The sequence below is a fragment of the Pan paniscus genome, chromosome X, assembly GCF_029289425.2.
Source record: "Pan paniscus chromosome X, NHGRI_mPanPan1-v2.0_pri, whole genome shotgun sequence".
Taxonomy (NCBI): domain Eukaryota; kingdom Metazoa; phylum Chordata; class Mammalia; order Primates; family Hominidae; genus Pan; species Pan paniscus.
In genome coordinates, this window is record NC_073272.2 from 48,454,088 (window position 1) to 48,688,701 (window position 234,614).

Sequence of the window (234,614 nt, forward strand, 5' to 3'; positions counted from 1 at the left end):
GTGAAAAATGTCATTGGTATTTTCATAGGGATTGCACTGAATCTGTAGATAGTTTTGGGTAGTACAATTATTTTCACAATATTAATTCTTTCAATCCATGAATATGGGATGTTTTTCCACGTTTTGGTGTTCTCTTCAATTTCTTTCATCAGTGTTTTGTAGTTTTCATTGTATAGCTCTTTCTCTGCCTTGGTTAAATTTATTCCTAGGTATTATTTTTTGTAGCTATGGTAAATGGGATTGCTTTCTTAGTTCTTTTTCAAATAGTTCATTATTGGTGTATAAAAATGCTACTGATTTTTGTATGTTGATTTCATATCCTGTAACTTTACTGAATTTGTTCCTTTTTTTTTTTTAAGACAGGGTCTTGCTCTGTCACCCAGGCTGGAATGCAATGGTGCCATCTTCTTGGCTCACTGCAACCTCTGCATCCTGGGCTCAAATGATCCTCCTTCTTCAGCCTCCCAAGTGGCTGGGACTACAGGCATGTGCCACCATGTCTGGCTAACTTCTGCATTTTTTTGTAGAGACAGGGTTTTGCCATGTTGCCCAGGCTGGTCTTGAACTCCTGGACTCAAGTGATCCAGGCACCTCAGCCTCCCAAAGTGCTGGGATTACAGGCATGAGCCACTGCACCTGACCTTGAATTTGTTTAAGAATCAGTTCCAAGCTTTTTTTTTTGGTGGAGTCTTTAGGTTTTTCTGTATATAAGATCATGTCATCTGCAAAGAGGGACAATCTGACTTTCCTTTTTCCAATTTGAATTCCCCTTATTTCTTTCTCTTGCCAAACTTTTTAAGAGTTTGACTAAATTTGTGCCTTTGGTCATCTGAATGCTTGATTGTGTAGTTGTCTCTGCTTATTACTAACAAGTCAGTACACGTTACATTAGGAATTTTGTTTCATGTACATCTGGCTCCATTAGCTAATTTTTTATGCTACTCCTTATGGAGCAGGGCTACCCCATAGGCAGTGTGCCCAGAGTAGTATTAATAGCTAATTTTTTATTGGCTTTTATGAGCTTGCACCTATTGATTTCTCTGTTCCCATTGAGGTTTTTAATAAGTTGTGGCAGATTGGCAGCACTGCTAGGAGAATATGGTCTTCTTAGTTCTTTGTCTGTATAATGTGCTGTCATGTAGACATTTTGAAGCCAATCGGTATATGAAAACAGGTAGCCTTTGTGAATTTAGATCCTGACTCTTCAAGAGATAATATTCTGAATACCTCTGGACAGGTAATTTTATAATATGGTTAATGAAATATAAACTTGAGAGCCCTTTGCTTTTATGGGTCCTGTACACACCCCAGGAAAGGCCCTGGAAATTTTACATTAATAATCAGTGTTATTTTTCTTCAGAGGACCCAATCCACATTGTATAGATGTTAGAACCTACAAATCCTGAAATTTTCCCTGTCTCAGAGTGAATTATTATTTATTAGGTGCCATTCTGAGCATTGTGATAATTAGGGAATATATGAAAGAAGTGATAAAGGCCGGGCACAGTGGCTCATGCCTGTAATCCCAGCACTTTTGGAGGCTGAGGTGGGCAGATCACCTGAGGTCAGGAGTTCGAGACCAGCCTGACCAACATGGAGAAACCCCGTCTCTACTAAAAATACAAAATTAGCCGGGCATGGTGGCCCATGCCTGTAACCCAGCTACTCGGGAGGCTGAGGCAGGAGAATCGCTTGACCTGGGAGATGGAGGTTGCGGTGAGCTGAGATCACGCCATTGCCACTGTGCTCCAGCCTGGGCAAGAAGAGTGAAACTCTATCAAAAAAAAAAAAAGAAAGAAGGAAAGAAAGAAAGAAAGAAGGAAAGAAAGGAAGAAAGAAAGAGAGAGAGAGAGAAAGAAAGAAAGAAAGAAAGAAAGAAAGAAAGAAAGAAAGAAAGAAGAAAGAAGGAAGGAAGGAAGGAAGGAAAGAAAGAAAGAAAGAAAGAAAGAAAGAAAGAAAGAAAGAAAGAAAGAAAGAAAGAGATAAAGAGATGTCTTCCTCCCCAATTCACTTTCTTATCCTGAATGTAGGAAATCTAAGAACGTACTGTGCAGCTGGATGTATGTGGTGGGGGAGGTGAGGAAGTGGGAATTATACCAAGCCTAGCAGAGCATCTCTGAAGGAAGATTTTATCTAGAATTACCCCTAACTTTTGTTCACTTTGTTCAAAACCAGGGGAGAGGAAGAGTGGAAAGTAGGAAAGAGATCCTACTCTAATAAGTCCAGGGACTGTTGGGACTGCTTAGGTATTGGCCATCTATATGATATTAACCATTTTCTTCTGTAAGATTTAGGAAATGTTATTCTTTTACTGATACTTTTTTCTTGTGGCATCAGTTATCTTGCCCAAATCTTTTTTTCACTACCTTGAAATTATTTTTAAACTATATAAATGTTGATGAGTAGCAATTATGTGAGTTGGGATCTTCTAAATGTCAGACTGAGATTCTGGTAAACATTAAGAAGAGAAAACTAGGCTGGGCACGGTGGCTCACGCCTGTAATCCCAGCACTTTGGGAGGCCGAGGCGGATGGATCACCTGAGGTCAGAAGTTCGAGACTAGCCTGGCCAACATGGCAAAACCCCGTCTCTACTAAAAATACAAAAATTAGCCAGGCATGTTGGTGGGTGCCCATAATCCCAGTTACTCGGGAGGCTGAGGCAAGAGAATGGCTTGAACTCGGGAAGCGGAGGTTGCAGTAAGCTGAGATCGCACCACTGCACTCCAGTCTGGGTGACAGAGCCAGGCTCTGTCTAAAAGAAGAAGAAGGAGAAGAAGAAGGAGGAGAAGAAGAAGAAGAAGAGGAAGAGGAAGAGGAAGAAACTATATCTCTTATTTAGCTTGGATGAAATGGGAAGTAGTCCTAATAAAATCCCAAGGATGAAAACAGATTTTCTAACATACTCTAATTAACTCTGTAGTTTTAGTTTGCTCAGAGTTTATCCCTTTCCTGAAAAGTATTAAAATGAATGTTTAGAACATGGGAAAACTGGCCTGGGCACAGTGGCTCACACCTGTAATCCCAGCACTTTGGGAGGCCAAGGCAGGCGGATCACTTGAGATCAGGAGTTCGAGACCAGCCTGGCCAACATGGTGAAACCCCGTCTCTACTAAAACTACAAAAGAAAATTAGCCGGGCGTCGTGGTGGGTGCCTGTAATCCTAGACATTTGGGAGGCTGAGGCGGGAGAATCACTTGAACCCAGGAGGCAGAGGTTGCAGTGAGCCGAGATTGCACCACTGTACTCCAGCCTGGGCGAAAGAGTGAGACCCTGTCTCAGGAAAAAAAAGAAAAGAGAAAGAGACAGGGAGGGAGGGAAAGAAAGAAAGAAATGAAAGAAGGAAGGAAGGAAGGAAGGAAGGAAGGAAGGAAGGAAGGAAGGAAGGAAAATGGGAATTCTGCTAGGACAAAAAAAAAAGATTTTTGTAAGTCCAGAAACTATCTTTTTTTTTTTCTGAGATGGAGTCTCATTCTGTTGCCCAGGCTGAAGTGCTGTGATGCGATCTTCACCCACTGCAACCTCCACCTCCCGGGTTCAAGTGATTCTCCTGCTTCAGCCTCCCGAGTAGCTGGGACTACAGGCGCGTACCACCACGCCTAGCTAATTTTTCTATTTTTAGGAGAGAAGAGGTTTCACCATGTTGGCCAGGATGGTCTCGATCTCCTGACCGCGTGAACCGCCTGCCTCGGCCTCCCAAAGTGCTGGGATTGCAGGCGTGAGCCACTGCACCCAGCCGAAACTATCTTTTAAAAATAGTCTTTTAAAAATAGGCTGGGCGCGGTGGCTCATGCCTGTTATCCCAGCACTTTGGGAGGCCGAGGCGGGTAGATCTTGCTTGTGCTCAGGAGTTCGAGACCAACCCGCGCAACACGGTGAAAAACTGTGTCTACTAAAAAAACAAAAATTAGCCAGGCGTGGTGAAGCACGCCTGTAATACCAGCTACTCGGGAGACTGAGGCATGAGAATTGCTTGAACCCGGGAGTCAGAGGCTGCAGTGAACTGAGATCATTCCACTGCACTCCAGCCTGGGTGACACAGTGAGACTCTGTCTAAAAAAAAAAAAAAAAAAAAGCCAGGTGCGGTGGCTCACGCCTGTAATCTCAGCACTTTGGGAGGCCGAAGCGAGCGGATCATAAGGTCAAGAGATCAAGACCATCCTGGCCAACATGGTGAAACCCCATCTCTACTAAAAATACAAAAATTAGCTGGGCGTGATGGTGGGTGCCTGTAGTCTCAGCTACTAGGGAGGCTGAGACAGGAGAATCACTTGAACCCGGGAGGCAGAGGTTGCAGTGAGGCAAGATCGTGCCATTGCACTCCAGCCTGGCAACAGAGTGAGACTCCGTCTCAAAAAAAAAAAAAGAAAAAGAAAAAAAGTCCCCATTGGAACTGCTTTGTTGTAAAAAGTTACTAGTTACTAAAATTTATAATTTTCTGCTGCTGAGACCATTTACTTCTGAGAAGCCTTTCTTGACTCTTCTATCCTCCCCACCCCTGTCTGAGTTAGAAGTCTGTTTCCTCTGTTTTTCCTCTTTTGTACTAACTTCCAACTCTCTGTTATATCTTTACTATAACATTGTACTGTGATCATTTATTTTCTGGACTATCTTTTCCACTAAACTGACAGTTTGATGCTTTTTCATTTCATTACCTAGCACAGTGCCTAGCACACTGGGATATTCATGAACTTTTTAAATAAGAATGAATGATAGTGTTGTCAGACAGCCCAGTATGATATCACAGTCTATGAGTTCACATGTACATGGGAGGATAGAGTCACTGGTTAGCAATAGAAAGAAGAAGGAAAAAACACACAGAATTCAATAAATGTTATAGTCACGTACTCAGAAAGCTGACTAGGAAGTCAGATCATTGACAGACAAATATTTTTTACTTTGCCTAAATTAAGACTTTTACCAACAACAGTGAATAAGATACCTCATGGTAAGAAAAAAATATATAGTCTTTATAAATTGATTATACACAATTTTCAATGCTTTTAAAAATAATTGGAACTGGTCAATAAGATATTGAAAGAAAATTGATAAGAATTATTTAAAAGTTAAGTGTGAGAGGATCGCTTGAGACCAGGAGTTTGAGACCAGCCTGGGCAACACAGTGAGACACTGTCTCTAGAAAAAAAAATTAAAAATAATTAGCCCCCATCTCTAAAAAATTTAACAAATAATTAGCTGGGCACAGTGTTGCACACATGTAGTTTCAGTTACTTGGGAGGTTGAGGTAGGAAGATCGCTTGAGTCCAGGAGTTAGAAGTTGCAGTGATCTCAAGACCCCGTCTCCAAAAAAAAAAGAAAGAAAAAAATAAAGAGGGAGAAGAAATGTTGACTCAAAAACTTATGAAAAGGAGCCGAGCATGGTGGGTCATGCCTGTAATCCCAGCACTTTGGGAGGCTGAGACAGGATTGCTGAGCCCAGGAGTTTGAGACCACCCTGGGCAACATAGTGAGCCCCCTGTCTCCACAAAAAATTTGAAAAATTAGCCATGTGTGGCCAGGCACTGTGGCTCATGCCTGTAATCCCAGCACTTTGTGAGGCCAAGGTGGGTGGATTGCTTGAGTCCAGGAGTTTGAGACCAGCCTGGGCAACATGGTGAAACCCGGTCTCTACAAAAAGTACAAAAATTAGCCTGGCGTGGTGGCACATACCTGTAGTCCCAGCTACTTGGGAGGCTGAGGTTGGAGGATCATTTGAGCCGAGGAGACAGAGGTTGCAGTGAGCCAAGATTGTGCACTCCAGTCTGGGCGATGAAGTGAGGCCCTGTCTCAAAAAAGAAAAAAAAAAATTAACCAGGTGTAGTGGTGGGCACTTATGGTCCTAGCTACTCAGGAGGCTGAGATGGGAGGATCGCTTAAGCCCAGAAGGTCGAGGCTGCAGTAAGCCATGAATGCACACTGCACTTTAGCCTGGGTGACAGAATGAGACCCTGTTAAACAAAAAAAAACACTTATGAAAGGGGGAAAAATTATCTGCCTATATATTTTTTTAAACCTTCCAATCCTCTTCATCAGTATATGAATTGAACAGATTTGTCTCCTGCCATGGAGACTAGCCACAGAGATGACACCTCAAAGATCTGCACCTTCAAGTATTCATGTCTCTTGTTTCATCTCCTCCCTTAGTGAGTCAGGGCCAGCTCTGGGTGACCAATAGAACCCAGTGAAGTGATGTTGCATGGCTTCCGAGGCTACACCATAAGAAGCCTTGCAGCTTCCACGCTGGTCTCATGGAACACTCACTCTTGGAGCCCTGAGCATGATGTATGGAGTTCAAATACCCTAAAGCCACCTTGCAGGAGAGACTGGGTGGAGAGGCTCTGAGATTTCGTGTAGAATGATTCTTGGCCAGCACCCCAGCCATTTGAGTCATCCCAGCTGAGGCTCCAGATGTACTGTGGAACAGAATTGAGTTGTCCCCACCAAGGTTCATGAGTAAAAGAAATATTAAGTAATTATTGCTTTAAGCGATTACGTTTCAGGTGGTTTGTTACTCAGCAATAGATGACTGAAACACTCCTCTTTCACTTGATGTGAAGTATTTCCTTAGGTGAGTGCAGAGTGAGCAAGGATGTGTCAGGTCAACTCAAACATAGGGAATTTTCCAGCCATTGTTGCTGGGGTAATTGACTTATTCATGCTGTAGAGATACACTGCTTCAGGACTGTCTTTTTGTTGTTGTTGTTTTTGAGATGGGATCTCACTCTGTTGCCCAGGCTGGAGTGCAGTGGTGCGATCTTGGCTCACTACAGCCTCTGCCTCCCGGGTTCAAGCAATTCTCCCACCTCAGCCTTCTGAGTAGCCGGGATTACAGGGGTGCGCCACCACGCCTGGCTAATTTTTGCATTTTTAGTATGTTTAGTATTTTCACCATGTTGACCAAGCTGGTCTCGAACTCCTGACCTCAAGTGATCCACCTGCCTCGGCCTCCCAAAGTGCTGGGATTACAGGCGTGAGCCACCGTGCCCAGCCAGGACTGTCTTCTGAGAAGTAACTATATCACTTCTGTGGTCAAGACTCAGGGGACCCAGAGCCATCTCTGGAGCTTGTGGCCAGGTGTAAACCCACAACTCAACATTTTAATATAGATGAATAGATACATTAAGCTGAACATGAAGGGCAGCCTTCTATAGAAAAGAAATCACTAGAATATAAATAGCAGGAGGAGCACAAGCAGAACAAGCAACCAACTTCTGCCTGAACTCTGCAGAGTTAGCGTTCCCTTTTCAGGACCTGCTTCCCACCCATATCTATAACACCCATGTTTGGAATTCGCCCCTGCAGCTGCAGCAATGGGACCAGGGGTGCATACCAACCTAGAGCCAATCTGTTATTGACTGGCCAGCGATGTATATGATTATCTCCCTTGAGAGTCTGAGACGGTAGCATGCCCTTGGACAGAAAGGCCATGAGGAATCAGGGTGGGATAGCTGTTGTCAACCGTGTAAATGCTGATGAATAAGTAGAGAGCTGGTTTGCAAAAATAAGTAGTGATGAGAATTCATGGGGACAGGTGAAAAACAGATGGGGCAGAAAAGAAAGAAAGAATAAGAGAGAAAGAAAAAGGATGAGACAGCACTAGTATTAGCTCTGTTCATTAGCTTTCTAGTTCCCAGTTCTTAACATTTGATTTAATTTTCTTTTTGTAATTTTGTTTTTGGTCAAGAGTGATGGTAGGATGGGAATGAACAGAAAAGGGACTTTATCTTCACTTTTAAGGGTCCCTGAAAAGATCACTCTTGGATATAGGTTTTATTGTAGATTTGAGCTTTTCTCATTAATGAATACTTCAAAACAGTGAGAGTTTCAGAGGTTGTTTCTCTAGAATTAGTTTTGTTATATTGTTTGTTCATTAAGAGGAATAGCATCACTGTGGGACAGAGCTCCCATAGGCATCAGAAGGCCGAGGCAGATACTTATTTCAGATGAATTAGAGAGGAACAAACTTAAGGCAGGAGGAGGCACTGGGAAACACAGGATGTGGATTTTTCCAGTCCCTGCTCAGCCACTCTCATCGTGACCACAGATTCATCCCTTCACCTCTCTGGATCTCTGCCTCCTCTGCTACACTAAGTAGTGGTCATAGTTATATATTTATATCTGGTCACAGATGTTTTATAATCATAGACCATAGATTATAAATATAATAATAGATTATAAAATATCGAATGAGGGTCTTATCCAAAAACATCTTCACATAAAACTTTCATCTCACTCTGAAGGAGAAAAAGTGTGCACTGGGTAAAGACTCTATTGCCTAAGATCTGGAACTTAAATTTGCAGTAATTTCTAATACTTAAGCACATGTACTTTTCTTCCCGATTGTGCAATAAAGGACGGGAAGTAAAAAGGGGAACATTCTTTATGTTCAAATTAAGTCGGCCGGGCACTGTAGCTCGCGCCTGTAATCCCAACATTTTGGGAGGCCGAGGTGGGTGGATCACCTGAGGTCAGGAGATCGAGACCAGCCTGGCCAACATGGTGAAACCCCGTCTCTACTAAAAATACAAAAATTAGCCAGGTGTGGTTTTGTGCGCCTGTAGCCTCAGCTACTCGGGAGGCTGAGGCAGGAGAATTGCTTGAACTTGGGAGGTGGAGGTTGCAGTGAGCAGAGATCATGTCATTGCACTCCAGCCTGGGTGATAAAGCGAGACTCTGTCTCAAAAAAAAAAAAAAAAAAGTCAGAGGCTCATTTAGGATACAAACTAGATGTGAATAAGTATGGGAAATTTAAAAGATAACCAAATTTGAACCTGAAGTGATCAGCATTTGATATCCTACTGAGATGTCAAAATACTGTTTCTCAGAGAAACTGACTTACCTTTCTTTTCTATTACATAGGCAATGCATGTGTATTGCAGCAAAATTCGACCCAAGTATAACAAATGTTAATATTTAGTGTATATATCTTTAAATATATTCTGACGAACCCTATGCCATTCGCTTAGAACAGATCTGATCGTTCATATGCAATGCTTATGTCCTCAACGAGGCTATAAACTCCATGAGGAGAACCCCTTTACCATAAATCCACATGCCTCCCACCCCCACAGTTTGGTCACTTTCTTTGGGAAGGGATGGGGGAAGTTTATAAATGCTTCCTTCACTAGCACCCATGCATGCATTCATTCATTTGACAAACGTTGTATTGAGCACCTAGTATGGACTTGGGCCAGGTGTAGGAGATTCAAAGGTACATCCCTCCCCCCTCCCCTCAGCTTTCCTCCCCACTGCCTTTTTTTTTTTTTTTTTTTTTTTTGAGACGGAGTCTCGCTCTGTCGCCCAGGCTGGAGTGGAGTAGCGCCATCTCGGCTCACTGCAACCTCTGCCTTCTGGGTTCAAGCTATTCTCCTGCCTCAGCCTCCCGAGTAGGTGGGACTACAGGCGCCCGCCACCATGCCCGGTTAATTTTTGTATTTTTAGTAGAGATGAGGTTTCACCATATTGGCCAGGCTGGTCTCGAACTCCTGACCTTGTGATCCGCCTGCCTTGGCTTCCCAAAGTGCTGGGATTACAGGCGTGAGCCACCGGGCCCGCCCCCCCGGCCCTGGTTTTTTTTTTTTTTTTTTAGACAGAGTCTCCCTCTGTCGCCCAGGCTGGAGTGCAGCGGCGCCATCTTGGCTCACTGCAACCTCCACCTCCTGGGTTCAAGCAATTCTCCTGCCTCAGCCTCCCGAGTAGCTGGGACTACAGGCACACGCCACTACGCCCGGCTAATTTTTGTATTTTTAGTAGAGACGGGGTTTCACCAGACGGGGTTTCACTGTGTTGAGCAGGATGGTCTCGATCTCCTGACCTCATGATCCTACTGCCTCGGCCTCCCAAAGTGCTGGGGTGACAGCCGTGAGCCACCGCGCCCGGCCCTGCATGCCCTTTATGACATACCTTTTAGGCCAGGCGCGGTGGCTCATGCCTGTCATCCCAGCACTTTGGGAGGCCGAGGCGGGCAGATCACCTGAGGTCAGGAGATCGAGACCAGCCTGCCCAACATGGTGAAACCCCGTCTCTACTAAAAATACAAAAATTAGCCGGGCGTGGTGGCAGGCGCCTGTAGTCCCAGCTACTCTGGAGGCTGAGGCAGGATAATCACTTGAACCCGGGAGGCGGAGGTTGCAGTGAGCCGAGATGGCACTGCTGCACTCCAGCCTGGGCGACAAGAGCAAAAACTCCATCAAAAAAAAAAAAAAAGATATACCTTTTTGATTTCAAGAAAGTCACAGTTCGAATAGGGAAACAATACACAATTAACTATTTTACTAAGTACTTGTGCAATTTTAGAGCCATATGTGAAAGTCTTAAGAAAACACAGAAGCAGCCTGGGGTGCAGTGGGTCCTGCCTGTAATCCCAGCACTTTGAGAGGCTGAGGCAGGACGATCGCTTGGGCCCAGGAGTTCAAGACCAGCCTGGGCGACATAGCAAGACCCCATTTCTACAAAAGTAAAAAAAAAAAAAAAATAGGTGGGCATGGTGGTGCTTGCTTGTAGTTCCAGCTACTCAGGAAGGAGGCTGAGGCAGGAGGATCGCTTGAGCCCAAGAAGTCAAGGTTGCAAGGTTGCAAGGTTGCAGTGAGTTATGATTGTGCCACTGCAGCCTGAGTGACATAGCGAGACCCTGTGAAAGAAAAAGAAAGAAAGAAAGAAAGAGCACAGAAGAGGATTGGGAGGTTATGGGGTACAATTCTTGAGGGGGTGACCCTGGCCAGGCGATGAGAGGGCGGTAGGAAGGGTGATGAGGGGAGAAGAGGATTTAGAAATACAAATTTCAGGGTCTTCTTGTGTCAGCGGGAATTTCTGTCCCTCACAACTTTCATCATAAGATAAATCTAATGTTCAACTAGAGATCTCTCCCGCGCCTTGAACTTGCAAATTTATGAATCAGGGGCAAAAAAGCCCGGATACCGAGCCTGGCCTCCCACCAGCTAGAGAGCCCACCAAGTTCCAGGAGGGGCGGGGCCGAGGGCGGTCCGTGCCACAGCTGTGGGCGGGGTTGTCCGTGCTTGCGCCAGAGCCGGCCCGCCCCGCCGCCTGGGGCTGTCGCAGGAGCCAGGCGTGGATTGGTATGTGGGTATGTCGGCCTCTCTTCATAGGCCGCGCAGGATTGCTCGAGAGGCTTTGATTGGCTCAACAGGCGCTGAGCGTTCATTGGCTGCGCTGGGTCGTCAGGGCGACGAAAAAGGGGAATGGGTGCTGGGCCTGGCGGGCAAACTAAGGCTGCGGACTGTTGGGCGGTTCCGCGGGGCGTTGTCCGGAGAGCTGCGAGGCCGGGGTTCCCAGGGTTCACGCCACACTCTAGGAAGTGCCTGAGCTAGTGAGCTGGCCAACGAGCTCCGCGGGCTGGGACCATGGGCTGCTTCTTCTCCAAGAGACGGAAGGCTGACAAGGAGTCGCGGCCCGAGAACGAGGAGGAGCGGCCAAAGCAGTACAGCTGGGATCAGCGCGAGAAGGTAATGAAAGTCGTGTAGCCGCCGTCTCAGCCTCCCTGAGCCGCTCCGCCAGGTCCCTTACGGCCCGGGACCGCTGAGGGGGCCGACCCAACTGCTGCCGCACTCTCTTGAACGCGGATAGCTGAAGTCGGGGTGCACGACTTTTTTGGGGAGCGGGGACGTGAAGTACAGCGCTAGAGAGGCCGCCCAGAGGGCTGTGGAGCTCCGGAAGGAGCCTTAGGAGTTTGTTGTCGTGGTAGACAGACTCCCCCGGGAGCTTTCTCTGACTCCGAACCCTGCCTTGCTCTGACTTCCTGTTGGAGATGATCGATTCGAGAGAGGGAAAGAGCCGAGAACGCCCTGAATCTCAAATCACCTCGTTTCACCCACCGGCAGCGTCAAGCGGGGTTTTGTCCAGTCGTCGAGTTACGTATATGGGACCGATTCTCATCTCTTCCGGGGCTTAATGTTCTGTGGCTGTTTTCTCTTTTGTCTGCCCTCCCCGGCAAATCTCTTTGGTGCCTCATGATATATTTCACTGCTGAATTTTCTCAATTACCAAGTGGACTGTTTAATGTACAGCTTTACTCCCCCTCCTCTTCCAGTTATCCGAAAGAAATAATGAATATCGCATCAGTCTTGGAATGTGTATTAAGACTGTAAGGTGAAAATAAGCGGCATAAACCAGGCAGTATTTTACTGCTGGTTTAAATGAATGAAAACGCCCTTATTTTTATTTTTGTATATAGCCAGAAACGAAAAAACTTTGAAAACCTCCATTAGTCTTACACAAAACACACTCGGTCATACATTTCATAATAGTTCCTCTTTCTACATAGTTCTCCATTTGTGTTACTAAACTACTTTGATGGACTTATCAATTATTTCTCCCAAACAAAATGAGAGATTTTTCAAATGGGTATTATGAACAGTTAACTCCTTGCTTAAGGCAACATATCTTTACCCAAGATTACTTTATAATAAATGTATTAACGTTTTGGAATCACAGACCTTTCTGCATGATTTCCAATCCCCAGCAGAATGTATTCAGGTAAGCTCTGGTCTCTAAGAGTCAGAGTTAAGAAATTGAAAGCTTTTTGCAGCTTTTCTCAGCCCCGTCTTTCTGCCCCTACTTCTCATACACACCCTTCTTGGGTCACATGGTACCTTTATTCTCTGTTAGTCATACTCGATAGTAGCATTTTATAATGTAGGGGAAGAAAGTACTATGCTTTCTATTTCACAAGAAGATTGCACCTGCAATTTAAAGTTATCTGATGGGCGGTTTTTAAAAGATATCGTTTTCCTCAGCCCTTGGCTTTCTAACAATGTTCTTTTAGCTTGAATTGTCTGCCTTAGAGAAAGTTGCGTATTTCATTTTTATTTTAGTTTTTTCTTTTGAACTCAGGCTAAATCTAAACTAAATAAAATGCCTTTTTTATTTATAGTAGTCTTGGCTGCCTATGACTCATCGTTTCACAATAAATTGTTTTACAGTTAATGTTTATTAACATAATATTCAGGTTAGTTAGTATTTCTCATGTTAATCCTTCTTTTAGATAAGTGTGTGTGTCCTGTGATTTTTTTTCTTCTTTTGCCCATTGGCTAAGTAAATGCATTGAGAAATATAACATTGGACACCAACATCTAAGCTTTTTCCCCACAAATGAGTGTGTAATAAACTTTCAATTGTAGAAACTGTTTTGAGCTTACAGAGAACCTTTTTTTTTTGAGAACACTACTAAGTTCTGTAGTTGTAGAGATGTAAGAGATGTTATTGGATATATAAAATAAGCTCATGCTTCTGAGTGTGTGTATAATAAAAGTTAAAATCTTGATCAACTCAGCCAATCAAAATGAGAATTTCTAACCAAATGAGCATTCTGAAAAAAACCCCAGTTTTAAAATCTTTTGGACTGTTGAAGAGAATTACCAGCTTACATTTTGAGACAATGCAGATACCACATTTCCCAACATAGCTTTTTCTTTTTAGTTTTTTTTTCTTTTGGAATTACTAGGAATTCTTTCTAAGTTGCCTCATTTTGATAGCTTGTTAAATTTTATACATTTAAAATATTTTTTTCTAGGACCAGGCATGGTGACTCATGCCTGTAATCCCAGGACTTTGGGAGGCCAAGGATGGTGGCTCTCTTGAGCCCAGGAGTTCCAGACCAGCCTGGGCAATATGGCGAAACCTCATTCCTACTAAAAATACAAAAATTAGTGGGGCATGGTAGTGCACACCTGTAGTCCCAGCTACTCAGTAGGCTGAGGTGGGAGGATCACCTGAGCCTGGGACTTAGAGGCTGCAGTGAGCCATGATCAGGCCACTGCCCTCCAGCTTGGGCAACAGAGTGAGACCCTGTTTCCAAAAAAAAAATAAATAAATAAAATATTTTTTCCTAGTTCCTTGCCTCCCGTGAGGTTAATTTGGGCTAGTGTGCAAATGTTCTGTATTAATCCAATGATACGTTTACTGAGCATGGCTTTGCTTGCTCCTAGAAGATTTCAGTTGTACCTTAAAAGGAACAGATTGCAAATACAGCCCAGAGAACATAAATGAGATATGATGCATGCATATTAATAGAAATGATTTATATTAAAAGTTTAGGCTTCTGGAATGTAGTTATGGATTATAGCATATACAGTTTTAAAGTTATATCAGACAATTACCATTCAACTTGTAAGACTTTTACATGTAAAAACAAAATGGGTTGCCTGAAAAATTTCCTTGCAACTTAGAAAAGGGTGTTTACATTTTTCCTTAGGTTGTGTAATCAGAGTATCTTTTTTTGATGTTTTCTTTTTGAGATGGAGTCTGGCTCTGTCATCGCCCAGGCTGGAATGCAGTGGCGCGACCTTGGCTCACTGCAACCTCTGCCTCCTGGGTTCAAGCGATTCTCCAGCCTCAGCCTCCTGAGTAGCTGGAATTACAGGTGTGCACCAACACGCCTGGCTAATTTTTGTATATTTTTAGTAGAGACAGGGTTTCACCTTGTTGGCCAGGCTAGTCTTGAACTCCTGACCTCAGGTGATCCACCTGCCTCAGCCTCCCAAAGTGCTGGGATTACAGGCGTGAGCCACCGCTCCCAGCCCAGAGTATCTTTATTGAAGGGCACCCCTTGGGTTTTGGGGTTTGAGTTGTGTAATTGGGTCAGTCTTAGGGGACTGAAGCTGGGAGAAATTGTCTCATTTAGAAGGAATGTCTGGGGACTAAGCATTGTCATAGCAACTGACATACTGTAGTCAACAGTGTAAGAAGCTCATTTTCTATTGCTACTGACTTTGAAAAAGAAAAAAGATTACAATTCTTACACTGATGTGATGAGAAATATTTTTGGATTGTAAGACTTGTGTTTAAATTATTTCAAAAGAAATGTTTTTATCCTTATCTGTATGCTGCCACCCATAGGTAGGCAAATTATTCAGTATGTATGTACTCAAACACCAAGTAAGTCTCAAAATTATAAGACTTATCCCTGCCCTAAAAGAGTTTACTGGCTTTCTGGAGTTAAAACAGGAAACATTTAAGTACATATGAGGTGAGGAAGAGTGATACAGAAAAGTAGTTTTCATCTTCCAGTATTCATGCCCATACTTTTCCTCCTAGATAATAGAAATGAGGATTAACTCTAAACAATTATGGCTTAAGTGTGAAAATTGTGATTTGAGTAAGGACAACACATGTGTCTGTTATATTTGTCTCATATTCAATAGAAATAATACTAAACAAAAATCTTATACCAGAAATTCGAGTATCTATTGTGTAACTTTGGGTAAAGCAGCCAATTTGTGCACTTCAGGTTCCTCAGCTATATAGTAGGACAATGCTAAAGATTTCTCTACTGTTTAGTAAGGTAAAGGCCTGTCCTGAAGAAGAGGTTTAGACAGTAATGGTCACCTCTGAGGAAAGAACTTAAACCAGAGGTTGGGCATGACAGAACTGGTTTTAACATAAGGCAGATCATAATTCCCAGGATTGGTCATCAGTGGAAGGGGTGGCTTCGTTGAGGACCTGATCTCCATGTTAGTCAAAATTGTCAGACAGTTAGGGTGGTAATCTGCTAGAAAGAAGTGTCTGCACTAAGTAGGAGGAGGCTAGATACTGTTTTTAGCCTTCTTTTAAGTATGAGAAGTATTCTAGTTACCCATTGCTGTGTACCAAACCACCCTAAAACTTAATGGTTTAAAATAATGGCAGATATTTTGTTCATAACTCTTTAATTTGCATAAAGTTAAGCAGGGTTGACTCTGCTCAATGTGGCATCAACCGTGACAGCTTTCAAGATGGCTTGACCACATAGCTGGCTGGCAAGTTGATGCTGGCTTTGGGCTGGGAGCTCAGCTGGGGCCTCTCCATGTATTCCTGGCTTCCTTACAGTGTGATGGCAGGGTTCCAAGGGCAAGCATCCTAAGAGAGACTGGCAGAAGCTGCATGGTTTTTTTCTAACTAGCTTATTAAGTGAATTCTTAAGTCACTTAATTAGACTTAATTTGGATGTGGCAGGAGTAATGCTGAGGCAGTCACAAATGCCCACCCAGTTCCAAGAGGAGGTGACCTCTTAATGGGAGGAGTGTCAAAGAATTTGCCAGTAGGTTTTAAATCCTCTATATAAAGTTGTTTAAAGGATATAACTAGTTCTTTGTTTATTAATTTTAAAAATAGCTTTTTAGAGATATAATTCATATGCCATACAATTCACCCATTTAAAGTATATAATTCATTCTATCTAACTGTATATATATTTTTGAGATGGAGTCTCACTCTGTTGCCCAGGCTGGAATGCAGTGGTATGATCTCTGCTCACTGCTCCGCCTCCTGGATTCAAGCGATTCTCTCGCCTCAGCCTCCCAAGTAGCTGGGATTATAGGCGCGTGCCACCACACCCAGCTAGTTTTTGTATTTTTTAGTAGAGATGAGGTTTCACCATGTTGGCCAGGCTGGTCTCGAAACTCCTGGCCGCAGGCAATCTGCCTGCCTCGACCTCTCAAAGTGCTGGGATTACAGGCATGAGCCACAGTGCCTAGCCGTCTAACTGTGTTTTTGTACTCATTAACCAACCACTCTTCATCCTCTCCTCCCCACTACCCACCACAGCCAACTATTGTTGATAATAATTTATTGTATATTTCAAAATAGCTAGAAGAGAAAATGTGGAATGTTCCCAACACAAAGACATGATAAGTGTTTGAGGTAATGGATATCCCAGTTACCCATATTTGATCATTACATTGTTGTATGCTTGTATGAAAATATCACATGTACCCCATAAATGCATACTACTATTATTATATATCCATAAAAATTTAAAATAAATTTAGTTTAAAAATAAAGTATATAATTCAGTATTTTTTAATAAGTTCACAGGCTTATCACCATGGTCTAATTTTAGAACATTTTCATCCCTGGAAAAAGAAACCCTGTACCCATTAGTAGTCATTCCCCATTCTCATCTCCCCGAGCCCCTGGAAACCACAAACTTATTTTCTGTCTCTATAAGTGTTCCTATTTTGGACACTTCACTTCATTGGAGCCACAATATTTAGGCTTTTGTGACTGGCATCTTTCACTTAGCATGTTTTTGAAGTTTGTCCATATCGTAACATGTATCAAGACTTTATTCTATTGTATGGATATACCACATTTTATTTATCTATTCATCAGCTGATGGACATTTGGGTTGTTTCTACTTTTTGTCTATTATGGATAATGGTGCTATGAACATTTGTATACAAGTTTTTGTCTGGACATGTTTTCATTTCTGTTGTGTACACATCTAGGTTTGGAATTGCTGGGTCATATGGTAACTCTATGTTTAACTTTTTTTTTTTTTTTTTTTTTGAGACGTAGTCTCACTCTGTCGCCCAGGCTGGAGTGCAGTGGTGTGATCTCAGCTCACTGCAAGCTCCGCCTCCCGGGTTCACGCCATTCTCCTGTCTCGGCCTCCCCAGCAGCTGAGATTACAGGCGCCCGCCGCCACGCCCGGCTAATTTTTTGTATTTTTAGTAGAGACGGGGTTTTACCATGTTAGCCAGGATGGTCTCGATCTCCTGACTGCGTGATCTGCCCACCTTGGCCTCCCAAAGTGCTGGGATTACAGGCATGAGCCACCGCGACTGGCCTATGTTTAACTTTTTGAGGAACTGCTAAACAGTTTTTTAGAGTGCCTGCACCATTTATATTTCCACCAGCAATGTGTGAGTGTTGTTTCTTCACCCATATAAAATTTTGATAAAGGTGAAAAGCATAGAGAGTGAAAAGTATATGGGGCTGGAATTTTAATTTGTATTCTGCACCTAACTACACCTCACTGGTAAACTAATTTAGCTTTTAGCCCTCAGTTTCCTAAGATCCCTTCCAGTTCTTGAATTCTTTGAGCAGCTCATGAGGGGAGGTAAGCTTTGCTAGAAACATTCAGGCAAATCTGGATGAACAAAGGGAATGTGATAGGATGTAAAAATAGATTCAGATTAGATTAGATGATATGGGGAATCTTTTCAATCCTAAAATTTCATAATTCTATTTTGTTGTTATATATTTCACAAAATGGTAAGCTAATATAAATGTAGTACTTCAGTTTCTCGAATCATCAATAGTATATAAGCTCAAGATACTGGTCTTGAGCTTATACTATATAAGCTCAAGATACAGGGTAATTTTTGTATTTTTAATAGAGACAGGGTTTTGCCATATTGGCCAGGCTGGTCTCGAACTCCTGGTCTCATCTGATCCTCCCACCTCGGCCTCCCAAAGTGCTGGGATTAAAAGCAAGAGCCACTGCACCCAGCCTCAGAAATTTTTATAGAAGTTTTAAGAATGAAGCATCAAAAAAGAAAAGGTATCAGAAAGCTGAAATAGCAAGGTCGTGGTGAAGATCATTAGATACATAGGATATGAGTTGAATTTTTCATAGCCCCTTTTATTAAAACAATCATTTAAAAAATATATTTTTGACCCTGGTACTCTACAAAGCTTAGTACATTTTTTTTATTAAAAAAAATTTTTTTATTATTCTTTAAGTTGTAGGGTACATATGCACAACGTGCAGGTTTGTTACATATGTATGCATGTGCCATGTTGGTGTGCTGTACCCATTAACTCGTCATTTACATTAGGTATATCTCCTAATGCTATCCCTCCCCCCTCCCCACAACAGGCCACGGTGTGTGATGTTCCCCTTCCTGTGCCCATGTGTTCTCATTGTTCAATTCCCACCTATGAGTGAGAACATGCGGTGTTTGGTTTTTTGTCCTTGCTATAGTTTGCTGAGAATGATGGTTTCCAGCTTCATCCATGTCCCTACAGAGGACATGAACTCATTCTTTTTTATGGCTGCATAGTATTCCATGGTGTTTATGTGCCACATTTTCTTAATCCAGTCTATCATTGATGGACATTTGGGTTGGTTCCAAGTCTTTCCTATTGTGAATAGTGCCGCAATAAACATACATGTGCATGTGTCTTTATAGCAGCATGATTTATAATCCTTTGGGTATATACCCATTAATGGGATGGCTGGGTCAAATGGTATTTCTAGTTCTAGATCCTTGAGGAATCGCCACACTGTCTTCCACAATGGTTGAACTAGTTTACAGTCTCACCAACAGTGTAAAAGTGTTCCTATTTCTCCACCTCCTCTCCAGCACCTGTTGTTTCCTGACTTTTTAATGATTGCCATTCCAACTGGTGTGAGATGGTTATCTCACTGTGGTTTTGATTTGCATTTCTCTGATGGCCAGGGATGATGAATATTTTTTCATGTGTCTGTTGGCTGCATAAATGTCTTCTTTTGAGAAGTGTCTGTTCATAAAAGCTTAGTACATTTTTTACTTGTATAAATTCCAAGTAGTCTAAAAGCCTACTGACAATATTGATAGTAGCAACGATGATGTAGGTGTCACTTGGGTTAAGTCACAGGAAAACTCAAACCATAGTGTCACAGAGGCTACCCTTTAGCTTTGCATGCGCAGAACACAATTTAATAGCAAAGATAGTGGATCTGTCTTCTGGGAGGTGTGTATATTGACTAAGATCATAAGTTTTATATTATTATTGAGAGAAACTATTTGTCCTGTTCATTTTCTTATTATGTTTCAAAGTCATTGAGATTAAGAATTTATATTTCAGCACTATTAGTTCTATAATTATGTGGCACTAATGTTTTCATTTGTGAAATAACCTCTCAGCTAATAGCTATCTAGCCCTGAAGCTGACTTAACAATGTTTAAACTTTAAGTATTTGTTTTAATTGAAGTGTAATTTATATACAGTAAAATTTACCCTTGTTAAGTGTACAGTTCTATGAGTTTTGACAAATAAATACAGTTGTGGAGCTATCACCAATCAAGATATAAAATGGTTCCATCGCCCCCAAAAGTTCTTCCTTTGTATAGTCAGTTTGCTCCTTTGTAGTCAGCCCCACTCCCAGCTCCTGATAAGTTTTCTATCCGTATAGTTTTGTCTTTTTGAGAATGTCATATACATGGAATCATACAATACGTAACCTTTTGAGTCTGGCTTCTTTCACTTAACCATAATGCATTTAAGATTTATCCATGTTGTTGCATGTATCAAGAGTTTTTTTTTTTTTTGAGATGGGGTCTCACTGTGTCACCCAGGCTGGAATGCAGTGGCACAATCTCGGCGCACTGCAGCCTCAGCCTCCAGGGCTCAAGTGATCTCCCATCTCAGCCTCTCAAGTAGTGGAGACAACAGGCAAGTGCCACCATACTCAGCTAATTTTTTGTATCTTTTTGGTAGAGATGGGGTTTCAACACGTTGCCCAGGCTGGTCTTGCACTCCTGAGCTCAGGTGATCCGCCCACCTTGGCCTCCCAAAGTGCTGGAATTACAGGCATGAACCACCACACCCAGCCGGGAGTTCCTTTTTAATTGCTGAGTGGTATTCCGTTGTATGGATATATCACAGTTTGTTTATCCATTCATCAGTTAAAGGACATTTGGGTTGTTTCCAATTTTGGTAATTATGAATAAAGCTACCATAAATATTTGTGTACAGGTTTTTGAGTGAACATAAGTTTTCATTTCACTTGGGTAAATACCCATGAGTGGGATTGCTGATCATATGGAAATTGTTTATTAAACTTTACAAAAAACTGCCAGGTCAGTGGCTCACACCTGTAATCACAGCACTTTGGGAGGTGAAGGCAGAAGGATTGCTTGAGGCCAGGAGTTCAAGACCCGCTTGGGCAACATAGTGAGACCCCACCTCTACAAAATGGATAAACATAGCCAGGCAGAGTGGCATATGCCTGTAGTCCCAGCTACTTGGGAGGCTGAGACAGGAGGATTGCTTGAGCCCAGGAGTTTGAAGCTGCAGTGAGCTCTGATTGCACCACTGCACTCCAGTGTGGGCAACAGAGCAAGACCCTGTCTCTATAAAAAAAAAAATTAATTAAAAATTTAAAAAAGAAACTGCCAAACTATTTTTCAAAGTGGCTATGCCATTTTGCCTACCAGCAGTATATGAGAGATACAGTTGCTCTGCATCCTCACATCACTTGCTTGGTATTGTCAGGTTAATTTGTTTTTAAGAGACAGGGTCTGCTCAGTCTCCCAGGTTGGAGTACAGTGGCATGATCATGGCTCACTGCAGCCTGGACTGCCTGGGCTCCAGCAATCTTCCCACTTCAGCCTCCCAAGTAGCTAGGACTACACTACATGTGTCTGCCACCACACTCGGCTAATATTTTTATTTTTTGTAGAGACAAGGTCTCGCTATGTTGCTCAGGCTGGTCTGAAACTCCTGGCTTCAAGCGATCGTCCCACCTTGGCCTCCCGAAGTGCTGGCATTACAGCTGTGAGCTACTGCACCTCGCCTAGCTTTAAAAAAAAATGTTTAGCCATTCTAATAGGTGTGTAGTGATGTTTCATTGTAGTTTAACTTGCATTTCCCAAATGACTTGTATTTACCTAAATGTTGAGCATTTTTCATGTACTTATTTGCCATCCATATATCTTTGGTAAAATGTTTATTCAAATCATTTGCCCATTTTTTTATTGGGTTATTTGTTTTCTTATTATTGAGTTTTTCAGAGCTCTTTATATGTCCTGGATACAAGTCCCCTGTTATATGTATGTTTTGCAAATACTTTTTTCCCAGTTAATAACTTGCCTTCTCTTAAGAGTGTCTTTTGAAGAGCAAACATTTTCAATTTGAGTAAAAGTCCAATTTCCACTCACTTTTTCTTTTGTGGATTGTGTTTTTGGTTTCACATCTAGGAATTTTTTTTCTTTTTCTGAGACGGAGTCTTGCTGTGTCGCCAGGTTGGAGTTCAGTGGCGCGATCTCGGTTCACTGCACTATATATATATGTATGTATGTATGTATATACACATACACCATATATATGTGTGTATATATATACATACATATACAAAACAATTGCTTACTAGATGCACAAATCAATGGAATAGAGAGTTCATAAACAGGCATATCTCTCTTTACATATATATATCTATATTGATCACACTATATATATGTATGTGTGTGTATATATACACACATATATGTGTATATGTGTATATATACACACATATATGTGTATATGTGTATATATACACACATATATGTGTATATGTGTATATATGTGTGTGTATATATGTGTATATGTGTGTGTATATATACACGCATATATATGTGTATATACACATATATGGACTCATATATGTGTATATACATATATATATATATATATATGGACTCACAGTGTGTCCTTGGACAAGTTATGTAGTCTCTCTGTGCCTCAATTTTCTCAAGTATAAAACAGAGATAATTATAGTACACAACCCTTATGGGGTTTTTATGGATTGAGTGAATGGTTATAGAGCACTTAGTATGGTGCCTGGTACATATATAGTGCTTCTTATACTCCTGAATCTTTTTACTTCTATTCAGACTGGATTTTCATTGGAATTAACAAATCCCATTATTTTATCTCACATTATCATTATGGAAATTTAACTGTGGAGATGAATTTTAATGAAAAATTTGTATTGCCGCTTAGTAAGATAATAAGATGTTCATTTTTGTTTTCTGTTAGGAAAATAATGCTTAACTTGGTTTGATAGCTGTAGGACATTAAATTGATATCAGATGAATTACAACTCTTGAAATTTTTCTTTGATTTTTTTTTTTTTTTGAGACAGAATTTGGCTCTTGTCTTCCACGCTGCAGTGCAGTGGTGCGATCTCGGCTCACTGCAACTCTGCCTCCTGGGTTCAAGCGATTCTCCTGCTTCAGCCTCCCAAGTAGCTGGGATTACAGGCGCCCACCACCATGCCCAGCTAAGTTTTGTATTTTTAGTAGAGACGGGGTTTCACCATGTTGGCCAGGCTGGTCTGGAACTCCTGACCTCAGGTGATCCACCCGCCTCGGCCTCCCAATGTGCTGGGATTACAGGCGTGAGCCACCACGCCTGGCCACTTTCCTTGATTTTTTAAAGTATATCCATTACCTTTTAAGGATTGTAGTAAGAAATAGTCTAGGCCAGACACGGTGGCGCATGCCTGTAATTCCAGCTCTTTGGGAGGCTGAGGTGGGTGGATCGCTTGAGTCCAGGAGTTCGAGACCAGCCTGGACAACATGGCGAAACCCCATCTCTACAGAAAATACGAAAATTAGTTGTGCATGGTGATGTGCACTTGTAGTCCCAGCTACTCAGGAGACTGAGGCGGGGAGGATTGCTTGAACGGTGGAGGTCGAGGCTGCAGTGAGCTGTGAGTGTGCCACTGCACTCCAACCTGGGCAACAGAGTGAGACCCTGTGTCAGAAAAAAAATAATACAGTCTAAACTAAACTCACTTCATAAGTGGCTCTTAGGAAAAAATAATTTAAAACATGACCTTTCCATGTTTGTGATTCTAGACACTTTATTTCAGAACTAGTAACCTGCAAAATTATGAAGGATTTCAGTTTCAGTTGTTTATTATTACTTTTTTTTTTTTTAAAGTGTCAGGGTCTTGCTTTGTCACCCAGGCTGGAGTGCAGTGGCATGATCATGGCTCACTGCAGCCTTGAACTCCCAGGCACAAGCAGTCCTCCTGCCTCAGCCTTCTGAGTAGCTAGGACTACAGGCGCACACCACCATGCCCAGCTAAGGGTTTTTGTTTTTTTTTAACCCCCTTCCACCAGCTCACTTCAAATAATCTGCTAAGTTTTAAAAAACTTTTTTAGAGCTAGGGGAGTGTCACTGTGTCACCCAGGCCAGTCTCAAACTCCTAGTCTCACTAGGCCACTGGCCCACTCTCAAGTAGCTGGGATTACAGATGTGAGCCACTGTGTCTAGCTCCTAATGCTTTTTGTTTTGAAAAACTTTCAGGAATTGTTGAGAAAGTACAGCAACATAAATCTTAAATTTCTCCTTGGAAGGCCGTGCTGACAATCCAACTAATTTTATACTACAGAACTATTTAGCTATAAAATCTTTAGCTATCAGATTAATTTCTCCCTATGAGCTAGGAAAACTGGAGCGTCCAGAGAAAATACTTAGGGTAGTAAATTACATTTAACTCCTCAGCATTGGCAGCTGTTATGGACTGAATGTTTGTCAAATTCATATGTTGAAGCCCTACCCCCCTACACATGGCTGTATTTGGAGATGGGACCTCTAAGGAAGTAATTAAGGTTAAGTGAGGTCATAAAGGTAGAGTGCTGATCTGATAGGATTAGTGAGTGTCCTTATAAGAAGATTCAGTTAGCTTGCACTTGCTCCCTCCCTCTCCTTCACACAGAGGACAGGTCTGGTGATGACATAGCAAGAGGTTGGCTTTTGCAGTCTGAGCAGACTAAAACAGACTGCCATAACAAAATACCACAGACTGGTGGCTTAAATAACAGAAGTTTATTTCTCACAGCTCTAGAGCCTGGGAAGTCCAAGATCAAGGTGCCAGCAGATTCAGTGTCTGGTGAGGGCTCTCTTCCTGGCTTACAGACAGCTGCCTTCTTGCTGTGTCCTCACATGGCCTTTCCTCTGTGATTCATCCTTCTGCCTTACCTCCTACAGCCATTGAATTACCAGTCTGCTGATTCTGTTTCCTCAGTATTTCTCAAATTCATCCCATCTTCTTCTTCCCTACTAATTACAGCTCTGGTTCCAGCCCTTTCTGTATGACTACAATAGTCTCTCCGATCAATCCATGTTGCATGTGTCCTTATCTCATCAGAGTAATTATCCTGACATGTAAATTTTGCTTATTTAAATCTTTCTGTGGTTCCCTCTTGTCTGTGGATAACTTCTAAGCTTTATATAATATGGTTTCTGCCTACCTCTGTAGCTTCATCTACTAGCATTCTGATAGCATGTGTAACACCAAACTACTTTCAGTTTTCCTCCTACTCCCTGAAGAATTTTACTTTGTTCCGTCTGTTACTTTTGCCTGGCATGGGAAGGGAGAGTCCTTTATTCCTACCCCTTTTACCTAACGAGCTCTAGTTTATCCATTCTCATGTTTTGCAGAACTTCCACCCCACTTCTCTTCCCCGCCCCAGATGTCCCTTCTCTGTCCCCTCCAAAATATTCTCAGCATCTCTCATTACATGGTCAAGTTGTTTTTAGTTTAGATGAATGTTTACTTTTATGGAAAGAGCTGGTCCTATTCATTTTAGTGCCTAAAACAATGTTTGGCTCATACTGGGTATTCAAATATTGGTAGAGTGACTGAACATCCAGAAAGTTAAGGTGATTTTTTCAAGATCAGGTTGCTTATAGGGGACAAAATTGGGACTGGAAAATGAGTACTTCTTTCATTGCCTCATACTGCAGACCAGTGTTCCTCCTAGTACAGCATGTAAAACTGGCTAAGTACAATATCTATTGTGCAATTACTAAGTCAATTTAAGCTCATTTGCTAATCATTAAGATGATTAAATTTTGCTTTGTAAATCAAATTTTTACATATTGTATATATGGGAGCCTATGGTGCATGAATGGTTTTGCATGAAGTTTATATAGTCACAAACAGTTAAAACAGTTGAAGTAGATAAGAAAGTCACATGGAAGAGACAAAAATAGGCTTTTAGTGACCATATTTTGATAGGTCAGTTAAAATAAAAAAAATTAATGTGACATTTTCCAGGCATACTGTTTAAAAGATTATGTGGGCCAGGCTCGGTGGCTCACACCTGTAATCCCAGCACTTTGGGAGGCCAAGGCAGGTGGATCATCCAAGGTCAGGAGTTTAAGACCAGCCCGGCTAACATGGTGAAACCCCATCTCTACTAAAAATACAACATTAGCTGGGCATGGTTGCGCACGCCTGTAATCCCAGCTACTCAGGAGGCTGAGGCAGGAGAATCACTTGAACCCGGGAGGTGGAGGTTGCAGTGAGCCAAGATTGTGCCATTGCACTCCAGCCTGGGTGACAAGAGTGAAACTCCATCTCAAAAAAAAAAAAAAGAAAAAGGCCGGGCACGGTGGCTCACGCCTGTAATCCCAGCACTTTGGGAGGCCGAGGCAGGTGGATCACAAAGCCAGGAGATCGAGACCATCCTGGCTAACATGGTGAAACCCCATCTGTACTAAAAATACAAAAACAGGGGCCAGGCGCGGTGGCTCACACCTGTAATCCCAGCATTTTGGGAGGCTGAGGCGGGCAGATCACGAGGTCAGGAGATCAAGACCATCCTGGGTAACACAGTGAAACCCCATCTCTACTAAAAAATACAAAAAATTAGCCAGGCATGGTGGCGGGTGCCTGTAGTCCCAGCTACTCGGGAGGCTGAGACAGGAGAGAGCCGAGTTCATGCCACTCCACTCCAGCCTGGGCAACAGGGCGAGACTCCGTCTCAGAAAAAAAAAAAAATACAAAAACAAAATTAGCCGGGTGTGGTGGCAGGCACCTGTGGTCCCAGCTACTCGGGAGGCTGAGGCGGAGAATGGCCTGAACCCAGGAGGTGGAGCTTGCAGTGAGCTGAGATTGCGCCACTGCATTCCAGCCTGGGCGACAGAGCGAGACTCCGTCTCGAAAGAAAGAGAGAGAGAGAGAGAGAGAGAGAGAAAGGAGGGAGGGAAGGAAGGGAAGGAAGAGAGGAAGGGAAGGAGGGAGGGAGGAAGGAAGGAAGGAAGTAGTGAAGGAAGAAAGGAGCGAAAGAAGGAGTGAAGGAAGGAGCGAGCTATAGTTTGGAAGATCTAAGAATAGAAATGGCCAAATTTGAAAAATTGCATTGTAGCTTAATAAATGCTTGAATCAAATTTGCTTGCATTTACATATTGTGATTCTTGTGCCTTCAGGTTCTTCTGTTTTCTGTAGCATATTGCAGAAATCAGTTGGGGTTTAGAAACTGAGACCATACATTGATTTGAAAAAGGATAGAGAAATATATTTCAGTCTGGGTACATTCCCAATTTCAGAATTTTATTTTATTATTATTATTATTTTTGGGACAGAGTCTCACTGTGTCCCCCAGGCTGGAGTGCAGTGGTGCGATCTCGGCTCACTGCAACCTCCACCTCCGAGGCTCAAGCTATTCTTATGCCTCAGCCTCCTGAGTAGCTGGGATTACAGACATGCACCACCACGCCTGGGTAATTTTTGTATTTTTAATAGAGACGGGGTTTCGCCATGTTGGCCAGGCTGGTCTCGAACTCCTGGTCTCATCTGATCCTCCCACCTCGGCCTCCCAAAGTGCTGGGATTAAAAGCAAGAGCCACTGCACCCAGCCTCAGATTTTTTTAGAAAGTAGAAGTTTTAAAAATGAAGCATCAAAAAAGAAAAAGTATCAGAAAGCTGAAATAGCAAGGTCATGGTTAAGATCATTAGATACATAGGATATGAGTTGAATTTTTCATAGCGCTTTTATTAAAACAATCATTTAAAAATATATTTTTGACCCTGGTACTCTACAAAGCTTAGTACATTTTTTACTTTTATAAATTCCAAATAGGCTAAAAGCCTACTGACAATATTGACAGTAGCAATGATGATGTAGGTGTCACTTGGGTTAAGTCATGGGAAAACTCAAACCATAGTGTCACAGAGGCTACCCTTTAGCTTTGCATGCCCAGAACACAATTTAATAGCAAAGAGAGGGGATCTGTCTTCTGGGAGGTGTGTATGTTGACTAAGATCATAGGTTTTATATTATTATTGAGAGAAACAATTTGTCCTGTTCATTTTGTTACTGTGTTTCAAAGTCATTGAGATTAAGAATTTATATTTCAGCACTAAGAACTGTGCCTGGCAGCCAATAGTCCTTTAGTTGATACTTGTTGAATAATGTTAATAATACTCAAGGTCTGTGTTTTGTTCCTGCAGGTTGATCCAAAAGACTACATGTTCAGTGGACTGAAGGATGAAACAGTAGGTCGCTTACCTGGGACGGTAGCAGGACAACAGTTTCTCATTCAAGACTGTGAGAACTGTAACATCTATATTTTTGATCACTCTGCTACAGTTACCATTGATGACTGTACTAACTGCATAATTTTTCTGGGACCCGTGAAAGGCAGCGTGTTTTTCCGGAATTGCAGAGATTGCAAGTGCACATTAGCCTGCCAACAATTTCGTGTGCGAGATTGTAGAAAGCTGGAAGTCTTTTTGTGTTGTGCCACTCAACCCATCATTGAGTCTTCCTCAAATATCAAATTTGGATGTTTTCAATGGTACTATCCTGAATTAGCTTTCCAGTTCAAAGATGCAGGGCTAAGTATCTTCAACAATACATGGAGTAACATTCATGACTTTACACCTGTGTCAGGAGAACTCAACTGGAGCCTTCTTCCAGAAGATGCTGTGGTTCAGGACTATGTTCCTATACCTACTACTGAAGAGCTCAAAGCTGTTCGTGTTTCCACAGAAGCCAATAGAAGCATTGTTCCAATATCCCGGGGTCAGAGACAGAAGAGCAGCGATGAATCATGCTTAGTGGTATTATTTGCTGGTGATTACACTATTGCAAATGCCAGAAAACTAATTGATGAGGTAAGGAGAAAGAGAAGAGAAATAGTCATACACCTAGATTTAAAAATGTACCACTCTGGAGTACTTCCATTCTTTTCAAATTGGCTATTGGAAATACAGGCAACCCTCAAGTTATAGTCCTTTGCCACCACCCCCTCTCCCAACAGACTCATCTGTAAGTAGATTGCTTGGGCCTCAAAATACTTTCTCAAAGAAACTTTTAAAAAATATAATTCAATTCAGTAAGCATTAAGCATTTGTTTGTAAGTAGATTGCTTGGGCCTCAAAATACTTTCCCAAAGAAACTTTAAAAAAATATAATTCAAATCAGTAAGCATTAAGCACCTATTATGTGCTAGTTACTGTTATCATATTTCACTGATGATAGGATGCCTATTTGTTTTCCATGATTTTGCTTATCTGGAATGCATCTTATAATTGATAGCAACTCAGAAATGATGAACTACAGTGTATGCTGGAGATGAAGATACATAGACAAAATTCTCTGCCCTTAAAGAGTTTCCATTATACTAGATGATTTCCAGAGAAGCTCACAAAAGTAGTACTGCTTAGTAAAGCATGACATTTTATAATTATTTAGTGGGGAAATTTCTTTAGAGTTCTAATTGGTTAGGGGGTAAGAAAATGCAATTTTTTTTTTTTTTTTTTTTTTGTGACGGGGTCTTGCTCTGTCACCCAGCTGGAGTGCAGTGGTGCGATCTCGGCTCACCGCAACTTCTGCCTCCTGGGTTCAAGCAATTCTCCTGCCTCAGCCTCCCAAGTAGCTGGAACTACAGGTGGGCGCCACCACACCCAGCTAATTTTTTTTGTATTGTTAGTAGAGACGGGGTTTCACCACGTTGGCCAGGATGGTCTCGATCTTTTGACCTCATGATCCACCTGCCTAAGCCTCCCAAAGTGCTGGGATTACAGGCATGAGCCACCGCACCCAGCCAAAAGTACATTTAGGAATACAACTTTTGGACCCTGTTGTGACTGTGAGAGCAACCTCCACATTACGTTCCTTATTTTCCTTTATTGCCATAGAAGGGAGCTTGATGCAGAAGAGTGAGATGGAAGCTAGGTTGGCAAAGCTCATAGGCTCATGAACAGTGGGTCTTGGTGAGCTCATGAATAGAGAAGGCTTTTTGGGGTAGCAGCTTCTGCTTGAAAAATAATTGGAGATACAGAGGTTAGGGGCTCCAGAAGCAGCAGTTCCTTAGTTGGTGGGTGCTCCAGTGGGAAGGCAGCAGTAGGATGTATTGATTATCCATTAATCAGGTTCCTTCAGGAGGAATCTGTTTGAATTTAAAAACCAAACTTAAAGACATAGAGAAGTGAATGGAAAACTCATCAAGTCTCTTTTTATTTTTTTGAGACGGAGTCTCACTTTGTCTCCCAGGCTGGAGTGCAGTGGCGTGATCTCAGCTCACTGCAACCTCTGCCTCCCGGGTTTAAGCGATTCTCCTGCCTCAGCCTCCCGAGTAGCTGGGATTACAGATGCCTGCCACCATGCCCGCTAATTTTTGTATTTTTAGTAGAGACAGGGTTTTGCCATGTTGGTTAGGCTGGTCTCGAACTCCTGACCTCAAGCAGTCCACCCGCCTCGGCCTCCCAAAGTGCTGGGATTATAGGCGAGAGCCACCACGCTCGGCCGGAAAACTCATCAAGTCTCTTTTTGAATGGATTTTTTTTTTTTAAAGTTGGAACATATCAAAAGGAATGATTTTAGGAAAATACTAAAAATGAATACCTCTCAATAGCTATATATTCCACAATGTAGAAAACCCATGTAGAAATGTCTGAAATCCACAAAGTATATCTGAGGTATAGTTTTTAAACCAACAGAAGCCAAAGTTTAATTTTAAGACTTTTATATTTTCTTTTTTGCTTATGCCTATGTGATAAAAACATTCCATGAATCTGGTAAGATACAGAAAAATGTGCTTCTGGCTTTTGAGCTATCTGATCACATGTTAATCCAACATCTGAGAGGTAAATGCTTTCATTATGCAGTATGGTGATTTAAAAAAAACTACAAACAATTTTCAAAATATGTAATTATTTAGGTTAAACTCCTTTTTTGTAGGTAATGAGGAGTGGACATAAAGAATATTTAGCATGTTTAAAGAAAAAGCCATCAAAACAGTGTTTCTTCATGAATCATCAAATGTTCTTAACCTTTTAACCTTTGGTATCTGGTATGTGAAATGGCAGTGTTGTGTGCCCTTGAAAAGAATATGACCAGGAAGAATGATATTCTTTAGATATCCTCTGGAATACAATATAAACAATCCCACAGCAATAATAATAACTAACACTTACATAGTGTTTACTATATGCCAGGCACTATTGTAAGGAATTTAAATGAATTAACTCAATACTCAAAACAACTCTATGAAATAGGTGCTATTATTCCCCATTTTACAGATATGAAAAATAGACCATAAAGAGGGTAAGTACCTTGCAAAAGGTCATTCAGCTGGAAAAAGCAGAGCCATGATTCCAATCCAGGCAGTCTGGCTGTGTAGGCCACACCTTAACCCTTAAACATGATGCTGTTATGCTCCCTCAGTGGTAAAGGAAAGTTGCTGAATGCCTGGTGGAGCAGGAATGTGACTGAAAGCATGTGGACTCTAGGGCCTTCCAGTCTAGGGACTATTTGGCTATAGTTATCCTATCTTATTCTGAAAGTACAGAATTAAGGAATGAAGAGAACAAACAAAAATAAAAAATAAAATACCAAGTACATGTGAAGAGGGTATCAAAACATGCTGAAAGACAAAAGACTTATATATTATATTGAGAGATTACATTTTTTAAAAAATGAGATGAGTTCGCAGGGAAATATGTATAGAAGCTAGTGAATCTTGAGATGAAAAAAATAAAACTTGAGTCTTTCTCATGTCATAACACAAATGTCTTAGGACAGCTTAGACTGAAACTATGATTGCTAACTCTATATTTGTTAAACCCCAGGAGGATTACAGAATTTTGTTTCACATTGTTTTAATGCATTAAATAATGATTTTTTTTTTTTTTTGCAATAGGAAGTATACAATTTGAGAGAGGTTAGGAAGTCCAAAAAGGCTGGGTAAAGCAAAAAGACATTCCATAGGGAGCCAAGAGAAGTTACTAGACTTTGGTTTTCTCACCTAAAAATCAGATTCCAGCCAGGCGCAGTGGCTCATGCCTGTAATCCCAGCACTTTGGGAGGCCGAGGCGGGTGGATCACGAGGTCAGGAGTTCAAGACCAGCCTGGCCAAGATGGTGAAACCCCGTCTGTACTAAAAATACAAAAATTAGCCAGGCGTGGTGGTGGGTGCTTGTAATCCCAGCTACTCGGGAGGCTGTGGCAGGGAATTGCCTGAACCCACGAGACGGAGGTTGCAGTGAGCTGAGATCCCACCACTGCACTCCAGCCTGGGCGAGAGGGCAAGACTCCGTCTCAAAAACAAACAAACAATAAAAATTGTTTTTCTTTCCTCGACTTCTCTTACCTACATCACAGATATGTACAGGATAAAATAGAGTAAAATAGTTTGAATTGTTTGGGAGTATTTCATCATCTGAAATTGAAGTTGGGTAGTTACCACTATTTTCAAGTCTTTAAAAGTAGAATTTTCATGAAAAGGAGTCTCTCCAAATATCTGCAGTGAAATATTAAAATATAGTTTATTATTTAGGTAACATTATTTTGAAGTAATCATCATAATCTCATCAGTTTGTGTTTATAAAATCAGAGATGATAAGCACTCTAGAAAATAAGAGAGATAGAATTGTTTCTGATATTTTTATTTTACAGTCATCTGGCAGTGATGTCCATGTAATTCTCTACAATTTTTAAATGTATGTTTCTTTTTTCGGAGGCAGCATTGAATGAGGGTTCTGAAATAGGATTTGAGTTTAATAAAATTCGATGGAATGGTATGGAATAATGTAGCCATAGGATGAAATACTATCAGCCATTAAAACTGACTTTATGTAGAAAATGTCACAATTAAGTAAGTGAAAATTTGTAGAATATTAGGTAAGTAACTGATTTTTTTAAGTAGGTAAGTCTGGAAAGTTATAGATACTTAAATGTTAACAGGCATGCTTATTCTTAGGCAGTTGATTAACAGCAGGGTTTTCTTTTTTTGTAGTTCTATGGATTTAACAGTGAGCATATATTATTTCTGTAATGGGAGAAAAAGAAAACTGGGAGGGTATACCTGTATGGCAGTAGCATCTTTTAGTTGCAGCACCCTGGTTGATATTTCTTCATTTCTATTTTTTATTTTTCAAATGTTCTGTGTTGAGAATATATGTTACTTTTAATTATTAAAAACCTAACAAGCTTTGCTAAAAATTAAGTGGTTGGAATATGACTACATTTTTTTTTTTTAAAGACAAGGTTTTGCTCTATTGTCCAGGCTGGAGTGCAGTGGTGAGATCATAGCTCAGTGTAGCCTCTAACTCCTGGGCTTAAGGGATCCTCCCACCTCAGCCTCCTGAGTAGCTAGGACTACAGGCACACACCACCACACCTGGCTAATTAAAAATTTTTTTTTATAAAGATGGGGTCTTGCTGTGTTGCCCAGGCTGGTCTCAAACTCCTGGTCTCAAGCAGTCCTCCCACCTTGGCCTCTCAGAGTGCTTGGGATGCATGTGTGAGCCATGATGCTGGGCTGACTGCATTTTTAAAAACTACTTTCATAATTACTTTAAAAATTAATATGCCCTCATTGTGGAGAATTATAGAAATAAGAAAGAGTAAAATAAGTTTAAAATCGATGCATAATTGTACCATACCTTGAATAATCTTTTTAGGAATCATTTTTAAATTTATTTAGTCTGTAATTAGATTAACTAGGTTTGAATCACAGCTCTGTCACTTAATTGTTAAATGTCCTTGGGCAAGTTCCTTAATCACTGTGCGCCTTAGTTTTCATATCTGTACAATGAGGGTAATGATACCTACTTCGTGAGAGGGTTAAATATATATATGTAAAGTACATAAAACTGCCTGCCACATGGTAAGTGCTCCATAAGTGTGATCTACCATTATTGTGCTATACTATATAAATTTGTATCATGCCTTTTAAAATTAACATTATTGGCCAGGTACAGTGGCTCATGCTTATAATTCCAGCATCTTGGGTGGCTGAGGCAGGAGGATGGCTTGAGCCCAGGAGTTCAAGATCAGCCTGGCAACATGGCGAGAACCTGTTTCTACAAAAAAAATTTTAAAAATTAGCCAGCATGGTGGCACGGGCTTGTAGTCCCAGCTAGCTGCCTGGGAGGCTGAGGTGGGAGAATCGTTTGAACCCAGGCGTTTGAGGCTGCAGTGAGCTATGATTGCACCACTACATTCCAGCCAGGGCAACAGAGTGACACCCTATCTCAAAAAAAAAAAGAAAAAGAAAAATAAACAAATAAAAGTAAAATTAACGTTATTACATAAGCTTTTCCTCATTTTATTATAACATCTTTGTTGTATTTAATGAACTGTGATAAATGTAATGAACTGTGGCATTTCATCATGTGACTGTACTATAATTTACTTAACCATTCTCTTCTTATTGGACATTTGCAGTATCACCAAACTAAAACTTCCATCTGGTTGTAGAAAAATTTTAATCATGTTTTAAACTTGAGAGATAATTCACATTTATTTGACCCTTAACCTTAACTGCAGTACTAAACCAGAACCACCCATCTGTAAGAAAGAATCTCATATAGTGAGAACTTATTATAGCAAACACCCTGAATTAGACTTATAATTAAAACAAAAATCAGTGTGCTGTTGTTGCATTTTATACAGAGAAATACTAGAATAGGAAATCATTGTTTTAGTCTCAGAAGTTCATTTTAAAATCTCAATGAAATTTTATTTTCACAGATGGTTGGTAAAGGCTTTTTCCTAGTTCAGACAAAGGAAGTGTCCATGAAAGCTGAGGATGCTCAAAGGGTTTTTCGGGAAAAAGCACCTGACTTCCTTCTTCTTCTGAACAAAGGTACCTTCTGGATGATTGGTATACTTTTGTGGATATTTTCTTTACATGCTGATTTGATTTACTTTTGCCTTTAACATTTGTTTTACATTGCCTTCTCTTTCTCATTTGTTCTTTGTTTTTTTTCTATTATTGTTCAGAAATGTCAAAATTTCACATCACTCAAGGAGCCCTAGATAACTAACTAGAAATTAGGCATTCTTTTTTTTCCCTATCCTCTGTTCTTAGTACTGAAAGTCACATTTTATTATGTATCTTATTATCATTTTAATTATTGTATTATTGTTGTACCTTTATAGTGTAGTGATAAATATTTCATGCTCCCTGCTCAGAGTTGCAAAGCACTTGATGAAGATTCTTTCTACCTTCAGTGTGCTTTAATCATACTGGAAAAGAAATAAGAAATATAAAGTGGTATACCATTTTATGTATTTAATATGATTGATTAACTTCCATGTATAATTAGAATTGTTTTCCCTAGTGGGTAAATGCCACCAATAAATTTCAGATACTGGATATAGGTCTTCAAAGAGAGGAACTTGAGTATGTGTGCCCACTTGAAGGGTTACTGTCTGCCTACCTGTATTTGAAGGTGTATTGATTCTAGAGGACAGAGTACTCTTTATCTGTTCAGAGTGGGGCCATTGTTTGCTCAAGGCTCATCAGGCTTTCCTTGACTGGCCTGAGCAAATATGTATAGTAATACGCAGTGTTGATTGGGTATTCCCTAGAGAGAGGGCACATCTGCATTTTATGTGCTCTTCATGTATAAAAATATTATAATAAACTGCAAAAATCTGTATGCAAATGTTAGAGGAATGTTAGGATAATAAGTAATGCTGGGTGTAACTCAGCTGGTAAGTATTAATGCAGTATTTGATAATACTTTTGTGGTTACTGTAGTGGTAGCAAGGACTTGCTGTGACCCACTGCATGAATCTACCCCAGAATATATGTAGGAAATTCTGACCTGGCCCCTTTGATGCAACCATTTTGACATGGGAACATTTGGAAGCTTGAAAATGAATGTTTAACTTCTTAGCAGCTTTTGGAAATTGAATCAGGTAATAAGTGTGTTGGACATCCTAAAGTGTGAGAGTTAGGAATAAAGTGAGCATATCGGTAGAGCTAAATTAATGATTTATGTACTTGTGTGATGTTAGTGAAGTCGTATTGTAGAATTGCTCCAACCCAAATATAATATCTGCATTTAAGTAACAGAACATTCCACATGGAAGAAGTAAAATGTTCTATTGCTGCAAAAAGTAGAACTAAAACCAATAAGCAGATGTTGCAGGAATTTCAGCAAATAAATATTATATAAACAAGTCTTAAAAACCAGAGATGCCTATAGGAAGTATTCAAAGACTGATGAGTTCATATCAAAAGATCTTAGGAGCCAGCTTGAAGGAGTTTCCATGGGCCAAATTTGGGACAATTTAACAATTAAAAGGAATACTGGGACTGGATGTAGTGCCGAACCCCTGTAATCCCAGCATTTTGGGAGGGTGAAGTGGAAGGATTGCTTAAGGCCAGGAGTTTGAAACCCATCTGGGCAACGTTGCAAGACCTTGTCACTACAAAAAATACAAAAATTAGCTAGGGGTGATGCATACCTGTAGTCCCAGCTACTCAGGAGCTGAGGTGGGAAGGTTGCTTGAGCCCAGGAGCTTGAGGCTGCAGTGAGTTATGCTCATGCCACTGCACTGCAGCCTGGGCAACAGAGCAAGACCTTGTCTCAAAAAAAGAGAAGAATGAAGGTAATGATTTAACAACAGAAATCTATGCATCCATATTGTTAAACAAAAAGGGGAGAGAAGAAAAGAATGTTCATCTGCTGTTTATAGAATATTGTGAGCTAAAAAATGCAGAAGGAATGCTGGACTTTGGAAATCACCATTTCCAACCCCAATGTAATAATTATTTCAGACAAAGATTATCAGTGGGTGCTAAAACTATTGGGGTAAAAGTTGCTAAGAAGTAGGATATTTGGCTGGGCGTAGTGGCTCATGCCTGTAATCCCAACACTTTGGGAGGCTGAGGCGGGTGGATCACGAGGTCAGGAGTTCAAGACCAGCCTGGCCAACATGGTGAAACCCTGTCTCTACTAAAAATACAAAAATTAGCCGGGTGTGATGGCGGATGCCTGTAATCACAGCTACTAGGGAGGCTGAGGCAGATAATTGCTTGAACCTGGGAGGCGGAGGTTGCAGTGAGCCGAGATCGCTGCTGCACTCCAGCCTGGGCAAAAGAGCAAGACTCTGTCTCAAAAAAAAATGGCCGGGTGTGGTGGCTCACGCCTGTAATCCCAACACTTTGGGAGGCCAAGGCGGGCAGATCACAAGGTCAGGAGATCAAGACCATCCTGGCTAACACGGTGAAACCCCGTCTCTACTAAAAATAAAAAAAAATTAGCCGGGCGTGGTGGCGGGCGCCTGTAGTCCCAGCTACTCGGGAGGCTGAGGCAGGAGAATGGCGTGAACCCGGGAGGTGGAGCTTGCAGTGAGCCAAGATCGCGCCACTGCACTCCAGCCTGGGCGACAGAGCAAGACTCTGTCTCAAAAAAACAAACAAACAAACAAAAAAACCCAACAGGATATTTATACATCCTAATTCAAAGGGGAAGTGTACCTTTACAGCAGAGATTTGGTGATCACCATGTTAACCCAGTGATCAAACAGCATCATTGATGGACAGCCTAACGTGTTATTTGTGATGTGATGCATTGAAAAATACACAACATCATATGTAGAGTGTTCTTGCCAAAGTAACCTGAATCTAATTAAGCCAAGACTTAACTTCTAGTTTGTAGTGTAGGAAGAAAAGAAATATGTTAAATGACACCATAAGGAAATAAGACAAATCCAAAATAGAAGACATTCTACAAGACAACTGGCTAGGTCTCTTCAGACAGTATAATGGAAAACAAAAAATATGGGGGAATTATTCTGGATTAAGAGACTAAAGAGATATAACAACTAAATGCAATGAGTGAACCTTGATTGGATCTTAGGTTGGGTTGGAGTGAGCTGTAAAAAGCATTTTTGGGACAAGTGGGGAAGTTTGAAGATGAGATAGAATTATCATTGATCCTTTGGTATAATAATGGTGGTGTGGTTATGCAGGAGATACATGCTGAAGTGTTCTTATGTCTGCTACTTTCAAATGACTCAGCAAAACAAAGCATATATGTGCAGATAGATGGTGTTTATTTTGTAATAAAGCAAATGGGGACAAATGTTAACTTTTGGTGGGTGTAGGTGAAGGGCAAATGCATATTTATGCTATTCTTTCAATTCTTCTATAATGTATAGAAATTTTCAAAATAAAAAGTTGGGGAAAACTTTTAAGCTGCTCAGCAGTGCGCTGATTCCTGTGGAATAGTGAGTAGGCTGGCAGTGGAGATATTCTAGCAGGAGTTGGATGGACTGGGCCCTTATCTAAAAGTGGCCATCAGTCCTATTCTAAGGCAGGGTTTCTCAACTGTGGCACTACAGACATTTTAGGCCAGGTAATTCTTTGTTATGAGAGGCTGTCCTATACCTTACAAGATGTTTGGCAGCATCTCTGGCCTCTACCTATTAGATGCCAATAAAACACCACCCCAGTTGTGGCAACGAAAAATGTTTCCAGATGTCCCCAGGGGTGTGGGAGGGAGGCAGAATTGCTCCCAGTTGAGAATCACTGTACTGAACTAAGGGTGGTCTTATTTATTTATTTCTTTTGAGAATTCACATGTATCTTAAATAGTTTGCACCTCAGAGTCTCTCAATTTTCCTCTTCAGTTGCAATAGTCACATTTATTTTTAATATTTAATAAAGCTATTTGACTGCTTAATAAGAGAATTCATTGTTTTCCATCATGAGGATCTCCAAATCTGACTAATCCTCAGAACCATCCAGGGTGCTTTTAAAAATGTAAATTTTCAGCCAGGCACGGTGGCTCACACCTGTAATTCCAGCACTTTGGGAGGCTGAGGCAGGCGGATCACTTGAGCCTAGGAGTTCAAGACCAGCCTGGGCAACATGGCAAAACCCTGTCTCTACAAAAATTAGCTGGGTGTGATGGTGTGCACCTGTAGTCCCAGCTACTTGGAGGCTGAGGTGGGAGGATCACCTGAGCCCAGGGAGGCTGAGGCTGCAGTGACCCATGATCGCGCCACTGCACTCGAGCTTGGGCAGCAGAGCGAGACCTTGTCTCAAATACATAAATACATAAACAAATTTTCCTTCCTTCCTTCCTTTCTTTTTTTTTTTTTTTTTGAGACAGGGTCTCACTCTGTTGTCCAGGCTAGAGTGCAGTGCTGCAATCTCGGCTCACTGCAAACCCTGTCTTCGGGGCTCAAGCAATCCTCCCACTTCTGACTCTGGGGCTCGAGCAATCCTCCCACCTCTGACTCCTGGGCTCAAGTGATGCATTCACCTCAGCCTCCTGGGTAGCTGGGACTACAGGCGTGCACCACCATACCCAGCTAATTTTTGTATTTTTTGTAGAGATGGCATTTTGCCATGTTGCCCAGGCTAGTCTCAAGCTCCTGGGCTCATGTGATCCGTCCGCCTCAGCCTCCTAAAGTGCTGAGATTATAGGCATAAGCCACCAAGCCCAGCCAATAAACAAATTTTCTACTCCCACCCCAGAAAGCCTGATTCAGAAATCTTTGAGATGTACCCTTGGAATGTTCCTTTTTTGATAGTTCTCCAGATTAGTCAGACTTGGGTTCTTTTGTTTTAGGGAGTAATTCATTCAATTATTCAACAAACATAGTAGATGAGGTCTGAGAAGTAGAGAGAGAGATAATGAAGGGCCTTGTAGGCCACTGTAGAGACTTTGGCTTCTATAGTAGTCTGAGTGAGATGAGATGCTACTGGACATTTGTGGGCTTTTTAAAAATAAACTTTTTATATTGGAATGATTTTAGGTTTACAGAAAAATTGCAAAGATAGTACAGAAAGTTTCTGTATATCCCTTACCCAGCTTCCCTAAATGTTAACATAACCATAGTACATTTGTCAAAGCTAAGAAATTTACATTGGTAAAATGCTAACTTAAACTACAGACTTTATTCAAATTTTACCAGTTTTTCAATTTATGTCCTTTTTCAGTTCCAGAATTCAATCCAAGATCCCACATTGCTTTTTGTTGCCATGTCTCCTTAATTTCCTGTGACAGATGTGACATTTCTTCAGTCTTCCTTGTTTCTCATAATCTTGAAACTTTTGAATAGTAGTGGTCAATTATTTTGTAGAATGTTCCTCAATTTATGTTTATCTGACATTTTCCTCTGGTTAGACTAGGGTTATGGGTTTTTAGGAAGAGGAAGTGCCCTTCTCATCACGACATCACAGGGCACATGATGTCAATATGAGGTGGTATCTGCCAGATTTCTCTGCCGTAAAGTTTCCATGTTTCCCTTTCCATACTCCATTCTTTGAAAATGAGTCACTAAGATCAACACACAATCAAGGAGAGGAGAATTAAGCTCTACCATCGGGAGACAGGAATATCCACATACATTATTTGGAATTCTGTAAGAAACATTTGTCCTGGCTGGGTGTGGTGGCTCACGCCTATAATCCCAGCACTTTGGGAGGCTGAGGCAGGCGGATCACGAGGTCAAGAGATTGAGACCATCCTGGCCAACATGGTGAAACCCCATCTCTACTAAAAATACATAAATTAGCTGGATGTGGTGGCGCATGCCTGTAGTCCCAGCTACTCGGGAGGCTGAGGCAGGAGAATCACTTGAACCTGGGAGGCGGAGATTGCAGTGAGCCAAGATTGCCACCGCAGTCCAGCCTGGGCGACAGAGTGAGACTCTGTCTCAAAAAAAAAAAAAAAAAGATTTGTCCCTTCTCCCCATTTATTCAATCATTTATTTCTCATGGGTGTGTATTTTATTCTTTTAAGCTATAATCCAATACTATCAAATTGTTCTGGTTTTAACCATCTGGAGCTCTTTTAGATTGGCTTTTTTGTCCCTTTGACATGCCCCATCCTTTTGAATTTTGAACACTTCCTTACTTCCTGGCCCTACAAGATGCTCCAGGCCCATCCTGTATTTTTCCTTGCTCCAGAACTAGTATCAACCATTTCTCCAAGGAATGCTGGTTTCTTTTATTCTAGAATGATAGTTAGAAACCATGATTTGGGTGCTAGGTGTGCCCTTTACTAATGGGGTACCACTGGTTCTAGGCCCTTTCAACAGACAAAGGTAAAAAATACATGTATGACTATTAACCTGTATATACACACACATCTATAATCCTGTATCTATCTATCTATTAAAATACCTCTGACCCTAATCCAGCACCACAGGGTTCATTCTAGCATCCCTTCCCTTGCTTTTTTGTGACTTTTTACTCTGAAAGTGAGAAACCTGGCTTCCATTATGTCCATTTTATTCACTTATTTGTTTAACCCTAGTATAAATATAATATAGTTTTAGAATTACTAACCCATACCCCTGTGAGAAACTTATTTGCCAACTAGAGTGCAGTTGGTATTGTACAGTCTTTTCTTTAGCCTTACAGTAGCCACTCAAAACAGTTTTCCAAAGTCCTGAGGTTAGCTCCTTTTTCCCTTATCCCTTCATTGAAGTATTGGCACACATTTCTAATACTGTTAGATTCATTTGTTACAAGCTTCATTCCATCCTTGGATACTGTGACATCTTGGTTAATTTTTTAAAATTTGCATACAGTAACATTCAGTTGGCATGAGTTTTGATGAGTGCATAAAGTCCACCACCCTACTTATCACCCCAGTGCCATGGAAAACAGTTCTCCCTAAAAATTTCCCTTGTGTGGCCCCTTTCGTCAGTCAACCACAACTCCTGGCAACTGATTTGTCTCCTGTCCCTATGATTTTGTCTTTTCCAGAGTGTACCATAAATGGAATCATACAACATGTAGCCTTTTGGGTCTGGCTTCATTTATTAAAATGCATTTGTGATTCAGTCTTCTTGCTAGGTGACTCAATAACTTGTTCCTTTTTTTTTCTTTTGTCTTTTTTTTTTGACAAGGAGTCTCACTCTGTTGCCCAGGCTGGAGTGCAATGGCGTGATCTTGGCTCACTGCAACCTCCACCTCCTGGGTTCAAGCGATTCTCCTGCCTCAGCTTCCCGAGTAGCCGGGATTACAGGTGCCTGCCACCACGCCCGACTAATTTTTGTATTTTTAGTAGAGATGGCGTTTCACCATGCTGGCCAGGCTGGTCTCGAACTCCCGACCTCAGGCGATCCGCCCGCCTCGGCCTCCCAAAGTGCTGGGATTACGGGCGTGAGCCACCGCTCCTAGCCAACTTGTTCCTTTTTATTGCTGAATAGTATTCCTTGTATTGATGTACCAGTTTGTTTTTCCATTCAATTGTTGGACATCCTGCTTGTTTCCAGTTTTGCCAATTATGAATAAAGCCAGTATAAACATTTGTGTGTAAGTTTTTTTATTAAGGTAAAATATACATACATAATTTACCACCTTTACCATTTTTAAGTATACAGTTCAGTGGTAATACATTTACATTCTCTTTTTTCCTCCACATTCCCCCCCACCCCACTGTCCCCTTTTCCAGCCTCTGATAACCACCAGTCTACTCTCTATCTTCATGAGATCCACTTTTTTTAGCCCCCACATATGAGTGAGAGCATGTGATATTTGTCTTTCTGTGCTTGGCTTATTTCACTTAACTAGTGGTCCCTAGTTCCATCCATGTTGCTGCAAATGACAGGATTTCATTCCTTTTATGGCTGACTAATATTCCATTGTATAAGGGTAACACATTTTCTTTATCCATTTATCTGTTGATGGGCAATTAGGCCGATTTCATATTTTGACAATTATGAATAGTGCTGCAGTGATCATGAGTGCAACTATCTCTTTGACATACTGATTTCCTTGCTTTTGGATCTGTACCCAGTTGTGGAATTGCTGGATCATGTTGTAGTTCTATTTTTAGTTTTTTGAGGGACCTGCATTGTATATAGGTTTTTGAGTGTACATAACTTTTCAAGTCACTTGGGTAATTTGCTAGCATTTGCTATTGTCAGTTTTCCAATAGGTGTGTCATGATATCTCATTGTGTTTTTTAAATCAACTTTTAATTTTGAAACAATTTTAGATTCACAGGGAATTTGTCAAGATAGGCCAGGCGTGGTGGCTCATGCCTGTAATCCCAACACTTTGGGAGGCCGAGGCAGGAGGATTGCTTGAGCCCAGGAGTTCGAAACCAGCCTAGGCAACATAATGAGACTTTGTCTCTGCAAAAAGAAAAAAAAAATGAGCCGAGCATGGTGTCATGCGCCTGTAGCCCCAGCTACTCTGGAGGCTGATCTCAGGAGCAAGGCAAAGATGCCTTCCATCACTATTCTGCAAGTGTTCAGTCTCACCCTTAGGAATGATGTAGGCCGGGCGCAGTGGCTCACACCTGTAATCCCAGCACTTTGGGAGGCCAAGGTGGGTGGATCACTTGAGGCCAGAAGTTTGAGACCAGCCTGGCCAACATGATGAAACCCCGTCTCTACTAAAAATACAAAAAATTAGCCAGGCGTGGTGGCACTTGTCTGTAATCCCAGCTATTTGGGAGGCTGAGGCAGGAGAATCGCTTGAGCCCGGGAGGTGGAGGTTGCAGTGAGCCAAGATCGTGCCACTGCACTCCAGCCTAGGAGACAAGGCGATACTCCATCTCAAAAAAAAAAAAAAAAAAAGAATGTCAGTGGCCAGGCGCAGTGGCTCATGCCTGTAGTCCCAGCACTTAGGGAGGCTGAGGCAGGTGGATCACTTGAGCCCAGGAGTTTGAGACCAGCGTGGGCAACAAGGCAAAGCCTCATCTCTACAAAAAAATACAAAAATTAGTTGGGTGTGTGATGGTGCGTGCCTGTAGTCCCAGCTACTTGGGAGACTGAGGTGGGAGGATCACTTGAGCCTGGGAGGCAGAGGTTGCAGTTAGCTGAGATCACATCACTGCACTCCAGCCTTGGGGGGAGTGACCCAAGGAGATCCTGTCTCAAAACAACAAAAACATCGATGTCAGGTTTAGGCACAGTTGCTTATGCCTGTAATCCCAGCAATTTGGGAGGCCAAAGCAGGAAGATTGCTTGAAGCAAAGAGTTCAAGACCAGCCTGAACAACAAAGTGAGACCCCCATCTCTTAAAAAAATTAAATTAAAAATTTTAAAAGGAATTATGTCAGTTGTAGGTTTTCTTTTTTTTTTTTTAAGACGGAGTTTTGCTCTTTGTTGCCCAGGCTGGACTGCGATGGCGCGATCTTGGCTCACCGCAACCTCTGCCTCCCAGGTTCAAGTGATTCTCCTGCCTCAGCCTCTTGAGTAGCTGGGATTATAGGCACGCCACCACGCCCGGCTAATTTTGTATTTTTAATGAAGACGGGGTTTCTCCATGTTGGTCAGGCTGGTCTCGGTGATCCGCCCACCTCGGCCTCCCAAAGCGCTGGGATTACAGGCGTGAGCTACCGTGCCCGGCCGTCAGTTGTAGGTTTTCATACATACTTTTTTTTTTTTTTTGAGGCAGACTTTTGCTCTTGTTGCCCAGGCTGGAGTGCAATGGTGTGATCTCGGCTCACCGCAACCCCCGCCTCCCGGGTTCAGGGGATTCTCCTGCCTCAGCCTCCTGAGTAGCTGAGATTACAGGCATGTGCCACCACGCCCGGCTAATTTTGTATTTTTAGTAGAGATGGGGTTTCTCTATGTTGGTCAGGCTGGTCTCAAACTCCTGACCTCAGGTGATCCGCCTGCCTCGGCCTCCCAAAGTGCTGGGATTACAGGCGTGAGCCACCGCGCCTGGTGCAATACATAACTTTGTTTAATGTGTGTTTAAAGATACCTTATTTAGCATATACTGTTGATTCATTAACATTGAACTCACAGCCAACAGCACTAGAACTGATGCTGGAGCAAAGCTTATCTAACACATTTTCTCATGAGGCACATCACAACTTTCCTCAGTTTAGGAGCCATTAGACAGCACTTCAGCACTGTGTTTGGGGGCTATTTTATTTTTTTGGAGACAGGGTCTTGCTCTGTCAGCCAGGGTAGAGTGCAGTGGTATGACCATAGCTCACTGTAACCTCAAACTCATGGGCTCAGGTGATCCTCCCACCTCAGACTCGCAAGGAGCTAGGACTACAGGTACACTCCACCATGCCCAGCTATTTTTTTTTAACATAAAAGAGACAGGGTCTTGCTTTGTTGCCCAGGCTGGTCTTGAACTGCTGGGCTCAGGTGATCCACCCAACTTGGCCTCCCAAAGTGCTGGGATTACAGGCATGAGCCACCACGCCCAGCCCCCAGCTATTTTTTTAAACAATGTTGTAGAGTTGGGGTCTTGCCATGTTACCCAGGCTGATCTTGAACTTCTGGCCTCAAGCAATCCTCCCTCCTCAGCCTCCCAAAGTGCTGGGATTACAGGCATGAGCCACTGTGCCTGGCCTAGGGGATATTTTAAACAGGTAAAATCACCAACAAAAAGCACAAAAATGTGAAAATACGGCACTACCTAGACCTCACAAAGGACACTTTCTTATAGTACAACAGCTGAAACAGGCAGAGTGTCACCTTGTTCAGCCTCAGCTGGGAGCATGCACATCAGGCAATTCTAATTTTTTGCCACTATGCATGTCCACAAATAACCATGAAAGCACTGCAAGCATTGATTTGGGGAGTTAGAAATGAATTTTAGCAAGTAGGTAAATTTGAAACGAAGGGATCTGCATATAATGAGGATTGACTATATCTGTTATTTAATGTTACACTTTTTCCTTTAAGCACTGCTTTAGCGCATCTCACAAATTTTGATATGTTGTATTTTCATTTTTATTTAATTCAGAGTTTGGCAAATTATGGCCCACTGCCTGCTTTAATAAGTGAAGTCTTATTGGAGCACAGCCACGCTCATTCCTTTTTTTTTTTTTTTTTTTTTTTTTGTGAGATGGAGTTTTGCTCTCGTCACCCAGGCTGGAGTGCAGTGGCACACTGCAACCTCCACCTCCCGGGTTCAAGCGATTCTCCTGCCTCAGCCTCCCGAGTAGCTGGGATTACAGGTGCCCGCCACCACGCCCGGCTAATATTTGTATTTTCAGTAGAGATGGGGTTTCACCATGTTGGCCAGGCTAGTCTCAAACTCCTGACATCAGGTGATCTGCCCGCCTCAGCCTCCCAAAGTGCTGGGATTACGGGCGTGAGCCACCACACCCAGCCACTCTTTCTTTTATCTATTACATTATGGTGCACAAAGCCTGAAATATTTCCTGTCTGGCCCTTTACAGAAAAAGTATGTTGACCACTGATTTAGTTAAAACTATTTTTTAGTTTCCCTTGAGACCTCACTTGATCCACGGATTATTTAGAAGTATAATTGTTTAATTTCCAAACATTTGGGGATTGCCCAAGTGTATTTCTATTATTGATTTCTAAATCCTGTTATGGTCCAAGAATACACATTTGTATGATTTCTGTTTTTTATATTAAAATGTATTTTATGGCACAGAATATGGCTTATCTTGGTGAATATTCTATGTGCATCTGAGAAGAATGTGTAATCTGCTGTTGCTTGGTTGAATTTTCTATAAATGTCCACTAGGTCAAGTTGGTTGATAGTGCTATTCAGGTTATCTGTATCCTTGCTGATTTTCTGCCTACTTGTTCCATAAATCAATGAGAGAGGAGTGTTGAAGCCTCCAACTGTAATTTTGGATTTGTCTGTTTCTCTTTTCAGATCCTGTCAGGTTTTGTCTCATGTATTTTGAAGCTCTGTTATTATGTGCACACACATTTAGGATTGTTATATCTTCTTGGAGAATCCTTCATGGTTATGTGATGTCCCTCATTTTTTTAAGAGAGGGGTTCTTGCTCTGTCACCCAGTCTGGGGTACAGTGGTGCAGTCATAGCTCAACTGCAGCCTCGAACTCCTGGGGCTCAAGTAATCCTCCCACCTCAGCCTCCTGAGTAGCTGGGATTACAGGCACAAGCCACCATGTCCGACTCTGATGTCTTTCTTTATCTCTGATAATTTTCCTTGTTCTGAAATCTACTTCATCTCAAATTAATATAGCTACTCTAGCTTTCATTTGGTTAGTGTTTTATTGTAAAGATTTATCTTTTTTTCTTGTAGCTTATCAAGGCTGTATATTTAAAGTGAGTGTTCTGTAGACAGCATGTAGTTGGTTTTTGCTTTTCAATCCAGTCTCTTTTAACTGCTGTATTTAGACCATTCACATTGAAAGGGATTATTGATACAGTTGGATCAAAATCTTTCATTTTGCTAGCTGATTTGTTCCAGTTGTTCTTTTTTTCTTATTACCTCTTTTTCTTTTTAGCAGTTTTATAATTCCACTTAATCTTGTCTATTGACATATTTATACCTCTTCTTCAAAAACTTATTTAATGGTTATGTTGGGTTTTACAGCAAATATTTTTAAATAATTTGAGTCTACCTTCTAATATTACACAACTTCACCTGTCATCTAAGGACCTGATAACATTATATTCTTAATTCTTCCTTCTCATCCCTGTGTCATTATTGTCATATATTACTGTTGTATATGCTATAAACACCTAATACGTTGTTAATGTTATTGCTTTGAACTGTCTGGTGTTTTTTTGTTTGTTTGTTTGTTTGTGTGTTTGTTTTTGAGACAGGATCTCACTTTGATGCCCAGGCTGGAGCGCAGTGGCTTGATCTCGGCTCACTGCAGCTTCGACCTCCAGAGCTCAGCTGATTCTTCTACCTCAGTCTCCCGAATAGCTTGGACTACAGACATGGGCTACTACGCCTGACTAATTTTTGTATTTTTTTGTAGAGATGGGGCTTTGCCATGTTGCCTAGGCTGGTCTTGAACTCCTGGGCTAAAGCGATCTGCCTGCCTCAGCCTCCCAAACTGCTAGGAATACAGGAGTGAGCCACTGTGCCTGGCCTGAACTGTCACTTATTTTTAGAGCAATTAAAAATAAAAATATAGATCATACTTTATAGGCAGTTTTAGAGCAGAGGAATGTCATGGTCCTTTTAAAGTGTAAATCCTGTCACTGGTCACTTTAATGGGGAAGCAGAAAGACCAGCTAGGAGGCTGTTGCAGTAATCTAATTGAGACATAGTGGCTTGTTCCAAGGTCATGTTAGATCTCAGAAGGGTTCACTAGATAAGACATCCAGAAATCTTTTTTGTCTGCTTCAGAGTCTCACAATTTTTCATGACAGCTGAAATATTTAGATCTAAAGCTACCATGAACTCTCTGAATAAGATGTTCATATTAAAACACTAAAAACATGACCAGTAATCCTTGTTGACCTCATAGTTCAGTTAGAAATAATCACAGTAATTGGCATCATCATTAGATAGAGGGACAAATAGTAGTGTTTAACAAGTGTGTTGTCAACATTGTAGTTTTTAAAAAATTTAGTAGTGCTTAGCAAGTGCATTGTCAACACTGTAGTTTTTTTAAGGGTTTTTGTTTGTTTAATACATATGAAAAGAATGCATAAACAAAGAATTGAGACATGAGAAAGCATTGGTTCAACACTGATGAATCTAAAGAATTAGGATTTGGGAAGGTGGAAAAGATTACCTAAACATTTTCAAAAATTGGAAACTGCAACCAAAATAAGCTGATAAAAATCCCTATTAACACTTATGAAGAGTCTTCAGACTCTTCCCATGATTTTTATTAAACTAGAGAGCCTCACCTGGCTGCTATAGGAGTCTTCATATGCAGAACAGAAATAAGGAGATTCCCCTGACGGTTCCCCATGTTGCTAAGTGTTTTCCCCACCCCCACCCGACCCTGAGCTTCTTAATGAAGCAGGCCTCCATCCTCCTAATTTGAGAGGATGTGAATCATTCCACAGATGTCTGTCTTCTAGCACCACCCCTCATATTTCCTCTACATACCAGGTCTTCAGCTGCGTTCTAGGAACACCATATACTACTGAGTTGCAAATCTATGTCAAGCATATAAGACAAACATTGTAGTCTTTTTAAATTTAAGATTATCCACACATGTTAAAACAAATGCATTTGTCCACTTTTTTGTTGGAAAATTATTAGGTCATTTATTGGAAGTTTATCATATTCTAGTCAATATCAATGAAGTTATATACCTGAGTAATTCTACCAAGATTGTATTTCTGAATTCTAGATTACATGTTCTTTATAGAAAGACTGGAACTTTTAATAATAAATGTCTAACTTAAATACACACACACACTATATTTCCTTGTAGTGATGAAACTATATTCTACCTTAATTCAAACTTTCTACCTTGCAAAACTGGAAACCCTACATTTATTATCAACTTTTTCTTTTTAGTTCAGTATTTATTAGGTTTAAAGTACTTTTTAAACTCATTTTGCAAATTTCCAAATGTACTAAATGTGGAGAGTACAATGACCCCCATGTGTACCCATCACCCAGTTTCATCAACTTCTTGCCATACTTAAAAAAAAACTCATTGTTTGCTAAAACATTTTAATCAAATTGATTCATCCTGTCATTTCATCCCTAAATATTTCATTATCTTAAAACAAAATTAAAAATGTTTTCTTAACTACAGTGCATTATCACATTTAACAGAATTAACAATAATTCCTTAGTATCCTCTAATATTCAGTCCATATGCAGATTTACCTACTTACTAAAATAATTCTTTGTGTTTTTACAGTTAATTTGATCCAGATCTAAAATAGACCCACTTACTGTATTTGGTTTTTTTTTTTTAATCTTCTATCACTCTTAAATCAAAAACAGGTGTTCCCCCTCTACTACTTTTTTCTTGCCTTTGTCTTGGGAAAGAAGCTTGGTCAATTATGTTATAGTATTTATGAGGTTGTTTAATTCGTTCCTCCATATTTCTTGCAGACTAGAAGTTAGATCAAAGCCTTGTTTACGTTCAGGTTTAGTTATTTTTTTACTTTTATTTTTTAATTTTTTTTTGGCAGGAATACATAGATGGTACTGTTTCCTGTTGCATTCATTGAGAAGGCACATAATATTTGATTGTTGTACTTTTAGGGATACTAAGATTTAATGGTTGGGTTTACACGGTGACGACCTTATCTTTTTATTGTAGAGTTTCCTGCAGTCTTCTCTGTGGGATGCTAAAACCATTGATGATTGTTGCCTGAACCAATTGTTTTAATAGGCGTTGCAAAATGACTGTTTTCTGTATTTTCTTTCTTTCTTTTTTTTTTTTTAGCAAACTTTCTTTTCAATCTTGTCACTACCTCTGCATTTATTAACAGATGTTAACAGAACTCGTATGCCAGAGCTGTTTGGTTAACTTGAAATATGCTTCATGTCAGAAAAGCAGAATAAATAAAGAGAAAAATAAGCATCAATTTTCAGAGTAGTGAATTGGTACCCTAGCAACCTCCATTGGTATACAGTGAATTTTGTTTCTCTCTTCTTTTTTTATTTTCCTTAAAAATATCTGGTAGTAAGGAGGATCTAAGTATCATTATGAACTCATGACTTTTTATATATTTATTAATTTTAATAAATCAGAGTCATTATTCCTTCTGTTTCACTATGTCTCATCTTTGGCCATTGGGAGCCCCTTCAGGCTGGCTTCTGTCTCCTTTTGATAGAACCCCACTGGCCTTTGATAGCTTCATTACTTTTTGGCTGAAGAAAATATTCCACGTTGACCTTAATCCATTTCTTGCCCCAGACATGGAATCATCTATTTTTCTAAGATTACTTAGTTATTTTTAGTGGGGAATGATATTTAGAATGATATTTAGAAATACATGTTAGGTGCTGTGTATTACTGGGTTGTCATTTCTTTTAAGCTTTTTCAGTGGACATAGCTAGAAACTATGTATTTTTAAAAAGGAAAAGATCATGAGTTTACATTGATATTTCTAAATAAAAATTTAAGATTTTAAGCTTTTCTTTTGTAAGGTTAGATGTTTTATTACAATATGTTCTTGAACTCCTGGCCAGGGGTGAAGGCAAGAGGATTGCTTGAGGCCAAGAGTTTGAGACCAGACTGAGCAACATAGTGAGACCCCATATCTATTTTTTTTTTTTGAGACATGGTCTCGCTCTGTTGTCCAGGCTAGAGTGCAGTGGCTTGATCATGGCTTGCTATAACCTCAAACTCCTGGGGTCAAGTGATCTTTCCATCTCAGTCCCTCGAGTAGCTGGGACTACAGGCCTGTGACCCTGCACCCAGCTAATTTTTTAATTTTTTGTAGAGACGGGGTCTTGCTTTGTTGCCTAGGCTGGTCTTCAACTCCAGGGCTTGTGATCCTCCTGCCTAGGCCTCCCAAAATTCTAGGATTACAAGCATGAACCACTGTGCCCAGCCGTGAGATTCTATCTCTAAAGGAAATTTTAATACATTTTTAATAAAGTATACAGGAGGATGTGCATAAGTTATATGCAAATACTATACCATTTTATTAATATATAAGGGATTTGAGCAACAAATGGAACCAATCCTTGCAGATACCTAGGGACCACTATATCCTGCCTTTTCTGTATTTGTTGCCTGTATTATATCACAAGCCTCCAAGAAAAAAAAATCACAAGCCTTCAGTTATCTTGATGCCCAATGTAGCGTAACCTTTTCTTTCTCATTCTTGTACCTTGTACTGCAGCACACGGTTACATTCAATTTAGTGTTTCATATTCATTCACTCTAGTATTTCATTACTTAGTACTTCATTATTCTATGTTGGTTTGTATTTGTTTAGTGGGTTTATGTCTTCTTTCAATACATTTGTAATTTCCTGGAGATCAAGACTTTTCCATCACTGTAGGAGGTTTTTAATGTTTTCAAATTAATGTATGAGAAAGGAGGCACAGATATTCTATTAAAAGGATTAAAAAATAAAAACTTTGTCTATGTTTCTAGAATGTAGCTTTAAGACACACTCAAGGAAAATACTTTCAGATGGTCATCACTTTTGGTGCCTGGCCTCAATTCTTATTTGGCTTAGCTTCATTATTGGTGGCCTAGAACTTGGCTGGTAAGTAGGAGAGTTGGAAGCAAGGCTGGCTGCCTGGCAAAACCTACTTATGTTGACTTGGATTGCTTTTGATCTTATTTGCTATTTTATCAACTATTTTTATACTCCTAAATGAGTAGAATTTCTGTGGTTTTTATAGAAGAATGAGAACCAGAAAAGCCAGACTATTTACAACACTTTAAAAATGTGACACTAGTCCTATAATAGTACTGAAGCTACTTGTTATGAGACTGTGTTAATTTGTTTTATGATTAGCGTAGGAAGAAGCAGCTGAGGTGATATGTCCCATCTGTCTGCTTTCCTCTTCCTTCTCTTTCACCCTCAAAGAAGATGCTGGAGATTCTTCAGGGAAGAATAAAAAGATTAAATTTAGAATATATTTGTATTTGTGTTAAGAAAACGTTTCTTGGGTTTGCTTATAGGTCCTGTTATTGCCTTGGAGTTTAATGGAGATGGTGCTGTAGAAGGATGTCAACTTATTGTAAACGAGATATTCAATGGGACCAAGGTACAAGATTTTATTGACTGTATTTCAATCTAACTTTTCATTTCATCTCCTTTTCCTTACAGTCAAATAATACTTTAATACTTTTGTCCCTAATGTTGCTTGGAATTTTTGTTGTGTGTGTGTGTGTGTGTGTGTGTGTGTGTGTGTGTGTGTGTGTGTGTTTAAAGCAGATCATGATTTTTAGAACCTTTGATAAATAATTGGGAACTAAGCTGTGATTTTTTTCTGCCAAACTAAACTTTAATTGTTTAAAATAATTACAAAATAAGAATCTATTTATTAAAAACCTTCTATAGTATATGTTTCTAAAGTAAAAAGTCTCATCAAATGTCTTTTCAAGTCTTTGCATTTTTAAAAATACTGATTTGTTGAAAATATTTTATTTCTAAGATTATAGTCTTTAGATGGATGATTCTGTTGCCCAGGGTTCATTTTTACTTGCTTCAGTAATGCTTCACCAAAAATTGAACTTCAGATATACATAGAAATCATCACATGTAGGCATTTTCTAAATATATTGATGAAGTTGCTGTATCTAAGAATTGCAGACATAAATAAATTTAAAACCAAACATAGAGGATTACATTAGCAAATCTATAATTGACTACTTTTTGATAAATACCTGGGAGGACATTTTGGTTTTATCATCTGATTTGGCTTATGATTCCTTGAATTTACAAAAATTAAAGTACTTTGTCTTTGATCTCATTTTATCATCACAGTAGTACTAAGGGAGAGGGAAAATACCAGGTTGAATAGAAAAGGAAACTGAGAGATAAAATGGTTATAATTTGGACTTTTAGAGCTGAATGATTTAGAGATTATCTAATCCAGCTTTCTCATTTTACAGGTGTAGTTACTGAGCCCACAGAGGTTTATTAAATTGTCAGCATCATATGCTAGTTTATGATAAAGCTAGAATAGAACCCACATCTGCTCTAATTCCTTGCTGACATTTGTAAAAGCTACTTTAGAAGGGTTCTATTGAGTATTGCTTCATTGATGTTTAGCAGATAGTTTATTTAAAAATAACAGGCTGGGTGTGGTGGCTCACACCTGTAATCCCAGCACTTTGGGAGGCTGAAGCGGGAAGACTGCTTGAGCCCAGGAGTTCAAGACCAGTCTGGGCAACATAGTGAGACTACAAAAAGTAAAAAAAAAAAAAAAAAAAAAAAAAAAAAAAACTAGCTAGGCGTGGTGGTACACACCATTAGTACCAGCTACTTGGGGGGCTGAGGCAGGAGAATCACTTGAGTCCAGAAGTCTAGGCTGCAGTGAGCCATGATTGCACCACTGCACTCCAGCCTGGGCAACAGAGCAAGACTCTGTCTCAAAAATAAATAAAATAAAATAAAATAAAAAATAGTAATATATCTTTAGCAGCTTTGAAAGGGATAATCTCAAGTTTTGCTGCTCAGACTACTGAGATTATTATTAGAAAATAGAAGAAACAAAGAGTTTTTGAAGTGACTCTTATTCAGTAGCTTCCATAATATTGAGTGTTGTAAAAGTCCAGATGTAATAAAATACAACTCAAGTATTATGAAAGCAGAGACCTTAATTATATAAGTGCTTCCAAAAGAGCTTAATTTACATTATAGCTATTCAAACTGTATTACATGAATTCTAAAGAAAATCTACAGATTAAATATTGTCATTATAAATGATGAACTTCTTTTGAATAATTAGCTTGGAACTGTTCTGTGGAGAACATGGGCTTTGGCATTCTGAAGTACTTGGTACTTATTTTTTTTTTAATTTTCTATTTAAAATAGATGTTTGTATCTGAAAGCAAGGAGACGGCATCTGGAGATGTAGACAGCTTCTACAACTTTGCTGATATACAGATGGGAATATGAAGTGCAATGTGGAACCAGGACTTGGTATTAAGCCTTTCCCAACTTGTGAATATAGAATTTGATAATACACTTTTGTGTATTAGCAATGGTTTTTACTAATGCTAAAACTTTTAAAGTTTATTTTTTAATAAATTGTTGACTATTACATCATTTACTTGAGGTTCAAAAATAATTCATTTTAAATTAAGTAGTTTTAATCAGCTTAAAAGCTATTTAACCCATTTTAATAAGCTTGCAGTTTTGTTTCTCTGCATATGATATTCTTATTAGAAAACAGAAGTAGCTAACAGTTTATTATTTTAATCCTATTTAAATGTTCTTTCAAATCTCTAATAATTTAAACTTTCCTCAGTGCTCCATGATACTTTTTTTGAGACTCCATATCATTGCTTATTTTACCTTTTTCAATTTAGAGGGATTTGTTACTAGTCGATCAATTAGAATGAACCTATGCACATTTTTATGTACACATATCCAGTTATATAATTGCTTCCTAGTTGCATTATATGGCAAATGAGATTTTGTACATGGAGTTGACATAATACTTTGTAAATTGAATTTTTTAAAGAAATAGGCATTTGATAACCAGCTTGGCAAGTAACTCTACTAACAGATGTTGGTATAGCTATTTAAAGACTACTTCGTAAGTAGTATGATTATTTGAATAAATTACACATTGTTTAGTTTTTTAATACAACTGCTATATGACTCTTCTGCTTCCTGATAAGAAAAGGTATATGCAATGCTAAAACTGTAGAAGCCCAATCACCAGCAGTTTTTAAAAAGGTGATAACTTTTATTAGCTCTTGTGGGCTATCAAGAGAATTAGAACAAAACCTTGTGACTTTTAGGTAAGAAATAGGCATGATGATAAGCTATGCAGATTATTAAAAAGCTTGATACATTTGATTTTTCATTAGATATGCCATTCATATCAAGTAATGTTCAAGTATGATATAATGATTTTGGTTGCTTTAAAGCACTGTTTCCCAAATCTACCTGATCATAATAATTTACCAGGAAGCAGAGGAGAGCTACTTGTTTAAAAATCCACATTCTTGGACCCAGTCCTCAGATGCACGGATTCAGTCTTCAGGGGAAACTCTGTTTTAAGGGGTATGTTGTAATCTAAAGTAATTGGTTCAGGAGGTGTCAATAGGTTGAACTTGTGAGAAGGCACTGAATCTGCCATCCACATCACATATAGCAGCTATTAGGAAATCAGCTTTCATAGGCCTATTTTTAAAAGGAATCTGAAATTTAATTCTATTTTGATAAAACTAAGACTGAAAATAACCACTTGTAAACATTCCTATGATTGTTACTAAAATGTATTTTCATGTTTAAAATGTTTTTGGATATTTTTGGGTTAATAACTACTACATTGAATTGCATGTTAAGGTGCAGAAATAATACATTAAAAGATTTTCACTTTAAATTAATTAGTAATATTGAGCGCTCACCCTGTGCGTGGCCTTGTGCTAACCATTAGCACTGCATAATTTCAATTCTTTTATAAGGGCATTCAATACTACAAAATCAACATGATTTCATAAGGTGCAAATAAAAGTTGGTGACAGATTTAATATAATTTTGATCACAATTTACAAATGATCTTTGCAAATAATGGTCAGACGGCATTAGTTTTTCCCTTAGTTAAGCTAAATTAAAGGGACTCCATCCTGTTATGATTATATTATTATTATTATTATTATTATTATTTTTGAGGTGGAGTTTCACTCTTGTTGCCCAAGCTGGAGTGCAATGGCGCGATCTCGGCTCACCATAACATCCGCCTCCTGGGTTCAAGCGATTCTCCTGCCTCAGCCTCCTGAGTAGCTGGGAATACAGGCATGCGCCACTACACCTGGCTAATTTTTGTATTTTTAGTTGAGATGGGGTTTTTCCACGTTGGTCAGGCTGGTCTCGAACTCCTGACCTCAGGTGATCCGTCCACCTCAGCCTCCCAAAGAGCTGGGATTACAGGTGTGAGCTACCGCGCCTGGCCATGATGATATTATTAAACACCATTATTCACATTTCAAATAATAACAATACTTTTTGTTTTTCAAAAATAAAATGCAATGTTATATAAAGCTATAAACTAAGTTCTTTATGATATTTGAGCAACAACTCAGGAATATAACATATAAGGGAGATGTTAATTTAAAAATTTCCACTACACTTATTATCTATTAACCAAAGCTTAAAATTTTGTATTCTTCTTTTAGATAAGACCTTTTACCCATTTAATTTGTCTTTAAGGACAGTCATTTGGCTTCTGAATGTTTGAAACGATTTTAAAAAATAAGTAGTGCTATGGTGGTTGTTTCTATAATTCTAACCTTTGATAGTAATCAGAATGTATTACATTTCATTTCTGAATAGCTTTTGAATTTATGAAAAATTAACAATGAAAAATTGGTAATTTTATTAAGTTATATGTGTTTAAATATTATATTAGCTTATTTCTCTTGCATTAATAGTACTGCTGTTTTTGTTTTGCTTCCTTATATTTATGTCTAGCTTTTATATGTAATTTATCTAGTGTTTATAAAATGTGATTTGTAATAAATGTTGTTAAAATGAAAATGGCTGCAATGGTTTGTATATGGTCTGTTTGTCCCCACCAAAGCTCATGTTGAAATTTGATCCCCAGTGTGGCAGTGTTGGGAGATGGGGCCTAGTGGGAGGTGTTTGAATTATGCAGCCCAATCCCTCCTGAATGGCTTGGTCCTGTCTCTAGAGAGACTGGATTAGCTCCGTGAGAGTGAGTTGCTATAAAGCAGGGTAAGGGTTTCCTTCTCTTTGCTAATGTCCACTTCCCCATTAACCTTCTCCACAATGTTGTGATGTAGCACAAAAGCCTTCACCAGAAGCCAGAGCCATGCCCTTGAACCTCTCAGCCTACAGAACCCCTTTTCTTTATAAAGTACCTCTTTTCTTTATAAAGAACCTCTTTAAGAGAGCCTACAGAACCTCTTTTTCTTTTTTCTTTATTTTTTTGAGACGGAGTCTCCTTCTGTCGTCCAGGCTGGAGTGCAGTGGCGTGATCTCAGCTCACTGCAACCTCCACCTCCCAGGTTCAAACAATTCTTCCTCAGCCTCCCTAGTAGCTGAGATTACAGGCACATGCCACCACGCCCAGCTAATTTTTGAATTTTTAATAGAGATGGGGTTTCGCCATGTTGGCTAGACTGGTCTCGAACTCCTGACCTCCAGTGATCCACCCGCCTTGGCCTCCCAAAGTGCTGGGATTACAGGCGTGAGCCACCTCGCCCGGCCCAGAAACTCTTTTCTTTATAAATTACCCAGTCTCAGACATTCTTTTATAGCAACCTGAAATGGACTGATAAAATGACTTACCACTAAGAGCACTCTATAACATGCATTTACTCATACATGTGCCAAAACTTGACGTAATTTTTTAAATATTAAATGTAAAATGCTCTAATCTACATCTTATGTTAATGAGATATGAGCTGTGAGCTGTGTGTGTGTGTCTGTGTGTGTGTGTGAGACGCTGGAGCAATGCAAAGGAAGTAGAAAACCTATTTTAATCTAAGGAATTTCCAATATAATGCTTCCTTTGCTAAAAGGAATTTTATTTTGAATGTTATTATGAATGGATAGTAAGATTAGGTATCTTTCTCTTCCATATTTAACAAAAATAGTGATACACTTTCAGGTTTATACAAATGAACCTTATTTTAAAATTACAAATTTTCCAGTCTTTTGTACCCAACTTCTCCCTCTCCTAGCCCATAAATCAGAAGGACTGAAACAACTGCAGATTGATTAGTTTTTAAAATAACATTTATTATTTTTATAAAGGTTCTGCATGTACATTTGCAGCATTTGGAGCACTGAGAAAAAACATGCACAAGACAATAACAAAAATAATTATTTTTTATTGGATAATTTTTTTTTTAGTAGTGACAGCCTGGATTATTGGATAATTTTTTTTTTTTCTGAGATGGAGTTTCACTCTTGTTGCCCAGGCTGGAGTGCAATGGCACAATCTTGGCTCACTGCAACCTCCGCCTCTTGGGTTCAAGTGATTGTCCTGCCTCAGCCTCCCGAGTAGCTGGGATTACAGACGCGTGACACCATGCCCAGCTAACTTTTGTATTTTTAGTAGAGACAGGGTTTCACCATGTTGGCCAGGCTGGTGTCAAACTCCTGACCTGAGGTGATCTGCCCACCTAGGCCTCCCAAAGTGCTGGGATTACAGGCATGAGCCACTGCGCCCAGCCAGATTATTGGATAATTCTTGATGTTTAAAATTTGTTTTTCTCATTTAAAAGGAACATACTTAGCTGTTTGTTGTTGTTTTGGAGACGGAGTTTTGCTGGGATTACAGTTGTGTGCCACCATGCCCAGCTAATTTTTTTTTTTTTTTTGTATTTTTAGTAGAGATGGAGTTTCGCTATGTTTGTCAGGCTGGTCTCGAACTCTTGCCCTCCAGTGATCTGCCCACCTCAGCCTCCCAAAGTTCTGGGATTACAGGCATGAGCCAAGATTTTCAGGGGATTCATATGCACATTAAAGTTTAAGAAGCCTTGGCCTAGACTATTGGCTCTAGAATCAAGGCTTAGAAATTGTTCTATTCCTAGAGAGTAGCTTAGAGTCCAGTAATGTGATCTATGTTTAATATTTTTTAATTGAATATTCACAATCCAGTGTTTCATTCTACTCTATCAGACTTTAGTCTCTTCTGTAATTCCTCCTTTCAGGTACTCTCCTTGATTGGCTTTCGAGTAACAATCCTTCTACAATCTCTATTTTTTCTGTTTTGTACTGAAATAGTAACTATGGTTTCTGCCCATTGAGGCTCCTAGGAAGCTTTAAGAACATCATTGGTATTCATTGGAAACAGATAAGAGCACAGCAGTTTCTAACTTAATTTTTTTCTGACTTAAATTTTCTTCTGATATGTTTTCATATTCAGGCTTATTTTATTCAATTAGGAAACAAGTTGCATAAACACAGAGTGGTGATTTGTTGATGCTGGGGCAGAGTTCAAATGAAAAAGCAGTCAACTTCTTGCTTTGAGCTTGCAGAGGAAAGTTAGTCACTCGGTCCCTCTCAGATCTGTCATCCTCTGTCTTTTATCTCTTGACATCTTCCCACTTTTCCCAGTGTTCAGGGATAAGCTTGGGCATCACCAATAAAACATGTACAGGACTGTCCAGGAAAGTGTTCAGTGTTGCTCTAATATTTGGGGGAGAATATGATAGTTAACAGTGGCTTTTCTTTCTTTCCTGGAATAAAGGCTTAGTTGTAAATCTAAAATTTGGAAGAAAAGTAAAATTCTAAATGCACACTCTACCTTTATTTACTTTGAATTTTTTTTCTGTTTCTTTAGTATAAATACATTGATGTCTTCATATGAGTCTTAATTGTAATTTCTTATTTAGGAAGCTTTTTTAAAATTTTTATTTATTTATTTACTTATTTATTTTGTGTGTGGCCAGACACAGGGCTCATGCCTGTAATCCCAGCACTTTGGGAGGCCGAAGCGGGAAGATAGCTTGAGGCCAGGAATTTGAGACCAGCCTGGGTGACATAACGAGATACCATCTCTACCAAATTTTTTTGAAAAGAAAGGGTTTTTTTTTTGCATTTATTCAATGGTAGCAGTAGACCAGGATTCAGGTGGCAGATGATTATCCCCTTCTAATTACTGTTTTAAAGGTAGCATAACACAAAAAAAAACAGAAAACAAGTGCATAAATGTGGTGTTTAGATTTGAAGAGTCAGACGTTTCTGACTTGAGCCAGGGCTCAGCAGCTTGAAATAAAAACAAATGCAGACATTCTTTATACAACTTTGATCAGGTGTATAATACTACAAATCCTTTTGTGTTACTATTGTGTAAAGCAAATAATCAAAGGTTAGAGCAATAGGTAGGGCAGCATTTGATACCTATATGGTGCTGTTCATACTGAATCTAACCCCACTACAAAATAACACTCCAAAAATAATGTTCTGATTATTTTTATATTATTTTATATATGTTATATATGTTATCTGTATTTTATATTTTTATATTAGCACAAGTATAAGGAAAGATGTAAACCATAGGACACAGTAAATGCTCAGAATCTCACAGTGTCCTCCCTTCACCCTTATAAACTTGCTTAATTTTTTTTCTTTGTTTTTTAGAAACAGGATCTTGCTCTGTCACCCAGGCTGGAGTGCAATGGTGTGATCACAGCTCACTGTAACCTCGAACTCCTGGGCTCAAGTGAGCCTCCTACCTGAGTCCCCCAAGTAGCTGGGACTACAGGCACATGTCAGAATGCCCAATTAATTTTTAAATTGTTCGTAGAGATGGGGTCTTGCTATGTTGCCTAGGCTGTTCTTGAACTCCTAGGCTCAAGTAATCCTCCTGCCTCAGCCTCCCAAAGTGCTGGGATTATAGGCGTGAGCCACTATGCCTGGTCTTAAAACTTGTTTGTATGAGTGCTTTTTTAAAAAAAATTGTGAAAAATAGGTGACACAAAATCTACTCCCTTAACAAAAAAAAATTTTGAGACAGGGTCTTGCTCTGTCACCCAGGCTGGAGTGCAGTGGTGCAATCATGGCTCACTGCAGCTGTGACCTCCCAGGCTCAAGGGATCCTCCCACCTCAGCCCCTTAAGTAGCTGGGACTATAGATGCATGCCACCGTGCCTTGCTAATTTATTATTTTTTTTGTAGAGATGAAGTCTATGTCATAACAAAAATTTAAGTATACAAATATAGACTATGAGTGCATTTTTATGGGTAAATGTTACTTTCTTCCCCAGCTCAAGTATATGTAAAGAGGTTCCTCTCACTGTATCTGAAGGGACATAAATCATTTAAGTATAGTTGGGTTTGAGTTTTTAAATGCTGTTAAGATATAGCAGCTACTTATATATCAGGCTCTGTGTTTCTGTGTTAAGTACTTTACATATAGAATCTCATTTAATCTTCTCAGCAACCCTAAGAGAGGTACTATTACTATTCCTTTATCATTATTATTATTATTATTATTATTGAGGAAATTGAAGCTTAGAGAGCTAATTTCCCTTGGTCAAACAGGTGCTAAGCTCAGAGTCTGGATCCAAGGCCAGAGAGAGCCATTTAACTCCGAAAGCCATGCTCTTAGCCACTACACTATACTGCTTAGCAATAAAAATAATAGCAACCATTTACCGAGCACCTGCTATAATAGCCAGGCACTGTGCTCACTATTTTGCATATATTAAGTCATTTAACCTTCACATCAAGTGTATGAAGACTGCATTACTGGTCCCATTTTGCCAGATGAAGAAATTGACACTTAGGTCAAGTACCTCATTGTTCAGGGTCACATGTTTGAAAATTGGGAAGAGGGGACCTATTAAAGGATGAGATCAATATGGTTAAGGATGTATTTGGCCAAAATGGAGTAGGACCCGAATAGAACCTGAATCTTGCCCCAACTACCTGTTTCCAGGCGATCTCAGGGAAATCTATGCCCAGAGTAGAAAACAAAGCAAAGATTCTTCATTATTAGCTGGGGCTTTGGCCCTAACCACCAGTGTAGAACTGTAAGGACTCGCGCTGGCCCATAGCAGTTTTCCTGTGCTAGATTGGCCTGCGGCCCGCAAAGCACACATTCTAGGATCTGCTCTTCCTCCACTGATGGGACGAGGGCCTGCCTATGAGTGCTAGAGGAGGAGAAAATTGAAAGAAAGATGGTTGTATTGATGCTTGGGAGCCTGTACCTCTAGGCCTGGCTGCTGCAAAGGGAGAGAAAGGGAGAATGAGCAACAGGGCACTTCCAGGCAGAAGATGGAGACAACCACTTACCTCTTTAGTCTTCTTAAAGTTCCTCTTTCTATGACTGTGGTACAGCCTAGTGCCATGGAATCTTCCCAATCCAGATTAACATTCCTTCTGGGTGGGGGGGTTGGAGGAGAAAAAGAGAAGAGAAAATCTGAGCTTCCTTTACCCTTAAGACCAGCATTACCACAGCAAGTAAGTGTCTGAACTGGGATCTAAACCAGTATCTGTGCTCTTAACCACTATTCCAGTGGGAGGGGCATATCAAAATTACATATAACCCTCCAGGCAGTTATAAAGCCTAAACATGGTATTGTGCAAAGCATTAAAGATGGGAGAAAAGACTGAAGATGGGCAAAGAAACAACATTCAAATAAACACGAAGTCAAAAACAAAAACAGGCCAGGCGTGGTGGCTCACGCCTGTAATCCCAGCACTTTGGGAGGCTGAGGCAGGCGGACCACTTGACACCAGGAGTTCGAGACCTGGCCAACGTGGTGAAACCCCATCTCTACTAAAAATAGAAAAATTAGCCAAGCATGGTGGTGCACACCTGTAATCCCAGCTACTCGGGAGGCTAAGGCAGGAGAATCGCTTGAACCTGGGAGGTGGAGGTTGCAGTGAGCTGAGATTGTGCCACTGCCCTCCAGCCTGGGTGGCAGAGCAAGACTCTATCTCAAAAACAAAAACCCAAAGATCTATCTAAGTACTGATCAGGAGAAATCTTACTGTTAGATGACAAAACCAAGATCTGGAACAGTGTACTCACTATGCTACCTTATGTGTTAAGAAAGGGGAGATAAGTGTGTGTGTGTGTGTGTGTGTGTATGCTTAATTTTACATCAAGAACCACTGAAAGGGCTGGGCACAGTGGCTCATGCCTGTAATCCCAGCACTTTTGGAGGCCAAGGCAAACTCCTGAGGTGAGGAGTTCAAGGCCAGCCTGGGCAACATGGTGAAATCCCATCTCTACTAAAAATACAAAAATTAGCCAGGTGTGGTGGCAGGCACCTGTAATCCCAGCTAGTCAAGAAGCTGAGGCAGGAGAATTGCTTGAACCCGGGAGGCGGAGGTTGCAGTGAGCTGAGATTATGCCACTGCACTCCAGCCTAGGTGACAGAATGAGACTGTCTCAAAAACAACAACAACAACAACAACAACAAAACAACCAAACAAAAAAACCCAAAAAAGAACCACTGAAAGGGCAAATAAGAAACTAATACAAGTTACTTATAGAAGACAAGGGGAAACAAGGGGAGTGGGGTCAAAAGTGAGAATTAGACTCTTTTTGTTGTACAGAGAGGGTCTCACTATGTTGCCCATGGGCTCAAGCAATCCTCCTGCCTCGGCCTCCCAAAGTGCTGAGATTACAGGTGTGAGCCAATGTGCCCAGCCAAGGAAATGAGACTTTTAAAATGTATACCTTTTACAGTTTTCATTTTTGAACTTCGTAAATATACTATCTGTTTTAAAATAAAAGTTGGGGGTAAAAAACAAAGAATGTGGTAGAGAGTGAAGGAGAAAAGAATAAGTAGAAAAAATCACAGGAATACTTTTCCAAAAATTAGTTGGGTGGTCTTTTTTTACTTGGGGTGGAATGCAGGGAAAGCAAAAAAATTAGTGCTCAGAGATGGCTGGAAAGAGATGGCTTTTGGCTGGATATCATAGACTGGACCTGGAGCCCAGAATAAAAGATGTTTCCTCAGCAACTAAAGTAGCTGATGAAGAACTCCAACTCAATTAAGAGATTGAGATTAATTAAGAGTCACCAAGTCAGTTGACACAACTTTTATTGTTGTTCATGTGCATTATTCCTTTTTACCTCCTAAGAATGCTATCAGGCCAGATGTGGTGGCTCACGCCTATAAACCCAGCACTTTGGGGGGCCGAGGCAGGAAGATCACTTGAGCCCAGAAGTTCTAGATCAGCCTGTGCAACATAGTAGGGCCTTGTCTCCACAAAAACTATGAAAAAATTAGCCAGGTGTCACTACACCTATAATGTGCCTATAATCCCAGCTACTGGGAGGCTGACGCAAGAAGTTTGCTTGAGCCCAGGAGTTCAAGACCAGCCTAGGCAACATGACAAGAGCCTATCTCTACAAAAAATTTAAAAATTAAGCTGGGCGTGGTGGTGTGTGTCTGTAGTTCCAGTTACTTGGGATGCTGAAGTGGGAGGATTGCGTGAGCCCAGGAGGTCAAGGCTGTAGTGAGCCATGATCATGCCACTGCACTCCAGCCTGGGTGATAGAACAAGACCTTGTCTCAACAACAACAACAACAAAAAGTTACCAGTGTTAATACCACTTATACTCCAGAAGGGTGCTTCTGTCAGGATCTATAGGTGTGTTTTAAAAATCACACTTTGTTCCCTATAGCTTTTTTTTTTTCTTTGAGATGGAGTCTTGCTCTGTCGCCCAGGCTGGAGTGCAGTGGCGAGGTCTCGGCTCACTGCAACCTCTGCCTCCTGGGTTCAAGCGATTCTCCTGCCTCAGCCTCCTAAGTAGCTGGGACTACAGGTGCCCGCCACTACACCCAGCTAATTTTTGTATTTTTAGTAGAGATGGGGTTTCACCATGTTGGCCAGGCTGGTCTCGAACTCCTGACCTCAGGTGATCCACCTGCCTCAGCCTCCCAAAGTGCTGGGATTACAGGTGTGAGCTACTGCTCCCGGCCCCTGTAGCATTTTTTACATCAGTGAAAATCACCCCATTTTTCTTCAAAATTTCTTCCAATTTTGGTTCCTGGGATATTGAATGCAGTTGTCCCCCATCTATGAATTCACTGAGCACTGCTTCTTGGGCCAGGAACTGTGCCAGACTCAGTGTTTTCTACTTCTCTGAGACTTAGTCTTTTTGGCTAGCTCCTCATTTCTTTTTTCCTCTACCCTCCTCCACCTCAGCTGTCATCACAGTACAAGACTCAGTCTTGAGTCCTCTGCTTTTATCCTTATGTTCTTTTTTTTTTGTTGTTTCTAAATATTAATTTTAATTACTTTGAAGCAACCTAACAGTATCAAATGTTTAACCATTACAATTGCTAAACTGGAAAATCAGCATTATTTGTATCTGACCAATTATATAATACTCATCAATTTTTCTTTTGATAAAAAATACGGGTTGCGTATCCTTTATCTGAAATGCTTGGGACCAGAAGTGTTTTGGATTTTTTTATTTTTTCAGACTGGAATATTTGTATTATACTTCCCAGTTGGGCATCCCTAATCCAAAAATCTGAAATCCAAAATGCTCCAATGAGCATTTCCTTTGAGCATGACCACTCAAGTTTCAGATCTTGGAACATTTTAGATTTCAGATTTTTGGACCAGGGATGTTCAACCTATAGTAGAAATCCTGAAGAGTACGGGAGAGTCTACTAGTTTACTAATTTAGCACCATATTTCCAGTCTTAGAACCTCCCAAGCAGCTGAAAGGAGGATGGGAAGAGGCAAAGATGTTGGAAAGTAAGGATAGTTTTTAGCTCCATTTTTGTTCTAAGGCAATGCAGGGTCTAGCAAAGAAGAAAAATCACTGAGGCTGAAGACAAAGCAAAAGTTTTTGGTTCAGATGGTAAAGGAGGGCCTGAAGAGCAGTGGAATCGGTGTATCCAGAAGGCAGTGCTGGAGTCAACCTCATGAACTAGGGGGTGTCTTCTTGGCACCCAATTCCTTTTTAATTTCTTCACATGTTTTAGCTAGATTTGGTATGTCATAGTTCTGAGCCACATACATTCCAACCACATTGCCAAAAGCAAGTGCAAGCAGGAACTGGAACGTGATGTCGACAACAAGGGCAAGGAGGACAAAGAGGTTTCAATGGGTGGCTGCAGCCCTATATATTCTTTCCTTCAAGTACATGAACCCTTCTCACCACAGATTCAACTGTCACTACAGAGCACAGCCATTCATCTGACTGCCATTCCTCAATCTGCCAACTCTCTACCAAATATGCTCACTTGAATAGTTAAATAATCGTTCTCCTCGTCTCACCATGTACTAAATTCAACTCATTATATTTCTCTTTCCCAGATGGTCTCCCTGTCCTGGCATTTCCATTTCCATCGATGACATGCAGTTATCTTAGTTATACCATTGACATTTTGGGGTCATTTTAGCTTGTTCTTTTTTCCACTCTGCTAAGCAGCTGTTAACTAGCCTTGTTGTTGAAATGTTTTTCTTCTCCATCCTCTCCTTTTCATGTCCCTCATCATCAACCTAATGACCCCATGGTTACTTACATCAGCCTCCTGATTGGGGTCCTCACTTGGGATCTTTTCATCCTGTACATCCTATACACTGCAGGGTAAAAGAGCATAGTAGTTAAGAGCATAGCCCCTGGGGCTGTTATCACCAGTCTTATATCATCTTGTGACACTTTCTATTTTGGAACTCTTAAATAATTTAAAAATCTCCCTAGCTAGATTGTCAGCTTTCTGAGTAATCCAAATGATGAGTACCTTCACTTTGAGAAAGGAGAGCACTTTCTTTCTTTCTTTTTTTTTTTTTTTGAGATGGAGTTTCGCTCTTGTTGCCCAGGCTGGAGTGCAATGGCGTGATCTCGGCTCACTGCAACCTCTGCCTCCCGGATTCAAGTGATTCTCTTGCCTCAGCCTCCCGAGTAGCTGGGATTACAGGTGCCTGCCACCACGCCTGGCTAATTTTTTTGTATTTTTAGTAGAGATGGGGTTTCACCATGTTGGCCAGGCTGGTCTTGAACTCCAGACCTCATATAATCCACCCACCTCGAACTCCCAAAGTGCTGGGATTACAGGCATGAGCCACTGCGCCCAGCCAGCACTTTCTTAAAGGACAAAAAAAATGGCCAGGTACAGTGGCTTACACCTGTACTTGTAATCCCAGCACTCTGGGAGGCCAAGGTGGGAGGATCGCTTGAGCCCAGGAGTTTGAGACCAGCCTGGGCAACATGGCAAGACCCTGTCTCTACATCATGCTACTGCACTCCAGCCTGGGTGACAGAGTGAGGCTCTGTCTCAAAAAACAAAACAAAACTAAAACAAACAAACAAAAAACAGGCAGCAACTACATGCCAGGTACTTTCAAAAAATTAACCTTGGCATATCTCACAGTGACTATCACAGGATATCACAGGAGATAAGTCAATAGATATTATGTGTTTAAAGAACTGAGTCCTCTGCTTTAGCGATTTCATCTCCTGACTATTGAATGGGGCATGATCAATGAAAGCTGGTCTTTGCTTATGTTCCTTTCCATACCTGCAATCCCTTTTTCTACTCCCTACCTCGAAGCTTCAAATTTTGCCCATCCTTCAGGACTAGTCCAAGTTCTATCTCCTCCAGGAAGCCACTGACCCATGATCATTTTGGCTAGTTGTGTCAGAGTTGCAAAGAACAAGTGTGGATTTGAGAACCATCAGACCTGAGTTTGACATATTCTGCTACATACTACCTGCCTAGATCTTCATCAGCTATGTAATGTCTTTAGTTTCCTCCTCTGCAAAAAGAGGGTGATGCATGCTTTGCAGTTATTTTGAGCATTCTATAAGTAAAAGTACCAGCCCTAGTGTTAGTTCTCCTTCCCCTTAATCATATAAAACATTGAAGTATTACTTCTCTTATGTCTTATTTTTTCCAAAATGACACAAAACCCTCTGTGGACAACACCAAGACTTCTATATCTGCCCCATCTTGGCCTTAGGCAGCCAAATACTGCCTGAGGCAGAAGCTGGTTGGATGAATGCAAATATGAATATGTTCGAGGAGGTTCTAGTACATTAATACCACTAAATCAGTAACTTATTGAAATGAGCTGAACACTGTAGGATGGGGGTAGGAGGGTGAAGAGAACCGTTAGCAGGTTACCAAAAAAGGAATAACATGCTGGTTCTCATGTAACACAAAGGCTTGAGGGAGGCAACCCACAGTGGGTTAGAAAGTGGGTTAGTGGGATAGAAAGGTCCTGGGCTCTGTCTTCCTTCCTGGCCATCCTAATCATGTAGTTTTTTCTATTTGCTGGTAAGATAGCTCTCATACCTGGTTCTCATGTAACACAAAGGCTTGAGGGAGGCAACCCACAGTGGGTTAGAAAGTGGGTTAGTGGGATAGAAAGGTCCTGGGCTCTTTCTGTCTTCCTTCCTGGCCATCCTAATCATGTAGTTTTTTTCTATTTGCTGGTAAGATAGCTCTCATACCTCTTAAGTATTGCGACTGCATTCTAGGCAGAAAGAATAAAGAGAGTGGCAAAAGGCCAGCTAAGTCTGTCCCCTTTCATCAGGAAAACAATAACTTTCCCAGAAGCCTCATGCAGTAGACTTCTGCTTAGATCTCATTTGCCAGAGCTGGATCACATGTCCATTCTGGCTTCAAGGGAGTCTGAGGAATTATTTTTACTAGGCACATTGTTTTGCTGAAAAATTGAAGTTCTGAAAGTAAAGGTGAAAAGAGTGGCTATTGGGTAAGCAACTATCAGTATTTGCCACACGAAGCATGCATTATCTGTTTAGTTTAAAATACACCATAGGGTCCTTTCTGCTCGGAGACCTCTCTTTCTATAGACAGAGAGCTGTTTCTCTTTCTCTTGTCTTCTGCCTATTAAACCTCCACTCCTAAACTCCTTGTGTGTGTCCGTGTCCTAAATTTTCCTGTCGCGTGACAATGAACCCCAGGGTATATACCCCAGACAACGTAGTCACTTCATAATGGGGACCTCATCTGAGATACCAAGGTGCAACATTCACCGAAACGATGAATAGACGAGGGGACTCCAACTCTGTCCTTTCATTTCGAGACTCTTGACTTCCATTTTAGAACCAAATCAAACCAAATACTGGGCCCCCTTCAGCCATTTAAAAACGATTATTGTGGCTGCCAGCCTTACAAGACTTGGGGGACAGGCTTACTAGGGAGAACATGGAGAATCTCCCGGCACCCATGGGTTGCTGGGCATATTGGCCATGTTTGAACCAGCTTCCTTTCACGGAAGACTTAGCCATCAGGTGGGGCTGGAAGAAGTCCTGAGGCAGCTGAGGATTTCTGACCAGGGCTAGCTCCCAGTGTTATCCAAAGGCGTCTGGACTGGCCCCAGCCTCCAATTGCCTCGATGGGGTGTCGGCAACAGGATCTCCAACTTTCCTTTTGTAATTTCCTCCTTTCCTGTCTGCGACCGCCATATCTCTTATCCTCTCTGTATGCAATGTGTGGGAAGCTTTACAGTTCAGGGAAGTAATCTTGTTTGGCAAGACCAGGGAATGTCATAGTCCATGTAAACGTCATACCTGATCAAACCAATCTGTGAGCCCCATGTAAATCAGACACCCCTCCTCAAACCTGACTATAAAATCTGGCACATGGGCTGCCTGCTGGTCCTTTCTGTTCGGAGACCCCTCTCTATATATAGAGAGAGAGCTGTTTCTCTTTCTCTTCTCTTCTGCCTATTAAACCTCTGCTCCTAAACAAAACAAAACAAAACAAAACAAAAACAAAAACAAAAGAAACACTATAGATAGGTGGGAGGAACTCTTCACCTGGCTCAAACTCCAATGCCCTAAGCCGGGGAGCATCCCCCTCCACCACCACCACCACGTGTGGATACCCCCTTATCCTGTTTGAGCTTTGATGCCCGCACAAGGTCACTTTAGGAGGATTCTCTCTAAGTACTCCTTGGTCTCTGATACCCCATACCTGACTATCTCCACTGGACAAAATAGGTTCTTGAGTCAAGCACTAAGTAAGGAATATGAAGATTTCATAATTTGTGTGCAGTTTCAGATAAATTCTTTCCAAAGTTAGGAGAAGTAAGAATAAAATATGTAACTGGAATCAGTTGCTACCTAAAAATGTCTTTTTTTTAAACCTCACCATGGTACCTGGGGTTAGAAGCAATGCTTTGTTTACTCTTTTTAAAAAGCAACAGAATGGGAATATTGTAGTAAATCTCTGGGGGAATTCCTGTCTTCACACCAAAAACAGTTGTTATTCTCTTAGTTGGTTTGGTTTTATCTCATGGACATTTTGAAGTATATATTTTTTCTTATTTTTTTCCAATTTTTGAGCCACATACATTTTATAGACTACTATTCATTTTTAATCTGTTTCCTTTTTTCTTTTTCACTTTCTCCTTTTCTCTCCTACTCTTTTTTATTTTCCTTCTTTACTTTCTCTTTTTTCCTACCAATTTTAGTTTTTATCTTTGTGCTGTATTTAATTGTATCATCATAGGCCACATTAAATCATTTCTGGAAGATCAGTTTTAAATAAATAGATGAATAAAAAATAGCAGTTAAAAAAGGGGAGAGAAAAGATTTAAGAACATTTCTAAAAGTAACCCCAAAATTTCTTCAGGGGGATAAAAAGTGGGATGATTTGGGAGGTCGAGGTGAGAGGATTAGCTGAGACCAGGAGTTTGAGACCAGCTTGGACAAGATGGCAAGATCCTGTCTCTACAAAAAAAAAATAATAATAATTAGCTGGGCATAATGGCATGTACCTATAGTCCTAGCTACTTGGGAGGCTGAGGCAGGAAGATCACTTGAGCCCAGGAGTTCAAGGTTACAGTAAGCTATGATCACACCACTGCACTCCAGCCTAGGCGACCCTGTCTCAAAAACAAAAATGAAACAGTGGAATGAAATCATTTGGGTAATGTCTCCCAGACAAGTAAAGTATTCCCAAGAAATTTCTGAAGGAATTAAGGAAAATTATTGATGTTATGATTAAAAAACAAACAAACAAACTGGTTCTACTATAGAATAATAGACATTGGCAACTCAGAAGGATGGGAGGGTGGTGAGGAATAAGAAATTACTTAATGGGTACAATGTATATTATTCAGGTGATGGTTATGCTAAAAGCCTGGACGTTACAACTATGCATTATATCCATGTAACAAAACTGCACTTTTACCCCTTAAATGTACACAAATTTTTTGAAAACTGGTTCTTGCACCTCAACAGACACATAGGATTTATGAATGGACTTGGATAGAGCATAGAGGAAGGCCTGGAGCAGTTTTCATGGGCTTTTGTCTCCTATGGCCCTGGTGCGTCTATCTTCAGGAAGCTAAATACAGAGGCTTCTGAGAATTCACTTAGATGATGGTTCCCAAGAGGAACAACTCTCTCCTAAGCCACACATGGGGCAGTTTACTTCTAATATGGAAAATTATGGGTCGGGCATGGTGGCTCATGCTTGTAATCCCAGTACTTTGGGAGGCCAAGGTGGGCAGATCACTTGAGGTCAGGAGTTCAAGACCAGCCTGGCCAACATGGCAAAACCCTGTCTCTACAAAAATTAACCAGGCATGGTGGCGTGCACCTGGGAGGCTAAGGCAGGAGAATTGCTTGAATCCAGGAGGCAGAGGTTGCAGTGAGCTGAGATCGCACCACCGCACTCTAGTCTGGGCGACAGATCAAGACTTCATCTAAAAAAAAGAAAGAAAAGAAAGAAAGAAAATTATGGATAGTCTCTGAAGCTGAGCATTCTCTGGAGTCAGACACTTTCTTAATCCCTTTTGAAATTTCTGATGGAGAAAAATCCAATCCAAAGAAAGAATATGAAATCCAGGGAAAATTAGTTTTTTTTCTTAAGTGCATATAAGTTATGGATTTATATATAAAATAAAGATAGTGATTGTATCAGTCAGGATTCTAACAGAGAAACAGAACCATTAGGAGACACATGTAGATATAGATATAGATATAGATATAGATATAGATATAGATATAGGTATAGATATAGATGAACTGGCTTATGTGATTGTGGTGGCTAGCTAGGCAAGCCTGAAATCTGAAATCCTTAGAGCAGGCCATCAGAAAGGACAGGCAGGAGTTCTCGAGCACAAGCCAATGCTGCTGTCTATGGGCAGAATTTCTTCTTCAGGAAAGCCTCCATTCTGCTAATAAGGCCTTCAACTGATTGATCCAGGTCCACCAGATTATCTAGGATAATCTTGTTTACATAAAGTCAACTGATTATAGACTTGATTCACATCTACAAAACACCTCTCAGCACCACCTAGATTAGATTTTAATGGAATAACTGGCTTATGTTAGCCAGTTATAAACTAGGGACTATAGCCTAGCTATGTTAACACATAAAACTGACCATTACAGGCCAGGTGCACAGTGGCTCATGCCTATAACCCCAGCACTTTGGGAGGCTGAAGCGGGCGGGTCACTTGAGACCAGGAGTTCGAGACCAGCCTGGCCTCAAGGCTGGTGAAACCTCGTCTCTACTAATAATACAAAAATTAGCCAGACGTGGTGGTGAGTGCCTGTAATCCCAGCTACTTGAGAGGCTGAGGCAGGAGAATCACTTGAATCCAGCAAGTGGAGGTTGCAGTGAGCCGAGATCACACCACCATACTCCAGCCTAGGCAACAGAGTAAGACTCCGTCTCAAAACAAAACAAAACAAAACAAAACACAAAAGAAAACTGACCACTACAGTGATGTTTGGTGTTTCATTTTGTTTTTAACTTCCATCAGTGAACATTTTGTTCTTTGTGAAAATAAATCACAAGCTAAGACAGGCTTCTATGGAGAGAGTGTCAATATTACGGATCCATGGCATCAGTTGTAACACGTATTTGGTCTATGAAGGTCATTAGCCATCTGGTAAAAGGAAGCTATACTGATTATAACTCACTCATTGGGTGTATGCTATTACCTAATTCCACTAAACTGTTTTCCGTTCATTGATTTAAAAAATTAGTTATTCAATTCAATTGAAGTTAACACCTGAGAAGGATTTCAAAGAACAGATGTGTATTTCATTTGTAGAAATCATTTTCTCATGTCACAAATGTTTAATGAATCCACTCTCCCTTGAGTTAGAAATGGTAGGTGCTTTGAAATACTTGAACCTACACAAGAGCAGAAAGCATTTTATTTTGAAGTGTGCCTACTGTCCAGTAATAATGTTGGACAAGTTATTTTCTCTCTGAGCCTTAGTTTGCTTACCTGTAAAATGGGAAATAATGATTATTGTCTTGAGGGCTTGGGAAGGATTAGATGAGAAAACATAAGTTAGACACTTGAAACACAGTAGATGTTCCACAAATATTGATTTTTTTGCCTCCTTCTATGAATACAGACTTCATAAGTGAAGTCCTATGAGTTAAAAGTCCTCTCCAATTTTTTTGCAGATTCTATCTAGCAGCAGTATTTTGGATATCACTGTGTAGCGAAGAATCAAGTGAGGTTTCCAGTGCTCATTAATTTATCAAATTGACTATAAAGATTCACTGTAGGTGGCTTTGTATTTACTTATGTGCATAGGGAGACCATTTTTACATGTTATCACTTCAACAATAAGTACAGATAAAGTTGCTGGAGTTTACAATTGCTTTTTATTTGAAAAATCAGCAATTTTCCTAATTTTATCTGAAAATGTTCTTCGGAGTCATGGTGGTGAAATTCTGAGCAAATATTAGGTGTCACTAGTTTTCAAGAGTGTGAAATAATTTTTGATTGAGAAAAAAGCATATCTTAAATTCTGTTCAATATCAGACTCACATGTCTTGGCAAATGCACACATTGTTTTTGTTTCATTATTAATTTTTTTTTTTTTGAGATGGAGTCTCGCTCTGTTGCCAGGCTGGAGTGCAGTGGCATGATCTCTGCTCACTGCAGCCTCCGCCTCCCTGGTTCAAGTGACTCTCCTGCCTCAGCCTCCCAAGTAGCTAGGACTACAGGCACGCGCCACCACGCCCGGCTAATTTTTGTATTTTTAGTAGAGATGGGGTTTCACCATGTTGGTGAAACCACCAGGATGGTCTCGATCTCCTGACCTTGTGATCCGCCCACCTCGGCCTCCCAAAGTGCTGGGATTACAGGCATGAGCCACTGTGCCCAGCTATTAATTGTTAATTACACAAATAATACAGGGTTTTTTTTTACATGAAAAAAATTGGAGATAAATCTAAAATCTTCTTCAATCCCCACTCCCATTGGGAACTACAATTATCAGTTTGGTCTGTATCCTTCCAGAGCATTTGTGTATGGATTTACATAGGTATTACTGTGCACAGACAAAGTAACTCATGGAAAGTAGGTATTTTACTTGTCTAAGGAAAATTGGGCCAGTTATTGATTTTTATCATATGAAATTTGGCGTGATGGGCAAGAAAGAGATTGGAGAGAAAGGAGAAAAAGGAAGGGAGGTCTTGCCAAGATTGATCTTTTACTTCTTTATAGTTCTTTTGCCTTTTCTTTTTTGGTTCCTTGAGCCCATTTTAGGCGAGTTACACTACCAGAGTGTTTCAGCAGTTTAAAGCTCTTGCATCCAGTTTCATCAACCAGTGGCTCAACAAAGACAGATAAATAATCCCCTATACTTTCTGAAAGTATCTTTCCACCAAAGTCCAAGCATTATCAGTTTCATTTTATGAATGAAAAAAAGAAAAAAAAAGGGAAAAAAAAAGAGGCCAGGTGCGGTGGCTCATGCCCATAATCTCAGCAATTTGGGAGGCTGAGGCAGGTGGATCACTTCAGCTCAGAAGTTTGAGAGCAGCCTGGCCAACATGGTGAAACTCCATCTCTACTAAAAATACAAAAATTAGCCAGGTGTGATGACGCACACCTGTAATCCCTACTCAGGAGGCTGAGGCACGAGAATCACTTGAGCCCGGGAGGTGTAAATTCTTTGTGTTTTCCAACTGAAACTGAAAACTTTATCTGTTAATTATTTCATTAATTTTTCTCTCTTTTTTTCGAGACAGAGTTTCACTCTGTCGCCCAGGCTGGAGTACAGTGGCATGATCTCTGCTCACTGCAACCTCCACCTCCCAGGTTCAAGCAATTCTCCTGCCTCAGCCTCCCAAGTAGCTGGGATTACCCGCGCTTGCCACCATGCCTGGCTAATTTTTGTATTTTTAGTAGAGACGAGGTTTTGCCATGTTGGCTAGGCTGGTCTCGAACTCCTGACCTCAAGTGATCCGCCTGCCTTGGCCTCCCAAATTGCTGGGATTACAGGCGTGAGCCACCGTGCCCGCCCTCATTAATTTATTTTAAAATGTAAGGTAACCAAGTTTCAAACAAGATGACATAGACCCATTTCTCTTTGCTTTTCCATGCTAAGTACAATTAAAATTCCTAAAAGTAATACAAAAGTCCATCATAAGGGGACTGGTAGGTGGAAAGAAGAAAGTGGACTGGCTAGAGACTTCAGGACTTGAGGAACGACACTGTGATGGGCTCCTGGCTTTTCTTTTTATCTTCTGTATGTTCCAGACTGGGTGCTGGAGAAGCCTGCAACCTAGAATCTCCAATCAGAGCAGACAAACAAAACAAAACAAAAACCTGTTCTTTGTGGCCAAAGGACTGGGAAAGGAGAAAAACCCAGCCCAGCATGAGAAAAACCCAGCCCAGCATAAGTAAAACCCTGTGGACAGCACCAGCCCTACCCAAGCTGAACCCTGTGGTGTCAGCAGAGTGAGACTGAGTAGGGACTGGAAGAGCTCTGTCCCCCATTCAGTAGCCTCAGGTGGCTGGGCAAAAAGCCGCCTTCTTCCTCCATGGGAACACCAGACAGGATTGAGTGGGAGTCCCAGCGGTACCAGGGAAGCACTTTCCTACCACGCTGGGCAACAGCCAAGAGCTAGGGGGAGCCCCAGTCACACCAGGCAGCCGGAGGAGGCATGCTCAGCCCTGCTGGCAGCATCAGCGTATACCCAGCACGGAGTCCAGACGCTTGTCCCCGACCCAGCAGCAGCAGGTAGGCAGGATTAGTACTTTCAACCCCTACCGGCCTAGCATCTCCCAACCCCTCACCCAGTGGCACCAGACGGCCCAGGGAGGCACTTTCCATCACAGGCACCATGACGGGGACCAAGTGGGGAGTCTCCTGAGCCCCATCAAGTGGCAGGCAGCTGGGAAGGTACTTTCCTTTCCCGCCAGTGGTGTCAGCAGAGAACTAGTGGGGAATCTGGACATCTGCTGCCCGGCTCCCAGCAGGCATCAGCAGAGGATGCAGACAGGTGCTCCCCTCCCCACTGTTGCCATGTCAGTGGAGACTGAGTGAGGAGTCTGGACTTTCACCCTTATCTGCCAGTGGCAGCTGGTGCCCCTCACCCTTCCAATTAGAGTGCAGAAGGGATCTCAGAGAGGAAGGAGCTGCAGAAAGGCATTCTTTACATCTGCATAGGAAGTCCTGGAAAGACACCTGTCTGACCCAAGCGTGAAACTAAGTAAATCACCAGGTCTGCAGGTCTGACAACTGAACTACTGTGTGGCATACCACTCAGGTTTTCAACGTGGCTTGGGAGTAGCACACAAAGCAGACCAGAATAGTGCCACAAGGGTTCTAAAAACTAAACTGTCATTGGAACTACACAGTCCACAAAAGTAGGCCAAGAAAACCCAAAAATATCCACACCAAGACACATCATAACTAACTTTTGAAAACTAAAGATAGAGAAAAAAAATCTTGAAAGCAGCTAGAGAGAAAAACACACATTACCTATAGAGGAACACTGATTTAAATCATAGTGGATTTCTCATTTGAAACCATAAAGGCCGGAAGGAAGTGGTACATTTTTCAAGTGATGAAAGAAAAGAACTGTCAACTTGGAATTCCATGTTCAGTGAAAATATCCTTCAGGAATAAAGGGGAAATAAAGACATTCTCAGATGACAGAAAATTTATAAAAATTTCACTAGCAGACTTACTATTAATGAATAGCTAAAGGAAGTTCTCCAAACGAAAAGGAAATGATAGCAGGAGGAGGCCTGAAATTTCAGAAAGGAAGGAAAACAATGAAATGTATAAAAAATAAGGATAAATATAAATAGACTATCCTTTTCCTAATGAATTTCTTTCAATTATGTTGAATTGTTGAAGCAAAAATTGTAACACCATCTGATGTGGGTTCAATGTATGTACAAGAAATAGAAATTATATTTTTAAAGTGGGAGGACAGGCCGGGTGCAGTGGCTCACGCCTGTAATCCCAGCCCTTTGGGAGGCCGAGGCGGGCAGATCACTTGAGGCCAGGAGTTCGAGAGAAGCCTGACCAACATGGAGAAACCTCAGCTCTATTAAAAATACAAAAATTAGCCAGGCGTGGTGGTGCATGTCTGCAGTCCCAGCTACTCGGGAGGCTGAGGCACGAGAATCGTTTGAACCCAGGAGGCAGAGGTTGCAGTAAGCTCAGGTTGCGCCATGCACTCCAGCCTGGGTGACAGAGCAAGACTATGTCTAAAAAAAAAAAAAAGTGGGAGGGTAAGGGATAAAGGAACCTAAAGGAAAATAAAGTTTCTACCCCTTACTAAAAGTGGTAAAATGTTGATAACAATACACTATAAGTTATATGTGTATATTTTAACACCTAAAAAACAGTAAGAAAACTATACATACTTATATACTCAAAAACATTATAATAAAGTAAAATGGAGTTCTAAAACATATTCAAGTAACCCACAGTAAGGCCAGAAACAGCAAACAGAGGAATGAGAAATAGAGGGAACAGACAAAAAGCAAATAATAAAACATTAGACGTAAGCCCTAAGATACCAATAATTATCTTCTAATTAAATGGTCTAAATACATGAATTAAAAGGCAGAGAATCACAAAATGGATTTTTAAAAAATAACCCTCTATGTGCTGTCTATATGAAACTACTTCAAATATGATAACATAGGTAGAAAGTGAAAAGAAAAAGATATACTACACAGACATTCATTTATAAAAACAGATATGGCTATATGTTAATATCAGAAAAGTAGACTTTGGAGCAAATAAAATTACCAAGGACAAAGAGAGATATTACACAATGATAAATGAGTCAATCCACCAAGAAGACAAAGAAATCCTAAACATGTATGCACCAATAAATAGGGCTTCAAAATACATGAAGTAAAATCTGATAGAACTGAAAGAAAAACAGGTAAATCCATGATTATAGTTGGAGACTTCAATACCCTCCTCTCAGCAATAGAAATACTAGACAGAAAATCAGCAGGATTATAGAACTCAACAATACCATAAAGCAACAGGACCTAATTTATAGGACATTCTACCCAATAGCATAACTCACATTCTTTTCAAATACCCATGAAACATTCACCAACATAACCCATATTTTGCATCATACAAAATTTCAACAAATGTAAAAGAATTGAAACCATGCAGAGTATGTTCTCTTGAACTCCTGGCTTCAAGCAATCCTCCTGCCTCAGCCTCCCAAAGTGCTGGGATTACAGGCATGAACCACTGTGTCATGTTCTCTGACTATAAGGGAGTCAAACCAGAAATCAATAACAAAGTCAGCAGGAAAATCTCCAAATATTTGAAAACTAGACAACACACTTCTCATTAATACATAGGTCAAAAAGGGAGTCTCAAGGGAAATTTTTTAAAAATACAATGAACTGAATGAAAATGAAAATACAACATATTAAAATTTGTGGAATGGAGCTAAAGCAGTGCTGACAAGAGAGTTTATGGCACTAAATCCTTACATTAGAAAAGAGGCTGCCGGTCACTTGCCACTAAAAGAAAAATTTGTAATATATTTTTAAAAAATTTTAAAAAAAGAAGAGGTAAGGTCTTAAATCAATCAGGTAAGCTCCCACCTCAAGAGACTATAAAAAGAAGAGCAAAATTAAAACTTCAAAGCAAGCAGAAGGAAAGAGACAACAGCAGAAATCAATGAAATTGAAAATAGGAAAACAATAGATAAAATCAATTAAGCAAAATGCTGTTCCTCTGAAAAGATCAGTACAGTTGATAAACCTATAGCAAGATTGACTAAGATAAAAAGAGAGAAGGCACAAGTCACTATAATCACAAATGAGACAGGGGATCTTACTACAGATCCTGCAGGCATTGAAAGGAAAATAGAGAAATTCTATCAAGAACCCTACATATATAAATTCAACGACTTAGATGAAATGGACCAATTCCTTGAAACTACAAACTACCAAAACTCGACCAATATGAAATTTATCATCTGAATAGTCTAATAACTATTTTAAAATAGGATTTATAATGTAAAAGTTATTGAAAAAAGAAGGCTCCAGGTCCACATGGTTTCACTGGAATATTTTACCCAACATTTAAAGAACTAACACCGATTTTACACAATAGATTCTATAATACCAAAGAGGAGGGAACACTTCTGTGCTAGGGGTCCCCCAAACCATTCCCAGGCTTGATGATTCACTATGAGGACTCAGAATGCAGCAGACAGTCACATTCATGGTGAGAGCACACAGAACAAAATCTTCAAAGGCAAAAGGCACATGGAAGTATAGAAGAAACAAGGTACAAGCTTCCAAGAGTCCTCTCCCAGTGGAGTCACGCAGGATGTACTAATTCCTCCAGCAACAAGTTGTGACAACATGTGTGAAATGTTGTCTATCAGGGAAGTTCATTAAAAACTCAGCTCCCAGGACATTTACTGGGGGTTGGTCATATAGGCACCCTCTGCCTAGCGCTTACCAAAACTCCAGACTCCTAGAAGGAAAACAAGTGTTCAGCATAAACCATATTGTTTGTACGAACAGTTTAGGCCCAGTGAACAGTCTCATCAGCCCTGGGAATGGTGAGAGCCCTCTTCAAATCTAAGTTCCAAATGCCATCCAAGGACCGACCTTGCATGCAGGGCTTTCAAAGGATAGCACTGAGGCCTTTCACGTTAACTCTTTTCTGCACAGCTTGAGAATCAGGAGACTTGAGTTCTAGTCCCAGCATAAATAACATTTGTACAAACAGCTTAGATATAGTTAGCCATTCTTATCAGTTCTGGGAACAATGAGAGCTCTCCTGAAATCCAAGTTCACAGATGCCTGCCAAGGGCCTGTTATGTTAACTCTTTTCTGCACAACTTCCTCAACTCATTTTATGAGGCCAGTATTACCCTAATACCAAAGCCAGACAAGGACTGTAGCAAAAATCTCCCCCAAACTACAGACTTTTATCTCTTATGGGCTTTAACACAAAAATCTGCAACAAAACATTAGCAATATAGAATCCAGCAAGGTATAAAAATAATTATTTTATGGCCAAATGGGGTTTATTCCAGCTATGCAAGGTTGGTTCAAAAATCAATATTCTATCAACGTAATCTACCATATCCACAGGCTAAAGAAGAAAAATCACACGATCATATAACTTGATGCAGAAAAGCCATTTGACAAAATTCAGCATTCACTCATAATAAAAACTCTCAGCAAACTGTGAATAGAGAGGTACTTTCTCAACTCAATAAAGAGCATCTACAAAAAACCTGCAACTATCATATTTAATGGCGAAAGACAATGTTTCCCCTTAAGATAAGGAACAAGGCAAGTATGTCCACTCTCTCCACTCTTATTCAACATTGTACTGAATGTTCTAGCTAGAACAAGACGGCAAGAAAAGGAAATAAAATGCACACAGATTGGAAAGGAAGAAATAAAACTGTCCCTATTCACAGATAATATGATTGTCTACATAGAAAATCCCAAAGAATCTGCTGAAAAATTCCTAGAACTAGTAAGTGAGTTTAGTAAGGTCAGAGGAAACAAGATCAACACATAAAAATTAATTGCATTTCTATATATTAACAATGACCAATGAATGTGAAGACAAATTATAAACACAATACCACTTACAATCATGACAAAGAAAATGAAATACTTAGGTATATATTTAACAAAATATGCATAGGTTCTGTATGCTGGAAATTCAAAAATGCTGATGAAAGAAGTCAAGGAAGATCTAAATAAATGGAGAGATAGACATATCGTGTTCATGGATTGGAAGATTCAATATACAATAGTAAAGATGTCAATTCACCTGAAACTGATCTATAGGCTTAACACAATTTCTTTCAAAATCCCAGCAAGGTTTTCGTAGATACAGAATACACTCATTCCAAAATTTATATGGAAAGGCAAATGACCTTGAATGGCTAAAACAATTCTGAGAAAGAACAATAAAGTGGGAGGAAGTGCTCTACCCAATGTTAAGGCTTATTATATAGCTATAGTAATCAAGACTGGTATTCACAGAGGTATAGGCACATAGATCGATAGAACAGAATAGCGAACCCAGAAACAGCTCCACACAAATAGCCCCACACAAATATGCCCAATCGATTTTTTCAAACGTGCAGAAGCAATTCAGTGGAGGAAAAGTAGTCATTTTATTTGAGCCATCAGACAACCATAGACAAAAATATGAACCTCAACCTTAGGTTTAGATCCTATATAAAAAGTAAATGAATCATGCACTTAAATGTAAAATATAAAACTATAACACTTATAGAAGGAAAGATAAGAGAAAATCTTCAGGACCTGGAGCTAGATGAAGATGTCTTAGCCATGACACAAAAACATGATACATAAATGCAAAATTTGATAAATTGGACATCATCAAAATTTAAAATTTGGTCTGCAAAATCTCTTAAGAGGATGAAAAGACCAGCTAGAAACTGGGAAAAATATTTGCAGATCACATATCTGACAGAGGACTTGTATCTAGAATGTAGTATACAGAATTCTCAAAATTTAACAGTAGGAAACAATCTGATTAGAAAATGGGCAAAAGACTTGAACGGACATTTCACCAAAGAGGTTATACAGATGGCAAATAAGCACATGAAAAGATGCTCAACAGCATTAGCCATTAAGGAAATGCAATTTAAAACAACAATGAGGTATCACTACACACCTATTAGAATGGCTAAAAGAAAAAGATAGTGACAATACCAAATGCTGACAAAGATGTGGAGAAACTAGATCTCTTATACATTGCTGGTGGTAATATAAAGTGGTATAGTCTGGAAAAGTTTGGCATTTTCTTGTAACACTAAATATACACTTACCATCTGACCCAGCAATTGCACTCCTGAGCATCTGTCACAGAGAAATGAAAACTTATGTTTACACAAAAACTTCTACATTAATGCTCATAGCAGTTCTATTCTTAATAGGCAAACATTGGAAACAACTCAAATGACCTTCAATGCATGAATAAACAAACTGTAGGACATCCATACTACAGAATACTACTCAGTAATAAAAAGCAACAAATCATTGAGACATGCAACAAACTTGGGTACATCTCAAGAAAATCATGCTGAGTGAAGAAAAGCTGATTTCAAAAGGTATGATTCCATTTATGTAATACTCTTGAAATGACAAATTTATAGAGATGGAGAACGTGTTAGGGGTTGCCAGAAATTAGAGGAGGAGAAAGCGGTGACTGTGACTACAAAGTGTAGCAGGAGGAATCTTTGTGGTGGAGAAAAAGTTGATTGTGGTGATTACACAAATTTAAATGTGTTAAAATTGCACAGAACTATATACACAGACTCAGAAATCAGTGCATGAAAATTGATGAAATCTGGATAAGGTCTGTGGACTGTATTAATGTTAATATCTATATTGTATTATAGTTATCTATTACCATTGGGGGAAACTGGGCAAAGGATACATGGGACCACTCTGTACATTTTTTTTTACAACTTCTGGTGAATCTATAATTATTTTTAAATAAGTATAATAAAGTGAGATAAGTCTGAAGGACTACGAATATTTTAGAACTCACACATTTCCATATTATGGAATATAACTAGATCTTTAACATGGAAAACAGACAAAATACAAAAGAGCCTACATTATTGTTCATCCTAGAAATGTAAATGAAAATAGCCCAGGACAGTAGCTCATGCCTGTAATCCTAGCACTTTGGGAGGCCCAGGCAGGCAGATAGCTTGAGCTTAGGAGTTCAAGACCAGCCTGAGCAACATGGTGAAACTGTCTCTACCAAATAAATAAATAAATAAATAAGTCGGGCCATGGTGGCGTGTGCCTGTAGTCCCAGCTACTTGGGAGGCTGAGGTGGGAGAATCACTTCAGCCCCGGAGGTGGAGGTTGAAGGGAGCCAAGAGGTTGCAGTGAGCCAAGAGATCTCACCACTGCATTCTAGCCTGGGTGACAGGGAGCCCAGAGGTTGCAGTGAGCCGAGATCGAGCCACTGCATTCCAGCCTGGCGACAGAGTGAGACCCTGACTCAAAAAAAAAGGAAAAGAAAAAAGAAAGAGAATGAGTTCATCATAGTTGCATATAGCACATTTCCAAACCCAGAGAGGTAAGCCAAAAAGGTTTGTTGCTTAAACATCTATATTAGGATTCAACCAAAGGATCAGAACCAGTAGGAAATTATATATATATACACACACACACACACACACATATATATATACACACACACATATATATATACATACACACACACATACATATATATATATACACACACACACATACACCCACGGTGCCCAGCCTGCCAGAAGAATGCGTGGTGGGAATATACGTATATACACTCCCTGTTCATTCATTTCTTCGAAGCTATTGTCTTAGACGATTATGGTGGTGGCCAAGTAAATCCAAAATCTGTAGGGCATACAGTCAGGAAGGGAAGATCAGGAGCAGGCTGGAACCAATGGACATAGGCCAAAGGTGTCATCCATAGGGGAAATTCTCTTTCTCTGACGTACTCAGCACCCTCAGCCCTGATTGAAAGGCTTTCCAACTGATTCCGTCAGGCCCACCTAGATTATCCAGGATTATCTCCCTAACTTTAAGTCAACTGATTAGGAGCTTTAATTACATCAGCAAAATACCTCCAGAGCAACACCTGGATTGGCATTCGATCAAATAACTGTGGGCGATAGCCTAACCAGTGGACACATCGAAAAAGCCACACAACATCACAAACCACCTGTGCTGGCAACTGAATAAATGAATTATGTTAATAGCCACCTTGGCTTTATTATTACAGGTAATTCAAGCACAAGCGACATAAATCAATAGCGGCCACCGAGCTGATGTATGAGAGTCCCACTTTGGAACTTCAGAGTTGGAAGGGGCCATGAAAAGCTTAGTTTGTATTTCAACACAGCCGAGGCATCTGCACCTCGTCCTCTCTAGCGCTCGGCGGGGCTGGGGCGTCTCGGGCAGTGGCGCACCCAGCTGGACGGGAGGGGAGCCCACCTGGAACGCGGCGCCGCGGGTGCGGGAGCGGCGAGTGGGCGGGGCGTCGAGGCGGCGGGTGGCGACGGCGCCCAGCCCGCCAGAAGAACGCTCGGCGGGCAGACGGCTGGGAGCCGCTCCGGTAGGGCGAGCGCGGCCGGCGGTGGGTGGGAGGAGAGGTTGGGGGAGGAAGGAAAGGGAAGAGGCGGAGCGTGGGAGCGCACAGTGTCAGGAATACAATAGTGCTCCGCGCCGCCTCAGCCGCCGCCGCCGCCCAACCGCCTGCCCAGCGCTGAGGCCTGACGGGCCGGGCGGACGAGGGCCGAGGGCGGGAGCTGAGGCGCGGGGGGCGGCCCCGGCGGGGGGCGGGGGCGAGGAGGGGATTAAGGGGCAGGTGCGAGGGAGGGAAGAGAAGAAAGCGAGCGGTTAGGGGGGCGGTTACCACTCCGACCGGACTCACCCGGCACATTGCCGGGCCGCGGCGTGGAGCCGGGCAGGAGCCGCGAGCCAGCTGCGCGAAGGTAGGCGCCGCGGAGGCCGGACCCGGCGCGGGCGAGGTTGGGGGCGTCGCACCGGCTGGGCGGCGGGAGCGGCGGCCTCCGGGAGTGGAAGCGGGCGGCGCGGAGCGCACAGTCCCGGCCCGGCCTCGCCGCGCTCCGGGTCGCTCCGGTTCCACATCGTGGTCGCCTCCGGCGTCCCCGGCGCCTTGGGGCCGAGAGCGTGTGTGGGCTGAGGTAAAGTGCATGGTGGCCCCTCTGCCCGCCCGGGTAGTGCCTGGTGGCCCGGGCGGGGGGCGGGGGCGGACGCGCGAGCTCGGCTGCAGCTCCCGGCTACACCGGGCAGGAATTGAGCGCCATAACTGTTGCGGCTCTTTCCTCCGGTGCCCCCTCCTGGCGCCCCCTCCTCCGTTCCTGCCCTTTGCCTGGCTTCGGGGCTGACAGGGCCAGACCCGTGGCGGGAGGACCTGCTCTGTCGGCCGCCAGGGGTCGGATGCTCCAGGGAGCGAGGGCGCGCCCTGGCTGTTTAGATGTTGGGGGGCGGAAAGAACCGAGTGCCTGAAGAGGGGAGAACGGGTGGTGCTGGGTGCGGCGAGGCACCCCGGGAAGCCCGGGTGCCCACCCGGCGGGAGCGGGAGCGCGGGCGCCCGGCGGGCCGGCGAACTTTCCCTCCCGCTGGCGGCATTGTTCGAACTGCGGGTTCGTGGCCGCCGAGCGTCGGGCGGTCCCGGGGTGGGAAAATCGTGAGGGCTTTGCTAGTCTTCCGGGGAAATTTTCCCACCGCTGGGCACGGCAAAGTTAACTTTTCTCCAGCTTTCGAGTTCGTTTTATTCCCTCCGCCCCGGGGGCCGTAGTTTGTTTTTTTGTTTTGTTTTGTTTTGTTTTTTGTTTGTTTGTTGTTTTTTTTAATAGCCTTCAATCTTTTTCTCCCGCTTTTCACAGCAGAGCCAGTGCTTTGGTGGAGTCTAGCTTTAAATTGCACAGGGCAGCCTGCGTTTGTTATTTGTGAGGAGGGGGTGGCGGGATCTGGAGTGAGTGACCACAATGGTGGTATGTGGAGGCATGTTTCAAAGTTTTTATCGCTGTGCAGCCCTGGGACATATGTGGCTACTAGGGATTTGGCAAGAAACTTGTTTGGCCGCTTCTCCGACTTTGAGTTGCAAGGAAATCCGTGGCCTCAGATGTGCGCGAGTTGTTTGTGTGTGTGTGCCGTGAGGTGCGTTTATCTATGAAGCTGAGGATGAGATTCCCCCCTCCCGCCGTCTGATTGTGTAAGAAGTCAAAACCGTGTTGAAGGTGATTCCAGTGGTGGCCTGGAGGGAAAGGCGACCTCATTCGCTGTGTTCAGTCTGATAAAGTGAACTGCTGCTCTCTAAACTTGGGAAGTAATGAAAAATAATTTAGGTAAAAACTGGTTGCACAACGTCTTTGCTTAGTTTAAGCAACCCACAATCCACTTTCCCAGACCAGTTCTCCTGTTAAATACTTTCCCTTTAGCCACTTCTTGTCAGCCTAGGCTGGGAGGGGGAAAGAGTAGGGCTGAGAGAGGAGTCGGTCTGAACAAAGCATTGTGTTTTTATTTAGTTTAATACTTCCAAAACATCTGTAGACAATGGGAGTATGGGTCCCGGCCTTCGTACCCTTTGAGTAGTGTGGTTCTCATGCTTTTGTAGCATCATGTGATTACTCTTCGGATACGTAAAAATAGAGTTTTTTTCTTTTTTGTTTAACCTGGGAGTATTCTACCTCCATAACATATCATTTTCTCTTTCGTTTAAAGTGAGCTCTGAGCTTAAATACTTGAACTGTAAAAGGATAATACCCTCTCTTCAAGGATTACCTGAGATCGTTGAGAAGTGTTTCAGTGCCCAGCGTGTATTCAACTTTCAATCGATGTTAGCCACCATCTTTGCCACCTTTTCTCCAGTTGTGCTCTTCTTTATGCTTTTGTTTGCTAGAGAATAGCTTTTAACCCAATATTGTTGCCTTGCTTTCTGTCCAGTCAATTCTGGAATACTCAGGGGTGCAAGTCTGGCTCTAGAATTCACACTTTCTCTCTCCCCTCTTCTCTGAGTCATGTTGCTTGCCCTCAGCAATGCGATGTGAATCTGGTCATAGGTAGAAAAAAGTAGAGAAAGGCTTCCCACTCCTCCCTGAAGTGTTGTGACCCACCTTCAGGCCCGTAGGGGAGATTCCCAGGAGCAGGACAGGTGATGGTGCAGGGCTGGCATCATAGCTAAGAAGTATGGATTGGTGAAAGTTAAAGAAGAAAGGGTGTTGAAGACTTGTAGGTTTAGTATTGTCCTCTCCTTTAATAATGCTTGTCTTTTCCCTCTCTTGTGTTCCACCAACCATAACAACCCATTTTTTTCCCCTAACCTACACAAAGCCATATCTTCTTTCTGCCCACTGCTTTGAGGTCTGGCTGGAACTAGGCAAGTATTTTGGAAGAGGTGGGGGAGGTAGGAGGCACCAGGTGCTGGTAAAGACATGGCATTAGGGAGGGCTCTTACAAGCCTTGATCAGAGTTACAGAGAGCCAGTCCAAAAATGAAGCTGAGCATTATCATGGGACATAATGCACCTACCTCCTTGTGGAGCTTACACAAAATAGGAGCTGAGAAGACAGAGGTAATATGCTGTCTTACATTAAGAAAATCTCTCATTGAGGTATGATTTACTATGATCTTGACTTGTCCCACAATATAGGTGAGAAGTGAGTGTTAGGTGACACCTGTCTGGCACTCTCCTAACATGGGGACACTTTAATGGCTCACAAGTTTCTGTTGTTCCAGTTACAGTGGCTGGGAAAGCTGAAACATTCTGGTTTGTATGGTGGGGAGGATCTAGGGTGAATGGGTAAAAGTGATGAACAAATAAACGGGTACTAGCAAGTAAGTGGTCATTATAAACCAAATAACTACCACTTTGAGTTTTCTGATTTCTGGAATCTTTATGACTCCCCCATGGTTATTTTTGCCTTGTTCCTGTAGGTCTTTCCATAGATAATAACAGCAAAATTCTTACCATTAGAACTGCCTCTGTGCTTTTCTTGGGAGAAAGTAAAAAAAAAAAAAAGGGTCCTGGGAAAAACTTGCCCGATTTCATAGCTAGGCTTGTGAAAAGGAAGGTGATAAGTCAGAAGACAGCCGACTGAATAAAGGACCTGGTGTGAGGAAATAGTACTGGGACTTTGACCAATAGGAAACACCTATGAGTTCATCAATGCTTTTCAAGCAGCAAATAATTTAATCTTTGCCAAAACCCAGGAACTATGGCTGTGCCCTGCTACCCAAGGAGCTCCTTTTCCCTTGGTATTGGCTGATGGGCAAGGAAACCCAAGCCTAGAATGTGTTTTGTTTTGTTTTGTTTTGTTTTGAGACACATGACAAGAATATATGATACCAGCATGGCCAATACACTAGACTTTGTGTGTTGGAATCTTCTGGGACACATTCTTTTTTAAATTTTAAAAACTTATTTTGATAATTACAAACTGTTATAAGAATAGTACAAAGAACTCACTATATTCCCAATTAGTAACGGTTTGCTCTCATTTGCTTTATCACTTGCTCTTTTAGTTTCTCTTTCCAAACCATTTGTTAGTAATCACTGAAATTTATTATTTGTTGTTTCTTTCAAGCCATTTGTTAGTAATCACTGAGAGATTGGTACTTATCAAGGGCATCCTGTCCTGAACAGTGGCTCAGTTGCAGCCACTGGGTATAGCAGAACAGTGGTGGTGAGGCAGGGTCCAGAGGTAGAGCAAAGTCTACCTACAGCTGTGAAGCACACAGTTGGTAAACCGTGTAGAATCTCTAGGGCTAGATATAGAAATCATTATCGATTGTAAAAGTGGTTAAGATAAACTCCACTTTTCTCACCATTCTTGTCAAGTTTGTTCTTAACTATGCCAAACTTTAATATTGTTAATGAAAATTCACTCCACTCCCCAACTTTGCAACAATAATATATTCTCCAAGATTTTCATTTAATTCATTCAGCAAACATGTATTAAATACCTTCTGTTTGCTAGGGGTATAAGAGGTGAAAGATACCCCCTTAACAGCTCAACTTCCAGTGGAAAGGAATTAAGTCATCTTCTCACAGTCAGGGGGAAGAGTGCTCTGCTGAAGGGGTTCACAGGGAGTGATGGGAGCACCATCCTGGTTAAGGATCTGAGAAGTAGATCTCTGGGAGTCATTTGGGATGGGTGTAACTATGAAGATCTGTCTTCTCTGAGGCCTGCTCTTAGATGACAAGGTTCATGAGTTAGAGAAGCCTTTGGTGTCATATACCCAGCACAGGCTGTGAGGTCAGGCCAACTTGGATTCAAATCCTAACTCTACCACTTGCTCTTGGCCAGTTATTTAACTTCTCTGTGCCTCAATTTCTTTGTCAAACCATATCTCTGAGGGTGGTAGTGAGAATTGATCAATGCTCTGTAAACATTCATTTCATCTTACTCTACAAAAATGCAATGTATGGGGAAATTGCCTGAAAAGTAATAGGTATTAAGGTGGGATCCAAGCTGGTGGGGGCGGGTGGGGGTGGCGCGGTGTGTTTCTATTTTTTCAACAAATAAATATCTAATTGCACTAAGAGCTATGATGGACATTACCATATAGGATAATAACAATAACAGCAGCAATGATTTCTTAAACATTTCCTGTGTCCCGAGTACTGTGCTAAGTGCTTAACTAACAGAGGATCTCTCTCTCTGAGGTGTGAGACTCAGAAAGGTGAAGCAAAGGTAACTTGCCCAAGGTCACGCAGCAAGTATAAGGTAGAATGTCCCTGTGAGGGAGACCAGCATGGTGCCCTGAGCCTTGAGAATGAGCAGGAATAAGCAAGGTAAAGGTTAGAGAGAAGGGATTGCCAGGCAGGGGTAGCAGCAGGTGTTGTGAGGGCACTGAGGTGGAAGAGAGATGTGGAAAGGATCCACAGAGGTTTGGCTAGGACTTGGGGTAAGAGAGATGAGGTGGACAGGGAAAGATTGACAGGGCCTTATGGGACCTCATTAAAGAGCTTGTGTTTTATTCCAAGTACAATGAGAGGTGTTTCTTTCTCTCTCTCTCTCTCTGTCTAATGGGAGGTCTCTCTCTCTCTCTCTCTCTCTCTCATCCTCTCTCTCTCTCTCTCTCTCTCATCCTCTCTCATCCTCTCTCATCCAGGGAAGCATATAGTGAGGCCTAAACAAAAATGGTTTAAGAAAGTCATTTCTCCTTCAGTGTCCCACCTTGCAATCCAATAGAGGCAATGTCTCTGGACCAAATGCGTAGGTCTTAAACAGTTTTTATTGACTGCCATTAACATGGCTAAAAAGAGTTTCTATGATGCTGGAAGAAGCTGATCCTTCAGAATGCTTCTAGAAGGAGGTTTAATTAGGCTCATATAGCTGATGCTTTTTAGGCTGCATTAAGGGAGCTCTTTCAGCTCTCACTGATCCCTGTCACATGGGGAAAAAGTAGAATTGAGAGAAAACATAATTCCTGGAAACCTGAGTTGTTGTTCAGTGTTAGAAATGGAACTGTCGAGTATAAGACTTTGGTTTAAATATATCATGATAAAGATACTTCAGTGACTAAATGGAAATTTTTTTATGTTTTTTGTTTTTTGCATGTGTGTGCCATCTGTGATGGCAGACAGCACATTTGTTAGAATCTGGGAAGACTTAAGTATTTTTTCAATACTTATATATTTATATTTATTCTCATCCAGGTACTGGAAGTTTTTCTGTTTGAAACTATTTCTTATCTACAGAGTAAACTTCACAGGAGGAAAACCAGTGTTCTGTTCCCCTTCCCATAAGTACTAGGCCACAAACATATTTACTTTTAAGTAGCCTGTGTCAATTAGCTTTTTGGGGGAGGGTGGTTAGCTGGTGGCTAGATGATCTGGGATAGCCTTACTCACACATCTGGTGGTTGGCAGGCTGGTTGGTCTAGGAGGCCCTAAGCCGGGATGGTTCATCTCCATTCTATGTGGTCTGCCCTCCAGCTGGCTAGTCTGGACTTATTAACATGGTGGTCTTGAAGTCACAGAGTAGCAAGTGAGAGCAAGCACCAGTGCACAAGCACTTTTCAAATGTTTGCTGTGTCACATTTGCTATTGTCCCATAAGCTAAAGCATGGAAGTGCTTCTGTGGCCAAGCCCAGAGTCATTGTAGGTGGTGACCATTCAAAGGTGTGGATACAGGGAGATGTGAAAAAATTGGGGGCCATTACTGCAATAATTCATAATAATTAGCAATGAATGTAAGCTGTTAAGCTTTGATAAATCTTGTTAAACACCCATTTCTGAATGTAGTGTATTCTAGAGACTAAATAATGTGATTGTGCCATTGGTAACACCTCTTCCACCAAGTGTGGAATGGAGTGATGGTTTTTCTGGGAAGAAGCCAAAGGCAGACAGTGTGGTTTTGGACATAGATATTCTTGTGAGTGGCTTAACTGCTTTCTGATCTTGTGTGGCTATTATCAAAGGAGTCTCTAGATTTCCTCAACCTTCCATTCAAGCATTATCACGAAAACCCTAGTGTATTAGACTCTACTAGGTTTTGTGGTCAAGCCAAAAGACCGTTATTTGGGAACCACCACCACTTAAGAGATGAAATAAACATTTGCAGTCTTTCCTTGGAACCTTTATATGATTTATAATTTGTACCTAAGAGAGGAAATCCTTATTTGAGCATTGGTAATAAGGACAAGGGATTCTCTGTAAATGTGTTTTAATTGGTTAAGATTTAAAAATCTTCCTGTGGTTGCAGTGAAAAATCCAGCATTGTACTGTGAAGTGAGTGGCCAGGAATTACCAATTTGGGGCATCAGCCTTTGACCTTTGCTTGTGAAGATCTCAGAAGTAACACTTTCCACATAACTGAAATAGGCTTCACAACAGCTTGTGGCCTGAAATATATTACATGAAAATGCAACTGGACCCCAGGAAGTATGTGTGGGAAACTATACAAGGGTCATTTTGTATGTCTTAGAGATGTACATTCCCCCAGAAAATTGCCTGGTGATAGAATCTTAGCTTTTCTTCTTTCCTCCTAGGATAAAAATTAAAAATCTCTGACATTTTAAAAGTCAGTGACTTGAAAGAGCAATCAAAATTTATAAACACACACATCATTAGACCCCGCAAACACTTCCAGGAATTTATTCAACAAATATTTGCATATTAATTGGAGTATTGCTTGTAGTAGCAAAAGATTGGTAATATCCTAAGGGTCAATCAAGAATATTGAAGACACTGATAGTTTTGGAACATTCATGACCAAGCAGGTAGAGGGTGAGAGGGAGACTTTTCACTACATAAACTTTTACGTATGTGTTTTGAATTTTAAGCAATGTGAATATATTTTCTTATTTTAAAAGTTAAATACATTTTTTAAAGAGATGATATATAGTGATGCAAAATTCCATAGACTCCTATCCGAGTTGACCTGATCAGAGCTATTCCTGTTCAAAAAAAATCTAGCCAGTTTTTCCCCCTAGAAATGCCTCACGATAGTGTACTTCTGAATTTTTAACTATAATTCTGCCTTTTCCAGAATATCACATGAGTGGAATCATGCAATATGTAGCCTTTTTTTGGTCTTGCTTTTAGTGGATTCATCCATATTGTGTGAATGAATAGCCTGTTCCTTTTCATTACTGAATACTATTCCATTGTATGGATGTACCACAGTTTGTTCATTCACCTGTCGAAGGACGACTTGGTTGTTACCAGTTTTTTGGTGGTTATCAATAGAGCTGTGGTAAACATTAGTGTACAGATCTCTGTGTGGACATAAGTTTGCAGTTTATTGGGGTAAATACGTAGGAATGGGATTAGTGGATTTTTCTTTGACAGAAATTACCAAACTATGTTCCAAAGTGGTTCTACCATTTTATATTCTCCTGCCATGAATGTGATTCCACGTATGGATGTCTAGTTATCCCAGCACCACTTGTTGAAAAGACTACCCTTTCTCCATTGAATTGCCTTTGCATATGTGTCAAAAATCAGTTGACTATCCTTCTGTGGATCTATTTCTGGGCTCTCTGTTGCATTGATCTATATATCTATCATTTCTCCATTAACACACAGTCTTGATTATTATAGCTTTATAATAAGCCTAGAAATCAGGTAATAGAGTACTCTGGCTTTTTAAAATCTTTCTCTCAGGGTATGCTTAAGTTAATTTAAAAAAAATTTTTTTTATAGAAACAGGGTCTCACTGTATTGGCCAGGCTAGTCTCAAACTCTTGGTCTTAAGCAGTCTTCCCACTTTGGCTTCCCAAAGTGCTGAGATTACAGGCATGAGCCACCACGTCTGGCTTTTTTTGCTTTTTAAGAGACAGGGTCTTGCTCTGTCACCTAGGCTAGAGTGCAGTGGCCCCATCATAGCTCACTGCAGCCTTGAACTCCTGGGCTCAAGTGATCCTCCTGCCTCAGCGTCTTGAGTAGATGGGGCTATGGGCACATGCCACTATGCCCACCTATTTTTAAATATTTTTTGTGCAGAGATAAGGTCTTGCTATGTTCCCCGAGCTGGTCTTGAACTCCTGCCTCAAGTGATCCTCCTGCTTTGGCTTCCCAAAGTGTTGGAATTACAGGCGTCAGCCACTGCACCTGGCCTGGCTTTTTTCTTCTTTTTCAGAGTTGTAGTGGTGAGAGAGGACATCCTTAACTTGTTCCAATCTTGGAAAGCATTCCATCTCTCACCATCAAGTATGATGTTGTAGGATTTTTTTTTTAATATACTGTGTTGTGCAGAAAAGAGTTAACATAGCAGACCTGAGGCTGCTGTCTTTAGAAGGCCAACGTGCACGATTGGCCCTTAGCTGGTGTTTGGGAAATTGGCTTTTCAAATGTTTAAAAAGAAAAGATTATATTCTACCTTCATTTATTCCTTTTCCAATGCTTTTCATTTCTTTATGGTAATCCAGGTTTCCTACCTTGATCACAGTCTTTCTGCTTAAAGAATCCCCTTTAACCTATCTTTTGAGGGCAGATCTGGCAGTAAATTCTCTGTTTTTGGTTGTCTGAGAAAGTTTTCATTTTCCTTCACTTTTGAAAGGACGCTTTTGTGGGTTGACAGTTTTTTTTCCTCTTTCAACATAGTACTCCACCATTGCCTGGCTTACGTGGTTTCTGATGAGAAGGCTGCTGTAATTCATTTTTTTTTTTAATACCTTAAGTTCTGGGATACATGTACAGAATGTGCAGGTCTGCCACATAGGTATATATGTGTCATGGTGGCCCGCTGCACCCATCAACCCGTCACCCACTTCAGGCACCTCTCCCAATGCTATCCCTCCCCCAGTCCCCCATCCCCCAACAGACTCCAGTGTGTGATGCTCCCCTCCCTGCGTCGATATGTTCCCATTGTTCGACTCTCCCACCCATGAATGAGAACATGTGGTGTTTGGCTGTCTGTTCCCGCGTTAGTTTGAGGCTGCTTTAATTCTTATCCTTGTTCCTCCATAGTTAGTGTGTCTTTTTTCCTCTGACTACTTTGAAGATTTTCTTTTTGTCTTTGGTTTTCAGCAGCTTGAATATGATATGCCTAATTGTGGCTTTTAAAATTTTTTCATTTTTGTCCTGCTTTGTGTTCTCTAAACTTTATTATATCTGTGGTTTGTTGCCTGTCACTAATTTTGGAAAGTTTCTCAGCCATTATTTCTTCAAATAATTCTATCTTGTTCTTTTTTTTCTCTCTTTCTGGGATTCTAATTACAAGTGTGTTATACTGTTTGTTATTGCCCCACAGTTCTTGAGTGCTCTTCAGTATTTTCATTCGTCTCTTTTTAATTTTTATTGACTGATCAATAACCTTGATCTTCAAGCTCACTGAGTCTTTCCTTGGCTATGTCAAGTCTACTGTTCAGCCCATTGTTTTTCTTACTGTTTTTTTTTTTTATTTCTAGCATTTCCCTTTGATTCATTCTTACAGTTTCTATCTCTTTGCTGAAATTATCTGTCTGGTCTTGCATATTGTCTATTTTTTACATTAGAGTCTTTAAGATATTAATCATAGTTCTTTGACATTTTTTTCTGATAGTCTCAACATCTGCATTTACTGAGTCTGGATTTAGTAATTCCTTTGTCACTTGGAATGTTTTCTTGCCTTTTGTTACGCCTCCTAAATATGCTGAAAGCTGAACATGGGCAGGAGATGCTTAGGTAAATATTTGATATGTTTGGAGAAGAACATATTTATGGGAATTTGTGTTAATTTGGTCAGGAGTTGGCCTGTGTTTTTTTGTTTTTGTGTTTTTGTTTTTGAGGTAAGGTCTCTCTCCGTTACCCAGGCTGGAGTGCAGTGGCATGATCATGGCTCACTGCAGCCTCGACCTCCTGGGCTCAAGCTATCCTCCCATCTCAGGCTCCCAAGTAGCTGGGACTATAGGTGTGCTCCACCATGTCCAGCTAGTTCTTAAGATCTTTTGTAGAGATGGGGTTTCACCATGTTGCCCAGAGTAGGTCTGGAACTCCTGGGTTCAGGTGATCTGCCCGCCTTGACCTCTCAAAGTGCTGGGATTACAAGTGTGAGCCACTGCGCCCAGCAAGAGTTGACCTGTTTGATATTGGGTTTGTTTTGTTTTGCTGTGGGTACCAGAGATTTCTTTTCTCTCTCTCTCTCTTTTTTTTTTTTTTTTTTTTTTTGAGACAGGGTCTTGCTCTGTCACCCAAACTGGAGTACAGTGACACGATCATGGCTCACTGCAGCCTCAGCCTCTCAACCTTCTGGGCTCAAGCAGTCCTCCAACCTCAGCCTCCTGAGTATCTGGGACCACAAGTGCATGCTACCATGCCCAGCTAATTTTTAAATTTTTTTTTGTAGGGATGGGGTTTCCCTGTGTTGCCCAGTCTGGTCTTGAATTTCTAGGTTCAAGCGATCCTCCTGCCTTGGCTTCCCAAAGTGCTGAGATTACAGGCATGAGCCACTGTGCTCCACCAGGCACCAGAGATTTCTGATTTCTCTAGTGATACATTCATTTTGACTCTTGCTTAGCTTTGGGTTTTTATTTTGTGCTGCTTCCCAAGAGCTAGCTCTAACAGCTCTCCCAGTTGTATTCTATTGTTCTTAACCATGGAGCTGGTTTGCCAGGTTGTGGTTAGTAGGGGAGGAGGGAGTTCTCTGATGATCTGATTAAACCTTACTTAGACAGGTACTAGAGCCTGGGTCTTGAGTGTGTCCTTGGCAAGATTTACTTTTCCTCCTCCTGGACTGGAGCTTCTTTTTCTTTTTCCCATGTTCCTTTACCCTAGCTGCAGTGGGTATCCACCAGTGTTCTCCAACCATGGGTTTCAAGTCCTTCCCCCGAAGACTAAGCCTTTTTTTCTGTATTGGGGATAAAGGGATCTGGGTAGGTTTCACAGTGGGTGCTGTTTTCCTCAGCCAGCTAGCCAGCACCATGGTGGGCGCTTTCTCTGAGATTTTTCCCTGATCTTCTCTGTGAGAGCCTGGTGGAATTCCTGTAGGAAAAGCTTGTAAGAGTGTAGCAACCTCTTACAAGCTTCACACTCTCATGCCAGCTCATACTCTGGTCTCCAGTAATTTGTCAGAACTTCTAGTTTGGTCCTCCTACAAGTTTATATGCTCGGATCCTGTGTCTCCCTGCGGGTATGAGTATTTCCATATATTGGGATTGTGGGATAGTGGTTTGTCCTAGGACCTCAGTTCTGTCATATTGAAGAAAAGTAGTTGCTTTTCAGTTTGTCTAGCATTTTTCTTTTAGTGAGAGTGGAGATGGTAGCATCCCAGTGCTTTATATCCAAGCTGAAACCTGGAAGTTTTAATCTATATAAATGTCTAATGCAGTGCATGGTACATAGAAACTCAGTACAGGTTAGTTTTCCTTTATGTTTCTTTTTCTTACTCTCTTGAATTTTATGGTTTTATGACTAGGGAGCCAGGAATAATTGATTCTAGTTTGGTTTCTCCCTGTTTTAGGCTTAAAAATCCTCTATACCACTTAAACATTATACGTTTGTCTTGCTTTCTTCCAAAATTCAATGTATGCCTTTGTAGTTTTTGAATATGTCATTAGCACTCAGTAATTTGCGTCACTGAAAATTAGAGCATGATTTTATCTGTTTAGATTGTAGATTTTGTTAGTGACCATGTTTTTGTCATTTTTGTTATCCACATCGCCAGGTGCCGTTCGCTTCAGCAGACATTTGTTGAGTGCCCACTGTACTATGAGTGAGGCACTAGGTATTGAGTAGAATACAAACCTGACTAGGTAAGTGGAATAACCAAGGGGTCCCCAAGGGCAGTGGAAACTCCATGGAGGGAAGGATATTGCAACTTGCACAGTATCTCCATTTCAATCTAGAAAGGTTTAATTCTTTTAAGAATTCTATTTTTATACTAATGATACATGAATGCATCCTAGCAAAAAATTGAAAAATTGTAGAAAGAGCCATGGTTGTTCTTGACATCCTCCTCCTATCACATTCTCCTTCCCAGGGTTAATTTTGATTACTATTTCTGTTTGACTGTAGAAATTGCTGTGTGAAATATCATGCCATCTAATAACTTAGTAAATACTTTTATTTTTAAGGGAACAAGCTCTCAAATTTATTTAACTTTTAAGGAATGCTTATTTAAAGAGATGACTATTATCATTCAGTGGGGATGTGTGACCTGATGATGGTTCTTTGTTTCACTTTATAGTATAGCTATTTTAATTGTTAAATCCTACGTTAGTGGTCAGTGGAAATGTTGTAGTAAATGGGAAACACAGAAATTAGTAGTGACCAAAAAGATGACCTATTGGCTGGGCGCAGTGGCTCACGCCTGTAATCCCAGCACTCTGGGAGGCTGAGGCAGGGGGTTCATGAGGTCAGGAGATCGAGACCATCCTGGCTAACACAGTGAAACCCGGTCTCTACTAAAAATACAAAAAGAAATTAGCTGGGCGTGGTGGCAGGCGCCTGTAGTCCCAGCTACTCGGGAGGCTGAGGCAGGAGAATGGCGTGAACCCGGGAGGTGGAGCTTGCAGTGAGCCGAGATCACAGTACTGCACTCCAGCCTGGGCAACAGAGCAAGACTCCGTCTAAAAAAAAAAAAAAAAAAAGATGACCTATTGACTTTTTTTTTTCTTTTTTGAGAGTCAGGGTCTCACTCCATCACCCAGGCTGGAGTGCACTGGCCCTATCATAGCTGACTGCAGCCTCAAACTCCTGAGCTCAAGTAATCTTCCCACCTCAGCTTCCTGAGTAGCTAGGACTACAGGTGTACACCACCATGCCCAGCTAATTTTATTTTATTTTATTTTATTTTATTTTATTTTAAGAGATGGGACCTTACTGTGTTGCCCAGGCTGGTCTTGAACTCCTGGGCTCAAGCAATCCTTCTGCCTCAGCTTCCCAAAGTGCTGGGATTGTAGGCCTGAGGCACTACACCTGGCCTATTGACTTAAAAAAATTATACAGTAGGTTGGACTTTTTTGGGGTTATTTATGGTTCTGTGGATTTTTTTTTTAAGACAGGATGTCACTTTGTTGCCCAAGCTGGAGTGTCACAGTTGTCACTCACTGTAGCTTCGAACTCCTGGGCTCAAGCAATCCTCCTACCTTAGCCTCCTGAGTAGCTAGGCCTACAGGCACGCGTTACCACACCTAGCTAATGTTTTAGTTTTTTTGTGGAGACGAGGTCTCACTATGTTGCCCAGGCTAGTCTTGAACTCCTGGGCTCAAGTGATCCTCCCACCTTGGCCTCCCAAAGTGCTGGGATTACAGGCGTGAGCCACCACACCTGACCCAGTTCTGTGGATTTTTAACACATAAATAGATCAGTGCAACCACCACCACAATCCACCACAATCAAGGTGCAGAACAGTTCTATTACCCAAAAAATTCCTGTGTGCTGACTCTTTAGTCATACTCTCTTTCCATCCTAAACTCTGGCAGCCACTGATCTGTGTTCTATCACTACAGTTTTGTTATTTTGAGAGTATCACATAAATGGAGTCAAACTGTAATCTTTTGAGTCTCATTTTCCTCTCTCAGGGTAATGCTTTTGAGATTCATCCAAGTTGTATATATCAATGGTTTGTTCCTTTTTATTGCTGAGTAGTATTCCATTGTCCAAATATACCACAGCTTGTTTAATCATTCACCATTGAAAGGCATTTGAGTTGTTTCCAGTTTTTGGTGATTGAGTAGAGCCGCTATAAAAATTCATGTACATGTGTTTGTGTGCATATAAGTTTGCATTTCTCTAGGATAAATACCTGGGAGTATGATGGCTAGAATTGTACTACCATTCATGGTAAAACTAGTTAGCTAGAGTTTGAATGCTAGGATGGATAGAGTAGCAGAGACCCAAGTTTGAATCCTGCTTTTTCTTTTTACTAGCTCTGCAACCTTGAGTCAGTTTAACCTCTTTGTGCCTCAGTTTCCTCATTTGTAAAATGAAGTTAACCACTGGTATTGTGTGAAATAAATGACATATTAAGGATAAAATGCTGAGCAATGTATGACATACTGAATATATTATTATCTCATGTTTAATAGAACCCTTTTTGTGAGAAACATTCATCTTTGATGAATTAAAATGGAGAAATTAAGTAATCTATAAGTGTGGCGTGTTTGGTAGGCAAGCCTCCAAAATATGTTGTCCCTGGGGAAAATTTCAGAAGTCCTCAGTGGTGAAAAGGTTTAGGAACGTAGATGTATGAGAGTCTTGTATAACATCCAAAGGTTGGACCAGATGCCCAAGTTTGGTGGTTTGACTTGCCCTGTCAACACTGAAGAATCAGATTCACCAAAAATTGAATACATTGCTATATTTCGTGTAAGAAGCTGCAAAAAGTAGCTCAGAATCAGTGAACACTTATTGAGCTCAGGAGATCCACCTGCTTTGGCCTCAGAAAGTGCTGGGATTACAGGCGGGAGCCACCACCTGGCTTAATCTCCCCAGTTTTGAGAAACACATTGAGGTCGGAATTACAGAAATACTCAGCAAGTCTTGCCCTAGAGCACTATACCATTAGAAAATGCAGTGGAGACCCTTTCTTGCATAACTGCCACATAGTATGGTCTGGCTCAGTCTGAGCAGGCACCAAGGGCAGAGAGGATATGTTTTCCCCTGGAGAATTTTCCCGTATCCTATGAGGTGTGCACAGAAGACTACCCATTCACTCACCAGGCAGTGGATGAAATTCAGCATTTGCAATAAGGAACCTAAATGTTCTTTTATTGTCTGTTCATCATTTTGTAATGTTTTCACATGGTACAGTCCATCAACGGTGACAGTTCTTTATCTGGGATTTCAGCAGAACTGGGTGGAACAAAAAGTCTTGAGCACACAATCTTAAGAGATGTCATCTCTGGACTGTTTCTGCACTGCCTTCCCTCCCCCGTACCATCAACAATCCAACACTCATGTTTACCTGCACCTTTCCTCACAGCTGGGAAATCCTTCCCTCTTTGCCCTGCCAATCCTGCCTGGGCCAATTCTTCCAAATTCCTGTAAATTCTATCTCAGCAAGAGATTTTCCACTATCCCCAACTCTATTCTTTTGGATGCCATCCCCTACTACATATTTCCTCATTAAGTCCTGTCTTTTCTATTCACTTTGGCCCTAATGCCATACTTCCTTACTCTGTGACCTATTTGTATACATGTGACTTGCAGGTATACAGCTAGACAGAGTGATAGAAAACCCTCAGGTTCTCTGCATCTTATCTCCCACAAATACCTGAAGGGGACTTGCTGCCTCTTATTCAATTAACAAACCAAATATCGATTATCATTTTGTGTAAAAAAAATTACATGTAACATGTTCTTATTTGTGTTTTTTGGTTTTTCTTAAAGACAGGATTTCACTCTGTCACCGAGGCTGGAGTACAGTGGTGCTATCATAGCTCACTGTAACCTTGAACTTCTGGGCTCAAGCAATTGTTCTACCTCAGCTTCCTGAGTAGCTAGGAGTACAGGTGCACACCACCATGCTTAGCTAATTAAATGGTGGGTTTTGTTTTGTTTTGTTTTGTTTTTTGTAGAGACAGGGTCTCACTATATTGTGCAGGCTGGTCTTAAATTCCTGGCCTCAAGTGATTCTCCTGCCTCAGCCTCCCAAAGTGCTGAGATTACAAATGTGAGCCACCCTCCCCAGCTGCATGTAGCGTGATCTAATGGCCATATACTTCCTGTGGAAAACAATAGTTAGGAAAAGAAATATACATTTTGCAGATTGTCAAAACTGCTGCTTTGCCATGCTACCGTTGTGAAAAGTGTGGCTGTACAGTCTGCCTGGGTAAAGTATGGCTTCAGAGTGTAGATTGCAGACAGCTCTTCCCTGGCTCCATTTTAGTTTCTAGCCTTCCTCATGATTCCTTGCCCACTTAAACAATGTTAACACCAGGAATTTTGTCTTTTCAAATATAGACAAAACTTTGACTATAAACAGCTGTATCCTACTTGTCTCACATGAAACTTATACAGGAGCGGTGTTTGTGTATGTGTGTGTGATAAGCCTAAATTTAGCTCTCTTTGGAATAACTAACATAAATCCAGAAGAAACTTTTTTCTTTCTTTAGTTGATAGTATGGATTAGAAAATTAACATGCAAGAAGGAGCTTTTTTAGACTTCTAAATAAACTTACTTGAAAGAGCTCCAATTATGCCCCTTAGCCTCTTAAGGATAATCCGTGTAGACACTTGCCTTTAGGGTAATTGTCTCTAGGTTACTTTCTTCCCATAATCTCTGTGTCACCATATTCCAAGTCCGACTCAACTTCCTTCTGGACTGCTGTCCATAAAGATGCAGACTCAAAAGGCTTTTTCACCATACCCTTGTTTCCCACCCTCACCACTAGGCTACCACTGACCTCTGGCTGTGCACTGCACAGTAAGTAGTGTGTGTACCCTCTAGAACCTGACATTCAAGGTCCCCCATACCCAATCATAATCTTTCCCACTACCCTTGACTCCTCTCAAATACTTTTCTCTAGCCACTCTGTCCAAGCATGTATTCACTAGAGTCTAAACATACCATGAGTCATTCTGACCGTCTGCCTCTGCCTGGAGTGTTCTCCATATTGCTCTGAGTTTGTTCCATCCTGTGTGTTCTTCAGGACCCAGTGAAAAGCTCATCTTTTCACTACAGTGGTTTCTTCCACCTCTGAAGCCCCACAGGACTAAATGTGCTCAACACTCATTTACCCAGATGGGATAGTGTGGTAGAGTACTTACTGGCTACAATGTCCTTTCATCTCTGTATGTACACTTAGAGTGTGATTTTGCAGATCCTTGCAACAAGAGGTGGAGTCTGTTTCTCTACTCCTTGAATCTGGGCTGTCCTTGTGACTCACTTTGGTCAGTAAAACATGGCACAGGTAACTCCAGATGACTTATGAGCCTAGGTCTCAAGAAGTGTTGTAGCTTCTTTCTTACTCTCCATTCTGAGGCAACCATGTGAGGAAGCCCCAGCTAACCTGCTGGAGGAAGAGAGATGGTGTGGAGAGGGAGAGAGAGATCCAGTCATCAACCAGCCATCAGATATGTGAGTGAAGCCATCTTAGAACATTCAGCCCCAGTCACATTGGCAGATGACTGTAACCATATGAGGGACCACAGAAAAGACCAGCAGAACAACCACCTAGCTGATTCTAGCCGAAATTGCTAATCCACAGAATTGTGAGCTAATAAAATGGTTATTATTTTAAGCTACTAAGTTTTGGGGTGAATTACATAGCAATAAATAACTGAAAGGGCAGGGTTTGTACTGCTATATCCCCAGGGCCTAGAGGGCATGACCATGGCAGGTTTTCAGTAAAAGACTGTTGTGGATTACTGTCATTGTGGTGTCACTCCTCTCTTTGCTTAATAGACAACCAAACTTCCCAGTCCTCTTGGCTCTCACAAAAGTTCAAAGCTTGACTTCAACACATTCTTCCAGAATAACACCTTGAAGTTCTTCTTTGCCCCACTGCACCAGCATCCATCCATTTGCCCCCATCACAGCCCTATGACAGACAGTTCATTACACCCCACCTCAGCTCCATGTTGCATCCCTCCTACTTACCCTTATTCTCTAACCCTGTGGGGTCAACCCATTGACCACCTCAGTGCCATAAAGCTCTTCTCAACTTCCCAGCCCCCCATCCATACCCTGAACGCTCACTACCTGAATCACATGTGCTTATAATTAGGAGGAACCTTAGAAATTGAGACAGTCCCTTCTAGTTATGAATGAGGAAAGGAAGGCCTAGATAAGAAATAATAATAAATGGCTTATTCAAAGTCACATGGCGGCAATGTCAAAAGTAGAGCCCACATCTCACACAGATGATTACCTAGTGGATTGCCTGTGTTTTCCTGCATCTGGTGCTTGGTTTATGTGTAGGACAATGCCTTTAATGATTAAACTATGGGAATTCTTTGGAGGCAGGCATAATACCTTTTACTTATGCCTTTTCTCATTGCCGGCATATCTCCACTTAAAGACTAACCAGTGACTACTAGACACATCAGTAGTCAATAAATACCTGTTGATTAATTGACATTTTAAAAACAATTATGCCTGGAACTTTTTAATATATTGTTTGTGGTAGTGATTACAATAGTATACATTTGTCAAAACTTTAACTGTACGTTAAAAAGGGTAAATTAGAGTATATGTAAATTTTTTTTTTTTTTTTTTTTTGAGACAGAGTCTTGCTCTTGTTGCCCAGGCTGGAATGCAATGGCACGATCTCAGCTCACTGCAACCTCTGCCTCCCGGGTTCAAGCGATTCTCCTGCCTCAGCCTCCTGAGTAGCTGGGATTACAGGTGCCCGCCACCATGCCCAGCTAATTTTTTGTACTTTTAGTAGAGACGGGGGTTTCACTATGTTGGCCAGGCTGGTCTTGAACTCCTGACCTCAGGCGATCCACCTGCCTCGGCCTCCCAAAGTGCTGCGATTACAGGCATGAGCCACTACGGCCAGCCTATATAAATTTTTTAAATTAAAGCGTAATCAAAGCAATTATGCTGAAGAAATCCATTTATTTGATAAATGTGGCTAAATATATAGGTAACATGTTACTATGTGAAAAGAAGTTTGGCCCTTTGAAAATAAACTTGCATATAATAGGCACTCAATGTTAGTTTCCTTCTTCCTTGTGTACCAATGCTTCATGATCACCTGTCAAGGCTGCTAAAGAAAGCATTCTTGTACTAGAAGATAGCTGGATCTGATCTGACTTCTAAGATTCTATGATTTGTTTAAAAGGTAAATAAATGACTGTTTTGAAATGCCTGTGTAAAGTAAAAATACGTAAGCACCTTTTAGTGTTCTAAAAGGTGGCCCCCTAGGACCTTAATTTTACTTTCAAAGACTTAGTTACAAAATAATTAGTCCCCTGTTAATAGAAGTTACTTAAAACTTAAAGCAAAAGGATGTCTGAATATCCTTTCAGTGTCATACTGGAGCATTGGCTGACGGGCCCACCCAAGAATTACTTAGTTCTCTAGGGGATTGCATCTTTGTTTGGCTCACTGTTCACTAATAATTAGAGTCGAGACCTTTTCAAGCAACATGTTAACTTATAGATTTTTGCCTGGTAGAGATGTAAAATTTTCTGTTTGGTAGAAGAAATTATCCTAAAGACTACAGATTAATTTTCCTATAGGGCATAACCACTTTTCTGTCTAATTTAGCAATTTTATTCGAGCATTCTTTCAAGGCCTATATATAGCAAGTCTCTCAAATATTCTTTGAATAAGCTTTAAATCCTGTTAGTTCCCTAATAAGTTAAATGTCTTTGACATGTGTTCAGTCTACATTTGTATGAGTCATGTTTTTAATTTTGAAAATTATATTTCAATACCCAAACATTCTACAACATTGCCTGTGGGTCATGACCCATCCTGTACAGAGTCCCTGAAATCCATTACTGACTGTTGGTTTTGATGCTGTGCTAGCACCTTCAAATACCTTTGTGATCATGCTAGTACTTGAAGAGGTCTTCACAGGAATAATTTTGGATACCTCTGCAGGTACTCAAGAACACTGCAGAAAGACTTTCTGGGACTTCTCTCACAAAATGAGAAACTAATGTTCCTTCCTATCATGTTATTGTTCTGTCTATAAGCTGAGAGGATGACATTAAGAGCCTTTGTTTTAGGAGATCCATGGCAAACAGACTCACAGAGTCTTTCTTGTTAAACAATATTTCTATAATCTGGCTTTCCTAGTAATGGCCATAAAATAACTATATCATAGCAATAAAAATTGATAAACTATCAGCTGCCTCAAAAATCTAATAGCTTTGGCAAAATATACTATAGCTCATGTATATCCTCTTTTTCTCTAACAGATTTTAATACTTTTCCTTTTCATACTACTGAACAGCATAATCAAATCAACAAATTCAGCTAATGGCCATTGTGTTGTGGGCACTGTGCTTGGCCCTGCACATCCCCATGTTCCCTCTCCCCTTTGTCAAAAACTAGCTCCACTGGTTCTTAATGTCAATCACTGATTTGCGGTTGTCCAGAATAAAAATGGAGAGCAGAGCCCAAACGCGGAGGGTGGCACTTGGCCTTGTCATTACCCAAAGAACTAAAAATGGAGTCATGCAAAAGAGTGGAACTCCTTCACATTAACAAAAGCTTAGTTATATACAGTATAAGACCACTGAATATTAAACACACAAATTTGAAATATGCAGAGAACCAAGAAGAACAGGTTAAAACATGGTTCACTAATTCTGGTATTTATAAGTATTCTGAGTCAGCTTGACAACTTTATTGAAAGAAGCATGAAACATCTTACAATAAAAATTCAAACTCAGAAGTAATCCAGGTGTGATTCCCATTCATACAAAAGGATCAAAGTGCCAACTTCGTGTGCAGTATAGGGAATCCTCTGCAGAGGAAGTGTGAACCAAAATTTTAAAATACCAGGGAGGATGAGGTGGAGTGGATTGAGAACAGGAGTGGAAGAAAAAATTTCAACCCACTTTTCCTGGTGATTATTTAAAAACAAAAAATCTACTATTTAATGTTTCGCAATAAAGTGTTTTAGAAAAAGTAATTAGCTCGGCCAGCTTCTGCCCCAGGATGTAGAAAGCTGGAAGCAGTGTTGTTCACATCCTTAAAATTAAAAAAAAAAATGCTGGGCTAATTTCAAATTCATGACTTTTGTCAAACCCATCAGAGAGAAGTATTTTGCCCAAGTATTAGTTCAGAGAAGTATTTGTTCAAGTGTTTTGCTTATTTAAGTTGGGTTGTTTCTTACTGTTGTTTCTGAGGTTTTTTCCCTAATAGTCTGGGTAAAAATCCTTTGGTTATTTGATTTATCAGCAAATATTTTTTGTATGTAACTTGGCTTTTCATTGTCTTAATGGTGTCATTCACTAAGCAAGATTTTCATTTTGTTTTTTTTTAAGACGGAGTCTCGGCTCTGTCACGCAAGCTGGAGTGCAGTGGTACAATCTTGGCTCACTGCAACCTCTGCCTCCCAGATTCAAGCAATTCTCATGCCTCAGCCTCCCGAGTAGGTGGGACTACAGGCGCACACCACCACGCCTGGCAAATTTTTTTTTTTTTTTTTGAGACGGAGTCTCCCTCTGTCACCCAGGCTGGAGTACAGTGGCGCGATCTCGGCTCACTGCAAGCTCCGCCTCCCGGGTTCAAGCGATTCTCCTGCCTCAGCCTCCCGAGTAGCTGGGACTACAGGTGCCTGCCACCACGCCTGGCTAGTTTTTTATATTTTTAGTAGAGACGGGGTTTCACTGTGTTAGCCAGGATGGTCTCGATCTCCTGACCTCGTGATCTGCCCGCCTTGGCCTCCCAAAGTGCTGGGATTACAGGCGTGAGTCACCGCGCCCGGCCTTTTTTTTTGTATTTTTAGTAGATGTGAGGTTTTACCATGTTGGCCAGGCTGGTATCCAACTCCTGATCTCAAGCGATCCAACTACCTTGGCCTCCCAAAGTGCTGGGATTACAAGCCTGAGCCACCGTGCCCGGCCTTCTTCTATGTTTATAAGAAAAACTTGCTTATAAAAGTTTTATAATTTTACATTTATGTCTATTTTGAGTTAATCTTTGTAAATGGAGTGAGGTTTAGGTGAAGGTCTATTTTTGTGTATATGGATGTCTTTAATTTACTTTTGCATCTTTGTTGAAAATCAGTTGCCTATATTTATGAGGGTCAGTTTCTGGTCTCTCTTTTGTTCTGTTGGTTTATTCTCAGTCTCACTCTGGCTCCCAGGCTGGCGTGTACAGTGGTGCGATCTCAGCACACTGCAACCTCCACCTCCCAGGTTCAAGCCATTCTCGTGCCTCAGCCTCCCGAGTAGCTGGTATTATAGGTGCCCACCACCATGCCCAGCTAATTTTTGTATTTTTAGTAGAGACGGGCTTTTGCCATGTTGGCCAGGCTGGTCTCAAACTCCTGACCTCAAGTGATTCACCTGCTTCAACCTCCCAAAGTGCTGGGATTACAGACATGAGCCACTGTGCCCAGCTTGTTGGTCTGTTTTTAATCACTTTGCCAATACCACTACCTTGATTACTATAGCTTTATAGTAAGTTTTAAATTCAATTGTTATTATTCCTCCAATTTTATTCTTCTTTTTAAAAAGTGTTTTTGGCTCTTCTAGTTCTTTTGCTGTTCTTTATAAATTTTAGAAGCCGCTTGTCTCTCTCTACAAAAAATAGGCTGTGGACTCTTACCAGCCTGTGGCCTGTTAGGAACCAGGCCACACAGGAGGAGGTGAACAGTGGGCAAGCAAACATTCCTGCCTGAGCTCCACCTCCTATCAGATCAGTGGTTGCATTAGATTCTCATAGGAGCACAAACCCTGTTGTGAACCGCTAATGTGAGGGATCTAGGTTGCACACTCCTTATGAGAATCTAATACCTGATGATCTGAGATGGAACAGTTTCATCTGGAAAATCATCTTCCCTTCCCCCGTCCGTGGAAAATTGAAACCTGTCCCTGGTGCCAAAAAGGTTGGGGACTGCTGCCTTATTGTACAGGCTGATACTTCCAGTATGACGTTGAATAGGAGTCATGAGAAAGGGCATCTTTTTCTTGTTTCAACTTTAAGTCTTTCACTTTTTTTTTTTTTTTTTTTGAGACAAGGTTTCTCTCTGTCACCCAGGCTGGAGTGCAGTGGCGTGAACACGGTTCACTGCAGCCTTGATCTCCTGGGCTAAAGCCTCGACCTCCTGAGATTACAGGCATGAGCCACCACGCCTGGCTGATTTTTCTTTTTTTAGATTTAACGTGGTTGAATACATTGATTTTTTTTTTTTTTTTTTTTGAGATAGAGTCTCACTCTGTCACCCAGGCTGGAGTGCAGTGGCACGATCTTGGCTCACTGAAACCTCCGCTTCCTGGGTTCAAGCAATTCTCCTGCCTCAGCCTCCTGAGTAGCTGGGATTACAGGTGCCTGCTACCATACCCAGCTAATTTTTGTATTTTTAGTAGAAACGGGGTTTCGCCATGTTGGCCAAGCTGGTCTTGAATTCCTGATCTCAGGTGATCCGCCCATCTCAGCCTCCCAAGAATACATTGATTTTTGAACACTGAACCCAACCTGCCTTACATTCCTAGGGTAAACCCCACTTGGTTGAGGGGTATTATTATTTTTACATATTGCTGTTAGATTTGCTAATATTTTGTTGCAGGTGTTTGTTTCTATGTTCATGAGGGATATTGGTCTGTAGTTTTCTCTTTTTGTATGTATTGTCTGTGTTTGGTATCAAGGCTTCATAAAATGAGTTGGGAAAGCTTCCCTCCTTGCCCATATTCTGGAAGAGATCTTGTAGATTTTTTTTTTATGTTTGTTGGAATTTGCCAGTAAAACCATCTGGGTCTGGGCATTTCTTTTTTAAAAGGTTTTAAACTTTGAATTCAGTTTCCTTAGTAGTTATGGGAGTATTCAGGTTATTTATTTTATTTTCAATGAGTTTTAATAGTTTGTTATTTACAGGGGATTGCTCCATTTCATTTAAGTTGTCTATGTGTGCAGTTGTTCATAGTGTCCATTTATTATCCTTTTAATATCTGCAGGACCTGTAGTAATATCCCCTCTTTCATTCTTGATATTAGTAATTTGAGTGTTCTTTTTTGCTTTTCAGTTGTGCTAGAGGTTTATCAATTTTGTTCATCTTTTCAAAGAACCAACTTTTGGCTTCATTGATTTTTCTCTGTTGTTTTTCTGTTTAGTCCTTTATCTTGACTGTTTCCTAATCATCTTGCTTTGGATTTATTTTGCTCTTCTTTTCATAGTTCCCTAAGGTAGAAGTGTAGGTTGTTTTTTTGAGACCTTTTTTCCTCCTAAAAGAGAATTTAATCCTATAAATTTCTCTCTAAGCACTGTTTCCACTGTAGTCCACAAAATGGGTTATATTTTTGGTTTTCTTGAGTTCAAAATATTTTATAATTTATCTTGAAAGTTTCTCTTTGATTCGTGGATTATTTAAATATATGCTGTCTAATATCCAAGTGTTTGGAGATCTTCCTCTTATGTCTCTGTTGTTGATTCTTATTTTAATTCCTTTATGGTCAGGGAACATGCTCTTTATGATTTCCATATTTTATATTTTGGAAGGTTTGTTTTATGATCTAGGATATGGTCTATCTTATTGAAAGAACACGTATTCTGCTATTTTCGGGTGAAGTGTTCTGTACATGTCAGGTAATGACGGTTGATGATGGTGTTCAGTTCTTGTATATTTTTGCTGATTTTCTGTCTACTAGTTCTGTATATTAATTAGAGTGTTGAAACCTCCAAGTGTAATTGGATTTTTCTATTATTTTAGATCTTAGAGTTTTGCTTCACGTATTTTGAAACACTATTGTAAATGTTTACACATTTAGGATTGTTAAGTCTTTTGGGTATGTTAACCCTTTTAACATTATGTCATGTCCCTCTGCATCCCTCTTCTATCTTGGTAATTTTCTTTGCTCTAAATTACTCCTTTTGGCCAGGCGTGGTGGCTCACGCCTGTAATCCCAGCACTTTGGGAGGCCGAGGCGGGCAGATCACCTGAGGTCAGGAGTTTGAAACCAGCCTGACCAACATGGTGAAACCCCATCTCTATTAAAAATACAAAAAGTAGCCGGGCGTGGTGGTGGGCGCCTATAATTCCAGCTACTTGGGAGCTGAGGCAGGAGAATCATTTGAACCTGGGAGGTGGAGGTTGCAGTGAGCTGAGATCACGCCACTGCACTCCATCCTGGGCGATGAGCAAAACTGCATCTCAAATAAATAAACAAATAAATAAATTGTTTCTTTTGATCAGTGTTTGCATCACATATCTTTTTCCATCCTTTTGCCTTTCACTTACTTATATCATTGTATTTGAAGTGATTTTCTTACAGATAGTGTGTCGTTGGGTCATGTTTTAAAAATCCATTCTAACAATCTGTCTTTAAATTGTAATGTTTAGACCACTACATTTAATGTAATTATTGATATGATTGTTTTACATCTGTCATTTTTTATTTTTGATACCTGTTTTTATTTCCTCTTTTTTCCCATTTTCCTGTCTTCTTTTGGTTATGTGAACATTTTTAGTGCTACTACATTTTTATTTACCTACTGTGATTTTTTAGTTATCTCTTTTTTTTTGTGGTTGTTCTAGGGATTATAATATACATAGTTTTATACAGTCTACTTAGAGTAAGTACTTTACCACTTCAAGAGGAATGCAGAAACCTTACCACCCTATAGGTCCCTTTACCCTCCTTTCTTTATGTCATAGTTGTCTTATATATTACACCTATACCTGTTGAAAATTCCTTCACACATTGTTACCATTTTTGCTGTCAGCCACCAAACATATTTTAAAGAACTCAAGAAAAGGATAGTATATTGTATTTATCCAAATATTCACCATTTATGTTGCTCTTTTCATTCCTAATATTCTAAGTTTCCTTCTGGTATCATTTACCAATTGTCTGAAGAACATCCTCTAGCAGTTCGTTTAGAGTAGGTCTGCTGGCTATAAATTCTCATTTCTGAAGGACATTTTTGCTGAGTATAGAATTCTGTGTTGACATTTTTTTACCCCCAGCACTTCAAACGTGTTGTGCCACTTCCTTCTGACCTCCATGGTTTCTTTTTTGAGACGGAGTCTCGCTCTGTCGCCCAGGCCGGTGTGCAGTAGCATGATCTCAGCTCACTGCAACCTCCGCCTCCCTGGTTCAAGTGATTCTCCTGTCTCTGCCTCCTGAGTAAGTAGGACTACAGGCACGTGCCACCATGCCCAGCTAATTTTTTGTATTTTTAGTAGAGATGGGGTTTCACCATGTTTGCCAGGCTGGTCTCAAACTCCTGACCTCAAGTGATCCACTCACCTTGGCCTCCCAAAGTACTGGAGTTACAGGCGTGAGCCACCACACCCAGCCTGGCCTCCATGGTTTCTGATTAAAAATCCACTGTCATTCTAAATGTTGTACCCCCATAAGGTAATGTAATAGCTGCTGCTTTCAAGATTTTTTTCTTTGTATTACTTTCAGCAGTTTGATTTAGGTATGCCTGGACGTGGGTTAATTTTTTTTTTTTTCTGTTGGGATTTTTCACTGCTCAGGCTATTGAAAGTATAAGTCAGCTCTAGATTTTATAATAGACTGGAATAATATTGATAAAAGACTTCTTTTGAAAGTGGCTTGGCATCATAGGGAATTGCACAATGAAATATATAAGTATTTACTATACATCTCAGACAGAATTTAACGTTAGTAAATTCTAGTTGTAACTCCTGCTCCCTTTCAATGATGTGGAAGATTGTTAAAAACGGACTAGAATGGAAGGAATTAAGCCCCAGAAAAAATAAGTGAGTTTTGTAGCTTTACATACCTAGTAAGTTGCAGGTCTTATTTTCAGGTACTGTTTCCACTGTAATGTATTGCTGTGTACTTACAGAATTTTCGCCTCCCTCAAGCTGAAACTTTAACATAGGTTTATGGTGAGATACTGGTTTGAAATATCTACTTTTTATCAGGAAAAGTCTGAAATTTTCAGTTTCTTCAGTGAGGCATCAAGTCTTAGTTAAGAGCACGATTGGCACCCTGTGGCCTGCCAGCCAAATCTAGTCTGCTACCTGTTTTTGTACAGTCCATAAGCTAAGAATGGGCTTTTCATTTTTAAATGGTTGGGAAAAAACTCAGAATATTTCATGACATGTAAAAATTATATGAAATTCAAATTTCAGTGTCCATAAGTCAAATTTTATTGGAACCCAACCACATCAGTTTGTTTACGTATTGCCCATGGTTTATTTTACACTACAATGGCAGAATTGATTAGGACACAGACCAAATAGCCTGCAAAGCAAAAAATATTTACTGATTAGCCCTTTACAGAAAAAGTTCGCTAACTCCTGGTTTACAGTAATGTTGAGTGAATTAGGTTAGAGTGTCAGTAATCTGAACTGTGTGAAAAGGGTAGCTAGGATTCAAACTTTGCTCTTTGAATAAGTATCTTAGATGTGAGAAAATTAGAAGATGAGAGTTAACTGATTATAATCCTAGTCTATTAACATATATTAAACATTATCAGTCCTACAGCAATATTCCACATTATCTGTACTTTTTAAATTAGCCCATCAGATCAGGAGAGGTTGATAGGAGGAAAAGTCGGAGTTGTTTCTACCTAGGTATTTGAAAATTGTTGGAGGCATTGAGACTCATGCATAAGGGACTTAGGAAGCCTTTACTGGCTGGAGGAGATAAAGGCTCTTATTTAAAATTCTGTGTTTTCCTGGTTATATTTCTGTTTTCCTAGAGTTGGGCTTTTTATAGGTCTAGTTAGTTACCTAGTTGCCTTTCTGCAGGCTTCTTTTGCGAGGGTGTTTCTCTATGGCTAGTGGGAGGAAATGGCTGGTCATTTTTAAATGAAGAGGAAAGCCCAACTCTTACCAGGACCTCAGCCTGACATTGTCCCTTACCCCTATAGAGGCCTTTCTTCTGAGCCTATAGACCCACCTTGCCAGCTGACATCAGAAGCCTATTGAGATGTCCATAGCCTGTTGTTCCCAACCTCTTCCCGTTTTCTCCCCTTCTTTTCAAAGACCAAATGAGCTACATCTACACTACGTATACATTTAAGGATTTTTTTTAAGGCACACATCATCTTGTTACCCACTGAAATTTAAGCTTAGGTGGGTCACCTAAGAAACAACCTAGAAACTGCCAATTTTATTTTTTCATTTAAAAATATAATTTCAGCTTTTATTTTAGATTGAGAAGATACATGTGCAGGTCTGTCACGTGGGTTTGTTGCATGGCATCGAGGTTTAGGGCACAGATGGTCCTGTCACCCAGGCAGTGAGCATAGTACCTGATAGGTAGTGTTTCAGCCCTTCCTCTTCCCTCTCTCCCCATCTAGTAGTCCCCATCTTTATGTCTGTGTGTACCCAGTGTTTTAGCTCCTGCTTATAGACGACAACATGCGGTATTTGGTTTTCTGTATTAATTCACTTAGGATAATGGCCTCCAGCTGCATCCATGTTGCTGCAAAGAACATGATTTCATTCTTTTTTATGGCTACATAGTATTCTATGGTATATACGTACCATATTTTCTTTATCCAGTCCTCCTAGGTTGATACCATGTCTTTGCTATTGTGAATAGTGCTGTGATGAACATATGAGTGCATGTGTCTTTATGGTAGAATAATTTATTTTCCTTTGGGTGATATACCCAGTAGTGGAATTGCTGGGTTGAATAGTGGTTTGATTTCACGTTCTTTGAGAACTCTCCAAACCACTTTCCACAGTGGCTGGACTAATTTACATTCCCATCAACAGTGTCTAAGTTCCTTTTTCTCTGCAGCCTCACCAGCATCTGTTACTTTTTGACTTTTTAATAATAGCCATTCTGACTGGAGTGAGATGGTATCTCATTGTGGTTTTGATTTGCATTTCTCTGACAATTAGTTTTGTTGAGCATTTTTTTCATATGTCTGTTGGCCACTTGTATATGACTTCTTCTAAGAAGTGTCCATGTCCTTTGCCCACATTTTTTTTTTTTTTTTTGGATACAGGGACTCACTCTGTTGCCCAGGCTGGAGTGCAGTTGTACAGTCAGTCTCAGCTCACTGCAGACTCAAGTTCCCAGGCTCAGGTGATCCCCCTGCCTCAGCCCCTCGAGTAGCTGGGACTATAGGCGGGTGCCACCATGCCTGGCTAATTTTGTTTTTTTTTTTTTTGTAGAGGCAGGGTTTCACCATGTTGCCCAGGCTAGTCTTGAACTCCTGGTCTCAAGCAATCTGCCCACTTTAACCTCCCAAAAGTGCTGGGATTACAGGCGTGAGCCATTGTGCCTGGCCTTTTGTCCACCTTTTAATGGGGTTGTTTTTTCACTTGTTGAATTTTTTAAGTTCCTTATAGATTCTAGATATTAGACCTTTGTTGGATGCACAGTTTGTGAATATTTTTCTCCCATTTGTTAGGGTGTCTATTTACTCTGTTGATGGTTTCTTTTGCTGTGCAGAAGCTCTTATTAGGTCCCACTGGTCAATTTTTGGTTTTGTTGCAGTTGCTTTTGAAGACTTAACCATAAATTCTTTGCCAAGGCTGATGTCCAGAAGGTATTTCCTAGATTTTCTTCTTGTATATTTATAGTTTGAGGTCTTACATTTAAATCTTTAATCCAGCTTGAGTTAATTTTTGTATATGGTGAAAGGTAAGGGTTCAGTTTCTTCGGCATATGGCTAGCTAATTATCCCAGCACCATTTATTGAGTAGGGAGTCCTTTCCCCGTTGCTTATTTTTAACTTTGTCAAAGATCAGATAGTTGTAGGTGTGTGGCTTTATTTCTGGGTTTTCTGTTTTGTTCCATTGGTCTATTTGTCTTTTCGTACCAGTACCATCCTGTTTTGGTTATTGTAGCCTTATGTTTTGAAGTTGGGTGATATGATGTCTCCAGCTTTGTTCTTTTTGACTAGGATTGCTTTGGCTATTTAGGCTCTTTTTTGTTGTTGTTGTTCCATATGAACTTTAGAATATTTTTCTAATTCTGTGAAAAATGATGTTGCTAATTTGATAGGAACAGTGTTGAATCCGTAAATTGCTTTGGGCAGTATGGCCATTTTAATGATATTGATTCTTCCAATCCATAAGCATGGCATGTTTTTCCATTTGTTTATGTCATTGTGATTTCTTTCAGCAGTGTTTTGTAGTTCTCCTTGTAAAGATCTTTAACCTCCTTGGTTAGATGTATTCTAGGTATTTTATTTTTGTGTGTCTGGCTATTGTAAATGGGATTGCATTCTTGATTTATTTCTCAGTTTGAATGTTATTGGTGTATCGAAATGCTACTGATTTTCATATATTGATTATCCTAAAACTTTACTGAATTCATTTACAGAATCTGAGAGTCTTTTGGAGAATTCTTTAGGGTTTTCTAGACGTAAGATCATATAATCAGAAAACAGATAATTTGGCTTCCTCTTTTCCAATTTGGATGCCTTTTATTTTTTTCTCTTGCCTAATTGCTCTGGCTAAGACTCCTGGTACTATGTTGAATAATAGTGGTGAGAATGGGCATCCTTGTCTTGTTCCTGTTCTTAAGGGGAATGCTTCCAGCTTTTGCCCATTGATTATGATGTTGGCTTTGGGTTTGTCATAGGTGGCTCTTATTATTTTGAGGTATTTTTTTTGATGCCTAGTTTATTGAAGGTTTTTATCATGAAGAGATGTTGGATTTTATCAAAAGCTTTTGCTGCATCTATTTGGCATAAATGCATCTATTTAGATGATAATATGGTTTTTGTTTTTAATTGTTTATGTGGTGAATCACATTTATTGAATTGCATATGTTGAACTAACCTAGTATCCCAGGAATAAAGCCTACTTGATCATGGTGAATTAACTTTTTAATGTGTTGCTGGATTTGGTTTGCTAGTATTTTGTTGAGGATTTTTGTCTACCTTCATCAGGGATTTTGGCCTATAGTTTTCTTTTGTTTTGCCTTTGCCTGATTTGGTTATCAGGATGATGTTGGCTTCATAGAATGCATTAGGGAGGAGCCCCTCCTCCTCAATTTTTTTGGAATAATTTCAGTAGGATTGGTACTAGTTCTTCTTTGTACATCTGGTGGAATTTGGCTGTGAATACATCTGTTCCAGAGCGTTTTTTGGTTGGTAGATTTTTTTTATTATTGATTTAGTTTTGGAACTTGATCTGTTTAGGGTTTAAATTTCTTCATGATTCAATCCTGGGAAGTTGTATTTTTCCAGGAATTCATCCGTTTCCTCTAGATTTTCTAGTTTGTGTGCATAGAGGTGTTTATAATAGTCTCTGAGGATCTCTTGTATTTCTGTGGGGTCGGTGTAATGTTACCCTTGTCATTTCTGATTGTGCTTATTTGGATCTTCTCTCCTTTTTGTTAGTCTAGTAAGCAGTCTATCAGTCTTATTTATCCTTTCAAATAACCAACTTTTTGTTAATTCTGTGTATGGATTTCTGGGTCTCCGTTTCATTTGGTTCTGCTCTGATTTTAGTTATTTTCTTCTGCTAGCTTTTGGGGTTCTTGTTTTTCTAGTTCTTCTAGGTGGGCTGTTAGATCATTGAATTGAGATCTTTCTCACTTCTTTTTTTTTTTTTTTTTTGAGACTGAGTATTGCTGTTGTCGCCCAGGCTGGAGTGCAATGGTGTGATCTTGGCTCACTGCAACCTCCGCCTCCTGTCTTGGCTCACTGCAACCTCCGCCTCCTGGGTTCAAGCGATTCTCCTACCTCAGCCTCCCGAGTAGCTAGGATTACAGGTGCCCACCACCATGCCCAACTAATGTTTTTGTATTTTTAGTAGAGATGGGGTTTCACCATATTGTCCAGGCTGGTCTCGAACTCCTGACCTCAGATGATCCACCCGCCTTGGCCTCCCAAAGTTCTGGGATTACAGGAGTGAGCCACCACACCTGGCCTTTTCTCACTTCTTGATATAGGCATTTAGTACTGTAAACTTTCCTCTTAACACTGCCTTTTTTACATCCCAGAGATTTTGGTATACCGTGTCTCTGGAAACCACCAATTTTAAATGTTCTATACACATTAATTTTTAGGCTAATAAAAATGTTACTCTCTTGATTTGGAAACTTATCTTTTAGGTGACAGAAAAACAAATTTTGTACTATTCATGCATATGTATTTTCAATACATATGTGTGTTCTTTTTGTTTAAGACCGGGTCTCACTCTGTCAGCCAGGTTGGAGTGCAGTGGCATAATTATGGCTCAGTACAGCCTCGACCTCCTGGGCTCAAGCAGTCCTCCCACTTCAGCCTCCCAAGTAGCTGAGACTACAGGCGCACACCACCACACCTGGCTGAATTTTTTTTTTTTTTTGATAATTTTTGTAAAGATGAGATTTCACCATGTTGCCCAGGCTAGTCTCAAACTCCTAGGCTCAAACAGTTCCTCCCACCTTGACCTCCCAAAGTGCTGGGAGGTGCCCAGTCCATATGTGTATTTTATAGCTATTCACTCTTGGTTCTGTTACTACCATGAAATACAGCTGTCCTAAATGCCCTGGGCCACATCATCCAGGAGGGTAAAACCAGAGTCTGGATGATAGTCACTCATAGACTTTAGCTGTTATAGTTCTCCAGCTTCCAGAGCAGTCTTCAGCTATACCCATTTTGCCCTGGAGGTATCTGCTATGTTTTCCTGACTAGGTACTTTATAGCACCTAATGTCCCTTCTCTCTTCTTTCCTCTTAGCACTTTTGGTGACCTCTTGGGCAGGGTCTTTCCTGGACTACTATTGATTTCAACCTCTGGAAGCTTCTCTTCTATTAATATGTTTGCACAGCCCCCAGTGCTGCTGCTACCACTGACTTGCTTGACTTCCCATTTGGCTGACCCACTCATGCAGTACTCAACTAAGGGTACTAGTGTCTGTGCTAAGGTTCTTGGCTCTCTCATCTTTCTGCTGTAGCTGGGACTCCTGGAGCTGTGGGAGCTGCATGTCAGCTTGTTTAGGTTTCTGTGAAGAGCCTCTCACTAGGATTCTGAACTGAGTCCTTGCAAGCTAGCTGAGCTAAAGAATGAACCTGAGTAACACACTTCACACAGTTTTATGAATTACTACTCCCTCACGCCTTGGAATATTGCCACCGGATTCAGTTGGTGAGCTACCATTTTCTCTTGGGGCCCCTTCTTTAACAGGAGATTCCTGTTCCCTCAATAATACAAATTTCTGGTAGGATAGGCCGCTCCTAGGCACTCCCTAACAGGTGAGAATCCTCCTGGTGTGTTCATCTCCTTATGCTTAAGTAGGGCATATGTGAGGATTTGTGTATGTATTGATAGTATATTCCTTATAGTGCATACATTCCTGTTGGAAAGCAAGACTTCAGAGTAGCAGGTAAAGAATTACGATTACTAACCTTGCAAAAGAGAAGATCAAGAGGGTGCCCTTTCAGTACTTGGAACATTTTAAATGAAAATAGGTAGTAGCCAGTTATAATTATGGGTACTGAGAATAATATAAAGACTTTCTTGCTATGATAGGTTTAAGAAAATAAGGAAGTATTTCTGACAACTGTTGAAATGGGTCCCAAAGGAATATAGTAGAATTTCCTGGCTAGGCCTGAGAAAAAAATGTCCATATTCTCCCTTTTGGAAGTTAAGGTAAATGTAGAGGACTTAAGAGGCAGTCGGCAGGATGGGGGTGGGGGTGTGTTCTTACGTCATCACCCAGCCCTCCCATGGAGGTAGCATAATGTAGTGGAAAGATGTGTCTTTGGGAATCAGTCCATGGGTTCAGATCTCAGCTCCCTGAAGCTGTTCTGTGTAAATAGATACTATCATGTGGCATGTATGATTAAATGAATTAAAATAGTGCCTCCATGAGTATATCCTCCTGTACTTGGGGAGGGACTTGAGGTCACCTAGCTCTTGAGATCTGATCTGTATGAGGTAAGATGGCAGTTTATTGATATATAGTGAAGATTCAACTGTGATTGCATTTTCATATGATGGAGCCACCTCACACCAGATTGCAAGAGCCGATTTGCGTGCATGGCTTTCAAACTCCATGATGAGTGACATCATCTTAGTAGCTTGAAATTGACCATCGTGGGAGTATCTATATCACAGGAATCAGTAAACTACAAATCAGGGCTTTTTCTCCCTCTTGAAGAGCCTGATGATAAACATTTATCAGCATATCACTGATACTATCTCTCTGTCTTTGGGTGAGTTGTGTGGTAGGCCAAGCCATCTTCACAAGATTACATCCCAAGTGTGGACTTGGACCAGGGACTTTAGTTCTGTGATTCTCATGTTTGATGCCATCAGCATGAGAGTTGCTTTTGGTCCTTTTCTTTTCTCTTCTTTTCTTTTCTTTTCTCTTTGAGACGGAGTCTCACTCTGTCACCCAGGCTGGAGTGCAGTGGCACAATCTCAGCTCACTGCAACCTCCCCCTCCCAGGCTCAAGTGATTCTCATGTCTCAGCCTCCTGAGTAGCTGGGATTATAGGTGCGCGCCACCATGCCCAGCTAATTTTTGTGTTTTTTGTAGAGACAGGGTTTCACCATGTTGGCCAGGCTAGTCTTGAACTCCTGGCCTCAAGTGATCACCTACCTCAGCCTCCTAAGGTGCTGGGATTACAGGCATGAGCCACCGCGCCTGGCCTTTTGGTCTTTTTCTGAAACTGCGGTGTTCTTGTCCTTGAGCCCGGAGGGGTAGATACTTGGACATGGACTGTATCTCCTCTGGACCATGCTTACATAGGAATTTCAAGCTGTGTAACTTTCGTTTTTGTACTCCTTCAGACTGATCCCCCTTTTATTTTTAGTCTTTTTCCATCCTAAGTAGAATATAAACTACAGTTGTTTGTTTTTACTAAACTGTAGTCATATTCTAATCCTGCCTCCCTGAAATGAAGTCAGACGTAACTGTTTTTTGTATCCATGCCATTCCCAAATTAATTTGGAGTTTTGGATATTGATGAGCTTTTTTGGCTCCTATATAGGCAATATCAGGGTTTGTCCCCTTAGCTGTCCAATTACATCTGAATGCAGATTTTACCAGTTTATCTTTCATAATAAAAATCTGCATTTTGCTCATCCCCAGCATGAGAGGTACCGTGCCGTTTGATCCATGTCCTGATAATGTGTCACTTCCAACATGGAGCCTCCATGCCATCTCTGGACAGATTTAGTCAATATTCTATCATGCCCCCAGGAAATTTGGAGCCTTCCTTTCTTCCTCTGTTATACAACCTGTTACTCTGGGTTCTGGTAATTTGTTTTCCTTTCTTCCTTATCCCTCCACCAGAGCCCACGTTCCTGGAGATTACAGACCTGCAATTATCTGTCCCTGATATCTGATACCACAACTGTATCAGGCCTCCAGATGAATTTGGCATGTGGATAGATTAATAAATAAAATTATGTGAAATTAAAGGGTCGGTGAAAGTTGTTAGCCTGTGGGAGTTTTTAAGATTAAGATCACTGTCTAAATTCAAGTTGTGTACTGTCAGTTAAGAATCAATTCCTGGGCAGCTTTTTGCCTCCTTTATAATATTTCTCAGCTTTGATAATTGCTAAAGTATGTGAAAGTGCCTTTGGACAGATTCCCTATATAGGAAGGAGCACGCAAAGGAATGTCACTCCTGACCTACACCTTTGTCCTGGAATTATGTGGATAAATAAACTAATCCTTCTATTTAAAGGATGGTTTCCCTTCTATGGGTAGACAGGCCAGATTGTTTGATGCTAACTCATGAAATTCTGCCTGTGTAAAGGATGCCTGTATTCTCCCTGCATTCATTTTGTGGGCTCACTTTATTTGCATCAGTTTTGACTTAAGTGTTCCTAATCATTGGCAATGAAGATACAGGTTAAATACAATATATTATTGATAGTTCAGCAGACAAGAATGTAGAGAGAGAATGCAAAGAAGGATAAAGATAGTGTCAAAGAGGGAAAGCCTTAAATATATGTACATAGAGCATAAAGGAAAGTATATAGCATATAAGTAGAAGTATAATATACCTGAAGAAAAAGTGAACAAGTCATAAGGGTACAACGCTATTAATAATCTCAAAGTGAACTTACACATTCAACCAGTGCCCCAGTCAAGAAGAAGAACATTATAAGCACCTCAGAGGCCTTCTTCCTGAGTACCCCTTTCTTCTACCGCAGAGGTTACCAGGTTACTGCTATCTTGAATTCTGTCACTATAGACTAATGTCATTTTCACACTTTGTGTAGATGGAGAATACACATACACAAACATATCACAATTTAAAAAAAAAACTCTACTTTTTTGTTTCAGACAGGGTCTTTGTCACCCAGACTGGAATGCAGTGGCACAATCATGGCCCACTGCAGCCTTGACTCACTGGACTTAAGTGATCCTCCCACCTCAACTTCCAGAGTAGTTGGGACTACAGGTACATGCCACCATGCCCGGATAATTTTTGTATTTTTTTTTTTGGTAGAGATGGGGTTTCGCCATGTTGTCCAGGCTGGTCTCAAACTCCTGGGCTTAAGTGATCTGCCTGCCTTGGCCTCCCAAAGAGCTGGGATTACAGGCATGAGCCACCACGCCCAGCCAAATCTACTCTACTAGTGATGAACATTTCTGAGTTGTTTCTAGCTTGGGGCTGTTACATATAGTGCTTATCTGAGCATTTTCATACATGTCTTGAGGAACATTTGTGTACATTTCTGTTGTATATATAATTAGGAGTAAAGTAGCTGGGTCATAGGGTGTGCACATGTTAAGTAAGCTTCAGTAGCTATTGTAAAACAGCTTTCCGAAGATTTTATCCTAATTTACATTCTCACCAGCAGCATAAAGAGGCACTTTGCCAACAACACTCGTATTGTTGATGTTTCGAATTTTAGCCATTTTGATGAGTAGTAGTGGTGACTTCCTTATTTCTCTTTTATTGAGGCATAATTTACGTATAGTAAAATGCAGAGATTTTAAGAGTACAGTTTGAGTTTTGACAAATGTATATACCCACGTAGCCCACACCCTAATCAAGATATAAAACATTTCTATGTCCCTGAAAGTATCATTGTGTCTCTTTTCAGTCAGTCCCCTCTAAGCAGAGGTAGCTACTCCTATTCTGATTTCTGTCACCATATAGTTTTTCCTATGACTGAACTTCATGTAAATGAAATAATATAGTATATATATTCTTGTGTCTGGCTTATTTTTGGTTTATTTTCCTCAATATAATGTTTCTGAGATTCATCCATGATGTAGAGGAATATTCATATCAGCTATATTTCTAATAACCAAAGACTGGAAACAACCCAAATGCCCTCCAGTAAGTAAATGGTTAAACTGTGGTGCATTCATAAAATGTAATAAAAGAAACAAACTATTCATAAGTGGATCAACTTGGGTGGCTCTCAAAAGCATTATGCTGAATGAAAAATAGCCTATCTCAAAAGTTTACATACTGTATAGTTTCACTTATGTAAAATTATTAAAATGACAACTTTATTGAAGTATAATTTATATACCACAAAATTCACCTGCATAAGTATATAATTCAATGCCTTTTAATGAATTTACTAAGTTGTGCAACCATCTCCATAACTCAGTTTTAGAATATTTCCATCACGCTAATAAAATCCCTTGTACTCATTTGCAGTCACTCCACTCTTCTCCCCTCAGCCCTAAGCAACTACTAATCTACTTTCTGCCATTGTAGATGTGGACATTTCATATAAATAGAAGCGTATAACATATGGTCTTGTGTGTCCAGATTCTTTCACGTAGTATAATGTTTTGGGGGTTTATCTGTGGTGGTACAACATATCAATAATTCATTCCTTTTTGTTGCTGAATAATATTCCATCATGTGGATGTACCACATTGTGGTTATTCCTTTGCTAGCAGATGGGTATTTGGGATAGTTCCAGCTTTTGGTTCTCATGAACAGTGCTGCAGTGAGCATTCATGTACATATCCTTGTGTAGACATAAGTTTTCATTGCTCTTGGGTAGAATTTTAGGAGTAGAATTGCTGGGCTGTATGTTAAATTTATATTTAATTTTTTAAAGAAACTGCCAGTTTTCCAAGGTGGCTGAACCCTTTTATAGTCCTACCAATAATTCCTGGGAAATATAGCTTGTGTACTTGAAAAGCATGTATATTTTGCTTTTCTTGAAGTGTTTTGTAGATACCAGTTAGGTCAATTTTTAAAATAGTTCTTGTTTAGATTTTGTATATTCTTTATTTTTTTCTAGTTCTATTTATTACCAAGAGTGGAATGTTAAACTCTGTTAGTGTCCAATTGTCTGTTTCTTCAGTTCTTTGTCTTTAGTTTTCAGCAGTTTGATCATGATGTGCCTAGGTGTAGATTTCTTTGTATTTATTCTGTTTGGTGTTCTTAGTGTCTTGGCAGTTTTAAACTTTTTTTTTATTTTTATTTTTTATTTTTATTTATTTTTTTGAGACAGAGTCTCGCTCTCTTGCCCAGGCTGTAGTGCAGTGGCACAGTCTCGGCTCACTGCAACCTCCGCCTCCCGGGTTCAAGCGATTTCTGGCTAACTTTTGTGTTTTTAATAGAGACGGAGTTTCGCCATGTTGGCCAGGCTGGTCTCGAACTCCTGACCTCAAGTGATCCGCCTGCCTCGGCCTCCCAAAGTGCTGGGATTACAGGCATGAGCCACCGCACCCAGCCTGTAATCCCAGCACTTTGGGAGGCCGAGGCAGGCGGATCACTTGAGGTCAGGAGTTCGAGACCAGCCTGGCCAACATGGTGAAACCCCGTCTCTACTAAAAATACAAAAATTAGCCAGGCATGGTGGCATGCGCCTGTAGTCCCAGCTACTTGGGAGGCTGAGGCAGGAGAATTGCTTGAACCCGGGAGGTGGAGGTTGCAGTGAGCTGAGATTGCACCACTGCACTCCAGCCTGGCAACAGAGTGAGACTCCGTCTCAAAAAAAAAAAAAAAAAAAATTATCATCACACTCTTTTTCGTCTCTGTGTTAGATTCTAGTTATACAAATGTTAGATGTTAGATCCTTTATTGTTATCCCACAGGTCCCTGAGGCTTTGTTATTTTTTTTTCCAATCTTTTTTTCGTTTAGATTGGCCAGTTTATCTTTCTTCAGGTTGCCTGCCTCCTCCATTCTGCTGTTGTGTTCTTCCAGTTAATTTTTATTTCGGTTGTTTTCTCAGTTCTAGAGTTTCCATTTGGTTATCATTATATCTTCTTTTTACTGATATTTTCTATTTTAACATTCTTTCAAGAGTGTTCAGGTTTGGTGATTGCCTGTTTGAGTGTGTGGTGGTGGTTGTTTTAGAAGCAAGATCTTGTTCTATTGCCCAGGCTGGACTCAAACTCCTGGGCTCAAGTGATCTGCCCACCTCAGCCTCCTGGGTAGCTGAAACTATAGGTGCAGGCCACCATGCATGGCAATCTGAGCATTTTTAGAGTAGCTGCTTTAAAGTCCTTGTTAGATCATTTCAACATTTGTGTCATCTCATTGTTGGCATCTGTTGTCTTTTCTCATGTGAGCTGGCATTTTCATGGTTCTTTGTATATCGCATAATTTTGGATTTTATCCTGGATGTTTTGGATATTATGTTATGAGACTCTGGATCTTGTTTCAACCCCATGGAGAATGTCAATGTATTTGTTTCAGCAGCAGTTGGTCTGGTTAGGTTCAGACTGCAAGTTCCATCTCACTTTCTGTGGGGTGTAGTTCAAATATCAGTTCAGTATTCAATGGCTTTGCAGTGCTGTTCACCTCTGTCGTGTGTGTGCCACCCACCTGTCAGTCAGGGACCTAAGTGTGTGTTAACTCATTTCTCCAAGTCTTTGATATGCTAATTAGAATCAGATCCACCTGTGAGGAAGTGGAGGCCTTCCCAGGAGTTTGTAAGCAACTTTTTGTGAGTTTGTTTTCCTGAGCTCTTCCTTCGTTGTTATTTCTCTGGTACTTTCTACTTTTCCAGGGCTTTCCTTTTTAGTCCTCCAGTGAGAAACTACACACTTTCACAACACACTGCCTCTAGGGCACAAGGGGCAGGCAAACAGAGAGAAAAAAAGTAAGAAAAATCAATGGGAGGCCAGGTGCGGTGGCTCACGCCTGTAATCCCAGCACTTTGGGAGGCCGAGGTGTATGGATCATGTGAGGTCAGGAGTTTGAGACCAGCCTGGCCAACATGGTGAAACCCCATCTCTACTGAAAATATAAAATTTAGCCGGGCATGGTGGTGCGTGCCTGTAATCCCAGCTACTCAGGAGGCTGAGGCAGGAGAATCTCTTAAGCCCAGGAGGCAGAGGTGGCAGTGAGCCAATATCGCTGCAGTCCAGCCTGGGTGACAGAGCGAGACTGTCTCAAAAAAAAAAAAAAAAAGCAATGGGATTTGGCTTTGCCCTTTTGGAGCCATAGTTCCACCAAATGGACAGAAGTTTCTTCTCTCTCTTTCAGAGTTTTAGCTCGTACAGTCTCCCTATGCCAGTTACTTTTTGTTGCTGCTGCCACAGCCTCTACCATGGGATTTTCTAGACATTAGAAAGGGGAGAAAAAGGAGAGAAAAACCCAGGGGATTCCCCCCCCACCGCCACCTCACCACTCCAGTTTCTCTGAGCATTAGTAGTTCCCTTTTCCAAAAAAGCACCTTGAACCAGAACATGTGCTCTAACCACAGTGCTCACTTTCAGATTTCATTGTGTTGAATTCAGGCCAGTGAATACTGGAAGAAAAAAAGTGGTTAAGTCACTGCCAGTTCAGTTGTACTCCGCATTCTGGCATTCTTTCTTGATCGCCTGCTGTTATATACTTTTAAGAGTTCTCTAATAGTTGCCCATATTTTCTTTACAGATTTTATAGTTGCATTTGGTCAACAGAAAGGTTACGTGTGTGTTTATACCATCTTACTTGGAACCGGAAGTCTTCACTGATATTTTAATGGATGTTTTGGGTTGCTTTCCCTCCCCCTTAAAGTATTTATATCTCTGAAATAATAGTTTCAGATATGTAGTGTTTGGTGCAGTTAGGTGGACAAAAGTTGCTAAGAGTAAGCAGAGGAGCTGCACTATTGGCTGAATACATAATGACCCCCTGAAAAACAGAACCACTTTTCTAAAGGCATATGTGGTAATCTCATCTGGAAGCACAGTTCTTTGTCTTTGTGTAGCATATCATTGACCTCGTTGTTTTCCTTGGCCCTGCCTCTCTGTCGTAGTCTCTTGCTTCTGTCCTGCTGTTTTCCAGTAACCTTTGCCCTGCAGAACTTCATTCCTCAACCCCTTTCTCCTCCTCCCTCTCCTGTTTGTCTCTGGCTTTCCCCACACTCTGTCCTTCCTAACATTACAGTCTTGCATTTTATCACCAAATTCTATCTCCCAAGGATAAATGCACTGCTTTGTGACATTTTAGGATGTTAAGTGCTTGCATTTGAAGGATGGAGAAACCTGGAGGGGGGTGGGAATCAGGTTTTGCTCATAGATTAGGGCCCCAACTGTGTCTCTGCAAGGCATTGTGGTGGTCTAGGCAGCTGCTTTTCCAGCGTATTGGGGCTTTCTGCCTCACATGGTATTTCTGGTGGGTAACAGAGACCAGGACACATGAAACTCCAGCACAGTCAGGAATGTGGGTCTAGAAAGAAGGTATATTTAAGCCATACTAACCTCATTAACTTGGGAATATTTAAGAGCTTTGTGGGCTGTTTTTTGGTTTTGTTTGGTTTGGTTTTAGTTTTGAAAGTTAATAGAAGAAACTACTAAATAACAGTCACTTTTATGAAAGTATTTCCTATTGTTAGTTATGTGGTACAGAATCACTGAAGGAAGGAAATCCTAAACGAGCAAAAACACATGGGCAGAGCACATGTTTTTATGTTGCAGCATGCTTTCAGTATTTTTGTGGTAGAAATATGCATTCTTTATTTTTTATTTTTATTTTTATTTTTTGAGATGGAGTCTCACTTTGTTGCCCAGGCTGGAGTGCAGTGGTGCGATCTCGGCTCACTGCAGCCTCTGCCTCCCGGGTTCAAGCTATTCTCCTACCTCAGCCTCCTGAGTAGCTGGGATTACAGGCATGCACCACCACACCCAGCTATTTTTTATATTTTTAATAGAGACAAAGTTTCGCCATGTTGGCCAGGCTGGTCTCAAACTCCTGACCTCAAGTGATCTGCCCACCTTGGCCTCCCAAAGTGCTAGGATTATAGGTGTGAGCCACCGCACCCAGCCAGAAATATGCATTCTTTAAAAGCCACAGTGGGCTTCCCAGGTGTCTGTTGAGATCTGTCAGGTTCCAGGCATGCAAAGGCTGCTCAACTTATAACCTTCTAGGCATATATTAACTGTGTACAGCAAAGAACCTTACTGGTTTAAAAGGTATGGTACCTTTTTGAAAGAAAATCCTCAGCTATAACATGTTGTCTCATTTACTCCTATTGAAATCCCTTATCTTCTTGGCTGGGAGCAGGGTAGCAGCAGAGAGCTGCTTGAGTTTTTACCTCACTATCTTTATGCCAGACTGGCCCTCCTCATAGAAGTGATACTTGTTTTCCATTGCTAAGACTTTATTTTTTCTTTTGACAGCAGCCAAAGCAACTAGTTTAAAAGAAAACACATTCATTATTCTTACTCTTCCATTTTATAAAGGAATGTTTATTTCAGTGGGATGTTTCTGTGGAGATCTCTTTAGCTGTGGGAGCAATTTGCCTTTGGTACTGGGAGAACAAATAACAAGTCACAGAAACAGTAATTAAACAGGCAATAGTTCTCCAAATAATACTGATTTAATTATGTGCATAAGGTTGATCGGGGTGTGAGAATTAAAGCTAGCTTTATTCAAGGCCAGTATAATTCTTGTGACTCTCTTGCCTATAATAACTATTAGTCCCAATTAAGTGATTTATTCCTTATTGATTGTGAAATATTCCCAGGTAACACAATTCAGATTTGCATTGTGTTCAGACTGTTGCATTATCTTTTAAAGTTTTCCTTGGGATAACCGTGGTGCATTTCCCAGAGCCTGTGAACTAGAATTTAGAAACTGAGAGGTTCCAGTCCAAGGTTGATGGAACCTGAGAATTGTAGGGAACTTGGAGATTACCAAATCCAAATTCCTTCCCAGTGCAGGAATCCTTGCCACAGTATCTGTCAGACAGGTGGTTGTCTGACTCTTGACAACTTTATTTTTTACCCCAAAGAATACATATTTTTCCTCCATACAGTTTTGAGGCTACTAAAAAAAATAAGACCAAAAACCTTAATAGATTGGTGGTTCTTTATTCCCAAGCCAAAATCTGCCTTTCAGGAACTGTCACCATCATTCCTGGCTCTCCTCTCCATAGTCACACACAGCAAATCTCTTTTGTCCAAAATATTTAAAGCTATCTATTTTCCTACTTCCCATTCCCCTTTCTCCCACCCGTGGCCTTTTTTTGTGTGTTTTGTTTTGTTTTGTTTGAGACAGAGTCTCGCTCTGTTGCCCAGGCTGGAGTGTAGTGGTGCCATCTTGGCTCACTGAAAGCTCTGCCTCCCGGGTTCAAGTGATTCTCCTGCCTCAGCCTCCCAAGTAGCTGGGATTAGAGGCACACACCACCACACCTGGCTAATTTTTGTATTTTTAGTAGACAAGGGGTTTCACCATGTTGGCCAGGCTGGCCTTGAACTCGTGACCTCAAGTGATCCACCTGCCTCGGCCTCCCAAAGTGCTGGGATTACAGGCTGAGCCACCGCGCTTGGCCTCCGTGGCCTTTTAAGCTAAAACATTTCTGATTCATGTAACAACTTATTTCAAGGATTTTAATATAATGGAAAAATTCAAAGAATAATATGATAAATACTCATATTCTCTACCAGCCAGAATTATCAACAATTAAGATTTTGTAATATCTTTTTTTCTTTTTTTCTTGCTTGTTTATTTTAGAGACAGGGTTTCACTCTGTCGCCCAGGCTGGAGTGCGGTGGCGCAATCATGGCTCAGTGCAGCCTCGAACTCCTGGGCTCAAGCGATCCTCCCACCTCAGACTCCCAAGTAGCTGGTACTGCAGGTGTGCATCACTATGCCCAGCTACTTTCTTCCTTCCCTTCCTTCCCTTCCTTTCCTTTCTTTCTTTCCTTCCTTCCTTTTTTCTTTTTTTCTTTCTTTTCTTTCCTTTTCCTTTTCCCATTTGTTTTCTCCCCTTCCCCTTCCCCTCCCCTCCCCTTTCCTTTCTTTTTTCTTTTCTTTTCTTTCTCAGGGTCTCTGTTGCCCAGGCTGGAGTGCAGTGGCATGATCTCGGCTCACTGAAACCTCTGCCTCCCGGGCTCCAGTGAGCCTCCCACCTCAGCCTCCTGAGTAGCTGGGACCACAGATGTGCACCACCACGTCCAGCTAATTTTTTTTTAATTTTTGGTAGAAATGAGGTTTCTCCATGTTGCCAAGGCTGATCTCAAACTCCTGAGCTCAAGCAGTCCACCTGCCTCAGCCTCCCAAAGTGCCGGGATTATAGGCATGAGCCACCATTTTTAAATAAAGGGACTAAAACATTACAGAAATGCTTATTTCTCCTTTGGTCACCTCTTCTAATGTCATCCTCCTCCCTCCTCAGTTTCAGATAGATAGATAGATAGATAGATAGATAGATAGATAGATAGATACGATATATAGATTTGTTTTGGATCTATGTTTTAATTTACATAAATGGTGGTATTATGAATGTGTCTGTTTTTTCTACACAGCAAAATATCAGATCTTTTCATATGTTTTCTATTAATCTTTGCATAGTATGTATTATTATATGTCACATGATGTTTTTGGCTGTCTGCCATTTGGGCATGTGGTAGGATTGTAGTTCCTATCCCTTTTGAGGTTAGGCGTGGCCCTGTGACTTGCTTTGGTCATTGAAATGTCAGTAAAAGTAATGAATGCACTTCCAAATGGAAATTTTAAGAGCTAATATGAGATTTGCCACATTCCATTCCCCTGGCCGGTAGAGATGGAGCTTCTGACAGCTTAGGTCGAGAATAACTACAATAAGCTCTCCTACCAACTCACTTTAAACATGTAGCATATGGAATAAACAGACTTTGGTTGTGTTAAGCCACTCAGATTTTAGGTTCCTTTTGTTACCTTGGCAAACTTAGTCCATCCTGATTGATTATAGACCCACTTCATTGTTTTTAACTGCTGCAAAGTATTCCAGAGTATGAATGAACCTTATTCTGTCTAGCCGTTCTATTGATGGAAACCTAACTACTTTCTGAATTTTGCTTTTATAAACAGTTCTATGTTGATCATTGTGCAAATTTGTGAGAGTTTCTCCAGATATGTGTTTAGAAATAGGATTGCTGGGTCATAGGGTTTGGATATTTTCAGTTTTATAGGATTCTGTCTTTGCTTTCCCAGGCGGCTACACCATCTCTCACCCTTTCAATGGTCATTTATGTGATATGATTCCCAAACTTTTTCTAGTCTTGGTTCCCCTCTCTGGATGCACTTTCATTGGTCACCATTAATGGTACTCAGATTGGAACATGGTTGTCCAGTTGTTGTCCAACTGAGGTAGATATTATGTTTCTGAATTCAGCCCGAGTTTAGTAGCTGCATCACTAAACTGTGGTGTTTACTGACATCAAAAGCTGAAACTGCTATCATCCTGTATTTGGGAAACAATTTAATTGCAGTGACTTGACATATGTTCTAGTTAAATTTCATCCTGTTTTTGCTTATAATATTTGCTTTTGAATTCTCCTCTTTTCTTTGATGAATGTTATCCCTCTTAGGGTCAATAACCCTAAATTCATCTATGTTACTCATCAAAGTTTTGATCAAGATAGGGCCAAGGGCATAGCTCTGTGTCCCACCAGAAGACTCCTACCTTCAGGATTACCTGCCTGCAGCCTGCATTTTTTTTAATCTATCAGCAGGAAAATCCTGTCAGCTGCCTCCACGTATTACTGTACCTATAAACAATTTTCTCAATAAATGAGTGACTGGAACAGAAAAGAGCCTAAAGTAAGTTGGGTGTGTCATGTTCTTAGAGAGCCTATGCTGGCTGCTAGTGACTGTTTTCTTTTTCAAGTGCTTATCCAGCCAATGCTTTATTAATGTGGTTTAGAATCTAGTTTGAAGTGATATTCAAGCTTTTTATTTGCAATAATTATATCTACCCCCGTTGAAAATAAGGGAGATTTTTGTCTCTCTGTAGCCTATTGGGAGATCTGGTTTGAGTTTCCACAAATAAAGTAGTTTTTAGGATAATGACCAGCCAGGATGCTTGTGCTCTACTTCCCAGCCAGGGCATCTTTTCTCCCTGAACAATAACCAACTCTTTTTGTAATTTAAGGAACTGTAAGGACTCCCTAGGCCAGTAGCTTGGGACATCACAAGTTAGGCTTCCTGGTAGTCTTTCTCTTGTTCTTTAGGACCAACCACATGCCTAATTCCAGTTACTATTTTTCTATAAGGATTCTTAGTTATACATCTCAGAGTCCTGACTTAAATTAGCCTAAGTAACAGAAACAGGGTTTACTGGTAAATGAAGTCCACAGGCTGCTGACTTTAGGAATGGCAACATCCAGGCTGTTATTGCAGCCCCAAATCTCCTTTTCTCACCTGTGTGTTCCTGTGATTTAGTTTCACTCTCAGGCAGACTGTATCTGTAGCAATGCAGTGCCTCTTTCCCAATACCTCTGTCAAAACACTTGGCTGACTTGTCGACCTAGCTTAGGCCATGTGCCTTAGAGACAGGAGGTGTGTAGTGTTGGGGAAGGGGAGTGAGCCCTGATTCATTCTTCATTCATATGTTTGATGAGTGCCCAGTATGTACCAGGCACCGTGTTAGGCTCTGTGGTTATCACAGTGAACAACACAGGCATAGTCTCTGCCCTCTTGAAGTGTCAATGTGTAAGGAAATGGACTTTAATGTGCCCACAGTGATAAAGGAGAAGTTACTTGGTGCTGGGAAGCAAATGACATGGGTCCCTACCTACTCTGGGGTAGGGGACAGAAGGCTATCCTGAGGAAATGTTGTTTGGATTGAAATCTGACATGACTAGGAAATAGCCATGTGAAGTAGGATAGGGTGATGATGAGCAGTCCAGAGTAGGGGGTAGGATAGTATTGGAGGTAGAAAGGAACATACTCCAGGCACTGAAAAGAATACCGGATGTTGGGACCACAGAGACTGAAGGGGCAGAGTATCACAGGTAGGACTGGAAAATTAGGTTGGCACCACCTCTGACAGAGCTGCATGGTTTGCAGGAGATTTAGAAGCCATACAAAGTTTAAAGCAGGGAATCAAAGTGATTAATAGCCCTGGTCCATATGGGTAACTCACTTTCTGAGATACAGCTTAGTCTCATTAATTTACCAAGCTCACTTACCTGGTTGGCATTTAAATCTATGGACACCACAATATCTATCATGTTCAAACTGGGCTCAGGCATTGCCTCTCCCAAGAAGCAGTCCTCATTGCCCCTTCCTTCTTGCCACTGGAAAAGGATGGGTGTTCCTCTATTCCTGTTCCCTTAGTCCCCTGCTCAGAGTACTGTCACAGTTTTGTTTACCCCATCCAGGTCTGGGCAGAATATGTAGGTGCCCAGCCAAGCTAATGATTGGCATCTGTGCAACAACAACAAAAAATGTTATCATAGCAGACCTGACTTTGAAAAGGCCTGCTTACAAGGTTGACTCTGGGCTGGCGAATAAGAACGTTATTTTGGGGATGGTTCTTGACCTTCCCAGAACAGATAAGGGTGGCTCATTGTGCCGGAATTGTTTATACAAGTAATATGGTTTATGCTGAATACCTCCTTTATTTCTTGAAGTCTAAAATTTTGGTCTGTACCAGTCAGAGGGTGCCTATGTGACCAGTCCCCAATAAAAACCCTGGGGCACTGAGTCTCTAGTGGGCTTCCCTAGTAGACAACATTTCACATGTATCATCACAACTTGTTGCTAGGGAAATTGTGTTCTGTGTATGCACTAGGAGAGGACTCTTAGAAGCTTGTGCCTTGTCTCCCCTGCACTGCATCCCATGAGCCTTTTCCCTTTGCTAATTTTGCTTTGTATCCTTACAGTGTAATAAATCATAGCCATGAGTATGATTATATGCCGAATCCTGTGAGTCTTCCTTGTGAATCGCTGAACCTAGGGGTGATCTTGGGAACCCCTTACACGGCACCCTTGCAAAAACCATTATTTGTTCAATGCATATTTAAAGGAGAGAGTGAGCCTGGTAAGGAACCAGGGCAGAGAGAGAGGTTCTCTGATGGTGGCAGTGACTCTCCTGTTGAGCAGTCAGATTTCACCCTAAACTCGCACTCTCCACTCTACTAAACCGCAGTTCTGCAGGGGCCTAAAAGGGAGTCTGTGAGCACTGGGAAGCAACAGAAGGGTTTTACACCAAGTATCATAATCAGGTTTGCATTTTGGAAAGAATAAATGCCCCAGAAGCAGGAAAATTTGTGAGGGGAGTTTGCTTTATCAAATTAAAACTTACTACAAAGCCATTATAATAAAAATAATATGATAATGGACTAGAAATTTGGTGTTATCCAGATTTTCCAAATTCCAGCCTAAGTTCCTTCATCAGATCTTTATTGAGTTCTTTGATGGGCCCTGTGAGAGTGAACATGTGAGACTTAGTTCCTCCTTGGCTGTACTTCTGAGACAGATCATGCAAAAACTAGCATCATTTATACTGTCTACAACGGAACGCTCTGAACTTGTTTTTAGGTGGTTGTGATGCTATCAGTTGTCAAAGTAGTTATGTGGGGTTCTGAATTCAGAACTTGATAAAAACAGTAAATGAACAAAGGACTTTTTACCAGTCTCCTGTGAATTATTGATATTTCAAATCGTTGCATATTAATAGCTTAGGGGTAGTTTTAATTTTTATAGTTTTTCAGCTGGTAAAAATGAAATATTTCTGTTTCCACAGTCTGCCACCATTGTTTTGTCTTCCTTTGTGTGTCAGGAGTGGTGTTTCCTAAGGGAAAACTTAATTAGACTGTGCAATAATTTTCTTTGGGAAATAGAGAAAGCTGGTTATGTAAAACACACTGGACGAAAGATCTTATAAAAAACCTTTGAAGGAGGGAAACATCCTGTACTGAGGGAACTGAGGTGGGATGATGGAGTTTTGGTGTCCCTGTTTTGCATTTCTAACAGTAAGCTTGAAAGCACAGGATCTTCTGACCATTGAAGCTGAAATTATGTATGCAGTGTTTCTCATGAAATAACATTTACCATAAAAAAGACTGCGTTTATACTTGGGTAATTCTAAAAATTTCTAGGCAGAAAATTCTAAAACCGTTAATGCAAAAAATTCACAAGCTCAAGACCCACACGAGCACACAAAAGCATTACATTGATTACATGTTTGTATATTGGCCAATCCCTGAAATGGTGTCTCAGAAGGATTAAAATTGAGCCTCTGTTCTGAGCATGTGGCTTTGGCTGTGGCCTGGGAGAGTGCCAGTTATTCGAAGCACCTGCGCCTCCTCACAGGGTCTTGTTGTGGCTGCCCAGGAAGATGGAGGAAAACTGCCTCACCACTCTAGTCACATATGCAGGGGTAGGAATCCTGCCTCTTAGGCTTCTCCTGCTCTGACTGACAAGAGACCCAGAGATGATAGTCTAGCCATCTGGTTGCAACTCTGGGGCAGAAAAAGCAGAAACTAGAATAAAATCAAATATATCCTCCCCCCACTGACACCAAGCACACACTGATAGTAATAATCAGAATACTTTTTTGTCAACAACCTCCTCTTGTGTTAAACAACATTCTGGAATCCTGGTTCGCCGTGTACAAATGGCACATGAAAAGAGGGTGCTCAGATCTGATCTAGAAATTTGAGATGTAGGTAGAGAGACCTAATACTCCACTGGGGACCCACAGGCCAATTACCTTAAGTCTGGTAAGTGGAATACAACTCCTAAAGGAAACTAGGTGTTTTGAATTGAGAAAAAAAATGTATTTATAAGCGAGGCTTTATGTATTTCTTAATATATGTCCTTAAAAGTTCATAGGAATTAAACTTCTCTAGAATATGTGAGGGCTTTGGAGACTAAGAGAAGCAAAGGAAGGAAGCTTTTATTTTTTGCTTATTTTTGTTCATGAGCCAAATCCTGCAGTATTAGATTGAACCCTATGAAATTGCTGATATGCAAACATTTTGACTTGCAACAATGGCAGTTTCATATGGTTCAACCTAATATAAACTAATTTTTTTTTTTTTTTTGGAGAAAGAGTCTTGCCCTGTCTCCCAGGCTGAAGTGCACTGGCTCAGTCTCCGCTCACTGCAACCTCTGCCTCCCAGGTTCAAACGATTCTCCTGCCTAAGCCTCCCAAGTAGCTGGGATTATGCGTGCCTGCCGCCACGCCCAGCTAATTTTTGTATTGTTAGTAGAGACGGAGTTTCACCATGTTGGCCAGGCTGGTCTCGAACTCCTGACCTTGTGGTCCACCCGCCTCGGCCTCCCAAAGTGCTGGGATTATAGGGGTGCTCTGATGTGTTACTCTGACATTCCAGTTAAATAGTTAACCACTGGTTGCAGGTGCCACGCTTATCTCTGGACAGGGGAGGTACCTTATGGCTGCCTTGGCATCAGACAGGATTAGAAACTTCCAGATAGAGTGACATTTGCTACTCGTATGGCTGCTGTTATGTACTTCTTTTGGGTCAAGTGCTTGACCCATCTGTGATCTTGGCATTAGCTACAGTGCCTTCCTCTGTGGATCCCAGCAGTAATGCCTACTTTGGAAAATTAGTACCCAAAGTGATTTAGTGTAGTACGACTGAGGTTTGTGATGAAATTTCCACTCTACAGTTAATCATTAAAAGCTGTGTTTCAAATTCTGTCAGTTAACTATTGCTATATAACGACCACTTCAAAAATTAGTGGCTTAAAATAGTAATTACTTAGTTCATTCTATGGGTCAGTCATTTGGGCTGGGTTCAGCTGAGCAGTTCTGCTGTTCTCAGCTGGTCTCCCCTTATGCCTATGGTCAACTACAGGTCAGCAGGGAGCTCTGCTTTTGAAGTCCAACGGCTGTCAACTGGGGCAGTGGTAGGAGGTAGGAGCACAGAGCTATGCATCTCTCATCCTGCAGCAGGCTAGCCCAGACTTGTTCTCATGGTAGTTGGTCAGGTTTCTAAGAGTGAATAGAAGCAGCAAGGCCTCTTGAGGCCTAGGCTCTGAACTGGCACACCATCACCTCATACTGTACTCGATTGCCCTAAGCAAGCCACAAAGCCAGTCCAGATTCAAGGAGCATCCATAAGGAAAGGGCATGGATAAAGAATTGGGGCCATTTTTGCTATCTATCACACAGATACAAATTACTCTTTTTTAAGGCACCAGTCTACTCCTATAACACTTAAAAACGCATGTGTTCTATGTGTTTGGAATTAAAGACTGACCAGAAGCAAATAGGAAAGTATTAAAATTGTTCACATGTCATGACCCTGATGATGGTCCTCTTGTGAAGCTAAATTGTTTTGAAGCTTGGATGCTCTGAGACCTGGATGTGTATCACATTTTAAATCAGTCATTAATCCTGGATCCTTGCAATAAAATGATGTGAAACCCATAAATGAAGGTTTAAAACACAGCTGCAAATTTTTTTATTCTCTTCTCCTCGGGAGGTGGGATCTGTGCCTCCTTCCACTTAAATCTGGGTGAGCTTGTGACTACTTCAATACAATAGAGTATGAGACTTCTGAGGCTAAATCATAAAAGGCAATCTGCCTTGTTCATTGGAACACTCATACTAGGACTCCTGAGCTGCCATGTAAGAAGTTTGACTATTGAGAAGCCACCTATGCCAGAGAGGCCTTAGGTAGGCACTCTGGAGGTAGTCTCTGCTAAGCCCAGCCATCCCAGTCAAAGATGCCAGATGAGTGAAGACGTCTCCAGATGATCCAGCTGTTTGAATCTTCCCAACTAAGGTCCCATACATTGTGGAGTAGAAAAAAGTCATCACTGCTGTGCCTATCTGAATTCCTGACCCACAAAATTCATGAAGTGATAAAGTGGTGGTGGTTTTATGCCACTAAATTTTGCAGTTGTTTGTTGCACAACAGTCAGTAACTGGAACAGCATAAGTGAATGGTCATGGGTGTGTTCCAATAAAAGTTTATGGACACTGAAATATGAATTTCACATAATTTTTATATGTCACAAAATATTTTTTAAATTGTTTTCAACCATTTAAAAATGTAAAAACCATTCTTAGCCTCCAGGCCATACTAAAAATAAGCAGTATGCTAGATTTGGCCCATGGGCTGTAGTTTGCTGACCCCGATCTAAAAGGTTGTGTAATAGTCATAAAATTTAAACTTGAGGGCTTCTCATCAAGATGGCTCTGATTTCATACTTTAAACTCATATCTCCTTTCTTTAAAAGTGATAATAAAGTAAAAAATTAGACATATCTGCGGTCAAGAAAGTATAAATCTCTGGACCAGAAACAGATCAGACAATAAGTGAGGATTATTAGTTACAGGCCTATAGTTATGGACATTCTGGACTCTCAGGTCCAGAAAAAGGTAGAGATGGCTGGGAATTGTATTTCTGTAGATAATGGGATTAAAACATTCAGTGAATGGAGGAAATGATCCCTGACTGTGAAGTCAGAGATTGCCCATGAACAGAGACAGTAAAAAGATGTTGCTTCTGTTCAGAGTGGCAGGCAGGAGAGCAGAGAGAGACTTAGGACCAGGGACAAATGTATTATTGGCTCACTGTCTAAATCTGGGAGATTTTCAAAGAGATAAAGGAAGAATAACATCCATTACAAAATTTTTAAAGTCCAGTCCATACCTGGTAGGAACTCATTCTCGGAGATTTGATAATATTAGTGGTTAAAAATACTTTAAGTTAGTGATGGTAGTATACACAGGCCACTCTGAGAGCATACTGCTGTTGATTGTCAAAGTGTGGGTGAGTCATAGTAGGGGAGGCATCCTAGAAGAGATTTGCTGTGCCTTATAAGGATAAGGCTCCTGTTTGCTGAGCCTTATAAGAATTAGTTTATATGTTTTAAAAGTGAGGAAGCAAGAAGAGGGTCCTCCTGGGAGAAGGGATGGTATAAAGCCTAGAGGTAGGAACTGCAGAGGTTCAGCGTTGTTTGAGCATAAAACTGGGGCAGAATGTGGTGAGGGATAAAGCTGCAGAAGTAGACATGGCTTGATTGTGGAGGGCTGTGTTGGCCTTGATGAGGACCTTAATAAAGATCCTAGGAGCAAAGGACAGCCATTGAAATCTCTTGACCGTGGAGGCACATGATCCAATTTGTGTTTTAGATAGGTCTCTGGCAGTTGGGTGGAGGGTAAATTTGGGGACAACAAGATTAGGACTTTTAAAGCCAGTTAGGAAACTGCTCTTGCATTCTAGGTTTGAGGAAATAGATAGGTCCTAAACTAAGAAAATGACAGCTGAGATGGGAAAGGAACATTGATTTGGAAGATTATTTTAGAGGTTAACTGACAGGGCTTAATAATTGATTGGATGTTCCAGGGTAAGATATAGGAAAGAGTTCAGAGATTTTTCTAGATTTTGTGATGGCATAGAGGAAGGTGCCAACTGAGACCAGTTAGACGGTAGGAAGAACTAGTGGAAAACAGAACATAGTTTCCTCAGTGTTGATCGTCTTCCAGGTTGATGTATCTGGTTGTCAGGACTTTTTTCTTTTTGTTGATGTATCTTTCCTATTCTTTCTTCCTTCCTTCTTTGCTTTGCTTTTCCCTCCTACCTTCCTGTCTCTTTCGCCTTTCCTTTCTATCTCCAGCTCTGGACCAGAGGACCTTGTTTTGGGAGCCATAAGCATGTGGGTAGGGCACTTCAGGGAACCACCATCACCTACAAGATAGTTAGAGGAAGAAAAAAAGTGTTAGCAACACAGGGAACTTGAAAAAAGCTTCTGGAAGCCAAAGGAGTAGTTTCAAGAAGGCCAGAGTGATCAGCGTGTCAAATGCAGCATACAGATACTTAAAGATGAGGGTTGGGAAGTATGCACACTTTTCCAAGAATTCTGGTGAGATAGAAGCAATTAAGGAGAGATTGAGAGTAAGGAAGGAGTTACAGACTGTAAACTACTTTTTGAGGAGTTTGCAAGAGAAGGCAAAGAAAGAAAGAAAGTGGATATTAGCTAGAGAAAAATGAAGTAGGGTCAAGAGATGGTTTGGGAATAAAGGTAGAGAGATTGGAACCTGTTAACAGAAAGAAATCCAGTATAAAGGCAGAATTTGGAAGTTAAAAGGCAGATTTTTTCTGTTCATCGAAAATCATCCATATGTTTAGAGCTGTCTAGACATTAGAATAAATTGCTTGTTAGATAGTGAGCTCCTGGTCACTGGAGTAGTCAAGCAGAGCTTAGCTGTTTTCTGGTCAACTGTGTAGAAAGATACATTGGTGAGTGCCTTCGGGAGTTTTAGCCTGTGTTCAATTCCTAACAGTTTTCCCAAAGTTGCTTTAAGCATTATAAGTTAATGAGTTATTCTGTGGATCTGCCTTGCCTGGCAGCTCTCTAGAGATTTGTGGAATCACTAGACCAAGTTAATTTATTTGCCTTTGATCTTGAAGGATGAAATTAAACTGCAGATTTTCAGATAACAAAATATTGAGGCTTAGGGTCCAGGAAAGTTTCATCACATTGAACAATCAATCATGCTGTAGGCTCACAGGTATTTTTTTTGACAAGATGGTCACTTTCCACACACAGCAACAAAGAGTCTTCGTTTCAAAATTTTGAGTTTAATTTTTTATCTGTCCATTTTTGTAAAATGGCGTTAACTCAGAATAATTAAAATAGGGCTAAGATAATAGGAGAAATGAATAGAAAGGAAAAACCTGCTTTCTTCTGTGTTTCATATTCCTATCTGGATGTTTTTGGTTTTCTAGGGCCAAGGGGAGGTAATTAGGTTCCATCCATGACTTAGATCTTTTAGTGATCTCTTTCGTTAACATTTAAAACAATTCAGGGGTAACTTGTTGTTTTGTCTCAAATGACTCAGGTACTATCTGTTTCCAAATCTGGCTTCCTGGGGCGGGTACTGGAGCATGAACAGCAAAAATGACTGAACTCAACTAATTCTCAGAAAGCCATATTTTAGTCAGTACTTTCCAGCTTTCTCACTCATCATTGCTTTTACAGAACTAACAAGTGTTGTAACTAACTGATTAGCCTTTTATTTCTTCTCGAGTTACACATTTTAAATTCTGTTAACCTTTCAGAATGCTAATAAGTAGTGAAATGACTAAAATCCAGGCAGGGAGACTAGAAAATGCAAGGACTGAGAAAACAGCTCCCCGCTCCCAAAGCAAAACCAGGAATACCAGGTGTGGTGAATATTTATCTTTTGAGGAAAAATAGATATACTTCCTTGTTACAAAGTGACTTGCTTTCTTCTGGGCCCACAGATAGGGGGTCAGCCTCCCAATTATCCCCAGGCTTGTAAGTTTTACCCGTTTCTTAGCCTGTTTGTTTCCTCACTCTGGAAGAGTACAGTAAGGGAAAATCTCACAAAATGATAGGTTGATTCTTTCTCTTTCTCAAATTAATACTTTCCAGATATGTAGGAACATTAATAAACTGCTCTTTTTATCATATACTTGCTTTTTTAATAGTTAATTTTTAAATTTTGAGTTAATTTTTTATTTTGAGTTAAGAGATTTTGAGATAATAAATTCAGACAAGAGTTGCAAAAATAGTGCAGAGAGCAAATTTCCCATTCCAGACAGGATGGAGTAGACACATTTCAGTCTATTCCAATTCCAAGTAATGATACAGTGAGTTTAAAGGTAAATGGAAAATTAACCAGGCACAGTAGTGCACACCTGTAGTCCTAGCTACCTGGGAGGCCGAGGCAGGAGGATTGCTTGAGCCCAGGAATTGGAGGTTATGGTGAGCTACGATTGTGCCACTGCACTCCAGCCTGTGTGACAGAGCAAGACCGTATCTCAAAATAAAAAGTAAATGGATGGAAAAAAATATCATGCAAACACCAATCAAAAGAAAACTGGAGTGGCTATGCTAATATCAGATAATTAGATATCACAGCAAAGAAAATTACCAGGGACTAAAAGAATGATACAAAGGGTCGATCCACCAAGAAGGCATAGCAATTTTAAATGTGTATGCACCACATAACAGAGCTTCAAAGAACACAAAGCAAAACCCAACAGACCTGAATCGAGAAATAGACAAACCCAAACCCACAATTATGCTTGAGAATGTTAATACCCCTCTTTCAGTAATTGATAGAACCAGTAGACAGAAAATCAGCAAAGATATAGAAGAAATAACACCACCAGTCAACCAGATTTAATTGACATTTATAGAATGCTTCACCCAACAACAGCATAATATACTTACTTTTCAAGTGCACAAGCAACATTCACCAAGGTTGACTACATCCCAGGTCATAAAACAAACCTCAACAAATGGAAAAGAAGTGAAATCATATAGAGTATATTCTCAGACCATAATAGAATCAAAGTAGAAATCAAAAACAGAAAGACGGCTGGGTGTGGTGGCTCACGCCTCTAATCCTAGCACTTTGGGAGGCCAAGGCGGACAGATCACTTGAGGTCAGGAGTTCGAGACCAGCCTGGCCAACATGGTGAAATCCCCTCTCTACTAAAAATACAAAAATCAGCCGGGTGTGGTGGCACATGCCTGTAATCCCAGCTGCTCAGGAGGCTGAGGCACGAGAATTGCTTTAACCCAGGAGGCGGAGGTTGCAGTGAGCCGAGATCGTGCCACTGCACTCCAGCCTGGGCAACAGAGTGAGACTCTGTCTCAAAAAAGGAAAAAAACAAAACAAAACAGAAAGACTACAAGAAGTTCTCCAAACACTTGGAAACTAAGCGTCACACTTCTCATCAGTACAGTGGCTTGAATGCCTGAATGTAGATGAAAATATAGCATATCAAAACTCGTGGCAGGGCGCAGTGGCTCATGCCTGTAATCCCAGCACTTTGGGAGGCCAAGGCGGACAGATCACCTGAGGTCAGGAGTTCAAGACCAGCCTGGCCAACATGGCGAAACCCTGTCTCTACTTAAAATACAAAAATTAGGTGGGTGTGGTGGCAGGCACCCAGCTACTCAGGAGGCTGAGGCACAAGAATTGCTCGAACCCGGGAGGCAGAGGTTGCAGTGAGCCAAGATCGCTCCACTGCACTCCAGCCTGGGTGACAAGAGCGAAACTCCATCTCAAAAAGAAAAACTTGTGGGGCGTAATTTAAATGAGTGCTAAGAAGGAAATTTAGAGCACTGAATGCTTATATGAGGAAAAGATGAAAGGCCTCAAATGAATAATCTAAGCTCCCACTTTAACTAGAAAAAGAAGAGCAAGATAAACCCAAAGTAAGTGAAGGAAGGAAATAATAAAAGAACAAAAGTCAATGTAATCAAAAACAGAAAAACAGAAAAAATCCATCTAAAAACTGGTTCTTCCAAAAGAGAGATTCTGACTTAATTGGTAATGGGTGCAATTTGGACATTGGGATTTTTGTAAGTTCTCCATATGATTCCCATGTGTAATGGGGGTTGAGAACCTCTGCTGGGGAGGCCAAATACATTTTTTTGGGATTTAACATGTATTGGCATTTATCTGCCAGACCCTTTGATTTCTCCCCAGGGAAATTTGTTGCCATTTCATTTTCCCTCATTTTTTGTTGCCTTCAAAGTCAGTACTGACTTGTATGTTAACTTCCATGTCTGACTGCTCCTTTGCCATGGGCATTGATCTGACCAGAGGTGAGGGTTTAACAGTAACCCTCCTTCATGTCACACCCATACCCTATTTGATTGATCTTGGGATTAACTCAAACCCCCCTCTAATTGGTTTGTCACACATCATTGGTTAACAGTTTTAGGCTGTGATCACCCAAGCCACAGTGTTTGGTGCACCTGGTCCTGTGACCCTGGCTCTGTGGGAGCCAAAGGACTTGGTTTCTCAGTTTTTTCCTTGTCTGTCCTCTTTCTGGTGGCCAGTACAGTGCCTGCCCTCTGTTAGCACAGTATTAAAAGTTGTTGTGCAGTGGATTTGAACTTGCTCAGTAAGTTTGGGGTCATTTCTGTGTGTTTAACCTTATATGTGAGGTTTACATGCCTCACATATAAGGCATGTTACGTTGTTACGAAAACCTGGGATAAAGGTTGTTTTTCCTTCTAATAAATTGGGATGATTACTTTAAATCACATGAACGTTATTGTAAATGTATAATGGGTACATGTGGGTAAAAATTTCAGTGTGGAAACAACTCACAGCAGCAGATAAAACAATGGGAAATCGTTTTTTTAAATCGTTTGAGTTTCTATCTGGAGAAAGAATTGTGTATTTCATAGTAAAAGCATCTCTTATTGATTTACTTTACTCTTAAGAGGTCTTATCTGCAAATGGTATTTTATCTTAAAGGGACTTGTTTTGTACATGTATATATCTTTTTATTCTTAAGATACCAAGTTGACTTATCTGGGTAGTTGAAATTTTTTTTTTTTTTTTTTGAAACGGAGTTTCACTATTGTTGCCCAGGCTGGAGTGCAATGGCGCGATCTCGGCTCACTGCAACCTCTGCCTCCTGGGTTCAAGCAATTCTCCAGCCTCAGCCTCCCGAGTAAGTGGGATTACAGGCGCCTGCCACCATGCCCAGCTAATTTTTGTATTTTTAGTAGAGACGGGGTTTCACCATGTTGGCCAGGCTGGTCTGAAACTCCTGACCTCAAGTGATCCGCCTGCCTCGGCCTCCCAACGTGCTGGGATTACAGGCGTAAGCCCCCGTGCCCAGCTGAAATTTTTGAATATATGTACATAAATTAAGAAAATATACTGCAAATTTTTAAAAAGTTATTGGAACTGGGGGCCTTTTCTTCAAAAGACATAAAGCAGGCCGGGCACGGTGGCTCACGCCTGTAATCCCAGCACTTTGGAAGGCTGAGGCGGGCAGATCACGAGGTCAGGAGATCGAGACCATCCTGGCTAACATGGTGAAACCCTGTCTCTACTAAAAAATACAAAAAATTAGCCGGGCGTGGTGGCAGGCGCCTGTAGTCCCAGCTACTTGGGAGGCTGAGGCAGGAGAATGGCGTGAACCTGGGAGGCGGAGCTTGCAGTGAGCTGAGATTGCGCTACTGCACTCCAGCCTGGGCGACAGAGCGAGACTCCGTCTAAAAAAAAAAAAAAAAAAAAAAGACATAAAGCAGATTTTAATTTAGAAAGGGCTAGCACCATTAAAATCTGTCAAGATAACATTATAGAGTTGACCACCCAGTGAGGTCTATAGCAGCCAAACAGTGAGCTGAGAAATTAGGGATTGGGGTGGGGAGTGTTAGGAGAGTGATAATTCAATTGTATTCTTCAACTTTTCAATATTCTTTCTTTCAGTAAACATTTTTTTTAGTTTAGACCGGAGGTTAACAAATCAGCCTGTGAGCTAAATCTAGCTTGTCACTTATTTTGATATGGCCTACCAGCATACAGAATGGTTTTTACATTTTTAAATGATTGAAAAATAATGAAAGGAAGAATAATATTTCATAACACATGAAAATTACATGAAATTCAAATAGTATAATAAAGTTTTTTTTTCTTTTTTGAGACAGAGTCTCACTCTGTTGCCCAGGCTGGAGTGCAGTGCATGATCTTGGCTCACTGCGACCTCCACCTCCTGGGTTCAAGCAATTCTCATGCCTCAGCTTCCTGAATAGCTGGGATTATAGGCATTCACCACCACGCCTGGCTAATTTTTGTATTTTAAGTAGAGATGTGGTTTTGCCGTGTTGTCCAGGCTGATCTCGAACTCCTGACCTCAGGTTATCTGTCTGCCTCGGCCTCCCAAAATGCTGGGATTACAAGCGTGAGCCACTGCACCCGGCCACAAGTTTTGATATGCTGTATTTTCATCTACATTCAGGCATTCAAGTCACTGTATTGAGAGAAGTGTGATGTTTAGTTTCCAAGTGTTTGGAGAACTTGTAGTCTTTCTGTTTTTTTCTTTTTTGAGACAGTCTCACTCTGTCGCCCAGGCTGGAGTGCAGTGGCACGATCTCGGCTCACTGCAATCTCCGCCTCCCAGGTTAAAGCATTTCTTGTGCCTCAGCCTCCCGAGCAGCTGGGATTACAGGCATGTGCCACCATGCCTGGCTAATTTTTGTATTTTTAGTAGAGAGGGGATTTCACCATGTTGGCCAGGCTGGTCTCAAACCCCTGATCTCAGGTGATCCACTGCCTCAGTGTCCCAAAGTGCTAGGATTATAGGCGTGAGCCACCGCGCCTGGCTGGAATAAAGTTTTATTCCGAAGAGAGTTGTGTTCATTTGTTTATGTACTGTCTATGGCTGCCTTCATGCTACAATGGCAGATTTGAGTAGTTGTGACAGAGACCATGTGGCCCTCAAAGCCAAAAATATTTCCTATCTGGTCCTTTACAGAAAAAGTTGGGTGACCCCTGGTTTAGACACACTTCCCAACCTGGCCTTCTCATGCAAGGTGATTTCTACTCACAGAGTTTGAAATTCCCAAATAATTTGCTAACAAGTCTTTATATTAAAGAGGGTAAGCCTGGTTCCTGGTGACAGAGATAATTGTGGTTGACAAAGAAATACTTGTCCGTGGCAGGAATCTGCCTAGGTAAATTTGTATGTTCTTCCTTTATTTTTCCTTGGATGTTTTTTGAGGGCTTTGGAAAAGAGTTGACCTCCAGACTCCTCATCTGGTCACAAGATTCATGAGTCATATGGTATATCTTAATTTTAAAAAATAAGCTTTGAAATGCTGAGATAAAGTCTTCATTTAGAAAAGTTCATTATCCCAACTTCTGCTATCTCTTTCAAAGATTTGTTAGGGGTGAGGAGAAGCAGTGACATATGTAGAATATGTTCTCTTCTTATTTTTTGTTTATTCAATCTCTAGATAGATGTTTATGGCTTTAATTACTGGACTACTGAGAAGTGGTAGAAATGAAAGATACACAAGATGAACAGATTTGAAGGATAGAGTTTTGTTTCCATGACATTGAAGCAGGGATAGAATTGTTTTGTAGAGAGGGGTGAATTCTGAATTAAAGCACAGGCACTTAAACTGTCTCTCTATAGAGAAGGTTAGGATTGTTTGCCCCAAAGCAGAGGATAATCAGCTCAAGAAACACATTTATAGCATTCATGACTTCTATTTAAGAAATAGTTGGCCGGGCGTGGTGGCTTATGCCTGTAATCCCAGCACTTTGGGAGGCCGAAGTGGGTGGATCACCTGAGGTCAGGAGTTCGAGACCAGCCTGACCAACATGACAAAACCCCATCTCTACTAAAAATACAAAATTAACCAGGTATGGTGGTGCATGCCTGCAATCCCAGCTACTAGGGAGGCTGAGGCAGGACAATCGCTTGAACCAGGGAGGCGGAGGTTGCAGTGAGCCAAGATTGCGCTATTGCACTCCAGCCTGGGCAACAAGAGCGAAACTCCATCTCAGAAAACAAAACAAAACAAAGAAATAGTTTGGGCCGGGTGCAGTAGCTCATGCCTGTAATCCCAGCACTTTGGGAGGCCGAGGCGGGCGGATCATTTGAGGTCAGGAGTTCGAGACCAGCCTGACCAATGTGGTGAAACCCCGTCTCTACTAAAAATACAAAAAAATTAGCTGGGTGTGGTGGCGCATGCCTGTAGTCCCAGTCCTCTGGAGGCTGAGACAGGAGAATTGCTTGAACCTGGGAGGCGGAGGTTGCAGTGAGCCAAGATCGCGCCACTGTACTCCAGCTTGGGCGACAGAGTGAGACTCTGTCTCAAAAAAAAAAAAGTTTGGGAGGTTCTTTGACCACATGGGCAGGAATTCACCCTTCGGGATATAAGAAACATGCTGCTCTGGTCTGACCAGTGGCTTAACTGAAATGTCTGTCTCTGATAATGGCTCTGAATATTTTCCTGAAAGCCTAAGGGAGCTAGACTTTCAGATGTTTCTTTCCTTAAGGATTACTTCCAAATACCATCACAGATTTATTCTGATTTTTATCTCAGTCCTTCTTGAACTTGTTTACATTTTCATTTTGTTTCACTTCTTGAACTGACGAGTTCTCTAAGTTAGTTCCCTAAGCATGGCCGAAAGTCCTGTTTTCCTTTTGATAAAATTGCCTTTAGGTTTCAGGGAATACCCCTTTGTTATTTAATTCTATAATTGGGTGAATAAAATCAAGCTGATCATTTCTACACTCTTCTTAATGGCTCATTGATTTCTGTTTCATCCCTTTAGAGCAAGATTTCTCAGCCTTGGCACTGTTGACATTTTGAGCCAGATAAGTCTGCACATTGTAAGGGACTATTTCTGTGCCTTGTAGGATGTTTAACGGCATCCCTCCTGACCTCTACCCCTAGATGCCAGTAACATCAATTATTGTGATAACCGATAAATGTCTCCAGATATTGCCAAATGTCCCCTGGGGGGGGCAAAATTGTCTTCAGTTAAGAATCACTGCTTAGATCTTTGGCTTTTCCAAAATGCAAAGTCTGTGTGACTGTCTTTATGACACAGAGATGTCTCTGTTTAATTGATTATATTGCACTTTTCTGGATTTCTTTCAGCTCTGGTTAATGTCCATCTTGAATGACAGCGATGGCCACTTTTATAGTTTCAATGTTTCAAGTCAGCTGAATCATTTGGGAGTGACATGGGAATAGATATCTTGAAATCTTAGAAAAGTATTTTTTCCGGTTGTAAACGTCCTATATGTTTACTCTAAAACTGTGGGGAATGGAAAAATTCAGAAAGAATGTTTTTATCAACCAGAAATCTGTCACTTCAGTGCAACTAATGTTAGTAAATTGGTTTATGGTTTTTACTTTCTATATATTTTATTTCATGCATGTATAGTAATTTCACTGTAAAACCAATTTTTATACATTTTAAAACATATTAGCATAAATGTTTCCCTGTATACCATGTTTAAATGACTGGATGAAATACCATAATATTAATGTACCTTAATTATTCCTCTTTTGTGTGATAGGTCGGTTTTATTTTTATTATAAAGTTTTAATGGACATTTTGGTTCATAAATCATTTTCCGTGTTTCAAATTATTTTTCTTTCTTTTTTCTTTTTCTTTTTCTTTTTTTTTTTTTTTTTTTGGGACAGAGTCTCGCTCTGTCACCCAGGCTGGTGTGCAGTGGCATGATCTCAGCTCACTGCAACCTCCGCCTCCCAGGTTCAAGCGATTCTCATGCCTCAGCCTCCTGAGTGGCTGGGATTACAGGCACCTGCCACCACACCCAGCTAATTTTTGTATTTTTAGTAGAGACGCGGTTTCACCATGTTGGCCAGGCTGGTCTTGAAGTGATCTGATCCTGGCCTCAAGTGATCTGCCCACCTCGACCTTCCAAAGTTCTGGGATTATAGGCGTGAACCACCGTGCCCAGCCTGTATTAATTTTCAAGGACGAATGTTAGAAATAGAATTCCTAGGTCAAACGGTGTGAATATGTTTAAAGTAGAGCATTATTTTTTAAACTGCTACATGGCCCTGCAGAGGGCAGTGAATAGGGGCCCCTTGCACTGACCATGCATTTCAAAAGTATGTCTCATGGGTATATAGTAGGAAAGGAAAGGGCTATGTTTGAGCTAATCACTTTTCCTTTCCTTGGCCTGCATGTTCTTCCGTGGGAATATTAATGGGGAGTCAAGTAGCCACCAAACCACAGGCTTAGGTTCCAGTCCCAAATAATCCCAGTTGGGTTGACTTCCAGACAGTCCTCCTTTAAAAGGGTATTTTACTCAAGGAAGACATTTACTCCAGACATTTGTATTTTGCCTGGTTTGCAGTCACTGTTAAACCACTGTGCTGTTAATCATTGTACTTGAGATGATAGTAGGAATAAGATCTGAAAACTGCCATCAAATTACTGTTCCCAGTGGTGCAAGGTGAGGTCTAGTGTACATTTTGTTTCTGCCAAAATGAAGGTAAGGAAGAAAAGAATGCCTTTATAAAGTCTGTGCTCTGATCTGAGGACTAGAAAATAAACAGCTGAATAATATAACCAAGTGTAAGACATCGAGATATATCACAGTTACTCCAGGATTACACTATACTGATTTATGGTTTTGCTTAACAAAACATTTTATTCTAAGGTAATTTTTTTCATGGTACAAATAAATGTATTTGCTTGTTTTGTTTTATGTTCCTTATTCCTCTTTTCTTCCCAAGAAGTTACTTTGACAATCACAGACCTTATTGGGCCTCTTTCCCTTCTAGTTCTTAAATGAATATTCATGACAGGGACATCACAGAAAACAATTGACGTATGCTTTCAGGTGTCATCAAGCATCATGCTCAGCCCCTGGGCTGCTGTGACTTTGAGATCTGCCTGGTCAACTAAAGAGGGCTAGTCCTTCTATGGGGCTTTTCTTTCTTAAAAAATTTTTTTTGACATACAAAAAGCTGTACATAGTTAATATATACAACTAGATGAGTTTGGCTGGGTGTGGTGGCTCACGCCTGCAATCCCAGCACTTTGGGAGGCCAAGGTGGGTGAATCACTTGAGGTCAGGAGTTGGAGACCAGCCTGGCCAGCATGGTGAAACCCCGTCTCTACTAAAAATACAAAAACTAGCCAGGTGTGGCAGAGCATGCCTGTAATTCCAGCTACTCAGGGGCTGAGGCATGAGAATCGCCTGAATCCGGGAGGCAGAGGTTGCAGTGAGCTGAGATTGCACCACTGCACTCTAGCCTGGGTGACGGAGTGAGACTCTGTCTCAAAAACAACAACAGCTACTAAATGAGTTTGGAGATAAGTATATACCTGTAAACTATCATCACAATCTATGCCATAAACCTATCTATCACCCCCGAAAGTTTCCCTTTGCTCTCTTCTTCTGTCGTGGTAAGAACACAATATAAAGGCCTATCCTGTTAGCAAACTTTTAGGTATACAATATAGTATTGTTAACTATAGCACTCTGCTGTACAAAAGATCTCTAGGACTTACCTTAAATTAAGTAGTACATTCTTAAAATTACCACTTAATAAGGATTCACATGTTAAGTAGGGGTGCCTAGAAGCAGAACCTGAGACAGTATTCAAATGTACATGATTTATTGAGGAGTGTTCTCAGGAGAAACCTGTAAGGGGAAGAGGGTAACCGGGTAAGGAAGGAGCAGCCAGTTAGGGTCTTAAGAAAATCTAGCCATAGCCTGTTTGAGGTGATGGCAGAACAATTATTGACTGCAGGCTGCCTCTGGGAGGGAGACTGGAAGAGTGTAATCCCCAGTTCTTGGGAAGAGAGGGGCCATTGTGAGCCATTAGCAGCCAACAAGAAGTAGCTGGAAAATGGGTACAGTATGCTAGCTAGGTAAACAGGATTGGGTGGGGGCAGCACAGTGTGTTATTCCTTTGCCTGTTTATTTTGTGCAGGATACTGTGCTAAGAGCTAGGGGTAAAAAATGAATGTGACACAGTCCCTGCTTTCAAGATGCTTGTGGTCTAGTGACAACAGGGCTGACCATGTAAAGCAGCAGTGTCCAATCTTTTGGCTGCCCTAGGCCACATTGGAAGAATTCTCTTGGGTCACACATAAAATGCACTAACACCTAACGATAGCTGATGAGCTTTAAAGAATCACAAAAAAAAATCTCAATGTTTAAAGAAAGTTTATGAATGTGTGTTTGGTGGCATTCACAGCTGTCCTGTGCCACATGCAGGCTGCGGGTTGGACAAGCTTGATGTAAAGAATATTGATGGTGCAAGTGAGGTGCTTCTTTGCATGTACTTGGATAGAAAGCAAAGGAGTGAATAATTGTGGGGGAGGGACATCTGGGAAGCTTCATCGAGGACATCCAATGAATGAATAGAACCAGGGTTGGGGAAAATGGGCTGGTCAAGGAAAACATGGGGAGGAATTGTAGGTAGAAGGAAGAGCCCTGTGCAAAGGCTGGCAAGCAAGTATGAAACAAGACGAACGTGTTCCCGGAATCACATGGGGCATAGTATATGCCAAACAATTGGAGTGGGGTGGGGGGAACAGCAGTTGATGAGGCCTGAGAGACTGGGAGCCACAACTGGGCCTCGCAAGCCATGCTGAGGAGATTGGGCTTAGAAGGGGCACCATTCTTGCTGTCATCCCTCCAGCCTGTCCTCTGGCTTCTGGATCAACTTGGAGTGCTCATTGTCAATGTACCTGACTGCCCCCTGGTGGCCATGTTGCTCTAAGCATGTCGCTTTAATGCTTCTGAGCCCCAATTTCCTCATCTGTAAAATGGCTGCTGCTGCTATGTGTAGGACTGTTGTTGTGCTTAGAAATAATAAATAGAGATATAAAGATTTACCATCATTGAGTTATTCTGCTGATATTTATTGTTTTCTGTCATTTTCCTACAATAATTAAAACAGCAGTATGTCACAGAAATGGACAGACAAATCACTGGACTTTAAACAGCCCATACCCAAAAATTAATTTGCTTTGTTTTCTTTTCTAGAAGTCATTGATGACTCATTTTCTTATTTCCCAGGACTGGTGTAACTCGTATTAGATAATCTGTTTCCTAGGCTTTTTACTGATAATACAAGATTTTTTGTTTCCATCTATAATAAAAAATAGTTGTTACTGTAATTGTTTTAAAAATGCCAAATTTTGCCTATTCTTTAAAATCTCCCTCTGTCAAGAACAGTTTGATAACTCTTTTACTTAAAGAACAGAATATTATAGAAAATGGAGAAACTGTTTTATCCAAAGTACACATACCCAGAACTTCAGATGAGAGGAGTATCCATCTCACAAGAAGTCTTAGGTCTTCTGAAACTCTCAGGGAGGTGAGGAGAGAGGGTCCATGGTCAGTTGGCTGTCTTCACTGAGATTTTTAGAGAATAAAAATGTTTTTTCTATGACATTTGTTGCCCTTGATCCCATCATGAGTCATCCATATGGAGGTTATATTCAGTATATTCAGTGGGAACATAAACTTTCATTTCTGTGGGATAAATGCCCAGGAGTGCAATTGCTGAGTCATAGTTGCATATTTAATTTTTAAAGAAATGACCGAAATATTTTCTAGAATAGCTATACTATTTTACATTCCCACAAGCAATGTACGAGTGATATAGTTTCTCTACACTTTCTCCATGATTTGATATTTTCACTATTTCTTTATTTCAGCTATTGTAATAATAAGTATGTAATAATATCTTGTGGTTTTAATTGGTATTTCCCTAATGGTTGGTGATACTAAATGTCTTTTCACGGGCTTAAATGCCATTTGCGTTCCTCTTTGATAAAATGTCTGCTGTTTTTTTTTTTTTTTTTTGAGACAGAGTCTCGCTGTCACCCAGGCTGGAGTACAGTGATGCAATCTAGGCTCACTGCAACCTCCGCCTCCCAGGTTCAAGCAATTCTCATGCCTCAGCCTCCCGAGTAGCTGGGATTACAGGTGCATGCCACCACACCCAGCTAATTTTTGTATTTTTAGTACAGACGGGGTTTCACCATGTTGGCCAGGCTGGTCTCGAACTCCTGACCTCAAATGATCCGTCCGCCTTAGCCTCCCAAAGTGCTGGGATTACAGGTGCGAGCCACCATGCCCGGCCCATCTCTTGATTTTTAATTAGGTCATTTGTTTCCTTACTGTTGACTTTTTAGAGTTCCTTATGCATTCTGTAATATAAGTTCATTGTCAGATATGTGTTTTATAATAAATATTACATGTATAATATTTCTAAGAAATGATCAAAATATTTTCTAGAATAGCTATTCCTTTTTACATTCCCACCAGCAATGTATGAGTGATAGTTTCTTCACATCTTCTCCAGCATTTGATATTACACGTGTGTGTAATATGTGTAAATATTCTGTCCCATTCTGCTTGCTTTTGCGTCTTGTTAACAGGGGCTTTCTCAGAGCAGAAGTTTTTTAAAAAATATAAGTAGATAGTTTATTTGGGCCAAGTTTGAAGACCACAACCCAGCAGCATAGATTCAAGTTGCCCTGGATATGCTTCTGAGAGCAAAAGTCTTTAATTTTGATGAAAACACATTTTTCTTTGCCAGTCATGCTTTAGGTATCAAGTCTGAGAACTCTTTGCTTAGCCCTAGATCCTGAAGACTTTCTCTTATGCTTTTTGTAAATATTTTATAATTTTACATTTTTTATTTAAGTCTGTGATCCATTTTGAGTTACATTTTGTATATTAGGTTGTGGTAGGCAGAGATGTCCGTGTCCTAATCTCTGCAACCTATGAATATGTTAAGATTGCTATTTAGCTGACTATAAAATAGGGACATTATCCTGGATTATCTGGGTGGGTCCAATGTAATTACATGGGTTCTTAAAAGTGGAAGAGGGAAGCAGAACAGAAGGGTCAGAGAATGAGATGCGATGACAGAAACAGGATCAGAGAGATGCAGTGTTGTTTGCCTTGAAGATGGAAGAAGACAGCCGAGATCAAGGGAGTAAGAGTGTCCTCTAAAAGCTGTAATAGGCAAGGAAATGAGTTCTCCCCTGTAGCCTCTAGAAAGGAACGCAGTCCTGATGACATCTTGATTTTAGCTCTGTGAGACCTGTGTCAAAATCCTGACCCACTAAACTATAAGATAGTAAATTTATGTAGTTTTAAGCCACTGAGTTTGTGATAATTTGTTACTGTAACATTAGAAAACTAATAGGTGTTTTAGAAAAGCTTCTGTTAAAATAGGATTTTATACATTTGGGTATACTGTGTATCTGAACAATTTTTATATATGCAACATCCCCATGATATCAGATAAATGAAGTGCTACTCTAAGTAGATCTGTGCATTCAGTGGGGAATAGTTAGAAAATGTATTACTTTTATTTCTGCTTAAATTTCTACATTCATTGTGACTTTAAATTCCCCACTACTACTTTTTAATAGGAAGTGTCTTGTTGTTACTGTTGGTTTTGTTTGCGTTTCAGAAGAGATTTGAATGAAATTTTGCACCAGAGAGCCAAATGTAGCCCCCAAAATTTATGTGATGGGAGGCTCTTTTTTAAAAATATTCAATTGACTTTGACTGTAGGACAAACAGAACCTTAGTTAATGGTTCTGATTCTTGTACTAATTTTATTAGTTTTTTAAATGACAGCTTTGAGATATAATTTGTATACCATGCAGCTTACCCACTTAAAGTATACAATTCAGTTATTTTAATATATTCACAGATATGTGCAACCAATCACCAAAGGACACAATATGTTTTCACACTGTCTTCTAATTTTGTTTCTGAGAAGTTAGCTGTTAATTTTATTGGAGTTCTCTTGTAAGTGATGAGTTGTTTTTTTTTCCCGGGCTGCTTTCAAGATTTTCTCCTTGTCTTTGGCTTTCAGTAATTTTACTATGAGGAATCTCTTTCTGGATCTCTTTGCATTTATCCTACTTGGAGTTCTTTGAGTTTTCTGAATATGTAAATTAATGTTTTTCAGTAAATTTGGGGAGTTTTTCTAATATTTTTTCTGCTCCTTTCTCATTCACTTTTCCTTTTGGTACTCCCATTATGTATATGTTGATGAACTTAATGATGTTCTACATTTCTCTGAGGCTGTTTATTCTTCTTTTTTCCATCTGTTCTTCAACTTGCCTAATCACTGTTGACCTACTTCAAGTTCATTAATTCTTTTTTCTGCTTGTTCAATCTACTATTGAGGCCCTTCAGTGAATTTTTCATTTCAATTGTGCTTTCATCACCAGAATTTCTATTTGGTTATTTTTTATACTTCCTATTTCTTTATTGATAGTCTCTGTTTTGTAAAATATTGTCATCATACCTTCCTTTACTTCTTTAATCATGGTTTTCTTTAGTTCTTCGAACATATTTATATGGCTAATTTGAAGGTTTTGCCTGTTAAATCTGACATGTGGTTGTATGGGTCATACTTTCCTGTTTCTTTGCATATCTCTTAAGTTTTTGTTGGAAACTGGGCATTTTGGATAATATATTGTAACAATTGTGGGTACTACCCCTCCACCAGGGTTCTTTATTATTATTTGCTTGTTTACTGCTTTAGTAACTGCCTGGATTATTTTATTGAAGTCTATTTCCTCAACCCCCATTCTCACCCTGCAGTATGAAGCCTCTAATGTTGCTCTTCGGGGGTACAAGCTTGTATATGCCCACAGTCACCCTGGGATGACAGTGGTTTTGGTGAGGCTCTCCTTGGCTGTCTCTTTACTTGACCACACCATGCTGTTATGGTCTACTAATTGTTGACTGGTTGCTCTTGTTTTGTTTTTGTTTTTTTGAGATGGAGTTTCACTCTTGTCGCCCAGGCTGGAGTGCAGTGGCGCGATCTCAGCTCACTGCAACCTCCACCTCCCGGGTTCAAGCAGTTCTCCTGACTCAGCCTTCCGAGTAGCTGAGATTACAGGCGCCTGCCACCATTCCCAGCTGCTCTGTTGTTTTAATCATGTCCTGGAATATAAATTGCTCCACAAACTGATCCAATCAAATTAGGGCTCCTTTGAAGATAGTTCCTGAGATCTGCGTTTGAGATTTCTTCTGACCGCAAGAGGCTCTTTCCCTGCTGTCTCTTTCTCTGGTTCTCTCTGGCATATTAGGCAGCCTAGGCTTGAACTGCTGTACACTCAGTTGCAAATGAAGTCAGTTTCATTGCAGGAGAATTGAAGCCCCCTATTCTATGCCCTGCCTCTCTCCCTGGGAAAAATCTTTGAGCCACAGCTCTGGCGCAGCAGATGGAGATAAATGGTGAGCTTCCCTCTGAGTGTCAGCCCCAGGTCTCCCAGGTTTGCCTCTTCTGGTATAGAACCCCCACCCCACAAGGTAACGCCAGAGCAATCAAGGCTCTGGTATTCTTGGTGGCACAACACCCAAGGCATAGCCTCCATCCCATGAGTTGGGGGCTAGGTGGAAGAAGGGAGCCCCCACCTCTCAGCCACATTCTCCTGGAACGTAGCCTCAGCAAAAGTAGCTGGGAACAGGATAAGAGATGCCGACATCCTGTTCTTCCCAGGAAGAAAGGAGCTTGGAGCTGGGGTAGAAGGAACCCTGTGTTCTTGCTACAGTACTCTGGCATGAGATCTTTGCTGGGAGGGAAGATGGAGGAAGTGGTTCTAGATCCAAATACTGCAGACTTTGACTTTACTTTATGAATTTTAGTAGATTTTCTCGAATAAGTACTTCTTCATTTGCTGTATGCCCTTAAAACCATTTCCAGAGACTTTAAATGGTTGGTTTTTTTTTAATTGAAATAACTTTCACCAATTTCGCTGGGAAGAGGGTCGTCCATGGAGCTGCTCACACTGTTATGCCAGAAGTGGAACTCTGTAAGCTTTTTAATGTAAAATTTTGTTGCTGCTATTCTTAATTGCTCAGAGTGGCCTTGTATTTGGATTTCTACCTCCTCAGTAGATTGTAAATAGCTTGAAGGCAGTAGCCCTGACCTTTATTCATTATGGAATCATGATAGCCCCTGGTAGCATGTTGTATGTTGTGGCACATAAAAGAATGTCAGTCACTGACTGTATTGCTGTCTTTTCAAGTTTACATTTTCAGCACTTCATTTGTGACTTAAAGTGCTTAACTGTGTCTTCCTTTTTTCTTACACTCCAGTGCTAGTGTGTTCCCAGAAGGGTGATGCTTCATCTGTCATTGGCCATACTCAGGGAAGTACACTTGAACCGTTGGAAGTTTTAGTCCAAAGCATTTTTATTTACCCTTCACAATATAGGAGCTTTGTTTAACATTCCTTGTAGTGTATATATAATTATGACTTTAGGCTACTTATTTGGGATATGGGGACAGGAAGAGAGTGAGAGAGGGATAAAGGGCAGGCAGAAAATCAGTGTGGTCGTGTTCTTAAAGGTGGATGTGCCTCACTTGTTCTTTCTTCAGCCAACTATGTCTCATGCTTTTCAACCTTGGCTCTTGATGGCCCTGCCCTCATGACTGATTTTTTCTTTCCTGTTCGTCTCTTATTGGGGATCACTGGCTGGTTATGGCCCCATGGCTGCCCCACCCTTTGTTTTGGTGGACAGTGGCCATGTGGCCACATCTGAGGCTCCAGTTAGTGCTGTACCACTCATCTGTGGCTTGGGCTTCCTCCTAAGGCTAATGTGGCCTTTCTTAGTCTTTGACATGCTTTGTATTGAAAGATCTGGTAGTACTCTTCTGTCATTATTCTAAGTCATTTGAGAATATTCTTGACAAAAATCATTCAGTTTGTATGATTTGCTTGCTGCTATTTCTGGGATCCGTGGGACAGTGTTGACTGCCCTCTGGGATGGGTGTGTGTGAACTGTTTTATTCAGTGTTTTTCTTTTTCCCAGGATGCTCCAGGATGAAACGCCATAGGCCTGTCAGCAGCAGTGACAGTTCAGACGAGAGTGAGTAGAACCGGCTGGCAGCTGGTAACCTTTCTATCTATATCCCTTGAGGATTTTTCCTTTCATTTGAGGATAAGCCATTTCATGCTTTTTTCAATGGTTGAAAAATGTTTCTGAGAAGGAAAATTCAGGGCACCATTTTCTTATTTAAATTTCATTAGAGATAGATAAATTAGAAGAATTGATTGTGTGTGGCATATAACTTTTCACTTTTCATTTACCTAAATAACAAAAGCCAGATCTAGTAATGCTTTAACAGAGCTTCTCTAGAAAGAAGAAAAGTACAAGAGCATAAATTGTAGGCCCTGATTCTAATTGTAGCTTAGGTACTAAGTGTTTGACTGAGTCAATCATCATTTGTAAAAGGCAGTAACCTTATTAGCAATAGCCTTTGGGGAAGTGCTGAAGGATACACAGATTACTTGCTCCACAATTGTAGTTTTTCCAGTTGTTTTTGGAGATACTTTTTCTTCAAGTGGAATATGAATTGTGTTATTGCAGAACATTATGAGGTGTGATTATACCAAATCAGATAATCTCATCCTTAGCATTGTTGAAGCTTTTGCACTGTAGGAGATCATCTATAAATGTCACTAAACTCCATTATGAGGCACTCTTCAGTGCAGTTTGACTGTTTTCTTCAGTGGTGTGAGCTCTCTGGTTTCTCCATCATATTTTTCATATTCTCTTGGATGACATTTAGTTTTATGACATTTAGTTATATTAGTAGGTAATGTGTCTCAGTATTTTTTTCTAATTATCTTTTACAGGTCCTTCCACTTCCTTTACTTCTGGCTCAATGTATAGGATCAAGTCAAAAATTCCAAATGAACACAAGAAACCTGCTGAGGTGAGATCGTATTCTCAATTTTTAGACTTAAGCTATAGTTTGGATGCTTGTCTCCCAAAACCTCATGTTGAAATTATATCCCAATGTTGGAGGTGCAGGCCTAATGGGAGATGTTTGGATCATGGGAATATATCCCTCATAAATAGATTAATGCCCTCCCAGAGCAGGGGGGTAAGTGAGTTTTTCACTCCGTTAGTTCCCTTCAGAGCTGGTTGTTACAAAGAGTCTGGCACCTCCTCCCATTCTCTCTTGCTTCGTCTCTGGCCATGTGATCACATATGCTAGCTCTCCTTTGCCTTCCACCATGAGTAGAAGCAGCCTGAGGCCCTTACCAGCTGCCCAGTCTTGAACCTTCCAGCCAGCAGAACCATAAGCTAAATAAACCTCTTTTCTTTATAAATACTTAGCCTCAGGTATTCCTTTATAGCAATACTAAATAAACTAAGACAACTTTTAAAAATATAAATGGCTGCCTCCTAACTATATACCAACAATACCCAGAATCTGAAGATGTGAAGAATAAAGAATGTGTCAGTGGGTAGGCTTGTTTTCTGATGAACTTATTTGTTTTCCAAGAAAGATTTCATTTTCTATCTCCTTTAGGAGAACAATAATCTTCACACTGTGATTTCATTTTGTGATTTCAATCATCTTCACACTGTGATGACACGTAGTGCCTGGCTTTAGAATATTCCTCCCCTAACCAGGAAGCCAAAGAGAGCCAGACTAGGGGAACTGGGAAGGACCTAGAGATCTCCTGGCCTATGATTGGGAAAAGCTAAGTTAGCAGGTGAGGAGAGATAGTACAGAAAGGGATAGGTGAGTAGGTTGTAGATGGACTACATTAAAGATCATATGGGTCATGGTCTGTGAAGCTGTGATGGGTCCTTACAGCCTTTGGATCACTGCTGGCCCAGAAAGAATAGGTCAATCCCTATCAGGCTGGTCATCTTTTCCACAAAGGGCAGCAAAGTGCCAGCGTTCCTCTTGGACTTGATAATGGTTTAGTGGATCCTACAGACTTTCCTCTGTGATAATTAAATGATAAAATGACTTTGTATATCTTCACTTCTACTATGAGTAGACTTCCTTAGCTGTAAAGGAACAGAGAATATATTAGTTATGTATTGCTACATTACAAATTATCACAAAATTCGTGTCTTAAAGCAGCACACACTTATATCTCAGTTTCTGTGGGTCAGTAATCTGGGCATGATGTGACTAGATTCTTTGTTCAGGATCTTTCAAGGCTGAAATCACTGTGGAAAATGGGATGTGTTCTCACCTGGAGGCTTGCCTAGGGAAGAATTTGCCACCAAGCTCATGTTGTAGGCAGCATTTGTCTCCTTAGAGCTGAAGGACTGAGGTTTCTGTTTTCCTTCTTGCTTTTGGCAGAGAGCAGTCTCAGTTTCTAAAGGCCACTTGTAGTTCCTTGCCACATGGCCTTTTCCATAGATCCTCTCACAACATGGTAGCGTACTTATTCAGCGCCAGCAAGGAGGGTCTTTCCCTCCAGTCAGCTAAGATGTAGTGTTACATAACATAATATAATCATGGGAGTGGCATCCCCACCACATTTGCTATATAATGTGACCTAATCAAAGGAATGACATCCCATCATGTTTGCCATATTCTGTTGTTTAGAAGCAAGTCACAGGTCCCACTGCCTTAGTAGAAAGGGAGTGACTCTTTGTGGGTTACTTTTGGGTGTGTCCACCAGAGAGCATTTCTCTCTTCCTTGGCGGTCACTTTTCATTTGTTTCTTTGGCCAGGGATTTTTCTGGGCACAATAGAATGTAAGAGTTTATTTATATATGTCCATGTCATACAGAAAGACTTGTTATACAGAATATAACACACATAAACAGGAGTGGAAGAAATTTCCCACCTGTCTAGAGGAGACTTTGACTACAGAATGGTGAGAAAGAAACCTCGCTACCTACCCTTTTAGGACGACAGCTGGTTCTAGGACATAAGGCAATTCAAGGGCTTTGGGTTTTGAGGCCTACTGCCTCCCAGGCAGTGGTAATAGTAGTCTTTTTTGTTGCAAGGGATAGGGGACCTGGGCTGCTGAAAGCAAATTGTTTTCGTTTATATTTAATATTCTGTTATAAAAAGGAAAACCTGGTGATATTGTAGGACAAAACTAGCCTTTGCATTAGAAGAGCTTGATCCCATGTTCTGCTTTGCTGGCTTATTTCATCTCTCTGAGATAATTTGTCAGCATAACATGGACATTATCATACCTATCTCTCATACCTATCATTTATTGAAGTTTTATGTGCCAAAAGCTTTACATTAAATAGTTTGTTTCCCAAATTTAAACAATTATGAGACTCTCCTTGGATGCCTGTTTAAAATAATGATTCCAGACTTACCCCACCCTGTGACACTACTGAATTAGTATTTCCAAGAAAAGTGCCTGGGATCTGGATTTTAAAAAGTGACTCAGGTGATTTTTATAATCAAGCACGTCGGGGAAGTAATATACTCTTGTTCTATTCCTCCAGTAACACTATAAAGTAGGTACTTTCCGGTTTTTTGTTTGTTTGTTTTGCAGGTGATGAGGCTCAGAGAAGTTACTTGCCCAGGGTCATTAAAAAAAAGCAGAACTGACATTCAAGTTTTTATTCATCCTGAATCTTGTTTTATTAACCAGTATGCATTGGACATATTATGTAGGGTACAATAAGTATATAGTAAACATTTGTTGAAACTTTGGCAGTTAAGAAATATGGGACAGCACCAGTGTTTTCTCATGAGTAGTTATAATCAAAGTTTCCATAATGAAGTGAGAGCAAAACTCAAGATTAGAGAGAACAAACCTGGAATTGAACAGGGGCTGGGAACCCAGGCAGCAAGGAGAGTATGGTAGGAACCCTTGGTAAAAGAAGAAAAGTAAAAGTTAAGTGGGAATTGGCAAAGGTGACAAGCACACACTACTCACAGGTGAGTCTGAAGGCAGCCTTTGAGGAATCAGATGGAACCACTGTGAATTCTTTCTTCCTATTTGGCCCCTGAAACTGAAGCAATATTGCCATTGGCTGCTTTTTATTTATTTACTTATTTTGAGACGGAGTCTCGCTCTGTCGCTCAGGCTAGAGTGCAGTGGTGCGATCTCAGCTCACTGCAACCTCCGCCTCCCAGGTTCAAGCGATTTTCCTGCCTCAGCCTCCCAAGTAGCTGGGAGTACAGGTGCCTGCCACCGTGCCTGGGTAATTTTTGTGTTTTTAGTAGAGACAAGGTTTTACCATCTTGGTCAGGCTGTTCTTGAACTCCTGACCTCGTGATCCACCCACCTTGGCCTCCCAAAGTGCTGGGATTACAGACGTGAGCCACTGCGCCCTGCCGCCATTGGCTGCTTTTTTCAAAGCGTCAGTTTATGCCCTATTTCTGATAGCAGACTATCACTTTTCTCTCAATTTCTGATTTTCCTGGCCTTACTTGCTGCACCTGTTTGCTTCAAACAATTGTTTTAAGGTTCACTTAAGAAATATGACATATTTGTATGCTTCTTTATTTCTGATGTTCCCATTTTTCTTTTTTGTTCATTTGTTTCTATTTGAAGAATTTCCTTTAGCTGTTATTTTAGGATAGGTCTGCTGGTGATAAATTCGCTTAGTTTTCCTTCATTTGAGGATGTCTTGATTTCTCCTTCATTCCTGAAGGATATTTTCACTTGATATAGAATTCTGGTTTCACAGTACTTTTCTTTCAGCACTTGGAAAATGTTGTGCTACTTCCTTCTGGCCTCCATGGTTTCTGATGAGAAATCTGCCCCCATTCAAATAGGTTGTTCTCCTCTAGGTAGTCATTTCTTTCCCAGTTGTTTTTGAGATTTTTCTTTGTCTTTAGTTTTTAAAAGTTAGATTATGATGTACCTGGGCATGGATTTCTTTTGGCTTATCCTCTTCGGGCTTTAGTCAGCTTCTTGAATCTGTAGATTTATATCTTCCACTAAGTTTGGGAAATTTTCAGCCATTATTTCTTCAAATATTTTTCAACTCCACCTTCTTTTTCCCCTCCTTTTGGGGCTTCAGTTGCATGAATGGTAGATCTTTTGTTATTTTCCCACAGGTCCCTCAGGCACTTTTCTTTTTTTTTCAGTGTATATTCTGTTGAACAGATTGAATAATTTCTCTTGTTCATTGGTTCCATCTTCTGTTTGTTAATTCCATTCATTAGTTGAGCCTATCTTATGAGTTTGTTATTTCAGTAATTGCATTATTCCATCCTAAAATTTCCATTTGGTTGTTCTTTATATATATATTCCATTTCTTCACTGAGACTTTCTGTTTTTTGTTTCAAAAGTGTCTGTAATTTCTTGTTGAAACATTTTTATCATGGATGTTTTAAAATCCTTGTCAGATAATTCTAACATCTGTGGATCTCAGTGTTGATGCCTGTTGATTGTCTCTTCTCGTTCCCAGTTCTTAGTATGATGAGTGATTTTCAGTTGTATCCTGGACTTTTTTAGTATTATGTCATTAGACACTGAGTCTTATTTAAATCTTCTGTTTTAGTAGTCCTCTGCTATAACCAGGCAAGTGGGGAAGAGGGGTCCTGACTCTCCACTACCTGTTGTAGAATTCCTAAGCTCCCCATCCTAGCTCTTTCACTCTCTGGGAAGCAGGGCTGGGGAGTCTCTACTGCTTCATAGAGGTGGAAATTCCCACCACTTTGTTGCCCCCACTGATGATGGAGGGTATGGTGGTAGTGAAGGTACCACCTTATTGATCAGTGATGGTGACAGCCCAGGCTCCCTACCCAGTCTGCCAACATCACATTGAGGAGGAGAGGTGCCTCATTATTGCTGGGAGAGAGTGAACATCAAGACCTCTCAGGTGGTGTACATTGACACCCCAATAATCACCCTCTTTTAAAAACCATTTTAACATCTTTTCTTGAAATATAATTCTTGTAGCATACAATTCACCCATTTTAAGTGTATAATTCAGTGGGTTTTAGTATGTTCAGAGTTGTGTAACCATTACAATCATAATTTAGAACATTTTCATCATCTCAGAAAGAAACCCCTTACCCATTAGCAGTTACTCCCCAATCTCCCTACCTGCAACCCCTGGCAACCACTAATTTACCTTCCTTCTCTATGGATTTGCCTATTCTAGACATTTCATATAAATGGAATCATACAATATGTGCCCTTTGTGTCTGGCTTCTTTCACTGAACATAGTGTTTTCACCTCTCATGTTGTAACATGTATTAGTTCCTTCCTTCCTTCTTTCCTTCCTTCCCTCCCTCCCTCCCTCCCTCACTCCCTCCCTCCCCCCCCCCCCCCACTTTCTTTCTTTCTTTTGGCAGAGTTTCACTCTTGTTGCCCAGGCTGGAGTGCAATGGCGCAATCTCGGCTCACTGCAACCTCCGCCTCCTACGTTCAAGCGATTCTCCTGTCTCAGCCTCCTGAGTAGCTGGGATTACAGGCATGCACCACCATGCCTGGCTAATTTTGTATTTTTAGTAGAGACGGAGTTTCTCCATGTTGGTCAGGCTGGTCTTGAACTCCCGACCTCAGGTGATCCACCCACCTCAGCCTCCCAAAGTGCTGGGATTACAGGTGTGAGTCACTGCACCTGGCCACTTCATTTCTTTTTATGACTGAATGATATTACATTTTATCAGTACACCACATTTTGTTTATCCGTTCATCAGTTGGTGGACATTTGGGTTGTTTCCACTTTTGGGGTATTATGAGTAATTCTGCTATGAACATTCAGGTACAAGTTTTTATGTTGACGTACGTTTTCAGTTGTCTTGACTATACACATAGGAGTGGAATTGTTGGGTCATATAGTAACTCTACTTAACCATTTAACTACTTAAAGAACTACGAGTCTGTTTTCCAAAGGGGCTCATCATTTTTCAGTCACACCAGCAATATATGAGAGTGTTAGAAATTTGTTATTGCTGTAACAGAGACTTCAGATTCTTCTAGTGACACTGTTTTTGTCTCTCCTCTTGGCTCAAGGTCTCTTTGTGCTTGTCCTCATAGGAATTTTGTTTCTTGCAGCTCTCCCAAGCTGTTAGCCAGTGTTATTATCCCTGGAGTCTTTAGAGTAGTAGAGGGTATGGGGGAGGGGCAGTATTCGCTAATCTTCTCATTAACTCTTTCTTAGTCTTTAGGGTGCATAGTGGTCCTGTTTCTGGGGGTGGAAGTGGTGGTAGGGAAGGTAGTCTTCAGGTAGAGCCTTTTTGCCCCTGCCCCCTATTCCCTCATTGGCCTGTAGCAGGTATCTTCTGATGTTCTCAGCGTTTGTCCTTGAGGTTCTCTCTCTTGTAGATTACCTTTTTGCCCGTTAGGTAACACAGGGAGGCTGAGGCTGGATGCTTTTCCCTTCTCCCAGCAGTAATGAAACTACACCATTGTCCTCACTTGATACCCTTCCCCTGCAGATGAAGCCTTTTGTTTGGTAAGGGAACCAGGGCACTAAGCACCAAGTACCCAGACAGCACCACTCTGGTGCTTTCTCCAGGTACCGCCCCCTGCCCTGGCCCTGCCCCCGCCCCAGCTTCCCTGTGTGAGCCTAATTGGGTTCCTGAAGAAAAAGCTTGCAAGCGGGTGGGACCCCCCCCATAACTACAGCCCCCAAGAACTTCATATTCTCATATCAGTCCCCACGCAGCATCCAGCGATTCAAAATTTCTAGTTTAATGTTCCTGCTGTGGCTTCTGCCACAGGTAACCAAATGCTCTGCCCTGTGTCTCCCTGCAGGCACCTGTCTCTCTGAATTGGGTATTTGTGCTGTGATTCACTTCTCTGATGGGTTCATGAAAATTTGTTAATTTGCTGCCTGTCCTGCCATTTGCTTCTTACAAAAACGGGAGGTTGTTTTGTTTTGTTTTTTGTTTTCTGACTACAGGTCTGAGACAAAACCAGAATTCTTGAGCCTTATGATTTTACTGGGAATTAGTCACTGACATGCAATATAAATTACCCCTTTTGCAGAGGATTAATTGGCTGCATTAAAAGATACATATTTTTCTTTGATATTTAGTGTATCAGTGAGATTCTTGTGCAAATCTCCCTCTAATTTATCCTGTAGAGAAGAGTTTCCTAGGGATATGTGAATCCCCTGTATGGTTCAGGGGCTTTGTGTACCTTCTGGAAATTGTATACAGATTTTTAAGGGTATGTTCTTTGTTAATTTTTTTTTCTGAGATAGTAGCCTTATCTGATTCTTAAAAGGGCCCATACTCGTAAAGTTGTTGTTGTTGTTTTTAATCCCTAGAAAAAGTACATAGTAACTGGCTGGGTGCTGTGGCTCATGCCTATAATCCCAGCACTTTGGGAGACTATTAAAAAGTCTTCCATTCTTTATCAAAAGCTAGGATATTTTTGACTACTAGTCTGGTGTGTAAAACATATCAACCTATCTTAAAACATTGACTGCATATCATCTGTAGGCCTGGAGTCTCATTATTATCCAAGACTTTCATAGCAACAGAATGAAAGCTCATATATTTTAATTCAGTGGAGAGCACTACATACTCTCTAGTAAAGCCTGTTTACATCATTGTACCTATATTTCTAACAAGCTTAATTACTTGGTTTTCTGACCTACAGCAGATAAAAAGCACTGAGCTACAAGTGCATACTTATTACACAAAAAGGGACATTGAGGGAAGGGAGAATAATTTGCAAAGCAGCCTTCAAATGTTATTTCTTGTGCTGAAATTGCTCAGATCTCTAAATCAGACTTTGTTGCTCCCCCTTCTCCATTACACCTCTGTTTGATATGGGGGAAAGGGAATAATCCAACTTAAGCAACCCAAAGGTACATTGCTTTATGGTAATTGATGTTGCAGTTGGTGTTAGCCCATAGCCATCAAAACGTTCTGTTTATTCTTTATAAGAAACCTGAGAGTTATTTTAAACTATTTGAAAAATATTTCCATGGGTTTTAAATTTTTAAATTTAGAAATTACATAAGCTTTTTGATTCATTGAAAAAAATCAATGTGGGATGCAATGTCTTGACAAAACAAGAACAGAGTTTTTAAGGGTTTTAGGCACAGTGTTCTTTGCTAAGTTTTCTCTGCTATTGATTTTCTGGATAACCTGACAACTTTTTTTGCCTAAAGATTGTATAATTATAATTAATTCCTTTTGCTTAAATATAATTACCAGTTTGTAGCTGTTTTATGCTTTTGGGGTGACATGTTAGTTTGTGGTCAGTTATGTGTAGCTTCAGATTTCAGTGACTGAATCAAAATTGATCAATCTCTCTGCTTTATTCACACGGACCAGACAGTGTTACTCTTTGTGTCATACAGGAAGTTAATGTTTTGACTTTTCCTATGAAAAATGTCACACAAATGTTCAGAGGAGCTGTGCTTTAAAAAACTGCCAACTGAGAGATGTTAATGAGAGCAATAAAAGCCAGAGTTGTCTGCAAAGGGCATTTTCATTTTGTGGCTCTGGCAGGTTAAGCATTGATGTTCTAATTGAATTCATAGTGAGGCCTCCTTTGTTTCTGCAAGCATCTGACAGGCCAGATGTGCACACAGTGTTGGGCTTGGCATAGCTTCTGGACTGTATGTTAGCCAGTGAATCCCCTCTTTGATCATAAATGAACAGTTATCTGGTAAGTACAAAGCCTTTTTGTTTCAGGAACTTTTGGGAAAACTACCAGTGCATATAAAATAGACACACTATTAAGAACTTGTAAAACTTCTCAACTTCATTACCTAGAAAGGTCAGGATCAGCATCTAGATCCCTCCTTCATTATCTTTAATTTAGCAACAAATGGCTGTGTTTTATTTTGTGAAGTTTCTACATTACCTTGTGGCCTTTGGAACGTTGGTTAAAGTTCTTGATGGGGCTCTTGCTTGGGAACTGTGTCTTCGGGAGCCAAACCATGCACATTTTAACTGAGCTGTGAACTCATATCTCTCTTACCCCTTCAACAATTACTTTGTGGACTATAGAGAAGAACTCAGTTATATACTTGTTTCTGATTTTAGAAGGAATGCTATGGTGATGATAATAAAATAACACCATCTAGCATTTATTTGGAAATTACTGTGAGCTCCATACTGTGCTAAGTCCTTTATACAAGTTCACCCATTTAATCTTTACAACAACCCCTTTGAGGTGAGTGTTATTATCCCCATTTTATAGATAAGTTGAGACGCAGAATTTGGATAACTTGCTGAAAGCCACTCAGTAGTGAAACCAGTATACCAATCCAGGTGGTCTGTCCCAGACCCATATTCCTTTAAGATTTTTTTTTTTTTTTTTTTGAGATGGAGTCTTGCTCTGTCGCCCAGGCTGGAGTGCAGTGGTGTGATCTCAGCTCACTGCAAGCTCCGCCTCCTGGGTTCATGCCATTCTCCTGCCTCAGTCTCCCTAGTAGCTGGGTCTACAGGCACCCGCCACCACACCCGGCTAATTTTTTGTATTTTTAGTAGAGACGTGGTTTCACCGTGTTAACCAGGATGGTCTCAATCTCCTGACCTCGTGATCCACCCGCCTTGGCCTCCCAAAGTGCTGGGATTACAGGTGTGAGCCACCACGCCTGGCCTAAGATTTTTTAATTATATAAAGTATTTGCCTGCTTCAGACTTTAAACTGTAAAACAAAATATATTGAGAGATCCAGCTAGATTCAGCTCAACTATTTTGGTAACTTTTCTATAAGTCTCTCTCCCCTCCCTGTTTTCTCCTCGCTCTGCAGAGTTAACCTTTTTTGTTAAGTTTTTGGTTTATTCTTTTATTGTTTCTTTATGAAAATATATACAAATATGTATGTATGTGTGTGCCACTGTCTGTATATAAAATTCTCCTCACTAATCGGGATTTGCTATAGTTATTTTGTTTTCAGTTCAAAAACTTTAAAAATGCCTTTTCTTATCAAAAGCGGGTTAATTAGACCAGTCTGGTAAATATGTTTTATATCACTTTGCAGATATCTTCTGCCTGAGTACTGAACTGACATTCCCATCCACTCAGCATTTTATGTTCTGTCTCATGCTTGAGATTGACTTCCATAGCAAGATAAGGCAGCCTCTCACACTCTGCCTTAAGTAAAAATACTTCTCTAGAAAACTTAGATCTGATGCTCTTTAATCTGGCTAGCTTGTAAAATTGAAATCAGGCTTATCGTATGCCTGTTTTTCTCTAAAGGGGAAGGGAAAATTATAATAGTCATTGGATTCAGTTTTCATTTGCTTAAGAAAAACAGGTATGAATTGGTTGGTGGTTTCCCAGACTTCACCTTCGTGGAGGTTTGAGTATTTCTCTCTTTTTTTTGAGGCAGAGTCTCGCTCTGTCGCCCAGGCTGGAGTGCAGTGACGCGATCTCGGCTCACTGCAGCCTCCGCCTCCCGGGTTCAAGCAATTCTCCTGCCTCAGCCTCCCAAGTAGCTGGGACTACAGGCATGCGCCGCCACACCTGGCTAATTTTTGTATTTTTAGTAGAGACGAGGTTTCACCATGTTGGCCAGGATGGTCTTGATCTCCTGACCTCGTGATCCACCCACCTCGGACTCCCAAAGTGCTGGGATTACAGGCGTGAGCCACTGCACCCGGCCAGGTTTGAGTATTTCTGAAGGCATAGACAAGGACCACATTTCATTGGCCTCTGCTTTTGTATACCTTTGTCTGTAGTCTTCAAGTTACTCTTCTGTTTGGTAAACATGTGTATTAGTTTCCTAGGGCTATAATAAATTAACATAAACGAGGTAGCTTAAAACAGTAGGAATTTATTCTTTCACAGTATGAAGGCCAAAAGTAAAAAATCAGCCAGTCTGTGCTCCCTCCGTAGGTTTTAAGGGTGATTCGTTCTTTGCCTCTTCCAGCTTTTGGTGGATGTCAGCATTGATTGATTTGTGGATCAATGAATCACTCTAATCTCTGCCTCCATGATCACACTACCTTCTCCTCTTCCATCTCAAATCTCCCTCCACCTTTCTCTTGTAAGGACACTTGTCAATGGATTTAGAGCCCACTTGGATATTCCAGAATGATATCTTCACCTGAAGATTCTTAACTTAATTACATCTGCAAAGACCCTTTTTCCAAATAAGGTAATATCCATAGTTTCTGGGAACTAGGATGTGGACATATCTTTTTGGAGGCCACCATTCAATCCACTGCAATATGTTTTCAGGTTAGGAAACTATGTAGAGCAGATTTCATAAGCAGTTATGGCAAGTATGAAGGTACGGCTTATGCTTTGTAATTAGATCATTTGGCATTATTCATTATTAGTCAAGCCCAAAGCATGATCTTGTAATCAATTGATATATTTTATAAAGACTATCACTTGGAAAATAATGAAATATTTTAGGATGTTGACACACACTTTCCAGAACTAAGGAGGATTTCCCACAGCACCATCTTTCCCAAAGATAGTAGTTTAGCAAATTGGAAATTGCCACCACTACTTAACCACTGCCTCATTAAAGATATTCTGAGGCCAGGCACCGTGCCTCACGCCTATAATCCCAGCACTTTGAGAGGCCAAGGCGGGCAGATCACTTGAGTTTAGCAGTTTGAGACCAGCCTGGGCAACCTGTTGAAACCCTGCCTCTACAAAAATTACAAAAAAAAAATTACAAAAATTAGCTGGGCATGGTGGTATGTGCCTGTAGTCCCAGCTACTCAGGAGGCTGAGGTGGGAGGATCGCTTGAGCCTGGGAGGCAGAGGTTGCAGTGAGCCAAAGTCACGCTATCGCACTCTAGCCTAGGTAACATAGTGAGACCCTGTCTCAAAAAAATAAAATTAAATTCTGGAACAGAAAGACATTAGGGAGAAAAATAGTGAAAATTTGAATGAATTCTATACATTAGTTAATAGTATTATAGCATTGCTACTTTCCTGGTTTAGGTAATTGAACTCTGGTTATATAAACTGTAAACAATTAGAGGAAACTAAGTGAAGGATATATGGAAACTTTACTATTTGATAACTTTTCTTTAAGTCTAAAATTATTTCTAAATAAATTTTAAAATGAAATGATGCCCAAATAATTATTAACTATCAGTGGATACTTGTTACTTAATTTAAGAAAGTTAAGGATTGTTTTATACAAACTGTTTTGAGTAACCTGTATTGTTGGTTTAAATTTAGAGAACCCAAGAAAATAATTCAGGAAGGACTGCATTACCCTTTATTAAATCCCAAATAAGCTGGCTTCCTTGTCAGTACTTCAAACCTTTCCAAACAGAAGTTGATCTGGCCATTTAGGAAGTTAGAGATGTTTCTCTTGTTGGAAGCAGAGTGGATGGGGATGGTCTTTTTAAAGGAGAACATTGAATGGTATCAGTTGCATAGTGATGGTCTTCTCAAGATATGTGCAATATCTTTCCAGGTATTCCGGAAGGACCTCATCAGTGCCATGAAACTTCCAGATTCTCACCACATTAATCCTGATAGCTATTACCTCTTTGCTGATACATGGAAGGAAGAATGGGAAAAGGGAGTCCAGGTACCAGCCAGTCCAGACACTGTTCCACAGCCTTCTCTCAGGTATTTGCATGCTTGCACCTTTGACTTAGGGAATGAATGCTCTCATGTTTATCTGTCTGCTGCTTGGGGAGAAACTTAGAGTGGCTAATTATGCATTTATAGTACAAAGTCACATACCATTTTCACCAATTCGCTCAGACCAGTGGCAGATTTTACCAGGCTATAATAAGCAATAAAGTCAGGCTCATGTATTTAGGGACATAGTATGTGCCCATTATTCATAGGATAAAACCATTTGAAGTCCAATCTGAAATTATGATAAAATTTTGGAGACAAGAATTTCCAAGTCTTGACTCAACAGTCAGTAGCATTTATTAGTCTTCTGAGAGAAACAGAATTAATTACATAATGCCTGTCTTAGTCTGTTTACTGTTGTTATAACAATACCTGAGTCTGTTTTATTTATTTATTTGTTTGTTTGTTTGTTTATTTTGAGATGGAGTCTCACTCTGTCACCCAGGCTGGAGTGCAGTGGCACCATCTTGGCTCACTGCAACCTCTGCCTCCCGGGTTCAAGAGATTCTCCTGCCTTACCCTCCCAAGTAGTTGGAATTACAGGCGTGCACCACCTTGCCCAGCTAATTTTTTTGGTATTTTTTTTAATAGAGACAGGGTTTCATCATGCTGGCCAGGCCGTTCTTGAACTCCTGACTTCGTGATCTGCCCACCTTGGCCTCCCAAAGTGCTGGGATTACAGGCCTGAGCCACCACGCCTGGCCGAGTCTGTATAATTTATAAAGAAATATTTGGCTCACAGTTCTAAAGACTGGGAAGTCCAAGGGCATGGCAGCAGCTTCTGAAGGGCTTTTATACTGTGTCATAACATGTGAGAAAAGAAGAAGGACAAGTGAACATGTGTTTAAGAGATCACAAGAGTGAGCCAAGCTCACTTTTATGATGACCCACTCTTGTGAGAATTAATTCACTCCTGCAGGAACTCATTCCCACAAGAACTAACTGCTGCTATAACAGCATTAGTCAATTCATGAGCACTCCACCCTCAATACCCAATTATCTCTTAAAGACCCCACCTCCCAACACCGTCACATTGGGAATTAAGGTTCCAATACACAAACTTTTGGTGACACATTCAAACTATAGAAACACCTGTGGGAAGTTTTATATATATATAACATATATATACATATATAACATATATATATATAAAAAATAGGGTCTTAAAGTAATGGTATCTATAAATAGAGGGTCAAAAACATAGAGTAATGGTACCTGTAAATAGAGGGCCAAAAACATAGAGTTTGTAAATGCATAAACCCAAATAAAAGGGGATTACTGAATGATTGAGTTGACTCTAAGCACATGGCCTTCATTTGCATTAGACCTGAGAAGAAAATTGAAATAGAAGAGGGCTTTGGTTTTAGAAAGAGGAGAGAAGGACTTTTCTGCCAGAGGAAGTAATAAGTAATAAGTTCAGTTAAAGAGTAGCGACTGGTTTTGGAAGCCATTTTTTCTTTCTGGTCTTTGTGTTTCCAATACTTTACACAAAGGTTGGCATTAAACAAAATGCTGAGTAAAAGTTTGAGTGAATGAATGAATGGGTAGAATGTAGAGTGCCAAATAAAGGGGCTAGTGGGACCTACTGGTTACTGTGAGAAATTGCAGATCTTATTGTACACCCATCAATTTCTATTACATATTAGATTTTTTTAAGGGCAGAGATAACATCCTTGAATTCTCTGCTCCTAGTACTAGGTTTTTAAGACCTAGTCATGGTCCAGAAATGCTTGTTGGAATCATTTCTAGAAACCCAGGCTGTCCTACCCACAGAGGCTGTCCTACCCACAGAGAGGCTGCCTATGCTCTGTTAAGGAAAACTCCACAGCCTTGCTCAGCACATGTCCCAAAACTCACTGGCTCATCATCAACACCATCTCCTGCCCCCTAAAAATCAGAGTAGCATCATGAATGAACATATGAGTTGAGTGTTTTCATGTCCTTGTTGTCAGTATTTTTATACAAATATAGCAGCCCTGCTGCTGAGTTGACCATCACCATTCCATTGATACTCCGAGGATTATTGAGTGTGACTAGCATCTTGACTTTAGTCTTGTTGGTAACTCAGTATCAATTATCTACTCATTGGAGGTGATTTTAATCTTTTAGGTTGAGTGGAAAATGTCCCCTGTACCACTTTAAAAATGTTATCTGATAAGTGAGCCATGGGTAAGTAGGGTAGCAAGAATGGAGCAACAGTTTAAGAACAGTAATTTATTTTCATTTTTTTAATTTTTTGAGATAGGGTCTCGCTCTGTCACTCAGGCTGGAGTGCAGTGGCATGTTGTCAGCTCACTGCAACCTCCGCCTCCTGAGTTCAAGTGATTCTCATGCCTCAGCCACTTGAATAGCTGGGGTTACAGGCATGTGCCACCATGCCTGGATATTTTTGTATTTTTAATAGAGACGGGGTTTCACCATGTTGGCCAGGCTGGTCTCAAACTCCTAGCCTCGAGTAATTTGTCCGCCTTGGCCTCCCAAGTGCTAGAATTAAATGTGTGAGCCCCCGCGCTCAGCCTAAGAACAACAGTAATTTTAGAAACTAAAAGAGTTTAACTTGTTTTCAAATATAGGGATGTGCGTTCCTAATTCATGTGTGGCTTCAGTGCTCTAATATTTGTTCCGAGGGCTTCAAATATTTACCATTATAAGTGCTGTGAATTGTTGGTAAATCTCTTCTGTTTCCCATAGTTCTTTGCCTATCATACGAAACTCTTAATTTTAATGGAACAACAAGGCAGACTATTAAATTATTGATCATATTGAATTCCTTAATGAAATCCTTAACTGGTTGCTCTTGGTAGGTATATCAGTTTCTGTTTTTTAGAAAATATCAATAAGACTTGTACTGTAGTATGTAGCCTTTCCTATGGAACAGTAATTCTCAAATTTTAGGGTGCATCAGAATCATTTGGAGGGCTTGTTAGAACAGATTTCTTAACCTCACCCCTAGTTTTTGATTCAGTAGATCTGAGGTGTGAGGTCTGAGAATTTGCATTTCTAACAACTCCTGACATGATACTGATGCCACTAGTCTGGGGATGACACTTTGAGAACAATTTTGTTATGAAATATGTTTATCTCATTTCCTGAATTTAATGGAAATCTCCATACTTTTATCATCTTCCTTGGATTTCTCTTTGGCTTTCAATATAAGCCAGCCATATTGGAGGCTCAACCTATTTAGGATTTGGTTGGAGTACCTAAACTTTGTTTGGAGTACCTAATTTCCTCAACCACAGCTGCTTATCACAGCAACCCTTAACTATCATCATTTTGCATGGGTCAAACTATGTCTTGTGATTTTTACTTTCTGAATTTTGTAAGTCACCTTAAAAATTAAATCTTTGTGATATGAAATTATATTGGAACATTAATAAATAATTTGTTTTCATGTCCTTCAACAGATTTTCAAAATCAAATGACTTCAATTAACATTTTTAAGTACTATATAAATTCAGGCCTATTTAGATACCCCATGGTATGAAGTTACTCTCAGACTTGCCTTTTAACTAGGAGCTAGTCTTAAGGTTTTTTGGCAGAGCTTTCTATTTGCCATCCATATACCCTTTTCAGTGAAATATATGTCTTTTGCCTGTTTTCTAATCAGATTCTTTGTTTTTTTACTATTGAGTGTTGAGAATTACTTATAAATTTGAGATATGAATCCATTGTCAAATATGTGGTTTGCAAATATTTTCTCCCAGTCTATTTATAGATTGACTTTTCGTCCAGTTAACAGGGTCGTTCACAAAGTATAAGTTTGTGATTTTGATGAAGTTCAATTTATTGATTTTTTTTTCTTCTGGATCATGCTTTTAATGTCATGCTGTGAACTTTTCACTTAGCTCTATGTCTCAAAAATATTCTTCTATGTTTTCTTTTAAGAGTTTTATAGTTTTACATTTAAATGCGTGAACCATTTTGAATTAATTTTGTGTAAGATATGAGGCATAGATCAAAGTTCAAAATCAGGTAAGTTGATTCTTCCCACTTTATTCTTTTTTCAAAATTGCTGTGGCTATTCCACTTTCTTTGTCTTTCCATTCAAATTTTATAATAAGCTTTCCATATGTACAAAAAATCTTGCTGGATTTTCATAAGGATTATATTAAACCTTTATCACTTGGGAAGAATTGACATCTGTACAAGTCCTGTACACATTTTGCTAAATTTATGCTTAAGTGTTAAAATTTTTTGAGCAGTTGTTAATGGTATTGTATTTATAATTTAGGTTTCCACATGGTCATTGCTAGTACATACAAATACAACCAATTTTTGTGTGTTGATCTTGTGTTTTCTATAACCCTGCTGAATTACTTAGTTCTGGCAGTTTTATTTAAAAAAAAAAAAAAAGAGGTTCCTTAGGATTTTCTGTGTAGACCATCATGTTACCTGCAAATAAAGATGGTTTTATTTTTCCTTTCCAATCTGTTTACTTTTTATTTCTTTTCTTGCCTTATTCTAGTAGCTAAAATGTCTTGTAGTATGTCAAATAGCAGTGGAGAGAGCAGACATCATTGTCTTGTTCCCAATCTTAGGCGGAAGGCTTTCAGTCTTTCAATATATTAAGTATGATATTAACTATAGGGTTTTTCATAGATATTCTTTGTCAAGTTGAGGAAGTTCACCTCTACTCCTAATGTGTGGTAGTTTTTTTCATAAATGGGTATTGAATTTTGTCAACTGAAATGATCCCTATCAAATGATATGATCAGGTGATTTTTTTTCTTCTTCAGCCTGTTAATGTTATAGATTACATTGATTGATTTTTTTTAATATTGAACAAGCCTTGCATTGCTTGAGCAAACCTGAGTATTAGTCAGCTTGGGCTGCCATAACAAAATATCACAGGCTGGATAGCTTAAACAACAGAAATTTATTTCTCAAAGTTCTGGAGTCTGAAAGTCCTAGATCAAGGTCTTGCAGAGTTCAGTTTTGGTGAGGGCTCTCTTCCTTGCTTGCTGCCTTCTCACTGTGTGCTCACATGGCCTTTCCCTTATGACCTTATTTAAGCTTAATTACCTCCTGTAGGCCTTGTCTCCAAATACAGTCACATTGGGGGTTAAATTTTGGGGGTGACACAATTCAGTCCATAACACCAAGTTGATCAGGGATTATATTATATTTTTATACTGCTTGATTTGACTTGCAAATATCTTGTTGGAAATTTTTATGTCTATGTATTTTTATGTCTTATTTTTATGTTCCCGAGGAATATTGACCTGTAGTCTTATATATATATATAAATAATTATATATAATTAATGTATATATAAATTTATATATTTATATAGATATAAATTTATATATATACATTAATTATATTATAATTAATGTATATATTATATATAATTAATGTATATATAAATTACAAATTATAATTAAATTTGTAATTTATATATAATTTATATATAAATTAATTATATATAATTTAGATATATTTTATATATAATTTTGGTGACATACACCAAAATTATAAATTTATATATATTTATAAATTTATATATATAAATTTATTTTTATATATTTATATTTTATATATAAATTTATTATATATATAAATTTATAAATTATTTATATATAAAAATAATGTGAGAGACAGGGTCTCGCTCTGTTGCCCAGGCTGGAGTGCAGTGGCACCACCTCAAGCTCAGTACAACTTCCACCTCCTAGGCTCAAGTGATCCTCCTGCCTCAGCCTCCTGAGTAGCTGGGATTACAAGTGTTCATCACCACGCCCAGCTGATTTTTGTATTTTTTGTAGAGACAGGGTTTCACCGTGTTGCCCAGGCTGGTCTCAAGCTCCTGACCTCAAGCAGCCCTCCAGCATTGGCCTCCCAAAGTGCTGGGATTACAGGCATGAGCCTCTCATGATATTTATATCTGTATTGTATCAGGGTAGTACTGGTCTTATAAAATTAGTTGGGAAATATTCCTTCCTCTTCTAGTTTTTGGAAGAAATGGTATAGAACTGGGGTTAATTCTTATTAAAATGTTTGATGGAATTCTCCAATGAAACACTCCAGACCTGGAGGCTTCTCTTTGGGGATTTGCTTAAGTATAAATTTGAGTTCTTTTTTTTGTTTGTTTGTTTGTTTGAGGCCTTGCTCTGTCACCCAGGCTGCAGTGAAATGGCACAATCACGGCTCACTGCAGCCTCAACCTCCTAAGCCCAAGCAATCTTCCCACCTCAGCCTCCCAAGAGCTGGGACCACAGGCCTGTGCCGCCATATGCGGCTAATTTTTTAAGAATTTTTGTAGAGATGAAGTCTTCCTATGTTGGCCAGTCTGGTCTGAAACTCCTGGGCTCAAGTGATCCTCCCGCCTCAGCCTACCAAAATGTTGGGATTACGGGCGTGAGCCACTGCACATGGCAAATTTGAGTCCTTTAATAGATAATTTGAATAGCCCTGTAACTATTTCATGTTGAGTGACTTTGGTTAGTTTGTAGTTTAAGGTACTGGTTTGTTTCATCTAAGTTGTTGAATTTACATGTATAGAATGGCTCATAGTATTCCCTGTGTTGCTTTCATTTTAAAATTCAATCTTGGCTAGACTTCTACTTCCAAAAAAATGGAGTAGGTATGCTTTTCCCTATGCCTCCCACTAAGTACAATTAAAAACCCTGAGCATTTTATATAATGCAAACATAAGACTTTGAAAGATCAGGAGAAGAAAGCAGAACAGCTAGAGTCCTTGAGACCTGACGAACAACCCAGTTTTATGTTCCCTGGGATTTCTTTTTGTTCCCAGAGTTGGTGCTGGAGAAGCTAGCAACCCAGAAGCACAAACCAGCAAAAACAAAAAACAAAAACTAAGAAAAGCCTGTCCTCTCTAGCCAGATGACCAGGAAAGGGACAGCCTATCAGACAGGAAACCTTTTTTAATTTTATTTTATTATTTTTTTGAGACTGAATCTCTGTCGCCCAGGCTGGAGTGCAGTGGCGCCATCTCTGCTTACTGCAACCTTCGCCTCACTGGTTAAAATGATTCTCCTGCCTCAGCCTCCCAAGTAGCTGGGATTGCAGGTGCACACCATCACACCCAGCTAATTTTTGTATTTTTAGTAGAGGTGGGGTTTCACCACGTTGGCCAGGCTGGTCTCAAACTCTTGACCTCAAGTGATCCACCCACTTCGGCCTCCCAAAGGGCTGGGATTACAGGTGTCAATCACTGTGCCTGGCCAACATGGAAAACTTTTAGACAGAAAACTCTTCTCCAGTCAAACACCACAGAAAAATACTTTGGGCCACCCCAACCTTCTCCAGCAAAGATGGAGTAGGGAGCCTAGACAGCAATGATGTACCCCATTTGGGGTTGTGTTAGAGGAGACTGAGTGGACAGTCAGGATTTTCACCTCTGTTCAGCAGTGTCAGTGGAGGCCATGCAGGAAACAATAGCAAGGCATTCTCACCAATCCCAGTGATGGAGGTATCCATGGAAGCCTAGTGGGAGGCCGAAACTCTCAGCCCCACCCAACAGTAACAGGGATGTTGACACAGGCCAAATGGTGAACTAGGTCTTATACAACCACCTGGTGGTAACAAGGCAATGCCCCCAACCCTGATCTCCAGCCAGATAGTGTCATAGGAAGCCAGCCAAAATCGAAGGTTTGCATAAGATCCAGAGTCTCATAATGCCCCAAATGTCTAGGTTTTAGTAAAAAATTACTCATCAAGAATCAGGAAGGTCTCAACTTGACCAAAGACAGATGCCGACATCAAGATGCCAGATATTAGAATAGTTTAACGAAGATTTTAAAACAGCCAACATAAAAATGCTTCAGTGAACAATTGTGAACATACTTGAAACAAATTAAAAAAAAATAGTATCCCTCTTTCATTCCTATTATTGGCAATTTTTGTATTATCTTTTTTTCTTGCTATAGGTTGGTCAGTTATCTTGATCATTTCACAGAACACTCTTTTTATTTTTGTTTGTTTTTAGAGACAGGGTCTTACTCTGTCACTCACGCTGGAGTACAGTGGCATGATCACAGCTCACTACAGCCTGGACCTTTTGGGCTCAAGTGATCCTCCTGCCTCAGCCTCCTAAGTAGCTGGGACTACAGGCGCATGCCACCACGCCAGGCTAATTTTTGTAGTTTTTTTTTTTTTTTTTTTTTTTTTTGTAGAGACAGGGGTTTTGCCATGTTGCCCAGGCTGGTCTTGAACTCCCGGGCTCAAGCAATCCGACCACCTCGGCCTCCCAAAGTGCTGGGATTACAAGTGTGAGCCAGTGCGCCCAGCCCATTACTTTTCTGTTTTTAATCTCATTGATTCCTGGTCTTTATTATTTTTATCCTTCTGCTTACTTTGGGTTTATTTTGCTTTTTTCTCGTTTCTAGTGTTGAGAACTTAATTTATTGATTTGAAGCTTTTTCTCTTATCTAATGTAAGCAGGTAGTACTATAAATTTTCCTCTCAGCACCTGCTTTAACCGTGTCTCATAAATTTTGATATGTTGAATTTCATTTTCGTTCTCTTAAGTATATATTTTTTTAACTTCTCTTGAAATTTCTTCTTTCACCCATGGATTATTTCAAAGTGTGATTTTTGGTTTCCAAGTGTTTGGAGGTTTTCTTGTTATCTTTCTGTTGCTGATTTCTAGTTTTCTTTTTTTTTTTTCTTTTCTTTTAAGAGATGAGATCTCACTATATTGTCCAGGCTGGTCTCGAACTCCTGGGCTCAAGCAATCCTCCCACCTTGACCTCCCAAAGTGCTGGGATTATGGGTGTGAGCCACTGTGCGTGGCCAGTTTCTAGTTTTGATTCCACTGTGATCAGAAAACACACTCTATATAATTCCAGTTATTTAAATTTGTTGAGGTTTATTTTATGGCCCAGGATATGGTCTGTCATGGTACATGTTCCATGGGTGCTTAAAAATAAGTGTATGCTGCTCTTGTTGGGTAGAGTATTCCATAAATGTCAATTCGTTCAACTCTGTTAGTTGGTGGTAGTGTTGAGTTCTTCTGTACCCTTGTTGATTTTCTGTTTGTTGGTTCTATCAATTATTGAGAGAGGTTGAGGTCTATAGCTATAATCATGGATTTGTCCATTTCCACTTTGAGTTCAGTTCATTTTTGCTTCACGTTTTGGAGCACTGTTGTTTGGTGCACACACATTTGTGATTGCTATGTCTTCTTGATGACACTTTTATCATTATATAATATTCCTCTTCATCTCTGGTAATTTTCTTCACTATGCAGTCTACTTTATCTGATGTTAATATAGTCACTTTTGCTTTCTTTTGAGTGATGTTTGCATCATATGTCTTTCTCCATTATTTTACTTTCAACCTACTTATATCCTTATATTTTAAGTATGTTTTATTTAGACAGCATATATTTGGATCATATTTTTAAATCTGCTGTATCAATCTGTCTTTTAATTGGTTTAGATCACTTATATTTGATGCAATTATTAATATGTTAGGACTTCAGCGTGTCCTTTTATTGTGTGTGTGTGTGTGTGTGTGTGTGTGTGTTCTCTGTTTTTCATTTCTCTGTTTTATTTTTCCTACCTTCCTTGGAGGTTCCCTGAACAAACTACCAAACTCAATCCATGTGAAATAGATCATTTGAATAGCCCCAAAGCTATTAGTAACATTGAATTTGTAATTAAAAACTTCCCCTAAAAATACCTCCAGGCCCAGATGGTTTCACTGAGAATTCTACCAAACATTGAAAGAAATAACAAGTGATAACAGTAGAAGAGAAATTTGAATCAAAGATGAATAGAGTTATAAAAGAAATAGCTAACCATGGGAATATGGGGATATGCTGCTGTTTTAGAAGCTCTAGGTTTACAGCCAAAAAGAACTTAGTGAAGGCAAACTTATCAACATAAATGAAGAAAATGGTTATGGTGAAAAGAATGAAGATGTCCCAGAGGAAGTGATACTAGTGAAAAAGTGCACATTAAAGGGATTCTTGGAAGTATTTTACAACATTGAAGGTACAAAGAACAAAATGTTGAAAACTAATCCACACTTAGAAGGGAATATGACAATTTGCCAAGGGGTAGAAAAGGTGCTTGCTCCATGTTGTAAGTTATACAATGAAAAGGAGTTAAGCATTGTAATCTTGATAAGTTTTTACAAATAAATAAAAGTGTAATTCTCAATGTTTCTAGTGTTTCAAATTATAGTATATTAAATACATATTGGTTTTATTATTTTTTATTTCACTATATGTTTATAGTCAATGGGAAGATAGCTTTTTAATGTTTTGACAAAATTTTTAAAGGTCATTAATGACAGTTTTCCCCATTGTTTATTAAGATTGCTTTTCACAGTTTTAGCTTGCACAGTCATTTTTACAGTATCATACCACCATGCAAAGCAAGGACTATCTGTAATCTTTAGTGACAGAAAGCAGATCATTGGTTTTCTGGGAGGAGACAGGGAAGCAGGAGGATACAAGGAAACTTTTGGGGGTGATGGACACATTATCTTGGTTGTGATGCTAGTTGTACAAATGTATGTAGATGTGTGTGTCAAAACTTTATACATTTAAAATATATACAGTTTATTGTATACCCAAATCATGTATATGATGAATATAATACTTTTATATTCATATATACACATAGATACATTATAAGTATATGAACAATCATCACAAGTAGAGGTGTGTATATGTATAGATGGGTAAGAAAATGTGATAGTGGGGTCGAGTGTAGTGGCTCACACCTGTAATCCCAGCACTTTGGGAAGCCAAGGCGGGAGGATTACTTGAGCCCAGGAGTTCAAGACCAGCTTGGGCAACATAGTGAGACCTCGTCTCTACAAAAAGTAAAAAAATTAGCTGGGCATGGTGGCATGCGCCTGTAGTCGAGCTGCTCGGGAGGCCGAGTTGGAAGGATCGCTTGAGCCTAGGAGGTTGAGGCTGCAGTGAGCCACTGCAGGCTGCAGAGAGTACCACTACACTCCAGCCTAGGTAACAGAGCAAGACCCTGTCTCAAAAAGAAATGTGATAGTGGCTACATGAAGACACAATCATGGGTGGTTAGAAAAGGAGAAAGACAAGATGTGACTGTAAACTACCTAAGGGCAGAACCCCTACTGTTCACATAAAAAGGTTTTCAGTAAATATGTGTTGTAAGGAGAATAGGAAAAGAAAACAAAGAGGAAAATGGTGGATGTTAATTAAGAAAATTTGAGAAGGGCCAAAATATAAGTCAGAAAAACAAAGATGAGAACAGGAGGAAACTAAACCTTCCATTTTCACCATTTGCATTCCTTTCTTTTTTTTTTTTTTCTTTTCATTTTTGAGACAGGATCTTACTCTCTTGCCCAGGCTGGAGCGTGGTGGCACGATCACAGCTCACTGCAGCCTCGACCTCCCAGGTTCAAGGGATCCTCTCACCTCAGCCTTCCAAGTAGCTAGGACTACAGGCGCACACCACCGTACCTGGCTAATTTTTGTATCTTTTGTAGAGATGGGATCTCCTTGTGTTGCCCAGGCTGGTCTCGAACTCCCAGGCTCAAGCAATTCTCCCACCTCGGCCTCCCAAAGTACAGGGATTACAGGTGTGAACCACTATGCCTGGCCCACTTGCCTTTCTTATACTAAAATAAAAAGATTTTTTTGGCCGGGCATCTCAAAAAAAAAAAAAAAAGATTTTTTCACTTTCTCAAGTGCTTGATTGAAAGAGTTTAATGTAAGTAGACATAACATTACAACTAATAAGTGATGTTTTAAATCAAAATAGGGGAATGGGAGGTAGGGAAATTTTACTAAGTTCCTCAGTCAGATCAAGTTTTAAGTTTGTCACATGACCTCTGTGGTTTTCATAAATGTGCAGCTTGCTTTTCTTAGATTTTTTTAAGTGGGATAATTCACCTATTAGAAATTTTTATTTTTATTTATTTATTTTGAGACGGAGTTTCGCTCTTGTTGCCCAGGCTGGAGTGCAATGGTGCGATCTAGGCTCACCACAACCTCCGTCTCCCCAGTTCAACCGATTCTCCTGCCTCAGCCTCCCGAGTAGCTGAGATTACAGGCATGTGCCACCACAACCGGCTAATTTTGTAGTTTTAGTAGAGACAGGGTTTCTCCATGTTGGTCAGGCTGGTCTCGAACTCCCGACCTCAGGTGATCCGCCTGGCTTGGCTGGGATTACAGGTGTGAGCCACCGCGCCCGGCCATGTAAATTTTTAAATCAAGATAGAATTCACATACCATAAAATTCACCCTTTTAAATTATATGGTGGTTTTTAGTATATTCACAGAGTTATACAATCATCATTCCTGTGTAATTCCAAAACGTTTTTATCACCCTAGAAAGAAACCCCACATCTGTTAGCAGTTACTAGTCATTCTCCGCTTCCCCCAGCCCCTGGCAACCACTGTATTAGTCTGCTAGGGCTGCCATAACAAAATACCACAGACTGGGTGGCTTAAAGAACAAAAATTTGGACGTTTTCAGACGTTTCTCTTTCTCTCTCTCTCCCTCTCAAAAAAAAAAAATTTATTTTTTCATAGTTCTAGAGTCTAGAAATCCAAGATCAAGGTGTCATCAGGGTTGACGTCTGGTGAGGCCTCTCTTCCTAGTGTGTAAACAGCCACCTTCTCACTGTGTCCTCACATGGCCTTTCTTCTGTACGTGCACAGTTTGTGGGGGTGGAGCTCTGGGGTGTCTCCTTCTAAGGACACCAGCCCTATCAGACAAAGGCCCCATCCTTATGACCTCTCATAACCTTTATTACCTACTTATAGGCCCTGTCTCCAAATAAAGTCACATCATGGGTTAGGTCTTCAACATGAATTTGAGAAGGGCCTGTTGAGTTCACAACAACCACTAGTCTGCTTTCTGTTCTTATGGAACTGCCCGCTCTGGACATTTCATATAAATGGAATCATACAATGTATGGCATTTTGAGTCTGACTTTTTTCATTTAGCATAATGTTTTGGAAGTTCATCCGTGTTATATGTATCAGTATTCATTACTTTTATGACCAAATAATATTCTGTTATATGGATACACCACATTTTGTTAATCTGTTCAGCAGTTGATGGATATTTGGGTTGTTTCCACATATGGGCTGTTATGAATAATGGTGCTATAAACATCCTCATACAGTTTTTTTTTTATTTTAATCAGGTCTTCTAGAAGAAAATTCATACAGGTTTTTGAGTGCACATATGTTTTCATTTCTCTTGGGTACATACCTAGGAATAGAATTATTGAGTCATATGGTAACTCTATCTTTAACATTTTGAGGAATTGTCAAACTATTTTTTATAGCATCTGCAACATTTTACATTCCTGTCAGTAATGTGTGAAGGTTACATTTTCTCCACATCCTCACCAATACTTGTTATTGTCTGTCTTTTTGTTATAGCCTTTCTAGTGGGTATGAAGTGTATTTCACTGTGATTATGATTTGCATTTGTCTAATGGCTAATGATGTTGAACAGCTTTTCTCGATGTCCTTCTTAGCCATTTATATATCTTTTGAAGAGACCTTTTCTACTTTATCACACAAAAAAGCCTTTATGAGGTCAGAAAACACAAGATTTTATCTTTGTCTTCTATGAAATGCTGCTGTTCACACAGCCAGAATGAGTCGTCTTAAGTCCCATCACATTTATTTGAGTATGTATGTCCTTGGCTGCTGAAAATCTGACCCTTTAATGAATAGGGCAGCAAAGTTCCCTGACCATCAGTGTTCTAGAATGTCCCATTTTTTAATACTGCATCCATGCACACCTCCTATGTTGTCTTTGGAGAAATTATTCAGATCCTTAACTCAATTTTTTTAAACGGGCAGTCTTTTTATTGAGTCATAAGAGTTCTTTACATATTCTGGATACAAGTCTCTTATCAGAAATATGATTTGCAAATATTTTCTCCCATTCTATTGATTCTCTTTTTACTTTCCTCATGGTGTCCTTTGAGGAACAACGTTTTTAATTTTGGGCCAGGTGCAGTGACTCACACCTGTAATCCCAACACTTTGGGAGGCTGAGGTGGGAGGATGGCTTGAAACCAGGATCTCAAGGCCATACTAGGCAACATAGCAAGTCCTCATCTCTACAAAAAATAAAAAATTAGCTAGCCATGGTGGCGCATACCTATAGTCCCAGCTGTTCAAGAGACTTACGTGGAAGGATTGCTTGAGCCCAGGAGTTTAAGGCTGCAGTGACCTATGATCACACCACTGCACTCCAGCCTGGGTGACAGAGTGAGACCCTGCCTCAAAAAAAAAAAGTTTTTAATTGTGATGAAGTCCAGTTTATCTGTTTTTTTTGTTGTTGTTGTTGTTGCTTGTCCTTTTGATGTTATATCCAAGAAATATCAAATATTGCCTAAGCCAAGGTCAAGAAGTTTTATACCTATATTTTCTTCTAAGAATTTTATAGTTTGGCTATTACGTTTAGGTGTTTGATCCATTTGAATTCATTTTTGTATCTGGCTTGAGGTATTAGGGGTCCAAGTTCATTTTTTTTTATGTGTGGATATCTAGTTGTCACAACACCATTTGTTGGGTAGCTTCCTTTTTGAAAATGATGAACACTGTACCCCAAACCCACGTACCTTGGTTCCATGTATTCCTTATAAGTCAGGCTGCTATGAAAGAAAGCATAGTTATTGAATTAGCAAGAAATCCTAGTTTTATATTTTGAAATCTTAGTTCTTTTTTCAGAGACAGCGTCTCGTTCTCTGTTGCCCAGCCTGGAATGCAGTGGCACAATCATAGCTCACTGTAATCTTGAACTCCTGGGCTCAAGCAATCCTCCTGCCTTAGCCTCCCCAATTAGTTGGGACTACAGGCACATACCACTGTACCCAGTTATTTTTTATTATTTTTTTAGAGATGGGATCTCGCTATGTTGCCCAGGCTGGTCTCAAACTCCTGGCCTCAAGCAGTTATCCCATCTTGGCTTCCCAAAGTGCTGAGATTACAAACATGAGCCACTGCACCCAGCCAGTTTTATTTTTTTAATCTCCTGTTTCACAAATCTACCAAAGTGACTTAAAATTTTTTTATCTAGTTTGAGATGCTAATTTCTGTACTTTATGCTTCACTCTGTCCAAATATAAGGGAACTTTTTAAAAGTTAATGGAATAATGGAATTAAGTGATGAAAATTAAAAATATAAACTTCATTTCTCAACGTAAGCTCCATCAAGGTCAAGACACTTTTGTAAGCAATGATACCAGCCATTTAGTTCTTCCCTAGAGAACTGAGCGTCCTGGGAATTTAACCATGTCAGTGCAGTCTTTTTTGCATTATTAACGGATGGAAAATGGGTACCCTTAAAGATTTTTTAATATTAGGACACAAAAAGAAGTCAGAAGGAGGCAAAACAGGACCGTAAGGTGGATGCTTAATGATTTCCCATTGAAACTCTCACAAAATTACTCTTGTTTGATGAGAAGAATGAACTGGAGCATTGTTGTGATAGCAAAAGACGTTCTGGTAAAGCTTTCTTGAGCAGTTTTCTGTAAAGCTTTGGCTAACTCTCTCAAAACACTCATAATAAGCAGATGTTATCATTCTTTGGCCCTCCAAAAAGTCAACAAGCAAAATGCCTTGAACATCCCCAAAAACTGTTGCCATGACCTTTACTCTTGACTGACCCACTTTTGCTTTGACTGGGCCACTGCTGCCTCTTGGTAGCCATTGTTTTGAATGTGCTTTGTCTTCAGGATTGTACTCGTAAAGCCATGTTTCATCTCCTGTTATAATTCTTCAAAGAAATGCTTCAGGATCTTGATCCCACTTGTTTAAAATTTCCATTGAAAGCTCTGCACTTGTCTGTAGCTGATCTGGCTGTAACCAGTTTCAGCACCCATTGAGTGAAAGGTTTGCTTAACTTTAATTTTTCAGTCAGAATTGTGACTGAAGAACTGTGACTGTATGCTGAACCAGTTGAGATGTCTGTGGTGTTGGCTGTTGTTTGTGCTGTTAATCATCAGTCCTCTTTAATTAGGGCATGAACAAGATGAATTTTTTCCTTGCAAATTGATGCGATGTAAAAATGATGTGAATGTGGGCTTTATCTTCAACTTTGTCTCTTCCCTTCTTAAAACAAGCTATCCATTTGTAAACTGCTGATTTCTTTGGGGCATTGTCCCCATGAACTTTTTGTAAAACAGCGATTTCTCCTTTCTTCTACCCAGATTTCACCATAAATTTGATGTTTGTTCTTGCTTCAGTTTTAGCCAAATTCCTATTGCTCTAATAGGGGCCCTTTTCAAACTGATGTCTTATCCTTCTTAGTGCCTGTAAAAGTTAGTATGAATTTATTTTTGTGTAAATTTTTGAAATCTACATATAGTTTTTTATTTTCCATGAACTTTTTGAAGACCTCTTATATGTTACTGTTTTCCCACCCTACACGACAAAACAGCATTATGTTAATTTTTATTGGTTAATTTTATAACTTTTGTGTTAGTTTTCCTTTTGTGTATTTTAAACAGTTTTTGAAATTAAAAATAGCTTTATTCTCAAAAACCATAAATAAAAATGTTCTCTTCCAATGTAATTGCCAAGTTTAAATAAATGTAAGTGTTCTATAACAAACCCTTGCAATAATTATTTTTAGATTTAAAACTCTTATCTTCAGTGATTATGTATTACTATGTTAATAATTGTTGAATTGTAAAAATTATCTCCACCTTCCAAATTTTAAAAATTGTAAGTCAGAGTGCATTGAAAGCATGATGACATTCCTTAATTCTGCGCTGAAGGTTTTTAATAAAGAATGTTATAGCAATTCACAATAACATATGGAAAGTATCAGAATGTAAAAACAAAAAATTATGAATATATTATTTTGGGCTTGCTACTTCATATTAGTTTTGGTAAAATTAAAACCCAGTTGGTTAGTTTCTGCTGATGGAAATCTCACTTCTATGGAGAAAATATTACAAAATGTAAATCTGTTAGAGAAATTTAAGAATGAATCTGGCCGGGTGTGGTGGCTCACGCCTGTAATCCCAGCACTTTGGGAGGCCAAGGTGGGTGGATCGCTTGAGATCAGGAGTTCGAGACCAGCCTGGCCAACATGGTAAAACCCCATCTCTACCAAAAATACAAAAAAATTAGCTGGGTGTGGTGGCTTATGCCTGTAATCCCAGCTACTCGGGAGGCTGAGGCATGAGAATCGCTTGAACCTGGGAAACAGAGGTTGCAGTGAGCCAAGATTGTGCCACTGCACTCCACCCTGAGTGACAGAGCAAGACTGTCTCAAAAAAAAAAAAAAGGAATTAATCTAATGTAATACAATAGTAAATTAAGTTAAAATGTACTTGAAAATATTTGGAAATAATTATTATGTATTGGGATACGCCATTTGTTATAGCAAACATCCTCAAAAGTCTCAGCATCTTTTTTTTTTTTTTTTTGAGACAGGATCTCTGTCACTCAGGCTGGAGTGCAGTGGCATGATCATAGCTCACTGCAGCCTCGACCTCCCGGGCTCAAGAGATCCTCCTATCTCAGCCTCCTGAGTAGCTGGGACTACAGACGTGAGCCACTGCACCCGACCAGTCTCAGCATCTTAATACAATGAAGTCTTTATTTTTCGCACATGTCTCCATCCAATGTGGGTTTGAATGTGGATCCCCTCTGCCCCACACAGTTATTTAGGGACACAAGCTCTTTTTATGAATGGCGCTTTTATTTACTACCCATTCTCTTTTCTACTCTCTAACTTCTCAATCCAGTGAGCATGAAAAGAGTGGAGGGTTATACAGTTGGGGTTTTTTTCTGGTGGGGGCAGCGGGGGTAGGCTTTGAAGTGACTTACCTACCTACATATCATTAGCCAGAACTCACTCCTATGGCCCACCTAACAGCAAAGGGGGCTGGAGAACGCAGTCTTGCTATGTGTGCAGGTGGAAATGGAAATAGGGTTTGGTGAACACCTCGTACTTCTCTGCTGCTCTTTGATAGTGGCATTACAAAGTCAAAGCTATGAGAGCACAGGAACCTTATTGGTTTTATTCACCACTGTAACCCTGTAGTTGATGCTATGGTCTACACTGCACAGATTTCCATATAGTCTTAGGATCTTTCCACCTAGTGTCTCAGCAGGATAGTCTGACTTCTTACAGACAGTTCAGGACTCCAAGAGTGAATGTTTTAAGAGGTAAGAAGTGGAAGGTGCTCATTTCAAAGCCTAGGCTCAGAAACTGACACAGTATTACTTGCACTATATTTTATTAGAGCAGTTGCAGAGGGCTTCCAAATTGAAGGAAAGGAAAATAGGCCCCATTTCTCAATAAAAGGCATATCAAAGGATTTGTGGCCGTCTTTGATCTACCACAGTCATAATATTTTTAATGTTTGTCTTTTTTTTTTTTTTAAGAGACAGATCTTGCTATGTTGCTCAGGCTAGATTCAAACTCCTGGGCTCAAGCTATCCTCCCGCCTCAGCCTCGTGATGAGCTGGAACTACAGGCACAAGCTACCATGCCTGTCTTGAGTTACTTGTTTTGTTGCCTATAGACAGATTAGTCAGCTAGAGAAACTTTACTAATAAGACTAAAGTACACTCTTGCTTTTTATTTATTAACTAATTTATAAGGTTATCAAAATGCTTTAGCATCTTATTTCCTAATGGACTTAGAGCAGTAATTTTGGATATATATATAAATTAATTGACTTGATCCTTGGGTGCTAGAATTACTCTACTCGTGCTATAGTAACTGAAAATGGATGAGGGAGAAATAAGAATAGATAGAGCACATCCTTTCAGAATCTTTGTTCTGGCTTTCAGATGAGGTTTTCCCATCTGTTTCACTGTCCTTTCTGCAGTTTCCCTGTTAGTTCAGTATAGTGTATATATGTGGTGATTGAGGGGAGGGGTACAGAGATTACAGAGCCATCTTGCACTGTAAGTTATAGCTGCTTAGGTAAGTACTGACGACCAAAAGAAATTTTTCGAAAGTGAGTTCAACAAATAAAGATGGTGTTAACCCTATTTACATGTCTCTAGGTAGACTGAAGGATTTTGAGTCATTAACAGTGAGCTTCAGATATTTCTTTTTGGGTATTCATTTATATATTTTAATCAGTTTCTATTGCAGTAAGATTCCAATAGAAGGAAAACAATGCTTCATTTTTTGTTGAAAGCAAACATACATTATAAGTTGTATAATACACAATGATTAATGAAGTTTTACTGTGTGTGTGTGCATGTGTGTATGTTTTTAAAATTACGGATGAACTATTATACAAATAAAAACAATCAGAATACAAAAAAATTAACTGTGTAGTGTATGCTTATACACATGCATATATGTATATATAAATGGGATTATTCTATAACTTGCTTTTTTCACTTAATATATACTTCTGCATCGTTAATAAAACTAAAAGAGGAAATGATTGGATATAGATAGGTCCCTATTTCCCCTTGCAATGTAAACTCTGGACTTACTGGGCTATGGAGATTAGTGCTTTCTTTACTAAACTCTAGACTCAAATATACAACTGCCAATTCAACAGTTCCACTTGGATGTCCAGTAGACATCTCAGACTAAAAATGTCCCAAACTGAACTACTGATCTTCCCAAACCAGTTCTATTTGTAGTTTTCTAGGTTTAGCTAATAGAAAAATCTATCCTTCTAGCTGTAACTCTGTCTTTTCAGTTTAAGCCAAAATTCTTAGTCATCTTTGATTCTTCATTGTCTTATATCCCATATTCAATATAACAGGATATCCCATTAACTCTACTTTCAAAATATATCCATATTTCATATAGTAAAAGAACAACCCCTAATGATAAATGGAAACACATGCCTGCCTCCCACTCCACTGCTGTATTTGGTCATCTGGGCCCCTCACATCTCCCCTTACTCTCCTCACCCCATCTCCTTCTTCCCATACCTCCTTTTTCATCCCATTTTAGGCAGCAGCATTCTATCACTTTTACTTTCAATTATGAGAATTCAGTAAGGAGCACAATATACAGAGCACTTTCTTTCTTTTTTTTTTTTTTGAGATGGAGTCTCGCTCTGTCACCCAGGCTGGAGTGCAGTGGCGCGATCTGGGCTCACTGCAAGCTCCGCCTCCCGGGTTCATGCCATTCTCCTGCCTCAGCCTCCCAAGTAGCTGGGACTACAGGCACCCGCCACCACGCCCAGCTAATTTTTTTGTATTTTTTAGTAGAGACGGGGTTTCACTGTGTTAGCCAGGATGGTCTCGATCTCCTGACCTCGTGATCCACCCGCCTCGGCCTCCCAAAGTGCTGGGATTACAGGTGTGAGCCGCCGCGCCCGGCCCAGAGCACTTTCATACACGTTTATCTTATTTAAAATTTAAAACAGTCCTTTTGCAGTTGTTCCAGTTACTATTGCTGATGATAATTTGCCCCCAAACTTAGCAGCTTAGAGCAGCTGTGTTATACCCATTGATTCTGTGGGTCAGGAAATCAGATAGGGCACAGTGGAGATGGCTTCCCTCTGCTCCATGATGTGTCTAGGGCCTCATCAAGGAAGACAAAGTTTGAGAGTGACCCAACAGCTGGGCACTGGAATCAACTGAAGGCTTATTCACTGCGTGTCTGTGTAACAGCCCATCCCTGGGCTTGGATAACATAGACTACACATGGCCTTTCCATTAGTTTGGCTTCCTCATAGCCTAACAACCTCAGCATAGTCAGATTTCTTACGGGAGTCAGGCACAGGGCTCCAAGTGCATGCGTTCCTGCAAACCAGGAGGGAGCTACATTCCATTTTATGACCCAGCCTTGCAGTTCTCATGGCATCACTTCTATTGATCAAAAACCATCACAAGCCCTCCCCTATTTAAGGGGAAGGGAGATAGACTTCACTACTTGATGAAGATGACAAAGTCACATTGCAGAAGAATGTGGGATTTGGAAAATGCCATCTGTCGCAGGGGTTATCATTGTTCTTTGTTTTGAGTCATGGAGACTTGGAGAGAAGTGATTATCCCAGAGTGGTAGGATGAACAAGGGTCATCTTGGGAAATGATTCCTAGAGTTGTTATTACAGTAACTACTATCTAGTTAGTTTTATTTGTGTGTTTAGAGATAGGGTCGCACTCTGTCACCCAGGCTGGAGTGCAGTGGTGTAATCATAGCTCTCTACAGCCTCAAATTCCTGGGCTCAAGTGATCTTCCTGCCTCAGCCTCCTGAGTAGCTGGGACTATAGGAACATACCACCACACCCAACTCTATCTAGTTCATTTTTAAGGCATTTATTTCAAACCTTTACAAAACCTACAAGGTTTTGGTTTTATGCAGTTTCTGCAGTGTTCACAAATGATTCTAATCCACTTATTAGGAAATGTAGCATAGTCTGTACCTGCCAAATATTTAGATCAACTGAAGAGACACTGAGGGGTCTCTGTACATAAGACACTGGAGGAGGCCATAGATCAGGTTAGAGTGACTGCAGTTACCTTTTTATTGCCTCCTTAGTTGGCACAGCAGTATCCACAAGGGCCAGAGGTAGTAGTGTTCCAGCCACTGGTCTCCCCTGGAGAGCAGATGTGATTGTGGGTCCTTTCACCAAAGGCTAGTCATCTGGAAAGTTATTACAACATTCATTTACATGCAAGCATCCAAATTGAAAGTTGAGGTTACCTCATCCTAACAAAATTGCTCATGCTTCTAGGCTTGCGAGCTTTTGCTGATTTGGTCAATGGTCTAGTGACCATTTAAAGAGTGTATCAGGCCGGGCGCGGTGGCTCACGCCTGTAATCCCACCACTTTGGGAGGCTGAGGCAGGTGGATCACCTGAGGTCAGGAGTTTGAGACCAGCCTGGCCAACATGGTGAAACCCCATCTCTGCTAAAAATACAAAAATTAGCCTGGCATGGTGGCATGCACCTGTAATCCCAGCTACTTGGGAGGCTGAGGCAGGAGAATCATTTCAACCTGGTAGGCAGAGGTTACAGTAAGCTGTGATCATGCCACTGCACTCTAGCCTGGGCAACAGAGTGAGACTTGGTCTCAAAAAAAAAAAAAAAGTGTGTTTATCCATAGTACATAGCCAAGAAAGAAAATCACCCATCCAGGGAGGATAATCCTGGGATTTCCTCCAGCTTTAGCCATGTTATATATACTCGAAGATATTGAAGCTGCATTTTAAAAATCCCAAACATATTTTTTTTCACTAATTCTCACAGCCCTTCCCCCTCTATCATTATAAGTACAATAATTTCTCCTTGTGAGTTTATATTAACTTCATCTTTTACCCATGTATTTTCTTGTAGTTGGTGTTACTGTTTTAGTATATAATTTATTGTCATGGTCTTGGTCCTTAGATGCAGACCTTTAGTTCAAGATACACGAGGAAAGATGAGTGAGATGACATTGCTGTCATTATCATTATTGTAAATTTTGCATCGAAGTATAATATCCACACAGAAAAGTACACAAAGCTGTACAGCTCAATGAATTTTCACAAATTAAATGCACTCATTTATCTGCCACCCAGATGGGGAAATAAAACATGGCTGGGCACGGTGGCTCATGCCTGTAATACCAGCACTTTGCAAGGCCAAGATGGGAGTATCACTTGAGCCCAGGAGTTGAAGACTAGCCTGGGCAACACAGTGAGACCCCATCTCTACAAAAGATTTTAAAACTAGCCATCGTGGTGTTGTGTACCTGTAGTTTCAGCTACTTAGGAGGCTGAGGTGGCAGGATCACTTGAGCCCAGGAGGTTGAGGCTGCAGGAGCTTTGGTCATGCCACTGAGAACTACCTAAAAAAAAAAAAAGAAAATATTACCAACACCCAAGAACCCCTCCTTCTTCTCCCTGCCAGTAACTGACCTCCCTCACCCAAGGTATCAGTTTTGCCAGTTTTTGAGCTTCCTATGAATAGACTCCTACAGTATAGTCATTTGAGACTGAATTGTTTTGCTCATCAGTAGGATTTTGCCATCCATCCATCCTGTTGCATGTAGTAATTCATTAATTTTCACTTCTGTGTCATGCATTGTGTGAATATGCCACATTTTTTATTCTGCTCTTGATACATATTTGGGTTGTTTCCAGTTTTTACCTACCATAAAAATGCTGATACGAGCCTTTTTATTTATCATTTGGTATGCATCTGTGTACACTTTTGCTAAGTATATACCTAGTGTGGGTTTGCTAGGTCATGGGTATGTGTACGTTCAGCTATAATATCTGCTGCCAAAGTGGTTGTTCAAATTCACACTCCCACCAGCAGCATGAGAGATAATCTATTTGCTCCATTTCCTTACCAACATTTAGTATTTTCAATTTTTGGACAGTCTTTTTAAGTTTAATTATTCTGGTAGATAATAGTGATTGTAATTTCAGTTTGCATTTCCGTGATAACTAATGAGGTTGAGAACCTTTTAAAAGTTTATTTGCCATCTGGATAGCCTTACTTGTGAAGTATCTCTTTAAGTTTTTTTCCCCAGCTTTTAATTGGGTTGTCTTTTTCTAATTAATTTGTAAGAGTTTATTATATATTGTAGATGTAAGTCCTTTGTTGTCTATGTGCAATTGCAAATATCTTCTCCTGTCCCATGGATTGCCTTTTTATTCTCTTAATTGTCTCTTTTGATAACCAGAAGTTCTAGTTTCATTTTTCAGTCTCTTCCTTTATGGTTAATGGCTTTTGTGTCTTATTTAAAATATCTTTGCCTGCCCCAAGGTCATAAATATATTCTCCTCTGTTTTCTTCCAGAAGCTTAATGAGCATATTGGTATAGAAAAACATTTATAGCCTACCTTGTTCCATGTAGAATTTGAGGCGATTGAGATGAATAGTTAGCAAAACGGTCTTCCTTTTAAAAAAAGATAACTCTTGACAAAAAAATTGGATATTCTCCCTTCTAGGCCATGCACTAAAGAAACATGACATATTTAATCTCATAGTCTCTAAAGAATTCATATGTCTGTCCTACCCTTTTTAGTTGGGTATGTTTCAGTTGGAAGCAGGCCTCTAACAGTAATTCCCAAAATTTTAGTTTCAATTAGTATTTGAGGTTTCTGCATTTTTCCTCAAATATTTGTTCCCTTTGGCTTTAAAAACTCCATATAGTAGAAAAATTAAAACGTGCAAATGTGTGTAGTTGTTATTAGCTTTATTCAGGTTCATTATTTGGAATCAGGCTTTTGGAAGAATGCTTATTAGGAGGCAGTATTCTCTACATTTATAGGGTGGACTATGCCTGTATATATTTTATGTTTATTCATTGGAATATGTTTGTGTTTGTAAATCCTTCCGTATATGTGATGACTCTAGAGTAAAGAAACTGGCTCTAGAAGCCTTCCGGAGAAATGATTTTCATTATTTTATGATGACATACGTGTGTTTATTTCTTTTTTTAGATGGCCCACCTTGTTCTTTAAAATTGCCACAGAATAATAATCCAGATTTTTCTCTTGGTTAAATTTTCTGAGGCCTCATACAGTATTTAAACCACCAATAATAACTTGTTGGCATGAAAAAAATTTATTTTTTTCTCTGGTTTCCTTGCCTTGAGCCCTTGGATGTCAGGAAGGGTGAGGGGAAATATCAGTCTGCTTGGGCTTAGATTCATGGTTGCTATTGTTTATGGTTGGGAAATGGATTGAGTGTGCATAGCTCCGTGGCCTCTGGGCTTTAACTCATTTGCATAAATAGTGAAAATAATAAGGAATATAAAAACAATAACAATGACGTTATTGAGCATCTATTTTTACTGTACACTAAGTCAGACACTTTCTGTTTTTTTCTATATAATTGTTATAATAGTCCTACAAATTTGGTATTTTTTCCCTTCAACTTTTAAGTTCAGGGGTACATGTGCAGGATGTATAGGTTTGTTACATAAATAAACGTGTGTCGTGGTCGTTTGCTGCACAAATCATCCCATCACCAAGCTGTTAAGCCTAGCATGCATTAGCTATTCTTCCTGATGCTCTCCCTCCCCTCACTGACAGGCAGCAGTGTGTGTTGTTCCCCCTACCATGTGTTCATGTGTTTTCATCATTCAGCTCCCACTTATAAGTGAGAACATGCAGGTTTTGGTTTTCTGTTCCTGCGTTAGTTTGCTGAGGATAATGGCTTCCAACTCCATCCATGTCCCTGCAAAGGACATGATCTCATTTTTTTTTTGGCTGCCTAGTATTCCATGGTGAATATGTACCACATTTTCTTTATCCAGTCTATCATTGATGGGCATTTAGGTTAATTCCATGTCTTTGCTAGATATTATTTTTATCATATTTAATGATTGTTATCCTTACATTTTAGCTAAGAAAACTGAACCTTATGTAAAGTAAGTGGCCAGGCACAGTGGCTCACGCCTGTAATCCCAGTGCTTTGGGAGGCCAAGGTGGGCGGATCACGAAGTCAGGAGTTCGAGACCAGCCTGGCCAACATGGTGAAACCCCTTCTCTACTAAAAATACAAAAAATTAGCTGGGCGTGGTGGCACTTGCCTGTAATCCCAGCTACTGGGAGGCTGAGGCAGGAGAATCACTTGAACCCGGGAGGCGGAGGTTGCAGTGAGCCGAGACCATGCCACTGCACTCTACCCTGGGCAACAGAGCAAGACTCCATCTCAAAATAAATGAATAAACAAACAAACAAATAAAGTAATAGCCTGAGATCACCATGTAAGTGAGTGACAGAAAAAAACAAGCCTCTGTGAGACTAAAGCTTGTTTTCTTTACCACCATCCAGTATTGTCTCCGTGACAGAAAATTATTAATTTGGCTGAAATATATCTTTGGTATGGGATCTGGCTGTGCCTTTGTGCAGATATCGCCCCCTCCCAGGTTGGTTTCCTCTTCTAAATAAACTTGGTGGCCATTGTACCAAGAACACACTAATGTGACGACATTTTATTAGAATGAATGGGCCAGTCGTGGTGGCTCACGCCAGTAATCCCAACACTTTAGGAGGCCAAGTTAGAAGGATTGCTTAAGGCCAGGAATTCAAGACCAGCCTGGACAACATAGTGAGACCCCATCTCTTACCCCAAAAAAAATTTTTTAAACGTTAGCCAGGCATGGTGGCATGTGTCTGTAGTCTCAGCTACTTGAGAAGCTGAGGCAGGAGGATCACTGGAGCCCAGGAGTTCAAGGCTATGGTAAGCTATGACCTTGCCACTGCATTCCAGCCTGGGTGGTTGAGCAAGAGCTTATCTCTAAAAATTTTTTTAAAAATTAGAATGTTGGGAACCAGGATCCATGAGGGTGAATAAAGAATATTGTAAGCAGTCAGCGAGTTAACAGCACATGACAAAACTAAATTTGTAAAACCATTTGCTTTCTAGAAAGGAATCTGCCATACCTCCCAGAGGGCATTTAGCCATCCATTCAGTGCCTGAAATCTGTCATTTGTTTATTGTTATCATTGTCTTTCTGTTGCTTTTCTAGGATTATAGCTGAGAAGGTAAAGGACGTTCTGTTTATCCGACCCCGGAAGTATATTCACTGCTCCAGCCCAGACACCACAGAGCCTGGCTACATCAACATCATGGAGTTGGCAGCATCTGTTTGCCGCTATGACCTAGATGACATGGACATCTTCTGGCTTCAGGAACTCAATGAAGACCTTGCAGAAATGGGTAAGTTCTTTTCTCACAAGTAAGTTGTGACTTAATTCATGTTTTTTTTTTTTAAGTTATCAGAACCCTTTAACTTGTTTTTATTTTTGTTGCCTCCTTTCTTTTCTGGCCTTTTCATTTATTTTTCTCATTGATTTTATCTTATTTCAGTGAGATATTTCTTCAAATGCATACATAGAAATAAAGCAATAATATTTAAATATGACCTTTTCTTTCCTCATTCATAGTTAATGGCACAGATCAAGGATAGCATATAGGTCTCTTGAAGTTGTTTCCCAATTCAGGAAGTTTGAGAATGGCCATAGCTGATTGGCCATAGCTGATTGGACTTCTGGTTGAGAATTCTGAGGCAGGTTCCTGGCCTGAAAAGCAGTGTGATCAGTGAGCAGGGCCAGAGGTAGAGGCCCCTCTGGCAGGGGCTTGGAGAGAATCTCCAACTTCAGTATTGAGCAGCACCACTGCAACTGACAGATTGCTGTGACAGTACCCCTTAATGCAGGACTTGCTACCTGGAAGAAAAGTTGCAGGCCTAGAGCAAAACATTCACAAAGCAGTTCTTAGCTACTTCCACGGAGTTCTAGAGTTGTCATACAATATTCAAAAGATAAAATGAAACAAAAACAAGCAAATAAATTTATGTTTACATATGGAAGTAAACATAATTAATAATTTTAAAGTAAATGTGTGCCATACAATACCATACCAACAATACTGAGAAATGCTAGGCTGAAAGATAACTCATTTTATACTTACACACAGTTCTTGTTCATCTGTTTTCAGTCTAAGCAGTGTTCACGTCCAAGTTTTCCTGTAGATCTGTGGGTAGTTTTTAAGTCTCCGTATAAGATATGGTGAAGGATACATTTGATCTTATTTTTGTTTGAATCACATTTTATTTCATTTTTGTTTGAATCACATTTGTTCATTGTTAGTATAAGGATCAGTGGTTTTTCTTTTCTTCCCACCCTCCCTTTTTCCTTTCTTTCTTTTGAGGCTAGTATCTGAATGCACATGAATAAAAAACTAAAATTATATTAAAGCAGTTTGGCATGGGAATGATAGTTACTCTGCCAGTAACCAATCCTTATTCCTTGATTTTTAAAGCTTTTTGTTTTATGTCTTTTCTTGCTCTGCCTCCTAAGAGGAGAGGGGAGTGGTAAATTTAGGGTGGCAACCACAAAGAGAAGGGAATGAAAGACTGACAGAGAAGTAAAATCAGAATATGAGGACATAATCAAATGGATTCATGGCTCAATGTGCGCTTGTGTTCATAATGCATATAATATCCATAGCTATCACAATCATTGCAAGGCTGCCTTTGGCATGAAACTACCTTATTATGAGGTTCCTTTGGTATTTTGTAATTAATTCTCCTTGGGTGAGTTTTTTAAATAAACTTTTTATTTTGGAATAGTTTGATTTACAGAAAAGTTGCAGTTAGTACAGGGAGTTCTCATATACACCTCACAGTTTCAGTTCCCCTAATGTTAACATCTTACTTTACCATGGTACATATGTCAAAACTACAAAACCAATACTGGTACATTACTGTTAACTTCAGACTTTATTGGGATTTCAAGGGTTTTTTTTCCATTTACAACCTTTTTCTGTTCCAGGATCCCATCAAGTATACCACATTGCATTTAGGCTTGTAAGAATTTTAAAAGAGGATTGCAGTATCTCAAGCTTTTCTTTAGGGTGAATGATATTGCAGTGAGGTGTCTAAGAGCTTAAAGTAAACTTTTTTTTTTTTTTTTTTTTTTTTTTTTGAGACGGAGTCTTGCTCTGTCTCCCAGGTTGGAGTGCAGTGGCGCGATCTCGGCTCACTGCAAGCTTCGCCTCCCGGGTTCACGCCATTCTCCTGCCTCAGCCTCCCAAGTAGCTGGGACTACAGGCGCCCGCCAACACGCCCGGCTAATTTTTTGTATTTTTAGTAGAAACGGGGTTTCACCGTGTTAGCCAAGATGGTCTCGATCTCCTGACCTCGTGATCCGCCCGTCTCGGCCTCCCAAAGTGCTGGGATTACAGGCGTGAGCCACCGCGCCCGGCCTAAAGTAAACTTTTTAAAAACAATATTAAGCATATTATGAATTAAGAACTTTTTAAGTTGAGTGCTGACTACATATTAAGCACCATACTAAGCAACGTACCAATATTACTTCATCTCAGCTTCACAACAAATCACTGGGTTTCTTATTATTATACTTAGATAAGAACACTAAGCCCTAAAGAGGATAAATAACGTGTCAAAGTTTACATAGCTAATATGAGGTAAGGTTGGAATTTTAATCCAAGTTTTCTTGTAACCAGACACTATATTCCTTTACTCCAAAAAAAAAAATGTGTAACTTGTCTTGGCTGGAAAAATGAAACATAAAGCCTGGGCAGTTTTTGGTTTCATAAGTAGCCACACCTTAAAATGGTAGTTTATGTGGAATTCTAAAGTTTCTTAGGACATCTTATATTACAAATGAAGTGGAATACTTGGGTACATTTGTTTTGGATCATCTTGAGGATTATTCCTGAGTTTACAAGTTGTTAGAATAAATACATAAGTGCTGTCACAAAATTTGATTAATAAGTGTGGAAGGCTAAGATAAAATAAAGTTATAGCTGGGAAAAGGAATCAGGAAGCAAAGAAGGTAATTCCAGAATTGAAGTTAGACCTTTGTGAATATTAACAGGTTTATATGTTGTTATAGTTTGCCATTGAAAAATATTATTAGATTTTTTAAAAGTCATATTTGAAAAACAAAATATTTTATATGTGTAATCACCTACACATGGGACCTAGAATTTTCTTTTATGGGCTTCATACATTTTCATATGAAAATTTCCTTGTATAATCATTAGATATGCTCATTGAAGCTAACTTGCTAAGAATGAATTATTATATCCAAATAGTTATGTGATTTTAATTACTATGCTACAAATTATCGTGTCCAGAATTATAAAGCTTGGTGAAAGTCCTCCTACAGTGAGAATAAGAGAAAATATAGAGATTTAAGAGGAGACTGGCAAGGATTTGGACAAGAAATCGAAAGGGTCAGTAATATATCTTCTAAGGAACATGGTGAAATATACATCTCCTTTCATGTGTCAAACACTAATACATGATTATAGGTAAATGTTAGAGTAGCACTAGCAAAAGATTTTTTGAAATCTGGTTGTTTTAGAGCAGGAAAGAGATGTTTTTATCCTTTAGAATCCTACCCACTCCTGCACTGGGCTCACAGTAGGTGTTTTGGGAATGACAGCTGACTGATGGGTTGATTGATTGTTTGTATTTCTGTGCAGGTTGTGGGCCAGTTGATGAGAATCTTATGGAAAAGACAGTAGAAGTCCTGGAACGCCATTGCCATGAAAATATGAACCATGCTATTGAGACAGAGGAAGGGCTAGGCATAGAGTATGATGAAGATGTGATCTGTGATGTGTGCCGGTCTCCAGACAGTGAAGAAGGGAATGATATGGTGTTCTGTGATAAGTGTAACGTCTGTGTGCATCAGGTTAGTGAGAGTGGAGACCGTCATCTCCCTACGGTCAGCCTTTCTGAAGCTCAGTGATGATCTCCAGCACCCATATCTGGGTAGCAGCTTGCATTTAAGGGTGAAAATAAAGATTTGGCCTGGTTGTTCTTCAGTATTTCCTCTAGAAACAATGCTTCTTATGACCCCCAAGATGACTTGCTGACTAACTTTACCCCATGGGGCTAAACCCAGGTCTTCATTGTGTCACTTTATGCCCAGACCATTGGGATTGCCTTGTTCAGCTTGCCCCTAGGCCCCTGCCCCAGGGGGATCTCATTGCTGCCTGTCTGAGGTCTCTCCTCTTCCTTCAAATCTCCATGGCCTCATGAGGTTACACCCATGGTCAGTAACCTTGGTGAGTTTACACTTCCTACAAATAGAAGTCCAGACTCCTTATCCTGGCACTTGTAACCCTCCCCCATCCCCTAAACATGCCACTCCTAAGAATGTCCACCCCACTTTTAAAGATCACAGAATTTTAGGACTGCAAAAGACTGTCTAACTCCTCAATTTTACACAAATACCGGGAGAGGTGAAGTGACTTTACCCAAGCTGGTTATTTGTCATTCTTTCTACTATACTGCCTTTTTAATTAATAATGATGATTATTATATCAACCCTCCTTTCAGCTCTTTCCATTTTTTCCCCCACAAGCACTGTGTTCCAACAAAATAAGGTTACTCAAGGTGCAGTGATGAATATTCCTGACACTGTCCTATCTCCCATGTTTCAGCCACACTCCAATTTGTAAATGCCTCCTCCTATGTCCCAGCTATCAAAAATCTACATATTTTTCAAGGTCTAGTTCAAATCCTTTCGTGAACTCCCTTACCCTAAGTGATTTTTCATTCTTCTGAACCTGTTGTATATTTCATTCATTTTGTTAATTTGTCTAGCAAATAGGTACAGTACTCCGTGGGCCAGGATTGTGATGCATGCTGAGGACACAGTCAGTGATGAAGAGGCAGACATGGTCTGTGCCCCCAGGGAGATCATAGTCTGGTGAAAGAAATATAAGGAAACTGCCAATTTAGCATCATATGCCAAGTGTTTTTATAGATATAAGTCCAAGCTGCTGTGGAAATGCATCTGTGAGAAACGAGAGTCAGGGACAACTTCCAGGAGGTAGCACCCAAGCTAAATCTTAATGTCCAAAAGGAGATGTCAAGTAAACCAGCAGTGTGTGTTCAGGCAGAGAGGAGAAATGTTCAGACAGGGTAGTGAAAGCAGGCAAAATATGTCAGAGGCAACTGAAGCCTTCAGAAACTGTAAAGTGGCAGAGTAGAGTAGGGAAGGCATGGAAAGTGAGGGTAGAGAGGGATACAAGAGACGTGTGTAAAGGACCGTCTGACAAACTAAGGAACTTCAGTTCTGTCCTGTCAACCCTGGAGGATATGATATGTATTTTAGAAAGATCATTCTGGCTACAAAATGACTAAAGTAATTAGAATAGATAACATAGCAGATAGAAACCAGGGCTTAAGATTATTTTAATTCCCTGGGCCTCTTAACCTAACCACCCTGTATGTAAAAGGTACTCAGAATTATTCTGTGACCAATTGGATCTTTTTCTTCATTTACCTTTAACAAAGTGAATTTTGAAAATTTGTCTTCACTTTACCAATTATTGGCATTTATATCAGACTTTAAGTGAGAGCAGAAAATCTTTACCATTTAACTATGAACTTAAGTATTATATCTCACAATACAAGCCCAGAGTCCCTTCTCTGCAATTCCAAAATTATAAAGTTCTGAAAAACGCATGTTTTTGCTGAAGTTTCACACCAGAACTGATTTGAGGACAATACCACAACCTACCCAGTATGAGGCCATTTGTAGTCCTTATCCATTTTGTTTAAATACTCATATATTTTGTTAGAGAACTATTAATGTGTTTGGTTATATGGTATTGCCCCTGGTCCCACTGGGGGCTTAGGTCATATACTATATATATATATATACTTTCCTAAGATCTGAGCAATTCTGAATTTCCTAATTTTTCTTACCCTAGAGGTTTCAGATAAATGATTGTGGATCTGTAGTAGGCTTAAAAGGAATAGCATAAAGGTCATCTGTATATATTTTCTATGTTTGTCCTTTACAGTTGGGACAAAATAGTAAGTATTCTCAGGTTCTTTAACAAACTCAAATGTAGCATAATTATCTCCAGTGCTATTTATTAGTCTTAAAAACGATTCCGGTAATGAATATGAATGATACCCCTTTCTCACATAGAAAGAGATGAGATGGCAATAACTGACCAGACCTTGCAGTATGTAAACTGGTATGTATTAAAGCTGGGACATTGGTACCCTATAAAGTTTCACATAAGAGATTCTTCCAAAGTGAGTATATTTACTTGGATTCTAAAGAGATACTTGGCTTAGAGCTCCCTCTGTTGGCTGAAAAGTGACTTAAAATGCCTTGGAAGATTTGGTTTACTCCCTAACAGAATGGGGACATGTTGACATCTGAATTTATTAAACATGATTTTTCTTCTTTACTGACACCATATTACATTTCAGTGTTTGTTCCTCAGTGACAAAAAATACACTTATGGTCAGTACTTTTGAGGAGATGTGTACATAAGTAGCCTTTAGATTTTAACAATGAATTTAACATTTTTTCTTTAAAAAATGTGAAAGTTGGGCCGGGCATGGTGGCTCACGCCTGTAATCCCAGCACTTTGGGAGGCCGAGGCGGGTGGATCACGAGGTCAGGAGTTCGATACCAGCCTGGCCAATATGGTGAAACCCCGTCTCTATTAAAAATACAAAAATGAGCTGGGTGTGGTGGCATGCACCTGTAGTCCCAGCTGCTCGGGAGGCTGAGGCAGGAGAATTGCTTGAACCCAGGAGGTGGACATTGCAGTGAGCCAAGATTGCGCCACTGCACTCCAGCCTGGGCGACAGTGAGACTCCATCTCAAAAAAAAAAATGTGAAAGTTAGGGCCATTCTAAATCCTTTTACATGTATCTATGATCTTATGACTGTGAGTAAGTCCACAAAAGGGCTCAGTAAATGATGTTCTGCCCTATAGACTGGCCAGGAGCTAAAGGATATTCCAAGAGCCAGTCACTGACCTGACCTCTCTTCTGCCAGTCTGAAAGAGACTCTATTTTAGGGAGGAAGCTTGCTTTCATTTCCTAGCAAACATTCTGGGCCTCAGACAAAGAGCTTTAAAGGTTAGAAACCTTATAAAATGATGCCTTGCTCTTGTGAGAGGAGCCTACCTAGAGTCCAGCTTCAGTTCTTGAGCTAAATACATTTGTTTTATCCAACCACCTACTCAAGCTCAGCATAGGGGGCATTCCAGGTAAATTGATGACAACAGCTCTACCTCTAGTGACTTTAAAATCTCATTGAGTTCTGTAGGCCAGGGTTAATTAAAAGAAAAAAAATATACTAAAAATCTCACTGAGGAGAGGAAACACAACAGCAAATGTAGAGAAAAAGAATACATGATGCTGGCCGGGTGCTGTGACTCACACCTGTAATTCCAGCACTTTGGGAGACCAAAGTGTGGATCACTTGAGCCCAGGATTTTGAGAGTAGCCTGGGCAGTATGGCAAAACCTCGTCTCTACAAAAATTAGCTGGGCAGAGTGGCACATGCCTGTGCTCCTAGGTACTCGGGAGGCTAAGGTAGGACGATTGCTTGAGCCCAGGAGGTTGAGGCTACAGTGAGCCAAGATCATGCCACAGCATTCCAGCCTGGGTGACAGAGCAAGACCCTGTCTCAAAAAAAATAATAATAAAATTAAAGAACACATGATGCTGACTATGTACTTGGTGAGGGAAATTGCATGGAGTGGAGGATGGGAGTCAGGCAGTGGGACAAACGCAAGGGGCTACAGTGACCTGAGCAGGATTTTTGGAGGGGCCTGGAGTTTGAACCGGGTCTGGAAGGGTGAGAAAGGTCCAACTATGGAAACAACAGTTGACCATGTAGAGCAGGGAAGCTGCTTAGACACATGGATGTGAAAATAAGAATGACCAGTTATGGAGAAAACCAGGAGGCCTGCCTGTCCAAGTCAGAAGCCCTGTGTTTGGGTATAGTGGGGCATGAGATCAGATAGTGAAGTACAAGGAACAACAGGCTTTAGATAAGGAACCGGCAAACTTTTTCTCTAAGGATCCGCTGTAAATATTTCAGTCTTTATAGCCACATACAGTCTCTGTTACATGTTCTTCTTCTTCTCTTTACAACCCTTTAAAAATGTGAAAACCATTCTTAGCTTGTTGGCTTTATAAAACAGACCTTGGAAAATAGCCAACCCCTAGTTTGGATAGTGGGGGGCAGGTAAGAGTAGAAGGAATATCTAAAGGGCTTGCCACTGTACAATGGTATGAATTCTTTTAGTGAGGAGAATCTGGCAGTCAAGTAGAAGAAGGGTTGAAGGTGTGCAGGGGGAAAAAGAAAATGTAGAAATTAATCAATCCAGGCATGGCATAATGAGAACTTGGGTAGAGCAAGTGGTGAGGACGGAGAGGAACGTCAGAGTCTTGGGGCCACTGTAGGGAGAATAGCAAGTACCAGGTCAGCAGATGAAAGAAAGTGAGTAATACAAGTCTAGGAATTTGGATCTGGAAGATAGGAAGTATGGTGGTAACACGGAAAGAAGGAGCTTGGAAAAGGACCAGGTTGTGAGGGGACCGATATTATGGTAACTGTTATAACTTGAATCTGAGTTGAGGGTGAATCTCCTGAGGCAGACAGAAATTTTGAAGCTGCCATATTGAATCAGTTAGTCTCTAATAGAGTAGAGCAGTAAGGAGGAAATGATGGGCAAAATTGGGGATAGCAAAAAGGGAGTCTAGAATGTTTCCCAAACTAATCTCCAGTTTCTCACAGTAATTATTTATTTGTCCAACTTCATTCCATAAAGGATTTGAAGCACCTTCCAGAACTCATTATGAATTATTGTGATTAGTGCAATATTCTATTCAAGATTCATTCACAAGTCCCTGTTTCTTCAACCCAAGCAAGCAATTGCTACGATTTACTGAGTACTTTTTATGCACCAGGCGTTAATAGGCTTTTTATAAACGTCAGTTCATTTGCTCCTCAGAAGTTTCATTCTCTTTATTTTCTAAAACTTTTTTCTTGATCACAACAGTGTATGACTTTTAGGAAATGTTCAATAAGTGTTTGACTAATTATAATACATAGTCATTGAAGAAGCTTTAGAAAACAGACCAAAAAATGCTGTAATCACAACACTCAGATAACAGTTGGGTTAACGGTTGGCTGTATCTCCTCGTCTTGTTCTATCATCCTTAAAGTCAGTTCTCATGGACAGACATGCTGATCTTAGGAGAGATGCTGGAAGTTGCTTTTTTGAGTATTTTTAAATCACTCGATACTGGATATAAGCTTGTTCGGCTTTATTTGCCTTTCTCCCAAAAGCAGAGGATACTCTGTGACTGTGTATCAGAACAGATACCAACCCTGGTGAGAAGGTGCTGACCATTCTCCCCTCTCCTCCTCATACCTCCAGGCCTGCTATGGCATCCTCAAGGTCCCAGAAGGCAGCTGGCTGTGTCGCTCCTGTGTCCTGGGCATTTATCCGCAATGTGTGTTATGTCCAAAGAAAGGTGGAGCCCTGAAGACCACCAAGACAGGGACTAAATGGGCTCATGTCAGCTGTGCCCTGTGGATCCCAGAGGTAAGAATTCATCCAGGCCCGTGAGACCATTTGCTCCAGGGTGTCCCTGTTCCCCACAACATTCAGACTGACTCAGGCTTAGTATGGAAATGCTTCATGCTTGCCCATGTTTCTGAAGTAATAGTACTTCCACTTGAGCTACCTCAGATCCTTATTGGATGCACACTTGCATGTAAGCCCATGGTGATTAATATATAGGTGGTATTCCCAGTGGTATTTGGGATAATACCCAAATATATACACGATATTTGGGATAATACCCAAATATATACATGATATTTGGGTATATCATGTATAAATTGATAAATTTGTATGAGAGGAGAGACACAAAAGACCAGGGTGTGAGCAGCAGAATTTTTTAAGGTAAAACTTATATTTAGATGCCAAATTTTAAGTGTAGAGTTTTGTGATATTTTACACATGTTTGTATCTGTAACCACAACTCAGACCAAGACATGAAATACCCTAAAAATAGACATAAAGCACCCCAGAAAGATCCTCTATACCCACTTTCCAGTCTCTATCCCCCAAGAATAACCACCATTTTTGTCTTGATCATGATAGATTAATTTTGTCTGGTTTTAAACTTCATACAGTATGTATTTTTTTCAGTCTGGCTAACACTCCATGTTGTGGTGTGTATCAATAGTTTATTCCTTTCTATTGCTAATATTCCATTGTATGGATATACTCTGATTTATTCATTTTCCTTTGATGGGCATTTGGGTTGTTTACAGGTTTAGGCTATTACAAATAAAGTGAGCAATAACTCTTTGTCTACTGTGATGATGCCCTTTACTTTTTTATTTTTATTTATTTTATTTTATTTTATTTTTGAGACAGAGTCTCGCTCTGTCACCCAGGCTGGAGTGCAGTGGCGCTATCTCGGCTCACTGCAAACTTCACCTCTCAGGTTCACGCCATTCTTCTGCCTCAGCCTCCCGAGTAGCTGGGACTACAGGTGCCCGCCACCATGCCTGGCTAATTTTTTTTTTTTTTTTTTTTTTGGTATTTTTAGTAGAGACGGGGTTTCACCGTGTTAGCCAGCATGGTCTCGATCTCCTGACCTCACGTGATCCACCCGTCTAGGCCTCCCAAAGTGCTGGGATTACAGGCGTGAGCCACTGCGCCCGGCCGATGCCCTTTACTTTTTGAAGCTCTTTTTAGGGCTTACACTCAACATCTGCCAAAGACCTTCTTTACTCAAAATTCAATTTTTTATCGTTATCTAGCCTGGTCCTTCAGTTGCTGGTATTTCCTGAGTGGCTACATGTACACTAACTTAATTAAAATGGGGCTTGAAGACATTTCTTCTTATGGCTGCCTTTTTTTTTTTCTTTAGCTGTGTGGATATCCCACTCATGCCCTCTCTCCCCAGCCACTATCCAAACCAGCAAATTTGTTAGGCAGTTTAACTGCATGACAAGAGAGACTGCAGAATCTAGTTAATGGGGAGCTGGCATTATATCAGTAACTCATTCTCCTTTAAGATTTTCCTGTTTTTAATCTTGTTAATATTGGTTCCAGGGGAGTTATTGTCTAATAAAGAAGCTCACAGAGTTACACTAAAAGTCCCATATATATACTTTTGTATTCCTATGGCTATAGACATCAGTATTTTAAAAAAATATTTGAATAGTAGTTTCTTTTTCTCACTAAGAACATCTAGACGTAAAATAAACTCAGGTTTCTGGCTTGAGAATGACTGTTTTCCAACAGCAAATCCCTCAGCTAATAGAGTAGGCTCTCTCAGCTTATAAAAGTCCAGAACATGACTCAGGAAGAGCTCTTTAAAAACAAAATAGACTTTCTCAGCTATTGACATTCTCTTATGATTTCTAGTTCTTGGTTTCCAGTGCCTTCTGGACTACTCAAGATCTGTTAGTTTCCTGATGTGAGCAGAACCAGTACTAGTTTGGCATCCTTATTTGACAGTTCTTCACCTTTTAAAGCTGTATCTCTCTTAGAAACTCATGTATATATTTGGCGGGGTGTGGGGAATGAAAATACTTTTTACCAGCAGTTGCTTGACCCCTTATTTTCACATGGAAAAGAATATTTCCATCTTTTTAAAAAACATCCCTTTCTGCTGGGTGTGGTGACTCAACGCCTATAATCCCAGCACTTTGGGAGGTCGAGGCAGGCAGATCACTTGAGTCCAGGAGTTTGAGACCAGCCTGAGCAACATGGCAAAACCCCATCTCTATTACAAATACAAAAAATTAGCCAGGTGTGGTGGTGCATGCCTGTAGTCCCAGATATTCAGGGGGCTGAGGCGGCAGGATCACTTGAGCCTGGGAGGTCGAGGCTGCAGTGAGCCCTGATCCTGCCACTGCACTCTAGCCTGGGTGACAGAGTGAGACCCTGATTCAAAAAGGAAAGCAGAAAAAGCATCCCTTTTTTGATGGGGTTGTTTGTTTTTTTCTTGTAAATTTGGTTGAGTTCATTGTAGATTCTGGATATTAGCCCTTTGTCAGATGAGTAGGTTGCGAAAATTTTCTCCCATTTTGTAGGTTGCCTGTTCACTCATGAACAGACACTTCTCAAAAGAAGACATTTATGCAGCCAAAAAACACATGAAAAAATGCTCATCATCACTGGCCATCAGAGAAATGCAAATCAAAACCACGATGAGATACCATCTCACACCAGTTAGAATGGCAATCATTAAAAAAGTCAGGAAACAACAGGTGCTGGAGAGGATGTGGAGAAATAGGAACACTTTTACACTGTTGGTGGGAGTGTAAACTAGTTCAACCATTGTGGAAGTCAGTGTGGCGATTCCTCAGGGATCTAGAACTAGAAATACCATTTGACCCAGCCATCCCATTACTGGGTATATACCCAAAGGACTATAAATCTTGCTGCTATAAAGACACATGCACACGTATGTTTATTGCGTCATTCACAATAACAAAGACTTGGAACCAACCCAAATGTCCAACAATGATAGACTGGATTAAGAAAATGTGGCACATATACACCATGGAATACTATGCAGCCATAAAAAAGGATGAGTTCATGTCCTTTGTAGGGACATGGATGAAATTGGAAATCATCATTCTCAGTAAACTATCACAAGAACAAAAAACCAAACACCGCATATTCTCACTCATAGGTGGGAATTGAACAATGAGATCACATGGACACAGGAAGGGGAATATCACACTCTGGGGACTGTGGTGGGGTAGGGGGAGGGGGGAGGGATAGCATTGGGAGATATACCTAATGCTAGATGACGAGTTGGTGGGTGCAGCGCACCAGCATGGCACATGTATACATCTGTAACTAACCTGCACAATGTGCACATGTACCCTAAAACTTAAAGTATAATAAAAAAAAAAAAGGAAAAAAAAAAGCATCCCTTTCTTTTCAGCCCTCTCCCAAAGACTAATTTCACTTTGAAGCTACTTTGGCTGAGGGAGTAGGGTAAGCTCATGATAGTTATGTGGTTTTAAAGACTTTTGTTTTAAAATGTCATCCTCCTCCTTTCTACTTACATTCTGCAGTCTCTTCATTACACGGATGTGCTGTTTTTCAACAATATCATGGTTCCTTTGTAAATCAAATGGAAAGACTTGTCACTCCCTCTGTTTTTTATCCTTAGTTGATTAAATGAAACAACAAGGCATGTAGCACCATCTCTTAACATAATAGATACTCGATTTAGTTACTTTCAGTAGCTTTCTTTGGTTCCTAAGTAAAAGTGTCCATTACAGTAACCTTGGCTGGGCGCAGTGGCTCATGCCTGTAATCCCAGTACTTTGGGAGGCCAAGGCAGGAGGATCACTTGAGGCCAGGAGTTCAAGACCAGCCTGAGGTAACATAGCAAGACCTGGTCTCTACAAAAAAAAAATAATAATTTTTAATTTTGTGGGTACATATTAGGTGTATATATTTATGGGATGCATGAGATTTTGATACAGGCATGTAATGCCTAATAATGACATCATGAAACATGGGGTATTCATCCCCTTCAAGCATCTATCCTTTTTGTGTTACAAACAATCCAGTTATGTTCTTGTAGTTATTTTTATATGTACAGTTAAATTATTTTGACTATAGTCACCCTGTTGTGCCATCAAATAGTAGGTCTTATTCATTCTTTCTGACTATCCTTTTTGTACCCATTAATTATCGTCACCCTCCTCCTGCCCTGTTCCCCCCACTACCCTTCCCACCCTCTGGTAACCATCCTTCTACAGTCTATCTCCTTGAGTTCAGTTGTTTTTATTTTTAGATCCCACAAATAAATGAGAACATGCAATGTGTGTCTTTCTGTGCCTGGCTTATTTCACTTGACGTAATGACCTCCAGTTCTGTCCACGTTGTTGGAAATGACAGGATTTCGTTCTTTTATATGGTTGAATAGTACTCCATTGTGTATATGTACCACATTTTCTTTTCCATTCATCTGTTGATGGACACTTAGCTTATTTCCAAATCTTGACTATCGTGAACATTGCTGCAAAAAATATGGGAGTGCAGATACCTCTTTGATATACCGATTTCCTTTATTTTGGGTATATACCCAACAGTGGGATTGCTGGATAATATGGTAGCTCTATTTTTTGTGTTTTTTTTTAGAATCCTCCAAACTATTCTCCACAGTGGTTGTACTAATTTACATTCCCACCAACAGTGTATAAGCATTTACTTTTCTCCACAGTGTTTGAGGGTTCCCTTTTCTCCACTCCTCACCAGCATTTGTTATTGCCTGTCATTTAGATAAAAGCCAAAAATATATTTTTTTTAATTAGCCAGGTGTGGTAGAGGCTGTGGTGGGAGGATCACTTGAACCCAGCAGTTCAAGGCTGTAGTAAGCCATGATTGCACCACTGAACTCTAGCCTGAGTGACAGAGGGAGACCTTGTCTCTAAAAAAAAAAAAAAAGAAGAAAGAAAGAAAAGTAAAAGGTAATCATGCCTAGTCTATACTCCTGCTCTCTCATCCCATATGTGAATTATTTACATTACTGGAAATGAGTGAAGGACTGAGCAGTGGAAATAAGTTTTGTTTATTCTTGATTCCATATTAACCTTAAGAGATGTGACTTACCTCATTGTTTTGATGTTCTTAGCTTTATGTAACATCGTTTATGGTTTGTGAAAGGTACTTCTGGGATGCCTTGGTACTTCTGCCTTATGGTGGTATTTTATTTGTAGGTCAGCATTGCTTGTCCTGAGAGGATGGAACCGATCACGAAGATCTCCCACATCCCACCCAGTCGGTGGGCCTTAGTCTGCAACTTGTGCAAGTTGAAGACGGGGGCTTGTATTCAGGTAAGTCCCCATGAGAAGTGGTAGAGTGGGCTAACACCAAATTAGCTGGACTCACCCTCCCAGTGAGAGTGTCCTGTCGACTGAAAGGTCACTCAGGAGATCGCCCACCCACTCTTAGGGCTCTGCCATTGTACGGACCATTTCTGGAAATCCCTTTTTTGGATATTGCCTCTGGACCATTCAGCTTATTCTTTTCAATATTCGTAGTGATAGTTTATCTTCATCCTTTGCTGTCAGAGCTGATGAATTAAGTGAGTTCTAAAGCTAGGTGATACCATCCTGGGTGGAAATCGGCTATAATTCTGAAACAACCAGGCCCATGTTCTTTTTTTTTTTTTTAATTTCAACTTTTATTTTCAATTTTGGGGTTACATGTGCACATTTGTTACATGGGTATATTGCGTAATGCTGAGGTTTGAAATACATTTGGTTGTATCACCCATATAGTGAGCATAGTAAGTACCCAATAGGTAGTTTTTTAACCCTTGTACTCTCCCTCCTCCCTCTAGTAATCCCCACTGTCTATTTTTCCTGTCTTTATGTCTGTGTATACCCACTGTTTAGCTCCCGTTTGTAAGTGAGAACATGTGGTATTTGGTTTTCTGTTTCTGAATTAATTTGCTTAGAATAATGGCCTCCAGCTGCACCCATGTTGCTGCAAAGGACATGATTTCTTTTTTTGTTTTTTCTGTCTTTCCAACTTTTATTTTCTGTTCAAGGGTACATGTCCAGGTTTGTTACATGGGTAAATTGTGTGTTGCAGAGGTTTGGTGTACAGATAATTTTCTCACCCAGGTAATCAGCATAATACCCAACAGGTAGTTTTTCAATCCTAACCCTCAAGTAGGCCCCAATGTCTGTTGTTCCCTTCTTTGTGTCCATGCCTACTCAATGTTTAGCTCCACTTATAAGTGAGAACATGCAGTATATGGTTTTCTGCAATTAGGGGAGACGTGGATGGGATTGGGAAGGGCCAGTTACCTCCAGCAAAGGCACAAATGTTGCCTTCTCTTTCCATGTTATTTCTCCTTCTATCCCAAATGTAATAAGATGGCTCTTCTGGCTAGAGGGATGGAAGGGCTGACCTTTCACCTCTCAGACCTCCTACATGTGAACTGCAAGCTGGTTGGAGTTATATTTGCCTGCCGACCTTCTTTGGTGAAGAGGGGACATTGCACAGTGCAGGGGTCTGCAACCTGCCACAGACAGGTACTGGTCCATGGCCTGTTAGGAACCGGGCCGCACAGCAGGAGGTAAGTGGTGAGCAAGTGAGCATTACCACTTGAACTCCGCCTCCTGTCAGATCAGCAGTGGCATTAGATTCTCATAGGAGTGTGAACCGTGTTGTGAACTGCGCATGCGAGGGATCTAGGTTGAGCACTCCTTATGAGAATGTAATGCCTGATGATCTGTCACCGTCTCCCATCACCCCCAGATGGGATCGTCTAGTTGCAGGAAAACAAGCTCAGGGCTCCCACTGATTCTACATTATGGTGAGTTGTATAGTTATTTCATTATATATTACGATGTAATAATAATAGAAATAAAGTGTATAATAAATGTAATGTGCTTGAATCATCCCAAAACCATCTCCCCCCAGTCCATGGAAAAATTATCTTTCACAAAACTGGTCCCTGGTGCCAAAAAGGCTGGGGACCACTGGCTTTAGGGATAATGACTCTAGGTGCTTTGTGACATTTCTTGCTGTCTGGCATGATAATATTTTCCAGGCTTATCGTGTAGATTTCTTGCTCTAGACCTGGGATTAGCTATTCCTCCAAGGAACCCAGGGTCTTTTACTGGGAAGTTGTAATTGAAGAACACAATCTGGACCCCCAAAGGCCCTTTTAATTTTTTGAATTCATTCTTATATTTGACAGAATTGGCTACTTCCTCTTTTTTTTAACCTTTCTTGGATGATTTTATTTATTTTAACTATGGCACTTTAAAAATCATAAAGGAAAAATATTTAAAGGAAAACTCTTTCCATGGAGACTACTACCCTAGGACATTGCCTGTGTGTTTATCTAAGCTCTCTCCTGGTTGCTGCCCATGTGTGAGTCCCTTGAGGGCCAAGATTGTGCATCATTTTTCTGTGAATTTCCCTGGCACAAAGTAGAGAGCCTGACCATTGTTAGTACTTAATTATGGTTTATCGAATAAATACATTCATGTTTTATTGTACCATGGATTCATTTGTGATATGCATTTCCCCCTCTAAAAATAATATATTTTTCATTTTTCAGTTATTGGTCATTTTATAGTAGCACATTGGATTTATATCCAGTAACTTATTTTCTTTATTGTGGTCACTGCAGTTTCCCCCATTTTTGCTTTTGTTGTGGGACAGGGTCTCACTCTGTCACCTAGGCTGGAGTGCAGTGACACAATCATAGCTCACTGCAGCCTTGAACTCCCGGGCTCAAATGATCCTCCCAAGTAGCTGATACCACAGGTGCACGCCACTACACCTGGCTCATTTAAAAAATTTTTTTTTTGTAGAGACAGGATTTCGCTGTGTTGTCCAGGCTGGTCTCGAACTCCTGGCCTCAAGTGAGCCTCCTGCCTTGGCCTTCCAATCCAAAGTGCTGGGATTACAGGCATGAGCACTGTGCTCTTTTTTTTTTTGGTCCGAGTCTCTCCTTGTTGCCCAGGCTTGAGTGCAATGGCGCAATCTCAGCTCACTGCAACCTCTGCCTCCTGGGTTCAAGTGATTCCCCTGCCTCAGCCTCCCAAGTAGCTGGGATTACAGGCACACACCACCACACCCAGCTAATTTTTTGTATCTTTAGTAAAGATGAGATTTCACCATGTTGGCCAGGCTGGTCTCAAACCTCAGGTGATCCACTCGCCTTGGCCTCCCAAAGTGCTGGGATTACAGGCATGAGCCACCACACCTGGCCTTTTTTTTTCTTTTCTTTCCTTTTTTCTTTTTTTTTTAAAGAGAGACAGAGCCTTGCTTTGTCACTTAGGCTGGAGTGCAGTGGTGAGATCATAGCTCACTATAACCTTGAACTTCTGAGCTCAAGCAATCCTTCCACCTCAGTCTCCCAAGTAGCTAGGTCTGTAGGCACATGCCACCATGGCTGGCTAATTTTTTTGTTTTGTAGAGATAGGGTCTTGCTGTGTTGCCCAGGCTTATTTTTTTTCTACAATAATTAGTAATTGGCAATAAGACTTTGGTGAGAGAAAATATTGGCCTTGACCTTAACAGACCTGGATTTGTATTACAGCCCTGATGTACCACATTCTGCCACTATTATGGTTATTTATCTATGAGTTTTATCTGCCCTAGTAGACTGTAAACTTAGACTTTCATCCTTAGATCCCCTATACCCGAATCTAGTAGACAGACAATTAATAGATTGATGGATGGATGATGGATGAACAGTTTGAGAGATGAAACATTCTGGTGTAAGTTTCTCATTTGCAGAGCAATGATTCTTACTTTCATTACTTGAGTTCAGCTTCTTTATTTTATAAAGGTCTTACCAAATTGAGACTCTTACAATTTTGATTATAAGGAATTTCATTACAGAGACTCCTCTGCATGAGGAAAGGGGAGGAAACGTAGAAAGGACTTTGTCATACAGCTTGGGTGCCAGCTCAGCCACAGTAGAAGAAAGCATCAGATAAGATTCCTAAGGTTCTTGACTCCAGGCCTTGGGTCCCAGATAGTATCTCTGGACCCACCCAAGGCCAGGAGGAATTCGCCACCCTGAAAGGAAGGACACAAGCCTTGCTGGATTTGCCACCTACTGATTGTAGAGCCCTTGGGATGTGAACGAACATAGGTAGTAGCCAGGCAGTGATCACTGCAGGCCTTGGGCGAGACCCAATGCTGTGCTGGCTTTAGGTCTGACTGGGTGCAGTCCCAGTGGTGGTGGCCATAGGGGTGCTTGTATTAGCCCTCCTCCATCTCCAGGCAACTCAGCACAGAGAGAGACTTCATTTGTTTAGAGGGAAGTAAGGGAGAAGAACAAGAATCTCTGCCTGTTAATCCAGGGAGTTCTTCCAGATATTACCCAGTAACACCAAGGTAGTATATCTACAAGTCTGCAAGAGCCATGGCATTACTAGGCTTGCGGTGCCTCCTAAAGCAGATATGGCCGTAGTGACCAAAGACTTAGATCACAACACCCAAGTCCCTCTGAATACCTGGAAAGTCTTCCGAAGAAGGATGGATACAAACAAGCCCAGACTGCAAAGACTACAATAAATGCTGACTCTTCAATGCCCAGACACTGATGAACATCCACAAGCATCAAGACCATCCAGGAAAACATGACCTCACAAAATGAACTAAATAAGGCAACAGTGATTAATCCTGGAGAGACAGATATATAACCTTTCAGATGGAAAATTCAATGTAGCTATTTTGAGGAAGCTCAGCAAAATCCAAGATAACACAGAGAAGGAATTCAGAATCCCATCAGGTAAATTTAACAAAGACATTGAAGTAATGGAAAAGAGGCTGGGCACAGTGGCTCACGCCTGTAATCCCAGCACTTTGGGAGGCCAAGGCGGGTGGATCGCAAGGTCAGGAGATTGAGACCATCCTGGCTAACATGGTGAAACCCCGTCTCTACTAAAAATACAAAAAATTAGCCAGGTGTGGTGGTGGGCGCCTGTAGTCCCAGCTACCCGGGAGGCTGAGGCAGGAGAATAGTGTGAACCTGGGAGGCGGAGCTTGCAGTGAGCCAAGATCATGCCACTGCATTCCAGCCTGGGCGACAGAGTGAGACCACGTTTCAAAAAAAAAAAGAAATAATGGAAAAGAATCAAGCAGAAATTCTGGAGCTAAAAAATGCAATTGACAGACTGAAGAATACATCAGAGTCTCTTAACAGCAGACTTAAGCAGAAGAATTAGTGAGCCTGAAGACAAGCTATTTGAAAATGCACAATGAGAGGTGACAAAAGGAAAAAGAATGAAGCATGCCTACAAGATGTAGAAAATAGCCTCAGAAGGGCAAATCTAAGAATGACTGGCCTTAAAGAGGAGGTAGAGAGAGATCAGAGTAGAAAGTTTATTCAAAGGGATAATAACAGAGAACTTCCCAAATGTAGAGAAATGTATATCAATATTCAAGTACAAGAAGGTTATAAAACATCAAGCATATTTAACTGAAATAAGACTACCTCAAGACATGTAATAATCAAACTCCCAAAGGTCAAGGATAAAGAAAGGACCCTAAAAACAGCAAGAGAAAAGAAACAAATAACATACAATGGAGCTCCAATACATCTAGCAGCAGACTTTTCATTGGAAACCTTACAAGCCAGGAGAGAGTGGCATGACATATTAAAAGTTTTGAAGGAGAAAAACTTTTATCCTAGAATAGTATATCCCGTGAAAATATCATTCAAACGTGAAGGAGAAATAAGGACTTTCCCAAATAAACAAAAGCTGAGGGATTTCATCAACACCAGGCCTGTCCTACAAAAAATGTTAAAGGGAGTTCTTCAGTCTTGAAAGAAAAGGATGTTAATGGCAATAAGAAATCATCTGAAGGTGCAAAACTCACTGGTAATAGTACACAGAAAAACATGGAATATTATAATATTGTAATTGTGGTATGAAAACTCCTATCTTGAATAGAAAGACTAAAAGATTAGCCAGTCAAAAATAATAATTACAACAACTTTTGAAGACATGGACAGTATAATAAGATGTAAGTAGAAACAGCAAAAAGTTAAGGGGATGAAGTTGAAGTGTAGAGTTTTTGTTTTCTCCTTGCTTCTTTGTTAATTTGTTTATGCAATCAGTGTTAAGTTGTCATCAGTTTAAAATAATGGGTTATAAGATATTATCCGCAAGGCCCATGGTAAACCTCAAATCAAAAACATACAACAGATACACACAAAAATAAAAAGCAAGAAGTTAAGACATACCACCTGAGAATATCACCTTCACTAAAAGGAAGACAAGAACAAAAGAAGGAAGGAAGAAAAGACCACAAGACAACCAGAAAACAAATAAAATGGCAGGAATAAGTCCTTACTTATCAATAACATTGAATGTAAATGGACAAAACTCTCCAAAAGACACAGAGTGGCTGAATCAATACAAAAAACAAGGCCCAATGATCTGTTGCTTACAGGAAACATGCTTCACTATACAGACACATATAGGCTGAAAATAACGGGATGGAAAAATATATTCCATGCAAATGGAAATCAAAAAGCAGGAGTAGCTATACTTAATTGAAAAAAACTATAAAAGGAGACAAAAAGATCATTATATAATGATAAAGGATTCAGTTCAGCAAGAAGATAGAACAGTTGTAAATATATATACACCCAATTCTGGAGCAACCAGAAATATAAAGCAAATATTATTAGAGTTAAAGAGATAGACCTCAATAAAATAATAGCTAGAGACTTTAATACCTTGCTTTCAGCATTGGACAAATCATCCAGATAAAAAATGAAGTATCAGACTTAATCTGTACTGTAGACCAAATCAACCAAGTAGATATTTACAGAACATTTCATCCAACAGCTGCAGAATATACATTCTTCTCCTCAGCACATGGAGTATTCTCAAGGATAGACCATGTGTCAGGTGCCAAAACAAGTCTTAAAATAATTTTTAAAAATTGAAATCATCAATTATCTTCTCTGGCCACAGTGGAATAAAACTAGAAATCAATAACGAAGAATTTTGGAAACTATACAAACACTTAGAAATTAAACGACATGCTCCCGAACGACCAGTAGGTCAATGAAGGAATTAAGAAGAAAATTTAAAACTGTCTTGAAACAAAAAAAAAAAAAAATGGGAACACAACATACCAAAACCTATGGGATATAGCAAAAGCAGTACTAAGAGGAAAGTTTATAACAATAAGCATGTATATCAAAAAAGTAGAAAAACTTCAACCTTATGATGCATCTTAACTAGAAAAACGAGCAAACAAAACCCTAAATTAGTAGAAGAAAGGAAATATAAAGATCAGAGCAGAAATAAGTGAAGTTGAAATGGAAAAAAAAGATCAACAAAACAAAAAGTTGGTTTTTTGAAAAGATAAAATCACCAAACCTTTAGCCCAACTCACTGAGAAAAAAAAAGAGAGAGAAACCCCAAATAAATAAAATCAGAGATGAAAAAGGAGGCATTGCTACTGATACTGCAGAAATTCAAAGGATCATTAGAGGCTACTATGAGCAACTATATATGCCAACAAACTGGAAAACCTAGAAGAAGTGAACAGATTCCTAGACACATACAACCTACCAAGATTGAACCATGATGAAATTTAAAATCTGAACGGACCAGTAACAGATGGTGAGATTGAAGTCGTTATAAAAAGTTTCCCTTCAAAGAAAATCCTGGGACCCAGTGGCTTCTCTGCTGAATTTTACAAAACATTTAAAGAAGAACTAGTACCAGTGTTACTCAAACTATTCCAAAAAATAGAAGAGAAGGGAATACTTTTAAACTCATTCTACAAAGCCAGTATTACCCTGATACCAAAATCAGACAAGGACACATCAAAAAAAGAAAACTACAGGCCAGTATTCTGGATGAACATTGATGCAGAAATCCTCAACAAAGTACTGGCACACCAAATTTAACAATACTTTGAAAAGATCATTCACCATGACCAGTTTATTGAGGGTTTTTATCATGAAGGATGTTGAATTTTATCAAATGCTTTTTCAGCATCAGTTGAAACGATCATACGGTTTTTGTCCCTCATGCTGAAGATACGATTTTTCACACTGCTTGATTTGCATATGTTGAGCCATCCTTGCATCCCTAGGATAAATCCTACTTGGTCATGATGAATGATTGTTTTAAAATAACTAAAAGGGTATAATTGGATTGTTTGTAACATAAAGGATAAATGCTTGAGGTGTGGGATAGAAATTGAATAACATAGAGTGGCTAGAATAAAAATCTTGAAAAAGAACACCAGAGACTGATTTAGGAATTAAGGCATATCATTCCTCTTTGAAGAAACTTTGGGTTGGATGCAGTGGCTCATACCTAAAATCCCAGTGCTTTAGGAGCCCGAGGCAAGAGGATTGTTTAAAGCCAGAAGTTCAAGATAAGCCTGGGCACGGAAACTCTTCTTATAAATGTGGATTTGTAAAAGGTAGCATTTTTCCTCTAGTGAAAGCATTTGAAAAAGTATTTTTCTTCTACAATTCCTGAAGAATATGTAGAAAATTGTTTTTCCAGCTGGGCACGGTTGCTCATGCCTGTAATCTCAGCACTTCGGGAGGCCAAGGCGAGCAGATCACCTGAGGCCAGGAGTTCAAGACCAGCCTGACCAACTTGATGAAACTCCGTCTCTACTAAAAATACAAAAAGTAGTTGGGCATGGTGGCATGTGCCTGTAATCCCAGCTACTTGGGAGGCTGAGACAGGAGAATCGCTTGAACCCAGGAGAGGCAGAGGTTGCGGTGAGCCGAGATCGCACCATTGCACTCCAGCCTGGGCAACAAGAGCGAAACTCCATTACAAAAAAAAAAAAAAAAAAGTAAATAAACCACAGTGAGATACCATTTCATACCTACTAGGGTGGCAGTAATAAGAAAGGCAAACAATCAAGGATGTGGGAAAATTGGAACCCTCATGCATTGTTGGTGAAAGTAAAAACGATGCAGCTGCTGTGAAAAAAGTTCGGCAGCTCCTCAAAATGTTAAACATAGAGTTACCTTATAAACCAGTAATTCTACTCCTAAGTATATACCTGCAGTTTAAGAGATCACCAAGACCATTCTCAGGTTCAGTAATTCACTAGAAGGACTCACAGAACTCAGAAGAACAGTTATACTCACAGTTATAGTTTATTATAGTGAAAAGGTACAGATTTAAAATTAGCCAAGGATAGAGGCACATAAGGCATGGTCCAGGAGAGACCTGGAATGCAGCTTCCAGTTACCCCTGCCAGTGGAGTGGTGCAGATAGTGCTTATTTCTCCCAGCAGCAATGTATAATACACATAGAGTATTGCTAGCCAGGAAAGCTCACCCTTGGTGTTCAGCGATTTTATTGAGAGTTGGCCACGTAGGCATTGCTCACCATCCACGTGGCTGATGTTACTCTCCAGTCCCTCCAGAGGTCAGGCTGATAGAAGGTGCCCCAAAGTCTCTACCATAAATCACATCGTTAGCATAGACTATCTCACTTGGCCCAAGGACCCAAGGTAAACAAAGACACTCTTATCAGGCAGGGCATTCCAGGGGCTTAAAGGTTACTTCTAAGGAGCTAAAGACAAACAGCCAAACCTTTTTTTTAGACAAGGTTATCCTTTACCGCACAATACCCAAGAGAAATAAAAACATATATCCACACAAAAACTGCTGCATGAATTTTCATAGCACCATTATTTCATAACAGACAAAAAGTTAAAACAACCCAAATGTCCATCAACTTGATGAAATGGGGTATATCCATACAATTATTTTTTGCCCATAAAAAGGAATGAAGTTCTAATACATGCTACAACATAGAGGAACCTGAAGAACATGCTAAGTGAAAGAAGCCAGACTCACACAGCCACATATTGTTGTAATTCCACTTACATGAAATGTCCAGAATAGGCACATCAATAGAGACAGAAAGTAGATTAGTAGTTGCTTGGGGCTGGAGTTGGTAACAGGGAGTAACTACAAATGGACACAAGATTTGGGGTTGGTGGTGATGAAAATATCCTGGGATTAGGTAGTGGCAATGGTTGCATGACTGTAAATATACTGAAAACCATTGAAATGTACACATTAAACTGGTGAACTTTATGGTATATAAAATATATCTTAATAAAGCTATTTCTGTCATTTCAGTGAATGAATATAATGACCATGCTGTAATGCACGTAGTAAAGTGTTTAAAGGACACATGTATAAAAGATGCTTTGTACAAGTGCTATTTGCTTGCCACAATGAGAACAGTGCTATCTCAATTTTTTATTTTAAATTTGTAAAGATAAAAATATTTTTTAAATGGGCATAATAAAACCTCTCTATCACCTTCCATGGTTACAGTGGAAATAAGTGAGATGTATGCAAAGGCATTTTGTTTAATAGAATGCGCCAGACATATGTTTTAGAAGAAAACAAATAGGTATCTGGTATCTGACTGGCACCTTTCTTCTTCTTCTTTTTTTTTTTTTTTTCCCTGAGACTGAGTCTTGCTCTGTCGCCCAGGCTGGAGTGCAGTGGCGCGATCTCAGCTCACTGCAACCTCCACCTCCCAGGTTCAAGCAATTCTCTGCCTCAGCCTCCTGAGTAGCTGGGATTACAGGTGCCCGCCTGTAATTTTTAGTAGGGATGGGGTTTCACCATCTTGGCCAGGCTGGTCTTGAACTCCTGACCCATGATCCAACTGCCTCAGCCTCCCAAAATGCTGGGATTATAGGCGTGAGCCACCGCGCCCAACCCTTTTTTTTTTTCAGGGTCTCACTCCCATCGCCCAGGCCGGAGTGCAGTGGCACAATCACGGCTCACTGCAGCCTCAACTTCCCAGGCTCCCACCTCAGCCTCCCTAGTAGCTGAGACCACAGGTGTGCACCACCACACCCAGCTAATTTTTGTATTTTTTGTAGAGACAGGGTTTCGTCATGTTTCCCAGGCTGGTCTTGAACTCCTGGACTGTAACAGTCCTTGCGTCTTGGCCTCCCAAAGTGCTGGGATTATAGGCGTGAGCCACTGCGCCTGGCTCTTCTTCTTCTTCTTCTTTTTTTTTTTTTTTTTTTTGAGAGGGAGTCTCGCCCTGTCGTCCAGGCTGGAGTGCAATGGCGCGATCTTGGCTCACTGCAACCTCTGCCTCCTGGGTTCAAGCAATTCTCCTGCCTCAGCCTCCCAAGTAGCTGGGATTACAGGCGTGAGTTACTGCACCCGGCACTCTTCTTCTTTTTTTTAATGGTAATATTATTGTATGTTTTTTGTTGTTTTACAGTCTAGCTGGAGTGCAGTGGCACAATCATGGCTCCTTATAGCCTCGACCTCCTGAGCTCAAGTAATCCTCCCACCTCAGCCTTCCGAGTACCACAGGCGTGCACCACCACACTCTGCTAGTTTTTTTATTTTTATTAGAGACGAGGTCTCACTATGTTACCCAGGCTGGTCTCGAACCTTTGAGCTCAAGCGATCCTCTTGCCTCAGCCTCCCAAGGTGCTGGGATTATAGGCGTGAGCCACCATGCCCAGCCCAAGTTTTATCTTTTAAATTGCAATTTTTATTAACACATTGTAGTTGTACATATTTGTGGGGTATAATTTGATGTCTTTATATATGTTGTATAGTCAAATCAGGATATTTAGCATATCCGTCATCTCATGTGTTTATCATTTGTTTATGGTGAGAACATTCAAAAGCCTCTCTTCTAGCTATTTTGTAAAATATAATACCCTTCTGTTAACTGTCGTCACCCTGTGCAATGGAGCACCAGAACTTATTCCTCCCAATTATAACTTCGTACCCATTGACCAGCATTTTTTCACCACCAAAATATATAGATCTCCAGCTATAAATACCACAGAATTACCTTTTTTTGAAAAGAGTTGGATTTTATGGCAGTTTCCTAAGAGGTATTATATTTTTCATATAAGTACCCAATTCTTATCTGTGCATTATCTTTTATTTTGAGTAATTTATGTTTATATTTGTCTCTACATTCTATAAACGTTCTATAAATTTCACCTGAGAAGATCTGTTTTTAGCTTCCCAATAATAGTAGTTTGATGTCACTTACTCATTCCCTTGAATAGAAAATCATTTGCTTTTTCTTCCCATATCTTTAACAGTTATTAAACAGCAAAAGAGTACTGTGCCCAACACTTTAAATCTTTTACTAAAGAATACCTTTTACTTTGTTTTTCAAACGTCTGACTAGTTTCTTAGCCAAGTGATAACAAAAGGTACCCAGGTAAAAGTACATCTTGAACTTTCATCATCCTCATTTTCGAGAGGCTTCAGTGTAATATAACAAACTTTTCTGATAGTGGTGTTAAAAGCCGGGGTGGACCATCTTAGGAGCTTCTTATCTGGAAGAATTCAGTAAGTGGCTAGATTACCACTTAATTGGAAAGTGGAGGGGGAGGTGTATAGAGTGGGGGATGGAGGCAGAAAATCAGGTACTCTAGAGGAAATTCAAGCAATAATAAATGTAAGGCTGGATTAGATGATCTTAGAATTATATTTCATCCCTGGAATTCTTTATCATATGAAATTAGTTTAAATGAAATATGGAATATGCCCCTTTAAAACTTTGACAGTTGCCAGTATTCTCTTAGGTGTTGAATTTCTCAATCTAAGATGATCTATTGGGCCTTTGCATTCTTTTTGTCTTTATTCATATGTAAGAATTAACACTTGGCTTTAACCATAAGAATTCCCAATATTTCCTTAGAAACGAATCTTCCCTTACTTTCCCCACTTCCTCTACATAAACACATAGATGCACTCATGCATTTTAAATCTTTGGGCAGCAGGGTGCAGTGGCTCATGCCTGTAATCCCAGCACTTTGGGAGGCCAAGGTGGGCGGATAACTTGAGGCCAGGAGTTCAAGACCAGACCAGCCTGGCCAACCTGGTGAAACCCCGTCTCTACTATAAATACAAAAATTAGCCAGGCATGGTGGTGCACACCTGTAGTCCCAGCTACTCGGGAGGCTGAGGCAAGAGAATCGATTGAACCCAGGAGGCAGAGGTTACAGTGAGCCGAGATCACGCCACTGGCACTCCAGCCTGGGCAACAGAGTGAGACTCTGTCTCCAAAAAAAAAAAAAATTAGGCCTGGCACAGTGGCTTATGCCTGTAATCCCAGCACTTTGGGAGGCCGAGGTGGGCAGATCATTTGAGGTCAGGAGTTTGAGACCAGCCTGGCTAATTGGTGAAACCCCGTCTCTACTAAAATACAAAAATTAGCAGGACGTGGTGGCGCACGCCTGTAATCCCAGCTACTCACAAGGCTAAGGTGGGAGGATCACTTGAGCCTGGGAGGCAGAGGTTGCAGCGAGCCAAAATCGCGCCACTGCACTCCAGCCTGGGCAACAGAGTGAGACCCTGTCTCAATCAATCAGTCAGTCTTTGGAAGGAAAGCTGTAACATTGTAACCATAACAAATAGTAATTAAGGCTAACTGAAGCACAGGAGTATAGTAGTCATGGGCCAGGTCCTTCCCCCTTTGCCCCCCCTATGAATAGTCAGTACATACTGCATAGTAATGCTTAATAAATGTGTTAAATCTATGACTGAATGGCAGAATATTAGAAACTTAATTTCAGATTGTCTGTAACCATATTGTTCAATAGAACTTTCCACAGTGGGCCAGGCACAGTGGCTCACACCTGTAATCCCAGCACTTTGGCATGCTGAGGCGGGCGGATCACCTGAGGCCAAGCGTTCGAGACCAGGCTGGCCAACATAGTGAAACCCTGTCTCTACCAAAAATACAAAAAAATTAGCCAGGTGTGGTGGCAGGCACGTGTAGTCCCAGCTACTTGGGAGGCTGAGGCAGGAGAATCACTTGAACCCTGGAGGTGGAGGTTGCAATGAGCCGAGATTGTGCCACTGCCCTCCAGCCTCAGCAACAGAGCGAGACTCTGTCTCAAAAAAAAAAGTAAATAAATAAAACTTTCCACAGTGATGGAAATGTTTTATGTCTGTGCTGTCTAGTGTAGTTAAAATGTGGCTACTGTGACTGAGAAACTAAATTTTTAAATTATACATAATTTTAATTAAATTTAAGGCTAAGCGCAGTGGCTCACACCTGTAATCCCAGCACTTTGGGAGGCTAAGGCAGGCAAATCACTTGAGGTCAGGAGTTTGAGACCAGCCTGACCAACATAGTGAAACCCCATCTCTACTAAAAATACAAAAATTAGCCGGGCATGGTGGCACATGCCTGTAATCCCAGCTACTCGGGAGGCTGAGGCAGGAGAATTGCTTTAACCCAGGAGGCGGAGGTTGCAGTGAGCCGAGATTGCACCACTGCACTCCAGCCTGGGTGACAAAGTGAGACACCGTCTAAAAAAATTTTTTTTTAAAATTAAATAGCCACTCATGGCTACTTGGCCACCAAGTTGGACAGCTCAGTTCTATAGCAACAATTTCACGGGGCATGGTGGCTCACACCTGTAATCCCAACGCTTTAGGAGGCTGAGGCTGGTGGATCACTTGAGCCCAGGAGTTCAAGACCAGCCTGAGCAACATAGATTCTCTATTTTTAAATATTTTAAAAAATTCTTTTTGAGATAGGTTCTCACTCTGTTGCCCAGGCTGGAGTACAGTGGTGTGATCTCGGCTCACTGCAGCTTGGACCTCCCGGGTTCAGGCAATTCTCATGCCTCAGCCTCCCAAGTAGCTGGGACTACAGACATGCGCCACCATGCCCAGAAAGCTTTTGTATTTTTAGTAGAGACAGAGTTTCGCCATGTTGCCCAAGCTGGTCTCGAACTCCTGGCCTCAAGTGATCCACCTGCCTTGGCCTCCCAAAGTGCTGGGATTACAGGCGTAAGCCACTGTGCTCTGGCCTAAAATTTTTATGTTTAAAAAAAAAATTCAAGAAGTTAGGTTACTTAGATATTGGAATTCCTATGACTTTTTTAGAACCAGTGGATGCTCTAGCAATAATACTCACTTTGTGTGTTTTCTTTTGTTTGTTTAGAAACATTTTCTGAGCAACTGCTTCTTCAATAGTTAATGACGATGCAAAATGAAAGACACAGCTTCTGTTTTTAAGATCTATCCCTAAGGACTTGACAATTGTTATAGGTACAGTGTGAAAAGTACCATTTTAAAAGCATTCATAGGGTGATGTGGGAGACACAGAGAAGAGACTACATGACTGTTTACAGGAGCCCAGGAAAGCATCTCAGAAAACTTGATGCTTGAATGCTTGAGCTGAAACCTCAAAAGGAGTGTTTGAATTTTTTTTGGCCTCTGTGTTTGCTGTTTTCTGTAAGAACAGGTTTCTTGGGTTACTTGTAAAGTATCTGTTATGGTCAGTTTAGGACTAACTTTCTCCCGGTCTTTCTTTTGCTTCCTACAAGCTATCAATTTAGGTCCAGAAACATAGGTCTCTCCCTTTTCCTCCAACTCTGCTACCTTGACACATATTTTCTTCCTACAGTGCTCTATAAAAAGCTGCATCACTGCCTTCCACGTCACCTGTGCCTTTGAGCACGGCCTAGAGATGAAGACCATCCTAGATGAGGGAGACGAAGTGAAGTTCAAGTCATATTGCCTCAAGCATAGCCAAAACAGGCAGAAACTTGGAGAAGCTGAGTACCCCCACCACAGGGCTAAAGAGCAGAGCCAGGCCAAAAGTGAGAAAACCAGCCTGCGGGCACAGAAGCTTCGGGAGCTGGAGGAGGAGTTCTATTCCTTGGTACGAGTGGAAGATGTGGCCGCAGAGCTGGGTATGCCCACGCTAGCTGTGGACTTTATCTATAACTACTGGAAACTGAAGCGGAAAAGTAACTTCAATAAGCCATTATTTCCTCCAAAGGAGGATGAAGAAAATGGGCTGGTGCAGCCAAAAGAGGAAAGCATTCACACTCGAATGAGAATGTTTATGCATCTACGCCAGGACCTGGAGAGGGTAAGGTGACCAGCTGTGACTAGTATATAGGCCTCGGTCTGTGTAGAAATGGAGGTCCCACTTCTGGTTTAATAATGGTCAGTCAGCTCATAATAGTGTGGGCTTCTGTGTCCTTGCTTATCTTCTGATCTCTTTATGGCCCCAGACATTGGGCTCTGTGTAAATTCTGACAGGCACATCCAGGGGATTTGGGAGGCCTCGGGTATATGCTCTATGAACTTTACATTTGAAATAAACTCTCATTTGGTTTACTTTTTATTCACTGTTGAGCCTAAATTGGCCCATCCATATTTTACTGACATATTTATGAGACTTTAGGCTGAAGAAAGAGTGAATTTTGTTCAGGAAAACACCAAATTAGAGTTTCACAAACTTGGCACTGTTGACATTTTGGACTGGATAGTTGTTTGTTGTTAGGGGGCTGTCCTTTGTTGTAGGGGCAATTTAAGATGTTTACCAGCATCCCTGGCCTCTACCCACTAGATGCCAGTAGCACCCGCACACACACCCCTAGCGTGACAACCAAAAATGTCTGCAAATTACCAAATTTGCTCTCCAGTTGAGAGCCACTCCACATGATAATTCAATATAACTCATGGTATATTTATCAGGTATCTACTAAATGAGATACTGCAGGGCTTCAAAGGTAAGTTAAGCCCTGTGTTTATCCTAGAGAATTTTCTAATTAAATGTAAATCTATAAATGGCTTGTGTTTTTTTTTTTCTCTGCTACCAGAATTTGAAAGAGAACTAATAGATTTGGCTCACTTTTAAAAATTTAAGACACTCACATATAGCACCTACTATTACTATTATTGCCAACACTGTCCTAAGCATTTTATAAATATTAATTCATTTAATTCTAACATGCCCATGAAAAACTATTATTATCATCATCACTATTTACAGATGAACAAACTGGGGCAAAGAAAGTTTGTGTAACTTGCCTAGGTAGGGAGTATGAGAGAGAGAGAGTATTTCACCTTTGTGGCTGTGGAAACTTGATTGAGCTGAAAGTGTGAGCAAAAAAAACACTTCTAGTCTTCCCAGTGGAACTGTATCCTGCTCGTCCGGCACTGATTAGAAAATTGTACTGGATACAGCCAGCATTGCCATCATTCGTACTCAGGGATCTAAAGGGAAGGCTGAATTGTTAAACCATTATTCAGTCTTCCCAACCTGGCTGTGCAAATAAATATCAAGCCCATGACACTGCAAAGAGAGTAGGTTTCAGAAGGCAGATTTGGAGCATTTTGCTTTTACTATTGGTTGATAGATCCCACAATTGACCATGCTGTGTGAATTCCTGTGGAGTGGGTCTCATTCTGCAGCTCTTGGATTCTGTCTTCTCTCCTCACCCCCACCTGACTTTAGGTCTTTATTTTAGCCAAACAATTTCAGTTGTCAGGTTTGCTTAACATGACAAACATCTCTATTTGTTGGGGATTGGGCTTTCAGGTCCGAAATCTGTGCTATATGATAAGCAGACGAGAGAAGCTGAAGCTGTCACACAACAAAATACAGGAACAGATCTTCGGTTTGCAAGTCCAGCATCTTAACCAGGAAATTGATGCAGGTAACCTGTATATTTAAAATGTCCTAACAAATATGTAGACTCTGGTTATATCCTATCTTAACAATTTAAATTTCATGCCAGTCATTCCACTTAAAAATCTTTTAAAATTCTTGTCAGATATCTCATTTGCTTCAGTCTAATCTTAATATAACCTGGCCCATTTCACTGTCAGTTCATAAGGCAAGAAATCCCAGGGTGGGGTAGGAGGAGTTGCAGGTCTAGGGCAGGTAATCTAGGTCCCAAACAGATATTCGAGGCCATTAATGGAAGCCATGAAATTATTCTGTAATTATCAAATTCATTTAGAAATTGACGGGATAGGATCTAACACGTTTCCAGAAAACACTTAATTCTAGGGTTACTCATCTTAACAATAGTCTATTAAAACAAATCCTTAGCCAGAAGTAAGTTTGGAGATCTGAGTTGTTATCTTTTCATTTATTCACTAATATTTGTTGAGCACCTACAGTGGACTAAGAGCTGAGCTACAAGATACAGTAGAAAGCAAGACAAAATCCCTGCCTGTAGGGTACACTGCCCACTTGGTGAGCAAGACAGGTGAGCATAATTATAGTGCCCTAAGCATAGGGAGCTTGGCTGGAATGATGACAGTCATATTCAGTGACACCTGTAAACTCCCTGTGCCTCATTTAACACAGAGGTCAATGGCAGAGCCTAGGCAACTAGGGGTCACTGGACAGGGTGTGCAGAATCAGCTCCTGCCAAGGGAGGGTCAGCCATGGAGCATGAGAGAGACTCAGAAATGAGGTGACAGGTGGGTGTCAGAGGCCTTGAGGTATCTGAGTGTCATGGGTCTCAACAGAGTAGTGTAGCAGGAGGCAGCAAGACTGCTCAGCCACAAAGGGCAACATGACGAGCAAAACAAGGAGAAGCAGAGGACAACAGGGAGAGTCCCTGCATGCCAAGGAAATTGGCTCCTACCCACATGCCTTCTGATGTGTAGGAGTCAACCTCATTATGACTTGCAGCATCAGCAGGTGACAGCTCCTGACAGAGATGGGGGTTGTGGGTGTTCAAGGTGGACCTTTGGGGAACAAATGCTGCCCACTGGGATACCTAAGAGCTATCCTCTTAATATCTCATTTTTGTAAGGGTACAGTAAGATGGTAATGGGCAAAGGTCAAGTCCATATACAAGGAGGAATTGTTTGATAGTGCTTTTTAAATTTCAAAGTACTTGAAATAACAGAAGAAGACCTGCTCTGACTGTGATTGTAGGATGACTTAACTGAGAAACTGATTGCCGATACTCCCCAACCAATCCTATAGCAGGCTGGTTGGCAGGAATGTTATGATTCTTTTCTGCTGGCCTTACCACTACAAAACCTCCCACCTCCATAATGTTCATTTGTAGTCAGGAAATTATTCTAGGTTAAGGATATAAAATTTATGGGAACCACCCAACTATCACCTCTAATGCCAAGTTCAAACACATACATACTCTTCACCCACCAAAACCCTTGCAACGTTTCTGAAGGTTTGTGTTTGCCTTGCTTCAGGAAGGCCAGAAGAGATTAGAGGATGGGGCCTGAAATGTGTGTGTTTAAGACACATACTAAGTGCTGTGCCATACCAACACATGCATGCACAGACACACAAATAGGAAGACCCTGTTCTAAACCATTGCTAGAGACATTCTTCTCAGAAATGGAAGGGCAGAGATGGGACGCAGGAGGCAACACACTAGTTTGTGATCATTTTACAGACTGAAAGAGCAGAGGTGAAGAGGTGTGGAGCCATATAGCAAACAGTGGCATTGCTGAGTTTTTCATCTGTAGCATTCTTGGCCCCAACCTCTAGTTCAGCTCACTCCAGCTGCTACACCATGATATACATACATAGCAGAGCCAGGTGCTTGTTAAACATTTGGAAGAGTAGGTATGTGAACTCACTCTGCCATAAGCACAAAAGCCATTATTTAAATCGGTTGTTAAAACGAATCTTTCTTTTTTATCTCAGGGCTTCCTTTGACAAATGCACTCGAAAACTCACTGTTTTACCCACCACCAAGAATTACCTTGAAGTTAAAAATGCCCAAATCAACCCCAGAAGACCACAGAAACAGCTCCACAGAAACCGATCAGCAGCCCCACTCTCCTGACAGCAGCTCATCTGTTCACAGTATAAGGAGCATGCAGGTGCCTCAGGAGTCACTAGAAATGAGAACAAAATCGTATCCGAGATACCCACTAGAGAGCAAGAATAACCGTTTGCTGGCCAGTCTCAGCCATTCTAGGAGTGAAGCAAAGGAGTCCAGTCCTGCTTGGAGAACCCCGTCCTCGGAGTGCTATCATGGGCAGTCACTGGGAAAGCCTCTGGTCCTTCAGGCTGCCCTCCATGGACAGTCTTCCATTGGGAATGGGAAAAGTCAGCCTAACTCCAAGTTTGCCAAATCCAATGGCCTGGAGGGCAGCTGGTCTGGGAATGTCACCCAAAAAGACAGCTCGAGTGAGATGTTCTGTGACCAGGAGCCTGTGCTCAGCCCCCACTTGGTCAGTCAGGGCAGCTTTAGAAAATCCACTGTAGAACACTTTAGTAGGTCCTTTAAAGAGACCACCAATAGGTGGGTGAAGAACACAGAGGACCTCCAGTGCTATGTGAAGCCAACCAAGAATATGAGCCCCAAGGAGCAGTTCTGGGGTAGACAGGTTCTCAGGCGGTCTGCAGGGAGAGCTCCATATCAGGAAAATGATGGCTATTGCCCAGATTTGGAGCTGAGTGATTCAGAAGCAGAAAGTGATGGGAATAAAGAAAAAGTCAGGGTAAGGAAAGATAGCTCAGACAGGGAAAATCCTCCCCATGACTCTAGACGGGATTGCCATGGTAAAAGCAAGACACATCCCCTTTCCCACAGTTCAATGCAAAGGTGATTAGAAACTTCCAAGGATGACCCAACCTTTGCCTTTGCCCCATATATTGGGGAAAACCCATACACCAAAAGGATTTTAGCATATGTTAAGAGGAATTGCAGTGAAAAGGATAACATTTTTCCATAGTAAATTGTCTTGCAGTTTTTGAAAATGTTTCAAGTCTAGTTTTTACAAGCACATTACAGTAATTGCAGGTTGTCCAGAGGTTGGTTTGTCAGAGGCTATTGGGAACAGCTGGGCCCAGGGTATTTGCTCAGTAAATATTTTGGGGCAGCTTTCCGGTTATATAACACATTGACAAGTATATGTATTAAGAGTCCTTGCATTGTTAGCTGATTTGCAAGAGACCATGATTATCAGACACTAAAACTACTTATCTTTTGAAGCTACAGCATGTGACTCCCCAGAGCTCCTGTCTGTAGGAAGTTTCTAATTCCACTGGTATCTATAAACCCTTTTCAGGGGAGAGACCAGGAGACCACCATCTTAGATACTGTCAAACTCACTACTGTCTTCCTTTGTTCTGCACAAGGTTGAGTTTCTTTCACAGTATCTTAACTTACTGAGTCAATACTCCTCATGCTTATCAGTGTCCAGTGCCTGTTCCTAAACTTGCTTGTTGGGGACACACTCATAACTATTTCACCTGACTGACAAGCATAAAAGGCTAACTTGTGGATAGTGTTTACAAAAGTACAAAAGTACTACTTCCAAGGAAAATGCTCTGATTCTCTGTTTAGGCATTTGTGAAGGATTCCAGAGCCTTTCCCAAAGTGAGACCATTTCTGGGGTATTTGTACCAGGTCAGGGTTTTTGTGTTGTTTTCAAATAAGTTTGACTAAAATAAGTTTGGCTGACAGTTTTTGTATACCTGCTTTAATGTTTATAAAATTTTTATTGAGGTATAATTAAAATATAGTAAAATGCACAGAGGTTAAGTATTCTTACCTGCTTTAATTTTGAAACAGATTTTTATTGTCAAACAGAATTTGAAAGCATGTGTTTAACACATGGATATAATTTAGCTTTGTGTCACCTTTGAATCTGAGGCAGTTTCCCAAACAAAAAGGCTGGAGCCATTTTTCAGAAGTTGCTTATACCCTGTTCCCAAACTATCAGCCTTGATTAATTTCTAGTAGGAAGAGAATAATTACATTTGCGGGGGGTGGGGTGGATAAAAACATGTCTGCTTCTCATTTAAATAAGAGAGAAATGATGCCGTTTTTTAAATGTGAAGCAGACTATAATTCTCAGCTCTCTTTTCTTCTTAGCCTTAAATTAATATTCTCTTTCTTCTAGTTTGGGAAAGTGTAGTGGGAATATTCAGACAAAAGAGGCCATTTTCCATTTTTAAAGCTTCTTACTGGTGAAACAGCCCAGTTGTAGTAGGTGCCAGTCAGTCAAGGCAGGGGCCCTCTCTCCGTCAATATGGAAAACTCAGCAGTTTTCCTCTCCCCCAGTTGTGTTCTTGTAACGTTGTTAATGGGTTCCTTTGCTTTTTGCTTTCTCCTTTTCTGAAAATGTATGTGTTCTGCCTCTCTTTTGGCTACATCTTCAAAGTATTTCTTTTGTGCCTATGTACATGTGTAAACATGCCATAGCATGTGTGGTAGGTGTCCTGTATTTTGTTTGGAAAAAAAACTATCAAAATGAGGAAGAGAATTTCCCCTATTTATGCACTAGGTTTCTGTGCTTTTTCTTTGAGTTCTCTGGAGTAGATATTAATTTGATACCTTCATGGTAATGAAATTATGATGGAGCTGTGTTATAAATTCCTTATGTCAGAGGCCAGTGCGGTAGCCTTTGTCCCTTCATGCCTTTCAATTCTGAGTGGGAGGAAAAGCAAACATCAAAACAGTGCTTCAGCCAAATTCCATATGTAATGCCATTGGGAGAGTATTGACTAAAATATCATTCGTCAGGGAAATATAGTTGTAATATTTTTACAGGATATTCCTAGGTAAATGAAGGAGCCTTCAGTTGTAAATTTCAATTACCCCAAAATGTATTTGCTACATTTTGTTGTTTGAAGTATTACCTCTTAACCTTCTTTGTTAATTTTTTTCATTTTGTCTTATATAGTCCAGTTTTCCAAGATAAGCTCAGTCCTTTTTCAAATGTCACCTTTTTACCAATACTTTTTCATTAAATTATGAAAACTGCTACCTACTGTCAGTGTGTTTTTTATTTTGGCATATTGGTTACACATGTTCCTTTTATATTTAAAAAATTATATTCACTGAACAAAACAGATAGTGTGGGGAGAGGGAGGAGGAAGAGGAGGAATTGAATGTTTAGAAGCACACATTCAACATTCGAGTCAATACCGGGGACCCAGGAGAACTCTGGATACTTGAACTTTACCCAGAAATCATGATTTTATCAGACTGTTAAGATAAAGGCCTTAGGATCATCATAAAACATCACCAGAGAGATAGATCCTATCTAAAGTGACAAGATTGAAAAGGCTTCAGTCAGGCATCTCTATATGGAGTCTTGTGAGTATGTTGATGTCATGGGGTTATGTGGTGTCAAGGGTGGCTTTTAGGCATTATGAACATTTTCATGATTGAAAAATGTACTTGCCAAAGGTCATTGGGTAAATCAGTAGTGAAGATAGGTAAAAGGTGAAGTTGGTTCTCTCTCTCTCTCTCTTTCTCTCTCTCTCTCTGCTAGAGAACTGAAACTACAGGTATACCCTGTTATAGCCAACAAAAGCTATTGAGTTTATACTAATGTGTACATTTTCAATGGGAGATGAATCTTTGTCCTTGTGTTGAAGCAACTTTAAATTCAGAGGATAAGCCAAAGAATGCACAATCCTGGGTTATTTTCCTTCTAGGACTTTAAAATCCTCAGTATGCTTGCTGACCTTTCAGAATTGAGGAAAAGTACATGATAGAAGTAAAAACTTATTTACCACTGAATAGCTTTCATGTGATATTTTCCAAAAAATCTAACTTATTTATAAATTTTATTAGATTTTCACAACCTTAATTCAGCTATTTTCAAGTTTAATATTAATAGAAAGCAGCAATTGTGTGGAGTTTTTTTATTCTTTTAACTAACAACCATGCAAGCTTGGATTTTTTAAAGTAATTTTTAGTTAATAAAGACCCACCCTGAGGCTATCACTTCTATGTGGGAGCTTTATAACAATCTAGCACTGTAAAAGAAGTTTCTTTGAATACGGTTAATTTTACTATACAGATTGGAACAAATTGCATGACCTGAAGATGTGAGGATAGTTGTTCTTCAAATAAATCAAGGTTAAGGAGGATCAAGCCCCAGACTAGTGTCCCCTACTCTATGTAGTCACTGATCATCTTTTTTTTTCTTGAGTTGGGGTCTCGTTCTGTCACACAGGCTGGAGTGCAGCAGCATGATCAGAGCTCACTGTAACCTCCAACTCGTGGACTCAAACAATCCTCCCACCTCAGGTCCAGAGTAACTGGGGACTACAGGAGCATGCCACCATGCCTGGCTACATTTTTCTATTTGTAGAGCTGGAGTCTCACTATATTGCCCAGGCTGGTCTCAAACTCCTGGGCTCAAGCAATCCTCCCGCCTCGGCCTTCCAAAGTGCTGGCATTACAGGCATATGAGCCATGATGCCTGGCCACTGATGATTTTTTTTTTTTTTTAGGGTCTTAGAGCATCCATCATTTCTCATTTTGTTAAGATGGATTTGGATGTGAGCAGTCCAGCCTCAAGGCTTGAATGCCCCAAGCTTTAAATTTCTTTCCCCTCCTCTCACTACTTCCACTCTTCTTCTCAATTTCATTTATTATAACTGAATATCAGGTTATAAACAAGGTGGAAAGATGGAATTGGTCTGTTCAAGCTGTACTGATTACAGCGAGTTATCTGAATTGGGAGGCCATTTGCGGAACCACTTTTTGCTCAACATTGCTTTCTAAAGTATTGCCATAATGTAATGACACTGCTTTCATACACCACACGTGGAAATGGATCTCGTTATTTTATAGTCATTTCTCACATGAGAAAACTTCATTCGAAAAATTGCTGAAATTTTGAAAATTATAATCACTTCAGCCTCACAACAGAAAGACAC

The 234,614-nt window shown here is 40.4% G+C and overlaps 2 protein-coding genes and 1 long non-coding RNA gene across 5 annotated transcripts; 2 read left to right on the forward strand and 1 right to left on the reverse strand.

Moving 5' to 3' along the window:
- Positions 1 to 8,407: 8,407 nt before the first annotated feature.
- On the forward strand, positions 8,408 to 56,297 carry RP2 (RP2 activator of ARL3 GTPase). The gene is made up of 5 exons (XM_003809677.5): positions 8,408 to 11,461; positions 27,715 to 28,380; positions 34,244 to 34,358; positions 51,761 to 51,846; positions 53,622 to 56,297. Exons 1-5 carry the CDS (start codon positions 11,360 to 11,362, stop codon positions 53,703 to 53,705), a joined length of 1,053 nt encoding a protein of 350 aa, XP_003809725.1. The 5' UTR covers positions 8,408 to 11,359; the 3' UTR covers positions 53,706 to 56,297.
- Positions 56,298 to 58,643: 2,346 nt separating this feature from the next.
- LOC129395441 (uncharacterized) lies at positions 58,644 to 83,593 on the reverse strand. Of its 2 annotated transcripts, XR_010111220.1 has the most exons (5): positions 83,457 to 83,593; positions 70,790 to 70,895; positions 65,738 to 65,795; positions 61,530 to 61,616; positions 58,644 to 58,919 (listed from the first exon to the last, which is right to left on the reverse strand). It is a non-coding gene; the product is annotated as an uncharacterized LOC129395441 (long non-coding RNA). The 2 variants fall into 2 exon arrangements; XR_008622903.2 differs by lacking the exons at positions 70,790 to 70,895; positions 83,457 to 83,593 and having other exon boundaries at positions 65,738 to 66,837.
- On the forward strand, positions 83,487 to 232,709 carry JADE3 (jade family PHD finger 3). 2 transcript variants are annotated; one of them, XM_034950655.3, is made up of 11 exons: positions 83,487 to 83,577; positions 156,090 to 156,146; positions 156,917 to 156,996; positions 169,329 to 169,486; positions 195,845 to 196,035; positions 199,333 to 199,544; positions 205,066 to 205,233; positions 210,399 to 210,515; positions 225,603 to 226,073; positions 227,532 to 227,649; positions 229,629 to 232,709. In XM_034950655.3, exons 2-11 carry the CDS (start codon positions 156,101 to 156,103, stop codon positions 230,537 to 230,539), a joined length of 2,472 nt encoding a protein of 823 aa, XP_034806546.1. In that variant the 5' UTR covers positions 83,487 to 83,577; positions 156,090 to 156,100; the 3' UTR covers positions 230,540 to 232,709. The 2 variants fall into 2 exon arrangements, with proteins under 2 accessions (XP_034806546.1, XP_034806545.1); XM_034950654.4 differs by lacking the exon at positions 83,487 to 83,577 and adding an exon at positions 83,657 to 83,956.
- Positions 232,710 to 234,614: the final 1,905 nt, after the last annotated feature.

Coding starts and splice junctions, on each gene's coding strand:
- RP2 (XM_003809677.5), top strand. CDS start 11,360: ATGGGCTGCTTCTTCTCCAAGAGACGGAAGGCTGACAAGGAGTCGCGG. Junction 34,359..51,760: donor CCTTCTTCTTCTGAACAAAG/GTACCTTCTGGA, acceptor GTTTGCTTATAG/GTCCTGTTATTGCCTTGGAG. Junction 51,847..53,621: donor AGATATTCAATGGGACCAAG/GTACAAGATTTT, acceptor TATTTAAAATAG/ATGTTTGTATCTGAAAGCAA.
- JADE3 (XM_034950655.3), top strand. CDS start 156,101: ATGAAACGCCATAGGCCTGTCAGCAGCAGTGACAGTTCAGACGAGA. Junction 156,997..169,328: donor AACACAAGAAACCTGCTGAG/GTGAGATCGTAT, acceptor ATATCTTTCCAG/GTATTCCGGAAGGACCTCAT. Junction 227,650..229,628: donor TAACCAGGAAATTGATGCAG/GTAACCTGTATA, acceptor TTTTTATCTCAG/GGCTTCCTTTGACAAATGCA.